Here is a 288358-nt window from a genome sequence, read left to right as displayed (position 1 = left end):
CTCCAGTTTGAGTTCATAAATGAGGATAGCGCCATAAAGCTTTGGCATGCGCTTCGAGAACGATATGGCAATGTTCGTGACTCCATTTTTCCGAATACAGAAGCAGAATGGAACGATCTTCGCTTCTATGAATTTGACACTGTCATGCAATTTTATTCGGAAGCTCTCAGCATCAAAGCAATGATGCGTCTCTGTGGAAAAACAATCACAGAAGACCAATTGATTGAGAAAACCCTCAATACCTTCCCCGTCTATGCTATGAGGTCCTCTGACTTATTCCGGACTCATGTAAATGCAAGGCGAATCACAAGTTTTCAACAGCTTATTGAAGCTATGGTCACTACTGAAAGACATGGCAATGAACTTGTGAAAAGAAGATTTGATAGGCTTCAAGATAGCTATCAAGAGCATCGTCCTATGGCTAGAGAAAGTCGCCATCGACGTCATGATCCATACGATCGAAATGCTCAAGAAGGTAATCGCTCAAGGCGACAATCCCACGACCGTAGGAGGCGTGATTTTGAGGGAAATAGGGTTGGAAACCATGGAGCCAACGTTGGCCATGGGCACCACTTTCCAACGCCACCAGTCCTAGGGACTATGCATATTGCGCCAATGCGCCTCAATCAAGGGAGAATCCTCTTTATGGTGTCTATTTCTGATATGGAACGTCTGATCAATGGACCTGAATTTGCAATGTACCTATGAAGGTAGTCGCATCATGGTGATCAAGACTTCGAGTTCACAAAGACTTTAAATCTGGCGATGAAGACAAAATACCGCAGATTTTTATTTATAGTCTTTTATTTTTCCAAGAATTATGTCATGGCAATTATGCCTTATATCAATAAAATGACTTATTGTATTAACTCTTTCCCTCTAAGCGTACTCAAGAGTACTTGTGATGTCTAGGCAAGGTTTGATCTGAGAGAACGGTTTTAAAAGTGAGCAACGCTCCACCAAAATCTCGCCTTACCTTACCTGGTCACAACTAAATTGAAATTGCCAAACGGATAGAGTGACTACGATTTGTCTACGATTTGATTTTTATATTGGATTAGATTATGGTCACGAAACTTTGGTGTCATCATTGGATATTATTAATAAAGTATCGATTTATTTTATCTCATGTCGTAGACATGTTTTTCGAACTTTATTATTTCAAAGATATAAGAGCCAATGGTTTTCATGTGGAAACACATTGTGAGAATGGACAAGAGTTCCTTTGCATCACCTCTAATGACTACGGACATAAACGAGTATTAGAGAAACTTATGTGTCGCTTTAGTGGGTTGTATGCAACCACTATTCGAGTCATTGAATCCAACCATGTCATGAGAGATGATTTATGGGATTCCGACACGTATAGGCTTTGGCACGACCGTTTGGGACACCCAGGTCGTGACATGATGATCCGTATATTAAAGACTTCACCCGGACATCCCTTTTTCAGAACGAAAGGAAGTAAAACTCGAAATTTGGATCAAGGAGGAGCACCTGTGCCTCACGGTGCCTTCCCCCTTCAAGTCCGGCCACCACTAGCCGGCGCCGCCATCCCCCTGCGGCTCAAGGGTGGCTTTGACGCCACCTCTGCTCCTCTGACTCAAATTTCGACTTCTAAAGTCCATTGTGACTTCATGGCTCAACCAAAATCCTCATTGGTTGTTTCCAAAGCCCATCATTCGTTCTGCAAAGCCTGCTCTTTAGCAAAGTTAGGATCGAGACCATCCTATGCAAAGGACACCAAAGAAAATATACCATTCTTGCAAAGAATCCAAGGTGATATTTGTGGACCTATTCAACCACCATGCGGACCATTTAGATATTTTATGGTGTTGGTTGATGCATCGACACGCTGGTCACATGTCATGCTATTGTCCACAAGGAACGCTGCATTTGCTAAACTCCTAGCACAAATAATTAAGTTACGGGCTCACCACCCTGATCATCCCATTAAGTCTATAAGATTAGACAATGCTGGGGAGTTTACATCAAAGACTTTTGATGATTATTGCATGTCCATTGGGATTGATGTTGAACATCCTGTTCCTCATGTTCATACCCAAAATGGTCTCGCAGAAGCCACCATTAAACGACTACAAATGGTTGCTCGAGCATTGGTGATGCGCACCAATCTCCCTATTTCTGCTTGGGGCTATGCAATATTGCATGCAGCTGTGCTTATTCGTCTGAGGCCCACTGCCACTCAACCCTTCTCTGCGTCCCAGATGGTTACTGGGTATGAGCCTGATGTCTCACACTTACGCATATTTGGGTGTGCAGTCTATGTGCCTATTGCGCCGCCACAGCGCACCAAAATGGGTCCTCAAAGACGATTAGGCCTTTATGTTGGATACGATTCTCCAACAATTATCCGCTACATAGAACCCTTGACAGGCGATCTCTTTACCGCTAGATTTGCGGATTGTCACTTCGATGAGACAGTCTTCCCGTCGTTAGGGGGAGATAAGAACATCAATGTTCAACAGGAACGACAGGAATTGTCGTGGTCTGTCCCCACTCTGTCTCATCTTGATCCCCGAACCGCACAGTCAGAAATTGAAGTGCGGAGAATTCTCGATCTTCAGAACGTAGCAGATTCGATGCCTGATGCGTTTTCTGATATCGCTAAAGTGACGAGATCACACATACCTGCTGCAAACGTGCCTGCAAGGATTGATGTCCCTAAAAGTAGAGGACATGACGCCAACTCAAGAATGCATGAGCATGGCGCCAACGTCCCATCTCTCAATGATGGTGACGTTGTGGCTAGGCCCACGGCTCCCGCCAAGAAGCGCGGGAGGCCCATAGGTTCGATGGATTCTCGCCCAAGAAAGAAAGCGAGTTCGGCACAAAATAATCCATTAATCATCGATGTAAATAATCCATCTCATGAGAATATTCCGGATTATGGTTATGTCCAAGAGACATCATTGGGGGACGCTCCAATGTCAGAACCAACTCCAGAGAATAGAGAGATCTCCATAAATTACACTAGTGTACATGAGATGATGGATAGAAATTCTATGGCGATTGATGATGCATTTGCATATCATATTGCAAAAGGAATTATAGAATATGATGATATCGAACCTCGCTCTGTTGAAGAATGTCAACAAAGAGCGGATTGGCCTAAATGGAAAGATGCAATCCAGGTTGAATTGGATTCACTAACAAAGAGACAGGTATTTGGGCCTGTAACGCAGACACCCCCAAGTGTAAAGCCTGTTGGCCATAAATGGGTCTTTGTTAGAAAGCGTAATGAGAAAAACGAGGTTGTTAGATACAAAGCCCGCCTTGTGGCGCAAGGTTTCTCACAACGCCCTGGAATTGACTACGAGGAGACATATTCTCCCGTAATGGACGTTATAACGTTCCGCTACCTTGTCAGTTTGGTAGTTTCCGAAAAACTTGACATGCAGCTTATGGATGTGGTTACAGCATATCTCTATGGGGATCTAGATTCAGAGATATATATGAAGGTTCCAGATGGACTTCAATTACCCAAATCAAGTGGCTCTAAACCACGGAGCGCGTTTTCAATAAGATTAAAACGCTCACTATATGGATTAAAACAATCCGGACGGATGTGGTATAACCGTCTAAGTGACTACTTGATTGGGAAGGGATATATTAACAATGAAATATGCCCATGCGTGTTCATTAAAAGAACAAGTTCCAGATTTGCAATCGTAGCAGTTTATGTCGATGACATGAACCTAATTGGAACTCTAGATGAGTTGAAGGTAACTGCTAAATACTTGAAATCCGAATTTGAGATGAAAGATCTTGGGAAAACACGGTTTTGTCTCGGTTTAGAACTCGAGCACCGTAGTGATGGAATCTTGATCCATCAGTCTGCATATACTCAGAAAATCCTAAGGCGCTTTAATGAAGATAAAGCAAAGCCTACGAGTACTCCCATGATCGGCCGTAGTCTTGAGCCCGGAAAAGATCCGTTTCGTCCAAGGGATGAGGACGAAGAACCATTAGAGGCCGAGGTGCCCTATTTGAGTGCAATAGGCGCATTATTGTACTTAGCTCAATGCACAAGACCGGATATCTCATTCGCAGTGAACTTGTTAGCTCGACATAGCTCTGCGCCAACACGCCGCCATTGGATTGGTATAAAGACAATCTTTCGATACCTAAGAGGTACGATTGATATGGGCCTATTCTATCCCTACAGAGAGAAAAGGAATGACGGAAAATTGGGATTGGACCCCAAGAGGCAAAACGCCCCCGTCCATGGAATGGCCGCCGGCCATGTTGCCGCCGCCGGCGCCGCCACCGCTCATGGTGGCCGGCATTCTCCTATCTCCCTCCATCAAAACGACAATGATGTCTTGATGGGTTTTGCTGATGCAGGGTACCTCTCTGACCCTCACAAAGGTCGCTCCCAAACTGGTTATGTCTTTACCATGGGAAGCACTGCGATATCTTGGAGGTCTACAAAACAGACCCTTGTTGCTACTTCCTCAAATCATGCAGAGATTATTGCTCTACATGAAGCTGTACGTGAATGTGTATGGCTAAGGTCCGTAATTCGACACATTCAAGGAAGTTGTGGTTTGAAGTCTACCACAAATGAACCTACATGCATTTATGAGGATAATGCAGCTTGTATTGAACAAATGAAGTTAGGTTTCATCAAGGGCGACAACACCAAGCATATATCGCCTAAGTTCTTTTATAATCAGCAACAACAATCACTCCTAAAGATTGAAGTGAATCAAATCCGATCAGAGGATAATGTAGCAGACTTATTCACTAAGTCGTTACCTAAATCCACCTTCGAGAAACATGTGAAGAGCATCGGATTGAGAAAGTTATCCGAACTCCCACGATTATAGCAATCAGGGGGAGATATCGACATCAGGGGGAGTTATGATGTCTACATGTTCGATCTCGAAGAGTGAAGGACGTGTTGTGCTCTTTTTGTCCTTCGACCAGGGTTATTTTTATCCCACAGGGTTTTTGTTACCTGGCAAGGTTTTTAACGAGGCAACGGATGAAGCGTCACCACCAAGTTTGAAGCGGCACAAGGGGGAGTGTTGAAGGAATATCGATTTAGTGTGCCTTATCAAACTAGGAGTAGCAATAGGAGAGAAGATTCTAGATTTCCCAATCCTACACGGATTGGTATTCCTTGTAACATTAGAACTAGCACTTTGTAATCCCTATATATAGGGCTCCTATTCTCAATAATAAGAACACATCTCTCTCATCAATCTCTCTCAAATACATTATACTTAAACATCCCGCAAATTTTCAAACAAAATTTTTAACACCAGTCATTTTAAGAACCGATGTTAATAATATACATTTAAATCGGTATTTTCGTAAAACGATGTTAGATTACTTTTTTACATCGTGGGCAAGTCTGACCGATTTAAAACATGCGATGTCTAATAACATAATTCTAGTAGTGGAAGTACGTTGACAGAGGGTTTGGTGGCACTGAAAGTCGGCTTCTGAGAAGACTAGGACTAGGAATGTGATCACCGGTAAGAGAAAGAGAAGGAGAGGAGTTGCTCTTAGAGAGGTTGCTCTAGAGAGAACTTAGATCATCTTAGAGATGTTTGTTGTGAATCTGTGTTGGTGTGTTTCATTGTAACCTTTATTTATAGGCAAAGTGGTTGGCCTTAAACAAATGATAGTGGAGCACTAATTGGAGATAGTGGAGCACTAAATGGAGATAATGGATCACTAAATGGAGATAATGGAACACTAAATGGAGATAGAAATGATGAGTTTTGGAGTGATTTTGAATCACTTTCGGCTCTTTTATTCCTTCAATTATATCTCCACGAAGAAGTCATAATGGGTCTTCGACTCCTTCATATAAAATGATCCACAATGAGTGTAGATCATTGTGATGAAATTTCAGAACTTAATTCCATATAGTTGGGCCGGAAATGCTGCTGGACTCCTCACAGGTCCAGTTTTCCAGTTTTGCTTCTGTAGAAAATTGGACTGATTATTTGAAGGCTTTCCACTTGAAACTAGATCTTACACTCTTCATAAGAAATTATCCTTGGGATGTCTAGTATTAATCTGGAAATTTTCAGCTTATTTGGATCTTGTTTGGTTAGTCTTCCGCCCCTCTTTCCATGTTTAGCTCGGTTTCTCCTAGCCGAAGTAGGAAAATGTGCTAAAGTTGACTTTTCATTTCCATGCTTCCATCATTTCCTTTTCTTACAGCTCGCATAATTCTCCATAGTAGGCTTTATTTAGCCTTTAAATAATATATTTTGAACTTGTCGACAATATATAGCTTGAGCCACTGACATTGGCTCAATTTCTCCAACACATGCCTTGTCAGGCCAAAATGCTCATTTTGGGTCCAAACAGAAGGCACAACAGTTTTAACCAAATAAGTGTTGACTATTTGTGATTCACACAACGGGTTTCCACCGTTGTGCCATTTTTCATCACACAACGCTCCGATACACAACGGAGATCGTCCAAATCACACAACGAATTTGGTCCGTTGTCTGTTAACTTTTTTGGCCTAGTGGGATTGTGCCTCCCTAGGGTGAAAGACCCAAAACCTGATCAGGATCCGCTTGTACGGGGTGTGCTCGGTGGCCTTAATGAGAGCAATGGGCCCTAACCGGAAAAAAAAAGAAGGATTTTCAAGGATTTTGTTGGGATTTGAGTTAAGAGTTTTAAACCATTGTTGCTGAAAGTTACAGCCAAGGAAAGAAAAAGATTTCTGAATTTGGAACATAGTAACCGAAGCAAAAAGGCTTTATGGTCTTATTGCTATTTTAGTTGGATTTTGACGGGTTTTACTTTTCCAAAGTGGATGAGTATTTATCAAGAAATTCTTGGTTTTCAGCTTACTTTTCTCTTCTTGTTCAGTTGTTCATTGAATTGATTTAAGCTGAATAGTGTCTTTGATGTAAATCTGAGCCTTATGTCATAACTTTATATTGACTGTGTCATTGTTTCCATTCCAATTGTTTTAAGCAGCAGCTTTTAAGGTTTAATTTCACTTGCTACCATTTAGCATACTGTTCTTCTTTCACATTCCAAGTGCATTCTAAATTAGAATCTTAGCTTATTGATTGTTTTGTCGTACCTACTGAGCTTGTGAAGCTCATTGCCTATGTTCTTGTTGTGATTTTCAGGAAAGGAGTCCATGAGTGGACGTGTTAGTGAAATACCAGAATTGTCTTGAGCAGAAAATGTTTAGAGCTTTGTTTTGCTTGTGAAGTGTGTGCTGGACTTTGCTTTCCTTGTTTAAATGATTACTCCTCGGTGCTGGATGTTCATCATTCCAGAATTTTTGTTCTTTTTGCTTTTGCATTGTACATATGTTGTAACTGAAGTGTTAACCTGGAGCATTCTTTTGTAGTGGAAAACTTTGTAAGCAAGTTGCTCTTTTGAGCTTGTAAGATGTATCACTTTTCTCTCAAATTTTAGAAAAGCTGTTTGAGAAGTGTTCCTTTGGCATTTTTGGTAAAAAGTCTTGTTCAGTGAAGGTTAGAAACATGTTGTTAAGTTAGAGTTTGAAAACGTCCAGTTTGCTTGTGTTTCTTTGGTGCTCACAGATCTGTTCATACTTCAAAAAAAAAATGCCTTAGTCTGATTTCAGTTTTTTTTTTTAACCTCTACATTAGTCATGGAGGTTGGGTTGTGACAACAAGCCATAAACATCATAAACAACAAGTTAAAGAGAGGAAAGAGTAGAGAATGATGAGTATACCCACGAGTTTGGTTCTTTTTTGAACTAAACCAGGACCTAGGGCTCTCTTCCTAGATACTAGATGATGAGATAATTGCCTCAAGGTATGATATTTTTGATTTTTACAACCCAAAACACCATACGCATACACAAAATTCAAGAATAATGAATAATAAGGCCTAAATGTGTGAAAACAAGAGTAGTGATGGATCAAAGTGTGTAAATGCTTTGGTTTTGGTGAAACTCAAGTAGCTACACACCTTTCTCTTGCACAAAAGCTCTAAAACTATAAACTAGAACTAGAACTAAACTATGAACTAGAGAGAAAAGAGAGAGTTTTTGTGTGAAAAATGAGAGAGTAAAATGGAAGTAGATGGCAAGAATGGGAGATGATATATTTAAAGGCCTACGGTGATGAATGGAGGGTGAAGAACTGAAGATCAAAAGTGGTGGAGATGTACTAGACAAAACATGTAAACATAAAAATTGGATCCTGGTCAAAAAAAAAATGGACCACTTGTCATCTTCTCTTTTACATTTAAATTTAAATACAACTTTGACCAAAGTTTCCCTCCATGTCAAACTAGCCGTTATTGGCTGCTCCACCACCATGCCACAGCAAGCTGTTTTTTCCGGCTTCTTGAATTGTGCCATTTTTTTCTCTTTTCTTCCTCCAACCTTGATTCTTCCTTGACTCCATCGGAAAGTGTGTTGCTCCGCCTTCTTGTGCCTTCGGAAGGTTGCCGGAATCCGGCTGATTTCCTGCAAGGAACTTTTTCATCTTCTAGTGTGTTTTGCTTCTTTCTTCCTTTTGGCTTGGCTTCATTTGGATTTGACGGAAAAATGTGCAATGTTCAACGTTTGGATGCGTTTCCGAGCCTTCACTTAATTTCCTAGCATGATTTAATATAAATATAAAGAAAACAATACAAGGATTAAGCAGAAAAGTAAGAGTAGGAGAAAAATTACTATGCAATTATAGACCTAACAATATAATGTGAAACGTAGAGAAGACTAATTCCCAACGAGAAAAATTGAATTTTCCTAATTTGTAAGGATCGTAAGGAGAGGAGTTGTGGGAGCATGAGCAGACATATAAGAGTCCTATCCTCTACGTATTATCTGATCTATTTGGTTTCTCAGTTGGTTTTTCATTTTTTTTGTATAAAAATATATGATTAGCAGGCACAGGTGTGTCTTTATACCTTCAGTTGGCACCAGGAACCAAAAATCCCCTACTTACCTAATATAATTCCCTCCCAACTTGCCTAATTGCATAAACCGATCCATGAATTTCCAACCAGCAGAGCACATGGCAGTTCCTCAGGAAATGAAATGTCCCAACCTCTTACAATTTCAGGGAAACTACAGTTCGACCAATGAGTAGAGAGTGAAGAGGAACATCTACCTGTGAAATAATCCGACTGGTTCATGTGTATCTGGAATCTGGAAGAGACATTTGCTTGCTATCTCACCATTTCCACAGTCTAGACCTGCCCAAATTCACAATCCATAATTCTTTCCAAGTTAAACTTCAAAAAACTTAGCCAGAAAGCTCACCAATCACCAGGAAAGATAAAACTTCATCTTCATACAGGGCTTTGAACCAATATGATGATGAAGAATAATGATCATGCAAGAGTAGAAGTTATAGGACTGGCATGGATTCTCAACGTTTAGTTTTACCTTATAATGTATTTTCAATTAAAGTTAATGCAAACAATAAAATCAAGTTGAGCACAGTCAACAGCAAAGTTCAGATTTCAGAAGTTATAATTTCCTCACGTATCTCTCATAATTAAGATACACACAAACAGGTTATCCAGTAGTTGGTACAAGTCAAAAGACGGGCCATTTTTATTAAAATCATCTTCTACAAGGCTACAATCAGTTTGCATCTTCACGTAGCCACAAGCTACGCTAAGACACTTGACAGGGCACTTGAAGAGTCTGGTACAACTTACAATATCAAACAGCTACACTATACCAACTGAGAACTCTACAGTCTGTCAACCAGCCGCTGCCCCTTGGTATTATAATTGTACATACCATGAAAGAAAAGTAACAGGAAAACTTTAAAGCAGACCAATGCAGGAATAATATATAAGTGAGTTCAAGCTTCCCATACTCAGCTGGAAACTCAAGCAGTGCTGTCAAGAAATGGATAATCAGTGTAACCAAGAACCGGATCAGATATGTAGAATGTATCTCTGTTGTACTTATTTAGAGGAGCATTAAGCTCAAATCTCTTTGGCAAATCTGGATTAGCCAAGAACCAACGACCAAAAGCGATAAGATCTGCACGGCCCTCAGCCACAGCATTGTTCCCATCTTTCCTGTCAAAACCACCAGCAGCAATGAAGGTACCATTGAAAGCCTTTCTCATGGGTACGAGACTCTGGGGACATTCACTTTTTTCTCCAAGTGTCTTCATTCTTGGCTCAACCATGTGGCAGTACAGGATTCGATATTTGTTCAAGGAATTGACTAGATAAAGGCCCAATTCTTTTGGATTAGAATCTCCGGATTCCATATAGTCAGCAAATGGAGATAATCTAATTCCAACTTTATCTGCTCCTATCTCATTGACAACAGCTTCAACAATGTCTAGTGCAAATCGGCAACGCTTTTCTAGAGATCCACCATATTGGTCTGTTCGATCATTTACTTGATCTTTTAAAAACTGATCGATAAGGTAGCCATGGGCGCCATGAATTTCAACCCCATCAAAGCCTATAAAATAGACAAACAATAATATAAGTGTGACGAAGACTTTTGAAATTTGTCATTCCCCAAAACCAAAACGAAGAGAAGATGATAACTTATTGATCATATAACGAAGTGAAAGTAAGAAATTGTTATTCCTAGAACACTTATACATTTTATTTTCGTACTACAGCTTTTTTATCTTCTAACAAGACATATAAGGAAGACTTTGATATAATACGTTTCTGTAAAAGGACATGGAAAATTTAAAATTTAACTTAAAAAAGATTACCAGCTTCCATAGCATTCCTTGCAGCAAGTCTAAAATCATTGACAATTTGAGGAATTTCATCTGTCCTTAATCGTCTTGGAGGTGTGAATTGCGCAACATCAATGCCATTAGATCGTACTTGGGGGGTTAGGGGCTTGTCAGTAGAAGAGATGGGAACCTGCCCATTTGGCTGAAAGCCTACAAGTAAAGAGGGATACAATCACCATGAGCACACAACAGATTTTATTGAAGTATATCAAATTGATTGATCTATAACAACCCCATAGCAGAAGCAACATTGGTGAAATAAAAGTTTATAATAGGATAGCTTTAGATCATTCAGTAAAATCAGATACTATGCATGCAGGTTCTCTGGACCCAATCAAACATATCCATCTTTCACATTCTCCGGGCTGAGTTGGCATAAATGGTTCCATAATACCAATCTGAGATCTTAAGAAACCATAATATACCGCAAACAGAGAAACAAGATATCATCAGCCACAGTCATTCACTTGTTATGAGGCCTAGTAGATGCTACACTAGTTCTAAATTCTAAGTTATTTTAATTTATCAAACTTCATCCACCTTGAAACTTTCTGTTTTCCCGATAACGTAAGGAAGCCAAACCCCTATCGCACACACACACAAAAAAAACCCAAGGAAGAACAATTAGCTTTCAAATGCTTCACTAGTCTAATTAGTCATTTATGCTCACAAGGGTTTCTACGATAAAGTCAAGTCATAAAGGTATAAGTCAGGAACGCACCAGTATTTGAAACCCTCCCCACATGCACAATCTGACAGAAGAAGATACCCCCTTTAGCATGTACAGCATTGACAATGGGTTTCCATGCTTCAACTTGCTCCTTTGTCCATATACCAGGAGTATCTGGATACCTTCACATATGAAAGAAACAAAAAGCGATCAAAATTTTCAATGGGAAGTTGCAAATTCTACTGCATCTTGTGATTAAAGATTTTACAGAAAGAAACTTGATAGCTATTCTTAAAGTTACCCTTGTGCTGTGTCAGAAACTCCAGTGGCTTCAGTTATGAGAAGACCTCCTTTAGATGTTCTCTGAGAGTAATATAAGATCGCATGTGGCTGGGGAACATTTCCATATGATCGCTGTCTAGTCAATGGCGCTAAAACAACTCTGGAATAAATAAACAAATTAAACATTTATTAATACAACCATCAATATTGTCGTACTGGACACTGGCAGTATCTATGAAATTACATCTATATGACCAGTGACAAGTTTGAAAGAAATAACATAACTAGCTCTTGAAACTATTATCATATTATCTAAGCCAAACAAAATATGAAACATTACCAAACATAAACCGGATTGGATTATGAAATGCTCAAGGAGGAAGGGCAATACTATTCCTAATAAATTGAATAGAAATTTAACGATGAATTCAAAGCGACAGTTCAGTTGTAATGAACCCTTCTGGCTTCACTCCCCACAAATGTACCATCCCCGTCTGGCGGAAACATCAACTGATTATTAATGTGTCAGTCGTAGTAATCATCTATGCAGATAAATTGTATCAAGATGTGAAGATTATTGATTCTAATTTCTGTCCTTTCAGTACTGCTGACCTCATATAATATTTGCAATGTTCTAGTTACAAAGATATAACAAGAATTTGGCCTTTTGAAATCGATCTCCAATGTTTGAAAGTATGGCCTCGATTGTTCATCCAAACTTAAAGATCAAATAAATGCATGGTGGCAGAAGATGCAAAACTACTAGTGAATCATACGTTTGAAGTGATGTAAGCTAAGCTACAAGTAAAGAGCATAGCTAAACTAATTTGAAAAAACACAAAAGCAGTCAACTTTTTTCATGGACATGTATGTACATTTGCAAGCATAATTAGCTATAATGGGCCACGCTCATTGTACCGCCAAAGGTACTAATTCCAACTAAAGGAATGACATGCAGACACACCGCCAGACAGGCTATGGCCTCGGCGTCGGACCACCTCCAGATCGCCGCCGACGCGCCGCCACGCGCCACGCCAAGATGGCATCAGAAGCTTCTGAAACTGGGAACTGAAGCATGTCAGTCCCACATCGAAAACAAAGAGAAGATCAACCTCTTCCTCACCTATAAAAGGTTCTCTCCTCTCTCCTCATTAAGGACGCATTCAATACTTACCTACTGTTACTTTGTCAACACAAATACATTGACTAACTTAGGCATCGGAGAGCAGAAGACCGCCCGGCGCGGTCTCCCTCTGACGCCCATTGTATTTCATTTGACAGGTGACGGTAGCTTCGAGAACAACACAAGTATCGATCCGCCCACCGGATCAACGTTAGCTAGGGTCCAGCTACCGCTGGACTTTTAGGCATCAACATTTCATTTTCCTTGTTCACCAATTGGGACTTTCCGCAAACAACGGGTCATCTAAGTTTAGAAGTGATGTGAATATGCGAATTCTACATAACAATAGGTCAATAGTACAAAACCAGCCAATGAAGGTTCCAGATTATCATCTCCATTGTTCATTCAGACTAAAAGAGCAAACAACCCTTGGTTGAAGAAGATGCTACACTACCAGACTACCAGTGAAAAATTCCATTTACAATACACAAAAAGAAGTAAACTTTTTCATCTTCCTGGTTCTCTCAATTGGGACTTTCCTCAAACACCTGGTCTTCTAACTTTACACAACCAAACCCAGATCATATCATGGCAAATCATAAACCCAACACACAAATTCATCCAAACCAACATCCTTTGGGTCTGAGCAACATCATTATTATATAATGTAGAGTAAGATTAAGCAGGTATCTCAATAGATCAACCAATCACAACGCAAGACTTTTTCATGCTCAAACAGTAAACTTTCTCATTCCTTGTTCAATTGGGAGTTCCCAAAAACACATCTTCTGAGTTTACAAACCAAAACCTCGATCACAATATGGTCAACTAATGCACAAACAAAATGATCCAATTCCAAATTTGGAAGATGAGAAAACCAAAACCTGGTCTTGGGCTCTTAGCAATAATATCAACCAATGTAACATGCAATGCAGAGAGAAAGATTAAAGCACGTTTACCTGTGAGAAAGATCAAACTTTCCCATTTTGTAAAGAGTAAGAAGAGGAAGTGTGGGAGCTTGGTTAGCCATCTATCTGATCTTGCAGTCTGGGTAACTTCAAGTTCTTGGAGTTTTAGTTGTTCTGGTCTGAAAATGAAAGGAAGACACAATTGGGTCTTTATACGTTTGAGTGTGTGCTAGAAGACAACGTCGGCTGTTTGGAATTGGAACCAATAATGTCATTGCTTTAGTCTTACGAGGCCATCGTGGGCCTGTGACTTGTGGATGCCATGCTCTGTGACGTGTGTAGTTACGTGGGTTGGGGTTTTGGGAGATTTAAGAACCGGGAAGTATTTAGGGATGGCAAAAATCCCCATCGGGTAGGGTACCTATTGGGTATTCGACCCTAACGAGGAGAAATTTAGGGGAAATCGGGTAACGGGGATGGGGATCCCCAGTATTCGAATTTTGAAATCGGGTACGGAGCGGGGATGATATTTTGATCCCCATCCCCATACCCACCCAATAAGAATTATCTGAAATATATATATATATATATATATAATAATATTTATTTATTTTTTGATATTATTTATAAATAAATATTTATGTAAACTTCATCTTTTTGTCAATATTTAAATTCTGTTAATAAATATGTTAAAAAAAAATATGATTATTTTAATAAAAGATCTTTTTCAACATGTCAATTTTCCTTGATTGAAATAAGAAATTTATTTTATTTTGATGTTTGATTTTAACTACATATTTTACAATCCACAATTATTTGTATAAATTTTTATATAATAAATTAGTAATATTATTAACGGGGATTGGGGTGGGTATAGGGACCTAATCCCCAATGGGGATGGGGACGGGGAATCCCCAGTATCTTATTACGGGGATTGGGGCGGGTAAGGGGATGGAGAATGAAGTCGGGTATGGGGATGGTAACTTAATCCCCTTACCCTACCCTCCCCATTGCCATCCCTAGAAGTATTTACCGAGAGCTGCCAGTGTTGACTTGACCGGTGGCCGTAAGATTTTGTCTTTCTTTGAAAACGAGTTATCAATGAGAACGTCTTCCATGCTCCGAGCAAGTAATGCTCGGGCTTTTTGGGTCCACGCACATGAGTTTCACGTGCCTACTTATTTCAATCACATGCCCCTGTTCCCGGTCATTTGTTTCTCAATTGAGTTTTACCCAGTTATAGGGTAAATCGATTTTGGGTGAATTGGGTTTTACCCAGAGCAGACCCAAGTGAAATGATGAGCCAATCTCTACACCTGTGATTACCTGTGATGATAAGAGGGAGATCTTGGATCAAGTTCTGTAGCCTGTGTTCGTCACCGTGCTCGTCACCCATCACCACAACCCATTCTCTCTAGCTACATTCTTGAAAACTTTTTCTCACCTTCAGCTCTTTAGTTTCTAGGACGCCATCTTCTCCGGGCAATCCTTGTGTGGGAGACTTGGAATGGCAGGTTGATGGGGTTGAGATCCGGCATGAGGGGATTAAGGGCTGATCGATAAGGGCAAGGTTAGGTGACCGTAGAGATCGACGCAGTCGATGGAAGGTGGCGGTTGGGTTGAGGATGGTGGGATGACGGCGGGAGAATTCCGGGCAAGCTGCTGGCAGTGCGTTCCTTGCAGACCTCAATCCTTTTAATCAAAGAAGAAGAAGGGAAGAAAAAACAAAAAAAAAACAAAAACACGGGTGCAGGGGCTGGGCGTTAGCTTTGTGCTTATCCTAATTTTTTTTTTTTTTTTTTTATTTCGATGACTTTTTTTTTTTTTTGTTACACCTTATTCTCTTCTTCTTTTTTAAATATATAATAAAGTAATAAACTGAATTTGTTTTGATTTATTAGTTATTGTTTTCGTTTCGACCATATTAGTGACATAGAAATAAAATAGAAAGAAAGATTAAAAAAATTAAATTTTCTAATAAGACATTGACTTGATTAAATTTTATTTATAAATTTAACATTTAAGTGTTTAGAAAAACTAACTGTGAATATCAAGTCCCTTGAGTTTTTAGACATGAGTAATAGAGGTATATCATATGAGAAATGGTCTTGAAATGCTCTTATGTCCCGTTTGGATGGCAGAAGATCATGGTATGGAATGAGAATTAATATCATTTTCCATTCAGATGTGTCATTTGGTTGTAATTAGAGATTGAAAAGAAAATAAAACATGAGATCTGACTGGAAATTGACTCTCTCATAATGTCTGAATAGAATTACCTAATCAGGGAGTGGTATTCTATTTCCATTTCCCATTGTCAAAGACAAAATTACATTAATTATCCCTATAAAAAATTTATATTCTCCCACCAATATTCCTTATAAGTTGATCTGTACTTTAATTAGTAAAAGGGCGTTGTTAAAAATTATAATTTTATATTTCATTCTTATGACTTACCAAACACTACAATAGAAATGGAAAATTAAATCCGGAAAATATTCCAGATACTCACATGGAAATACCAAAACATATTCTATTCCATATCTGTCTAGAAAATAAAGTAAATCTTTTTCCTATTTTGACATTCCTACTAATTAACCAAACGGGGCCAAATAGTATTAATTACAGATTGGCAAATTATATTTTAGGGTCAATAATAATGAAGACATTATGGTTAACAGAGTGGATCGCTGTTGAATCAAAGTCAAAAACGGATAATATTATGAAAATGAGTATAAAATATCTCAATCAATGCATCAAAATGGTCGGTTTTCCCAAAGTCTTATGTCTTGATGAGGCTGCTCTTATAGGAATGTAATAAACAAATATAGTGTTACTAAGGTGTCACCGTTTGACGATATGGATCGATTTATCAATTTCCAATTTTGATTTTTAAGATCACACAAAATCCCTATATACCTACTAATGTGGTCCAACTTGTTTATTAGTTGTATAAGAAAATACACCATCCATAAGCAACAAGGTGGCGGAAATAGATTTTATCGAAATCGACCGTTGGATGTTATCAAGACAAGAAAAAATGGTTATGGTCAAAATTTCAACTATTTCCTTCACCGTTTGGGTCTCGATCTAGTATGTCAACCATAAACCCTAAATACCACATAAAACTAATATGCTCATAACCGCTCATTTACAACTTCTTTTTTCGGTCTGTCAGCTCTCACTCTCTCGTGGATATGATCTATATCAACTAATGTAAACATTTTGGGAAGTTTATTTACTCGTGGTTAAGCTCCCCTTAGGGAGTTATAAGTGTATAAGTGGTTGACCGCTTTATTTGACATCTAAATGATGACAGATTTGATTAATTTTTTTACACAATACCTATTAATACTCTATAAATAGATGGGTAATGTCAAATTTATCGATTTTCAGTTTCGATTGTTTAGATCGCACGAAATCATTATATGCCTAATAATGCGGTTTAACTTGTTTATTAGTTGTATTGAAAAATATACCTTCCATGAGGAACAATATGGAGGAAATAGACTTTATCAAAATCGGCCGTTAGATGTCATCATGATAAGAAGATATAATTATGGTCAAAATTTCAGCTATTTTTGAAGTTGTTTGGGGCTCGATCTACTAGGTCAACCCTAAACCCTAAATACCACGTAGAACTAATATGTTCATAACCACTCACTCGCAACTTCTTTTTTCGATCTTTCAGCTCTCACAATCTTGTAGCTATGACCTATATCAACTAATGTAAAAATTTCAGAAAGTTTATCTACTCGTGGTTAAGCTCCTCTTAGGGAGTTATAAGTGTATAAGTGATTGACCGCTTTATTTGATATCGAAATGATGGCGGATCGGATTAATTTTTTTACACAATACCTATTAATACACTATAAATAGATGGGTAATGTCAAATTTATCGATTTTCAGTTTCGATTATTTAGATTGCACGAAATCCTTATATGCCTACTAATGCGGTATAACTTGTTTAATTAATAGTTGTATTGAAAAATATACCTTCCATGAGGAACAACATGGAGGAAATAGAGTTTATCAAAATCAGCCGTTGGATGTCATCATGATAAGAAGATATAATTATGGTAAAAATTTCAGCTATTTTTGAAGTTGTTTGGGCCTCGATCTACTAGGTCAACCCTAAACCCTAAATACCACATAGAACTAATATGCTCATAACCGCTCACTCGGAAATTCTTTTTTCGATCTGTTAGTTCTCACACTCTCATGGCTATGACCTATATCAAGTAATGTAAACATTTTTGAAAATTTATCTACTCGTGGTTAAGCTCCCCTTAGGGATCAGTTATAAGTGTATAAGTGGTTAACCGCTTTATTTGACCTCTAAATGATGGCGGATCAGCTTAATTTTTTTACACAATACCTACTAATACGCTATAAATAGATGGGTAATGTCAAATTTATCGATTTTCAGTTTCGATTGTTTAGATCACACAAAGTCCTTATATGCCTACTAATGCGGTTTAACTTGTTTATTAGTTGTATTGAAAAATATACCTTCCATGAGGAATAATATGGAGGAAATAGACTTTATCAAAATCGGCCGTTAGATGTCATCATGATAAGAAGATATAATTATGGTCAAAATTTCAGCTATTTTTGAAGTTGTTTGGGACTCGATCTACTAGGTCAACCCTAAACCCTAAATACCACATAGAACTAATATGTTCATAACCGCTCACTCGCAACTTTTTTTTTTGATCTGTCAGCTCTCACACTCTCATGACTATGACCTATATCAACTAATGTAAAAATTTTATAAAGTTTATCTAATCGTGGTTAAGCTCCCCTTAGGGAGTTATAAGTGTATTAAGTGGTTGACTGCTTTATTTGACATCTAAATGATGGCGGATCGGGTTAATTTTTTTGCACAGTACCTATTAATACGCTATAAATAGATGGGTAATGTCAAATTTATTGATTTCCAATTTCGATTGTTTAGATCGCACGAAATCATTATATGCATACTAATGTAGTTTAACTTGTTTATTAGTTGTATTGAAAAATATACCTTCCATGAGGAACAATGTGGAGAAAATAGACTATATCAAAATCGACCGTTGGATGTCATCATGAAAAGAAAATATAATTATGGTCAAAATTTCAGTTGTTTTCGAAGTTGTTTGGGTCTCGACCTACTAGGTCAACTCTAAACCTTAAATACCACATAAAACTAATATGCTCATAACCGCTCACTCGCAACTTCTTTTTTTGATCTGTCAGCTCTCACACTCTCGTAGCTATAACCTACATCAACTAATGTAAAAATTTCAGAAAGTTTATCTACTCGTGGTTAAGCTCCCCTTAGGGAGTTATAAGTGTATAAGTGGCCGCTTTATTTGACATCTAAATAATAGCGGATCGGGTTCATTTTTTTACAAAATACCTATTAATACACTATAAATAGATGGGTAATGTCAAATTTATCGATTTTCAATTTTGATTATTTAGATCGAACAAAATCCTTATATGCCTACTAATGCGGTTTAACTTTATTTATTAGTTGTATTGAAAAATATACCTTTCATGAGGAACAATGTGGAGGAAATAGACTTATCAAAATTGGCCATTGGATGTCATCATGATAAGAAGATATAATTATGGTCAAAATTTCAGCTATTTTCGAAGTTTTTTGAGTCTCGATCTACTAGGTCAATCCTAAACCCTAAATACCATATAAAACTAATATGCTCATAACCGCTCAATTACAACTTCTTTTTTCGATCTGTCAACTCTCACACTCTCGTGGCTATGAGCTGTATCAACTAGTGTAAAATATTATAAAAGTTTATCTCCTCGTGGTTTAGCTCCCCTTAGGGAAGTGTAAGTGTATAACAGGTTGACCGCTTTATTTGACGTCGAAATGATGGCGGATAGGGTTAATTTTTTTTACACATACCTATTAATACGTTATAAATAGATGGGTAATGTCAAATTTATTAATTTCCAATTTTAATTATTTGAACTGCACAAAATCGTTATGTGTACTAATGTCGTCTAACTTGTGTATTAGTTGTATCTAAAAGTATACCTTCCATGAGAAACGATGTGGAGGAAATAGACTTTATCAAAATTGACCGTTGGATGTTGTCTTGATAAGAAGAAAAGGTTATGGTCAAAATTTCAGCTATTTTCATTGTCGTTTGGGTCTCAATCTACTAAATGAAATGACACATTTACTTACTTGGAATGGAAAATAATCATGAATCGGAGACAAGTGGAATGGGAGAAGAAAGGAATCGGTATTGATTCCGGAGGAATGATTCCTAAACCCATCTCCTCCCTTCGTAATCGAATTCCTGAGTATTCAGGAATCGATTCCTGATAAATAGGTGGGACCTACACCAATTCTGATTCCTTCATGTGTTAGTAAACACAGGAATTCTTTTACCTGGAATCATTCCGATTCCTTTATGTGTTAGTAAACACAGGAGTGTTTTTACTCAGTAATCATTCCATTACATTCCATTCCATTCCAAGTAAGTAAACGTGCCCTAAATGAAATGTAAAATATATATGCCAAATTTATCCGCTTTTTTTATTCAATTTTGTTTAAGTAACGCAGTTGTTTTTAAATTTAAAAGATAAAATAATTTGTAAAAAAAAAAAACACTGAAATTGAGGAAATCGAGCTTTTTGTATGGAATGCAATTTTTTTTTTTTTAATAGTTCATTTTTTAAAATTTATTTTAGCAATATAGGGGAAAGGTTAAAAAAAAAAAGACTATACAAAGAAAAAGTTAAAATAAGAAAGACCAAAACGAGGTTGAGCTAGATCGAACCCAGACAGCCAAATTGATATCCTCATGCCAACCTAATCCACTGAGCTAACAATTGTTAATGTTGACCTATCCTTCGACTTTATATAAGAACTATTGTAAAGAGATCATATAATCTGAGGACTGTATACCCAACAATGAATTAAAAAGCGCGCCCCTGAGGCTCAAAAGGCGAAATTCTGGCCTGAAATTGAGTGTGTTTTAGTGGTTAGGCGACGACGCTGGTGAGGCGTCCTCCAAGGCGTTAAAGGCGTGAAAGGCGTCCTCCAAGGCGCTGAAGGCGTACGCGCAGAAAAGAATGGTAAATGACGTCGTTTTGAAACAGATTGGGTTTAAAGCGTTTCTAGGTCGCGACCCCAGAGTAATTGAGTTTTGGAGAGCCGATTTCAGCCCTCTCTGTTCCAAAAGCTTGCAATTCGATCCCTAACCCAGAGTCAATTGGAGGTCGATTCGCAGCAGGCTATTTGAACGTTTTGGAGTTGGATACTTGGATTCGCAACAGGCCATTTGAAGGTATGACTCCCTATTTCCCGTCTATATTTATCTGGGTTTGAGTTGTTCCTATCTAGAAAATCATATATGTATCTGGGTCTGAGTAAATGTCTTACTTTTGGTTGCAATAGTTTGTGGGTTACTGTCAATTTTGCAGATTTTGATCTTTTAGATATCTTGTTTGTGGGTTATTGTTAATTTTGCAGACCTGGTATGCAAATCAAAACTGCAATCTTGGTATCGTTGATTACCAGAAACCTACTTATATTTCTGAATTGTGGGTTCCTACAATGGAGTGGTTTGGTTATATGATAGTGATTATGAAACATATATATTGAATCCGTCAATCTGAAAATTCAAGAGACTTCCCCAGGCCCTCATTGAAGGGGGCTATTAGCTTGCTCTGCTATCGGGTTTGGGTTCCATCCTGTAGGTGATGACTATATATAAAGTTGTGAGAATTTGGACATGTATACGTCGTAATATAATTGAAGTTAAGGTTTACAGCCAAAGGTTGGAGGCTTGGAGAATAATTAATGCAGTTCTCCAGCAGCCTTTTTGCGTGCTCTGTTCTCGGTCCTCTTTTGAAGTAGCAGCTGGAAGATATCGAGATGGCTGAACTGGGTTTACTATATTGAGGCCGAGTTATTATATTATTGTCTCTTGTGCTAATTGATATGATTGTCATTATAATATATGATTGGCTGAACTGGATTTGGAGTTCGATTGGCAGGCTTGAAGAGGTGCTTGCAGATTTGGAGTTCGACTTGCAGACAAGATTTGAAGGTACAAATCTTGACTGAATATGTTGCTCTGTATCATTGCTTTGTATATGTTGGTTGGTATTGTTCAAATTCCTTGCCCAGATTGTTATTTATGTAATTGATAGGATGTTATGTTTAATTGTTTAGTGCAGCAACAATGAGTTCTAGTACTACTACTAGTGGTTGCTCTTAATATGACGACAAAAATTTATGTCGCAAGGCTTACGCCTTATGCGCCTTATGCCTCAAGGCTGCAAGGCTCTCCCGAAAACGCCTCGGGTACGCCTTCAGCGTTTTAAAACATTGATACCCAAAATCCCACAAGCCCAGATATGTGGTTAATTTCTGCGACTTCCTCACTGGCGTTGTGCATCACAATGATGATCCTTTATGTTTAAAGAGGTACCAAGATCTTGCCTGCAACATATAAATTAGTTCTGAATTCAGAACTATCGCTCAATTACAACTGCGATTAAATATCTCTCTCTTAAACAAATACATGATGGCAGAATACGTTTGAAGTGATGTAAGCTAAGCTGCAAGCAAAGAGCATAGCTAAACTAATTTGTTCTGAATTAGTTCTGAATTCTGAGTAATTTTAACTTATCCAACTTCTTCCACATTGAAACTTTATGTTATCCTACTAAACTAAGGAAGAACAATTAGCTTTCAAATGCTTCACTAGTCTAATAAGTCAAATATGCTCACAAACGTTTCTATGATAAAGTCAAGTCAAAAAGGTATAAGTCAGGAACGCACCACTATTTGAAACCCTCCCCACATGCCAAATCTGACAAAAGAAGACACCCCCTTTAGCATGTACAGCATTGACAATGGGTTTCCATGCTTCAACTTGCTCCCTTGTCCATATACCAGGAGTATCTGAATACCTTCACGTATGAAAGAAACAAAAAGAGATCAGATATTTGAAATGGGGAAGTTGCAAATTCTACTGCATCTTGGGACTTAAAATTTTACAGAAAGAAAATTTATAGCAATTCATAAAGTTACCCTTGTGCTGTGTCAGAAACTCCAGTGGCTTCAGTTATGAGAAGACCCCCTTTGGATGCTCTCTGAGAGTAATATAAGATGGCAGGTGGCTGGGGAACATATCCATATGATCTCTGTCTAGTCAATGGCGCTAAAACAACTCTGGAATGGATAAACAAATTACAATACAACCATCAATACTATGGAATTACATCTTCCGGACAAGTTACAAAGAGCGATAACATATCTAGCCTTGAAAATATTATCATATCTTCTTAACCAAACAAAATATGAAACATTACCGAACATAAAACGGATTATGAAATGCTTGAGGCCGAAAGGATACTTACTTTTAATCAATTGCAACTAAAATAAGAAATTCAGTGATGAATTTATAGCAACATAGTTCAGTTGTAATGAACCCCATCTGGTGGAAACATTGATTGATTATTAATGTGTAGTCCTAGTCATCATATATGCAGATAATTTTTTTCAAAATTGAAAGCTCACTGGTTATAATTTCTGTCCTATTACTGCCTACCACACATACTATTCGCAATATTTTAGTTACAAAGATATAACAATCAACTTTCTGAATTCTCCAAAGTTTGAAAGTATGGCCTCCATTGTTCATTCAAACTGAAAGATTGAACAAATGCATGGCGGCAGAAGATGCTAAATTAGTAGTGAATAATAGGTTAAAAAAAAAAAAAAACAGAACCACTGTACGCTAAGCTACGAGCAATGAGCATAGCTAAACTAATTTGAGAAAACACAAAAGCAGTCAGCTATTTCATTTTTTGTTCACCAATTGGGACTTTTCGCAAACAACTGGTCATCTAAGTATAGATGTGATGTGAATATGCTAACCTACATAACAAGAGTACAAACCTAGCCGATGAAGGTTCCAGATTATCATCTCCATTGTTCACTCAAACTAAAAAAGCAAACAACCCATGGTTGAAGAAGATGCTACACTACCAGTGAAAACTCCTTTTACAATACACAAAAAGCAGTAAACTTTTCCATTTTCCTAATTCTCTCAATTGGGAGTCTCCTCAAACACCTGGTCTGCTAAGTTCACACAACCAAACCCAGATCATATTATGGCTAATCATGACCCAACACACAAATTCATCAAAACCGAAGATTCATTGGGTCTTAGCAACATCATCATTCTATAATGTAGAGTAAGATTATGCAAGTATATAACTAGATCAATCAATCACAACATGACTTTTTTCATACTGAAGCAGTAAACTTTCTCATTCCTTGTTCAATTGGGACTTGCCACAAAAACATCTTCTGGGTTTACAAACCAAAACCCAGATCTTATTATGGCCAACTAATGCACAAATTCCAAATATGGAAGATGAGAAAACCAAAACCTGTTCTTGGGCTCTGAGCAATATCAACCAATGTAACAATGCGGAGAGAAAGATTAAAGCAAGCTTACCTGTGAGAAAGATCAAACTTTCCCAACTTGTAAGGAGTAAGAAGAGGAAGTGTGGGAGTTTGGTTAGCCATAACTTGTTGGAGTTTTATTTGTTCTCGTCTGGAAACGAAGGGAAGACACAATGGGGTCTTTATACGTCTGAGAGTGAGCTAGAAGACAACGTCGGCTGCCTGGAAACAATAATGTTGTAAATGGGTTCATCATCACCGTCACTGGGATGGCTAATGCGTATTTAGAGCAATTGTTTTATGATGATTGAGAATTTGAGATGCTCTGTGACGTTTGAGGTTACGTTGGTTGTGGTTTTAGGGGATTAATGGACGATGGGAGGTTATATTATTTATGGCAGCTCACTGCTGTTGACTGGACGCCCTGAGATCGTGTCTTTCTTCCAAAAGAGTGCTCTTCCTTCCTTTTATATTGGAACTGGCCATTCTATTCCAAAGAAGAAAATCCAAAAGCAGACAGTGACGTCGTGCCCTCGTTTTTTTGTTTTTTGTTTTTTTGTATTCTTCTTTCTTCAGAAAAGAAATTAATTACAAAGAAGAGCTTATGCTAAAATCGATCTGAAGTTGATTGAGGTTGCAGGCAGAGGAAGCCCTACAAGGTATCATACCAAACTAAATCCTAGTGTCAATGAACTCATGACCTAAGCTAGCTAAATGTCACGGGCCGAACTTTGCAATGTGCAAAGCAGACCGTGCGGCACTTGCTAGCAAGCAAGTCAGCCAAGTGAGTACCTTGCAAGGAACAATATTGAAAACCACACGATATTAAAATAGTGCTAGCAACAAGCAAGAACACAATTATATAAACGTTGGGCAACCACGAAGAACAATGAATAATCGAAAGGAAAGATCAAAGGGCAATCTCACGAGACACAGATGATTGAATAATTCCTCTTTTATTGATGGTAAGACGGCAAGAGAGGCAAAAGTACATGTGCTTACCTATACTAGTTCCGTAGTCCAAACTATGCCGACTAGGAACCCCTCCCCAAAGAGCATATCAGCCTTACGTGAACCTGGCAGGAGGAAACATGAAAAAGGCCGAGGAGGCTAAATGATAGATAAAATAAATTACATAATTTGTAAATTACCAAAACACCCCTAGCACACAAGCAAACCAACCAAAGGCTTGACTAATGACCCTGGACAAGGTTGCTTGCGACATTACAAGTGCGGCCTCTAACATCCTCCCCCACTTAAGCTGTCGGCGCTCTCGACGATGGCTTTGGTCTTGAAGTCTTCTATCTTCTGCTGGAACTTCTTCTTCAGGGTTTCAGCATTCTCCCAACTGGTTTCTTCGTCCCCAAGACCCTTCCACTTGACCAGGAACTGTTGGCATGGGCGCCTTGACACTCTGATCACTCTCTCTGCTAGGATCTCCTCCACTTCTTTCGGCTTGGGTGGTCTGATGTCGACGTGCTCTCGAATAGGCTGGTTATGTGCTTGATCTTCATGGTCTGGCTGGTGTGGCTTGAGGTTGCTGACGTGGAAGACGGGGTGAACTCTCATCCAGGCGGGAATATCGACTTTGTAGGAACATTTCCCCACTTTAGAGATGATGGGGAGAGGTCCTTCATACTTCCTGAATAGTCACTTGTCTCTGGAGCGCAGGAACCTGAGTTGTTCTGGGAGCAGTTTGACAAGTACCATGTCCCCTGCTTTAAACTCTCTGGGCTTACGGCCTTGATCTGCCCACTTCTTCATTCTCCCCTCCGCTTTCTCTAGGTAGGCTTGAGCAATCTCAGCATTGGTCTTCCACTCTTTTGTGAAGTTGAAAGCACGCGGATTCGCCCCTTTGTAGACTTCTTGCACAGTATGAGCCAAGAGAGGCTGTTGGCCAGTGACAATTTCAAAAGAACTCTTGTTGGTGGATGAGCTCTTCTTCGAGTTGAAACAAAATTGTGCAACATCTAGTAATTGCGCCCAATTCTGTTGATTGGCATGAACGAAATGGCACAAGTATTCCTCCAACATCCCGTTGAACCTTTCTGTTTGTCCATCAGTCTGTGGGTGATAACTTGAAGATATGTTGAGCTTAGATCTGAGTAGCTTGAATAGCTCGGTCCAGAATGTCCCCGTGAACCTAGTGTCCCGATCGCTGACAATGTTCTGAGACACACCCCAATACTTCACCACATGCTTGAAGAAGAGGCTTGCTGTGTCTTCCGTCGAGCAACACTTTGGGGTTGGCACGAAGGTGGCATACTTCGAAAACCTGTCAACCACCACCAGGATGCCTGATAAGTCTCCCACCTTTGGGAGGTTAGTGATAAAGTCGAGGGAGACACTCTCCCACGAGCGAGTAGGAATAGACAGTGGTTCCAATAGCCCTGGAGTCTTTTGACACTCAATCTTGTCTTGCTGGCGTGTTAAGCAAGTCTTGGTGTATTCCGTGACATCATCTCGCATCTGGGGCCAATAGTAACCCTGCTTGAGGAGTGCGTGGGTTCTCTGCCATCCAGGGTGACCTGTCCACAGGGTGTCATGACACTCCCTCATGAGCATTCTTCGTAGTCCGTCAGCTCGCGGAACAAATACTCTTCCTCCTTTGGCCATCAATATGCCATCCTCCATCCAAAACCGATGGCTCTTCCTTTCCTTCACCATTTTTATGAGGGATTGCACCGTGGGATCTTTCTCCAAACTCTCCTTGATACGTTGCTTGATGTCTGTGGCAATGATACTGCTCGACAAAGTGGCCAACACCTTGAGGGTGGCAAGGTCGACCTTGCGACTTAGAGCATCAGCAACTTGGTTTGTGTGCCCAGCCTTGTGTTCGAACTGGAAGTTGAACTCTGCGAGAAAATCTTGCCATCGAGCTTGCTTTGGAGTTAATTTTGGCTGGGTTAAAAAGTGGCTGACGGCAGAATTGTCTATCTTCACAATGAACTTCGACCCCAACAAATAGTGTCGCCACGTCCTCAAGCAGTGAATTAAGGCTAGCAACTCCTTCTCTTGTGCCGTGTACCTCCTCTCGGCTTCTAAGAGTTTATGACTTTCATACGCAACAGGATGCCCCCGTTGCAGCAGGACTCCTCCTAAGGCGAAGTCAGAAGCATCTGTCTGGACTTCAAATGGCTGATTCAGGTCAGGTAAGGCAAGGACCGGATCTTCCATCACGTCCTTCTTCAAATCTTGAAAGGCCTTCTCACAACCACTTCTCTAGTCCCATGTCACTCCCTTCTTCAGGAGCTCAGTTAAGGGGGTCGTCTTCTTCGAGTAGTTCTCAATGAAACGTCGGTAGTAATTAGCCAGCCCAAGAAAAGAACGTAGCTCTTTCACATTCTTGAGGTTTCGCCACTCCTTTATGGCTTCTACTTTCTCCATATCCAACCTGATTTGACCCCTTTCAATAATGTGACCTAGAAACTTAATGGTCACTTGTGCAAAGGAGCACTTTTCGCGCTTGACATACAACTGATTGTCCCGCAACCGTTAGAACACCAACTTCAAATGCTCTACGTGTTCTTTTAAGGTAGAGTTGTACACCACAATGTCATCCAGATAGGCCACCACGAACTTGTCTAAGTATTCATGGAAGACTTGGTTCATCAAAGTGCAGAATGTGGCTGGCGCATTGGTCAACCCGAACGGCATCATCAGGAACTCAAAGGCGCCATAACGGGTGACGCACGTGGTCTTGTGTTCATCACCTTCTGCAATGCGGACTTAATAGTACCCTGAGCGGAGATCTAGCTTCGTGAAATACTTGGCACCACTGAGTTGGTCAAACAGATCTGCAATCAGAGAAATCGGGTACTTGTTGAGCACAGTGACTTTGTTAAGAGCCCGATAGTCCACACACAGTCTCTAACTTCCATCGTGCTTCTTTTGAAACAGCACGGGTGCGCCAAAGGGGGCTTTAGATGGCCTAATGAATCCTGCCTTGAGCAGGTCTTCGAGCTGCTTTCGAAGTTCCGCCAGTTCTGGGGGAGCCATTCTATAAGGTGCCTTTGCAGGTGGTTTGGCCCCCGGAAGCAGTTCGATCTCATGGTCCACACTCCTCCTTGGAGGTAATTCTTTGGGAAGTTCAGGTAGCATCACATCTACATAGCTCTCCAATACCCCCTCAACCTCCTTCGAAATCACTTCTCCTTTAATCTCATCCCTTATCAGGGGAACTGCTACATAGGTAGGCTCACAACGCTTCACGCCTTTCTTGAACTGGAGGGCGGACAAGAGACGGGGTTCACTCGGTTGTTCAATTCTGCTGGAACCACACACGGCCTTTCTCCCATAATGAGCAAGTGTTGCGCACTAGGAATAGGAATAGCTTTGTTCGCCAACAAGAACTCCATCCCCAATATGACATCAAAGTCGTCCATCTGGACAACTATCAGGTCGGTCTTCCCTTGCCATTGACCCAACTTGAGTGATACCCCTCAAGATAGTCCAGTCGTGGGTGAGGCCTTAGAGTTCACTGCTTTCATGCGGCCAACATCCTTCTCCAACTTCAGCCCCAACCTTCGTGCTTCAGTTTCTGACACAAAGTTGTGAGTGGCCCTTGTGTCCACCATTACGCTCGTGGCTATTTTCTCATTAATACTACCATCTATGAACATCAAGCCTTTAGCTTGGGACTTCTTAGGTGAATAGGGTTGCTTCTTGATAGGAGCACAAAGTGTGACGTTTTAAATATATATTTTCCCTCATTTGGCTAAGTTATTTTCTTAGAATTAATAATTATAATATAGTTTCTGTTTTTATGTACTTCAAGGTCGGAAATGGAGAAAAGAGGTGAAAAGGAGCAGAAATGAGCATAAATTAAGGACAAGTCATTTTAGAAACTTTCCTCTTTCATTTTAGGAAATATTTCCTATTTTGTTTTAGGAAACTTTCTTCATTTGAACTTTTCTATTTCTGATTTTCCAATTTCTATGAGAGTCCATCCCATTGAAAACTCTTGACTAATGAAATCAAGGAAAACTTAAAAAAGAAGAAAACTTGCATAAATCAGGAAAAATTCAAGGAGACAAAATGGAGTGCTTTTAATCAATATTTGTTCCTAATAATCTTATTTCTTATTGATTATAAACTCTAATTAAATTCTGATTTTTCTTGATTGTAGGAGTTTATTGTGTGCACAATTCTTGGAAGAAATTAGTGCAATTCAAAGGAGAGGAATAAGGGATGTATCTGGTCGCTATTCAAGGAAAAGAAGGAGCATTGCATGATTAACTCTAGAGATTTCTAGGGAATATATCAAGGGAAAATAGATCAGAAAAATCAAGACTTTGTCATGAGAAAATCAAGCAAATTTGGAGGAGAAATCACCTCTAGATGATTGGCCATGATTGCATCACAAGAGAGGATGATCCCTCTATAAATAGCAGCCGTTCTCAACACCAAGAGCATCACTTCCTAACCAAGATTACTTCCTGGCCTATCACTTCCTAGCCAAAAACTATTCCATAGCTCTGCCCAATTCACTCCTCAAACCTCCATCACTTACAAGACCGTGACCACCATCCTTCCATCAATCTACGAGTTCTTAGGCGCTGAGTCAAGGATGCTCCACCACCATAGCCGAGACGAGTTCATCACCTTGTTGCTAAGCCGCTGAGGAAAGCTTCAAAAGTGTAACTATGACTCTACTTATAATTATTGTTTCGGTTTTGTTTGTTTGGATTTGTGAGTTGTGTAATTGGAGACATGAGATTTTCATAATATTTTTATTAGTATTTTTGAGATTTTCAGTTTATTATTAAGTTAATTTTGAGAATTCTTTGATGATGCATATTACAATCTTGTGCCCTTTTATGTGTTTAGGTAATTTTCAGAGTTAGATTAATAAGTTTGCATGCTAGAATAAAGGTGAGAGTTCTTGTGTGTTTGCTTTATTTGCCAAGAGTAATTGTTATTTGTTAAGGCGCTAAGTTAAACAAGTAGCAATTAGTTCTAAAGAGTGGTAAAAATACGATTCTGGAAATTACGTGTTAATTGCTATGTGTAATGGTTAATTTGCACGTGTGAGTTGATTCGAAGACCGGATCAGATAAATGGATTGGACCGTGACAGCTTTTCATTTGGGCTCTTATCTAGCATTTAAGATGAGCACATTTTTGTAGCATGTTGAAATGAATTTTCTGTTTTTACACTTAGTAATTTCCGAGTGGTAGTGGTCTAGGTTTCGGAAGTAGATTATTGTATATATTTTATTTGTTTTGTTTTTATTTTAAGTAGATTAGGAACCAAATTTCAAAACCCCCTATTTTTATTATTTTATTTGTTAATTGACTTTTCTGTGTAGGTGTACCCTACAATCCTCAGACTAAACGATCCCTGCTTATCCTATATTGACAACTACATTTTTGCAGGGTTAAATTGTGAGGCTATTTTAGCCGCATCACTTCTCCACCGCACCCAAGAATCTTAAAGCTCCCATGTGACCAGGTTCCTCCTCTGGCTCTTGTTGTTCCTCCATTTCTTTTGATTGAATATGGGCCAGTAGAGCAGAAGGGGCAGTCTTATGAGGACATCCATTCACTCTATGGGGTCCTCTGCATAAGAAGCATGCCAGTGGCTTTGGAGCATAGCCTGAGGGATTAAATGGTCGAGGGTTGAAGACCTTTGTCGAGGCAACAGGCTTGGACGTTACCGTGTCCCTCGCATTCACTGTTCTCCTGTCCCATTCTCCTGAGTTGGAAAATTTGGACTCCGTTTCCCCACTTCTACTCAGTCCAGGCCTTATATTTCTATTGACATTCGCATTCGAAAACGGCTGAGTCTTCTTAGTAGAGTTCTCTTCTAATGTGTAGTCTGTCAACCTTTCAGCAGCAGCCTATGCGGAGGCCAAATCTTGGACCCTCTGCCGCTTAAGTTCTGTCCTCGCCCATGGCTTTAAGCCTTCAAGGAAATAGAACAATCGATCCTTCTCTGACATATTCGGGATGTCAAGCATGAGCACAGAGAACTTGTTCACAAAGTCTCGGGTGTTGTTGGTGTGCTTGAGCTCCCTTAGCTGCCTTTTGGCAATGTATTCTACATTCTCGGGGAAGAATTGAGCTCTGAGCTCCTTCTTAAGATCTTCCCAAGTGTCAACAGTGCATACTTCTCTTTGGATGTCATTATATTTGGTCCTCCGCCATAGTTTAGCATCTCCTGACAAATACATTGTCACCATGTTCACCTTCACCTATTCCGAGTCTGGCTTCACTACTCGGAAGTATTGTTCCATATCAAATAAGTAATTCTCAAGCTCCTTGGCATCTCGCGCCCCTCCAAAAGCTTGAGGTTCCAGTATCTTCACCTTCCTGTAGTCCGTCACAGGTTGGTTTCCCATCGCCCGGATGGTCAGGTTGAGCTTGGTATTCAACTCCATTAGCTCATTCCTGAAAGCATCAATGGTGGCTCAGACATCATCTGCCATATTGTCCACTGTCACCTGAAGTGTATTAAGGGCATCACTCATTGCCCTCATTTGCTCGTTCGAAACAGGAGTTTCTTCCTCATTTCTCTCCCTTCCGCTTCCTCGAGCTTTACGTTTTTCAAGGGCCACAACTCGGTCCCTTAGGCTCTCCACCTCTATCATCCGGCCCGCCAACTCATCTAGGTCGACGCGGTCCAACACCTTAGTGATATCAATCAACCTGTCGGGCACCCCCGCAAGTTCTCCGAGTTGCTGGTCATACCAATCTAATCTTTGTTGGTTTGTCATCTTGCCTATCATCGTAGTGAGCTTCTTGAGCCGAGTTGGCTCTGATACCAACTGTCACGGGCCGAACTTTGTAATGCGCAAAGCGGACCGTGTGGCACTTGCTAGCAAGCAAGTCAGCCAAGTGAGTACTTGCAAGGAACAATGAAAGCCACACGATATTAAAATAGTGCTAGCAACAAGCAAGAACACAATTATATAAACGTTGGGCAACCACGAAGAACAATGAATAATCGAAAGGAAAGATCAAAGGGCAATCTCACGAGACATAGATGATTGAATAATTCCTCTTTTATTGATGGTAAGACGGCAAGGGAGGCAAAAGTACATGTGCTTACCTATACTAGTTCCGTAGTCCAAACTATGCCGACTAGGAACCCCTCCCCAAAGAGCATATCGGCCTTACATGAACCTGGCAGGAGGAAACATGAAAAAGGCCGAGGAGACTAAATGCTAAATAAAATAAATTACATAATTTTTAAATTACCAAAACACCCCTAGCACACAAGCAAACCAACCAAAGGCTTGACTTATGACCCTGGACAAGGTTGCTTGCGGCATTACAAGTGCGGCCCCTAACACTAAGGCATCAGCCACACCATTGGCTTCTCAAAATACATATATGAAGGAAACAACATTAAAGTTTGCAACAACTGACTTAATATTATATATGTTTGTCTTGATTCTCCAGGGAGGGGGTGAAGTGCTGTTAATGCAATCAATAAGGGTCTTGGAGTCACCTCCAATGAGAAGTTCATTGTAGCCTACTTGAACCGCAGCTCTTAAGCCTGACTCTTCAATTTTTTTTTTTTGAAAAGGGCCGGGGATCAATTACGTTGCCCCAAAGCTAGCCCAATGGGCTGAAAATAGACACACACAATCAGTCTGTTGGACAGGCCCAAACAGACATAAAACTAAGACGGAAAATTAATTTCCTCCAGGGCTCCAAAAGAGCCAGTATCAGGAAACTAATCCTTAAAACAATAAAAACTAAAGCATAGGCCCAATAAGAGGCCCAGCCCACAACTAAAACCCTAGCTGCCGTCCAAACCGTGCCTGACTCTTCAGCCTGGAAAATATAAATATAACTGATAGGTTTGGCACTAGCAATTAGCACATATCCTTCTGCATCTCTAATTACAAATCTGGAGGCAGCCGCATCTTGGTCTTGTCTAATTGAACCATCAAAGTTAAGCTTCACACTATTCAAGGGAGGAGGCTCTCGCTTTATCTTAGCTGAATCCCGGGTCTTGAGGGGTGAGAAGAAAGTTGAGCAAGGTTCGGCAATGCGGGGTGCCTCGCCAAACTTCTTGGGAAAAAGGGCATTGTCTAAAAAGATGATCATGAGTTTCTAAATTCTCTCGACACTTACAACTTGGGTCAGTATTATTTGAAAATTTTAGTCTTAACTTGGAGCTTAACTTGGGTCAACTTGAAGCATATCTTGTGAAAACTACTCACTCTTTTTCCTTACACTTGTTCCAGTTTCACTTTTAGTCATGTTAATTTAAGATTTCTATGAATTTTTCAAGGTCCTTTAATTTCACTTCTCTTAAATTTGAATTTAATTATAACTTGCGGTTTAGGAGTCTACACTAGATTCGTCGGATTAAATTTTTACCTGAGGAATTACCGAAAGGTTGAGTGTTAGACAACATCCAAAGTTAGATTTCTTTTCCTCTTAAAGTAAATTGGATTGAGATTTTACCTTTGTAACATATTGGTTTATCACTTCTCACAACTAGGCTCACCTTAGTAAAATACGATGTCTAGGTAAGAGGCTAGGAATTTATCTCGAGTGTTGTGCTGCGTACTAAGTGAGTCTTGCTCTACCAAAGCCGCACCTACTCTTACCTGGTTGTATTTCGAAAAGAGCCAAGTAAGTGTTGAACCTTGCTCTTAGTTTGCAACTACATTAAGCATTGCTCTTAGTTTGGAATTCTGCCAAACTTAATTTGGAACTAGACCTAATTTGAGATTACGAAGTGGTGTTAGCTCAGTGGTCAGAGCACCCACTACCTAGGATCCAGGTCCTGGGTTCGAGTCACCATGAGGGTAGAAGTGAAATCCTTTGATCCTCTTTAAAAAAAAGATTAAAAAAAAGATAAACGAATACGTTACAAAGGTAAAATCCCAATCCAGGTTACCTTAAAAGGAAAATAAATCAAACTTTGGGTATTGTCTAACACCCAACATTTCAGTAACTCCTCATGAATTAATTCAATCAGATAAGTCTCTCATGAATTAATTCAATCAGATAAGTCTCTCATGAATTAATTCAATCAGATAAGTCTGGTTATGAAGAGTGAATAAACTCGACAGTTGAAATATGGACTCTTAAATCGCAAGTTTTTATTAAATTCAAATCAAAGAGAAGCGAAATTAAAGGACCTGGACAAATTCAAAGAAATCTTAAATTAACAAGCCATAAAGCTAAATTGGAACAAGTATAAGCAAAAATAGTGAGTAGTTAAGACTAACTTTCACAAGTACAATATGCTCCAATTAGTCAAATTTTACCGCAATTTCAACAAACTAAAAAGGTGAACTTGCAATAAGTAATAAGCAAATAATAAATAGACAAGACTATTTTTCTAATTTCAACATGTTCAATTTAGTCTTTTCTTACCACAATTTTCCACTTACTTAACTAAAGAACTTATCACAAATTTTGAAAATAAGGTAGCTAACACAAAAACTACAAAACTAAGAAAGCAAAGTAAAGGTAAACTAAGAATGGGTTCTCTAGTCCCATGTCAACCTAAGTTGGGGACTGAGTTTTACCTCTCCTCGGCAACAGTGTCAAAAACCTCTTGGAGACATCATTAGTATAAAATGTGTGTAAATTTGTGTATGATGTGCCCTACTCTCAAGTGTAAGAGGCCAAGTTTTAGTAAGGGAAAGTAAGAGTGTCATACGCAAAGGATTGGGGGAAACTGTATCCTAGCTAGATTACCACAAATCAACCTAGAAAAATATGCAAAGTCTACTTTTTTATAGTACGTGCACAATTTTGGTCACTTGGAAGCCAAGAATTGCACGGATGATATTCGCAATGTTAAGTGGTGAAACAGGCTTGATTGTTTTTAGACTAAATAAAATTACATGCGTATAAAGTAAACAAAAATTAGTACACGTGTAGAGCTTTTACTAAATGAGAAAAATAGGGACTTAGGCTCACACTTAGCCTTACTCATGCACACAATATAACCCAATTTTAATGTAACAACATGCTTTTATAAATTCTCCCTTGATTTTCGCTGGAGAAACCGAGCTACCAACTAGCATGCAACCTAACCATGTCACTAAAGCAAAACTAGATTACCTTAGTCCCATTTACGTTTGCTAAAACATTAAAGGGCTTTGATGCCGCAAAACTTAAGGCTTCTTGACTTTTAAACTCATGACACCAAGCATTAAGCTCAAGGTGAGAAATTCAAGAAGCTTAATTTTTTTCCTTAGGAATAAGCAAAGCCACCACCCATTTAGCTACAAATACTCACGAATTCAAGAATTTGTAAAGTTCATGTTTCCAATTCATTAATTTCCTAAAACATGCTTCTAAGTGACAAATCTAAAAACACACTTACGAGGCATTAAAGTAAAGTAGCCAAGAGATTCAAAACATGCATACACATCAAAGAATATGGAAAATTACATTCATACACAAGTTAGCCCTAGCCTCAAATTTAACTACTCATGACAACCATTATTAATTACATATTATTAATTACACATTACAAGCCATAAACATCATAAACAACAAGTTAAAGAGAGGAAAGAGTAGAGAATGAAGAGTATACCCACGAGTTTGGTTCTTTTTTGAACTAAACCAAGACCTAGGGCTCTTCCTAGATACTAGATGATGAGATAATTGCCTCAAGCTATGATATTTTTGAGTTTTACAACCCAAAACGCCATACGCATACACAAAATTCAAGAATAATGAAGAATAAGGCTTAAATGTGTGAAAACAAGAGTAGTGATGGATCAAAGTGTGTAAATGCTTTGGTTTTGGTGAAACTCAAGTAGCTACACACCTTTCTCTTACACAAAAGCTCTAAAACTATGAACTAGAGAGAAAAGAGAGAGTTTTTGTGTGAAAAATGAGAGAGTAAAATGGAAGTGGATGGCAAGAACGGGAGATGATATATTTAAAGGCCTACGGTGATGAATGGAGGGTGAAGATCAAAAGCAATGAAGGGTGGAGATGTACTAGACAAAACATGTAAACATAAAAATTGGATCTTGGTCCAAAAACGAATGGACCACTTGTCATCTTCTCTTTTACATTTAAATTTAAATGTAACTTTGACCAAAGTTTCCCTCCATGTCAAACTAGCCGTTATTGGCTGCTCCACCACCATGCCACAACAAGCTGTTTTTTCTGTCTTCTTGTGCCATTTTTTTCTCTTTTCTTCCTCCGACCTTGATTCTTCCTTGACTCCATCGGAAAGTGTGTTGCTCCACCTTCTTGTGCCTTCGGAAGGTTGCCTGAATCCGGCTGATTTCCGGCAAGGTACTTTTTCGTCTTCTAGTGTGTTTTGCTTCTTTATTCCTTTTGGCTTGGCTTCATTTGGATTTGACGGAAAAGTGTGCAATGTTCATCGTCTGGATGCGTTTCCGAGCCTTCACTTAATTTCCTAGTATGATTTAAAAATAAATATAAAGAAAGCAATACAAGGATTAAGCAGAAAAGTAAGAGTAGGAGAAAAATTACTATGCAATTATAGACCTAACAATATAATGTGAAACGTAGAGAAGACTAATTCCCTACGAGAAAAATTGAATTTTCCTAATTTGTAAGGAGTAAGGAGAGGAGTTGTGGGTGCATGAGCAGACATATAAGAGTCCTATCCTCTACGTATTATCTGATCTATTTGGTTTCTCAGTTGGTTTTTCATTTTTTTTTTTTTGTATAAAAATATATGATTAGCAGACACAGGTGTGTCTTTATACCTTCAGTTGTGGCACCAGGAACCAAAAACCCCTACTTGCCTAATTGCATAAACCGATCCATGAATTTCCAACCAGCAGAGCACATGGCAGTTCCTCAGGAAATGAAATGTCCCAACCTCTTACAATTTCAGGGAAACTACAGTTCGACCAATGAGTAGAGAGTGAAGAGGAACATCTACCTGTGAAATAATCCGACTGGTTCATGTTTCTGGAATCTGGAAGAGACATTTGCATGCTTTCTTCACCATCTCCATAGTCTAGACCTGCCCAAATTCACAATCCACAATTCTTTCTAAGTTGAACTTCAAAAAACTTAGCCACAAAGCTCACCAATCACCAGGAAAGATAAAACTTCATCTTGATACAGGGCTTTGAACCAATATGATGATGAAGAATCATGATCATGGAAGAGTAGAAGTTATAGGACTAGCATGGATTCTCAACGTTTAGTTTTACCTTATAATGTATTTTCAATTACTAGTTAATGCAAACAACAAAATCTAGTTGACCATAGTCAACAGCAAAGTTCAGATTTCAGAAGTTATAATTTCCTGGGGTACTCTCATAATTAAGATACAGAGTACAGACAAACAGGAGATCCAGTAGTTGGTACAAGTCAAAAGACGGGCCATTTTTATTAATATCATCTTTTACAAGGCTACAATCAGTTTGCATCTTCACGTAGCCACAAGCTACAATAAGAGTATAAGAAACTTGACAGGGCACTTGAAGAGCGGTACGACTTACACTATCAAACAGCTACACTATAGTGACTATACCAACTGAGAACTCTACAGTCTGGTCAACGTCCAGCCTCTGCCCCTTGGTATTTTAATTGTACATACCATGAAAGAAAAGTAACAAGAAAACTTTAAAGCAGACCAATGGGAATAATATACAAGCGAGTTCAAGCTGAGTACGCTTCCCATACTCAGCTGGAAACTCAAGTAGTGCTGTCAAGAAATGGATAATCAGTGTAACCAAGAACCGGATCAGATATGCAGAATGTATCTATGTTGTACTTATTTAGAGGAGCATTAAGCTCAAATCTCTTTGGCAAATCTGGATTAGCCAAGAACCAACGACCAAAAGCAATAAGATCTGCACTGCTCTCAGCCACAGCATTGTTCCCATCTTCCCTGTCAAAACCACCACCAGCAATGAAGGTACCATTAAAAGCCTTTCTCATGGGTACAAGACTGTGGGGACATTCAATTTTTTCCCCAACTGTCTTCATTCCTGGCTCAAACATGTGGCAGTACAGGATTCCATATTTGTTCAAGGAATTGACTAGATAGAGTCCCAATTCCTTTGGATTAGAATCTCCGGATTCAAATGGAGATAATCTAATTCCAACTTTATCTGCTCCTATCTCGTTGACAACAGCTTCAACAATGTCTAGTGCAAATCGGCAACGTTTTTCTAGAGATCCACCATATTGGTCTGTTCGATCATTTACTTGATCTTTTAAAAATTGATCGATAAGGTAGCCTTGGGCGCCATGAATTTCAACCCCATCAAAGCCTATGAAATCGACAAACAATAATATTAGTGTAGCGAAGACTTTTGAAACTTGTCGTTCCCCAAAACTAAAACGAAGAGAAAATGGTAACTTATTGATCATATAACGAAGTAAAAGTAAGAAATTGTTATTCCTAGAAGACTTGTACATTTTTTTTTGTCTACTACAACTTTTTTATCTTCTAACAAGACATTTTTGGCACCACACTTTAATATAATACGTTTCTGTAAAAGGACATGTATATTTATCTCATATTTAACTTAAAAAGGATTACCAGCTTCCATAGCATTCCTTGCAGCAAGTCTAAAATCATTGACAATTTGAGGAATTTCATCTGTCCTTAATCGTCTAGGAGGGGTGAACTGGGCAACATCAACGCCATTAGCTTGGGGCGTTATGGGCTTGTCAGTAGAAGAGATTGGAGCTTGCCCATTTGGCTGAAAGCCTATAAGCAAATAGGGATAGAATCACCATGAGACACAATAGATTATATTGGAGGAATATCCAATTCATTGAGCTACAACAACCCCATATAATAACAATATTGGTGAAAAAGAAGTTTATAATAGGATAGGTTTAGATCATTCAGTAAAATACAGATACTATGCATGCAGGTTCTGTGGACCCAATCAAACATATCGATCTTTCATGTTCTTCTCCGGGTTGACTTGGCATAAAATGGTACCATAGATACCAATCTGAGATCTTAAGAAACCATAATATATCGCCAACAGAGAAACAAGATATCATCAGCCACAGTCATTCACTTGTTTTGAGGCATAGTAGATCCTACACTAGTTCTAAATTCTAAGTTATTTTAATTTATCAAACTTCATCCACCTTGAAACTTTCTATTTTCCTAATAACCTAAGGAAGCCAAACCCCTATCACAAAAAAAAAAAACATAAAAAAAAAATAAACCCAAGGAAAAACAATTAGCTTTCAAATGCTTCACTAGTCTAATTAGTCACTTATGCTCACAAGGGTTTCTATGATAAAGTTAAGTCATAAAGGTACCCTAAACCCTAAGTCAGGAACGCACCAGTATTTGAAACCCTCCCCACATGCCAAATCTGACAGAAGAAGATACCCCCTTTAGCATGTACAGCATTGACAATGGGTTTCCATGCTTCAACTTGCTCCTTTGTCCATATACCAGGAGTATCTGGATACCTTCACATATGAAAGAAACAAAAAGCGAACAAAATTTTCAATAGGGAAGTTGCAAATTCTACTGCATCTTGTGATTAAAGATTTTACAGAAAGAAACTTGATAGTTATTCTTAAAGTTACCCTTGTGCTGTGTCAGAAACTCCAGTGGCTTCAGCTATGAGAAGACCTCCTTTAGATGTTCTCTGAGAGTAATATAAGATGGCATGTGGCTGGGGAACATTTCCATATGATCTCTGTCTAGTCATTGGTGCTAAAACAACTCTGGAATAAATAAACAAATTAAACACTTATTAATACAACCTTCAATACTGTCTTACTGGACACTGGCAGTATCTACGAAATTACATCTCTATGACCAGTGACAAGTTTGAAAGAGATAACATAACTAGCTCTTGAAAATATTATGATATTATCTAAGCCAAACAAAATATGAAGCATTACCAAACATAAACCGGATTGGATTATGAAATGCTCAAGGAGGAAGGGCAATACTTTTCCTAATAAATTGCAACTAAAATAGAAATTTAACGATGAATTCAAAGCGACAGTTCAGTTGTAACGAACCCTTCTGGCTTTACACCCCACACATGTACCATCACCGTCTGGCAGAAACATCAATTGATTATTAATGTGTCAGTCGTACTAATCATCTACGCAGATAAATTGTATCAAGATGTGAAGCTTATTGATTCTAATTTCTGTCCTTTCACTGCTGACCACATATACCATTTGCAATGTTCTTGTTACAACGATATAACAAGAATTTGGCCCTTTGAACTCTCCAATGTTTGAAAGTATGGCCTTGATTGTTCATTCAAACTTAAAGATCAAATAAATGCTTGGTGGCAGAAGATGCTAAACTACTAATGAATCATACATTTGAAGTGATGTAAGTTAAGCTACAAGCAAAGAGCATAGCTAAACTAATTTGAGAAAACACAAAAGCAGTCAACTTTTTTCATTTTCCTTGTTCACCAATTGGGACTTTCCGCAAACAATGTCATCTAAGTTTAGAAGTGATGTGAATATGCGAATTCTACATAACAATAGTACAAACCCAGCCAATGAAGGTTCCAGATTATAATCTCCATTGTTCATTCAAACTAAAAGGGCAAACAACCCTTGGTTGAAGAAGATGCTACACTTCCAGTGAAAAATTCCATTTACAATTCACAAAAAGAAGTAAACTTTTTCATCTTCCTAGTTCTCTCAATTGGGACTTCCCTCAAACACCAGGTCTTCTAACTTTACACAACCAAACCCAGATCATATCATGGCAAATCATAACCCAGTTCAATTGGGAGTTCCCACAAACACATCTTCTGAGTTTACAAACCAAAACCCAGATCATATTATGGTCAACTAATGCACAAACAAAATGATCCAATTCCAAATTTGGAAGATGAGAAAACCAAAACCTGTTCTTGGGGTCTGAGCAACAATATCAACCAATGTAACACATGCAATGCAGAGGGAAAGATTAAAGCAAGTTTACCTGTGAGAAAGATCAAACTTTCCCATTTTGTAAGGAGTAAGAAGAGGAAGTGTGGGAGCTTGGTTAGCCATCTATCTGACCTTGCAATCTGGGTACTTCAAGTTCTTGGAGCTTTAATAGTTCCGTTCATAATTATGTGGGTTGTGGTTTTGGGAGATTTAAGAACTGGGAAGTATTTACCGGGAGCGGCCAGTGTTGACTTGACCGGTCGCCGTAGGATTTTGTCTTTCTTTGAAAACGAGTCATCAATTGATAATTAAGGTCTTCCTTTTATGTTGGAAGTTGGAAGTTGGAAGTTGGAATTCAATTTCGAGCGATAGCGACCCTATGCAAAAGCAGAGGGTGACGTCGTGCACCTGTTAGCTCAGACGTTACTTTTCTTACTCCATTACAAGATTTACGTGATCAGTTATCTATTCAAATGTCAAAAGACAATTTTAGCCTCTACTCAATTATTAAATTATAATTACGATTAAATATCTCTCTCTCTCAAACAAATCCAAGGTGGCAGAATACGCTGAACTATTAGTGAATCATACGTTTGAAGTGATGTAAGCTAAGCTACAAGCAAACAGCATAGCTAAACTAATTTGAGAAAACACAAAAGTAGTCAACTTTTTTCATTTTCCTTGTTCACCAAGTGGGACTTTCCGCAAACAACTGGTTATCTAAGTTTAGAAGTGATGTGAATATGCTAATTCTACATAACAATAGTACAAACCCAGCCAATAAAGGTTCTTATCAACTCCATTGTTCATTCCAACTAAAAGAGCAAACAACCCATGGTTGAAGAAGATGCTACTCTACCAGACTACTAGTGAAAAATTCCTTTTACAATACACAAAAAGAAGTAAACTTTTTCAGCTTCCTAGTTACTACTAGCATATGCCTTACAAAATACTTTAATTTTTCTATATCTTATGCTCTAGAGGATATGGATAACTATATCAAAAAGTCATTAGGTACGGTGCAACCACAGAATGAAGAAAAATATTCTCTATTGCAGGCTCCAGTAACCAAAAGCCACGCTTTTGACTTTGGTGTCTCTGTTTTTTATTTTATTTTAAATTTTGTATTTATGTTTTTGTTTCTCTCTCCTAATTTTCTTTTAATTTCTGTTTATATATTAATCAAAATATACAAATATTTTTTTTTCCTTTTTATTCCAATTTTATTTGTTTTTCTTATTCAAATTTTTATTTATTTAATATTCAAAAGAAAATTTATATTTCATTTTTATATTTGTTGTTTTGATTCAATATTTATCCGACGCCGGATCAAGGCAACCCAATCATCTTCCTCCGCCCTCTCTCTTATCTCCCCTTCACATCCTCATCCATCAATTTGATTAAGCCAGAGCTACCTAGCCTCTAATTGAAACAAAAACGATCTCTCCCATTCGCTCAGTCTCAACTCACTGTGTCATCTGCAATCAATTAAGACGGTGATGGAGGATTGGAGGCTATATCGAACCCAACAAATGAGTGAATAGGTGCACGTTGATCTCGATCTATTCTGTGAGATGAGCAAATGGATGAATATTAATCATAATTATATGAATATTAATCATAATTATACCTTAAATCTCAAAGCATGAATCTAAAATTTAAGTTCAAGGGCTGATTTTACCTATTGATGAAGAACATTGTATCCCACTTTTGTGTATGTATATGCCTAGTTCAATAAAAGATCCAAGTTTGAAAGAGGCAACTGCAATTAAAAAACTTTTTAAGTGTGAATGACTAAATGGATGAGATAAAACTTTTAAAGTGTGAATGGAAGAGATAAAGGGGGATGTGATGAAGAGAGAACTTCATTAATATGAACTACTTACAACGATTTAAGGATCAATCATCCGTCCAAGCATACCAACATGGTTGCAAGCACACAAGATCGACCACACTAGACTCCACACTGGAAATATTTACTGACAGACTCATGAAGCCACAATGGCCCCGACTCCAAACAAAGCATAGGAGAACTAACTTTTAAAACCTCTTTTGCCAAACGGTGGGCAACATGGTTGCCCTCTCGTTTCACAAAGTGACTACTACAAATAGAGAAAGACTGAACTGAATACTTGACCTCGTCAATAATATGACCTTCAGAACTCAGATCCTCCGAACTATCATGCAAAGTGTTAATGACTGAGAGGGTGTCACCATCAATTTCGATATTGGAGAAACTTACATGAGCAGCAAAACGAAGCCCGTGCAGAAGTGCTAGAGCCTCTACCGATCTAGGAGATAAAGGGGGATGTGAAAACGGTGGTTATCCCGTATTTTGGATAAATGTGCATTTCTTCTTTTTCCTTTTTGATATAATTGGATATAAAATAAATGAAATTAGAGAAAATGTATTGGTAAATTAAAATTAATTTTTTTTTCAATGAAGAATTAATATTAATATTGTGGTGCAACATTTGCACACGGTTGTGTGTGGAAAATGAAAGGATACCTTTATTAGTGAAAATTCCTAGACACGGTTAATTGTGTCAAATATTATAGATACTTTTAACCGTATGTAAATGAATTTTATTCCAGATGTTTATTCTTCATGTTTGCATTTCTAATTTTTACTCTATCATTACATACGGATGACTATCTCTCATTGGTTTAATATAATATTTTATTAATTTGACCATTTTTGCTACACAGTTATCAGTATCTATAGACTAAAGAATACGGAAAATAGATGAGGGTGTCCTTTAATATATCAAATGATACGGTTATAAATCTGTGTCTAATTAGGGGTGGCCTATAGCCAATTTTCTAGTAGTCTCTCAATTGGGACTTTGCTCGAACACCTGGTCTTCTAACTTTACACAACCAAACCCATTTCATATCATGGCAAATCATAAACCCAACACACAAATTCATCCAAATCCAACATTCTTTGGGTCTTAGCAACATCATTATTATATAATGTAGGGTAAGATTAAGCAATATCTCAATAGATCAACCAATCACAACGCAAGACTTTTTCATGCGTCAAACAGTAAACTTTCTCATTCCTTGTTCAATTGGGAGTTTCCAAAAACACATCTTCTGAGTTTACAAACCAAAACCTAGATCATATTATGACCAACTAATGCACAAACAAAATGAACCAATTCCAAATATGGAAGATGAGAAAACCAAAACCTGTTCTTGGGCTTTTAGCAATATCAACCAATGTAACAATGTAGGGAGAAAGATGAAGCAGCTTTACCTGTGAGAAAGATCAAACTTTCCAATAACTACAAACCCAGCCAATTATTTACCATGTGCAGTGGCCCATTAATTGATTCCCATGTGGATTGCCTAGATAGCCCTTACAGTCAGCTAAATCACGCGGGATATTTTCTTTTGTTTTTATTATTATTTTATTAGATTGGAATTGACAGAGGTATCCTTCTTATATCATTGATAGATCTGCCGTTTTGGTTAGATTTTGGTTCATTCAGAGAGACAGGAGATGAGGATCTACAATTGTAAGGATTTGAAATGGGTAATTTCCTATTTTTCTATTAGATCGGGAATAGTTTTTCTACATGTTGATTTCAGGCTGTGATAGAGATATGATGTGAATCTGCAAGTAAGGATTTGAAATGGGTAATTCCTATTTTTCTATTCAGTTAGAGTCAATTTCTTATACATATTGATTTCATGCTATAAGAGGAGATAGATACATTTCTTTATCACTGAGAAATTTGAAAGCCGAATCCTTCCAATTGATTCCTAGGCTCTAGCAGAGTTCTTGATTAATATTATAAGCCAAATGGTGGAATTGACATGGAGTCTGTACTTATGTTTGACGCATTTAATTTTAGTGTGTTTAATTGAGTTTTAGGATACTTACATATGCGTTTTTTTTTCCTTAATATTGTTCATCTTGTTGTTTGTTACTGAAGGTCAATAACATTTGTGAATATGTTCTTATTTGAGGTACTCACTTCATGATTATGTTTCTATTACATATCAAGATGAAGACTGCTTTTTGAGGGTTCAAGAACATGAGTGAAGCTGTTTAATGTGGTCTTTTGGGACGACATAGTTGGAAAACTTATAATATCTTTTTTTTTTCGTAGAAGAGGTCATCCATTATGCAACTTAGCAAGCAGTACAAAAACGATCCCCCCTATGAGGGCGACAGAAAGAACTGTTCCGTAGAAACTACTACAAATCCACCCCTAAACAGAGCAAACTAAACTAGTAATCTCCTAGTACACCCATCCACTATGATTAAGCCCAAACAAAGAAAAGTAGAAGCTCAAGGAATAAAAATAATGCCTCATGAGCTCAACAGGTCTCTTTTTTCTTTGTGATCTTTCCCACTCAAAGTAAGAAATAAACAAGCCCATTATCTTTCAAAACAAAAAGATGAAGGCCCAAACAAAATTGAAAATGAAAAGCAACTCAACCGTCCACGGCCAAGAAAAGTCCCTCGCAGCCCAATACCAGGCCCAATCAACCCATCTAGGGCAAACCCTAAGTGAGAAGACAGCCCTGCCCCCTCCACCGAACACCACTCGCTGGAGGACCTCGCCCACGCTTCAACCACCGCTGGTAGCATATGGATCCGATTCCAAGTGAAATAGCGCCGACGACGAGCAAACCACCATACGCCCGCGCTCAACCCAGTTCTACCAGCAATCTTTGCCGCACTCTGCACCGACACCAATGTCAGACCTGGCAGCCATCATCCCTGGAGCATTCTGGCTTGGATCGGTTATCCAATCAGTAACCCAATCACCAACATTGGCCTTTCCAAACACCAGATCGGGAACAGAGACACCAACACTAGCCGCTGCAAACCAGCAATAATTTGAGGAGACCCAAACTCATCATCCCCAACCTCCATTCATGTTGACTGTAAAACTCTCAACATAGTTACCAGCCGTGCAACCTCTATCCAAGATCTAGACACGCCGATCCACCACAGATTCACCCAATTGGATCTCGACCTCAGACCAACCAAGCAAACACACCTACCATCCCCGACAACAACCATAAGGATCTCTGTCCAAGGTGGCAATCCAAGCGCCAAAGCGAAAGCAATTGAAAAAAAGAGACAATTAGCCACGAGGCTAGCAATGGTCATGACCATCGAGGTTTGGAAATTTGGATATTTTGTCGAAGGAGGGAGGCCAACGATAAACCCTAGCAGAGCGCTAGGTCAGTTTATTCTGTAATTTGCGAGTTGAGCAATTGGATGTCGTGAAACATTAATTTGGAAAACTTATAATATTTATTTTAAGTTCTTTTGTGAGAAAATTGTAGTAATTTACTAACCTTTTTATAATAAATGAAACTTTGGTATTGTAAATTCTATAAAATCTTAGTTCTATTTACAATTAGAGCTTTGATTATATTAATTCGATTTCTTTATAGTGTTTGTTATTACTTTTCAATAAGTACTGACGGTCAGTAGCAAATGTTGTAAGTATATATACTGATGGTCAGTAGCAAATGTTGTAAGTACACTGATGGTCAGTAGCAATGTTTGTAAATAGACTTATCCAATAAAAATATCAATTACTGACTGTGAATATCAATGACAACAAGTATACAGATTCTTAGATGCAATGCCAATAAGTATATTGACTTTTAGTAGTAATGTGGCAAATATACTAACCCGGCCTTAGTAGTATTACATATTTGTTGTTGAATAGGATAGTACAAGCTTCTAGGGCTTATTCAACAATTTGTCTTCTTTATTTTCATTGGTTACTATTTAATATTAATTTATAGAGGTCTATATTTGGTAGCAGATAAAGTTTAATATTACTACTGACAGTCAATAGCAATATCTTAACAAAATATTTTGATGCAGTGGCAATCTCGTAATTAATAACAACTTGAATAAATGCGGTGGCAATCTCGTAATTTATCACAACTTGAATGTTTAATTAGAATTAGAATTCCTTTCAATAATTTTCAGGTGACTGCACGGATTTCCAATATTTGCATCATGCTCATGGTAATTTAATTGACTAACTTAACCTTAATGGTAAAAACCTCTAATTGCAATTCACGCAGAAGTCTGGGAGAAACTGATGTTGTATGGATTGCGGGTTGCCAAATTTGATCTCTTTGGTTGGTTTTCATGATGAGAATCTTGTTGAAAAGGCTATGTGAATGAACTTTAGTTTGAATTTTGGGATTTTCTCTCTGTCACCTGAGAAATTGATGATGGAAAAATCTAAAGTGGCTTGTTACTCTGGATATGGGTGAGATCAATCAAAGTCAAACAGTAGATTATCAAACTATTGTAAAACATTCAAATACCATGAGTTGAGATTATATTATTTTATATGGATTTGAGAGCGAAAACTAAATATGTTTTTGGTAGAACAAGGTCATCAAGGTAAAAACTCGGATCAAAATTCAAATCCCAAAACTGAGTTTGCTGGGAGATTTCTGGAATCGCGTTTGGCAGGGACTGGTTTTTACTAGATTTTTCACTGGGTTTGCTCACGGTTTTTTCTCTCTTTATGCATTTGTTAATTAGTTAAAGTTAAATGTTAACATTTGTTTAAATTGTTAACCAGAGTTAGTGCATCAGACACACGTGGAAAATTCTCTTTGGATAGTGATATCACCACATAGAGTGGAGTGGTGAGCAAATTTGAATCCGCTAAAATATGGAGTGGTGGATGCTATGTCTAAACTCCTAACACGCTCGATTTCAATGTATTAATGAAAAATGAATACAATTCAAGATTATTACAAATTGAAACCTGAAATTTTGAAACTATGGAATTCTGATCGATTACCGAAGTTCAAAGTTGTATATCAAATTATAGTCACATGCTCGTAATATCAAATTCCACTTAACTAGCTTAACTAGAAGGCTAGGAAAGGTGGCACGCACCTCCATAAATGACCGTGTGTGGGCCCTCGGCGCCACCATTTCTGACTTCGAATCTAGAATAAAAAATTATGCCAAAATGATCACCACAACACAACTATCAATTTTTATATATGCACTAAAGATCAATTTGACATGGATTGGTCGGAAAACTCCTCAAAAATTATAGAAGTTTGATACTTTACACCGATCATACTCTCTCTACACTTTGAATCGATCTAAGAGGCTTGAGTAGTTTGTATCACCAATTAAAGGTTTTTAGAGACCAAGTGGTTCCACAACCAACGGTGGGTGGATGAGGAAGAGACGATCGAGTTGAGTCATGCGGGTCTGCGATGCCTTAATAGTGTTGATTCTCATTAGGTGCTGAGAATCGAACCTATGGGTCGAAGGAGGGAGAAAAAAGGCAGTCATTTCTCGACCGATGGCTTAAGCAGTGGTGGTCAAACATAAGAGATCGAATCAGGTTGAGTTCGGGTTGTGAAACGAGTTAGGTCAGGGAGAAAATTGGAAGCTATATTTGGTTTCTGAACTAAAATGAAAAGTTTATGTTTTAGGAAAATATATAAAGGGAAAGTTTCTCAAAATAGTAATTGATGCTCCTCACCTCATAACTTACTCGTACAAACTCTGAAGTCTATTAGTCTAATCTCGTGCTAATCTAACAAAAAATATTGCGAGATAGAGATCCTAATGAGAGCGCTCTCCTTTCTCTCTAATCGCAGGCGGCTAGATTTATAGCTTGAGTCTTCTTGATGACATTCTCTCAATGTCAACACTAGTTGACATTCTCTACCCTAGGCACCGATGGCATCTTATTCCTTCAAGGATTATTGCAATGTGGAGGAATCAAGGAATAACTGCTCCTCTTTTGTGGTTGTTAATGTATCTGCTATATATGCTACTGTGGCAGCGTCAATCTACTGTGGGTCATTCTTGGTGGCTCCGGCTAACAAAGATCAGACCTTCTGAAAGTTATACATCTGGAGAGAAACCCACAATGATCTTTCCACATTGTAGACAGAGGACGCCCTACAAGGGATCATACCAAAGTACCAAACTAAATCCTAGTGTCAATAAACTCATGACCTGAGTTAGCTAAGGCATCAGCCACACCATTGGCTTCTCAAAATACATATTTGAAGGAAACAGCATTAGAGTTTACAACAAGTGACTTAATACTATATATGTTTGTCTTGATTCTCCAGGGAGGGGGTGAATTGTTGTTAATGCAATCAATAAGTGTCTTGGAGTCACCTCCAATGAGAAGTTCATTGTAGCCTACTTGAATTGCAGCTCTTAAGCCTGACTCTTCAGCTTGCAAAACATAACTATAACTGATAGGTTTGGCACTAGCAATTAGCACATATCCTTCTGCATCTCTAATTACAAATCTAGAGGCAGTCGCATCTTGGCCTTGTCTAATTGAACCATCAAAGTTAAACTTCACACTATTCAAGGGAGGAGGCTCCCATTTTATTTTTAGTTGATTCCCGGGTCTTGAGGGGTGAGAAGAAGTTGAGTAGGGTTGGGCAATGTGGGGTGCCTCACCAAACTTCTTGGGTAAAAGGGCATTGTCTAAAAAGATGATCATGAGTTTCTAAATTCTCTCCACACAAAGTATAACTTGGGTCAATATTATTTGAAAATTTTAGTCTTAACTTGGAGCTTAATTTGGGTCAACTTGAAGCATATTGTAATTGTGAAAAATACTCACTCTTTTTCCTTATACTTGTTCCAATTTCACTTTTAGTCATGTTAATTTAAGATTTCTTTGAATTTGTCAAGGTTCTTTAATTTCGCTTCTCTTAGATTTTAATTTAATTTAAAACTTGTGGTTTGGGAGTCTATATTTGTATCATTAAGTTTATTCACTCTTCACAACTAGGTTCGTCCAATTGATTTATTTCATGAGGAGTTACCGAAAGGTTGAGTGTTAGACAACATCCGAAGTTAGATTTCTTTTCCTTTTAAAGTAAATTGGATTGGGATTTTACCTTTGTAACATATTGGTTTATCACTTCTCACAGCTAGGCTCACCTTAGTAGAATACGATGTCTAGGTAAGAGGCTAGGAATTTATCTCAAGTATTGTGCCGCATACTAAGTGAGCCTTGCTCTACCAAAGTTACACATACTCTTACCTGGTCATATTTTGAAAAGAGCTACCGAACAGGTAAGTTTTGAACCTTGCGCTTAGTTTGCAACTACACCAAACATTCTCTTAGTTTGGAATTCTGCCAAACTTAATTTGGAACTATGCCAAATTAGTTACACCTAATTTGAGATTACGCCAAATTCAAAATCTTTGTCCCCTTTTGCTTTTCTACTTCAAGTTATAGTTTGATTCTAATATCTTAGAGACACCATTAAATTGGAACTTGTAAGTAGAAAAGCAAAAGGGACAAGGATTCCGAATTGGCACAGTTCCAAATTAGGTGTAACGAATTTGGCCTAGTTCTAAATTTAGTTTGGCTGAATTCCAGATTAACTAAGAGCAATGTTTGGCGTAGTTCCAAACTAAGCGCAAGGTTCAACACTTAACCGTTCGGTAACTCTTTTCGAAATACGATGAGGTAAGAATATGTGCTGCTTTGGTAGAGCAAGACTCACTTAGTACTAGGCACAACACCTAGGATAAATCCGTAGCCTCTTATCTAGACATCATATTCTACTAAGGTGAGCGTAGTTGTGAGAAGTGATAAACCAATACGTTACAAAGGTAAAATCTCAATCCAATTTACCTTAAAAGGAAAGCAAATCCAACTTTGGGTATTGTCTAACACTCAACCATTCGGTATCTCCTCATGAATTAATTCAATCGGATAAGTCTGGTTATGAAGAGTGAATAAACTCGACGGTACAAATATGGACTCCTAAATCACAAGTTTTTATTAAATTCAAATCTAAGAGAAGCGAAATTAAAGGACCTAGACAAATTCAAAGAAATCTTAAATTAACAAGCCAGAAAGCTAAATTGGAACAAGTGTAAGCAAAAGAGTGAGTAGTTAAGACTAACTTTCACAAGTACAATATGCTCCAATGTCAGGCCCCGAATGTCAAAGAAAAGAAATTCGAATCCGGAACGCGATAACTCAACAAATCGCCTAAATGCTTAGAAATTTTTTTTCCATTTAAACTAAGCAACAAAATAAACTGAGTCCACACATGTCAATACAAACTTACTCCATAGAGTCATATATTATATTACACAAGTTTACAAATTAAGTTGCATAGCAAAATAATAAGTAAATACCCATCAGAGCTCACTACACAGCAGAAGCCTTAACACCAGTAAAGCCACAAAATAGCTTCCTACTCATATAGCTACTAATAGAAACTCAGCTGCACCCGCGATTACCCTAACCTGTAGGATTAACCTTTACACCATTGAATAGTGCATCGGGTTGCCATACAACAAACTCGGTAAGCCTTTGAAAGCTTGTATGAGTAAACTCAAATACAAAGACCATACAACTCACACAAATAATGAGGCAAACCTTTCAACTCGAAGAAAATAACTCACACCAAAATCGCGAGGAATCCACCAATTCAAGTTAAGGAAGCAACACGCACAAATCTCGAGGAAAACCTTTCAACTCAAGGTAAAGAAACACACACCATGATTCCTAAAAAAAATAATATTCTTTTTGCAAAAGAAATAACATCAGTCACACCGTGAAAAAATCATATAAAATGTTAACTGAATAATTCAATATGAAACTCCGATACAACCAGGACAACAAAAGAAAGTACATCATGAAACTCTCTTTTAAAAACATATACCCACAAGTGTCATAACACAAAGTTATGCCCTATGACAGTACGTTGGCAGACAAACTAGAGCTCTAACTGATTGTAACCACTCACCCGACCAAAGGTGTGATTCCCGATATATTGCCCGAGGTCACAACTTGCGACCCCCGATCCTTAGGCCAACCTAACCCTTAGATCAAAACATTTAAACGAGTCGCATTGGAGCCAAAATATCACCCAATCACCAAAAATGAGACATCACAACCTGTAACTCCCAAATCAAACACTTTTCAAAACAATAGAAAATACTATTTCCCACAACATATTGTTTTCCGAAAAGTCATCCCCCAAAACAATAATATGAACTCATTCACAAACATTGCTTGCATCACAACAAATCCACCAATACATATATATTTCACGTAAATATAAATATATACATAGTCATTTACTCAATAATGTCACTAATACCAACTATAGTCCACAATCGCAATAATCGAGAAAATTATTTTTATAATTAAAATCTCATTTTAACTTACCTATGAACCGTAGACGATCAAGTTCATATAATTTAAAACAAATAGTTATTTCTAGAAAACAATTTCACAATTTAGCGAATAATCCAAAATAATAAGTGAATTTCGTTCATAAATGAACCATGCGAGATTACTCATCTCTAAATCCAGATGCGTCTATTAATGTTAGAACGGAAGGCTCTAGTTAGCTTTAGATAGAGAAAATTTAGTGTTAGCTTGAACATGAGAACTATAATGGTTCGTCTCTCACCTTAGCCGGAAACTACGTCTACTTGAAATGTTTAACTATGTGTTTGGGCCTTGCGGCCCAAAGGGATTATAAGAGATGTAATGGGAAGGAGTTTAAGTGGGAGGAGGGGTCCCTTTTATAGGTAAGGGAACCCTCTCCTTTACATTTTCTTTAATATGGGATGTAAAACCACTATTCTAGTCTTAGAAAACATGTTGTGAAGGTAACTTGGCAAGGCTGGGAAGGCTGCTTCCTGGGGAGGTCCTGGCCGCTTCCGACTACCACGAGGGAGGTTGTATGTCAAGCTACGGTATGTATGTCATGGTTGGGCCCCATCATGGCTTGTAGGCCCACTAAAAGAGTGTTGCTTATGCTTGGTGACATAGAGAATGAGCCATGCTAGTGGAGGTATCTATAAGTCCTCGAAGTCCCCAAGTAAGAGAAGCTTCTTGGTTGGGGAGTTATAAACATGATGTCATCAAGCATAAGTGACGTCCAAGAGGCGCCTAGCCCCTACAAGTCCCCGAACTCCGTAAGCAAGAATAGACTCGTTAACCTGCACAACAAAGACAAAAGCGCGCATATGTAGAATGCTTGTTGTATTGGGCAACGTATGTGAGTTGCGTTGATATGCATTAGCATATACGAATGTACGAGATGCATGAATGCTTGTTGTATTGGGCAACGTATGTGAGTTGCGTTGATATGCATTAGCATATACGAATGTACGAGATGCATGATACATGTTGATGTATACATGGGAATGGAGTCGAGTATGATCGATTATGACGTATTGACAAGGGAATGCATATGGTTGTGTGAGCATACGGATTGCATATGATAAATGCGTGATGCGCTCAAGAAAACGAACGAGGTCGAGTTTGACGAGATTACGCTCGTGAGGTGTAAGTTGCATGAGCATCGTGAAGGCAAGAGTTTGTGATTCATGAACAATGAATATGCAAATATTTATGTTAGTTTTGGTTTTCGCGAGTGTTAATGGAACGCCAAAAGAATTCGATTGTTGCAAACGACAAATGGTAGAAGAATTCAATGTTCCATTAATGTGTACTATTATGAGGGGATATGAGTGTAAAGCTCGAGAATGTCGGGAAGGTGTGAGCATAAAACTTAGGGTTGTCAGGAGGGTGTGAGAGTGAAAGCTCGGGAATGCCTGGAAGGCGTGAGCGTGAAAGCTCTTGGATGACGGGAAGGCGTGAGCGTGAAAGCTCAAGGGTACCTGGAAGGCGGGAGCGGGAAGCTCAGGGGTGCAGCGGAGGCATGAACGTTAGAGTTGTGAACGGGAAAGTCAGGAGTGCTGGGTAGGCGTGAGCGTTAGAGCTCGGGGGTACCGCAGAGGGGTGAGCAGGAAGCTCGGGCGTGCCGCGGAGGTGTGAGCTTTAGAGCTGGTGAGCGGAAAGCTCGGAGGTGCCAGGTAGGTGTGAGAGTTAGAGCTCGTGAGCAGGAAGCTCAAGGGTGCCGCGGAGACCTGAGCGTTAGAGCTCGTGAGCAGGAAGCTTAAGGGTGTCGCGGAGGCATGAGAGGAAAGCTTAGAGGTGCCGTGAAGGCATAAACGGGTAGCTCGAAAGAGATGCCCTAAGGCATGAGCATGACTGTTGCTAATTATGCTGGGCTGTATGTACAAGTCCTCGAAGTCCCTAGTCAAGGAAGGTTCTCTTGCGGGGCTGATACCAAAGCGTAGCTTTGTGCCGTATTGCGAGCATAATTAGTGCAAGTGCGTCGTCCATCTAGAATTTTATAGGAGTGAACGCTTAAACCCTTTCGGGTGGGCCCTTGCTAGGCCCTCCAAGGAGTCCCCACTCCTGGCTAGAGACTTTCGTATGGTCAGAAAATTGTTTGATGAAGGGAGCTGCTTATAAGCAGTGGGTGTTAGATAGCGAACCTAATCTTTGATACCCAAGTGTCGGGGATTAACCGCCGAATCAATGGCTGTCGTGGGCTGCGTTAATCGGTCCCTTTACTCTTTCTAGGAGGAGAAAAACTTGACTGCAATGCCGCGTAGCGATCATCATCATTATGAGGCGTTGCCTTACAGCTTGGCGACTAGTCATGGACCATAGACTTATGGAGTCTAGACCCGTTTAGGTATTTTTTCTATGGGGAGAGTTGGAAAAATTATGGTGCCCTAAAGGCTAGACCATATGTTTACATATAGAGTATATGTAAAGTTTGTAATTGTATGAACAATGACAAATAAGTGTAGCAAGTAATATTATGTGGATCTTATGGCCATATGACATGCATACTAGATAGTTGCAAGTGTAATGGTGTCCATATAAAATTTTGGGAGTAGCTCCCGATGAAAGCTATGAAGCTTTGTGAATCTACAGCTTAACTAAAGCATGTTGGATATGTTTGAGCAAGTTAGGTTGTGTTCGAGCAAGTTGGGTATAGTTGAGCGGATAGGCGCTGTGCGAGCATGTGGGGCGTGGCCCAAGCAAGTCATGGCCATGCTCAATACCCAAGCAAGTCGCAACCCGAGCATGTTTAATTAAGTCATAAGTGTCACAAGCTTCTAGACATGGCATAGTTTGTTTAAGTGAGTGTTACATTAAATTGATTTAAGCATGGCATGTGTATAGCATGTACTTGAAGTAAAGTTGCTAATAACATTTTTGCATTGTTGTAAACATGCTTAGAGATCATTGAGATCAATATTTGGAGCATGGCTTATCTAGCATGTAAGGCCTAGAAGGCGTTGCCAAATCTATGAAATGTTGTAGGCATGCTGGACAGTTATGAAAGCATGACATTGGCATGGTAGTAGCTCAAATTGAAAGAGCATAAAAGAGAATGTATAGTTATTTATCTTATGCCGATTTGGAGTGAGTTGGAGTTGGAATTGATATAAATACCCAAATCATGTTGGAGTTGTCCAAGCATGACACTCTATTGCTCCGGTGAAGCACGTTAGTAGAAAGATGATGATTTCATTCATTGGAGAGGTGATTGGTGATTATGTCTCCTTGAAACAAACTAGGTGATTAGTACATGCATGAGTTTGTAAAATCAACACTAATAGCTTATATATGTACTTTGATAAAATTTTAAGCAAAGTGTATACGCAATGTTTGTAGTTGACAACAAAATGACATATTTGATTGTGTGCTCTAATATGCATTTCAATTTGGCAATGAAATGTTAAAGAAACATTTTTATTAAGTCATCATGTAAGACTATAAGAACTAGGCCTTGGAGCCTATATATAGAGATTTATGCACAAATAATGACTTTTCATATATCAATATAGACATGGAAGTAGGGTGACTAGATTGGGTATAACCAAAATTCATGTTATTTCGATTGTGATGTGTACTTCTAACGTGTAGTGAGACATAAAGTCCTGGAAGTACGAAAGACAAGGAATTTTAATTCGGGGTTGTGCCCGTTTGCCCAAAATCATGATGTATTTTGCCCATTCAATCAACCAAGTTGGTATTTTGCCCTAGTACACAAACTTTAGGGGAAAAGACTCATAAGGGTAGTCCTTTCTAGGATAGTGCCAAATAGCTCCTATGCTAACTTTTGGGTTCCAAACTTACTTTTTCTTAGAAAACCTATTCAAATTTCTGAGAAAAACAAAACTAGCCTTCAACATACCCGAGTTTTTCACCTAACGACTCCCTGCCTAATGGTTACTTTAATAGGCAGAATCACTGCTGCTTGTTTCTATCTTAATTTGAGGTAAATCTTTCTTAGAAACTGAAAATCTAGACTTAAAGTTAGAATAGGAACAAGGCTAGACACGAATATAAATAGTATTGACTGAAAAATTTAAGTGTTTTGACGAAGTGGATGAGCAATCTGAATTTATTTATTTAAACATAATTACAAACTATGAATTCAGAACCTCATTCTCAGGTAAACAGCTAAGAAGCTGTTTAGCTATCCATAAGAATGATTAAAGATACTTACTTGAAAGAAAGCACACTACTTCACACTAGACAGGAAGGAGATAGCACACTGGTACTATGACTTTCTTACTTCTTGAGAGAGAATGATTCTGCTCAATTTTCTGATGCCTTACATCTAAACTTAAAGCTCCTTATATAGGGAGCAGAACTCAAAGCGGAATTCAAAACAACAAAATGTACAGAACAACTCCGTAATTTCCTGCTTTCCTGAGTGCTCCTGCTGGTGGAGGTCGGACGGGGAAAAGCAAATTCCTTTTTGGTGAAATGTTTTTCACCCTTCTTTTTGAAAAGCAAAAGCAGCTTTTGGGAAGAGTCCAAAAGTGCTTTTGGTGCTTTCTACACCTGTTGCTTCACATGTTCTCGTTTGTTTCTAAATTGTGACCAAGGACAAACGAGTTGTTATCTGCCTGGGCCATTCGAGCAGTTGTTGCATTATCTTCAACATCAGTATCAACATACATCTTGTAGTGGTTGTCTGTTTCCAGCTTTTCAACCCACTGTAGGCATGCCAGTGTCGAGTCTATCTCTTTTCTCGTGAGAGATAGAAAAAGGTCACTGGTGACAACGTCAGGATGATCGTAAGCAGTGATAATTGTTTTTTTTCCTGCTGCTAGGAAAGTATTGTTTGTGTCTTCAGAGATGATCTTTTTAATGTATTCTAAAGACATAGCTTTCATCCATGGAATGCTTAAGTTTGGCTGGCCATTGTATCCAACACAGGCAGGCTGAAGATATCTTCATTGAATAATCCTTACATAGTGGTAAGGAGAAATATATTCAACTTCACTGTTTGTTTTCTGAATCCATTCTGGTGGAGTGGATCTGAACTTCAGTCTTAGGGTACAGTCATTTCTTCTGACATTTTTGACTGTGTTGAAATTGATGGGGGGCAGGCCTTTGAGATCATCATTTGTTTTGCTCCATAGGTTATGAACAAAACCATTTTCAACAAGCCAAAGCTTGTGTTCTTGAGGATGTTCACTCTGAACATTGACCAGGTATCTTCCAACATATGGTCCTGCAATAATGAAGAGAGTTAGAGGAATACGTGCCTCAAAATTATGACTTCCAATCAAATTATGAAAGTCAAACCAATCTGATTCTTTTAGTGCTATGATAGGAACTTTGGATCTTCAAGATAGTGAATTTTTTCACTGCGAACAACAATCTGCTGTGTAGGCATTTCTTCAAATTGTGGTCTAGCATTTTCATAGAGTTCTTCAGCTAATGCAAAGAGAGCTGGGAACATCAGACCACTGCTTCTTTCTTGAAAGGCAAATAAAAGATTATCCAGGATTCCTTCTGGTGATAAGCTAATCTCCTGCCAGTTCTGAACACAGGAGCATCAAATGTTTGAAGTTCGTAATTAAAAACATTTATTACTCCAGTTGGAGTAGGTTTGCTTTTTGGCAAAGCAACAGCCTTCAACGGTCTTGATGAGCCTTTACCGTCTGCCGTTTGAGACGGGCTAGCCAATCCTTTACCCTGGGATTGATCAGTTGTGGCTAGTCCTTTTGGACCTAGCAAGAATCTTTTGAGGATTTTTTCTTTAGGATCCTCAGCTGGTTCATCTTCTTTCCCAATTCTTTTGTTTCTAGGATTGCGACCTTCGTCGTCATCTTTTTGGCTGAACATTACCATTTCTCTGGTTAAGGCGTCTGGAAGATAGTTCTTGTTTCCTGCAATTAATTCAACATTATAATCATATTGGTTAAGAAATAATTGCCAATTTGCTAATCTTCCTCTATCAGCAGCTTTATCAAGTTTAAAATTTTTGAAATTCTTTACTCTAGCACAATCGGTGCGGACAGTAAAGGGGTTTCCAAGAAAAGCTAGAGAATTTAAAATCGTTTTCTTGACAGCCAAAATTTATTTTTCCCCTGTGGGATAGTTTAGTTCTGCAGGGCTGAACTTGCCACTACAAAATTTACAGATCTTTTCAATGTTAGTTCCAGGCGTTTTTGCCAGAACAACACTGGACCAATAATTATCACTCGCATCTGTGTGGAGGATAATCTCATCATTTTCCTCTGGTTGCTGAAGAGGAGGGAGGTTTTTGCAGAGATTTTTTATCTGCTTCACAATTTTTTCATCGTCTTCTATGAAGTTCCATTTTCTTTTGGAACTTGTCTTAGGAGATAACATTGCTGTTAATCCTGAGATCTTGGGGATGAAATCTCTCCCATAATTTATGCACCTAAAAATCTCTCCAGACTCTTAGCGTCAAGAATTCTATCTGGGAATTTCCAGATCTTTTCAAGGATGTGAGGTTGGAGTTTTATTACTCCGTTCTTGATGTTTATTCCTAGGAAATAGACTTCATCGAGGATAAAGAAGATTTTCTTTTCTCCTAGGATAATTCCATGCTGAACTATCAGCTTTACAACCTTGTGGAGGTGTTCCATGTGTTCTTCTCTGTTTTTGGAGAAGACAAGGATGTCATCAATGTAGACGACACAGAACTCCGCAACATGCTTGAAGATGTTGTCCATTTTTCTTTGGAAGATTGAGGGAGCTTGCTTTAGACCAACAGGCATTACTAACCATTCGTAATGACCTTGTGGTGTTCCAAATGCAGTGAGAGGAACACTCTAAGGATGCATCTTGACTTGCCAAAAACCCGACTTTGCATCGAATTTTGAAAAAACTTTAGCTCTTCTGAGCTGGTTGATCAGTACTTTACTTGAGCAATTTGATAACCGTCTTTGACAGTCTTCTTGTTGACATCTCTGTAGTCAATCACCATTCTAGCTTTTCCTTTGAGGTTTTCTGCATGATTTCTCACGTAGAAAGCTGGAGCATGATGAGGGCTAGTAGTGGAAGGTTGAATTAATCTCTTTTTCAGGAGATCTTCAATATCCTTTCTGAATTCTTTTTTATCTTCCTCTTTATATTGAGGAATGGCTTTGACATGACAGATAGCATTCATGTCATGTAATCTCAATTCACAGACCACTGGGTCTTTTTTCCAGAATTTCTGAGGATCTACATCGATATTCTGTTCAAGTAGTTTCTTGATTTTGTCAAGAATTGGGATTTTTTGAGACTCAAGCTTATTCTGAAAGTGCTTGAGGTTATGTTCATGGATGAAACTAGCTTCTTCATCTTCACTAGTTTCTTCTTCTTCTTCTTCTTCTTCAGAAGATTCTTCAACAAGTAATTCTTCTTGTTGTTTGATTTGGAGTATGGGTTCAAATTTGGGTTTGTAGGAGGTAAGCTCACCACTATCTGTTGCGATCTCTGATACTGAGTAGTAAAACCAAGACCAACTATACTTTTTGCTTGTGTGAGTCGGTCTGCCTAGAACAGCCGTTCTCCTTTTCTGAAGCCTATCGCTTCTTCATCTTGGATGAATCTTTGTTGGAGAATAAAATCATTTCCCAACAAGAAATCTGATCATTGGCCTTCAGATTGCCAAACATTGTGGATGATAAATGTTCCTCCACCAATGGTGATATGAACATTTTTTGCTACTTTGTTCATTGTCAACTGACTTCCGTCAAAGGTGACACCGGTAGCTGTTCTTTTCTTATCTTCTTTCCAGAGTTCTTCTGGAATTGCAAATCTCTTTGCAACGGTAAATCCTGATCCATTATCTACGAATGCATGTAGATGATATTTTTTGTGATCAGGAAATTTTAGTCCAATCTCTATGTAGTTGCTGTATCTATTAGTAGAGACGACTTTTCGATTGTTGTTGTTGAAGCTCTTTTTCTTGTGCTTCTTCTTTTGGTATGAATGGTTTACATTCTTCTGGAACACTTTCTGGTAGTTCAACCAGTTCTATGGTTTCATCGACTTTTTCTTCATCAATTTCTTCCTTTATTTTTGAGGAGGATGAAGGTTTCATAATTTTTTGAAACAGAGTTTCCACCTCTCTTTTTTCTTCTCTCTCTTTTTCCTTCTTTCTCTTTTTGTTCAGAGAAATATTCTTCATATTCTTGTTCTACCAATTGACTGACAAGGCCATTCTTGGTTTTTCTTCTTGCTTCGGCTATGAAGCATTCTTTGTGATAAGTCTTTTTTTACTCTTCACAAAACATAGGGAGAACATCCTTTTCATGATATAAGCAGTAGTCACAAATGAATGTACCAGGGTTCACCTGATAAGAAGACATTAATGATTCTGTCTTACTTTCTTCCCAATTTTTGATTCTAAGAACATTCATCTGTCTAGATTCTAAGTACTCTACTTCAGAATCTGTTTCAGAGTCAGATGATTCTTCTTCTTCAGACCAGGCAGAGTATACTGACCTGTCATCTTCTTCATCATCAGAATAGGCTATTTCGTAGCCCTTCATATTTGTTGTTTCTACTATCGGCTCATATTCTTCTAAGAGAGCTTTAGTAGATCTTGTACCCTTTTCCGAGCATTTATTGGCATAGTGCACTTCAGCTTTACACAAACAACATCTGCAAGCTTTCTTGCTTGGTTGTTTATGCTGGATATTCTTCTTTTTCTTGAAGAAATTCTTTTTAGGATCTCTATCCTGTTGTTTCTTGTAATTGGAACTTTTCTTGAATTTCCAATCTTTTTTCTGATTACTCTTTGTGAAAGTTTTAGAGTAATATTTTTCTTTCTTTTTTCTCTGGAATTTGGTTTCATGACATCCCCAGTCGGTTGGCATATCCAGTATTCCGTAACAGAAATTTTCAACTCCTTTGAGTTGTTTCTTGGCCATCTTAGCTCTAAGATTGGCTTTGCATTGTTCTTTCAATAATTGCCTGATTCTTTCTGCAATTCCCCCAACTGAAAATCTTTCAATTGGTCTTTCAGCTCTGCTTTCTCTTACAGCTGTTCTCCATGGTTCAGGGAGTTTCCTGTGCAACTGGTTGACTAGATCAGTATTTTCTAGTTCACCAATCATACAGTAATATTCTTGAAATTCATTCAAGTATTCTTCAAAATATCTCATGTCACAGATTTTGAGAGCATAGATATTTGATTTGGCCTTTTTTTTTAGCCTTTTCACTCAAGTTTGAGAGATCTCCACAGAACTGATCGTACATGGGTACTGCAAAATCATACAGAGATTTTGAAGTTTTGATTTCTTCCAACCATTCTTTTCCTCTAGCTGTCTCTTTAAAAGAGAAGTAATACTTTTTTGCTACTTCGGTGAGAGTAGTTTCAAAATACATCTGAAGATCTGGGGCTTCGAACTTTCCAAGGGTAAGAGCAGAGGCCATCATTAGGCTATCGACCCATTGATCAAGAGTCTTTCTCTTGTCTAGACCTTTGTCCAAATCTAGCCAGATACCATAATTCGAAATTGGTACTCTGCGTATCTTGTCCTCTGGGACATATCTTTGAGAATTTCTTTCTCCAATTTTTCCCATAGGGGCTCTCTGTACAGGGAGTTTTATCTTTCCCTTTTCTTTTATGATGAAAGTTTTGGACCTTTCTCCTTCTTCCATTTTAATATCTTGATAGGGAAGGACTTTCCTTGCCTTTCTGATTTTGAAAATTTTCATTTCTTCGATTAGTTTTTCTAATCGTTCAGGATTTTTGCAGGATTCTGCTTCATCATAGAGATCATAAATCTTTTGTGCTTTAAGCATCTTTACTGGTCTGTTCATATCAGCTTCTAATTCTTCTTTTGTAACGTCCCGAACCCAAATTCACCGGTTTACTAGTCATTTGGACAGTAAACGGTAATTTGTTTTACTTTTACTCTTTTTCGGCAACTTTAGTGGCCCTAAAAGTTGACTTTTTATTCGGGTCAAAATTTGGGAAAATATTCTTCATGGAATTCGTAGAGGACGACGTTAAACCGAGCGCGTGCATATGTGGTGCGTAAAAATCGGAGTTCGTATGTGAAAGTTACAAGCGAAATAGTAAAGTTACTGTTCATTAGTAGAAAGTATAAATTAGAATTTTTACTGTTGGGGGCCGGTAACTTTCTTTTCCTCTCTCTCTCCTCCTCCCCGCGTTTTCCTCTCTCCTTCGGCGATCTGCAGCTCCGGCCTTCTCTTTTTTTCCGGCCACCTGGTGGTGCAAGCTTGGTGTCAGTAGACTCGTATCCTCCTCCTGGACGCGCCTGGGGTGATGAATCGTCGAGTTTTGGCTGGAAAACAGCGAACCAAGGCCGAGAAGTTTACTGTAGCAATTTGAGATTTTCGTCGATTTCCGGCGATTCCGGCCATCTCCGGCCACCAAACCGGCGTCGAAGGAGCGGTTTTTCCCAAGGATCATGTTGCCTCTAGCCTTGAGCCACGATTTGCAGTGTGGAGGTCGAATCTAAGGTTTGAAATTCTGAGTTACTATTCACGATTCGGGTCCAAACTTCTCTTTAATTGTTGAGGTACTTCCGCTGATTTTCTAACTTGGTCACAGTTGAAAGAATTAATGGGTGTGTTGAGAAGATGCTACTGCCAAATTTTGGTGGCCATCGGAGATGGTGGCAGTGGCGGCGGTAGCGGCGGCTAGGGTAGCTTTTTAATTTCAATTTCTGGCTAGTTAAATTCTATAATTATCATAGAGCTGGTATGTGAAGTATGGTGAATTTTGGAGAAGCTTGGAATTAATTATGAATTTTTGAAGTTTAGGGTTTCGATTATCGAATTACGAGAATCCGACCGTCGGATATCTCTTGGTTCTGCCTTGCAACCTTTAAATTAACGAATTGGTATTAGTGGTATAATTTGGGCTAAGTCCGAGGAGAATTGGGAGGTGAAATTATGAGGAATTGATTTTTGGAATTGTATTAAATTATTGAAGAATTATTCACAGAATATAATTGTGTACAGGACGACGTACCGAGCTATTGCTCGTTGACGGGACATGAATGCGTGATCGTCGGAATAGTACTGTGAGTGGACTTTTATTTTTAAATATTGAAGCATGCATTTATTTCTTAAAATCATGCTCTAGATATTAATCATATTACATTTTGAGCAAATGAGTTGATTTTCGGAATTTGATTTCGGCTTATCTTGGGGATTTGCTTTCAATAATGAGTTTCAAAGGCTGATTATGATTTATAATATTATTTGACAAATTGCTTATTTCCGAGGTAATTTTCCGGAATTAAGTATATTTCTAATTGCTGATTTAAGTTCCTGGAAGATTCTCGAGATGAGTTTCGATGGAGTTGGATTTTCTCATTTATTTATTGACTTCGGTTTTGGCATCGGGAATGCCTAATTAAGGATTTTGGATTTGGTTGGTTTCTTGGAGATTTTGAGAGATTATCGGAAATGGGATTTCCTAAAGAAATTATAATGATTTATTAATTCTCACCCATTTGTTTATGATTTCGAGACTATTTTGGCGTGCGGGGTCACGTCGTTGAATACATGGATTTTATCTTGAGAGATTTTGGAGAAGCCTTATGGATTTACGGATTTACTGGTTTTCGATGGTTTCTCCTCACCATACGCGGGTCATGTGATTAGGTCTCCTCCTCACCGACTTTGTGTTAGTGAGTGGCAGTTGAGGTAGTTTATTCTCCTCCTCACTTACTTTGTGTATGTGAGTGGTAGTCGAGGTGATTTATTCTCCTCCTCACTTACTTTGTGTATGTGAGTGGCAGTCGAGGTCATATTCTCCTCCTCACACAATCTATGTGTGAATGGAAGTTGAGGTTATTAGTTCTCCTCCTCGCACAATCTATGTGTGAGTGGCAGTCGAGGGTAGGTAGAGCCTGGGAGGCTCCATTGCCCGTATGGTGATATCTCTTCCCCATGTCCTATCATTACTTGACTAGCGGGGCCTAGTCCGATTTCCGTTTAACCAGCGGGGCTGGTCTTATTCTGTTGAGTATCGGAATTTCGATCTTTCCTTTCAGTCGGTTTTTCTTGAGCGGAGCTTCTCGTGGTTCGTTTTCTTAATTATTGCATGCATCTGGAGATTTTTAATGAATTAAATGTGGGAAAGTATAAAATCTCTTTTGTTTAAAATTGCTTTTTATTGTCCACTCACACTAACGTGTTTTCAATACTTTCCCCTGGGCCCTTCGGTTTCAAATGCCCAGTTTGCAGGCGAATTAGTTGGGGTCGGGCGTACACGGAGTTGAGGCATAGTCAACAGCATGGCTTCCGCGTTTACCTTTGAGTTAGGTTGTCCTTATTTACCTTTCTATTAGAATTGCTCTGATTACCTAAGGGATTTTTTTTTTTTCAAGTTGAGGTTTGTGTTTTGTGAATTGGAGATTGATGTTGAGTTGGGGAGCAGGGTGGCTTCAAGAGTATAAGGATGATTTGATTTAGAAGTGTAAATGCTTTCTACAGGTTTTGGGTAGCCCATTTTAGGGGAAGTTCCGCCAAATTTTTGGTAGAATTTCTTCTAAGGTGGGCCCCGCAGGGCCACTTTGGATTTCAGGGTGAAATCCAGGGCGGGTCCTGTCATCTTTAGTGATGGGCTCTGATTGTTCTTCAGAGTATTTTGTACTGTTAACACTAGTTTCTTCTCTAGTGTTGTAGCTTCTTCTAAGAAGATTTTTGTTTATCCTGATATTTTCAGGACATACATCACTTTTCCTGTGATTTTCAAATTTTAGACTGATTTCTCCAGTCTTCCTGCTTTCATAAATTTTGGCTTCTGCACTCTCTGCTGGTAGCTTTGGACCAGATAATTTCCATTTAATAGGAAAAGTTACTTCGTTCCAAGTAACCTTGTGAATATGTTGTGAATGGTTTTTCTGACTGTTGAGGAATCCAGTAGTAATACCAGGGATGTTTGATATCCTTGTCTTTGGCTCTACTGTGGTTCTCATCAGTTTATAGTATATTCTGTATACTATTGCCAATTCTTGCATATCATTTTTCATAGATATGCCATCTGTCTTGACTCTCAGTCGGAGACAGTGGGCTGCATCTTTCAAGCTGGTTGAGAAGTTTGGGAAGCAATTGAAATAAGCCACTTGATTGCATAAAGATGCTTCAAGTGTTCCCAACAGACTAGCTTGAAAATCTGTTAGTCTATTGTCTTGTAAGACACATAGAACTGAACAGTTTATGCCTTCTCAGGCAAGAAGTTTTATGCCGACTTGGACTGCTCCAATGTGCATAAATTGATACTTTTTTGCTCTTGCTCTGACAACTTCTTCAGGAGTGATTAGTACGAGATCTGTTTCTCCTGTCGTAGAGGGGGTTGTGAATTCCAGTAATTTGAAGTGATGGCTATCCATCAGATCAAACGTTCCCCTTTTGTAGATCTGTTTGAAATCTAGCTTTGGAATTTAGGCGTTTTTTACCTCATGCCCGATTTCGTTATATTTGAATTCTTCAGCATTTAGGAGTTGTACTCCTTTCTTTTTCCCTAAGATGCTCATCATATTGACATCTCAAGTTTCTTTCGGGTTTTCATACCAAATGCTAGTAGAACTAGTTGATGGATCTAGGAAAATCATGTTTGGAACAGGATTTTTTCTGGTCTTTCTAATTGTTTGAATCCATTAGTTTTCTTTGTTTTTACTATAGGCACTTTCTTGTCCTTCAGTATATTTTTCATAGAATCCAACGTTTTTTGCTGTTCATTGATTTTTTTACTAACACTTGTTAGCTTTTCTTCTACCGTTTTTGGAAGTTCCTTGATATAATCCAGTTTATTTTCCAATTTTTCTAATTAGTGGATTATAGCAGGTATTTTTTTTAGATGATTTTGACATCTAGATAATTCTTGCTGCAGATTCTGATATTTTTCATCAGAAGATTTTAATAGAGAATTCAGTCTTTCTATTATCAAATCAGATATTGTCCCCATTGGGGATTCCCCTGCTGAGCTCTTTACAAGCTCTGATACTAGTGATTTGCGGATCTAACCAATACTCATATAATCAAGAGGTTTTTGTTCCTCTTTAAGAGTATATAAAAGATTTTCAATATTCTCTTCAACTTTATAGATTCTTGTTTGAATTCTAAAGATAATATCCCAGTAGTCGAGAGTTTCTCTTTTAAGCCTTTCTCTAGTCTTTCAATTTTCTCAACTTTTCTCTTTCCTTTTTCAATTCTTTGCTCGTAATATTACAGATAGCTATTAACTCAAGTCTGTCAACGATCGATATTATGAATAGTAAATTTTAACTGTTTACCTTCGAAATAGAGGATGAAGTATAGCTGCAATTATAGTCTAGACAAATAAATCCAAGATGGGCCCACAACATTTCATCAAGAGGAAAATAATAGGAAACAAATTAATAGTAAAAGCAAGAATTAGAGAGAGAGAGAGGGGTACTAAAGGGATAAACATTAAGTGAAATGAATAGTTGGGAGAAAAAGAGAAAACTTTTGTGTGAATGGGGTTGAAAATAAGTTGGTGGAGTGTATGGGGTGTATGTTGGTATTCTATAGGTAAGTGGTCATTATCCCATTTTAATTCAAGCACAATATACGCACACACCTAAGCTTTGAGGTAACCCATTAATTAAAGATGGGTACGCTATAGCGGTTAAAAGTTTAGACTTAGCCAAATATGAATAGTTGACCTTTATAGCTAGTTCACATGTAGGCATGCTCTGTTAACCAAATTGAATCATACATATTATCACATGCTTCATGCTTATTTGTGGTAGACCACGTGGGAGAAGCACAAATAAGAAAGTAATGACAATGCATTCAAGGCTAGCGGTTGAGTTGGAGCATGTATGCTCAGTTGGGTTTACTAGTCTCATGACTTAACTTACAAAGATGTTAAACATGTGTATTTATATGTGTGATTACTAGCTCAACAGTACATGAGTTTGAAAGGTGGTAGCATACTTAGACAGCAGTAGCCTGAAGACAAAACAAGGTTGAGATTTGTTCTACGTGTAATGCATAGGTGTGCAATTTATTCAATTAAAAGTGCAGTGTCAACAATTTAGCTAGCTTGACTCATGCAGCCAATAGAAGGATACGCCAAAGTCGGTAACAAATATTGTATATGTGCGCATTGTGCTATGTTCAACAAGTATGAAGGTCGAGTAAGATAGAGCAGGTAGTATATGGAGGACTTAGCTTTTCAGTCTCGCATGAAGAGAATAGGGTGATGAAATTGATGTTCGAAGATAACTGCGTCAAGAGTGAAACCCGAATGCGTCAAGAGCAGGGCCGGCTCTGAGATTCTAATAGCTTAAGGCGAAGAATTAAAATGTGGCCTACCAGATTTATATATGCGTGCGTGTGCGTGTGTGTGTGTGTGTGTTTTTTTTTTTTTTTGCACCAAATAATAGTACAAAATCATGTATTTTGAATAAAAGTAAATATATTTTTCAAAGGGAGAATTCCACAAATGAACACTCAACTATGACTCATTCGATACTTGGTCACTCAATTTTCAAATATATCACTTTGGTCACTTAACTATTACTCTGTCAATCACTTTAGTCTCCCAAGGGGTATTTTATCTCACTTTAATCACTTCTCCCAATCATTCTAATACAGATTTCTCGATTTTTCACAATTGGTTGGACGAAAGTATCATTAATATTGTGGAAAATAATTTTTTTTAATGAAAAAAATTAACGAAGTGACTAAAGTGAATTTAACAGAGTTAAAGTTGAGTGACCAAAGTGATATATTTAAAAGGTGAGTGACCAAAGTGTTAAATAGGTCAAAGTTGAATGATCATTTATGATATTCTCCCTTTTGGGCAACAAAAAAAAAAAAAGGAATAAAAGTATAAAATTAATAACAAAATAAAAGTATGTATATTTATTCCTACATAAATTTATGAAGAGAAGTTTTAAATATACACCCCTAATTACTTAATACACACTCCATACTTAATACACCACCTATTTAATTTCTCATTCTAATATTTTAATAAATACGCAACCCAAAGTACCTAAAATATCCTTAATCTCACAAATTATGAAATATCCTACTTTTTGACTATATTAAGGTTACTATTTAATATGATTAATATATTCTAGTATATTGACGTTTTGTAAATGACCATATTGATTACTTGTGTTAGTTATTGAGAGATCCATAAAGATTTATTATTGGTCTCTTTAAATAGATGCATATAAATAGGTTTTGTGTTATTTGAGCTCTCATCCACCAAACATCATGTTAATCAAGTATAAAATTATGAGTTGAACATTCAACCAAAACTATACCAGTAGTTTCTCCATCATGGCGGAACTAAAAAGTTGTTATTAGAGGGGCCAAACAAATTAGCAATTACAAAGTTTTTTCACCTGTGATGTTTTATATTAGAAAATAAATTGATTAATCATAACTCTTAGAACAAAAAAGGAAATTAACTAAAAAATGGGAGTAAAGTGACATGTTTTAAAAATATTTAATGCCATTGATTTTGAAATTCTAAATATTATGGTTTCAAACCTCATTTAATTACAATTTGTTTAAGAAAAAAATAAGTTAGATAGTTTCTAACTTTATTCTTGTATTAAATTGGGAGGCCATGTATAGAAATTTGTTGTGTTTATCTAACTATTTATACATAAATAGAATAATATAAGGAAAATATGACTATTTTTTTCTTTCTTCTAATGCATAGATGTCTGTTTTGGTCATTTAATCTACCTACAAAATCTAATTTAAAATATAAAATAATAGGGATGTGTATTAAGTGATTAGGGGTGTGTATTTAAAATTTCCATATTTCCTTTATGTGCTGTAACCACCGCGGCACAGTCGGTCTCAATGTCCACACCATCCATGCCTTGGTGAATAATTAGTAGAAGACTCGGCCCTCTCTCATTGCCTCTAACTCCATCTGGAAAGCCGAGCTAGCATGGGAAAAGGGCCGGGCAATTGCAACTAAACACACACCAAACTCATCTCTGATAACGGCACCAATTCCTCCTTGTCCAGTTGAGCCATGGTACGCTCCATCCGTATTCAGTTTGAGTCTACCACTCGGTGGAAGCTGCCATTTGTTCCTTTGTCTCATCTTCCTCTTCACATGAATCGGGTGCACTACTTGATAGTCACTCAATAATTTCAACGCCCAGGCCGCAGTGGTTAATGGTCTGAAAGAAGACCCCATCTAGACTGTGGCATTTATATGAAATATATGGATGGTTAAGAAGTATGATTAACGCATAATAACTTTATAAGTATGGTGAATCAGCATAATGAAATACCAATAAAAAAAAATGAAAAAAAAATACTTGAAAGGGAGAAGTAAGCTACAAACTGGGCCCAAGGCATGACTTAACTAATTGAAAAATTACAAAAAAGAAGTGCCACGCCCCTGATTTTACACACATGAAAATCGATATATATAATCCCATAATTATATGCGTGAACGTTCAGTCATCAATACAAAATACCTGAAATCTTTTTTCCCTTTAACTTACACAGATATTGATGCCCTGAACCCTCAAAGTTAATATACACTCGCTCCATAGAGTTATATATTACACAAGCTTACGAATTAAATTGTCAACAACAAAATAAAACATAAAGGCTGCTCAGAGTAACTATACAACGGAAGTCCTTATCAAAGGTAAAGTTACAAAAATGGCTTCCTACCGTAAAGCTGCAAAGGCGCTACCTCAGCTTCAGCCCCGATTATCCTAACCTGCAGGATTAACCCCTACACCGTTTGAATAGTGTACCGGGTTGCCACACAACAAACCCGGTAAGCTTTTACAAGCCCGTATGAGTAACTCAAAACACACATGCACAACTCACGCCAGAAACGAGGAAAACCTTTCAACTCGCGAATAAAGAAAACATACCATGCTTCCAAAAACAATACTCTTTTCCCAAAAGGAACAACGAAAGTCACACCATGACAAAATCATATAAATCGTTAACCTAACCATTCAAATATGATAAATAATCCAACCTGGATAAAACAATAATTAGGTCCAACCTGGACAAAACAGCAAATAGGTCCAACCTGGACAAAGCATCAACACAAATAAATCATACCTATTGTTAACCTAACAAGTAGAATATGATAAATCGATCCAACCTGGATAAAACGATAATTATGTCCAACCTGGACAAAATATGTACCCAGGAATCTTAAGTAACCTATTTAGATCCCTGAAGTACGATGACAGACAGACTAGAGCTCTAACTGAATCGTAACCTGTCACCCGGCCAAGGTTCAATCTTACGATATAATATTGCCATGAGGATGCAACCTGCAACCCCGGATCCTTAGGCCAACCTGACCCTCAGATCAAAACGTCAAATCAAATCAAAACGAGAAATCACAACCTGTGACTCTCAAATCCTCTGACCACCGGTCGTCAGATCAAAACGTTAAATCAAATCAAAAGAAGAAATCACAACCTGTGACTCTCAAATCCTCAAACACTTTTCAAAACAATAGAAATATCATTTCCCACCATTTGTTTTCCAAAAGCCACAACCCAAAACAATAAAAAAACATCATTTCATGCATATTGTTTCACAAATCCACAAACCACCAAAACATATATATATTTCTTGTAAACATATATCTACAAATACATGAATACGTATGTATATATATACATCCCATAATATATATACACACACACATAGTCATCTACTCAGAAATGCCACTAATACCATCTATAGTTTGCAGTTAACTAATTAACTCTCAAAACGATAAGGGTATTCCCGTTCGTGAATGAACTTCGTGAGATTACTCACCTCAGAATCCCGCTGCGTCTTCAATATAGAACTGAACTAACACTATCACCAACAACTCGTCCAATTCACCTTTAGAAGCACCTAATCACCAATGATCTCAAATTAGTAACGATTCACAAATGATTTAAGTCCGAAACCCTTGTTTTGAACTAAAATCCCCAAAGTGGCGCCAATCGAGGCGAAACCACATCCGAGACCTCCCAAAGTCTCCGGAATACGTCCACGATCGATGTGACCAAACCACAAGTCGATCGGATGCTCAAATCCTCACGGATAGCATAAATCGATCGGTATGAAACTGCAAAAATCATAACAATTCCAACAAACTCCAAAACTTGCATATTATATATCGAAACGGTCGTATCAACAAGTAGAACATATATAATAACAAAAACAGTTCCTTAAGTGGCCGGAACACCGCCGGAACGCCACCACAGACGGTGGTGCACCGCCGCCGGCCAAAAACACATTATTTCACAAAACTCTCAACATCAAAGTTCTTCATCTAAGCATGCTTGTGAATTCTCATAACTAGCTCGAAGTCAGAAAACAAGCATAAGGGGTTGAAAACTACCTCACAAGCCGTGAACAGTAATCCAATCCGAGTTGATCGAAGTTTCACGTGAATCGATCCAAACAACCACCAAGGATCGATCGACGAGGTCGCTCTGAGTTCAACCAAGAAGACTTGAAGCCTTGCCGACGTCGGAACAAGGAATTCCGACCGGGTCCGAAATCCACAAACTGAACTGCCTTGCAGCGCCACCGTGGAGGAGAATCGGCGCTAGAGGACACCAGAGGGACGACCAGACGGAGGAGACGATCCTATCTGGAAAGTTTCATCGCTGGAGACCACCGCAGTTCTCCGAAAAAGTCGGGTCGGATCGACCGAGTCCGGGTCGGGTTAGTCGGATTATTTCGATACTGAAGGTAGCAGTCGAGAGAGAAGAGAGAGGAAATGAAATGGTTTTCCGGAAAAGGAAACTTGTGAAAATAGTAAGTTTCTCCTTCGGGAAACTTCTATTTATACCAAAATGGAAATTCCTTCCAATGACCATAACTTTCTCATACGAACTCCGATTCTCGCGTTCCAATGACCATAACTTTCTCATACGAACTCCGATTTTCGTGAAGGAAGTTTTTGGAGAATCCCAACGAATAAAAAGTCAAACTTTGGCAACCCCCTAAAACCATATTCTTCAATTAATTATTCGTCTGAAACACTTCCGCTCCATCCACGAGCCACGAAATCGTCCAATAGTTATAAAATTAATTCTGGAAAATCCTCGGAAAATAAATACGAATTTCTGGGGCATCACAAGAAGTGTAAGAAGAGCAGCATTCGAACCTTGGTTGGTGGGAATAGGGAATAATGTCACTTCCACTAGTGCAAAGCATCAATGTATCTTTAAGAAGGCACAAAGTGTATATATACGAATATATAACATATATGCAGAATTAAATTACCCGAGGCCCCCATGAACCGGTGGCCTGAGACGGCTGCCTCAGGCGGCAGCCCTTAGGGCCGGCCCTGGTCAAGAGCTAGCTATCGTTGCATCAAGAAATAGCTGAAGTTTAGCGTTTGCAATTGAATCTTGCCGCTGGCGTTCTGTAGCTGAAGTTTTGCCGCTGGGCTACTAGGATTGATCAAACGCTTGATGCGTTAAGTGGCTGCTGCTATGATTGATCGATGACACGGTGAGGTGCAACAAACAGAGACAATTGACGAGCAAAGTTTGATGCGATGGCGTGATGGTGTTTGACAGAAAGTAAATGATGGTTGCGGTCGAATACAAGGCACAGGTTGGAACTTGGGTGTCCAAAGTAGTTCTCTAGGTGTGAAGAGGAGGTTGAAACTCCGCCAAGAAAATTGAAACTCTGCTACGGAAATTGAAGCTTTGCCAAGGATTGAAGCTCCGCTCACCAGAGTGACGTTACCGTTAAGCTTGGGGATCTTTGTATGTTTGTTGCTGCTTGGATAGACGCTAGTGTTGGTGTTATGAGAGTGATGACTTGTCGCTGACGTTGATGGCATGGCAATATTCAGCTGGTGTTGACGGGGCCGCTGGATGGCAGGTCTAGCAGAGGAGCTGGATGGAGATGGTAGGCCACTGGCCTTGCTACCGCTGTTGCCCGGGTGCTAGCCTTGCTAGACGCTGGTAGGCTTGCATTGTCGCTGGCGTTAGCGATTTGATGTAGAAGGATGTCGCTGAGGCCTAACGCTGACGTTAGCGATTGCCGCTAAGGCTTGCCAGTGGTGATTAGTGTTTACCGCTGAGGCTTACCGCTGACTTTAGTAATTGCCGTTGAATCTTGCTGATGGCATTTACCGCTTGTTGCTGACGTTGACCTCGCTACAGCTGGCTCTGGCACTGGGTTAGCCTCGTTAGCGGTAAAAAAAAAAAAAAAAAAAAAAAAATTAAAGGTTGGTGGTGCTGTATAGCGGTGAGGCACGGAAGAAGAAAACGGGGTGCAAAAAGAAAAAGGAAGGCTGGGTGTCCAGAGTAAATGGGCACCCAAGGTTCCAATTTTTTTTTTTAAATTTTTATTACCAAAATGTTTGTTGCTAGAGGCTAGTGCACCTCTAGGCCTATGTACTGGGTAATGGACTGATGATGATCTAATGATAAAGAAGAGAAAAGTTAGTGTTAGCTTGAACACAAGAACTATAGTGGTTCGTCTCCCGCCTTAATAGAAAACTATGTCCACTTGAAATGTTTAACTAAGTGTTTGGGCCTTGCGGCCCAAAGGGATTACAAGAGATGTAATGGGATGGAGTTTAAGTTGGAGAAGGGGTCCCTTTTATAGGTAAGGAAACCCCTTTCCTTTACATTTTCTTCAATGTGGGATGCAAAACCACTATTCTAGTCTTAGAAAGCATATTGTGAATGTAACTTGGCAAGGTCGGGAAGGCTACTTTCCGGCGAGGTCTTGGCCACTTCTGACAACCATGGAGTAGGTTGTATGTCAGGCTATGGCATATGTCATGGTTAGGCCCCACCATGGCTTGTGAGCCCACTAAGAGGGTGTTGCTTTTGCTTGGTGACATAGAGAATGAGCTATGCTAGTGGAGGTATCTACAACGTCTTCTCTCACAGCCAAGGTAAAGTACAGAACCCTCTGATTCAAGCACCTAAGTAAAATAAGGTCTCAACTTAGTACACGATTAAAATGCAAGCGGTTACTGTTCGAACTGAACACTTGAGCCAAAAACTTGAAGATTTCGTCAATCGAGACAAAACTTCATCAAGACCTCCCAAGATCTTCTGAACACTTCTAGAATCAATTTCTCAAAATTATAAGACGATCCAATGGTCGGATCCTCAAGGATCGCAAACTGAGAAAACCAAAATTACAGAAATCTAGCATGCTTTGAATAATCACAACATGACCCCATGATATATCAACAAGCTCATATCGACAAGTAGGTGACAACCATGAAAACAGAACCCAAAAACCTGGCCGCCGGCAATGGCTGAGCATGGGTTCCATGGGCCGCCGGCAACTTAGAGAGATTCTTCCTCCTCGCATCGAATTGGTTCAAGCCACTTGAAGAGGATGATCAGCGTCTCCTGGACTTCCAGAAATGACCTATAGCTCAGCCAGAGGTGGCTAGAGGAAGGAGATATCACGGTGGACCAAAAACCCGCCGCCACAGTGCTGCTTCGTCCTGGCGGCAAATTGCTGTGCGTCACCACCACAGATCGAAGGAGAATGAAGAGGCGGTTTGAATAGGACAGGTGGCAGCCGGATTGGAGGCCGAATGGTGAGATATGGCCAGAAAACAAAAAACGGATCGGAGGCAGCTTGGGAGAGAATCTCGAATATGGATTTCCTTTTTTGGAAAATTAGGGTTTTCTGATATTTGTCCCAAATTTTTCTATTTAACCAAAATAAAAACTTTTTTCGATGGTCATAACTTCATCATACGAACTCCGATTTTTGTGTTCCACATATCCACGAACTAGTATTTGATGCGCTCTACAACTTTCGTGAAGGAAGAATTTGGAGAAACTCAACGAATAAAAAGTCAACCCTATGACTCATAATAAATAAGACGTTTAGAGTAATTATTCGTCCAAAACACTTTCGCTCCACCCTTGAACTACAAAATCCTACTAACAAACACTTTATTAATTTCAGGAAATTCCAAGAAATTAATAACGAATTTCCGGGGTATTACATCCAATTAGTCCAATTTTACCGCTATTACAACTTTTTACTTTAAACAACCAATTTCAACAAACTAAAAAGGTGAACCTGCAATAGTACATAAAGCAAATAGTAAATAGGCAAGACTATTTTTCCAATTTCAACAGGCTCAATTTAGTTTTTTCTTACCACAAGTTTCCACTTACTTAACTAAAGAACTTATCACAAATTTCGAAAATAAGTAACTAACACAAAAACTACAAAACTAAGAAAGCAAAGTAAAGGTAAACTAAGAATAGGTTCTCTAGTCCCATGGAAACCTAAGCTAGGGTTTGAGTTTTACCTCAATCCTTGGCAATAGTGCCAAATACTTGTTGGAGACAACATTAGTATAAAATGTGTGCAAATTTGTGTATGATGTGCCCTACTCCCAAGTGTAAGAGCAACTCCAACAGCTTCCCCATATTTTGATTTTACTCTATTTTAGGGAAGAATGAGCCTCTTTTGCTCCAACAGATTCCCTATAACCATCCCTATTTTAGAGATAATGAAGAGAGAGAAAACCAAATTCCCTAAATTTACAGCAATCTCTAAAATTTAAGGAAGAATTATGGAGATTTTAGAGATTGCTGCAAAATAGGGAATCTGTTGGAGTTGGAGAAGAAAAAATAGCTAAAGCTTTGACTTTTGATTCCCTATAATACAAAAATTATAGGGAAGCTGTTGGAGTTGCTCTAAGAGGCCAAGTTTTAGAAATGGAAAGTAAGAGTATCATTTTTTTTATTTTTGAAATATAGGTTCATTGCATTAGATGACCAGCTAATAAGCTAGAGTCTAACATACACTTAAAGACAGAAAAATGGCGGGGAACAACCACGCTCCTATCTAAGTAATGTAAACTCATTACAAGTCAATTTGAGCCCGCTTGTAAAGCGGACCCATGAACTAATAATAACTCCGTGTCTTCTAGGGCAAATCATTAATTAGTCTCTCCATTAGCCAAGCGCGCAGTTGTGGTACCAACAGAGAGCCACTTCCTAGCAAACAAATAGGAGCAATTCCTTATCCATAAGCCGCTTGAAAAAAATGGCAATCTTATTCCAGATAATTACCAACTCCCACAGAAGTCATGATCTACAAACAATTGGTCCTGGACCAGATATCAGCCCAACTGCCCAAGAAAGTCCACCTCTTGGGTCAGGCCCACCCTCACCTTTAAGTGATGAATGAGGGTGGCAAGGCACCCTCCTTCAAGGCCCACAAAATAGAGCCCAGCAGTTGAAGTTGGAGCCCAGGCCCAAAGGCCCGAGCCCAAACCCAACCAAAGTCAGCAGAAGCTCTAAGATCCCTCTGCCATGCCCTCGCCGCCGTAAGCCAACTTTCCGGCGGGCAACCCTTCCAGTAGGCCATCAGATGCAAACCAGTCAACTCGGAGAACACGGCCCCTGCAACGCTGCTCAATCAAAGCCGGAGTACCAATCCACTGCGAAGCAACCTACCAAGTTGGCCTCCCTTGACTGTCGCTGAATCGACACGCTCTACCCAGAAAACCCACCACCTCCAAATCTGCTGAAACCAGCCACCCACTTGCTGGACAGACAAAGATCAGAGAAAAAAGTCGCTGACGCCGCGAAAACCAGAACAAACACGGTCAAAGAGTCCTCCAGTTCAGAAACCTCTCGCCACAAAACCACGATCGACGCTGAGGACCCGCTCCGCGCAGCTGCCGTACCACTCCACGGAAGTCGCCTTGCCTGAAGAATGCCGCCACCAATCGAAACCTAGGTTTCGAATTCCAAAGTCGCTCCGAGAAGCTCAGAGACGCTTTCTAGTTGGAAAGTAAGAGTATCATACCCAAAGAATTAGGGGAAATTCTATCCTAGCTAGATTACCGCAAATAAAGCTAGAAAAATATGCAAAGTCTACCTATTTACAGTGCACAACTTCCGTCATTTGGAAGCCAAGAATTGCATAGATGATATTCACAATGTTAAGTGGTGAAAAAGGCTTGATTGTTTTTAAGATAAATTAATGAGACAAAATACTGTTTACTCCTTATACTTATAAGGTCTCCACGTTTCAGTCCCTACGTTTCAATTTCACCTAGATACTCTCTAAACTCTCTAATTTCACACAAAAGGTCCATGTCGTCAATTTTACGTCCAAAATTAAGTTATCTTGCTAACGTGGCAGTCCTTTCACACTGAAATGATTATTATTCCCTCACCTTCTTTTTTTATTTATTATTTATTTATTTGTTCTCTCCACGGTCTAGACCTGCCCAAATTCATAATCCAAAATTCTTTCTAAGTTAAACTTCAAAAAAACTTGGCCACAAAGCTCACCAATCACCAGGAAAGATAACACTTCATCTTCATATGGGGCTTTGAACCAATATGATGATGAAGAATCATGATCATGCAAAGAGTAAAAGTTATAGGACTAGCATGGATTCTCAACGTTTAGTTGACCTTATAGAGTATTTTCAATTACAAGTTAATGCGAAAAATAAAACCAAGTTGACCACAGTCAACAGCAAAGTTCAGATTTCAGAAGTTATAATTTCCTCACGTATCTCTCAAAATTAAGATACACACGAACAGGAGATCCAGTAGTTGGTACAAGTCAAAAGACGGGCCATTTTTATTAAAATCATCTTCTACAAGGCTACAATCAGTTTGCATCTTCACGTAGCCACAAGCTACAATAAGACACTTGACAGGGCACTTGAAGAGTCTGGTACGACTTACAATATCAAACAGCTACACTATACCAACTGAGAACTCTACAGTCTGGTCAACCAGCCTCTGCCCCTTGGTATTTTAATTGTACATACCATGAAAGAAAAGAAACAAGAAAACTTTAAAGCAGACCAATGCAGGAATAATATATACGCGAGTTCAAGCTTCCCATACTCAGCTGGAAACTCAAGCAGTGCTGTCAAGAAATGGATAATCAGTGTAACCAAGAACGGGATCAGATATGTAGAATGTATCTCTGTTGTACTTATTTAGAGGAGCATTAAGCTCAAATCTCTTTGGCAAATCTGGATTAGCCAAGAACCAACGACCAAAAGCAATAAGATCTGCACGGCCTTCAGCCACAGCATTGTTCCCATCTTCCCTGTCAAAACCACCAGCAGCAATGAAGGTACCATTAAAAGCCTTTCTCATGGGTACAAGACCGTGGGGACATTCAATTTTTTCCCCAACTGTCTTCATTCTTGGCTCAACCATGTGGCAGTACAGGATTCCATATTTGTTCAAGGAATTGACTAGATAGAGGCCCAATTCCTTTGGATTAGAATCTCCGGATTCCATATAGTCGGCAAATGGAGATAATCTAATTCCAACTTTATCTGCTCCTATCTCGTTGACAACAGCTTCAACAATGTCTAGTGCAAATCGGCAACGATTTTCTAGAGATCCGCCATATTGGTCTGTTCGATCATTTACTTGATCTTTTAAAAATTGATCGATAAGGTAGCCATGGGCGCCATGAATTTCAACCCCATCAAAGCCTATGAAATCGACAAACAATAATATTAGTGTAATGAAGACTTCTGAAACTTTCGAAGAGAAAATGGTAACTTATTGATCATATAATGAAGTGAAAGTAAGAAATTGTTATTCCTAGAAAACTTGTACTTTTCTTTTCTACTACAACTTTTTTATCTTCTCACAAGACGTTTCTGTAAAAGGACATGTATATTTATTTCATTTTTAACTTAAAAAAGATTACCAGCTTCCAAAGCATTCCTTGCAGCAAGTCTAAAATCATTGACAATTTGAGGAATTTCATCTGTCCTCAATCGTCTTGGAGGGGTGAACTGCGCAACATCAATGCCATTAGCTCGTATTTGGGGTGTTAGGGGCTTGTCAGTAGAAGAGATTGGAGCTTGCCCATTTGGCTGAAAGCCTATAAGCAAAGAGGGATAGAATCACCATGAGACACAATAGATTATATCGAAGGAATATCCAATTCATTGATCTACAACAACCCCATAGCAGAAGCTACGATGATAAATGATAACAATATTGGTGAAAATGAAGTTTATGATAGGATAGGTTTAGATCATTCAGTAAAATACAGATACTATGCATGCAGGTTCTCTGGACCCAATCAAACATATCCATCTTTCATGTTATTCTCCGGGTTGACTTGGCATAAAATGGCTCCATATATACCAATTTTAGATCTTACGAAACCGTAATATATTGCCAACAGAGAAAGGAGATATCATCGGCCACAGTAATTCATTTGTTATGAGGAATAGCATATGCTACAGTAGTTATAAGTTCTGAGTTATTTTAATTCATCAAACTTCTTCCACATTGAAACTTTATGTTTTCTTAATAAACTGAAGAACAATTAACTTTCAAATGCTTCACAAGTCTAATTAGTCACTTATGCTCACAAGGGTTTCTATGATAAAGTTAAGTCATAAAGGCATAGTCAGGAACGCACCACTATTTGAAACCCTCCCCACATGCCAAATCTGACAGAAGAAGATACCCCCTTTAGCATGTACAGCATTGACAATGGGTTTCCATGCTTCAACTTGCTCCTTTGTCCATATACCAGGAGTATCTGGATACCTTTACATATGAAAGAAACAAAAATCGATCAAATTTTGCAATGGGGAAGTTGCAAATTCTACTGCATCTTGTGATTAAAAATTTTACAGATAGAAACTTGCTAGCTATTCTTAAAGTTACCCTTGTGCTGTGTCAGAAACTCCAGTGGCTTCAGCTATGAGAAGACCCCCTTTAGATGTTCTCTGAGAGTAATATAAAATGGCATGTGGCTGGGGAACATTTCCATATGATCTCTGTCTGGTCAATGGTGCTAAAACAACTCTGGAATAAATAAACAAATTAAACACTTATTAATACAACCATCAATACTGTCTTACTGGACACAGTCAGTATCTACGGAATTACATCTACATGACCAGTGACAGGTTTGAAAGAGATAACATAACTAGCTCTTGAAAATATTATCATATTATCTGACCCGAACAAAATATGAAACATTACCAAACATAAAACGGATTGGATTATGAAATGCTCAAGGAGAAAGGACAAATACTTTTCCTAATAAATTGCAACTAAAATAGAAATTCAACGATGAATTCAAAGCGACATAGGTCAGTTGTAACGAACCCTTCCAGCTTCACACCCCACACATGTACTATCCCCGTCTGGCGGAAATATCAATTGATTATTAATGTGTTAATCGTAGTAATCGTCTATGCAGATAAATTGTGTCGAGATGTGAAGCTTATTGATTCTAATTTATGTCCTTTTACCACTGACCACATATACCATTTGCAATGTTCTAGTTACAAAGATATAACAAGAATTTGGCCTTTTGAACTCTCCAATGTTTGAAAGTATGGCCTCCATTGTTCATTCAAACTTAAAGATCAAACAATTCCATGGTGGCAGAATATGCTAAACTACTAGTGAATAATACGTTTAAAGTGATGTAAGCTAAGCTAAAAGCAAAGAGCATGGCTAAAGTAATCTGAGAAAACACAAAAGCAGTCACCTTTTTCATTTTCCTTGTTCACCAATTGGGACTTTCAGCAAACAACTGGTCATCTAAGTTTAGAAGTGATGTGAATATGCGAATTCTACATAACAATAGTACAAATCCAGGCAATGAAGGTACCAGATTATCATCTCCATTGTTCATTCAAACTAAAAGAGCAAACAATTCTTGGTAGAAGAAGATGCTACGCTACCAGTGAAAAATATGTAAACTTTTTCATCTTCCTATTTCTCTCAATTGGGACTTTCCTCAAACACCTGGGTCTTCTAACTTTACACAACCAAACCCAGATCTTATCATGGCAAATCATAACCCCACCCCAGCACACAAATTCATCCAAACCCAACATTCTTTGGGTCTTAGCAACATCACTATGATATAATGTAGAGTAAGATTAAGCAAGTATCCCAATAGATCAACCAATCAAAACGCAAGACTTTTTCATACTCAAGCAGTAAACTTTCTCATTCCTTGGTCAAATGGGAGTTTCCACAAACACATCTTCTGAGTTTACAAACCAAAACCCAGATCATATTATGGCCAACTAATGCACAAACAAAATGACCCAATTCCAAATTTGAAAGACGAAAAACCAAAACCTGTTCTCATAATATCAACCAACGTAACATGCAATGCAGAGAGAAAGATTAAAGCAAGTTTACCTGTGAGAAAGATCAAACTTTCCCATTTTGTAGGGAGTAAGAAGAGGAAGTGTGGGAGCTTGGTTAGCCATCTATCTGATCTTGCAATCTGGGTAACTTCAAGTTCTTGGAGTTTTAGTTGTTCTGGTCTGGAAATGAATGGAAGACACTTTATACGTTTGAGGGTGTGCTAGAAGACAACGTCGGCTGTTTGGAACCAATAATGTTGTAAATGGGTCCATCGTCACTGTCACTGCTTTCGTCTTACGAGGCTCGTGGGCCTGTGACTTGTGGATGCCATGACCGAAGCGTAATCAGAGCAATTGTATATGGTGACATTGAGATGCTCAGTGACGTGGGTTGTGATTTTGGGAGATTTAAGAACTGGGAAGTATTTACTGAGCTGCCAGAGCTGACTTGACCTGTGGCCGTAAGATTTTGCATTTCTTTTGAAAACGAGTCATCAATTGATAATTGAGGTCTTCCTTTTATGTTGGAACTTGGAATTCAATTTCGCGCGATAGGGTCCCAAAAGAAGAAAATGCAAAAGCGGAGGGTGACGTCGTGCACCTGTTAGCTCAGACGTTTACTTCATCTTTTCCTTTTTTGTGTTCTTTTTTGTTTCTTCATGAACCCAAACCAAAAAAAAACCCAAACCACCAAAAAAAAAAGTGTATTTCTTTAAAGGGTAAAATACCGATCATTAAGATACATAATCAGAGCGGTATAGTTAACCAAAATACAACACAAGTAGACTAAACAAATAACGTGCAGCTAAAATATGGAGGGGTGGATGTTATGTCTAAACTCCTAACTAGGGCTGTCAATGGGTCGTGTCGGGTTGGGTTCGTGTCGGGTCAATGTATTTGTCGTGTCACAAGAGACAAACCCAAACCCAACCCATTTAATAATCGTGTCGAAAATTTAAACCCAAACCCAACCTATTTACTAAACGGGTTACCCATTTCCAACCCGCTTAACCCATTTAATAAATAGGTCGTGTCATGTTAGATCAAATGACTCATTTAAGGATACATTGCGACCCATAAACTAAAAAAAAATTCATAAATTCATTAAATTCACTAAAAAATCCACATGACGAAAAATATAAATAATTATATATAATTCATAAATAATTAAATCAAATAATGATGAAATAAAATATTTCAAATTGTCCAATCGTAGGATCAAATACTCCCAACTTCCAAAATTTCAAGAAGAAGTATAACATAATCGGGTTATATGGGTTCACTTCGTGTTGGCGGGTTGACCCGTGGCCAACCCGTTTATTAAATGGGTCATGACGGGTTGACCCGCGGCCGACCCGCTTTTTAATCTTGTGGGTTCAACCCGCTTTATTTCGTGCGGGTTTCGAGTCGTGTTATCGGGTCGTGTCGGAATTGACAGCCTTACTCCTAACGTGCTCGGTTTCAGCGTGTTAATGAAAAATGAAGACAATCCAAAACAATGGTGGAGTCTCATTGTTGCTTGAGATGGCCATGGCCCCTCCAAGCTTCCTCATAAAGAATTGGCTAAAAAGTTTCATTATATATATATAACCTTGCTCAGGTGCGGATATCCGCACCTAAGGAAAAAGTTACAGATTTTTCATTTTTACCCACTTTTCGATCATATTTTCACATCTTAACCGTTCAGTTTTTAGATCCTAATGTATAGATCATCTCTACAAAATTTCAGCCAATTTAATGATCGTTAAGGCATCCAAAACAGCAATTTACACGAAAGAACCGAATATGTCGAATCGGAACCGTTCGTGTTTATAATGGTAAATTGTAGTTTTGGATGCCTTAACGATCATCAAATTGGCTGAAAATTTGCAGAGATGATCTATACATTAGGACCTAAAAACTGAACGGTTAAGATGTGAATATGTGATCGGAAAGTGGGAAAAACCTAAAATCCGCACCTAAACAAAAAGTGCGGATATCCGCACCTGAGAAGCCCTGTATATATATATATATATATATATATATATATATATATATAAATTGTCACAAAAATTAATGATTGGCCCTCCAAATCATGTAAACTATATTAATGACCTCCCTAATTCTGGCATTCTAATTCTGCCACTGATCTAAGATTATTACAAAATTGTAATCTGAAATTTTGAAACTATGGAACTCTGATCGATTACCAAAGTTCAAAGTTGTATATCAAATTATAGTCACATGCTCGTAATATCAAATTAGATTTAATTAGCTAAACCAGAAGGCTAGAAAAGGTGGCACGCGCCTCCACAAATAACTATGCGTGGGCGTCACCATTTCGGACTTTGAATCTAGAATAAAAAATTATGCCAAAATTATCACCACAACACAACTATCAATTTTTATACCTGCACTAAAGATCAATTTGACGTGGATTGGTCGGAAAACTCCTCAAAAGTTTCGAAAGTTTGACATTTTGCACCGATCATACTCTCTCTACACGTCAAATCAATCTAAGAGGCTTAAGCGGTTTTTATCACCGGCTAAAGGTTTTTAGAGACCAAGTGGTTTCATGGTCAACGGTGGGCGGATGAGGAAGATATGATTGAGTTAAGTCATGTGGGTCCACGATGTCTTAACAGTGTTGATTCTCATTAGGTGCTGAAAATCGAACATAAAGAGAACTATGGGTTGAAGGAGATCGAGAGAAAACAGGCAATCATTTCTCAACCGGTGGCTTGAGCAATGGTGGTCGGACATAAGAGATCAAATCAGGTTGAGTTCGGGTTATGAAATGAGTCAGGTCAGGGAGAAAATTGGAAGATTTGTTTGGCTTGAGAACCGAAATGGAAAGTTTATGTTTTAGGAAAATATTTAAAGGGAAAGTTTCTCAAAACACTAATTCATGCTCCTCACCTCATAACTTACTAGTACAGACTCTGATTTTACCATTCTTTGTGTTCACAGACTCGGTTCAATGTGTTCTACGACTTTTGTGAAGAAAGATCATTCTTAGTTGCTCTGGCTAACAAAGATTAGACCATGTGAAAGTTATACATTTGGAGGGAAACCCACAATTATCTTTCCACGTTATTTATCAATGTATGAGTACATCAATTAACTAGTTCAATACTAATTTTATTTACCAATGAGGACTAGTTGAAGACTTTTTGGTGAGACCCATTTCTCGATCACATTTCCGCAAATCAACCGTCAGATGTTTAGATATTTATGTGTAGATCATTTGTGTAATTTTTCAACCAAATTGAAAATCGTTAAGGCAGTCATAATCATGATTTATCAATTATGAACATAAACGGTTCATGTTTGACAAATACTGTTCGTCTATTGATTTGATCTAGTTCGGTACCTTAACGATTAGCAATTTGAAAGAAAATTTTCAAAAGTGATCTACTCATGCATATATAAACATCTAACAGTTGATTTTCCTTAATCTAGTAAAAAACTGAGTCTCTCAAACCATTGATTAGAAAATCTTCAACTAGTCTTCATTATAGTAGTCATCAAAGATCTCATAATAGATTAATGTAGCCACACAATGTTTTGGGTTGATTTTTTTGCTTACGTGGAATTCTTGTGCATCCGCATCACCATTGTTCCGTTGTTCATATATTGCAGCCCTCGCCCCAACTGGACAATAAAACGCTCCAAGGTTTTACGGCCCATCTCATTGCAACAGTGTTCTCTCCAGAACCCAGTGCAAAACAGAGCTGCAATTCATTTCTGGGTCAATCAAGCTTTTATTTCAACGGAGATGATGATGGCACTAAAAGCTAAACCCCTCTCATCCCCATCACCATTTTTCAGGTACTCGCCGCAAAACCCAATTTTCTTTCTCCCTCGATTACTCTCTTCCCAAACCCCAATCGACAGTGACGTCGACACTGTCTACCGCATAGTCAGTAGCTCCACCCGTTCCCAAAACTTGAAGCAAAACTTGAAATCGAGCGGTGTTTTCCTCTCAAATGATTTGATAGATGAGGTTCTGAAGCGGGCCAGGTTCAGCCATGGAAACCCTTTACACGCTCTCGAGTTTTTCAATTACACTGGGAATAGGAGAGGGTTTTATCACACCACATTTGCACTTGACACAATGCTTTATATGTTGGGAAGAAGTCGAATGTTCGAAAAGATGTGGGAGGTTTTGGTTGAGATCAAGAGTAAGGATAGGAATTTGATAACTCCTCGTACTGTGATGGTTGTTTTAGCTAGGATTGCTAAGGTTTGTTCTGTTAGGGAGACTGTGGAGTGTTTTAGAGAGTTCAAGAAGCTTGTGCCCGAATTCGACACAGCTTGTTTCAATGCGTTGTTGAGGACTCTTTGTCAAGAGAAGAGTATGACAGATGCTAGGAATGTGTATCATAAGCTGAAGCAGAGCTTTAGGCCGAATTTGCAGACCTTTAATATATTGTTATCGGGTTGGAAGTCATCGGAGGATGCTGAGGGGTTTTTCGAGGAGATGGGGGAGATTGGTCTGAAACCTGATATTGTTTCGTACAATTGTTTGATCGATGTTTATAGTAAGAATAGGGAAATGGAGAAAGCGTTTAAGTTGATGGAAAAAATGCATGACGAGGATATATCACCGGATAAGATCACGTATACTTGTGTCATTGGGGGATTGGGGTTGGTTGGTCAGCCTGATAAAGCCAGAGATGTGTTGAAGGAAATGAAGGAGCTTGGGTGCTACCCAGATGTTGCGGCATACAATGCTGCCATTAGGAATTTTTGCATTGCAAAGAGGCTTGGTGATGCTAATGGGTTGGTGGAGGAGATGATAAGTAATGGTTTGAGTCCAAATGCAACTACTTACAATTTGTTCTTTAGGGTTTTCTTCTGGTCAAGTGACTTGCAGAACTCTTGGAGCTTGTATGGGAGAATGATGCATACTGGGTGTCTGCCAAATACACAGTCGTGCATGTTCCTGATCAGGTTGTTTAAGAGGCTGGAAAAGGTGGATATGGCATTGCAGCTGTGGAATGAAATGGTGGAGAGGGGTTTTGGGTCTTATATATTGGTATCTGATGTGCTGTTTGATTTGCTGTGTGATATGGGTAAACTAACAGAAGCAGAAACGTGCTTCTTGCAGATGGTGGAGAAGGGGCATAAGCCAAGTAATGTTTCCTTTAGAAGGATCAAGGTGCTTATGGAACTGGCAAACAAGCATGAGGCCCTCAAGAACTTGACAGAGAAAATGGCACTTTTTGGCTCTTCAATCCATCTTCCTGAGAGTATGGATAGGTCAACAGAGGTACCACGCTCAGAACCACTTGCTTGAAAAAGTATACTGGTGAGTTGTGTCAAGTCATTAATTGGCAATGGTGATAACTAATGCTGCAAAATTGCTGATTGATATATCAAAAGAGGTGCGTTACACAATTGGGTTACAGAAGCTTGCCATGTGAAGTGTTAACTCCTAAGAATCTCGATTCGGCACTCAGATCTTTTTGTTGGCCTGGGCCTTTTCCTGTGACATGGTTATACTGGGTGGCAAATTCAGTTGGTCTAGCTATTTTGCCCAGTGGCATGGGCCATTGAACTAGGTTCTCTGTTGTTGATTTTTTATTGAAAAGGAGCAAGTTGTCAATTTATAGTCCGGTTGGGAAAGTTACGCAGTCTCAAAAATGCTGATGTCACTATTTACTGGCCTTTAACACGGTGAAGTCGCTGGCTCACCCACTGAGACTGCTTGTTCCACTAATTTCCCAACTTCCCTCTAATTCGGTTAGACAAGTATCCAGTTAGAGTCGGGTAAGAACTTATCATTTCAACTTTTTTCATATGTGTTTGTTTGCTACTGCTTTTGTTACATAAATATAAGTAGTTCGGTCTCTCCTATTGCATATATCAGGCAGGCTCCATTCTGGTGAAAGTCATTTGTATTGATGAAAATCTTTACTGCCTGAAGAATTTATATCCAAATAGTTGCTCAGGAGTATGTTTCATGCTGAAATATAACCTGTTCCTAAAGATTCCAGACATACACGCTTACATGCAGACATCTCTCTATGTATGATCAATGCATCTTTTACTTGTTCGTATTTGTCTCAGCTCTAGGCCATGGATTTCTTCTATTTGTATTTCTTCTTCTTTCTAATAAAATATTTTCTTCTACAAAATTAGATATATACATATACCTATGATATATGCTTTATGTGAAAAATGTTTTCTTATAAGAGAAGAAGATAAAGATATTCTATTATTTCTGCTCTTGAACATAACAAATACTGGGTTGAACTCGGGTCATCTTCTTTCATGACTGCTATATACCCACAACCCCCACTACTACTGACTTGCGTTCTGGTCCTGCACATCCTTTAACTTTTGCCACTACGACACCATTACCTGTGAACTTTCTGGTTTTCCTAATGTAACCCTTTATTGACACTGCCATTTAACAGCTCTTTTTTCTCATTTTGATTCTTTTTTGTAAAATCTGTTTCAGTTTTTTGCCAATGGTGTCATCAACATTGACTTCTTTTTCATGTTTATTTGTTTTAATGGCATTATATCTTTTACAAATCATAATGGAACTAGTGATGTCTTTAATTGTGAACTATCTCAAATCAAACCCCAGAATTGATTCTTGTGATGCTATTGGCATGATTGAAGTGAAATTTCACTTTGTTTCTCCCTTATGCTGCAAGGCCATGTACCTAAGTTCAAACAAAGATACTATCATCTAATATTGAATGGACGTGAATATACTATGAGCTGTTCTTTATTCCCCAGGTCTTTTCATGTTTTCTCTGAAGTATCTGGTGCCTTTCCTGTGCTGAATTTCTGAATACTTAATTGTTTCATTTACATGTAAAAAAAATTTTAATGCAAATTTCATTATAATGTTCTTTCACAGAATTACAGTAAGGAAATTGTATCTGTGAGGCAAAATCACAACAGAGCCATTTTCACAACCTTTGTCCCATCAGATGATAGCAAGGACTTGGAAGTTTGTGCACTTGCAGTTATTCCTGAGCATGTGCAGCAGAGTGGAGGCAGCTTCAGCTCAAAGTATGGGACCTAACCATAATGCATTATATGCTGTTTGCTTGATCATCTTTGCTGACCTGATAAAAGGCCGCTCTTCCAAGGGTTTCTATGATAACCATATTGCATTATTCGGTAATACAATGTTTTTCTGATGATGTAGTTTGTCGGAAAAGTTGGTAGGCATGTCTGTAGATGTCATTCCGTGGCTGTGTGCTGAGGCAAAAGCTTTCAAGCTCAGTAATGTTGGGTTGGTACTTTTATGTCTGATGGTTTCTTATGGTCAATAGTTTACATTTTCACTGCTGTAAGTGGGGTGATGGTTTTTCCCGTTTGGTGTTTCATGCGCTTTTTCAGCTTGTAATCGTTTTTCAATTTAATAGAACAACAAACTAATGTTACCAGAAAGTAAAAAAAGTTGAAGATAGTCTATACAATTTGTTCTCAACAAATGATTCACCTTCTATGTTAGATATATTTGAAAGAAAAGAAAACTACAATAGCTAGTAAATTAGGTAATAGCTGTACCAATGCAACTTCATAGCAAATTAACCAGTAGAAAAGTGCTGTGGGTAAGTGGGTTAACTGGTATACACCTGAGAAGTGATAATGACATCAGATCTCTGGGTAATTGCAATTACAGTGGGTTAGTGGCAGCGAATGAGCTAGATACGCTGACATTACGATTTTACCCTCACATAATCTGAGGAGTTTATATTCCTATAATTTAGTTTGATAGGGGTATTTAAGACAATCCGAACTCTGGTGTATTGACACTCAGTTCTGAAAGAAGCTTTGCTATTCCCGCCAAAAGAAAGAGACGACATCTATTTTTGTCTTTACTGAACCATAAGCGAGCTACCTATCACCGCGTTCCACATGCCTCTCTCTCTCTCTCTCTCTCTCTCTCAAAGGAGATTACTGTTGACCCAAAATATCTCTGGTAACCATTTTTCTTCTTTTACAATTCTGCGTTTTGGGATTGAATATTTTATCAAACCCTTCACTTGTATTCATTCGAAGTGACAATGTGAAGTTGTGAACCATGGCTGAAGAGTATAAGTCTTCTTTAATTTTCCATTTGGAAGCTTATACTGATTATGGTACAAACTCGAAGCATTGTTCCATTACACCACCTTGTACAGTGGCCACAGTACTGGAATTAGTGAATATAGTAGATGAACAGTATTGTATGTTAGAATGTATGTATCTTACTATTTATAAGTACATGATACTTTTGTGTGTTTGCTTTACTATTTAGGTGTTGCATGATTGGAAGACCAATAAAAATGGTTGCAAGGCACGTATTGCTGCCAAGTACAGTGGTGTGAACCTTGAATTGGTGAAGAATTTTGAGATGGGGATGTCCAATAAGACTGCCAATTTTCTCAAATTGACCCCCTATTGGGAAGGTGAGCTTTATTTCTTTGCAGGTCTAAAATGTATGTTTGCTATGTTTTGCTTACCGGGAATGGCTTTTGACGTGTAGGTTCCTTTGTTAGAAACACCTGTTGGTCCTGTTTTCGAGAGCAATGCCATTGTACACTATGGTGAGAGGACTATATCATAGGTTTTTGAATTTATCTCTAGGAATTATAGTCAGAGGTTGAACTTGACTGTGTGTTTTCACTTGCTGCAGTTACTAGCTTGAAGGCAAATAATACTCTGTTTGGTTCTTCCTTATTTGAACATGTAAGCAAATAAAGGCTCTCTCAGTTGTACAACTTCTATATGTCTACTTGATGTTCTACAGTAAGTCTCCTTAAGGGTCCCATTGGTATATTACAAATTCCAAGTGGACTTTGGTAGTTCTTTTAACTGTCAAAATCATCTTTCTTGGATTAATGTTAAATCTTTACCGGCACACATTGTGAGAAGACTTTGGAGTTACAATGTCAGCTGAGTCATATTTTCAGGTTGTAGGACTGATGTTTACGATTCAGTTGTAGGTCATTCATGTAATGCTAAATGTATTTACTACGGACCAGGGATCGTGATAATGATTTCCAATGTCGGTTATTTACACTTCAGATGATATACCAAAATAATCACTTTACGCTGTTATTTCACTTTGACAGCCTTTGTGGAGCAATGGATAGATTTTGCATCTTTGGAGATTGATGCCAATATGTTGTGATGGTTGAAACAGCGTATGGGTTATGCTGTTTACCTTCCTCATGTTGAGAGATACTTTTGGACATTGGTTAATCTTCCTAATTTTCGCAAGATATTGGGGGAGGTGAAACAAGCAGAATCTATTCCAGCTGTTCAGTTAGTGATGAAGCCTTCACAGCCTAAGGAATCTGCAGAAACAAAGGTCAAGGTTCAGACGAATAAAGAGGCCAAGAAAGAACCAACAGAACCTAAAGTAGAAGAGTCTGCTCAGGAAGAGGAGGCACCCAAGACCAAGGCAAAGAATCCTCTTGATCTTTTGCCTCCTAGCAAGATGATATTGGATGAATGGAAAAGACTTTATTCAAACACAAAGACCAACTTCCGTGAGGTTGCTGTTAGGGGTGATTCCTTATCACCTTCGTTAATCTATGCATGCTAGCACACTGTGTTTTCATTTTGTCACAAATCTCACTAGTGCGAATGTGGTATTGCATTTTCAGCCAGTATATACTATGTAGTATCCTCCTGCATTCTCTTATGCAATTTGTATCTCTTCTAAAATATATTAGGTCCATTTTGTACTGAGTCCCATGCTGTTTATTCTCTTTTGTTCAGTTACTTTTGTGCTCTTTAATAAATGGAACTTTTATTTTCTATGATTGTTGCTTTATGACCTACAGTAGTAGCTATGTTCTAGACTACTAGTCTTATTTCACATTATTGGTGTTTCCATTTGGTGGCCTTATTTTGGTTCCAATCTTCTTGATGAGAAACGAAGCTTAATTAATAGTAAGATATAGCAAAGAATAGTGTCTAGCACTTCACAGAAAGCTGTACGACCCTTATTTTGGTCAGACCTCAATAAAGGAGCAAGTCAGTAAAGTAGACCTTCAATTACATTAGATAGTGTTGAAGCTTCCAGTTGTTGCTTTATATTGGCTAAATTACCTGTCTCCGTAGTGGAAATATTCTGCCATGGTTTTAAGTTCATACTTATTCATGGCTTTCTATATAACTTCAAATCACCCAAAATATGAACATTTGAGTCACAGTATATCAACATTTGTTACCCTCTCTCACTGGTTATTGACCTTTTCACATCTCATGCTATTGCATCTTACTCTCTTTGCCATCTTGTTGCCATGCTGCTGCTGTTTCTCCTTCACCTTTTCAGTATTTCTCTCATTGCTAGGCAAGGAATGCATTCTTTGTAGTTTTTTATATATCTATTAATACACATGTGAGCATGTGACAGCTTTTGAACTTGATTCCTCTAAGAAATTTAGAATGCACACATATTGTCAGATGCTGGGAAACTTTTCCTTCTGGATGAGATTTATCCTTGCACCTAGGAATTTAAACTGTCTTTAGCCATCCAGTTCTAAGGTTTTCATGATTGCTTTTCTTGTTATGAATTCAATGTTCGTGAAGAGAATTTCATGTATACTTTATATTGATACTCACTTCTTGCTGGATTCTGGGAAATGTATGATCCCGAAGGTTACTCTCTTTGGTTTTGCAAGTACAAGTACAATGATGAAAATACTGTTTCATTCGTCACTCTGAATAAGGTGGGCGGTTTTCTACAGCAAATGGATTTGGCTTGTAAGTATGCTTTTGGGAAGATGTTGGTGATTGGCTCTGAGACTCCTTTCAAGGTGAAGGGCTTGTGGCTGTTCCGCGGGCAAGAAATTCCCCAGTTCATAATGGATGAGTGTTATGACATGAAACTGTATGATTGGCGGAAGGTTGATATCACTGATGAGGATCAAAAAGAGCGTGTGAATCAGATGATTGAAGATCATGAGCCCTTTGAGGGGGAGCCATTGTTGGATGCCAAATGTTTCAAGTGATGGGAATAGGTTTTTCCAAGAGGCTAATGTAACATTTCAGGATTTCTTTAGAAGGTCTTTCAGTCTGGTTGTGTTTCAAACACTGTTTTGCTGTTCTTTCCCTTTTGTGTCATTGTAGGATCTTGTTCACATATGATATAACATCTTTCAGCCGCAATTATTTTGAGCTTATTAATAATAACTCTATAGAGAAGTAGTTGCAATACCTCATGTAAGAATAATCAAATCCCTAGTCATTGAAGGAGAACAGGCTTGTAGTCAAAGTATTCAATAAAAAAAAAGGACTTGGTTCAGCTAATTTCAAATTCAGATGAGTGCAACCTTCAGATACATATGCAATATATACAATCATGCTTTTCTCTACATATATTGAACTGCACTATGCAGATATTCGATTTCTACAGAATTGCACAGCACATTCATGAGCGTAATGATGGCCGATTTTCGTATTCACATTGCTGTGACGTGCAGAGACAGCCAAATCAAGGAATAAAAGGAGAAGTAATATAAAATACATGAAGAGGAATGTACTTTGGTGGCATTCTACAAAGACATCAATGCATCAACGCGGTTGATCGTGCTGATAATCATACACTTCAAAGTCCTGATAATGCAGAGAACCATCACCCTTATAGTGAAGAAGGTAATAGCACTGCTCGCAGAAGTAGCAAGGGTTCTCCGGAGCATATTTGTCATCTACAGTCACCTTTGTGGCTCTATATATCCTACAAACATTACATTTTCGTACATGTAGCTTCAGTTGGAATAACAGTATCGGATAAACTGCACTGTTCTGTACATCCTCCGGATGAAGCAATCGCATGTCTCTAATTACAATGGTGTGCCTGCAGTCTCCCTGGTGACAATACAGATAACCAGCACCAAGTCGAAATTTCAAGTCCCTAAACTTTGTCTTGTGCATGTCAATAACTCTATAATGAGGCAATTGTGAGCCTTTTATACCGTCAACAACTGCTAGTTTTTTCTGCTTTTGCATGTTAGCTCCACCTAAAATGGATTCCCATTTTTGAAGAGCATTATCTCTTGAGTTTGTAAGCCAATCAAGTATAGGCTCACTGTAGTCTAATGCCGAGGGGTCACGCAAATCATTGTAGAATGTATCCTCAATGAGGAAATATCCTGATGGATCCTTTCGCATCACATGGTCTGTTAAGCAGTATATCTTATCTCTCAATTCAGTTAAGCTTTGTCTCCCTAGTACCAAGAATTCTTGTGTCTTGATCCAGATTTTCACATTATGGTAAACCTCGACTGTAAGAGCAACTTCTGGATGTTGCACAGGTATGTAGTCCTGAATGCTACTGTTGCTGCATGACTTTACCTTTACTGCGGAACTTGCAGACCTGAGGGGCTTTAGCCTTTCAATTGTTCTTGAGGATGATGTGACAGCACGGCGACCCTCGATTTTCAGACTAGGGTTGTATGAATGCAGTGTAACAGCTGCTTTATCTTCATCCTGCTTTTCTTTGATTTTCTTAATATCCTCCACCTTCTTTGCAATATGTGACCAAAAAACCTTCTTGTCCCTGTAAGTGTCCTCAAGAGCATTTGTCTCCCTTTCTTTTCTTTTCCTTGGTTTCTTTTTACAAGTTCTATCATCTGATGTCTCAAGGTCATCTGCTATCCCATCATTGGGAGCTTTTTCATCATCCTTAAGTACTTCCTTGATAGCCATATCTACTAATTCTTCCTCACTGATGATCTTGAGCTCATCCACCGAGATGTCTTCGTCAGAAACTTGAGATGAAACTGAAGATACTTCTACCTCTAAATCCTGCAGTTGTTGGAGAATCGAAGACTGGAAGAAAGGGACACTGGTGATTGGACTCATCAGATTATGAACGTAGAGGGGTCCCCCTCTCAGAACTGAAAGCTCCTCCTCCTCCTCACCACGATCAAATTTTTTGCCATTGGTGTCTTCTTGGTATTCAACACCAGCATTTTTGCTGCTCTCTGCCATCTGTATAGATTAGAGAGGTAGGCGGAGATTATAAACCTAATGGTTAAACAACTAGTTATATATACCTATTTTTTTTTTGGTATTCTAATGAAAAATACAATCTAAATTGTGCTTTTATAGAAGACCTGATTATGATAGCAAGATGACGTCTAATAGAAAAAGGAATAACAACCTAGAAAGTAAAAAACATATACCCCATAAACTTAGACAGCGAGGAAACCTTATCGTATTAGGAAATCTCTCTCTGAAACTTGGCATCGATTATTACCAAACTCTTTCTTTTCAAATTGGAGGTGATGGGGTATATATGGTGTTGATGACTTGTACTAGTTTCAAGTATTTTGGAATGAGGTTGCAAACTCACAATTTTATTTAGTAACTTACTATATAGTAATACAAATTTAAAATTGTAGAGACATGCTTACCAAAAAAAAAAAATTGTAGAGACATGATTATTTCAAAAGTTACAGATCAGGTAGCATATTTCCCAACAATTAATCTTTAGCATTCCTTAATCCCACCAAATTTTCTTTCTATTTTACAAGACATCTCTTAATCTGAGCCAAATTTTGCATATTGTATGTATAGCAGACAGGCATAGCATGCTGCACAAGATTGTGCAAGGTAGTGGACGTAGCGTTGTCATGCATTGAGCCCTTCTCTGCTTACCGATCAGGCATGGCTGAAATTGTTTGCAACCTAGAGGACTCTTTGATTCTCAAGATGCATGGGGCAACTTGTTTGGACAGAAAAACCAGCAACTTAAAGCTTTATCATCTTTACTGTATGTGCAAAGCAAGCAATAGTATCATCTCAATCTGAGCATCATCCCCATTACATATGTCAGCCTAATCAGAACAAATTTGATCCTAGTTTTTACGCCTCTTGGGTCTAATCTTCTTTATAACTTGACAATTCGAAGAGATATTGTTTTTCTTTCCAGATTGTGATCCTTTTTTTATATTCCCAGTCTTCCTAGGAAAAGTAGAAGTTTTTGTTGAAGTAGCCTCTGCTACAAGAAAATCATTAGGGCCAAGAGCTGGACGTTCTTTCTCGCGATCAGCAAAATTGCGGATAAGAGCAGCTTTACGTATTCTCCTCTCTTCTCTGAGCAACAGCACTTCTTCTGGAAACAACACCTTCCATCTCCTCCAGCACATATTATCAGTCCGCTGAGGTACACAGACAGAAACTTTTGACCAGCAATGTCCATGCTCTCCAATTGCTGCTCTCAGGATCGAGTCTTCTTCTTCAGTCCATTCACCGAACTTCAAAGAACGTTCTAAAGAGTTGACAAACCTATCTCGACATTGTACCTGAGTTTGCCCCCGCACAAACTGAGCTATTTTATTCCAATTTTTAGTCCCCCCGAAAAGAATATGAGCCACAATCAGGCATGTGTCTTCCTCTAAAGTCCACTTACCTTTTCTTGTCCTGGTTGGATGAATTGCTTTTTTCCATCTATTAGAGCTTTGCGTACCAGTTCTTCCTCCTAAAGCAGAAGCCACGGACAGCCAATCACCCTCACCAAACACTTCTACAGCAGAGTTGAGTTTCGCATCCTCTTCCTTGCTCCATTCACCTTTCAGTATGAAAGCATTTAGACTCCTTTGATTGCGTGCCAAGCACTGAAATGGAGTCCTGTTAATCCCTTTTAGAACTAGTGATGCAGGTGCTATATCAATCCAATCATTGACCCCCTGCTTCTGAACAAGCTCCAGAATTCTTTTGTCCTCATCTACAGTCCATGGTTCATGGTTGATTAAGGGATCCTCCCAGTTCAACCACCTTGCTTCACGTTCTTCACCGGAACGACCAGGAACATACATGGAAGCCAACTGCTGCTAGTTAACCTTAGGCAGGAACTCTCTAATGCTACGAGAAGTAATCTCAACATCTTTGATTGAAGCCAAAACGTCATCAATGTCGTTGACATTTGAGTTTCCTCCATGATATTGAAGCACCATTTCCTGAAACTGTTGTCTTATTCCCTTCAGAAGATTTTCCTTTTCTACCTTTGACCAGTTTTTTCGGTCCGGAAATTTGGTCAACATCGTCATTCTGTAGTTAGCAACATGTGAATTTTCTGCAGGGCCATAAAACGTAGCTCCATCGTCGTCGTCATGAGGAGGCTTTATTGAATCCCTTGAAGTCCCTCTTGGCCTTTTCTTTAAAATTAACCGCACACGAGGATCCTTCTTTTGGGACAATGCCTCCCCTGTTCTTCTTTTGCAATGAAGTTGAAAGTCTCTAAGGATTTTGACACGCTGCTTCAGTTTGTTGTTCTCCTCTATTTTTGCTTGGATTTGTATTAGCTTACTTCAAAGAAACTTCTGACAGGATCTGTTCTTATTAATGGCATCCATAAAAGCCAGTGTAGACTTTGGGAAGCCTGAAATTTCGGGTGGAGACATAATAGATGGCCTGCAAGAATTGTCAGTTGTAGATGTCTCTACGTTGCAAGCTTCCTCTACTGATTCGCTGCAACAAGAAAGTTCAATCTGTTGTGCACTTATTTAGTGAGCATTGTTCTCGTAGGCAGAGAAACGTTTTCGAATGGCAAGTAGAGTTTCGTAGTCGTCGGAGACAGTGGCTGGTGACAAAGTACTACGAGGAAGAGGCTCGCCAGTTGAAGAATCCGAGAATTGGCTCTTAATTTTGTGGACCAACTCAAGGTCATCAATATCGTTGTCCATGTCAATGTCAATATCATTGTCTATGTCAATGTCATCGGGGTCTCTGCCAGTGAGCATACAGGCACGCCTTAGAGCCTCCAGTCCTCATTGAAGCCCTCATCGTCTTCTTCTTCATCTTCCTCGCTGCAAGAAATCTCTTCCTTTTTGTTTTCGGATAGAAGATACATTCTGACATTCTGTGACAATTGCCTTTTGATACTCTACAAGACTTGTCGCTTTGGATGATGAATGGGAGCTCGCAATCTCATCAGAAATTCTTGTCTCCCAGAATACAAAAGGATATGAAAAATGATAAGAAAGATATTTGAAAACTAGACTAGGTGTACATCTCTTTTGCAAGGCCATTGGATTTCCCTAGTGCTTTTGGGTAAAGGATTTCCTTCTCCAAAAAAAAAAAAAAGGTGAAAGCTTTTACCCCCAAGAAGTGGGAAATTCTCTTCCTTAAAGAAGCAGAAAATCCTTTACAGAAAGAAATAAATAGCAACAGAAAAAAAAAAAAAAAAAACAAGGGGTTCATCTGGCAATTAAGATGCAGATTCCTTCACGGTATTGATTTCCAAATAGACATACAGCTTTATCTATGATTCTATTCTACAAATCTCTCTAATTTTTCCTGGAGAAAAAGAATTTCTCACTGTGTTCGCAGATTCAAAAAGAGTGCAAATAAATAGGCAAGAAAAAAAAGCAACATATGAAAGATCACTCTCTTTAGAACCTCAGCTAAAAAAAATTAAAAATCAGCATCTACATGAAACAATGCCAGAGAAAAACCTATGCCACATACTCATAAAATCTATAAAGTGGGAAAGGCATGAAGAAGGTTTATCATAAATCAACTCCAGACTTGATAAAGCGGTCGCAATGATAATTGTCATTAGGAACAGCATCTACAAAGGAGTGATTCGAACAAACACATGTTGATATTGCAATTTATCCACAACAATACAACGGAACTGACAAATAGCCACTAAATATCAGTATTGATCGATGCCAAATAAATGAGAAAGAAAAATACAGTGAAATGTTAAAATATAGAAATAAATAGCAACAAAAAGTTGCTGGAGGAGCAGGTATCTTCAATTTTGTTGCAAAGGGTTCATCTGGCAATTAGGATTCTCTCCTGTCCATCAACCCAATATCACAAAAAAAGAATGATGGTTAAGTCAGAGAGACTGTGCACCTGATAGGACCTGATTAATTAATACAGGCATACTGTCCTCCGACTCTTTTCCAGGTGAACGCCTCTTTAAGACCTGTTTCACTTAGCAGATAAAGTATATTACATTATCATTTAAAAATACACACACGCATTATTCAGATTATAGCAGCACAAGAAGAAGAATCCCATTATGAATTCCAGGTTCCTAATGCATAAAGACATACAACATAAGCTACTAGTGTTTCAAAAAAGAAAAATAACTTGAGCTAAAACATAAAAGACGAAATACTACAGTCGCCTAAGGAGTTGTTAATGTCGGTAGCGAGCAGCATTAACATGTTAAGTTGTTAACCTTTTGTAGAAGAGCTTTACTGGTTCATGACTTCTGAAAGAAGAGCACCAAGATAATGCTTTGTTAAACTTTGTATAGTCTTCTGGATTGGTTTGCTGACTGTGGCTATCATCACCTCTTTGAATACTGAACCACTATCTTCTGTTTGGGGGTGCTTTAGAGGGCTAGTAGTGCTCCTAGACCTTTTATTTACTCTTATAATCCAGTCACTCAATAACCCGTCTTGAACAGAGTCCACATTCATTTCATGGTCCTCTACCCTTAAACGTTTCCCTTGTGAAGCACTCCTGAGCTTACTATTCAATGCTGTTTCATTCAGGCGAACAGATGTCAATTCTTGCTTCTGCCGTTTGTAGCTGATGAGAGAGGGCTTCTGCCGTATTGTGTGCATCTGCATGTGGCTGCGCATTCACTGTCCAGAAGCCCTTGAAGAACTTCAACAGTACTAGTTCTCTGCTCATTATATGACTTATAATTATTCTATTTCTTACTCCCTTTCTTCAACTCTTACCTTGAGCTCCCCTCTCTGATGCATGGATTGAATTCCATCCAACTCAACTTCCAAGTCTCTTTTTTTCCCTCTGTAGACTTTCAATATGCCTCTCAGCCCTCTCAATTTGAGTCAATAACAAATTTCGTAGAATGGTGACAGTTTACCAAACTAGTTTTTCAAAAACAGTTGCACTATAAGTGGAAACAGAGATGAGAAGTTTTGTTAAGACCAGTAGAATTACCCACTACATATGCAACAGCAATGCAAATGATCAAAGACTAGAGCAATGACTGACTTGACTAATGGTTGCTTAAATGGTTGCTTCTTGATTAAAATCTACACAGTAAATGCACAAGTGTATTGCATTGTTACTACATACACTGGCAACAAATTATTCAAGCTTATATAATTTGTTTCACTATAAACTAGCAACTAGGAAACTACCTTTCGGCATGCGGCAAAAGCCAGAGACCCAGAGTTGTGAAGGATTAGCAGCCAATGCAACCTCCCTTACTCCGTTCCAGGCACTTCCTCCACAGTCGGCATTGCGTACCGGCACAATGGACACAGGTGACTGATCTCCAGCCACTGGACAATGCAGTTTCCAAGGTAACAATGTGAGCAGGGCAAGCTACTAATCACTTGTTCCGGCTCATACATTGCCATGGACTCACTGGCAGCCCCATCGATGCCGAATCGCACTTCACTTCCCATATGGACACATCAACAGGCAGCTCTGGCGAGACGGCGGCGTTGAGCACCTGGAATGAGGAAGGCTTGTTGAGGCGCGGGAGGTTGATCCAGAATTGTGTGTCGTCGAGGAGGGTTTCAAGGGTAGGGTGGCTCCCGAATCCCGATTGCCTGGAGAACCATAAATTGACGAGAATGTAATCGGCGCGCTGACCTCGCCTCAGTTTGGGTACGGAGTACGCTTTCTTGCTTCACTTCGGTGTATGTTTGGTTTTGGTTGTCGGTGATACATGCAAGTCCTCGGATCACGTTAGATCGTCGTGCGTGATCATTAGTTCGCCCTATTATAAGTTAGATCCAAGTATAATCCGAATTTTGCTTCTAGTTCAGATCCTGGCTCGATTAAGGCTTTTGTTCCTCTGTCAGATCCTAGTTCGTTTTTGGATGGAGTTATCAACTAAAGTTTTGGTTTCCTTTATGCTTAATCTGTATCAATTTTGTTATCGATATCACACAGTATTCTCAAAGACTTTTTGAGCCCACATCTAATCCGTGCTGGGGAGTCATAAAATGCTTCTTCTCTCTGACCACAAAGAATATTTTGAAATTTAAACTTCAATCAGTATCGATGAGATTCGAATCTAAGGGGGGTGTATTCATTTAAGAGTTTACAAGATTTTTTTGTATTTTGAAAGTTATGGGTATTCAATTGAAATTTTAAACAATTCTTTAAAATCTTGATGTATTCAATTAAGATTTAGAATTATTCATTCAAATCTGCAGATATTCAAAAGTATACAGATTTTTAAGGATTTCATTAAGGGTCTTTCTAAATGTACCCAGCAAAGTTCTAAGTGTATCCAGCAAAATATTTTCTTTTAATTACCTTTAATTTATGTTAAATTTAACCAACTTATTTCCCAAAATGCCCTAGAAAACAATGTACCCAGCAAAACAAAACTTTCTATCTAGATCTTTATACTCGTTCATCCCCATCATACCCTACTCAGCTGAGATCAGGAGATTTATTTGTTTTGTGCTTCTGAGCACTATAAAAACCATGATCGGACAATGCTTGCAGCATTGCAGCAACAAAACTTCTATATATATATATATTTATATATATATATATATATATATATATAAGAGATCTCATTCATTATTATCAGACTAGTTCATAAATTAATAATTGATTAATTAAAAGGAAAAAAAAAGAACGGATTTTTCCATGGATAGAATAACAACGCCATATAATTAAGAGCATGTATTGAGCCTTAGACTTAAAAAAAAATATATCAATTATCGATCAGGTAAGCCTATGGTAGGTTCTTTGTTGTGGATCTGAAGTTGGATTTTGAAATATCTCAGTGTTGGAGTGTGGGACAGTTATTGGAGTATAGAATCTGCCAAAGATGAGAAATATAGCAAATAATGATCAAATATCTTCTAATTGATGTGGAGGGACCTCAAGTTGGGCACACAAGCAATTCTTGGGAATGCACGTATTAGTTCGGTTATAATTTTGGCAGAAACATGTGTTTTGCAATTGAACTGATAGGAGCATTTTTATGCGACGTTTTAATAATTATCTCCTCATATTTTTCTTAGTTATTTCCTTTATTTAATCATTTTTAATTTAGTTTTTATTTTATAGGTACATTGAAATAAATGGAGAAGAAATGAGCTGAAATGAAGAAATGGAGTTTTCCTGGTCCAACTAGGAATCCCAGTCAACGCAGGAATCCTGATGAGGCTAGGAAACCTGAAGGCATTAGGAGACAACATGATGACGTGGGAGATATTATGGGAGATTAAATCTGATTTTTGCATGGGAAATCATGGAGATAATGTGAAAATCATGGAGTTAATGTCAAAAATCAAGACATGATCAAGGATAATGACGCCATGGAGAGATTTAAGGGAGAAAAGGTCCAAAACAAGTCCAGATTCATTCCTATTTTCACTCAAGAGTATTTTGGCCGAAAATTAAGAGAAAAATCAGATTAAATCTTGGGAAAATCAGCAATAATATATTTGGAAAGATTATGGATTTATTTTGGAGCTTTTTGATTGGTTGAGTGACATGGCAGAGCTGACATGGCATTCTGTGATTGGTCGAAGCTGTGTGGCATGATTGGATAGTTATTTGAGGAGATAAATCAGAAAATAATCATGCAATTAATTCAAAAATAATCTCCCTAAATCAAGGTGTTAAATTGGAGGTTTCTTATTGGTTGGATGACATAACAGAGCTGACGTGGCGTTCTCTGATTGGCTAATGCTGTGTGGATCAATCTTGAAGACTTGGAGACTAAGTTGCCATCCTCCTATAAATAGGAGCATTCTCTACACAATTCTACACACCATCACACAACAACACATCACACAACAACACCACCACAACAAACACCTCTTCATTCAGAAAATTCTCTCCATCCTCTAACGCAAGCCACGGATTTCAAGCAAGGCCGAAGAAGCAAGAGAAGAAGGAGCCGTGACCTATTCCTCCACCATCCACCATTGAAGACTTGCTTTCAAGCTTCAAGGATCACAACGAAAATCATCCATCCTCATCTTCCATCCACGGTGTAATTCGACCTCTACTTTGTAACCTTTGTTTGAATTTCGTTGGTTTTGTTTTAGTTGACATTCATGATTGAACAAAATTATTATTTCTGGAATTTTTATGATTAAATGAGAATTTCGACTCTTATATTGTAATTCGAGAGTTGCTTATGTGAGTTTGTTTAATTAAATTTGCTTTATAGATATCTTTTGTATTTTAATCTTATGTGGTTCGAAACACTTAGGGTTTTGATATGAATGGTGCTAGGTTTAAGAACATGAAATCAACTTTTTATTTTGTGTAACTTGAATCGAAGTAGTAAAGGTTTTGGACAAAAACCGAATTTAATTAAAGAGGATTGCAATTAGGTGGACTTTTTCATACTAAGTTGCACACTTGAGTTGATAGCCTTTCTTTATTCTTAATGCGTTAAACATGTCATGATTGACTAGCTTTCTAGGGCTTGATTACATGTTTGATAGGATTAATCTTTGTGCTTTCACTTAGGTTAATTAGCACTGAAAAGTAAAAAATGGGAAATTATTTGCTTTCGAATATTTCACATGATCAACTCCTTTCTCATGACTTAGATGAACAATATTAGGATTTAATCGAATTTGATCATAGTTTCGGTTTTGATCTTTGTTCTCTCATTCCACCCGTGTATATATGTTTTTTTACATTTTCTTTATTTTATTTATTTTAGTTTTTAATTTAATAATCCTAAAACCCCCTTTTGTGTTCATTTGTATATATTTTTATTCTTTGTTTTATTTTTGTAAATAATACTTTTTACTTGTATTAATTTGTTTTTGCAATTACAGGTGTACCCTCAATCCCAGGAATAGAACGATCCCTATTTACTATATACTAACGATGACATTTCAGAGTTAAATTATGCGCTTGCTTTTAGCGTATCATGAACAAAGATTCAAAATGCAGTGGCCTGTTCTTTTTTACTACATGAATTGTTGTCCACCGTTGAGCCTATGCAGAAATCTAGGTACCGCATGATGGGGATGAACAAGCATAAAGATTTGGGTAGAGACGTGTAGAGTCAGAGAGTGTGTTTGGTTTTGCTTGATACATTGTTTTTCAAGGCATTTTAGGCAAATCAGTTTATTAAATTTAACATAAATTAAAGGTAATTAAAAAAAATATTCTGGGTATGTTTAGAACTTTGTTGGGTACATTTAGAAAAACCCTTTCATTAAATGCTAAATTGTCCACACTTGAAAGCTCTTTCCAACTAGACTACCTATGATGGTTTGCTTAATTTGTATCACGATTCATATTCAAAAGTTTGTAATTATCTCAATGTTAGTGGTGCTGTTCTCTAGTTTAGGCTGACCTAAGAAATCTATTTATATTCTATTAGATTTTTCTCTAATTAGTATTTTTTTTTTACAATAAACAAAAGGAAAAAAGCAAAAGGACATGAAATTCTCTTGCTTTTGTTTTTTTCTTCACAGAAAACGACAATAAATGAAGTGGTAAAGATTCCACATGACATCTACGTTTTTTGGGCAATAGAAAGATACTTCATGTAACTAACTTTCACATTTTTCAATGTAGCATAGTTTAAGAAGTTGGCCCATTCTAACCAGGACTATTAAAATAAGAAAGTAGTTTATAATTTTTATATTAGAGCCACTCTTAAAGGAAAATTCTGGAATGCGCCCTGCGCACGGTGCGCCTCTTAACACCGTCAACGGTAGGGGCTATTTGGTAATCAAATCTCAAGTGGTAAATCTAGTATTAACTCTTCTTCCATGGTAAAATCTAGTTTAAAATCTTCAAACTCTTCCGTCTCTCCTCTCCTTCTCCTGCGGCCAAACCATCACCAACCTCGTCGAGACCGCTCCGATTCCGGCAAAAAATCCATCATCTCCCAGTCGCCGTCGCTCACCGTCTTCGCACCGGTCAGCTCAGTCTGAACCTCCTCCCATCCCCAACCGCTTGTACAGCTACTGCCTCGCCGCTGGAATCAAGAACCATTCTAACCAAGAAGTCGAGAATCAATCTTGATTGTGTTTGATTAAAAATATATGGTTTTAGGAATTTAAATGTTGAAACTAAATATTTAAATGTTGAATCTGAGGTCTGTTTATTGGGGGAGGAATCTGAGGTCTGTTGAACATGTTAGTGTTTGAAGATGTAACTCTGTAATGCTGGTGAAGGACGGCGGGGGAGACAACCAGTTTAAGCGTTGAAAATGAAAATATAAACGAAATACCACATTAAGGAATCCACTGCTGTGGTGCGGTGGCTAAGGCATAATGAATTGATGGTGGCAACAAGGGATCGAGCCAGCTCATTCCCATTTGCTTCTTGTGGGTTTGTTGTTGTCTTTTTATTTTTTGTTGTTTAACTTTCTTTTGTTCCAATTTAATTAGTTAGTTCAAATTTATTGGTTATAGTTCTCGTTTGGACGATATTAGTGACACAAAAATGAAATGAAAAGGAAAAAGTTAAAACAAAAGTTTAATTAGACGTTAAATTGATTAAACTTTATTTATAAATTTAACATTTAAGTGTTTATAAAAATTAATCGCTCGAAAATCATGTCTCTCGAGTTCTTGTATATGGGTAATACATATTTCATTTGAGAAATGGTCATGAAAAATGCTATCATAGCAATAATAATGGATTGGCAATTTGTGTTTTAGTGTTAGTAAAAATAAATACATTATGGTTGACCGAGTAGATCATTGTTGAGACTAAATCGAAAGCGGATAATATTTTGAACACGAATATAAAATATCTCAATCGTTGCATCTAACGGTCGGTTTCCCCAATGTCTTATGCCTTGATGGGTTTGCCCTTAGAGGAATTTAATTAATAAGGTTTCATCGGTTGACCATATGAATCGAAGTCAAAACAATGATGAAAGTTGATTTTTTTACAACAAACATAAAATATTTCAATCATTTTGTCCAACGGTTAGTTTGAGAAGATTCGGTTTCTTCCTCCTTGTCATTTTGAAAAGTCCTTTACTATATAAGTAATGTACCAGTTAAACAACACTAGTAGACACATAGCTATTTCTACCATTCCGCAAACTCAAAAATGAAAATCGAATACATAAACTTTCTGAAATTTTTACATTAAGTTATATAGATCATACCCACGAGAGTGTAAGAGCTGACAGATCGAAAAAATAAGTTGTGAGTAAGCGGTTATGAGCATTTTAGTTTTATGTGGTATTTTCGGTTTAGGTTTGACCTAGTAGATCAAGACACAAATAAAAACAAAAATAGTTAAAATTTTGACCATGATCATTTCTTCTTATTATGATAATATCTAACGGTCGATTTTGATATAATCTATTTCCTCCACATTATTCCTGATGGAATGCATATTATTTGATACAACTAATAAACAAGTTAAGCCACATTAGTAGACATATACGGACTTTGTCCGATCCAAATAATTAAAATTGAAAAACAATAAATTTGACATTACTCATAGATTTATGGGTATTAATAGGTACTATGTAAAAAAATTAACTCGTTCCGCTGTCATTTCGACATCGAACAAAACGGTCAACCCTTTATACTTTTATATTTATCTAAGGGAAGCGAAACCATGAGAAGATAAAATTTCTAAAATTTTTGCATTTATTGACATACCTTATGTCCATGCGAGTGTGAGAGCTGACAACTTGAAAAAAGAAGTTGTGTATAAGTGGTTATGTGAATATTAGTTTTATGTGTATTTAGGTTTATAGTTGACCACGTGGATCGAGACCCAAACTACAATGAAAAAAATTGAAATTCTGACCATAACCATATCTTTCTATCGTAATAGTATCTGACGGTTGAATTTGATAAATTCTATTTCCTCCGCCTTGTTTTTCATAGAAGATATACATTTATGTAGAACTAATAAATTAGACTACATTAGTAGGAACGTAAGCATTTTGTGCAATCCGAATAATTGAATTTTAAATCAATCAGTTCGACATTACCCATCTATTTATAGTGTATTATTAATTATCGTGTAAAAAAATTAACCCAATCCGTCTTCATTTCGACGTTAAATAAAGCGGTCAACCCTCTATACACTTCTACTTCCCTAAGGGGAGCTAAATTATGAAGAAATAAACTTTCCAAAACTTTTATATTAAGTTATATAGATTTTACCCACGAGAGTGTGAGAGCTGACAGATTGAAAAAATAAGTTGTGAGTAAGTGGTCATGAGCATTTTAGTTTTATGTGGTCTTTTAGGTTTAGGGTTGACTTAGGAGATCGAGAACCAAATAACGACGAAAATAGCTGAAATTTTGACCATAACCATTTATTCTTATCATGATAACATCCTACGGTCGATTTTGATAAAATTTATTTCCTACACATTGTTGCTCATGGAAGGTATACTTTTAATTACAACTAATAAACTAGTTATACTACTTTAGTAGACAAATAAAAATTTTGTGCGATCTAAAAAATTGAAATTAAAAATTGATAAATTTGATATTACCCATCTATTTATAGCGTATTAATAGGTATTGTGTAAAAAAAATTAACTCAATTCGCCGTCATTTCGACATGAAATAAACCGGTCAACCCTTTAAAAGCGTCTACTTCCCTAAGGGGAGCCGACCCTTGATGAGATAAAATTCTCTAAATTTTTACATTATTTGATATAGCTCCTACTCACGAGAGCGTGAGAGCTGACAGATCGAAAAAATAAGTTGCGATGAGCGGTATTGAGCATTTTAGTTTTATGTGTATTTAGGGTTTAAGGTTGACCATGTAGATCGAGACCCAAATTACGACGAAAAGAATTGAAATTTTGACCATAACCTTTTCTTTATTTCGTGATCATATCTAACGGTCGAATTTGATAAATTATATTTCATCCACCTTGTTTGTCATGGAAGGTATACTTCTACATGTAACTAATAAATAAAGTTAAACTACATTAGTAGGCATGTAAGCATTTTGTGCGATCTAAATAATCGAAATTGAAAATCGATCAGTTTGACATTATCCATCTATTTATAGTGTATTATTAGATACTGTGTAAAAAAATTAACCCGATCTGTCGTCATTTCAACATTAAATAAAGCGGTCAACCCTTTATATGCTTCTACTTCCCTAAGGAGAGCTTAATCACGAAGAGATAAATTTTCCAAAATTTTTCCATTAGGTTATATAGATCATACCCATGAGAGTGTAAAAGCTGACAGATCGAAAAAGTAAGTTGCGAGTGAGCGGTAATGAGCATTTAGTTTTATGTGTATTTAGGGTTTAAGGTTGACCACGTAGATCGAGACCCAAATTACGACGAAAAGAATTGAAATTTTGACCATAATCATTTCTTTATGTCGTGATCATATCTAACGGTCGAATTTGATAAATTATATTTCATCCACCTTGTTTGTCATGGAAGGTATACTTCTACACGTAACTAATAAGTAAACATTAGTGGGCATGTAAGCATTTTGTGCGATCTAAATAATTGAAATAGAAAATCGATCAGTTTGACATTATCCATCTATTTATAATATATTATTAGGTACTGTGTAAAAAAATTAACCCGATTCGTCTTCATTTCGCCGTTAAATAAAGCGGTCAACCCTCTATACACTTCTACTTCCCTAAGGGGAGCTAAATTATGAAGAGATAAACTTTCCAAAACTTTTATATTAAGTTATATAGATTATACCCACGAGAGTGTGAGAGCTAACAGATTGAAAAAATAAGTTGTGAGTAAGTGGTCATGAGCATTTTAGTTTTATGTGGTCTTTTAGGTTTAGGGTTGACCTAGGAGATCGAGAACCAAATAACGACGAAAATAGCTGAAATTTTGACCATAACCATTTATTCTTATCGTGATAACATCCTACAGTCGATTTTGATAAAATCTATTTCCTACACATTGTTGCTCATGGAAGGTATACTTTTCATTACAACTAATAAACTAGTTATACCACATTAGTAGACTTGTAAGAATTTTGTGCAATCCAAAAAATCGAAATTTTGTGCAATCCAAACTAATATTGTAAGAATTTTTACCATAGGCATATTTCCCCGCCTTGATCACATCCAACGGTCGAATTTGCGGATTTCTATTTCCTCCATCTTGTTCATTTTAGAATGTATATTTTTTCCTACAACCAATAAACATGATAGAGAACTTAAGTAAGCATATAAGGATTTGGGTGATCCAAATAATCAAAATTAAAAATTGATATATTTGACATTACTCATGTATTTAATGCTTATTAATAGGTACAGTGTAAAAAAATTAACCGTGTCGGCATTCGTTTTCATATTGGTTAAAGGGGTCAAATCAATATACGCTCATGCTTCCCCAACGGGAGTAGAATCATGGGAAGATAAAAGTCTCAAAATTTTTACATATGTTCATACAGCTCGTTCCCACGAGCATGCGAGCACTGGCGGATCAAGAAAAGAAGTTGCGAGGGAGTGGGTACAAGCATTTTAGTTTGATGGGTATTTAGAGTTTAGGTTTGACTGCGTGAAACGATAACGAAAACATATATAATTTTTACCACAACTATATTTTTCTGCCTTGATCACATCTAACGGTCGAATTTGTCAACTTTTGTTTCCTCCACCTTGTTCATTTTGAAAGGTGCACTTTTCCTTACAACCAATAAACATGCATTAGTAGACATATAAGAATTTTGTGTGATTCACATAATCAAAATTGAAAATTGAAAAATTTGGTATTATTCATGTATTTAACACGTATTAATAGGTTTCATGGAAAAATATTAACCCGGTCGACCGTCGTTTTCATATCAGTCAAAGAGGTCAAACCTAATGTACGCATATGCTTCTCTAAGGGGTGCCGAACCATGGACATATAAATATCCCAAATTTTTTATATGGTTAATACACCACCCATAAGAGTGTTTGCACTAACGGATTGAGAAAAGAAATTGTGAAGCATTGGTTATGAGAGTTTTAGATTGATGAGTATTTATCATTTAGAGTTTAAGGTTGCTTCAAAATTTTTTTTTTAATGTGAAATCTTTAAATTTTGGACTTGATAAAAAATACACAAAGTGATGAGTTTACGGTAATTTTCACAAAATCTTTCGGACACTTGAGCTATATATTATGATTCAGAATTATAAAAATTGGTAAATGGAAAAGATTTTGAAATGGAGCGATCTGAGTCGTACATCTGAATATATTTTAGTTTTGGAAGGTATTTTATTCGAAAATAAAATACACAATGTGACGAGTTTGTAAAAATTTTCGAAGAATTTTTCGAATACCCACACTAATTGTTATGATTTTTCGAAGTTTGGAAATTATAGAAATTAATACTAAATGAAAAGAAAATCTATGGTGCAATCTGAGCTGTCGAAAACACCCGCCTTCATTGTAGCAGTGTAAAATCATTTATGAGAGACTATATAAGAGGGGAGATCAGATTGACGGTCCAAACGGCCCCAGAAGCTTCTGATCTAGCGACCCGTTTCTCCAGCTCGACGACCGGAAGCTAAACCAAACTGAAACTTAATCCTTCGACGAAGACATGGTGGCAGATTGATCGTGTTCGATGCGTCTCTTCATTGTCGACACGTTTCTGGTCACGGATAATTCATACGTCGAGGAGGAGGAGAGAATCGAAGCTCGAAAGGTTTGGGTTTCCCGGCAATTCTTGGGCTTTTTCCGGCGACTCCGGCCACCGTATGAGGTGCATGAGATATGAATCGTGATCCTCTCTTCGTGCTTTACGTGTTGCTCTACTTGGTTTCGATTATAGTTGAGTTTTTATCGAATTGATGTTTTAAGTGCATCAGACCTCGTCTGAGTTTATTGTTCCGGCGGCCGTTAGGGAGATTCTGGGTTCACTCTGAATTTCACCCCTTGAGAAGTAGGACACAAGTCGGAGTGGAATCGAGAGCTCCGTCGTCCATGCACAACAGTAATGATTACCTTTAAACTGAGAATGGTTTTTCTTGTGAAATTTTGAAGGTAGGGAATTGGCTAGGAACATTTCTCGGGTAAGGGACTACGGGGTAACTGATGGGAACCTATTGCACTTGGTACTTGGGCTTTCGGATCTCCAGGTTATTACTGTTAGGAGTTTGAGCTGCTTGTTGAGAGGAGTAGGAATGTCGGATAGCTGAAGCAGTAGATTGCTAAGAAAGGTAATGGGTCTGTTAATGTCAAAGATCAGGAACTCATGAGATGGTGAAGAGCTTGAAGATCAGAGACTGATATATGCACAAGTAATGATGCTGTTATTCATTTGTTGGTCTAGAAATCTGCTAAGGTTAGAGATCTTAGAGCTAAACATATAGAGAAGGATTTTGTACAGAGGCTTTAAATTTGAACGAGCAGCAACAGCTTTAGAGAGTTGAACAATTTTACCGTAACGGAGACATTTATTACTGTTAACGGTAGTTAAATGTGAATTTCCTTCCATGCCCTTCTCATGCCAATTTTGTGGACAGGAAGACGCCAGCATTGCTGGCCCCACAGGGGCGCACGGTGTGCAGGGCGCATTCTAGCCGCACCCCACTTTTATATCATATTTCTGCAAATCAACTATTAAATGTTTAGATATTTATGTAATTTTTCAATGAAATTGAAAATCATTAAAATATTCATAATCGTGATTTATTAGTTATGAGCATGAATGATTCATGTTTAATAAATTTGATTCGTCCATCGATTTGAACTAATTTGCTACCTTAACGATTAACAATTTAGATGAAAATTTTCAAAAATTATGTACTCATATATACATATACATCTAACAGTTGATTTGCCATAATGTGATCAAAAAGTGAGTCTCCCAAACCATTGATTAGAAAGTCCTCAACTAGTCTTTATTTTAGTGGTCCTCATTAGAAGGGTTTCGGCTAAAAAAATATTGATTTTGTCATCGAAAAAAATATTGATTTGTAACCAACAATTACAGAATCTTAAATCATAATGTATGGCATAATGGAAATATATTTCAACTTAAGTAAAGGTTTGGGATTTTATTTACGGCTTGCTTCTGAGTTAAGGAATGCTCCTAACTTACTATGCATGGCATGGTCATGCCTATGGCTGCCATGGTGTTGTTTTTCATTTTTCATACAATACTTAACCCACTTAATCATCCTTGAGGCGACTTTTCCTCACTTGAATCTCCCTCGAGGAGATTCCCTCTTCTTTGCATGCATGTGTTTACTTCTTTAGGGTTTTTCAAGTGCATGCTACAATTCATAGATAATTACGGTTATTTAGAAAATAGAAGTAAGTTAATAAAAAAAATGTACCCAACAATTATGATTTCTGATCCAGAGTAAGTAGCTATATACAGAACCCCAGGAGTGGTAAATTTACGCAAACAATTACTAGATATGTTTTAGGGGTCATGTCAATGTTCATGAGCTCAATTTAGTAATTGAGCAATTGCAGTAGATATACACGACCTATTCATTAATACATAAATTTGACATTATCTACTGATTTTATTGAACGAGAGATATTGTGAAAAACATTAAGGAGATGCAGAACAACATATTAATTAGGCAAAAAATCACAAATAGTCACTGAGTTATGACTCATTCGACACTTAACTCACTGTATTTTCAATAATATCACTTAACTCACTCACTTTTACATCTGTCTTTCACTTAACTCACTGTCGTTAATTCTACTGTTAGAAGCCGTTAAAATTGAGGGTATATTTGTCAAAACACTTAAAAATACATTTTTAACTTTAAAAAAAAAATTATTGTTGAAGGAAAACCTAATTTGTGTTTAGCCCAAACTCTAGGTTGCTTGACCTAGTGGTAATAGGATTTAATTAGAAAGATCTAGAATCCTAATCAATGTAGAATTACTTTCCTTGTATGATTGAGATTCTATGCATTGTAATCCTCTATATAAAGAGGCCCCTATTATCAATGAGAATACACAGCAAATTCCTCCCAAAATCAATTTCTCTAAAACACGTTATCAGCACGAAGCCCTAACCCTGAAACAAATAGCCAAACCCTGATTCAAGAAGCTAAAAACCTTGAATCCGAATACAATTCGTTGAAGCCTTTTCTGCCTCCACCTCACACCTTGAAGAACTCTATCCCAGGAGTCCAGAACCGGCAGCCCCACCTCAAGAACCGGCCGGAAAACCACCGAACCGGCCACCGGAAGCTCTATACAACTAGCAGCAAATATTCCACCGGTTCACCATCTTCCGGACCTCCGATTTCCACCAAATTTTGGTAGCAGAAGCCTCACAAGTCAAAGATTCTGGAACCGGAAGAAAAAGTGAAAAAACCGGCCTAAAAGTGCGTGAACCGGCCGACTAAATATCCTGCAGAAAACCGGCAGAAAAGAAAAGAAAAAAAAAAGGGAAAGGAAGCCCAGAAGCCCAAGAAGCAGAAGCCCAAGCCCATGGTAGAGGCCCACTGACGCAGGCCCACTTCCACATCAGCAGGAGGACCCACTGCCACATCAGCACACTGACCCACTGCCACGTCAGCGGTCAACAGTCAACGGTCAACGGTCCACGGTCAACGGTCAACTCCGGTCACTATTTCCCGGCGACTTTTCCGGCCAATTTCAGCGACTTTTTCCGGTCATCTACAGCAATTTTTCCGGTCTGCTACAGTAACTCCGGCAGCTACAGTAACTTCCCCGGCGACATTTTTTTCCGGCCATCTTTTTAAGGTAAACTTTTCTAAAAGTTCCCCTTTTTGAAGTTTTTATTTATTTATTTTTTCTTCTTTTCTCGGGGACTTCCAAAATCCCTTCTCCTACCCCCCTTTCTCTACGTAGGGGAGACCAAAAGCCGAACTGTGGGGGTTCGTGCTCACTCCAAGCTTGGAGCTTATAGAGTCCTCCAAACTTAGAGTTTGTTGAGAAGAAAACGATCGACCACATACATCGTTATTTCGATCTAATCCAAAACCCCTCTTGGAATCGGATTTTCTTGGAAGCGACTACGCTCAGAAAATTCCTAATTTCTTGGAAGCGACTACGCTCAGAAATTTAATAGTTTTTTGTGGTAGCCTTTTCCGCTCCGAAACTAACCCTAATCTTGTGTTGTTTTCAGGATGAGTTACCTGAACAAGTTGAACTTTGTTCCACTCGAGACAACTGGCGCAGGATACCATAGGTGGGTCCGAGATGTGCTCCAACATCTTAAGGCTGATGGAATTCTGGAAACCATCCAAGAGCCTAGTCAGAACGTGCTCTCAATTGAGCAAGCTACTGCTTTTGAAGCAAAACAAGCTAAAGCCATAATTCTCATGACCAGACACATGAATGACGCGCTCCAAAATGAATACCTCAATGAGGAAGACCCAAGAAAGCTATGGGTAGAACTTGAGCAGCGATTTGGCAACGTTCGTGACTCCCTGCTTCCTGATTTAGAAGTGCGATGGCATAGCCTCCGCTTTTGTGATTTCAAGTCTGTGCTTGATTATAACTCGGAAGCTCTTCGTATCAAGTCTCTGATGGAGTATTGTGGCTAAGCCATAACTGATACGATGTTGATCGAGAAGACTCTCTCTACCTTCCCCGTCTCTGCACTTATGATTTCAAAGAATTATCGGATTGATGTAAACGCAGGACGTATCACAAGGTTTCATGAGCTCATTGGCGCCATGAACGTAGTTGAAAAGCACGATAATATCCTTGTGAAGAACTATAATGCTAGACCCGTGGGAACTAAGCCTATTCCGGAGTCTAACTATAGTCGCGCCCCCAATGGAGGAAGCAAGGAGCGAAACCCTAAAGATAGGGACAATTCTGGACGTTCTGGTCCATATGTTCGCCCTAAAGAGGAAGGAAATCGCCAAGAGAGGCGTGCACGGAACCGTGGAGGTCAACGTGTGAAGAGAGAGAGAGGCGGAGCCTCCGACCATGGTGGTAACGCCACCAAGAGGATAGGTCGTCCAAATCGCGCCCCAATGGCGCCTCGATCAAGGGAGCCTGACCATAATGATGTTTGTTTTCGATGTGGATCAACTGAACATTGGGCCAAAACATGTACCGCACCCCAGAATGTTGCAAACGCATACAAGACGTATCGTGAAACAAGGGAAGCGAATTACATGGCACAAGAAGATCAAGATGGCGATCTAGATCTAAGGGTGGAAGACTACAAGGATCAAGACCAAGAAATTGGCGATTTTGATTAAGTCTTTTTATTTTCCAAGAGATGTAGGCGATTGCCATATTACTTTTATTGGATTAGATTTTCTTTTATCATAGAAACAATGATGTATTCCGTTGGCTTATGAATAAAATTTCGAGTTCTTTTCATTATGACTCAATTTTGATTCTGAGCATATGACTTTGTGACTACGATGGCTCGACCATCAGTATTAATTTAAGGACATGGAATAGCCCAAGTTCCACTTGCCAAATGGCGCCTTGATTACGGTTGTCACAGAAACTCTCTACGCTCTTAGGGCAAATAGTACCCTATGAATAGCCAACGAATTCCATGCGAAAATGCATGTAGAGAACGGAAATGAGTTCCTTTGCATTACCTCTAATGATTGCGAACAAAGACGCATCTTAGAGAAGTTTATGTGTCTCTCTAGTGAACTTTATGTCACTATTCGAGCTATTAAATCCAATAAAGTTATGAGAGAAGATCTCTTGGATTCAGACACATATTGGCTTTGTCACGACAGGATAGATCATCCTAGTCATGATATGATGATCCATCTACAAAAGACTTCACATGGACATCATTTCTTTCGAGTGAAACGAAGCATGAATCAAAAGTTGATTCTCATACTATATGTGACCGACACTGCTGCCTAGGGCACTGCCTCCGTCCACCACCAGCCTAGGGCTGGCATAGTCCCTATCCATGACTCCATGGATAGCGTCCATCATGGTACTGGCGCCCCAGGTGATGTTGCAATCACCAACTTGCTTCACAATAGCGTTTCAGACGCTCAGGCCTAACCAAAATTCTCATTGGTTGCTTCTAAAGCCCCTCGCTCGTTTTACTAAGCCTGTTCCTTAGGGAAATTAGGACTGAGACCGTCCTATGCAAAGGATATGACAATACTCATTATGTTCTTACAAAGAATCCGTAGGGATTTTGTGGATTGATTCAACCAACTTGCGGACGCTTAAATATTTCATGATGTTGGTTGACACGCAAACACGCTGGTCACGTGTTGTGCCATTGTCCACCTATAAATGCTACTTATGCTAGACTCCTAGCACATATCATATGACAATGGGCTCACTCCCTAAATCATCCTATTTAGTCAATTGGATTTGACTATGCTAGTGAGTTTACATCGAAGACTTTCGATGGTTATTGCATTTGGGACTGATGTTGGACATCATATTCCCATGAGCACACCCAAATGTTCTCGCGGAAACGACTACGATGGTAGTCCGAACATTGGTAATGCGCACCAATCTTCTTACATCCGCTTGGGGTGATGAGATATTGCATGCAGCCATGCTAATTCGTCTACGACCTACCGCCACTCAATGTACCTCTGCGTTACAGCTAGTGACTGGGTACACGTCTTTTGTACTTACGCACATTTGAGTGAGCCATTTATGTGCCAATTGCGCAGCCACAGCGCTCTATGATGGGTCATTACAAGACGAATGAGCAACTACGTTGGATTTGAGCTTCCAACCATCGTCCGCCGCTTACATGCCCTTGCTAGGTGATCTCCTTACCGCTAGATTTGCGGATGTCACTTTGATGAGACAGTCTTCCCGTCGTTAGAGGGAGATAAGAACACGAATGTTCAACAAGAACGACAGGAATTGTCGTAGTCTGTCCCCACTATGTCTCATCTTGATCCCTATTAAAGTGACGAGATCACACAATATGCTGCAAATATGCCTGCAAGGAAGGACGTCCCTACGAGAGGACGTAGCACCACCCTACAAGGAGGTAGGCATGGCGCCAATGCCAAAGAGAGTGGCACTCTGGCGTTACAGGCCATGGCCCCAGCTAGGATGCGTGGGAGGCCCGTGGGTTCGAAGGATACTTTGGCACATTCCAATCCTTTAATCATCAAGACTCAAAATCCGTCTCATGAGTATCTTCCGGGTTATGGTTATCGTTGGGGGACGCCTCAACGTCAAACCCTATTGCTGAGAATATAGAGCTCTATGAAACTTACACTAGTGTACATGAGACGTGGGATAGAAACTCCATCATAATTGATGATGTAGTTACGCATTTTGTTGCACATGAGTTTGCTGAGTCCGATGATATCGAACCACGCTCCGTTGATGAATGAATGCCAACGTAGAGAGTTTTTGGCCTAAATGGAAAGATGCGATCCAGGTGAAGATGGATTCTCTAACGAAGAGGAAGGTTTTCGAGCTAGAGATGCTAACACCTCCTGACATAAAACCTATTGACTAATGGGTCTTCGTTAGAAAGCGTGATGAGAAAAAGAGATGGTAATCTCGCCTTATGGCTCAAGGCTTCTCACAAAACGCCCTGGAATCGACTACGATGAGACATATTCTCTCGTAATGGATGTCATTGCACTCCACTACCCTGTCAGTTTGGTAGTTTCCGAATAACTGAACATGCAGCTTACAAATATGGTCACTACGTATCTCTATAGGGATCTAGATACGGAATATACATGAAGGTTCATGGTGAACTTCATTTACCCAAGTCAAGTGGCTCTAGACCATGGAGCGCGTTTACAAAGAGGTTGAAACGCTCACTAAAGTGACTACTTGATTGGGAAGGGATATGCCCACGCGTTTCTATAACAAGTTTTGGATTCTATCGCTGTTCATGTTGGACATGATCTTCATTAGAAGCCCTTAAAGAGTTAAGGGAAACCGCTGAACACTTGAAATCCGAGTTTGAGATGAAGGATTTTGGGGGAACACGATTATGTCTCGGTTTGGAACTTGAGCATCGTGTCGATAAATGCTTAGGCATTTTTGACAAGGTCAAGCCTTCAAGCACCCCCATGATCGTCCATAGTCTTGATCCTGAAAAGGATCCTCTTCGTCGAAAGGATGATGACGAAGATGTGCTAGAGGCAAAAGTGCCTTACTTAGTACAATAGGCGCATTATTGTACTTATCTCAATGCACAAGACCAGACATCTCATATGTTGTGAACTTGTTAGCTAGATATAGCTCTGCGCCAACGCGACGCCATTGGATTGGTGTAAAAGATATCTTTCGATATTTGAGATGTACGATTGATATGGGCTTGTTCTATCCCTACAAAGAAATGATGGATTCGGACCCATCACACACCAGGTACGCCGCCAACACTGGCCTGCGTCCATTATCCCCATCCCAAAACGACATGTGTTTTGGAAGGTTTTGCTGATGTTGGGTATCTGTTTGACCCACACAATGGTCATTCCCAATCCGGTTAAGTGTTCACCATGGGAAAAGACCGTGATATCTTGGAGGTCTACAGAACAGACCGTAGTCGCTATATCTTTGAACAATGCAGAGATCATTGCTCTTCACGAAGTGGTTCGTGAATGTATATGGATTGGATCCATAATTACGCATGTTCGAACAATTGTGGTTTGAAGTCTACCACAGATGAGCCTAGGAGCATTTAGGATAATGCTACTTGTTTTGAACAAATGAGGCAAGGCTACATCAAAAGCGATAACACCAAGCATAATCAGCAACAACAGACACTCCTCGAGATCAAAGTGAACTAGGTTCAATCTGAGGACAGTGAGGCAGACTTATTTACTAAGTCATTGCCCAAATCCACATTCGAGAAACATGTGGCAAGAATTGGCTTGCGAAAATTATCTGAACTCCCATGATCGTAGTCATCAGGGGAAGGCGCAGACATCAGGGGGAGATGTCTACATGTTCACCTCGAATCGTGAAGGGTGTGTTGTGCTCTTTTTCCCCTTCGACCGAGGTTATTTTTGTCCCACTGGGTTTTTGTTACTCGGCAAGGTTTTTAACGAGGCAACGAGAGAAGCACCGCGTTTGGGCAACACAAGGGGGAGTGTTGAAGGAAAACCTAATTTGTGTTTAGCCCAAACTCTAGGTTACTTGACCTAGTGGTAATAGGATTTAATTAGAAGGATCTAGAATCCTAATCAATGTAGAATTACTTTCCTTGTTTGATTGAGATTCTATGCATTGTAATCCTCTATATAAAGAGGCCCCTATTATCAATGAGAATACACAGCAAATTCCTCCCAAAATCAATTTCTCTAAAACAATTATCAGATTTTTTTTTCAATTTTTAAAATTTTTTGGAATTTCAAATAAAAAAGGATTCTATTTTAATTTAAATATAATTTGAAAAAAAATATATACCCTCAATTTTTAAAGTTAGAAATGCATTTTTAAGTGTTTTGACAAATATACCCTCAATTTTAACGGCTTCTAACAGTATAATTAACGGCAGTGAGTTAAGTGAAAGATAGATGTAAAAGTAAGTAAATTAAGTGATATTGTTGAAAATACAGTGAGTTAAGTGTCGAATTGGTCATAACTCAGTGACCATTTGTGATATTTTTCCTATTAATTATTTATAATAGTATGAATAGAAACTACCAAATTATATTAGGAAATCCCGTCACAGAAAAAAACGAAAAAAAAATAACACATATATATACAACCAAAAACAAAAAGAGTACAGGAATCACGACCGGCATATTCCGAAAGCACTTTTTTTTTTTTTTCCTTTTTCCATTTTATAAATTCGTAATTATTTTCGTTTGGTCTTAAATCTGTAAAAACCCTCCACAAACCCTACCCACTCTTCTTCTCTATTCACATTCCTCATTGCCTCACTCCACTCCTTCTCTCTCTGCAACTCTGTGTCAACCCAATGGCTTTGGTAAGCAACTTCCCTCTCTGCGATTCGCTACTTTATGCTCTCCGCTAAGTATCTAAATCCTTATTCGTTCTAACTCGCACTATTGCTTTTTCATTACGAAGCTTTCCACTGCTACACTACCACAGTGCTGGAATTACTAAATAGACTCCAAAGTTTTGGGCTTTTTGTAGAATTGAAAACTTATGTAAAACTGATTGGGTTTTGTTGGTCAATGTTTGTATCTGTGCATTATGTATGTGTTATTGTTTCGAAGATGAGAGTTAAGAATTGTTTGATCTACTTTTTAGGTGCTGCGCGCTGGGAACACCAATAAGAATGGTTACAAGGCACTCATTGCTGCCGAGTTCAGCGGTGTCAATGTTGAGCTGGTGAAGGATTTCGAGATGGGTGTGTCGAACAAGAGTCCCGAGTTTCTCAAAATGAATCCCATTGGGAAGGTGGGAGTTGTGTCATTTGCAGGTGTTGGAAGTTGTGTATTATATATGATGTGTTGTGGTTTTGGTGCTGAACTGGTGTTTTGGTGTGTTTTAGGTTCCTGTGTTGGAAACGCCGGACGGTCCTGTTTTTGAGAGCAATGCCATTGCGCGATATGGTGAGGGCTCAATGTTAGGATTTTTGAAGTTTTATATAGAGATTATTGTCAGATTGGAACTTTTATTATGTGCTTTCACTTGCTGCAGTTACTCGTTTGAAGGCGGATAATCCCCTTTATGGTTCTTCCTTGATTGAATATGTAAGCGGTATAAGGGCTCTGTATGTCTCCTTAAGGTTCCGTTGTCTGAATTTTTGGATTCCAAGTTTATGAGATCATTGTGATGTTAAAATTTACTGTGAGGAGACTTTGGAATTTGAATGTAGAAATAGGTCATTTTTTTTATTGCACTTAAAACATAATGCTGGAGATATTTACGATCAGGCATCTTCATTTGGTCCTGATATGATTTGCAATGTTAGCTATCCACACTTCTGTTGATGCACTAAGTAATGTCTTTACCCTTTTGTATTTTCGGTTGACAGGCCCTTGTGGAGCAATGGATTGATTTTGCAACGTTAGAGATTGATGCCAATATTTTGCGTTGGTTCATACCGCGTATCGGTTTTGCAGTCTACCTTCCTCCGGTAAGAAATAGCTGCATTTTGTTTCTCCAGATCTATTCTATATCTTTAGTAACTTGTATTTACATAGACTCGTTAAGTAATTCAGGCCCATCTTTTGTTTTTGGCACATAGGCTGAGGAAGCTGCAATTTCTTCCTTGAAGAGAGCACTAACTGCTTTGAACACTCATCTTGCTTCCAACACGTACTTAGTTGGGCACTCTGTGACATTGGCTGATATCATTATGATATGTAATTTAACACTGGGTTTTAACCGGTTGTTGACAAAAAGTTTTACCTCAGAGTTTCCTCATGTAGAGAGATACTTTTGGACATTGGTTAATCAGCCTAATTTTCGCAAGATACTGGGTGAGGTGAAACAAGCTGAATCTGTTCCAGCTATTCAGTCAAAGAAGCCTTCACAGCCTAAGGAACCTGCAAAGAAAGAGGCCAAGAAGGAAGTGAAGAAAGAGCCAGCAAAGCCTAAAGTAGAAGAGGCTGCTCAGGAAGAGGAGGCACCCAAACCCAAGGCAAAGAATCCTCTTGATCTTTTGCCTCCTAGCAAGATGATTCTGGATGAATGGAAAAGGCTTTATTCAAACACAAAGACCAACTTCCGTGAGGTTGCTGTCAAAGGTGATTCCTTATTGACTCTGTTTATTCATGCATTCAAGCAGATCTTGATTTTAATTTATAATGGTCTTGCATTTTCAGTCAACATGTAGCATCCTTCTGCATTCTCTTTTGTGCAATGTTATCATTTACAATATTCAATTTAAATGATTTACTGTTCCCTGTATTGTTTATACTCTTCAGCTCAATTACTTGGGTGGCCTTTGAGATGGAATTTGGTCATTTTGTATGTTTATTGGTTCATGGCAAACACACCAGTACCTATTCTATAGGCGTTCTTCGAATTTTGAATGTCAGGGTCTTGAGTTCTATTTGATGGGATTGTTTTGGTTCCAATCTTTATTATGTGAAATAAAATTTTCCTGGATAGAAAGTAGTCCACAGAAAAATATATGGCCTTGCTCTTTTTCAGCCCTCAATGAAAGCATATCGGTGCTCTCGGCAAGTTAATGAATTAGACTTCTGTAGGATAGTCAATAGCAGACCGTCAATGTCATCAGATAGTTAACTGTACTTCCAGTTGATCTTTTATATATGCTATATCAATATCTCAACTTCCGGGTAATGCCAAATCAGAATTCGTATTAAATGTTTTTTGCAATAGTGCAAATATACTTGTGGCAGTAATTTATACTTGGGTTTCAATGGAACTTCATTGCATGTACCAAAATTCTTTTTGGTGAAAGTACAATTTTGAAGGACTCTCTTTGACATCCCCTTACTATGCGTGCTGCTTTGCTTTCTTCATTTTCTCCAAGGTAAGCAATGCATTTTATTTGTATCTGTTAATACTTGATACTGGTGTGATTCCGTGTGACAGCTTTTGAACTTGATGCGTTTAAGAAATTAAGAATTGATCACTTCTGTAAAGGTCTGCGTCTGAATGGCAATTATCTGGAACTTGGGTTTTCTAACTGCCTTCATCCAATTAGGTTTTTCATGATTTCTCATGTTATGTTAACTTTCACTTCATCTTTCAGGCTTCTGGGACATGTATGATCCAGAGGGTTACTCTCTTTGGTTTTGCGATTACAAATACAATGATGAAAATACAGTCTCATTCGTGACTTTAAACAAGGTGGGCGGCTTTCTGCAGCGGATGGATTTGGCTCGTAAATATGCGTTTGGGAAGATGTTGGTGATTGGATCTGATCCTCCTTTCAAGGTGAAGGGCTTGTGGCTGTTCCGTGGGCAAGAGGTTCCCCAGTTCATAATTGATGAATGTTATGATATGGAACTGTATGATTGGCATAAGGTTGATATCACTGATGAGGATCAAAAGGAGCGCGTGAACCAGATGATTGAAGATCAGGAGCCTTTTGAGGGGGAGGCCTTGTTGGATGCCAAATGCTTCAAATGATGAGACAAAGGTGTTCCAGGAGGTAGCTGTAATGTTTCAGGGGTTTCTTTAGAGGGTCGTTCATTCTGGTTGATTGTGTTTCAGCATTATCTTTTACTTCTCCTAGCACTCTAATTTATGACATTGATAGGATATGATACAATGTTGTCTGTTATATTAGGAATATCAATTGAATTACATGGTGATGAAGTTAACATTTATTTGCAAGTTATATTAGATTTGTTCAAACAGGTGTGTTTGGTGACTTTGAATATCACAATTTCTCAGTTTCATACAATTTCATGCAATATGCACTCTGTGACTACAAGTGAAATGTTAATTGCTTCTGACTCCTGGGAGGCTTCACTATATGTTAGGTTGGGTTATCAATCGCCCATCTAAGGCTTCATTGTGGTCAATCAAAACTATGGAGAGCCTTCCAGCAGGTTGCATGTGCAATATACTGAATATGTGAAGCGTTGTGAACTTGCAAACAATGATCTGATAGAACAAATGATGCAAAATCGAAAAGCAATGAAGTAAAGGAACTAGAACATCAAGAATGAAATTTGGCCAAAATCTGTGTCTATGTCTTGGGGAGAGTTCCTCCGAAGGATTTCATTAGATTGTGATAAGAAAAAATCCACCAAGAATTCTCTCACAATACCTGTGTTTCCCAGCCCTAGAATCTCAATCTTTCTCTCACTTGAAATTCGGGCAGCATATAATTGATACTCTTAATGTAGTACTTGTAAAACTCATGTTTTCTAGGCGTCCCAACACCTATAGGTGGTGGGTTACAAGTTTGGGCCAAATCAGATTCCCTAAACCAGTAAAAAATGGGAAGGAATGATGATTAACACTTGACAGAGATAAGTGGCACGCAGTTAGCTGGTGACGGATTGCGAAACCCTCGATCAGTAAATCATCCTCTTTTCTTAGTCCAATTGCACTGTACTTGAATCCATGACGCCGACGGTGAGCAAATTGCAACAAGCTCTTAGTACTCCATTAGTAGGTTTAACTGTCACAAGCCTGATACAATATCTTCATCAAAATCAATGTACAAAAATCAAATGCATTATGCTAGAGGCTAGAATATGCAATCATATCTTTATTTAGACAGGACTCTAGAGGCTGATGAAATGAAGTACAAGATATAGTAAGCATTGTAAATTAGCAAGCAGTTCATCAAATCCCTTCAACTAAGACTTAGCTTTCTTCTTTTACTATTAACATATGACATTTTAGTGTATCGATGCAATTCTTCTATCATGAAACATAACTCAATGCAGCACTTAATACTTTTGAATCATTTATTAAGCACATGAAGAAAAGCAATAGTCCATAGCTCCATACCCTCGATATGCCGCATAAGAAAATCAGCTTGGATGAACTCAGACTTCAGAAGTTCATTCGACTGCCACCTTTGCTGAGAACAACAGACAGTTTTTGTATCAAGTAACTGTAGCAAATTGTTGTGAAATTGCTTTTTCTCTGCATAAGGAGTAATAATATGTTAAGTTACTAATGGAACTTGGAATACGGTGGAAAATATGAAACAAAGAAATTTTTTGATGGGAAGTTGATTGAAAAAGTAAATATGAGAAAAAAAGCTGTTAATGAAAGAATATGAGACACACATCAGACATGAATTACAAGGAAAGAAACAATTTACCATACTAACATAATCCTGCAACTCAAATTACTGAACCACCTTTTACCTTCAATTGATTTTGCATCCTCAAATCCCTTATCCTAGTATAAATACACTTACCAAGCTTCACAAACTACACTTTAAACATGAATCTGTAAGTAAAAATATATGCAATGCTATTTTTACAATCTTATGGCCACTAATTTCGATCAGTAAGAAATAGACATCAGTGATTCAGTATGACATACAAAAGCTTTAATATTTGATCTTATGAAGAGAGAGAGAGAGAGAGAGAGAGAGAGAGAGAGAGAGCAGGGGACATTAATGATCAATAACAGTTAACCCGGAAGGTCCCTAGAAATCAATACCAGTTTCAACGAAAAAGAACTTAAAGTTGCTTATGACATTGATACAAAGAAGCAAAATACATTTAATAGTCAGAGACACACCAGGCAACAATTATAAGGGACAAAAACCACTCACCACTCAACAGAGTCCTGGAGCTCCAGTTACTGAACCACCACTTAACTTCAACTGATTTTGCATCTTCAAATCCCTTACCCTAGTAAAACACTTGCCAAGCTTCAGACACTGAACTTTTAACATGAACCAGCTCTTACTAGTCAGGTGTAGCTTAACACAATGAATCTAGACCACTACCTTCGACGATGGTGAGGTGGCAGGGTTTGGTACTAGAGGATATCCAATAGATCTTTCAGTTTGAGTACAGCCACATAAAGAGCACTCACCGGGCTCCATGTTTATTGTTAGGATGCAGATTATAGAAAATCTTCCAAATCCCATTTACCAATCAAATCCCAATCAGCACTAACGTCCATTTCACAAAAGCTTGCGCCTAAGACACAAAAACCCATGCCATGGAAATTAGATATCAAACCTAGTCAATTTAGTTTCACAACTAGAAAGTGCATAATTTCAAGCCTCTTAAGTGTTACATACCTTGGATTGCTTAAGATGTTGATAACATATTCAGTTAAGGGCCACTTCAATCAGTCAAATGCAGACCAAATTTCCTTTATGGTGAAAGTCCGCTTGATAATGGTCCGTCCTGCATAGAATTTGTTCATCAAAATCAGATTCATTTCTCCACCTGGACAAATTTACAAATCAGATAGTATTCAACAAATTAACAACCAACTTTTGTACCCAAGAGGCTGATAAAATGAAATCATGAGATTTAAACATTGTGAATTAGCAAGCAGTTCATGCAATATGTGCCCTTCAATTAAGTCATATAGCTTTTCCTTTCCTTTCCTAGTCTAATGTGACAATTTAGTTCTGTCTTGAAACATTATGATATATAACATAATGCAACTGCTATATACTTTTGAAACATTTAAGCTACTGAAGAATAGTCCATAGCTCCATACCCCTGCAATTGCATAAGCACATCCAATTGGATGAACTCCTACTTCACTAGTTAATCCAGTCACGACCTTTGCTGAGAACAACAATCAGTTTCCATATCAATTAACTCTAACAGTTTGTGGTTGAAATTTTCTTTTTCTTCTTGCATAAGGAGTTATAATATGTTAACTTAATAATGGAACTTTGTATCCAGTGGAACTATGAAACAAAAGAAAATTTTACGGGATCACAATGATGGAAAAAGTAATGTAAGAAAAAGAAAGTTGTTGCTAAAAGAATTTGAGACACATGAGACATGAATTACTGTACAAGGAACGAAACAACTCGCTGTGCCTACATAATCCTGCAGCTCCAATTACTGAACCACCTTTTAACTTCAATTGATTTTCTATCTTTATATTTTAGCCTAGTATACGTGCACTTACCAAGCTTCGGACAGAACTAAACTTTAAATCATGAATCTGTAGCTAAAATATATATGCGACGCTATGGTTGCAATCTTAGGGCCACTGATTTAGTGATTTCGATCAAGGTCAGACTACATGGGCATGTGGCTTAACATAATTGAGTAAATACACACACACACACATCCACCCACCTTTGATAACAATGATTTTGGCAGAGTTTGAGAGAGTGTGCAACAAATCTTTCTGAGGGGCTGATTTAGACACAGAGTGCACAAAATGTTTTCAGAGTCCATTTACCAACAATATCTTTCAGCCTAAAATGATAAAAAAACATGCCAAGAAAATTAGATTATTTGACAATTAGAAAGTACATATATTCAAGCCCTAAAACTATTAAATTGGAAGGGTGAGTCTCTAATGAGGACCTTACAATAAGGACCAAGTAATGGAATACTTAAGATGCTAATCACATATACCCAGTTTAGGTAAGAGCCCTCACTTCAATCAGTCAAATGGCTATATACCAAATTTCCTTTATCGTGTACGGCTAATAGTCCCTCCTGCATAGAATGTGTTCATCAAAACAGATTCAGTTCATCAGCAGGAGTCAATTCTTTTGCAGTTCAACAAATTAACAACGAACTTCTGAGAGCATTGGACTTCTGAATACATAATGCAAAGTATTCATAATTCAATTAATAATATGAATACCTGAATCTAAATATGTCCCTTTATGGAGTGGAAATAGATAACAACGGTAGCAAATAGACATGAATATATGAGGAATCTAACAGTTGAGAAATTAACACATTAAGGTGATGATATTGAGGTATATAGCTAGCATACCTATGTACTGCTTGTCAGCTTCACAACTCTAATACCATTCTTGAAGCTTCAATCAGTGTGTTCCATATACAAGTGTAGCTTGGTGAATTTTCTGTAGGAGAAAACATAATTAGGGGACTGAATTGAAGGGAAAGTCAATTTCAAACTAAGTAAAGATTCGTTTAGAATTTTTAGGTCACAATAGGATTATTATATCTTTTTTTTTTTCTTTTTTTTTTTTGGAAGGTATCACATCATATAAGATACAGTATATTATAATGCAAATGATATTACATACCAGAAAAAAAGTGGATATGATTGATTGACAGATTAATATCACCAGAAAAGCATGGTAACTATTTTTTTTTCTTTGTAAAATGAAAATATGTAATGTCATTAACGGTACTTCAATTTGTTTCCAGTTGGGGATATAGTAAAAGGAAGGAAAATTTTATAAGCACACAATAAAAAAAAAATTAAATACAAGCAGAATAATATCAGAAACATCATACAACAATTATGGGGAAAGTAACAACTCACCAGTCCCACAGAATCAGGCATCTGAACCACCATCAACTTGAACTGATTTTGTATCTAGCTTCAGACACCAAAATTCTAAATGGAATCCATAACTAGAATATATATAAGGCATTGACAACCACAAAGTGATCAAGCTTATAAACTCTATACATAATATATTACCCAGTTCAGGTAAGAGCTACCTGAGTCTAATTGGTAACGAATTTCCTTTAAGGTTTACCACTGCTTGAAAAACGCTCCTGCAAGAATGTGCTCATCAAATTAGATTCATTCCTCCAGCTGGAGTTCAATCATCTTTGAAAGTTCAACGAGTTAGCAACCATCTGTACGCGTTGAACTACAATAACAAGATAGAATAACTATGCAACTAATATATTCTTATTGCAAAATATGCACATAATGGAAACTTGCAATAAAGTTGAAATCCAACAATATGAATACCTGAATGATCGTATTATCTGTCTGCAAAAAAAAAAAAAAAAAAAAAAGATACAAAATTAGAGGACTAGTCTATAAAATAAACTTATTTCATTGTGACGATTCATTCAGAATTTGCTTTTGGTGATACCTGTTCAGTTCCATGGAAACTTGTATTTGGGCAGCAAGTTTCACAATTGTGATGTGAGAAATGGACACCGCTTGATCTCCAAATGCAGTGCTGTTATCTTCTGCAGGAAGTCTGGCAATTGTTTCAGCACTGGGCTGCCCAAAATTCAAAAGGAAGAAAGGCCCACCATCACATATCTGAAAGCATACTCTTAAACTCTTGAAATAAATTTCCAGAAAAATTGTTAAATCTGTTTGATTATCAAAGTAATATATCAAGACTTGGGTATAATTGGAGTTCCAATAATTAATCAAACATTTGAGAATCCACAATCTTTCCCAACAGAAATCAGTATATGAGAATAAGGGACTTACAAGTCAGTAATCCCTTGATAAGCTTAGCATTCCACTCCAACATGTCACTGTGAGCCAGAAGCAATCTCCTTTTACTCTGCATAAAACCTACAACTTCAGTATCTCAATTACAGCAGAAATGAGCCTCACATACAAAATACAAGAATCAACTCCTACTAAAATGCATGTACAAAATGTTAGGTCTGTTTGAGAGATGCATATCAGATATTAGTTTCAGTAAATAAAAGGTTGCATTTAAGTCCAGCTCTCATTCAACAAGTTGAGACAGAGAATAATGATATGTCATATCTCCTCTCTGAACTTTATCATCAACACTCTGCCTTCTGAACACGTGCAACAGTTCTAAATATATTCATAGCTATTATAAGATTGCATAGCTTTTAGGTATCGAAGTTATGGAAAGTTGATCATACAAGAACAAAGACCATAATTCTTTTATCCCTATTGAACATTTTGGTATTCAGCCTTTCCACACACGGTTATCATTTCTTCATATCTCAATATGTAACAAGTCTTTCGTCAGACATAATATTAGAAATATCATACGGGAAAGGAAGAAAGGTAATTCCCATTTCTTATATACATCTTATTTGGGTTGTGTAAAGAAAATGACAAAAGCCACCTATGAGACTAAAACATTGCTGGGTTCATCATTTCGAACATCATTTTTTTTACATAGAGAACCAGCTAGACAAAATATCGAGCATCTGGTGTGCATAAAAGTAACTTGTAAACTAACACACAATTATCTGTAAACATACAAAGGAATTGAGTCCATGCAGCAGACAAGGATATACCGATGTTGTAAAAGAAGACCATATTGAGAAAGATCGAACCTTTGATTAAGGGATGTCTGATCGATTCACTTGTCAAATTCCAATCAGTTTCATTTCCACAAGAGACTTCAGCCTATATGACAAGAAAATCCATGTAATGGAAACTAGATGTCAAACCTTGTAATATTTTTAGAATTGGACAACAGGAAATTGCAATTGCAAGCACTTGTACAATAGATAATATAGGATTGTTTAAATAAACTTATTATATAGGACTACTTACAATGTTAATATCAGATTACCTAATAGCTTAGGTAAGAGCGTCTTGAATTAGTCAAAATGCTAGACTTACAATGTGGATATGATTGACAGACAGATTTATATAACCAGACGGCATGGCAGCATTGCCTCTTGTCATATACAATATTTGCAATTGCATATATTTACCTTAACAGAATAGAACAGAGTGCTTTATGTCTGGACCATATATTTACCTTCAAGTAGGCTTCAACGATTGAGAATGGCAGCATTTGAACGGTCCATTTGCAGAAACACCAATTACCGAGCTCCCTGCTGGCTGCTTTTTGTTAACATACAGATTGCAGAGAAAGGTTCCTTTAAACTAGAGTAGTAATCTATAAACTAGACTATGCTCAGATAATTAACACTAAAGTAAAGATTCATTCAGAATTTGCATTTGGTGATGGATACCTTTGCAGCGAGTCATCCAATTGTGAGGTTTGGGATGTGCGAAATGTTGTGCCACTCCTTCCCCACGCCTTTTTCGTATTCTCCTTCCAGAATTCGACAATCGCTGATCGTCAAAGTACGCAGTGCTGTGATCGTCAAAGTACGCAGTGCTTTTAGCTTTGGGCAACTCTCAATTCGCAACTCAGAAAGGCGTGGCATTATTGTGATTTCAGAAACAAAGGCCCACTCTTCCCAGTTCTCCATCGATTCGAACGAAAGACGTTTCAATTTGGGGAATAGAATTCCTGAGACTTGTTCTTCTTCTTCTTCTATTCCCAGAAATTCAACTCCCACCTTTTTCACTTTCTTCATCTCCCTTATATCCAGAATTTCAAGCGATGGCAATTTTCCAAGAGAAGGCAAAAATTCACAAAATCTCCACCCATAGAGATAAAGTTTTCTCAAATTGCGTAAAGACTTGATCCAATAGAGAGACTCGGTGAATTGGCACCACCAAATGTCTAAAGATTCCAAATTTTGATGTGGTTGCAATGCTTTCACTATTTCTTCATCGCCTTTTCTCTGCTCTTCATCTCCTTCCTGGAAAAATACTCGCAAATGAGAGAGGTGCTCCTTATTCCCCAACTGTGCTTTCTCAATCTCACTCGCATCATCCTTATTCCCCAAATATCTTATAGAAAGCCTCCCGTGAAGCTGGTCCATGATTCCGAGATCTCCTAATTTCAATGCTTCATCATCATCACCCTCACATACATAAAAGCAGTAAGTACCTCAGCTCAGAACAAGCCAGAACATATAGATGCTTCAAGTTAATCAACTTTCCCATTGCCTTGGGTAGTTTCTCAAGTTGACCACACCACTCCAGGACCAGAGTTTGTAGATTGCATAAATCACACACAGCATCCGGTAATTCTTTCAAAACTCTATTCCAAGACAAATCCATATATCTCAAATGAATCAATTCACCAATCTCTTTTGGAACTTCATTGAGCTTGTTACCACTAAAATTCAATGTCCTAAGGCATTTCATTTGCATAATTGAACCGGGGCTTATGGTTGTAATGCTTGAATCAAGGAGTGTGAGGGTTCGCATATTTTTGCACTAGTCAAATGAAGTAGGAAGTTGACCTTCACCTACATTTATTAAGGTCAAATGACGAACCTTATAATCACCCGAAAGCTCCACCCTTTGATTAGCACCCTTGAGTGCTTCCATAATAGTGCATTCTTTTTGGGTAAGAAACTGCACAAAGTCATGTACTATATCATGCATTTTGCACCCATAAACATTTTTCATATCATTTTTTTTAAAATCCTGAAAGAAAGACCGCATTGTCAGACTTTCAAAATAACTTTGACCTATTCTTCTCTTTTCTTTTTTTCCCTTTAAATTAAGATAATTTTGTGACATCCAAAGCTCAATCAAATTATCTTTTCGGAAATCATAATCTTTGGGAAATATTGCACAATACAAAAGACACCTCTTAACTGCAGGGGCCAAATCATAATAACTTAATAATAGTGGTCGGAAAACTTGGTCCTCAATTTCTTTTAATTCCCAAATCTTACTATTCAGAACATCCCGCCATTCTTCTCTTGTTTTCTTATACCACACTAGACTACCTAAAGTCTTTGCAGCAAGAGGCAAACCTTTACATTTTTTCACAATTTCCTCACCAATAGCTCCAAACTCATTAGCCGCATCTTCTTCCCTATCCAAAAATGCAAAGCTATTGAACAATGCTAGACAATCCTTATCATTCAACTTATCTAAATGGATCATGCTACTAGTTGCTCTCATCATTTTAGCAACCTCTTCTTTTCGTGTGGTCACAAGTATTGTACTACCTTCAGCACAACTTTGCAATATTTCTGGTAGTTTCAAACTTTCCCACTGTCTTTGGTCTTCGGTCCACACATCATCTAGAACTAGGAGGAACTTCTTACTCTCAACATGAGTCTTTATAAGTAAGAGTAGGGTTTCCAACTCACTTGAACTGCTTTGGGTTTCTTTTTTATCTAGACTTTCGATAATCGCTTTCGCAATCTTAATCTCATCAAAAGGGTCTGAGACACAAACCCAGACTTTCTTGTGAAAATGGGCAGTAACCTTTTCATTGTTAAAGACTAGTTGGGTAAGAGTTGTTTTCCCCATCCCTCCCATCCCTACAATAGGGATGACAAGGAACGGCTCGCCTTCTTGGCTACTTTCTCTCAATAACTTGCTCAACAACATCTCTTTTTCTTCGTCTCGGCCAAATATCTTGGATATATCGACCAAAGATGAAGTTTTCTGTCGTTGAATAAGCTGTTGATCATCATGGCCACCTATTGTGGATTGATGAAAGCCATACATTTCTCTTTCAGCAGCAACCACAGTTAGTTTCTCATTCAGTTTCTTTATCCTTCTAGCAATGTTATGATGATGAATGACCTTATTGACTTGGCCAAAACAAAAGCAACCAGAGGGCATGGGGAAACATACCTTCTTCTTGCCTTCCTCCACTTGTTGTTTCAAAATTTCAGTGTTCCACTCGTCTAGGACGTTGTCCATCTCGTACGATACATCTTTGAGCTTCTGCAACCAGTCTCTCACTCTGGCCTCCGTCACTTGTTTCTTCTCTGCATCCTCCAGCACAGCTTGAATGGCTTCGAGATTGCTGCGGAAACTATGAACATCTTCCTCAGCATTCAAAAGAGTGTCACCGCTTGTTTTGTGTGTTCAAACACTATTGAAGCCAGTTGCTCTAGAACCACAGAGATAAGTGCCTCAGCCATTTTTCGCGTTAGAACTTAGAACTCGGTTATAATTGAAAGAGCAAAGAATAGAGATGAATATGAGCTTGTTGGATGAGTGTGCTATCGCCTCTCCTCTAAAGTATATAATGTCGAAATTAGATAAGCTAGGGACTACAGAAGCCAAGGAACGTGCCTCAATTATTTGTTCAACAGAGCATTATGAATATTCCTCTTTAATAATTGCATGCATGAAGAAACTAAAACCATACGATTTGAAAAGCAGCAGGAGTTTACCGAAAGACAGAAAGCTTAAGATGGGTCATAATTGCTTTCTCTGCAGCACTCTTTACAGCTGCTCCATTATCAATAGTGACCTTACAGTCCAACCATGTGCAACTGTTGGAAATATCTCACTTTCCTATCAACCCATGATTTAGACATCACGCGATGACAAATTAACATTAGGTAGAATATTGCAAATGATAGGAATCATTTGAAGTTCCTTGTTAACAAGAGACCAAGAGTAAATGAATTAATTAAATCTCGAGTATGCCGGCAAAGCATTGCTAATTTTTTTATGTGAGAAGACGTAATCGTGTTGCATTTGTTCAAACACGAGTTTTATTTGTTTAACAGTGAGTTCGCTTGAGCGTTAATCATTCCCCACATGAAAAGTCACTTGCACATACAATGTCACATTCCTTACCAAATTAGTATTAATTTCCAATTCCATGTGTATGGTAATTTCCAATGCCACAGTTACTTGGTAATCGGAACCAAATCAGTATTATGATTTCCAAGTAGGAATTCAGAAACTAGAAACGCAAAACATAGAAGCCCCACTTGTATGATAGCATGGTTCTGAAGACTGATGAATTGAAGCTCTACACTTGAAGGCTATATAAGCTGATAGCACTAAAATCTCTAGACTCATGTCCGCATAAACCGTCCTCGATCTATAAAACCAAAAGATTTCAGAACTCAGACAAACAGAGGTCTTAACTTCTAATCTAAATGGATGAAACTACGTATCATTTGGCCATGACTCAACATCTTAGTCATAACGGGGTGTATATGAGAGGATGCATTCACAAGGGGTTACACATCCAGTTACTTGCGATATGATTTTCTCCAACTTGAAATAAGAACATTGTTTTGGACTATATACATATCAGAGTACTCTAGCATACTCCTTCACTAAATTAAAATAAATTAGCCATTCGAATGCAGAGTATCAAATATTATACTTAAGAGAAAAATTCAGTCACCCTCCCCAAACTATGCTGCCAAGGCCAATTTGATACCCGAACTCTCAAAAGTATCAATGTGATACCCAAACACGTATTTTGACATCAACGTGATACTTCCGTCAAAAAATCCTAACGGGGCCGTTTGTTTGCTGACGTGGCAAGCACGTGGGTCCTATATGATATTTTTATCAAGGGCAGAATAGTCTTTTACTCCTAACTGATTAAAAAAAAAAAAAAAAAAAAGAACGAAGCACAGAGCTCCATCGCCCCAACTCGGTTCTGATTTTCAGGTTTCTGGATCAGTCTCTCGCTCTCTTTCCTTCTCTCAACTCCCATCTCCTCTGGATCAGTCTCTCGCTCTCTCTCCTTCTCTCAACCCCCGTCTCCTCTCTCTCACCAACTTCATCCTTGATTTCTTCACTATCCACCATGCCTCCATATCCATAGTACCTATTGGTACTCTTCCACGACCAGCCGATCCGGACACCAACATCGACGACGACGATGCCACCGCAGCCATCGATTTCGAAGACGACAAGGATGGATCCAAAACGACGCCGTTGTTTTCCCACTTGCAGCTGCTCCCCAACGACAAATTATGAACCAGGGGCAGAGGGGAGTGTCGCTCCTCAGATTAAACGACGACGTCAAGGGTTATGGGCGGCTGCTGGCGGAGGTGGCGTTGGAGTCGCAGTGGCGGAAGTGGTCGAGTGGCCTTGATGGTGGCGGTGGCCGTGCGTTCATCGACGGCTTGGGTAAAGATTAGATTTTTTTTTGGTGGTAAATTCTGGGTGTGTGATATTGAGGATGGTTGATGTTATGGTTATTGGGTTTGTGATTGTGATTGGGTGTGTTCACATTGAAGAGAAGCAGAACGGCTAGCTTGTGGAGGCAGGACCAGCCGCCGGGAGGCTCGGAGAAGGCGGCGGAGACAAGATCGGAGACGACGAAGCAATGTTCTAATCGATCTGTCTGGGCTTTTACTTTCTGGGTTTTCAATCAATCTCTCTCATGAACATCTCCATTACTTTCTGGGTTTTCAATCGAAGAACCTCAAACTCTTGGTTGCTCTCTTCCTCAAGTAGCAAAGCAGAAACTCTTGGTTATTTTCTAGTTCGATTTCTGATTCTTCAATGTTAAAGTCTCTCTCTGAAACTCTTGGTGAGTTACTGTGTTGAAGACAGAAACATGTTATGCTTGGGAGCTTGGTTGACCGATTCGTTGGTTGGGCGCTGCTGTTGCTTGGCAATTTCACCGTGATTAGATTGATTGAGCTATCAAATTGCATTGGCTTGTATTGTACTATTGATGATTAAAATCATTAAATTGGGGTGGGTGGCTGGTGGTTGATGACGATGTCAGGTAAGTAAGGAAATGTGGTGGTGGAGCTTGCGGCGGAAGTTGCGGTGGTTTGGCTAGAGGAAAATCCCAGAAGAGAAAGAACAAAAAGAAATGAAAAGAAGAAGAAGAAGGAGAAGAGAAGAGAGAGAAGAAAAAGAAATGAAAAGGAAAAAAAAATGAATTAAAAAAGGGTAAATTGGTCATTTTACATTTTTTTGGGGCCCACATGCTTGCCACGTCAGCAAATAGACGGCCCCGTTAGGATTTTTTTACGGAAGTATCACGTTGATGTCAAAATAAGTGTTTGGGTATCACATTGATACTTTTGAGAGTTCGGGTATCAAATTGGCCTTGTCAGCATAGTTTGGGGACGGTGACTGAATTTTTCTCTATACTTAATATATCACGACTTCGAATTGGATCAGAGTTCCAAGAATTATTCTACCATTTAAGAATCCATACAGATCTCATCAGAAACAGAATGAGGAGCAGATAAATATTTAATTACTTTGCATGCTTAGCAAACCACTGCAACATGTCATTATGAGCTTCCTCTGCACTCGAAGCAGCATCATAAACATCGTACCTCACAGCCCAACCATGTGCAACTTTTGGAAATATCTTCACAGAGCTATCAACCTATAGTTGAGAGAATAAAATTGCTCAAGGGAGTTTTTAACGAAAAGATTGAAATTTGACAACAATTGGTATACTAGTTAAACCAAAATGTAAAAACACTAGGTTGCAAATGAATGTACTAAATTCAATACATTGGAGAGAGATTTGAAATACTATATGCAATAGTGCAAGAATTGATCTAAAAATCATTCCTTTCTTCTTCCTGATTTTTCCCCTTCTATTTCAAAATTACAATAGTGCTATTTTTTATGGCTTATCTCAAACTACATTATATCCCTAGATATGGAATTACTACTTTCAAACAGTCCTAGTTCTTAGACTAAATGCACATCAATCAATGTAGGATGAGCAGCTTCAAGCCTTCAACATGAACAAATTCCTAATAAAAAAAATTTAAAAGGAATAAAAAGGCCTCTGCATCTCATGTTTAGGATATCTTCTCAAACGTTTTCATGAATTCTGGTGGAGAGTAGCTGTCAATCTCAGCTCCTAGTACGGCAATTGGAGATTTAACCCCTGTTGATCAATTAAAGCATTTACCATTTAGCATTGCAAAATTGTGAGAATAGTAAAGTCATTATTACAATTAGGGGTCATCATGGGCCGGGCTAGGGCCGGGCAGGGTCTAGTCAAAGTCAACAAAATTTAGGGCCGGGTAGGGTAGGGTCGAGGCTTAAATATGCTAACCCTTACCCGCCCGAAAAGCCCGAGTCACTAGGGCCAAAAGGGCCGGGTCTGGCCGGCCTTCCAAATAGGGCCAAATAGGGCCGAAATTGGCCTAAAAGGGCTTTAATTTGTTTAAGTTTAACAAAAAGAAATACATGATTTTTTTTCCTTAAAATGTGTCTCCATAGTCATATAGGCAATATTATAAGACTCATTGTTTTTTGTTGATCATATTTAATATATATATATATATATATATATATATATATTGAGATTAATTTATAAGTTATAACATTTATAAATATTAGTTAATGAGGTTGTATTTAATTAACTATCTCTCTAAATCTCTAAATTAATTTTTATTTAACAAAGGAAACAAGAATTAGAGAAAATAAAGCTTAGGAAATCAATTACAAAAAAAAGATAAGTTGTATGTTATAGAAAAAAGAAATTTATTTTTAAAATAGAAAATAATTAGGGCTTAAACGGGCGGGCCTAGAGGGCCGGGCCGGGCAGGGCTTGGCCCTAACGGGCTCAAACGGGTAGGGCCGAAGGGCCGGGCCGGGTTTCAATTGCATGGCCCTTACCCTACCCTATTTGAAAAAGGGTCGGGCCGGCCCGGCCTAATGCAAGGGTAGGGTAGGGCTTCGGCCCTATGGGCCGGGCGGGCTTAGGGCCGAAGGGCCAAATGATGTTACAATAACAGTGACCCGTGAGAGAGAGAAAGAGGAGGAGGAGGAGGAGGGAGGAGGGGGGGAGAGGGGGGTTAATGTTTCTTCAGCAAATGATAGGTAAAACAATTGTCAAGCAATATAGGGTGCAGTGTAAACATAGCATTCTCAATACCTCAACCAAACCGTCAAACGAAACAGTCAAGTGACTGACTATAACATGAACGGCGTCGGTTGATCCCGAATTCCATATAGGCTACAACATCTCCAGCTTCTGTTAGACTGATTATTATCTTGGTGACTATTATTTAACCCCTTTTTTGATAATATGACTCATGAACATGGATCAAATTCTTATTCTAGGTATGACAAGCCAAGCACTGGAACTTACTTGAGTATGATCCAACCTCATATTATCATGCTCGTCATTCCAACCGACTAGGTCAAGTGCTATTATACATCCATTACAAATGACTTGCTATTTTATTCACTAGTGCTTATGACCGACGCTGCTGTGACCTGGTTTTGTAATGTCTTAATTTCTGTGCCAGTTCAAAGAATTGATTTATATAAATATGATGCTGCTGTTTGGACTTATCTAACATTTTGGCCCTCAGTCTCATCAATCAGTACCACATCGCATGGTACCAAATAATGCAAGGTAATTTTGAAGCTAATGAGATAGGGACTACTCAATATAAAGATGCTGCCTCAATTATTTGTCCAGTAACTGGGATCAATTATTGTAGGGACTGGGGAGGAAAAACAATTGGACAAAACAAATTCAAGAAGATGGCGTTTATAAGAAAAATTAGAACTTAGAAAGGGAACCATGCACTGATTTCAGACAATCAAGATTAAAGAGCAGTAATTGACTAACTAACTTAACCATGTATGTGAAACAAAATTGGAGCATTGGATTCTCTGAGCCACTGCATGAATTGAGTGATGCAACAACTACCACCACCACTTAGTCGGACATGACTCAAACTCGTGTTTCACATTGTGATGTATATGACTCTCTGTCTTAGAAACTTGAGGAAGAATAGTGATGACACGTTCCACTTGCATTATTGCAATTACAATTATGCAAGGGCCTCATGCATCATGAATGAATAGGATAGTTGTATTATGACTGATTGGACTATATGGTCAAGGCCTCATATCTCTATATATAAAGCTAAATATTTCTTTGGTGTCAAAAGCTTCCTTAAAATTTAGATTATCAAAAATACCTTATATAACATAATAATTAAATTAAGTTAATAAAATATAAATTTGAAAACGTAACTACAAAAATGTAAAATTAAAAAAAATCACCAAACCACCACTATTCTATGTTCAGAAAAAGAAAAAGAAACATTTTTTTTTAGTCAACCAATTTTCATTATTCTCACAATGTCACTTTCTTGCGGGCATGCTGCTAGTATAGAATAAAACCAACAGATTTCAAAACTCGCAGGTGCACAAAACCGGATGTAGCGGAAAGGAATGCTAATTTTGTGTATCAGAAGACATGATAGTGTTTAATCTGTTCAAACATGGCTTCATGTATCTGATTGAGTTTTATTTGTTCAAACATGGGTTCATTTAACAGGTGGATTCAGTACAAGTCTGTCATGTTGGAGCACACAAACCAAACAACAATCGACAAAAAGCTAACTTTCGTAAGGGGGACGCCACTTATGGATAAGTGAAAGATTATGGTTTAAGCTTGAAGGAGCAAAATCAGCTCCCACTGGGCATAATAATAGACATAGGTACGAGTACGACTTTTGGAGGACTAATCACATTTCTAAAATCCATATGGTTCCTTTCCTTCAATGAGCTACAGCCAAATATAATTTCTTTGTAATTTTCGAGATATGTTTGCCTGCCACTGGTCAGCTATCCACTCTATAAAGTTATACCATGGTTGCCTAAGCTATTACACTGCATGCTGCTATACTCCAATCCAAGGCAAATTACTGAGACAGGCAAAACAATGAACAGGTCATCAACCAACTCAAGGTGTTTATAATTGACACATCCATTTATATGTAAACTGCTTCTTACCTATGATACACAATTTGATACAGTAGTAGAGGTTTCCTTGAAAGCAAGCTGTGACTCTAAGAATAGATCAGACGATGTATTCCAAAGTGCCTTTGGAAGTTTAGCATCATATGAAAGCATAGAAGAGCTGAAAGTCTGGCCCTTTCCACCAAAAAAGTAATCTCCAGATGTTTCCTAATATCAACAGACAGTGGATCAGATGAGGAATCTTTCAATGATTTGAATTGTGAGATTTCACAGTAATCCTCCATTTCTAGAGTGAGGGAAGAAGGAAAGATGTATAACATTTAGTTCAAGACACATTAGATTATGCTTTTTCATTCCCAATGGATTTGTTAAGCACTATGCTGAAGGATACCCGACGGATTTCTAGTTATATGCAGTGACTAAATTAACAATGCACTCCACTGCAGTTACTATAAATATTCTTCTTTATAAGCAACAGAAAAATATTAAACCAATATGGTTTGGACATGATTATGCCATAATGCACTATTTGGAAACTTAATGAATAAATGCATCTATTATCCAGCAACCTGATAAGCCTTACTTGAAACCTTGTTCCCACCAACAAATACAATGAGACATTAAAAATAGCAATTCTTAACTAGGGAATTTTCAATCTCCAAGATATCTTATGAGAAATAAATCAAATAATCAGTCTTTACAGTTCAGTTAACCTTACGCCCCTTTTCCAGATGAGCTACTAAACATATGTTACATATATTATTATAACTCATTGCATAAGAAAAGACACATTGGCATCAGGATAAGAACATTGGCTACAATAAAATGTCCCAAGGGAGAGTTAATGAGATCCTTTGGCACAGAACTTCTTATTAAGTTTGGGACAGACAGAACAAACCAATGATGGTTTTTCACAACACATAAAAAAGCTGCATAAGTGTAGGATTAGTATAAGCTTACTAGTGAAGCAAGTGCTGCGTCAAGAATAGAGCTAATTCCAACTTCAGGTGACTGCAAGAGGCACAGAAGTCTCAAAACTTTGAGAGCCAAACTGGAAGGCATGGAGGAACTTCTCGCATGATGTTGGTTTCAACAACACCAGAATCCACAGCACTTCAAAACCAAACAAAACCATATTGAACATGAGATTTTGAAAATAACATCTAATGCATGATCCTAGAAAAGAATTCTGCACAACTCTTCCTTTCTGGTAAAAAAGCTTGTAGACACAAAAATAACGGAGACATGACGAGATATGTCCATCAAGCCAAGTTGGTGATGAAGCTCATAGGAGAAGAGAAGTAGGAACAATGTCAAGAAATGGAGCACGTTGAAATTGGAATAGCAAAAGGATATTTTCAATAATAATGACATCAGGAGCTTACATTTGGAATACTCGTAGACATGAGCATATGGGTATCCTTTTGATCTGCCAAAGCACTTCCCAGATACAGTCTCCTAGTCAACCTGTATATTCAATACTGAAGAGGGGGAGAACATCACTGAAGGAAAAGAAAAAAAGGCATCCTAAATTCATAGAACAAAGCCACTTTTTAAAACCAAATTCTACTTGAAGTAAGCCATATCCAGAACAATATCAAATATTAGAAAGATTCTTACTCACCACTTCGATGTGTGAAAGATGTGACATTCAATATACAGGAAGGAACTGGGCTGTTTCTGAGAAGTGGTGATAATAGTTTACGAAGAGAAAATGCACTCAAGTAATTTGTAGCCATCAATGCCAAGAAAGACTGAAAAGTGCCTTAAAAAATGCAAAGCATGTTAGTTATAGTGAAAAGCTTCTCAACCCAAAACCATATCTTTACACTAACAAGAACAACTAATATCAAGTCATCAACATCAACTATGAAGTAGAAAACTTGCAGTTACTATTGCAAAGAATTTTAGTCTGATAAATTATTCAATTAGAAAACTCTGTTTCAAAATTGTATGAACATAATAGCTAATGATAGGTTGCTTCATGATTGATTCCCTCTAAGAAATATAGGTTCTTAAGGTTAATTAGACTTCTTAGAAGACCTACAGCACCCAGTTGTGATCAAACTTCCTCCCAGAGTCCCAATTACTAGAATTTCCAGTGCCTGGGAATCTTAGATTGGGTTAAACATTATCCAAACGAAAAGAGAAAATAATGGGTTCAATGACCACTATCCAAAAACTAAAAATGCAAAATCAAAAAAACCTATTAAACCAATCAAGAGAGAATTGATCAGAAAAGAAAAGAAATACCTCGCCCTTTGGAGCAAATCAGAAAACAAAGCCTGTAAGACTGGTTGTGGAAAGCCGGAGAAGATGACTGCAATGAAAGGAATTGCAGGCACAAGAACTGGAGAATAACTTAGGTTACTTAGCCACAACCAGAGGGAGGAACTGAATAAACAAATGAGAGTAAGATTGGCTACTGAAGAATTTCATTCAACTTGCCACAGATTTCAGTTTTTATTTTATTTTTTCGATTTTTTTGGGTCCTCACTCATAAAATGTACTTATTTTTTTTAATCAAGAAAAATGTATATTCATCGCAAGCCAGAATAGGTCGTTACATACTGCTTCGCCTGTCATTTAAGGGCATAGACAGACAAAAAGCTAGTGATAGTACTCACAAGTGGTACGTACATATAGTCATACTCATTATACATTTAAATTAGTAGAGGTAGCGGAGACCCTCTTTTGATACTACTCCAGAGGCACTAGAAGTACATAGAGTGCACACAAGTACTTAGTTTCCTAATACAAAGGAAATTATTGTAATTAGACAAAACCAATTAACATAAGGATGGGCTTAGAGCCAAAAAACCCTAGCCCAACTTATTCAGTTCAAGGCAGATCTAATGAGTAGCCCACGCAAAGCCCAGCAAGCCTGGCCGGGTCCAGGCCCAGCCTTCATCTCCACACACCTAGCCAGCGAGCAGTTCCATCCTTGCTCCTCTGACCATGCCACGCCTGCTCTGCCATGATCCCACCGCCACGACAAATCACCCGGAACCACGCCGCCACACCCAGCATCACCACGACTCGCCTCGATCCATCGCCGGCAATCCACGCCACCACAAAAAGGTAGCCATTCCAGGAAGGTCATTGATCCAGAAAGCAACAAATCGAGGTCCTGATCCCGCTCGCGTATTTACCGCATCATGGAGATTTCACGCCAAACCTGAAGCCAAGACCAACCTGCAAAAACCTCAAGCAATACCCCTCATAGGAACTCCCCGAAAACGCTAGTTTGCATCCCCGTCTGACAGCAGACCACGCGGCGTCGACAAGGCCCAAGGCCAACCTAGATGCCCGGGTCGCCGTCGGACGAGAGCGATCTCCCGGTCAAAATCCACCGCCGACCTTAAGGTTTTGCTCTCCACCCGCCTAGAGAGAGATATGGCGATTGGTCATATAGGGCGGCTGCTCTCCAAAAACCTCAAGCAATAACCCTCATATAATGTAATTATGTAAACCATAATGTATTTTTAATAGAATAATACTTGGCTAATCATAACCAATAATAAGATGACACATATTCATTTACCAAGAATAATACTCATAATTTATTGTGGTGAAATCTTCACATTCTTATCAATAACTTTTAGCTGGTTATTAGACACATGTCCTCTTATTATTGACTATAGCTGGTTAGCTAAGTATTATTCTCTCTAAGAGCAACTCTAACAGATTCCCTATATTTTAATTTTTCTCTACTTTAGGGAAAAATAAACCTCTTTTGCTCCAACAGATTCCCTATAACTATCCCTATTTTAGGAAAAGTGAGGAAAGAGAAAACCAAATTCCCTATATTTACAACAAACTCTAAAATTTTAAGCAAGAATATGAAGATTTTAGAGATTGTTGTAAAATAAGGAATCTGTTGGAGTTGGAGAAAAAAAAAAAGGCTAAAGCTTTGACTTTTGCTTCCCTATAATACAGAAATTATAGAGAAGCTGTTAGAGTTGCTCTAACACATCTAATTACCTATTTTACTAAACACAGAGTCTACATAAAATGTCTAATGAAAATGTGTTTCTCAAAATTACAATATTAAACGGGGCCATAATCTAACACCTCTTTCTTAACATCAGAAATATCAAAACTACTTTAACACGTGATATTTTTCTATTAATTGGTTAGACGGATCCAATGTTAACCGTTGAATCTAAGATCTTCTAATTATTGAGAAATTCTTTTACTATTGGCCAAATTCAATCAATATACTCAAAAAATTAACTGTTCAGCTTTTTAGATTGCTGAATAAAACTATCATTTTTTTTAAGAGAAGAGGAAGATATATTCCTGAGATGAAAAGATCATACGAACATATTAGGTCAAGTTAGAGTAATCAAATCACTAAAACAATCTCATCATTATGTCGAAGCCACAAACTGGCCAGACCAAAAACCATTCTAACTTGTGATACTCAATACAAATTGATAAGCTCACTTAAAAAGGATTAAACTAACCAAAAGCAAATACTTAAAAACAAAAAAAAAATAACTTAAACGAAAAAACATAAAATAACACCTAACCTAAACCAGACTCATCATCTCAAACACTCAATGCAGTCGCCCAATAACATAATGTAGTATGCCAATAAGAAGCAATAGGGAATGCTACCACCTTATCAAAAATGTCACTCCCCCAAGAGGCCCAAACCAAACCAAGCCCAAGTAAGGGTGAGAATGAGAGATGGGCAAACTAAGAACTCAACCCACCAAACTACAACACTACGGCCTATAACGGGTAAAGCGCAAAGGCCCAAAACCAACTCAGCCACCCAGACTTAACTGGGACACCACGTGTAAATTGTAGTTTTAACCAAGCCAACTGTTAAAATATGCTGACGGCAATTATTAAATGCAAACAAAATGCAGATGAAACTTTATCATCTCAGTAATTTGTTGAAGCTGCATCTGCTCATTCAAACCAGAAATTTCTCGTTTTGAACAAAGTTTACCTTATATCACCACACATCATTAAAAAGATAAAAGCTGTCAACCGTCCGATTGAAATCGGACGGTCACTGACCATATAATCCCTGGTCAGCTAGTGACCAGGTGAACGGGACTGATGACAACAATATTTCTTGTAAAGTGGTAATACACATTTGACATTTGATGTAAGCAATGAACAGGGAGGAGATCCCAAGAACTGTCTCAGTTTAGAGAGGACAAGCATTTTCACCGAGTTTGATATCATTTGGAAACAAATCTGGGGAGAATAGAAAAATAAAAAATGGAGAACCTTCAGGAATGCTTCAACAGAACTTTAACACTTCTAAACTCATGTCCCAACTTGACTATATTCTTTATCAAACTTATGAGTCCAAATGCAATACAACGATGATATTAACACAAATAGTTAGAAAGAATATCGTATCCCGCTCATTCAGAAATGAAAACAAAAGTAGTGATGTTATCATGACATTTTAAACTAGGGAAAGGAAAACAAAATTGAAGAAACAAATTTTATTAACCTTTAAAGGCTCCGGGCAATCACGGCCCAAATAATCTTCCAAAGTCTCATCATTTTCTTCTCAGTCATCCCCTCCCGTAAAGACAACAATCATATAGTCAAAGATTTTACTGCCAAATAGAGCTTGCAAGCTAAGGATTGCAGACTCCTCTTCTTGTGAAAAGCGAGGTCTAGTTGAGAAAACCACAAGTCCACAAGAACAGCATGGATCCCATCCTTAGCCAAACTAATGCATTTGACAATTTCAAAGAGACCTGCAGCATACCACACAAATCAAAAGGAAAGAATAACCGTTGAAAAGCAGGTTCTTAAATGCAACTACTTTATATACTCGTAGGGCTACTCCTAGAGACATTTTTTATATACATAATTACAAAACAAATACTCGTCAGTAAGAATTTACCAGGACATTAACTTCTTGTCCATCTCTCAAGATGGCAGTCTTCAATTCACAAGTGTTTCGTGACACCATTAGAGCTACGTTTGGAATTGAAGGCTCTTTTGCCAAGAATGCTGTTGCCTGTTGCACTTATTCCATTACCGGCCGGTGCATCCAACTAAGACCACAGTGCGAGCAGCATTAGAAAAGGGAAGCTCCCAGTCATCATCAATAGAACTTCCACCCATCATATAAAATCAGAATACCTGCAACCATATATATATTTTGTATTCTCTCAATTCTTCATAATGAGAATAGTATTGCAAGAAGAAAGAGGATACCTAGCAAGCATATCGTCTATATTATCTTCTCTCACAGCTTTATAATGAAAAAAGTACGGCAATATATATCTAGAAGACTCACGCACACAATTGCAACGAGTTAAAAGTTATATGAGTGCAAAAAAATCAGTTCTGTGTATTTCTGTATATTTTACCTTTGATAACAATGATGTTGGCAGAGTTTGAGACAGTGTCCAACAAATCTTTCAGATCGACTGATTTAGACGCAGATTGCACAAAATGCTTTCCAAGTCCATTTACCAACAAAATGTTTCAGCCTAAAATGATAAAAAAACATACCAAGAAAATTAGATTATTTGACAGGTAAAGTACATATATTCAGGCCCTAAGACTATTATATTGGAAGGGTGAGTCTCGAATGAGGAATGATGGAACTTAAGATGCCAATCACATTTACCTAGTTTAGGTAAGAGCCCTCACTCAATCAGTCAAATGGATAAATGCCAAATTTCCTTTATGGTGTACGCTTGACAGTCCGTCCTGCGGGTTTCCTTGCATCTTGAATTTTATACGTAATAAATTGCATACTGAATATGTAATATACCTTAAATATTATTGGATTACAAGAGCTGGGGTTCTAACCAGACTTGTGTATTTACATATTTCAAAAGTGAAAATTCTAAACAGAGGCCAGATTTGTGTATTTACATTTTTCCAAAATTGATATTCTGACTAAAGCTGTGCTTTATATACAGAATACAAAATTGGTTAGATCTAACAAAAATATGCTACATTTCTCAGTTCAAAGTTCAAACCAACTATTCTACTTTAGTAGTTTAGTTCTCTGATGTCTCATTGGTTGGTTCATCTGCTGCTGCCTGCTGCTGATACATCTTCCGTGTTAGTGAGCAGCTTATTTATTCTTTGAAGCGAAGGGCCGTCATTGGAATGAGTAAAATGTAAGTGAGGTCACTAGAATGAGTAAAACGTAAGCGAGGGATATTGGATAATAACAAATATGCTTAATACAATATGATGAGAAGAAATGGATTTTAATATGATTCGAGTAATCAGATTATTGAGAGTGATTTAACTCTACCTATCCACTTACAACTAAGAACAAATTCGACAGAACCATCTACATCTTATCTATTCAGTAACTATATTACCACCTGGAAAATGCTCTCGACTTTACACTCTCTAACCAAAAAACCAAACCATAGAAACACCAAACAATAAATCATGAAATCATGCACACCCAAATCCAAAATAATTGTCAAAAGTAAGTGTTACGATGTAAAACATTATTGGTCTGGATTCTATTGTGAGTGGGGTGATGAGGAAGGCCATGGAAGATAATGAGAAGAAAAAGTACTACAGAAGCGAATCAAGGCAAACCCCAAAAACAAAATGCATACTAATGCATAAGACAATCACACACATCGACCAATCACACACATCTAACCAAAGAAGCTTCCCCAGAGTCGATGAAAACCACAGCCTCAGACACATTCCCATCAGCCAAATTGCTCAAATTCTTATTAGTTCCTAGCTCAAAATGACTCGAGACCTCACTAACTACTATTATACAGCTGACGTGCCTCCTCATTCAGTCTCTAATTCACAGTCTCTCACACATTCCCTTCTTTACCTACTGCCTTATTAGACTCTAATTCACCGCCCAATGCCTTCAAATCTTCAGTTCTTTTGACTAGCAGTGGCTGCCTTGACAATGACAGACTCAACAACTGATCAAACAACAGAATTTTTTGATTTCTCAAGGGAATTCTGATCAACCCCACCCAACATTACACTGCTACCTGAACATCATGTGACCCTGCATCCATGCTCAACAAAAAAGTTCCCAACCTCCCAAAGATTCAGACTTTTACAAACACCTACCAATAATTCACACCCAAGAACAAAACCCGATTCCAAAAATTTACAAAGAAACCACCTCCGACAGTTCACAAACAAACCCAATTGGATAACCAATAATCTTAACTATTTTTAAAGCAAAACAATGTGATCGAACAGGAAGTGAGTAAACTAATGAAGCACTCCATAAGGTGGTGTCAAAGTTTAAGTTAGCGAAATAAATGAGATGGTTTGAGTGCAGGTGGTAATATGAGATGAAACAACTAAAAGTTAAGTCTGTTGGACTACAATAAAAACATAGAATAACTATGCAACTTAATAATATTCTTATTGAAAAATGCGCACATAATGGAAATTTGCAATAGAGTTGAAATCCAACAATATGAATGCCTGAATGGAAAGTTCTAGCTTGTTGGTATTTTCTATCTACGAAAAAAGATACAAAATAAGAGGATTAGTCTATAAACTAAACTACTTTCATACTAAATGTGAAGATTCATTCAGACTATGCATTTGGTGATACCTGTTCAGTTCCATGGAGATTTGTGTTTTGGCAGCAAGTTTTCATAATTGTGATGTTTGTGATGTCAGAAATGAACGCCACTTGATCTCCAAACGCAATTCTGCAGGAAGCCTGGCAGTTGTTTTAGCTCTGGGCAGTTATTATAATTTCAGTATTTTCCCTCTTCCCTGCTCCCATTATTCCTTCCCACTCTTCCCACTGGTCTAACTAGCAAACAGCAAAATGTTTTAATCTGGGGACTGCAACTGCTTTGAGAGACGACATCTGAGTTCCTACTAAAATGTATGTACAAAATGTTAGGTATGTTTGAACATATCAAATATTAGTTTAAGTAAATAAAGGTTGCATTTAAATCCAGCTCTCATTCAACAAGTTGAGACAGAGCATAACGATATGTCATATGTTCTCCTCTCAGAACTTTATCATCCACACTCTGCCTTCTGAACACGTGCAACAGTTCGAAATATGTTCATAGGTACTATAAGATTGTACAGGTTGTACCTATTGAAGTTATGGAAATTTGATCATACATGAACAAAGACCATAATTCTTTTATCTGTATTAAACATTTTGGCATTCAGCCTTTTCACACACACCAATCATTTCTTGTTCCTTCCCCATTATTTCATATCTCAAAATCTAACAAGTCTTTCGCCAGACAAAATGTTAGAAATATCATACGGGAAAGGAAGAAAGGTAATTCCCATTTCTTGCATACATTTTATTTGGGTTCTGTAAAATAAATGACAAAAACCACTTGTGAGACTAAAATGTTGTTGGGCTCATCATTTCCAACATCACTTTTCTACATTAGTGTTTGGTAAAGTTTCATCCTAAACACAAGAGAACCAGCTAGACAAAATATTGAACACCTAGCGTGCATAAAAGTAAATCATAAACCAACACACAATTATCTGTAAACATACAAAGGAATTAAGTCCATGCAACAGACAAGGATATACCAATGTTATAAAAGAACACCATATTGAGAAAGATTGAACCTTTAATTACTGGAACTCTCATCATTAGCATTGCAGCTCACAATGTACAACTTTCGGAAATATAGCCATGTTAGGCATAGCTTCTCAAATTCCCATCAGTTTCAGTTCCACAAGAGACTTCAGCCTAAATGACAAGAAAATCCATGTAATGGAAACTAGATGTCAAACCTTGTAATATTTTTAGAATTGGACAATAGGAAAGTGAAATTGCAAGCACTTGTACAATAGATAAAATAGGATTGTCCAAATAAAAATAAATAAAAAAATTTATTATACAGGACTACTTAGGAATGTTAATATCAGATTAACTAGCTTAGGTAAGAGCTTCTTTAATCAGTCGAAATGCTCCTGCATACAATGTGTTCATCAAAATGTCCAGAAGGAGTAACTGATCATTTAGTTGTTCAGTAAGCGGCACATTTCAGTAAAACAGAACAAAGATTACATAATCGTAGTCTTATGATTCACAAATTATACATGTGAAAACCAAGTATGACACCTCAAATGTTTATAAATTTTTGTATCCATGAGTAGTAAAATGATGTACATGACCAGTAAGAAAGACATTAACATAACACATAAAAGCTTTAAGATTTAATCTGCTGAATAGAGAAAGCAGGATAAGGATCACTAACCATTAACACCCTAGGTCCCAAGCAATCAGTGACAGCTTCAAACACATGTTAACATAGAACTCAAAGCAGCAGTACCAATAGGTATATTTGCAATATTAGGGACATAGTTCTCAATAAAGGGGCCGAACTATATGCAGGTGTAGCTTGACACGATCGATCCTACACTATTATGGTATTACCTTTGATGATGGTGAGGTGGAACAGTTTCATAGAGAGGATGTCCACTCACTTTCAGTCTGAGTACAGCTAAAGAAACACCATTTCTCCAAGCTCCATGCCTATTGTTAGGATACAGATTGTACAAAAAGCTTGCAAATCCCATGTACCTATTATATTCCATTCAGCATCCACATCCATTCCACAAAAACTTAGGGACAAGGAAACCCATGTGATGGAAATTAGTTATCAAATGTAGTAATTTGACAACTAGAAAGTGCTCAAATTCAAGCCTTTTAAGTATGAAATTGGATTATTTAAGATGCTGAGCGATAACATGTACCTAGTTTAGCTTAGGGCCACTTCAATCAGTTGAATGAATTCCAAATTTCCTTTATGGTGAAAGACCATGTGATACATAATCCTGCATAGAATGTGTTCATCAAAACCAGATTCATTTCTCCATCTGGAGGTAAATAGATCTTTTGACAGTTCAACAAATTGACAACCAGGGAATATAAGCATTGGATTGCAGTGAGAAGACATGATGAATAAATTATGGTAATTCTTATTGCACAGTAATATGAATACTTAGCCTGAATGTGTAATATGAAAGCCTAGCCTGAATGTAATATCCTTTCACTGAGCAGAAAGAGACAACAATGGTAGGAAATACATATGATTTAGGGACTACGATATAAACTGAAACTAAGAGCCATCAATCAAAAGCAAGTACGCAGCGACATTAAAATTCTTAACAAATCTTTCCAGAACTGGTGTTATTCTTTTCGGGTAAAGACTACGACAAAAGCATGGGGAAGAAGTGGCCTAAAAACGAGATTACAAAACATAATTAGCTATGTATTTTCGTTTTGTCTTTTTGAAAGACACCTGATCTTATGAATATCTACATATTACCAGAGGATTACAATATATATGATATCTTATAAATACCTGCAAAATAAGATACAAAATTTTGTAAACAGACAACCAGTGGACCAAATAAAGATGATTTTCTTTCTTTCATAGTTAACAGGCATATAGATAGGCCTAGCTAGAGGAATGAGAAGGAATTGCTTTTGAGGTTTTACAAGGAAACAACTCCCTAGTCCAACAGAATCCTGCAGCTCCTACTTAAATACATTTGTCAAGCTTCATACACTAAACTTTTAACATGAATTGTTAACTAAAATGCCTATGCACCAATATATTTCCAATTCTAGGCAATATGGTTCAATCAAAGCACCGATGTTCGGGTGTGGCTTAACACAACAGAGTCCTTTGGATCTGGACCATATATTTACCTTCAAGTAGCCTTGAACGATTGAGGTGGCAGGATTTGAATGGTTCATTTGCACAAACACAAAATACTAGGCTCCCGGCCTGCGGCTTATTGTTAAGATACACTGATACAGATTATTGAAAATGCTTCCCAACCCCAATTACTAGTCAAATCCCTGTCAGCATGCATTCCACAAAAGCTTCAGCCTAAGACAGGAAAACCCATGCCACAAAAATTAGACATCAACCTAGTAAAATTAGATTCTTTGACAACCAGAAGCTGCATAAATGAAGCCTTTAAAGTATACGTTGGATTACTTAATATGCTGATAAAATTACCTTGTTTAGGGGAGAGGCACACTCCTGATTACTCAATCAATCAAATGTATACCAAATTTCTTGTATCGTGTACGACGGCCTGATAGCCCCTCCAGCATAGAATCAATCAAACCACACTCCTTAACTACGGAAATCCTCAATTTTCCCTTAACTGCTTTACTATCTTCCTCATTTGTCTTCTCTCTTTCCCTCTTCTTGTGAACTGTGTCCCCTTCCATCTATCCGCATGTCTTATTAGGAATGGGTATGAAAACCACAATATATCATCAATCACAGAATCGATTATGGTATTGATTAACACCAGAATCTGTAGTATTTTTTCTTTTTATTAAGTATGAACTTCATTAAGTAACTGATGATTCAATCAGCATGTGTACATTCTGAGTGGTTTCATTCAACCATTGCCAAACAGGGAGAAGGAGAGAAAATCAAACCTAGACAAAGAAGCAATCTATTTTTTTATTTCATCGATAAAATCCATAGTTCAACTCGACCCCAGAACATTTCCCTCCCCCATCCCCAAATAAAGGGGAACTTGGGTTTTGTTTACCAACTACAGAATAAGTTTACCTGCCAAGTATTATGAGTGCATGGCAAGGCTGCTAAAGCCATAATATCCGCAAGAGATAGTAACCCGTGAAGCATCCTGAACTTCTTATTCATGGCTGCTAGTTTTGGGTTCACCTTCGCAACTTGCACATTTTTGGACCATCCCACTTCTTCCACAATGTTCTGTTCCCTCTCTACCTTATGCTCCTTCTATTCTTCAATACCCAAATGAAGCTACTGATAAATCCCCACCATGGTGAAATATGCTGGTAACATCTTGCTTTGAAGATTACTGAACTGATGCTTCAAGAAGATTCTTGAACATTATGGATCAGGTCAGCAATTCTTGAACCCCGGTCGTCTTCAACTAATTCTTCAAAAGTTCCTACTTCCTCCCCGTGATCTCCATCTCTCTCTTCAGATCCGTCGCCTCCAAAATCCCACTGCAAAAGCATTTGCTATCGTCTTCGCAACCAACGGTAGACCATGGCACTGATCCTTGAGTTCCTCCATCTTTCTCGTAGCTTCATCACATGAGAAGTTTGAACTTTTTCTAATGGAATAAGCCTGCTCCTCAAATATATGCCCGCAAATCTCTCTGTCCAGAGGCTTAACATGAACCAGCTGCAATCTATGTTGTTTCCCCAGCTTTTGAGCCACTTCCTTCAATCTAGTAGTGACAATGACAACACCACCATTATGCTTGGGCAATCCGCTGCATAAGCGTTCCATAATGTTAATGTGCCGATGACACACATCATCCAACACAATCAAATAGCATTTATCCGATAACAGCTGGCGGCTTAGCCTTTCCAGGAGCTTATCAAGGCCAACAATCCTCGCCTCTATGATTTGGCCATTACCATCAAAGATACATGTTTCAAAGCTGAACTTACTATATTGTTCTTCTTCCTCACTCAACGAAAAGGGTAACCAAAGTACATGATTCACATCCTTGCTCTCCAACAACAATCAGTTTCGACCTTTGCTGAAAACAACAATCAGTTTCCATATCAATTAGCTCTAATTGTTTATGGTCAAATTTTCTTTTTCTTCTTGCATAAGGAGCTATAATATGCTAAGTTACTAATGGAACCTTGTATCCAGTGGAACTATGAAACAAAGGAAAATTTTATGGGATCAAAATGATGGAAAAAGTAACGTCAGCAAAAGTAAGTTGTTGCTAAAAGAATTTGAGACACAGGAGACATGAATTACTGTACAAGGAATGAAACAACTCACTATGCCTACATAATCCTGCAGCTCCAATTACTGAACACCCCTTTTACCTGTAGCTAAAATATATATGCAACGCTATGTGTGGGGGGTTGTCTGTTTATGTATATTCACCTTTGATAACAATGATGTTGGCAGAGTTTGAGAGAGTGTCCAACAAATCTTCCAGATTGACTGATTTAGACACAGATTGCACAAAATGCTTTCAGAGTCCGTTTACCAACAAAATGTTTCAGCCTAAAATGATAAAAAAACATGCCAAGAAAATTAGATTATTTGACAGGTAAAGTACATATATTCAAGCCCTAAAACTATTATATTGGAAGGGTGAGTCTCTAATGAGGACCTTATATTAAGGACCAAGTAATGGAACTTAAGATGCCAATCACATTTACCTAGTTAGGTGAGAGCCCTCACTCAATCAGTCAAATGGATATATACCAAATTTCCTTTATGGTGTCCGCTTGATAGTCCATCCTGCGGGTTTCCTTGCATCTTGAATTTTATACGTAATAAATTGCATACTGAATATGTAATATACCTTAAATATTAGTGGATTACAAAAGGTGGGGTTCTAACCAGACTTGTGTATTTACATATTTCAAAAGTGAAAATTCTAAACAGAGGCCAGATTTGTGTATTTACATTTTTCCAAAATTGATATTCTAACTAAAGCTGTGCTTTATATACAGAATACAAAATTGGTTAGATCTAACAAAAATATGCTACATTTTTCAGTTCAAAGTTCAAACCAACTATTCTTAAAGCAGCAGCTTCAAACACATGCTAACATAGAACTTAAACCAGCAGTACCAATGGGTATATTTGCAATATTAGGGACATAGTTCTCAATAAAGGCAGGTGTAGCTCAACACAATGGATCTAGACTATTATGGTATTACCTTTGACGATGGTGAGGTGGAACAGTTTTGTAGAGAGGATGTCCACTCACTTTCAGACTGAATACAGCTAAAGAAACACCATTTCTCCAAGCTTCATGTCTATTGTTAGGATACAGAATGTACAAAAAGCTTGCAAATTAATCCCATGTGCCCATTATATTCCATTCAGCATCCACGTCCATTCCACAAAAACCCTCAGCCTAAGACAAGAAAACCCATGCCATGGAAATTAGTTATCAAATGTAGTAAAATAAGATAATTTGACAACTAGAAAGTGTTTTAATTCAAGCCTTTTAAGTATGAAATTGGATTATTTAAGATGCTGAGCGATAACATGTACCTAGTTTAGCTAAGAGTCACTTCAATCAGTTAAATGCATTCCAAATTTCCTTTATGGTGAAAGACCATGTGATACATAATCCTGCATAGAATGTGTTCATCAAAATCAGATACATTTCTCCAGCTGGAGGTAAATTGATCTTTTGACAGTTCAACAAATTGACAACCAGGGAATATAAGCATTGGATTGCAGTGAGAAGACATAATGACTAAATTATGGTATTCTTATTGCACAGTAATATGAATACCTAGCCTGAATGTAATATCCTTTCACTGAGTCTAAAGAGACAACAATGGTAGGAAATAGACATGATTTGGGGACTACGGTATAAACTGAAACTAAGAGCCATCAATCAAAACCAAGTATGCAGCAACATTAAAATTCTTAACAAATAATTCCAGAACTGCTGTTATTCTTTTCGAGTCAAGATTACGACAAAGGCATGGGGAAGAACTGACCTAAAAACGAGATTACAAAACATAATTAGCTATGTATTTTCGTTTATTCTTTTTGAAAGACACCAGATCTAATGAGTACCTACATACTACCAGAGGATTACAATAAATATGATATCTTATGAATACCTACAAAATAAGATACAAAATTTTGTATACTGACAACCCGTGCAGCAAATAAAGATGATTTTCTTTCTTTCATAGTTAACAGGCATATAGATAGGCCGAGCTAGAGGAATGAGAAGGAATTGCTTTTGAGGTTTTACAAGGAAACAACTCCCTAGTCCAACAGAATCCTACAGCTCCTCCTAAAATACATTTGTCAAGCTTCATACACTAAACTATTAACATGAATTGTTAACTAAAATGTATACGCACGAACATATTTCCAATTCTAGGCAATGTAGTTCAATCAAAGCACCATACTATGTTCGGGTATAGCTTAACACAATAGAGTCCTTTGGATCTGGACCATATATTTACCTTCAAGTAGCCTTCAACGATTGAGGTGGCAGGATTTGAATGGTTCATTTGCACAAACATCATATACCAGGCTCCCGGCCTGCTACAAATTAGTGAACTGAAAGCAAAAAGTCAAGTTGGTACTTGTCTGCTACAGTGGAAGAGTTCCATGGATGCAAATACCCAAATGAAGCTACTGATAAATCCCCACCATGGTGAAATATGCTGGTAACATCTTGCTTTGCAGATTACTGAACTGATGCTTCAAGAAGATTCTTGAACATGATGGATCAGGTCAGCAATTCTTGAACCCTGGTCGTCTTCAACTAATTCTTCAAAAGTTCCTACTTCCTCCCCGTGATCACCATCTCTCTCTTCAGATCCGTCGCCTCCAAATCCCACTGCAAAAGCATTTGCTATCGTCTTCGCAACCAACGGTAGACGTTATGTCTCTCTCATTCATAACGTCTTTGATTGCTTCGAAATCAGACACGAGAGCTTTTATTGATGATTTGAAGACAGAGATAGTAATAGAACCTGAATTAGATTCAGAGTCTAGCTCTGCCAGAGACTTCAAGAACTTTCTCCACAGCAATTCCGCAACATCTAATGCCATCGCACTCGCCTTTTGCAATTTGATGCCGAAACCAAGTCAAACCTGTGAAATTTTGGGATAAAGATGGTTTATATTTTCAGTGATTTGATGATCTGAGTCTCGATATATAAGCATCGGCACTGAGGTTCCATAACTTACTTGTAACGACGTAACGACAGTCGGTGGGTGGCGATCCGGTGGGTGTATGGTTTTTTTTTTTCGTTTTTGTTTGGCAAAAGAGTGTATGGGATTGTTGCTGCTGTCTGAGTTGGGAAATTGGGATCTGGCCTGGTGTAATGTATCAAATGTCTCAGACTCTTTGATCTTAACTGAGTAATAGAGATATGATTCAGGAGTTGTGTGGATCCTGTACGAGTGTACACGGCTGTTTCCTGATAGAGATGCTATTTTACCAAATAATTTAAGTCTCATTTGATTCGCGGAAAGTAAGTATTAGTAAAGTAAAGTTATTTATTTCTTGCGTTTGGGATGTAAAAATAAATGAAATACTTTCTAAATAAATGCTAGCAACCTTCTAATCCTTTGGGTTTTTGTCCATTTACACCATTTTTAGAGATTTTTTTCTCACTTACCCCATTAAGTTTTTTAAATTCTCTCCTACCCAAAACACTCAAAAGAGGTCTTCCCTAATACCCCATTAAGATTTTGTCTTTTGTTTTTTAATTTTTTTAATACCATTTTACCCCCAGCCCTTTGTTACTTAAAGAGAGAGAGAGAAAATGGAAGAGAGAGAAACCAAAAGAGACTTCGTCGGAGCCCCGTCACTGGCCGCCGAAATCAGGTTTTTGCCCGCAATAGACATCTATTACCCCCTAATAGGTCTATTGCCCCTTAGTAGGACTTTCAGTCGCCAAAATGAGAACTAATCTCTCTAAATTTATACAAATAAAACTTTGATTACAGAAAAAAAAAAAAAAAAAAAAAAAAAAAGATTACAACGATTCAAAACGTTTATTGCCCCCCAGTAGACATTCAAAAAAAAAATTTCTTTCCTTCTTTCCCATTACTTTAAAAAAAAAAAATCCGATTTAGGCACCCAGAAAAAGCTCTGGCCACGCACGTCTCTTCTGTTCTTCAGCGGTTGTTGACAGTCCCTGACTCCGGCATCATTGACTACCGGAGATCTCACTCCTCATCCAAATTCCATTGTTCGTCGACCTCAACCACCGAGAACGACGAGTTTGCGCTACGACTAGCCAGGTTGGGCGAGTTCCAATCGGATTTATCCTCAGCTCCGACGAGTTTCAATCAGATTTATCCTCTAGCTCCAGAGCTTCCATGGCAGAGAGAGAGAGAAACCGGAGGGCAAGGACCCAGGGGAGGCAGAAGCCTTCAATTCGTCGCCGATGAGGTCGTTCTGGACCGCTGAGGAGATCGATCTCAACCATCACTAACATCCTCGCCTTCTTCACTGGCTCTGATGGTATCGTTCTCTAGAATCTCACCGGCGTTGAAAAACCGGCGTGGTGGAGAGAGACAGAGAGAGTAGCTTTTGTTGTTGGTGATAGTAGCTTTTGTGATCTCGTTGGAAATCTCAGTAGCGTAGCTTTTGTTTGTCACAGTAGCTTTTGTTGTCGGTGATAGTAGCTTTTGTAGTATCGCCGGAAATCTCACCAGCGTAGCTTTTGTTGCTAGTGACAGTAGCTTTTATTGCTAGTGATAATAGCTTTTATGACCTCGCCAGAAATTGCCATAAATTTCATCAGAGTAGCTTTTGTTGTTTTGGTGTTAGTGACAGTAGATTTTGTGGTTGGCCGGAGTTTACCGGAAGTTGGTCGAGGTTGGCCAAAGTTGACTGGAACCTCGCCTGAGAGGAGAGAGAGAATGATTGTTGACTTTTTACTCTAGTGGCATTTATATAAATATATTGGTTTTTATATCCAAAATATAACATCCTTTTTAATCTAGTAGCCTTATGAGGAAAAATAATTAGTTTGTGGCTTTGTGGCTAAAGAAACATTCAAATATGCACTTATATGTAATTAACCCAAGTTTAATTATTGGTCCCTCTGTTATCCACATTCGACTTTTTTCCTTCAATCATGTCTTTCATTTTCCCATCTCTCTCTCTCTCCGTAAAGATTCTCAGAGAAGCCCTCGAGTCCCTGACATAAAGAAGAGGCCTTTATAGCAAAATTTGATTTATCAAGTTGGTCTTGCATGAACATAAATAAGAGGCCTCGCCTATCCACCTTTCTACTAGGAGATCTCTCATCGTCATCCATTTTTGATTTCTTTCCACAGCTCACATCTTGCAAACCCTGCTGATTAAGCCATTGGAAATGTCAACCTATCTGAATTCTAGAGGATGTGATGCTCGAGTTGCTGTTACTGCTGACACAAGCCAAGACCATCGCTGAACAGGGATGGCCTTGAGTCTTTTAAGACCCCGATCCTATCCGCCGTCATTTCGATATCAAATAAAGCCGTTTTACGCTTATACTTTCCTAAGGATGCTGAATCACGAGGAGATAAATTTTGAAAAATTTTACATTAGTTGATATATCTCACACCCACGAGAGTGTAAGAGCTGACAAATCAAAAAAAGAAGTTGTAAGTGAGCAGTTATGTGCATATTAATTTTATGTGATATTTAGGGTTCAGGGTTGTCCTAGTAGATCAGACCCAACCGATGACTAAAATAGCTGAACTTTTGAGCATAACCATTTTTTCTTATCATGATAACATCCAACGGTCGTTTTTGATAAATTCAATTTCTTCCATCTTGTTGGTTAGAACAAAAAGAATAAACATTACAAAGACTAATAGGTCTATAGTCATTCACTACTTTAGGACTATCCTTTTTGGGAATCAACGCTATATTAGTGTGGTTAATTAAGTTAAGAGACATACCATTACTGAAGAAAGTCCTTACTAACTTGATCACAGGGTCACGTACTTCATTCCAGCAAGTTTGATAAAAGATTGCATGCAAACCATCCGGTGCAGGAGCTTTTAAAGCCCCAATGGAGTTAACCGCATTCCAGATTTTCTGATCAATAACCTGTTCCATCAAAGAGATGTTATCCTGTTCGGAGATGCAAGGTGTAATAATGGAGATGAAATTGGGCATTGCTTGATTTTGGGGATGTTCAACAGCATGAATCTCTTCTTGAAGTCACTGACTAAGACCATTGCAATGTCAGCCTAGTCAGTCAACCAGTTACCATCAGCATCCTTAATTTTTGCTATGTGATTGAATCTCTTCCTGATATTTGCTTGCGTCTGAAAGAACCTGGTGTTCCTATCTCCCAATTTTAGCTAGTTGACTCTAGCTTTTTTAGCCCAAAAAGTTTCCTCATCCTGATAGCAAGTCGCTAATTCTCTTCTGATTTGAGCATCCCGTTCCTATAGAAAAGGTGAAGAGGGTGAATTCATAAGCTGTAATTGAATTGCATTACTATTTTGATTTATTTCTTCAATACGTTTGAACAGATTTCCAAAAGTGTTTTTATTCCAGGACTTAACCTGGTATATAAACTGTTGAGAGATTGTGAGGAAATTAAAAAGCGGGTTATCACTACTACAAAATGGCTCATAGGACACCAATTTTGACCACCATTCGGAGTTGGTGCGATTGTTGAATAGCTTTGCATTGTCTAATTTGATCAGTGAGTTTTTGGTGGCCCAATGGGGACATTTAATTAAATAATTCATAATTGCAAGGCTCGGCATTGTTTGGTTACAAATATTTACGAGTTTTGCCCCCAAATTACATGTCTTGTTCAACAAAAGCATGGCTCTCCTGTTTCTGGTCAGATGGAAAGAATGGGTGATGGCAGTAAAACCAAAGTTTCTACCAAATTTATAGTTTATTTATTGTATTTGAAACCCACCCAATAGGCCAACATCCATAACACGCAAGAGTCTTGACACTGTCGATCACTTTACCAAAATATAACCTAGCTCGCTCTCTCAAAACTAGGAATGAGCAAACGGGGAATTCCCCCGCCCCCGCGGCCAAATTCCCCCGCTCCCCCGTTCCCCGTCTGGGGATATTATCAGATGGGGGATTCCCCGCCCCGCCCCCGCGGGTAATGGGTTCCCCACCCCCACCCCCGCCCCCCGCATTGGTCTTTTTTTTTTTTTTTTTCTATTTTCTATCTTTTCAGTTTTTTTTTCCTTTTCTTTTTGACAAAAATTAATTTTTTTATTCTTTTTATTTTCATCATTTTTTATTCTAACAGCCAAAATCACAAATCACAATTATACGACAATCCAACGGTCTGATCCTCAAGGATCGCCTAGAGGATCGTCTTTTCACAATTATACGATGATCCAACGGTCAGATCCTCACGGATCGCCCTTAGGATCATCCTCTCAAAACTATATGAAGATCCAACGGTTGGATCTTCCCGGATCGCCCTTCGAATTATCCTCACAAAATTATACGACGATCCAACGGTTGGATCCTCAAGGATCGCCTTTTCACAATTATACTATGATCCAACGGTCAGATCCTCACGGATCACACTTAGGATCATCCTCTCAAAATTATACAAAGATCCAACGGTTGGATAGTCCCAGATCACCCTTAGAATCATCCTCACAAAATTATACGACCATCCAACGGTTGGATCCTCAAGGATCACCTAGAGGATCGTCTTTTCACAATTATTCTATGATCCAACGGTCAGATTCTCACGGATCGCTCTTAGGATCATCCTCACAAAATTATACAAAGATCCAACGGTTGGATCGTCTCGGATCGCCTTTAGAATCATCCTCACAAAATTATACGACAATCCAACGGTTGGATCCTCCCGAATCGCTTTGAAGGTGTATTCTGGATGGGAAAGATAAATACCCCGTATAAGTTTTCTGTTTTTTTTTTTTTAGAATAAGAAAATTATAAAAATGCTCCATATGTTGGTTGAAAAATAATAGTTCTGAATTAAAAAAAAAAGATAAACGGGGACCCCGCATGGGTAATGGGAAACCCCGCCCCCACCCCCGCACCCCCGCGGGGGAAATAAGTGCCCCCACCCCCGCGGGGGAAATAAGTGCCCCCACCCCCGCCCCCGCACATGTGATGGGGAACCCCGCCCCCACCCCCGCTTGACAAATGCGGGGAAAACCCGCGGGTACCCCGCCCCCCACCCCCGTTTGCTCATTCCTACTCAAAACCAGATTGGAGACTGAATCTTCTGAGGGACATCGTCCATGTTTGGCCTCTGTAATCTCTCTCACCAGGGTGAACTGCTCTACGAACCACCATCCGTTGCTGCGATCATGGTTGGAGGATTGCTGAAGATAGTTTTTTCGAGGATGAAAATGATGCGAGCATTTTCAAGGATGACAATCTGAGAATTTTCGGGGCTTTGGATTCGATCTACATACGAAAGCCCTCTGCTTTCATAGCTCACAGTCGCTACAGTTAGCCGGATGCGCAACACGCGCCACCATATTTCTAGCAAGTAAGCTATTTGATCCTCTATCGCCCTATAAGATAGATGTCCTCATGCTTTTGTATTATTGTAAGTTCCGATTTTCCTTCTATCAAACCTAATTAATTAAACTTAGCTTGTAATTTATCGATAAACCCTTGATTTTTAGGTGGCTTAGTGGATACGGAACCAATTGGTCTTTGAAATTAGGTTTCCTTGTTATTCATAGGTGCTGATTGAACTACATTAAAAAGAAGACATTTTTTATGGTTTGATTTGATTTAGTTATGCATTTAGGCACTAAATCAAGTGAGTCCGGCAGGTAATTGGATCTATTCACTAAAGGGGCAGGCAATGGGATCCTCCATTATGCTCTTTAATTGCTCTCAAGGTTGAGATTTATGTTCTTTTAATTCTACAACAAACACGTAGTGATATTTTTCAACCCCTTTTGTTTCCTATACTTTTGTTGACATGTACTGGGTAGCACTAGCTACCAACCAATTTAGAGGTTTCATGTCTTCTGCAACCAAAGTTTGTCGTTGGTGGACATTATCTTTCAAAAGAATGTACCTAAAGTTTTAAAGTTTACACTTATGTGAGCAGGTGGAGGGGCTGAATGGTTTGGTTTCAGAACTTGATGGTGTAGCAATGCAAGAGAAAGCCATGCTTAACTAATGTGAAGCATTGCTGGCTTCAGCAGAAGCTATGCAGGTATAATAATATGGCCATATATGTTCACAAACATTGAAAATACGATACTTTCTTTAGTAACTCACTCTTTTATTAGATTTGGAATTCTACCTTGTGTATTCATTAATCGTAACTATGAATGACTAATGGGGTCAGTAGTAACATGTTTGCTGCCACGGGGTGGAGAATGGCTGATCCTATTTACCTAGAGCTCAGGGATTTGATCAAGGTCTTTATAAAATAGACCAAAATTTGAACACAGGAACTCAAATATTCTAGCAGCCTCTGGCTTCTGTTAAACTACATTCTCTTCTGTGCCCAGTAGTTCAAGATCACGTGGTATATTGAACTATTGAATGCAAGTTCTCCAAGTTGATTATGTGTCCTACTTGTTATGTAATAATTGGCTTATGTTAACTTCTGATTCTTCTTCAAAGGAGGTTTAGTGTATTTCAAAGCGTCTTGTCCTGCTTATATTCCCATTTTACTACTGGTAATTCCTTTTACTTCCTATAAGGTTGGTTGTCCATATTTGGTAGTTACATAAATATTTTGAGTGGTAGGAAGATGACCTGATCTGTTTAAATTACTTATGTAGTTCCCATCCTTGGAGAATGTCCCAAGACACACTAGAAAACTATTACCTTTTTCTTATCTGGTTACTTTTGCCTGATAATGTTCAACAAGGCTCTTCATCATATGGCTTTTGGTTCTGTCAGCTCATTTTTTTCCATTGAAGTTATTCTGGTTTCTATTGAGTATATATTGTCTTTGGTAGTTTGTTATTGAAGTTAGTAATCTATATCTTTTCTAGGGTAATATGTCTCTGCCTCATTAATTAAACCACTCCGTTTAATTGCTTTTGTTGGTCAAATCATCGAGAAGGATATGTTTCCAATGCTATTGACATTTGCAGATGGGATCAAGTAAAACCATGGTGTACGAAATAAGTGAACATTGTTGGCTTTAGTGTGACGATTAGATTCATTTATATATCACTATTTCCAGAAACTTCATATGAAACTGTCAGTTTTTTGTTTTATGTTTTCAGACTTCAGCGATTATGTGTGTGAGTTTAACTTATTGTACATGAGTTTTAGGAATTTCTAAACAAGTAACTGCAAGGTTAAGAAAGCTTCTACATGAGGGGAAGTTGGAGAGATAGAATTGGAGAATGAAATAGTGATTTCAGGGTGGACATCAGAAGCTATATGAGAGCTAAGCTAAGCTATTATTATTTATTTATTTATTTCTGTTTTGATTCCTTAAAAAAACATATATTCTCTGGGAACTAATTTAAGTAGCTTTGCTTTCTATTGCTCTACAGATTCAAGTATGAAGAGGCATCTTAAAGAGAAGATGATGGTGGACATGTTAAATAAGTCATCTTCCATTGTGCAGTTACGACAACTATGGAATACTAGCATGGTCTCTCACAAGTGTTCTAGGAGGTTTTCCATTTGTACTATAATAGCTGTAATTATACAATCCAAAAGATGGGGCGAGCCAGTGGAAAAAAGAAAAGATGTAAAATAAATGCTTTATTTTTACTGGCGCCTCTTTTTTTTAAAACACTGTTTGGTTTTCACACTGATGTATCAGTTTGTAATGGTGATTATAATATTATACATTCAATGAGTTGACATCAGTTGTGTCAGTTGCAGCCTTTAAGTGGGCCATGACGTTTAAGTAGAAAACAGAGCACCGATGCAAGAATGGTGCTCTATGAGCTATAGGAAACCCCAACAAAGGGGACTGACATTAGTTCGGTGGCTGCATAGTGGCTATTTATGTTTTCGGTGGCTAATATGCGTAATTGACACCCTTAATCGATGGTGCCCTATGCTTGTTTTTGTTGTAGTGTATATCGTTAAAATTTTGCTCCCAAATTTTAGCTACCAGAGGTTTAAAACCCTCATGAGATAGCCACATTGCTTCAAATTTAAAAGGCTTACGTAAGCGCTTCTCTTTATGTTTTATGGTTAAACAAATAGGACCATGATCAGATCCCACAAGAGGTAGGTTTTCCAGAACTAAATCTGGATAATCATTTAGAAAAGCTGCATTGGCACATGCCCGGTCTAAGCGTTCATAGATTACAACATCTTCCCTTTGTTTATTTGTCCAGGTAAAAGGAACACCAATAGCATTTATAGAGCATAAGTTCATGTTCGTAAGAAATCGAATAAAATTCAACATATAAGGTGTAACAATCTGATTTCCACCCAGTTTCTCATCCAAAGAAATAATTATATTGAAATCTCCTATTAGAAGCCATTTCTCATCATTGTTTAGTTGTAACTTAGTCAACTTATTCCATAAAGAACCTTGCTTAGCCTTTTGTGGGTAAGCATAGACAAAAGTGGCAAAGAAAGTATTTTGTGAAGTGACATCCGTAATAAGTCAATGTATAAACCGTTCATGTGGATAGATAATAGAAATATTGATCATTCTAGATTTCCAAAGCAAAAGCATACCACCAGATTGACCATTAGAGTTAACAACAAAAGAGGAATCAAACGGCAAGCATTTAGTTTTATTTAGAATAGTAGCATTAGCTCTTGTATCCAGGATACAGAGCACATCAACATCCAAAAACGAAGCATAATAAAGGGACTGTGCTACAAAACCAGGCCAAGCACTGCCTCTACTATTCCAGCAAAGGATCTTCATGGTTTATGGCCTTGTGAGAAGAGGCGCTGTCCTCCCCATTACCAGCAGCCGCCGCCATACTCTGATCATCAGCCATGTCCCTAGTTCGTTTCTTTGACCCAGATTCTCTGCCCGAGTCCTCTGTAGCAAAAACCAGAGCCCTTCTCCCATTAATCATCCTAACCTCATATTCATTCATGTTCTGATCCTCCCCAGCAAAACCAGAGGCTCTAGCATCACTAACATTCTCAAACGGCACGTTTGAGGATCCAAAATTAGCATAATAATAGTCCAAAGCATGGGATGGAGAATATATATCATCCGGATCATAATTATAGAGTTTTGTTATTTCAGGAGACGAAGAAAAAGATAAAGAGAAGTTTCAGAACTAGATAAGCTCACCACTTCCTCCTCACTAGAGGATGAGAACTTGTGGGGACTAGGGTCCTGTTGAGGTTATCATCATCACCGATGATGACGGTTCCGCGTCCTTGAGTTGCATCCTTAAAGCTAATTCCCAGCTGGAGGAGAGCTTCCTTGCCAGTGTTTTGCCTTGCTGAACCTTTCTGACTCCATGACGGCCTTCCCTTTCTTTTGAAGATTAGCACTTGTATCAGCTCCCTTAGTTAAAGAGTAGTTCTGGTTCTTGCCACGAACCAATTTCCATCCAGGTGATGGTGGGTTGACATTGGGGTTGTTGTGATCAGTCTCCTCAAGTTCCTCCTCCTTAATAGGCTGAGGGAACTAGAGCATAACTTTCGATGTTGCCAGCTGCTTGACCTTTGGTTCAACATCCATATCAGCAGGGACAATATCATCATCCCCCTCCTCCTTGTCGACCATAATGAAGTGTTTATCCTTCCTTCGGAATGGGCAGTTCTTGATCTTGTGCTAGTAGCTTCCACACTCGAAACACACTTTAAAGATTGTTTCTTAAGAAACATAGATTTTGGCCGGATCACTTACTAAATCAAAGGGCAGATCACCCTCTTCTTCTTCACGGATCACCAGAATGCTCTTCAGTGGAGTGTGCAAGTCGATTTCCATGCACACTCTAGCAAAGACATAGTTTTCGCTGTTCTTCATGCGTCCATCTAGTTTGACAAAACGGCCAACAACTTGCACAATCGGTTGAATAGCTTTTTGGCTCCAGTAATGTAAAGGGAGATTGGGGAGCCTAATCCAGAGGATAAGAGTTTCGATCTCAGCAGTTCTCGGGTTGAAAGAAGGGGACCAACGCCTAATGTGAAAGATCCTGCCCTTAACAAATCGTGGCCTATTTTCCAGGACAAAGTCAATGTCCTGCTGGTAGGTGAATTCCAGACAGTACCACCAATTAGTCATCTGGATAAGCTTGACTATTCCTTGGAGGGCAGCCCACATTCGGTTGCACTTCCTAGCAATCTTCCTAGGGGAAACCCTTTTACCAAAAATTTTGGCAAGAAGGCAATAGTTATTGAGGTGTTCTCTGCGATTCGCTACTTTATGCTCTAAATCTTCAGGGATGAAATCACCTGTCTCAGAAACCCAGTCTCAAACCTGTCTCTTGTGTAAAATAATGACACCTGTCTTATTAACTTGACGTCTCTAACTCCGTTAACTCCCTCTCATTTTTTTGCTTTTCTTTTCTGAAATATCACTCCAAATTCACTCCATCACTCCAAATTCACCGATTGCAGCGCCATGTGCGATCTGATTGAGAAGCAAGGGATTTGGCCTCGATCCATCTGGCCCCGACCCGACTCGGTTCGACGAGAGAGACGGCAAAACCTCCACGAAGACTGCCTGGGTTTTTGCCTTCTCTTCTTCATTGTTGTTTTTCTTCTTTCAGATCTAAGTAGAATTTTCAATCCTTTGGTTCTTGGGTTTCTTAATTGAGAATTGCTGGGGGTGAGTTCTGGAGATTGGTATTATTCTATTAGGATCTTGAGAATCTAATATGTATATTCTATTAAATCAACTCTTGGAGTTGAAATTCTTTGCACTCATACTTCATATTGATAAATTTGGTCGTTTCTTATATTCTGAAGGTGTTGATGAAGATGAGAATGCAGGAATATGCAGAGTGATTATTTCTCTAATAAAAAAGAAAAGTTAACAAAGTTGACGCTGATTAGTTAATGCGACACGTGTCAATATTTGAGGCAAAGGGACAGAAAACTTGGGGACAGGCGATTTCCTCCCAAATCCTCAATCTGTTTAGTGCTGGAATTACCAAACAGACTCCGAAGTTTTGGGCTTTTTGTAGAATTGAAAACTAATACAAAACTGATTGGGTTATGTTGGTGAATGTTTGTATCTGTGCATTGTGTATGTGTTATTGTTTAGAAGATGAGAGTTATGAATTGTTTTATCTACTTTTTAGGTGCTGCACGCTGGGAACACCAATCAGAATGGTTACAAGGCACTTATTGCTGCCGAGTTCAGCGGTGTCGATGTTGAGCTGGTGAAGGATTTCAAGATGGTGTCGAACAAGACTCCCCAGTTTCTCAAAATGAACCCCATTGGGAAGGTGGGAGTTATGTCTTTTGCAGGTGTTGGCAGCTGTGTATTATATATGATGTGTTGTGGTTTTGGTGCTGAAAATGGTGTTTTGGTGTGTTTTAGGTCCTGTGTTGGAAACGCCAGACGGTCCTGTTTTTGAGAGTAATGCCATTGCGCGATATGGTGAGGGCTCGCTGTTAGGATTTTTGAAGTTGTATATAGACATTATTGTCAGATTGGAACTTTGATTGTATGCTTTCACTTGCTGCAGTTACTCGTTTGAAGGCCGATAATCCCCTTTATGGTTCTTCCTTGATTGAATATGTAAGTAGTATGAGGGCTCTGTATGTCTCCTTAAGTGTCTGTTGTCTGAATTTCTGGATTCCAAGTTTGTGAGATCATTTTGATGTTAAAAATCTACTGTGACGAGACTTTGGATGTAGAAATAGGTCATCTTTTGTGATTGCACTTAAAACATAATGCTAGAGATATTTATGATCAGGCATCTTCATTTGGATCCTGATATGATTTGCAATTTTGGCCATCCGCACTTCTGTCAATGCAAAAAGTAATGTCTTTACCCTGTTGTATTTTTGGGTGACAGGCCCTTGTGGAGCAATGGATTGATTTTGCAACGTTAGAGATTGATGCCAATATTTTGCGTTGGTTCATACCGCGTGTCGGTTTTGCAGTCTACCTTCCTCCGGTAGGAAATTGCTACATTTTGTTTCTCCAGTTCTGTTCTTTATTTATTGTAATTTGTATGTACATAGACTTGTCAAGTAATTCACACCCATCTTTTGTTTTTGGCACATAGGCTGAGGAAGCTGCAATTTCTTCCTTGAAGAGAGCACTGACTGCTTTGAACACTCATCTTGCTTCCAACACGTACTTAGTTGGGCACTCTGTGACATTGGCTGATATCATTATGGTATGTAATTTAACACTGGGTTTTAACCGGTTGTTGACAAAAAGTTTTACCTCAGAATTTCCTCATGTTGAGAGATACTTTTGGACATTGGTTAATCAGCCTAATTTTCGCAAGATACTGGGTGAGGTGAAACAAGCTGAATCTGTTCCAGCTGTTCAGTCAAAGAAGCCTTCACAGCCCAAGGAACCTGCAAAGAAAGAGGCCAAGAAGGAAGTGAAGAAAGAACCAGCAAAGCCTAAAGTAGAAGAGGCTGCTCAGGAAGAGGAGGCACCCAGGCCCAAGGCAAAGAATCCTCTTGATCTTTTGCCTCCTAGCAAGATGATTCTGGATGAATGGAAAAGGCTTTATTCAAACACAAAGACCAACTTCCGTGAGGTTGCTGTCAAAGGTGATTCCTTATTGACTCTGTTTATTCATGCATTCAAGCAGATCTTGTTTTTAATTTATCACAAACCTTTGTGACTTTATGGTATGCATGTGGTCTTCTATTTCCAGTCAACATATAGCATCCTCATGCATTTCTTTTGTGCAATGTTATCATTTAAATATTCAATTACATTATGTACTGTTCCCTGTATTGTTTATAACTTTATACTCTGCAGCTCAGTTACTTATTGGCCTTTGAGATGGAATTTGGTCATTTTGTATATTTGTTGTTCATGACAAAGGGCGTTCTTAATTCTAGTTTGAATGTCGGGGTCTTGAGTTGTGGGATTGTTTTGGTTTCAATTTTTTATTTGTAATAGAACTTTCTAGGAAAGTAAACTATATGGCCTTTCTCTTGGTCAGCCCTCGATAAAAGCATACCAGTGCTTTTGGCAAGTCAACGAATCACACTCTTCCTTAGGCCAGTAAATAGAAACCTTTAATGTCAATCAGATAGTTAACTGTACGTTCCAGTTGGTCTTTTATATATGCTATATCAACATCCTAACTAAAAAAAAAAAAAATGTCACAAACCCAGATTTTTAGGCCATTCGACACTGATACATCAACTTCATAAACTGTCACTTTGATACCTGAATTTCTTATCTTTGACTACAATTCATACCTGCCATCTCTAACGCTGTTAAATCAAATCACATGCGATCACGTGTACTCTTTTTCCAAGGGTATTTTGGTCTGACTCATAAACTAAGGTAATGAGTTCCATAACTTCCATGAGTGTCCACCTATTGTAAATCTGATCAACTACCTTCATTAGTGGCGTATTATCCTGAGCTGTAGAGATGTGGAATAAAAATTAGCGATTGAAAAAAATATGGGATAATGATAAAAAATGTCATTTTGAAGTGTCATATTATAATTTAAACACCACGAATGTTCCGATGATAATTTAGGTCACCTGTTCACGATCTACCACTTCATTTCAAATTAATTACAAAACTGCCACCGTCAGTTTTCTTTGGCAGTTTCTGGCCGGTAAAGTAAAACTTGTTCATCTTCTCCATATCGTTTCGGGATTTCAAACGTCAAAAAATCACTCAACCCTACTCCGAAATAGAGAATTCTTAATCCTCTTCATCTCCGGCTCCCACATTCTGAGACACATACATTCTCCGACGACTGTTTTGCTCAACGGTGAAGCAGCGCCGACTGTGCAAAAGTACTTCACAGAAAAAGCCCCAAATTTTAGGGATTTGAAGAATTGCAGAACTCGAATCGTCTACCTCGAACGGGTAATCTTTCAGACTTGATTCTCATAAACTTCTCTTACTTAATTTCGAGTCATTGAGATAGTGTTTAGTTTTGAAATTATAAGTCGAATATGATTTATAATTATTTCTGCATTTGATTCTGAAACAAAACAATTCGATTGCAAGTTTTGGTTTGGTTTGAGTGAAGATTTAAAGTTTTTTTGTGTGGAGATGATCAGTGACTATCTTAAAAATTTAGTTTGATGCTGTGACATAGCCAGTGACATAGGCTACTGAGTGGGTATCATTTCATTTTGGAGTGGCTCTGTTTCCATATTAGTGTGATTTGATACATAGTCATTTCCATTTATGTGGAGATAATGACTGTGTGTGATGCTGTTTAGGCTTTAGGCTTTACTTGAATGGAAATTCTGCTACTGCAAATACCTATTTTATAGGCTCAGATAATGAAACTAGTCAGTGATCATGTAACTGATCATGTAAAATGCCCATGTAACTGCCTATGTAACTGGCCATGTAACTGTCCATGTAACTTACATGCATGTAACTGATCATGTAACTGGCCATGTAACTTACATGCATGTAACTGGCCAAGTAACTGATTATGTAACTGGCCAAGTAACTGATTAAGTAACTTACAACATATGTAACTGGCCAAGTAACTGTTTATGTAATTGACGTTGAAATTGACATGAGCTGTAAGTCTGTAACTGACCATGTAACTAACCATGTAACTGATCATGTAACTTACAATATATGTATCTCGCCAAGTAACTGATTATGTAACTGCAAACTCAATGCTAACCTTCTTATTTTTTCAACAGAATTTAAACATCAGAAATGGCAAGAACAAAAAGAAAAGAAAGGGAACCAAGTGATGATAACGAAGACTACCAATAGGTGGAATTAGAAGATGAAGAAGACAATCAAACGATACACATAAAGAAGAATTCGAAGAAGAGCTTGAAGAAATAAAAAAAAAGGAGACAGGAAGAAATAGAAGATGAAGAAGAAGAAGAAGAAAAAGAAGAACCATCACCGAAGAGATTGAAATAAAAAAAAAAAAGACAAGAAGAAACAGAAGAAGAAGAAGTAGAACAATCACCAAAGAAGGGTTCTTCAAAAGTTATTAGCAAAAAACAGAAAGTAAAGAAGGTAAAAGATTCTGAAGTGCAAGAAGAAGTAGAAGAAAAACCTGAAGCAGCACCAAAGAGGAAAAAAAATGTGAGACCAGGACATGTGCAGTACAGGTGCACTTTAATAAGTTTCTTGAACACAATTAAAGATAACAAGCAAAATCTCAGTGCAAGAACATTAGATTTGCTCAGGCAGTCACCATTTGGAAATATTGTCGATGCATTCCATGGTGGCTACATAGAGGAGAAGTCAGCCAAGAAATCTGATGATTTCATTACACTCCTCCTACAGGCCTACGACCATGAAAATGACCTCTTCTTTTTTGGAAAGAAGAAATTCAGGATCTCGACAAGAGATATTTCAAAGATCCTAGGAATGCCAGAAAAAGGTGAGTTGGTCCCAAAGACTTCTGAGGGGGCATATCAGTCCGACTTTATCCAGCAGTTTTTTTCAAACACAGCGAGAATTAACAAGAGAGCCGTGGAGAAAGCTCTGCAAGATGCGCTCAAAGAGAATGCAACAACAGAAGAAGGGATTGAGAAGAAGGACAAAAATGTGGCAAGATTAATCTTGCTGGACTTGTTCATCAAGTTTCTGTTCCCAAATGCAGGAGGAACAATTTCATGGGACTACGTAAAAGCCTGCGAAAATTTGGATAAGATCAGATCTTATGACTGGGCAAGGGAAGTTGGAAGCTTCTTAAAAAAGTCTATAAAGACTTTGAAAAAGAAAAAGGAGTCAAGCAGCCCATATAGTAGTAATACAGGGGGCTGTGTTCTGATAATACTGGTAAGTTACTGTCAGACTGAAATGTAACTGGGCAAGTCACTGATCAAGTCAAACTGCAAGTCACTATGACTAATTTTTTTTTTTGTGCAAGTAGTATTGGTTCTGCCAAAAGACTGGAAAAATCAAGCCAATATCTGGAAGGGAGAACGAAGATCATGGAATGAGAAAATGGGACATCCAGAAACTGATAAAGAATTGGCCAAGTTTTAACAGCTTGAAAAAAATAGAGGTATTTTCTTCTTTGTCAAAGTAGTTGTCACTGGACAAGTGACTGGCCAAGTAACTATCTTGGCTAAAAGTCACTGATTAAGTCACTGTCACACTGCATGTCAATGGCCAAGTCACACTACTGTCACTGGGCTTCATAACTGTTGTAAACATGTCATTGCTCGTGTAAATGACAAAGTAACTGGCCAAGTAACTGTCCATGTAATTGGCCAAGTCACTGTCCATGTGAAGACACTGGCCAAGTCACTGTCTATGTAACTGACAAAGTAACATGCCACATAGCATGTCATTGACATATTGAATATGTTTCTTTCAGAAAATCTTTGAAAGCCTGAAGGAGGATAGAGAGGAATCAGAATCAGAGGAAGAGGAGAATAGATCAGATGAAGCAAAGACAGTTCCGGAAGGAGAGGAAAAAGGAGCTGATGATCAGAATTGTGAAAACGAAGAAGATAACCTAGAAGTTGAGGTGGCTGAACAGGAAACAGCTTCAGAAAAAAACAAATGGGAGAAAGAGCTTCAGAAAAAGGAGGAGGAGATAAGATATATGACTGCAGAGAAAGATAATTTGAAGAAAAAGCTGAACGAAAAGGAACAGGAACTAAGCAAAATCACAGAGGACATGGTGAATCTGGAGGAAAGAAATGCTACACTTGTGACCGAGAATTTCTGCCTTGCATCGTCGGTGAAGGAGTTAGAGATAAAATTGAAGGAATGGGAGCAAATGTTGAGCCCAAAGACTCACACCTCAACAGCAGCTCAGCAGCACAGCTCCCCACCTACTAACCCAACAGAAGGAAAAAATGAATTAAATGAAGCTGCATCTAAGGCTGCTGAAAAAACAAAAGAGAAAGATCAATCGACTGTTGAGGAAGGTCAGTCCCATGGGATCTGCACAGTCGAAGAATCTGCAGAAGCAGCAGCATCTCAATCTCCACCTCACTGCACAGTGGCAGAAGAAACTAAATCGACACCTCCATCACATAAGGAGTCACAGTTCCAGAGCCCCACAGTCCACATGCTCACAGTGGCAGAAATGGAACAACAAGCTGACAAGTGTCAGATAGTGAAAAGTCTTATAGTTGAAGAAGCATTTCAACTTCGTACGTTGAGCATAGAGAAAGAGAAGAAGACACCAGAGCAGAGCCAAAAGGGAGAGTTAACAATGTACCTTACAGAGCAACATTCCGGTGAAACGGTATCATCAATGGGTCTCTACTATTATGTTGTGAGATTAAAGAATAGGAGAAGAACACAGAAAAAGGACAACATTTACTGGTGGGGAGATGTGAAAGCAAAAAGACAGAAGAAAGCAAAGGAGATTGAAGAGAGATTGAAAGATGCTGAAAAGAGAGAAAAAGAAAAGGAGATGAAGGCCTCACTGCCAGATGCTGAACGTAAAAACCTAGAACAGATGGTAGCACAACAGAAATTGGACGATTTACCAGAGGATGTTCTAGAAGCAATAAGAGAGATGGACGCTGCAGAAAATGCACAAATCAATAAAGAGCCAGAAGAGAAACAGATACCTGCTGAGGTCGTAAACTGGGAGGAGAGCAAAGTATACAATTTTATGGACCAGGACACCAAGAGGAGAGTCCAGAAATACTGGCAAAATGCACCATCAGGGTAATAATTTAATTAAGTTAAATTTCTATTTTAAACTTATTGTCACTTGCCAAGTCACTGTCCATGTAACTGACAAAGTAACTGGCCAAGTCACTGTCCATGTGAACTCACTGGCCAAGTCACTGTCTATGTAACTAACAAAGTAACTGTCCAAGTCACTGTCCATGGCCAAGTCACTGTCCATGTATATGGCGAAGTCACTGTCCATCTGAAGACGCTGGCCAAGTCACTGTCCATGTAAATGCGGAAGTCACTGGCCATGGCCAAGTCACTGTGCATGTATATGGCGAAGTCACTGGCCATGTGAAGTCACTGGCCAAGTCACTGTCAATGTAACTGACAAAGTAACTGGCCAAGTCACTGTCCATGTATATGGCCAAGTCACTGTCCATGTAAATCCGGAAGTCACTGGCCATGTGAAGACACTGGCCAAGTCACTGTCCATGTAACTGACAAAATAACTGGCCAAGTAAAGTCACTGGCCAAGTCACTGTCTATGTAAATGAAGAAGTCACTGGCCAATGAGTTGGGCAAGTGAAGTCATTGGCAATGTGACTGTTAAATAACCAACATCACAAACTATGTTACTTACACTTCATTCTTTGCAGAGTATACTTCTGGGATGGAAGACGGTATGGAGCACAGGTTTCAAGACAGGATTTAAAAGACATAATCATGGATGAACCGATAGCAAGCAATTGCATCGAATGTTATGGAATTCTCTTGACTGATCAGTTGTTGGAGAAAGAATCACAAGGCTTGGATGTCCCAACTTTTATGAATCCGTTATGCTGGGTAAGTAGTGGAACGATTATCAATCTAAAATCAAAGCAAATAATTCTTAATTGATAATAACTAGTCTTCTTTTTTTCTTACAAACAGCATTCTGCAGAAAATTTGACGGTGTATTACGTACATCTGTACCTCTGCGAACCACTGTTCGAAAATCTGGCAAGATCCAACTATATATTCTTCCCAATCTCACATGAATCAGGATTTCATCATACACTGCTCATTTTTGACAAGGAATTAAAGAAATGGTTCCACTCTGATTCAAAAAGACCAAAAAAATCAACTGGAAAATGCTTTCAAAATGTTCAAAAAATGGTATGAAACACTTTCGTCATACTAATTTCATATATTTAATTTAAGCAGAAAGCATATTATTGATTATGTCCCGATGTTGGAAATGCAGGTTGAAATGGTAGAGCTTTGGATGACTGCAGTAAAAGAACAAGCAGATGACATGGTAGAACAAGGTTGCAGGATGAAATTTGATGAAAAGAACAGTTCAGAAGAACAACTGAAAATGATAGAAGTTCTATTGACTTAAACAGAGAGAGAAAGCATAAAGTGGATCAAGGATAACTACAAACGAAAAATGACAGTGACAGAACTCAAAGACAACCCTCAGCAAGGAGAAGATTCGTAAGTACACAGCTCTTTAAAAATGTCAATATAATCATTATAAAGTTCAAAATCATTTACTTCAATTTTTATATGATGAACAGATTGGATTGCGGACTTTTTGTAATGTACACAATGGAGAAAATTTCGAACAAAGGGACAGTTCCAAAGAAGCTCACAAAGGATGATATTATGAAATTTAGAGTTCATGTGGTAAAGTCATTTGCAGAGAGTAGGCACTGCTGGAACTCACAACATAATGAAGTGTAGAAATTTGTTTAGGGAATAGGATAGGTTATATAGGTTATATAGGAAATGACTATATAGGTTATATAGTCATTTCCAAATATTAAAAAATTTCCTTTTTTTAATATTTTCTTGCAGATATTGCTTCAGTATATAAAATTTTGTCTGATATGATACCTTTTAAAGTAAGTAAATGGCTAAGTTACAGAGAAACTGAATGTCACTGAAAATGGCGACCTGAATGTCACTGACCAAGTCACTGTCCGTCTCAAGTAACTGGGAAAGTCACTGACAACGTAACTGCCAAAGTAACTAGCCAAGACACTGCATGATTTGGCAAAATAATTGTAAAAGGTAATGTCATGAGCAAATACATAAAGCAAGTAACTGTAAAAAAAATTCATGTCCTTATGTACCCTATAAAGTAATTGGCCAAGTCACTGGCAAAGTAACTGACAAAGTCACTCACTAGCAAAAGACAAGACATTACCAAACTGATCTTTTTATTTTTAATTGCAGCGTGCCGCTGCACCGCAACTGCAGCGTTCCGCTGCACAAAACAAACTGTAAAAAAATTCATATCCTTACATGCATTATAAAGTAACTGCCCAAGTCACTGGCCAAGTCACTGGCCAAGTAACTTAAAAAATAATGTCAGGAGCCAATAAATAGAACAAGAAACTGCAAAAATTGAAGTCACTGTTTATGTCACTGTCTATGTTTCAAATTACCTACCCAACCCTTCAACTTCCAGAAAACTGCCACTGGCAGTTATCCTCCCGTGGGCGACTATATCTCTTGATTCATTTTACAATATCTTTTCACAATTTCAAAATTCAGAGAAACTGCTCAAAGATTTTCTCTCCGGCTAAAACGACGGACAACGACTGATTTCCGCCACCGTCAACCGTGGGTAAGCAAGAGTGGTTCACCGACTAAGCCCCAAATTCTACGGTTCTACAAATTTACCGAAAATATTTGAAAATCTGTGCTCGTCAGACAGCCGCCGGTAACTTCCTCCTACTTCTTTCATATAATTTCGATTTGAATAGCATGCGTTTTGTTTGAATTAGAAAAGATATTTCAATTAAATGTGGAGTCTCATGAGAAAATGAAATTGAATGCGAGATTTGTTTGACTTACATGTGGAATCTGATGAGAAAATGTTGAGATTTGTTTGACTTACATGTGGAATCTGATGAGAAAATGATGATTTCTGTTTCAATTACATGTGGGATTTGATGAGAAAATGAATTTCCACGTTAGTTTTGTTTGAATTACATGTGGGATGATGCCATAAAATTTCAGCATTTTGTCAAAGTTCAATGTCTTTGTCACTGCCCATGTCGCTGCACTGGTCACTGGCTATGATAATGTAACTAGTCATGTCATTGATCATGTCACTGTTTATGTCACTACTTTAAACATGTGCATAAATATGTCACTGGTTATGTAACTATCAAAATAACTATTGAATCATTATCATAAACATGTGCATAAATATGTCACTGGTTATGTAGCTATCAAAATAACTATTGAATTCTAATTTTCTTAACTGTTTACAGGATTTTTTTTTAAAAGTTCGAGGAATGGCCGAACTAAAAAGAAAACAAAGTGAGGAATCCAGAGAAGAACAATCTGAAGAACAAAGTTCAGAAGAAACAATTGCGGAAAAGTTAAAACAGATAAAACGGAATAAAGTAAATGAGAGAAAAAGGCGAAAGCAGAAAACTGAAGATGAAGAAGAATCAAGTGAAGATGAAGAAGAAACAACTAAAGTTGAAGAAGAATCTAATGAAGAACAAGTCCGGGGTAAGAAGACGAAGAAGGATAAGAAGAAGAGAAGAAGAAACAGGGAAGAAACTGAAGATGAAGAAGAAGAATCTGATGGAGAAGAAGTTCCTGCCAAGAAGAAGAAGAAAATGGATAAAAGGAAGGCAAAAAAAGAGAGTACAAAGAAGAAGGAAGAAACTGACGAGGAAGAAGATACAAAGGATGATGTAGAGGAAAAAGTCCCAGGGAAAAGGAAAAGATATGTAAAAGAGGGTTATGTGCAATATCGCTGCACAATGATTGCTTTTCTGAAAACAATTGAAGAAAACAAAAATAACCTAACTGAAGGGACTTTAGAGCTGCTGCATAAAACTCCCTTTGCAACGCTGATAGATGCATTCCATGGAGGTTCAATTAAAGAAAAGGATGTAAAGAAATTAGATTATTTAATCACACTTCTGCTACAAGCATACGACAGCGACACAGACCTTTTTGTGTTTGGAAACAGGAAATTCAGAATGTCAACAAGTGATATATCTATGATTTTAGGAGTGTCGGGATCCCGGTTATCAGTACCAAAGACCAAAGAAGGGGCATACAAATCTGACTTTGTGACTAAATACTTTGACAAAAAGAAGAGGATCAACAAGGCAGCTGCAGAGGAAGCTTTGAAGAATGCATTGGCAGAAACTCCAGAAACAGGTGAAGAAAAAACGAAACGGGACAGAAATGTTGCCATATTAATACTTTTGAACCTTTTCATCAAACTCCTGTTCCCAAACTCTGGAGGAACAATATCTTGGGACTATATAAGAGTCTGTGAAGAGGTGGAAAGTTTGGGAAAATATAGCTGGGCAAAGGAAGTTGGCGACTTCCTTAAAAAATCAATTAAACGAAAAGGAAAAGAATCCCAAAACATGGCAGGTTGCGTGATATTGGTGATGGTAAATTCCCGTACCTTGTTCAAAATTTGTTTATGCATCATTTTGCTGTCCCATAATTAACTACGTATGCTGTTGTAAGTACAAAAACTAGATCAGTGTCATGTCATTGGTCAAGTCACTGGACAGGTAACTTGCCAGGTCACTGTTAATGTTACTGTCAAGTTTATGTCACTGACAATGTCACTGTTTGTGTATTTGCATATGTCATTGCTTATGTTTGTGATATTCATATTGCTAAGCAGCTGTTTGAAAAATAACTAACTAGTTTTCTATTTTTATTTTTTATTTTCCAAACAGTACTGGTTTTGCCACAAGACGGGAGTAGTGCCGCCAATCTCTGGAAGAGAAACTGAAAAACATGGAATAAGAAAGTGGCAATTAAAGACCCTGATAGAAAAAAAGGGGGATTTCAACACCATGGGGAAGTTGAAGGTATGTTAATTTGATGTAGATAAACTAGGTCACTGGTGTTGTTAATGTTGTAGGGTTCCAATTGCTCAGGTCACTGAGCAAGTCATTGACTATGTCACTGCTCATGTTATAGTTATATTTTCATGTCACAGTGCATGTAACTTTACATGTCTGATTGTGTTGTTGTTTTATTTCTGTCACTGCTTATGTCACTGCCAACTTTTGTAATTTTGTTTCAGAAAATCTTTGATAAAGTTAAAGAAGATGCAGAGGAAGAAGATTCTGAGTCTAATACAGACACAGAAAGTAAAGAAAAAAAGAATGATGGACAAGAAGAAAATGTTGAAACTACAACCAGTGGAAATATGGTGAAGGAGACTGCATCAAATGATAAACAGAAGAAAGAATTAGAGACAAATCTTCAGAAAAAGGAAGAAGAGCTGAGAGAGGTGGAAATAGAGAAAAAAGTCTTGGAAGAAAAAATAAGGAAATTGGAGAAAGAGTTGGAAACAAGAGAAACAAAAGGTGACAACACTAACAATGAGAAGATGGAGACAGAGATAGAAAAGAGCAATGAAGAGAAGAATGAATTACAAACAAAGCTCGAGGGAAAGGAAGAAGAGCTAAGTGCTTTGAAAAAAGAAGTTGAGGAGAAAGAAAAGGAAATTGGCAGAATAAACGAAGAGAAGGAGGATATGTTATTGGAAAATTAGGTGTTGCAAATTGAGAAAGCCTCACTGATTAAAAGAGTGAAGCAATTGGAGGGCATAGTAATGGCACTAACTGAGAAGTATGAGTCGCCAATAGCACGTCCAGGTGATGACAACGACTCAACTCCACCTCCCCCACCACCTAGTTTCCCTCCACCAAAATCAAAGGCCCCTCAGGACAAGCAAACTGACAGCAAGCACTCCAAAAACACAAAATCTGAAAGTGGAATTTAGGGAACTCAATCACAACCTAGCGACTCCACGGCAAGCGGATCTGCGGAACCTCACTCTACCGACAGAGGACATCAGTCACCACTTGAATTCCTTGCCCAAGTAGCTGCACAAGTTCATTCACCAACCTCCCCTGATGTTAAATTGAGAATGACGGAAGATGCTTGCACACCGAATACTGCTTGGGTTAATGCATTGTTTGTGTTTCCACCTCCTGGCGCTTTACAAACTCCACCTCCAAGAAAAGTCAATTTGGAAGATATGGAAGGAGAGCCACACAAGTATCAGATCATTGTATCACCAGAAGTTCAGCCTGTTTTTGACGTTGAGCCAATCAATTACTGTCCTCATACGGAACAGATGACAAGAGCTGAGTTCACCAAGCCAATATTAGATGACATATCAGGGCAGGACTCAGAATCTATTGGCCTCTATTGTTATGTGGTTAGAACGAAGAGAAACGAGACAGTAAAAAAAAAACATCATATTTCCTGGTGGGACGAAGTGAAAGAGCAAAGGCAGAGGATGAAAATGACCAGAATCAAAGCACTGAAAAAGAAAAAAGGACAGACAGCTGAACAGCAGCCAGAGCAGGAAGTCATACATGATTTGACGATTCAAGTGGATGACGACGAAGAAACAGAAAAAAGCAAAATTGAAGTCATAGATTGGCAAAAGCTACAACTGTACAACCTACTTGACATGCCAAATAAAAGCAAATTAGAGAAGTACTGGAACAAGGCATAACAAAGGTAAAATTTCTTGTTACAGCACACCACCTAGTGTCTTCAATTGCAATGTAGCTGGCATAGTCACTGTCCAGATCATTTTCAATTGCCTAGTAACTGGTCAAGTCACTGTCCAGATGATTTTCAATTGCCATGTAGCTGGCCAAGTCACTGGTCAAGTAACTGTCCAGATCAGTTTCAATTGACATGTAAATGGCCTAGTCACTGGCCAAGTCACTGTCCAGATCATGGCAATTGAGATGTAGCTGGCCTAGTCACTGGTCAAGTCACTGTCTAGATCATTTTCAATTTCCATGTAGCTGGCTAAGTCACTGTCCAGATTATTGGCAAGTGAAAAGTAACTGGCTAAGTCACTGGACTAACACCGTTCTATGTTATGCAGCGTATTATTCTGGGAGGGAAAAGAGCCTGGAAGCGAAATCACAAGGGCAGATGTCAAAATGTTCATAACCAATCAATCAATAGCAAACAACTGGATTGATTGCTATGGGGAAATATTGAAGGATGAAATTCAAAACGAAAGTTCACAAAATTTGGGAAGATCTGCTTTTATGCATACCATGTGTTGGGTAAGTATGACGAGAAATTTCTATTAAAATTGAATGCTTATCTCTCATTCTTTGTTTATTTATAACTCGTTCTATGTATTTCTTTCTTCCTTTTTTTAAATAGTTTTCGACAATACATTTAACTGTGAGAAACCTCCATCAATACTTGTGTGAGCCACTGTTCCAAAACATGGGAAAATGCAGCATGCTTTTCTTCCCAATTACCCATAATGAAGAATTTCACCACACACTATTGGTCTTTGACAAGGAAATACCGCAATGGCTGCATTTTGATTCAATGAAACCAAGAAGAGCAGGAACAGGGCAGTGCTTTAAAAGCATAAAAAAATTGGTAAGAAACTTCTTACTGACCATGTATCTGACCATGTAACTATGACTCATTAATCTGTTAAAAAATACAGGTTGAAATGGTCGAGCTGTGGATGAGAGCAGTAAAAGATCAAGCAGACGATATGCTGCAGCAAGGCTGCCGAATGAAATTTGACAAGAGTCAAAGCACTCACACAAAATTAAAGATTGTTGAAAGTATTTTGAGCGATGATGAGATAAGAACAATAAGGTGGATAAAGGAAAATTATGACGGTGGAAGGATCCCCTTGAACCATGCCAGAATCTGCCCCCAACAAGACGAAGGATCGTAAGTCTATATTCAAAAATTTTAAATGATAACTTTACTGTTACTAAGTTGGTCAAAATCATTAACATGAAACTTTTTAATTGACAACAGATTAGATTGCGGAGCTTTTGTAATGTATTACATCGACAAAATGGCAAAAGAGGAGAAGATGCCAAACAAAGTCACCAAAGCTCAGATGATGAAATTCAAAGCTCAAATATTCAAAAAATTTGCTGAACATAAGCAGAGCTGGAACTCAGCAAATTAAGAATTTTAGATATTTGTTTGTTTACTTCAGAAATTCAGAAATTTGTTGTTTAGTTCAGACTATGAATTGTATGGATCTTTTTATTCAAGATTAATGCATATTCTGAATTCATAGGACAAGTCACTGACTTGGCCAGTGTCAAAGTAACTGGCCAAGTAACTATCCATGTAAATGCGGAATGTATATGGCTAAGTCACTGGCCAAGTCACTGTCCATGTATATGGCGAAGTCACTGGCCAAGTCACTGTCCATGCATATGGCGAAGTCACTGGCCATGTGAAGTCACTGACCAAGTCACTGTCCATGTATATGGCTAAGTCACTGGCCAAGTCACTGTCCATTTAACTCACAAAGTAACTGGCCAAGTCACTGTCCATGTAACTGACAAAGTAACTGGCCAAGTAAAGTCGCAAGCCAAGTCACTGTCCGTGTAAATGAGGAAGTCACTGGCCAATGAATTGGGCAAGTGAAGTCACTGGCCAAGTCATTGGCAATGTGATTGTTAAATAACCAACATCACAAACTATGTTACTTACACTTCACTGACAATGTATGTAACTGAACATGTAACTAATCATGTAGCTACCAATTAACAAACCAAAGTTGGTGTAGATACTTCATTTTTTAATTGTCATTAATATTTTCAGCGTGCCGCTGCACCGCAAAAAAAAAAAAAAATTACAGCTAATTTTTTTATTTTGCAGCGTGCCGCTGCACCGCAACAGCAGCGTTCCGCTGCCAATAACCAAATCTATAAGCAGTGATCCAACTACAAGTCATTGAACAAGAAACTGCCAAGATAACTAAAAACTAATGTCAATGGACAAGTCAATCTAAATCTAAAGAAAATGGTTATGTCACTGTACATGTAACTATTAAAAAACTGTAGGACACAGAATACTGAAGAATTTATAAAAGAAGAAAGCAAATACACTGTCTCATAGTCAAAAAAAATTTGCAATGAGTAAGCAATTCTTATCATTTATTGAAAAAAATGAAAAATCAAAACAAAACTTCAAACTGTATTGGAGTCACTTGCTATGTCACTTCCCATGTCACTGTTAAAGGCATGTAAGCAGAATAGAACCTATATCGGAGCTGTACAACTCTTCCTGTTGTGACCATCACATTTTCCGCACCTACCATACTTGATCACCCTGGTTTGCTCGCTCCTTTTTCTGAACCTCTTCTTTCTAGGCCTTCCCTGTGGTCTTCTAGTCAAAGGAGGCTGCAATATCACCGCATCTCTACCAAAATCATGCACTTGCTTCGAAATAGAGGGAAGAGGATTAATTGGGAAAGAATACGTTTCTCGATATTTCTCCACCTTGTACAGCTCATTGACATACAAATACGGGGAAGAACCATGTTGTTGGATCACTACAAGGGCATGGGAACATGGGAAGCCATACAGCTGCCATTCTCCACACGAACAAAAGTGAGTTTCCAAATTTACCATGCTATTGTACTTCTGGCAATGAACTTCATACACATAGGTATCAGACCTGCTCACTCTCCAATGCCTTCCGACTTCCAAATTCTCCTTCAGCTTCTTTTCAATCACCGGGCACAACTCAGAGAACCATTCTTGAGCATCCTGCTTCCGAGCAGCAATTGAAGCCATGGACTTCACTCTAATCCCATCATTAATATCAAGAATAGGAAGACTCTTCAAAGGCAACACCCAATTATTGAAAGACTCAGCCAAGTTATTTGTCATTTCACCAAATCTTTCGCCGTTAAAGTACGCCATACACAAGTTCTCCTTCGGAAGATCCTCCAGAAATTGACCAACTATGTCGCCACCTTCACTCCTCAAGATTTCCATATTAAACTCATACATCTCCGGTGTGCGAGAATAAGCACAACACATAAACAAATAAGGAATCCGATCCTTAAGGTAAGAACCAGCTGGAAATTTGTCAGAAAGGTTAGCCATCAGATGTCTAAAACAAAACCCATGTGGATTATTGGGAAACACACTAGGGAAAGCACTAACAAGCCCAACATGACGATCAGAAATGAACGTCACCCTCCTCATAGGGTGTTTTGCAAACTCTTCAGCCAAAACCTCAAGAAAAAATCTCCAATTACTCTCATTTTCAGAATCGACAATAGCATAAGCAACTGGATACAAGGCTGAACACAAAAACAAAATGATGTCACTGTCATGTAACTGTTAATGTCACTGACATAACTGCATATTACTTGACAGTGACATGGCCAGAGACATGTCATTCAAATCACAGAACATTTAAGTCATTGGGCATGTAACTGTCAATGAACATGTAACTGACAATGTCAATAGCAAGAAAAATAAAAAACTAGAAATAATGAAGGAGATTCAACCTTGATTGGCATCCTTTGCAGATGCAGCAATAATCTGCCCCTTGTACTTGTTGGTAATGAATGTAGCATCAATGAAAAGAATAGGTCTACAAAATTGGAAACCCTTCATCCATGCACCATAGGTCACAAACATACGCTGAAACCTTTGTGTTTCTCGATGAAACTCAACCACTATCCTAGAGTCGGGGTTTGACTTCATAACAGACTCACTGAACCAAAGTAGCTGAGAATAAGACTCAGCTTCATCACCATGCAGGGCTGTTTTTGCCAACTCCGTACCATACCAAACTGTACGATAAGGAACATCCAAACCATAATCACTCTTGATCTCATCAGCTATATCAATTGGCTTTTTGTTTGGATTCGCACGAATCTTATCAAGCACAATAGACTTGACAACCTTGGATCCTATCATCTTACTCTTCTGCAAACGAATCACACCATGACAAGTGTGAACATTAACCAACCTTTTAATCATAAAGAAACCATTAACCCTGCATAAATAAGCCTTCACAAGCCAATTGCAGCCCTGAGAATGTTTCTTAGAACACTGAGCAATAACACGAACCTTGTCATTTCTAACAAACTCATATGAAAAACCAATTTCTACGGCATACTTACGCAGCTTATCTCTAAACTCAACAACCCCACCCTCAAACTTTTGGCCTTCAGAATGAATATAACTCTCCCAACCTTTCGTCATATAACTCTTCGGTGCCTCTGCCCTATAACACCCCAAATAATCATTCTCCTCAAGCATGGTACTAGAATCCTCACACACTGTATTACTCACCACGCTTTCACTAATAGAAGGCAAATCAGTCACAAACACTTCAACGAAATCAGAATTGTAACGAACCAAATTCCTAAAAATCATTCTCATATCAACTTCACTCTCTAGAAAACAAGAACTAGAATCCGGAGGAATAATGTACCTCAACATGAAATTTCCTTGAATCAAATCCGGAAAACGAGAGCGTATTGAATTGCTAGGTCAACAAACGACCAATTATGCAACAATGGAACTGTCGCTGCTTCACCAGAATAAATAAACTTCACAACATAGCTAGTATCCATAACAACTGCACAAGAATAAAACAAAATCACTATCCATGTCACTACTAAGAAAATCAACAGAATCAACACAAATAAGTCACTGCCAAAGTAACTGTTAAAGCCTGAACAAAACAGCAGTATTTAAAATGTAACTGGCCATGTCACTGATAAAAAAAACACAGTATAGAACAAATATAGTACCGCAATACCACAAAACATCATCAACAATTCAACATAGAATTGAGTCGACGAAGAAGAAGAACACAGTAATCCAAAACGAACAATTCAACAATTTAACACAAACAACAAAAAAACACTGCAAAATCCAAAACGAACAAATTCACAGAGAGAAGGCTTACAGATCAAATCAGAGAAAACCAGAGAGAGAAAGAAATACAGAGACCGTAACTAAGCACTGAGTCGATGAAGAAGAAGAACACAATAACGTGATCAAGACGAACACCGACGAAGACAAAGATCCAGAAAAAGAGAAGAGTCGCGGAAGCTCCAAAACCACTCAAAACAGAGATTTCAGATCGTCGCAGAGGCACACAACTAAATCGGAAGCTTCCGACGGAGAGGAAGGAGAAGAAAAAATCTCGGAAAGAGATCTCCGAACAAATCGAATCGGAAGGTTTCTGATCAAAGGAGAGAGAAAATTTGAGCTCGCAGATTTTGAAATGGAAGGTTATAAAGGTTTATTACTGTAGGGGCAGAATCGGAATGATAAAAATTAAAAACTGACCTTTTGTAACATGACCTCATTATTCATAAGGACTAAACTAATATTAATAACAATTCACGATGGACCTTTCTATCAAGTGGAAAACTATATGACCTTATTATCATTTCACTCTCTAAAATGACATTTTCCATCATTTCCCTAAAAAATAAATAAATAAATAAAAAGAACAAAAGCATGCTACCTGCAATCGGATTCCACTACCTGTATAAGCTTTTGTCCCTTCCAGCATTTATCGCCTCAGAAAGATGAGATCTTTTCCACACCAGGCCATCTTTCCCTCATACAAGATATCTTGTATAGGAGCAGGAGCCTAAGTATTGTTCCTTCTATTTTGTTTTTCAACATTGGGTTTTGATGCAATCTTTTATGTGCATTAATTGATCCGCCAAAGCTGGATTTGGTCTTTTGTTGTTTTATGTTGTTGATTTATCTTGGAGGTATTATGGGATTATGGCTTTGATGGAGTTAGTGCATCTAGGTTGATCTTCGTTTTGAATGAGGCAGTTTATTTTTTATTTAGATACCAAATCGAAGCTGAGATTGTTCCAATTGAACTTTATGTTTCGGTTTCGAATTTTTAGCCAATCAGGGGTGAAAATTATATTGGAATGGGTTTTTGAATGACTGAGTTGCAAACTTGCAAACTTGCAAATGCTTGCTCATGAAGACTCTGGTAATAAAAATGGGGGGTGGGTTTTGGATCAGCGGCTCAAATGCTCAATCAACCCATAGATGAGGAGAAACCATGATATTCTGAGATTGAGAAAGAAGGGAAGCTTTGGAGAAGAGGAACCTCGTCCTTCCCGTAATACCCTTGAACAAATGGCACATGGCAGCTCATGCATGTGATTATACTTTAACGCCTTTATGAACGGCAGGTATTAATGCTAACCAGACAGTGATGTCAAGTATCAAAGTAATAGTTTACAAACATGAGGTATGAAAGTTTAGAATAGCTCAATGTTTGGGAATTACTCGTAACATTTCCTCCTAAACATACTAACTTTTGGTTAGTGCCAATTCAGAATTTGTAATAAATGTTTTGTCGCAATAGTGAAAGTACTTTGTGGCTGTAAGTTATACTCGGGTTTCAATGGAACTTTAATGCATTTGCCAAAATATCTGGGTGAAAGTACAATTTTGAAGGACTCTCTGACATGCATCCTCTTACCATGCATGCTGCTTTGTTTCCTCATTTTCTCATAGGCAAGCAATGCATCATATTTGTATCTGTTAATACAATAATACTGGTCTGAGTCCGCGTGACAGCTTTTGAACTTGATGCCTGTACGAAACTAAGAATTGAGCATGCCACATTGTTAAATGTTGTAAAATTCTGCGCCTGAATGGCAATTATCTGGAACCTGGGTTTCTAACTGCCTTAGCATTCAATCAGGATTTTCATGATTTCTCTCTTGTTATATTAACATTCACTTCATCTTACAGGCTTCTGGGACATGTATGATCCAGAGGGTTACTCCCTTTGGTTTTGCAATTACAAGTACAACGATGAAAATACAGTTTCATTTGTGACTTTGAACAAGGTGGGCGGTTTTCTGCAGCGGATGGATTTGGCTCGTAAATATGCGTTTGGGAAGATGTTGGTGATTGTGTCTGATCCTCCTTTCAAGGTGAAGGGCTTGTGGCTGTTCCGTGGGCAAGAGGTTCCCCAGTTCATAATTGATGAATGTTATGACATGGAACTGTATGATTGGTGTAAGGTTGATATAACTGATGAGGATCAAAAGGAGTGCGTGAACCAGATGATTGAAGATCACGAGCCTTTTGAGGGGGAGGCTTTGTTGGATGCCAAATGCTTCAAGTGATGGGACAAAGGTGTTCAAAGAGGTAGCTGTAACGTTTCAGGGGGTTTCTTCAGTGGTCGTTCATTCTGGTTTTTTTTGTGTTTTAGACATTATCTTAGCGAGCAGATGAAGTGGGGTATAAGATACAGTAAGCATTGTATATTAGCGAGCAGTTCACCAAATCTTCTTCATAACATACAACATTTTAATGTATCGATACAATTCTTCTATCTTGAAACATAACTTAATTCAACATTTATATACTTTTTGAATCATTTATAAGAAAAGCAATAGTCCATAGGTCCATACCATCGACATGCTGCATCAGAAAATCAGCTTGCATGAACACGGACTTCAGAAGTTCATTCAGTAGCCACCTTTGCTGAGAACAACAAACAGTTTCTATATCAACTAACTGTAACAATTTGTGGTGAAATTTCTTTTTCACTGCACAAGGAGTAAATCCGGTGGAAAATATGAAACAAGAGATTTTTTTATGGGAACTTGATTGAAAAAGTAAAAATGAGAAAACAAAGCTGTTAATAAAAGAACAGGAGACACACACCAGACATGAATTACAAGGAAGAAACAATTTACCATAATAACATAATCCTGCAACTCCAATTATGGAACCACCTTTTACTTTCAATTGATTTTGCATCCTCAAATCCCTTATCCTAGTATAAATACACTTACCAAGCTTTAGAAACAACACTTTAAACATGAATCTTTAAGTAAAAATATATGCAATGCTATATTTGCAATCTTATGGCCACTGATTTCGATCAGTAAGAAATAGACATCAGTGATTCAGTATAACATACAAAAGCTTTAATATCTGATCTTATGAAGAGGGAAAGCAGGGGACATTAACAATCAAATAATCAATAACAGTTAACACCAAAGGTCCCTAGAAATCAGTACCAGTTTCAAATTAAAGAACTTAAAGTTCCTTATGATATTGATACAAAGAAGCAAAATAAATTTTACAATCCACACTCCATGTTTCATTTTTTAGTACCTTAAATTTTGTCTTTTTGTAAGAATTTAAACGAAAAAAGGAAAGGAGTGTGGATTGCAAATTAGGGATTGTGAATTTCATTCTTCATAATCTTAGAGTATCCAATTACAAGGAACAAAAACTACTCACCACTCAACAGAATCCTGTAGCTCCAGCTACTGAACCACCGTTTAACTTCAACTGATTTTGCATCTTCAAACCCCATATCCTAGTAAAACACCTATCAAGTTTTGGACACTGAACTTTTAACAAAAACCTGTAACAAGAATATTGTGTGTGTGTGTGTGTGTGTGTGTGTGTGTGTGTGTGTGACTTTGCAACGTTAGAGCCATAGTTCTCAATCAAGGCCAGGCTATATGCAGGTGCAGCTTAACACAATGGATCTAGACCACTACCTTTGACGATGGTGAGGTGGCAGGGTTTGCTACTAGAGGATGTCCAATAAATCTCTCAGATTATACAAGATTCAGGCTCCATGTTTATCGGGCTCCATGTTTATTGTTTAGATTCAGATTATACAAGATCTTCCAAATCCCATTTACCAATCAAAAACCAGTCAACATAAACTTCCATTTCACAAAAAACTTTCGCCTAAGACACGAAAACTCTTGCCCTAGAAATTAGATGTCAACCCTAGTCAATTTAATTTCACAACTAGAAACTACATAATTTCAAGCCTTTTAAGTATTACGTACATTGGATTGCTTAAGATGATGAAAACATATTGAGTTAAGGGCCACTTCAATCGGTCAAATGCGTACCAAATTTCCTTCATGGTGAAACTCCGCATGATACATAGTCTATCCTGCATAGAATGTGTTCATCAAAGTCAGATTCATTTCTCCACCTGGAGTTAAATATTTAGGCAGTTCAACAAATTAACAACCAACTCTTGTATCCAAGAGGCTAATAAATTGAAATCATGAGATATAAATTTTGTGAATTAGCAAGCAGTTCACCCAATGAGTGCCCTTCAACTAGGTTATATGTACAGCTTTTCCTTTCCTTTAGTAAAATAATGTGAGATTTTAGTGTGCAATTGTTCTGACTTCAAACATTACTATATAATATAACGTTGCTGTATGCTTTTGAAACATTTAAGCCAGAAGAATAGTCCATACCTCCATACCACTGACACATTGCATAAGCACATCAGATTGGATGAACTCCTACTTCACTAGTTATTCCAGTCACGACCTTTGCTGAGAACAACAAACAGTTTCAATATCAATTAGCTGTAACAGTTTATGGTCAAAATTTTCTTTTTCTTCTCGCATAAGGCTATATAATATGTTAAGTTACTAATGAAACTTTATATTTGGTGGAACTATGAAACAAAAGAAGTCATTATGGGATCAAAATGATGGAAAAAGTAACATAAGCAAAAGAAAGTTGTTGCTAAAAGAATTTGAGACACACGAGACATGAATTACTGTACAAGGGATGAAACAAGTCACTATACATGCATAATCTTTCAGCTCCAATTACTGAACCACCTTTTACCTTCACTTGATTTTCTGTCTTTAAATTTTATCGTAGTATACATGACTATCAAGCTTTGGAAACTAAACTTTAAAACATCAATCTGTAGCTAAAACATATATGGAATCTTTAAGCCACTGATTTAGTGAGTTTGATCAAGGTCAGAGTATATAGGCATGTGGCTTAACACAATGGAGTTCCATGAAACTAGAAATATATATATATATATATATATATATATATATGTATGTATGTATTTACCTTGGAAAACTATGGATGAGAGAGACTAGGATAAAGGTTTAGCTGCCTACACTGCTATATACCTAATTTCTGCATTGGAGAATTGAATCACAAGGTGAGGATTGGCTGTTGAAACTGCTGAGCTAAAGCCCATGTTCTAACAACCAAAGAGCAGGTAATTTACTAATTAATTAACTTAACCTTGAAAAAAAAAAAAAAAAAAAAAAAGACTACTAATGGAATTAGAGCATTGGATTCTATGCAGAGACACTGCATAAAGTGAGAGATACAACCACTACCACCACCAGAGTCTAGAAGGAGGTCAGGACTAGTTTCACATTGTAATATATAGGACTTTTTCAACCCTAAAGAAAAATATAGGTGACATTTTCCACATGCATTGACTCAGGAAGCACACAAGTTTTTACTTCCAAGAAATTCCTCTTCAATTAATATATGGTAATTTCCAACCCAAAAGATAGGAACCCCATCTGCCACTACAATAATTCAAGGGAATCATGAATAGCATTGTTTTACTGTAACCTTGGTTGTACACTTGTACTGTAAGTTCAAGGCTTCCTATATAAAATAAAACCAACAGATTTCAGTACTCAAATTCTTATATGTAATTAGCATGGAACTCTCTAAGTCTCTAGACAGGAGTCTTCAGAAACTTTTAGTCAGAACAGGGTCCCTGTGGGGTGGTCTTGCATTGAGGGCTGAGTCTATATATCTTATTACAACTTTTCTTCAATTAGAAATAAGAACATTAGTATAATGTCGTTTGGAGAATACACATATAGGACTTTAATACACTCTCAAGCTGTCAAAATAAATTTCCAGACAGATTGTTAAATCCGTTTCATTATCAAATTCATATATCAAGACTTAGGTTTGATTGGAGTTCCAAGAATTAATCAACCATTTAAGAATCCATAATCGTTCCCAGCAGAAATCAGAATATAAGAATAAGGGACTTACAAATTAGTAATCCCTTGAAAAGCTTATCATTCCACTCCAACATGTCACTATGAGCCACAAGCAATCTCCTTTTACTCTGCATAAAGCCTACAACCTCAGTATCTCAATTACAGCAGAAATGAGCCTCAAATACAAAATACAAGAATCACTCCTGCTAAAATAAATGTACAAAATGTTTGATAGATGCATATCATATACTAGTTTAAGTAAATAAAAGGCTGCATTGACGTCCAGCTCTCATTCAACAAGTTGAGACACAGCATAATAATATGTCACATGTCCTCATCTCTGAACTTTATCATCAACACTCTGCCTTCTGAACATGTGCAACAGTTCAAAATATGTTCATAGCTATTATAAGATTGTATAGCTTTTAACTATCGAAGTAATAGAAAGTTGATCACACATGAACAAAGACCATAATTCTTTCATCCATATTGAACACTTTGGCATTCAGCCTTTTCGCACATGCCAATCATTTCTTGTTCCTTCCCCATTATTTCATATCTCTGTTCAGTAAGCGGCACATTTCAGTAAAACAGAACAAAGACAACATAATTGAAAGTCTTATGATGCACAAAGTATATATGTGAAACCCAAGTATGATACCCCGGATTTATATATCTTTGTATTCATGAGTAGTAAAACGATATAAATGACCAATAAGAAATAGACATTAAAATAACAAAAGCTTTAAAAATTTGATCTGATGAAAAGAGAAAGCAGAATAAGGATTACTAACAATTAACACCCTAGGTCCCCAGCAATCAATTAACAAAGAACTTAAAGCAGCAGTTCAGATAGGTATATTTGCAATATATGCAGGTGTAGTTCAAGTGCTCAACACATTGATTGTCTAGGGTATTATGGTATTACCTTCAACGATGGTGAGGTTGAACGGTTTGCAATTCTAGGCATTGTAGTTCGATCAAAGTGCCAGTCTATGTTCGGGTGTAGCTTAACACAACAGATTCCTTTATATCTGGACCATATATTTTACCTTCAAGTAGCCTTCAACGATTGAGGTGGCAGCATTTGAACGGTTCATTTGCAGAAACACCAATTACCGAGCTCCCTGCTGCCTATTGTTAAATGACAGATTGCAGAAAAAGCTTCCAAACCCCAATTACTAGTCAAATCCCAGTCAGTGTCCATTCCACAAAAGCTTCAGCCTAAGACAGGACACCCATGCTATGGAAATTAGACATCAAACCTAGTAAAATTAGATTCTTTGACAACTAGACGCTGTGTAAATTGAAGCCTGTAAATTTTTAAAGTATACATAGGAACTTAAGATGCTGATAAAAGTTACCTAGTTTAGGTGAGGGGCACTTCAATCATTCAAATGGATACCAAATTTCCCGTATGGTGTACGACAGTGTTATAGTCCCTCCTGCATAGAATGTTTTTGTCAAATCTTATTCATTTCTCCACCAGGAGTGAAATCTTATGACAGTTCAACAAATTAGCAACCAACGTCGGTAAACATCGGATTGCAGTAAGATGGCAAATGACTAAACATTGGTATTCTTATTGCACATGATGCAGAGTATTGCTAACCCAATAATATGAATATCGGACCTAATGGAAGTATTTATCCTTTTAGCTAGTAGAAACTAGTAAGAGATAAAAATAGTAGAAAATAGACATGAATATAAAAAACACAAGCTCTAAGATTATATCTAATGGAGAGAGAAAAACAGAGGAGATCATGAATCAGTAGCAGTTAAAGAAACAAAATGAGGTATCTAGCTAGCATACATATCTATGTAGAGAGCTTCATCAGCTTGACAACCTTCAATGATGTTCTCTAGTGTAACTTAATTAGTGTGATATTTTGTCACGAGAACTTTATTTCTGGTTGAATATATGACACAAGGGACAATGATTTTAAACAGAACAATATCAGATACATCAAACAACAATTACAACGAAGGAAACAACCCACCACCCTAACAGGGATGTAATTGAAAAAGAAAAAAAAAATTCAAGGAGATGTTGAGCCTACAGGATTGGAGAATAGTTCTCTAATCAAATCGTTTGTTTGTTTGTATTTGAAAGGCATAGAATTTCGTGAGATGCGATATATGCAATTGATATGTTAATTACATGCCACAAAAGGTGGATATGATTGATTGACAGATTTATTTCACCAGAAAGCATCGTAGCTATTTTTCTTCTTTTTCGAATGAAAATATGTAATGTTACTCAGTCAACTTCATGTCCGGTTGAATATATGATACAAGGAAGGTAAATTTTATAAGGATACAAGGAAGAAAATTTTTAGAAGGACACGGTCATAAAAATCTAAAATAAGCAGAAAAATATCAGATACATGAGATAACAATTACAAGGAAAGAAAACTCACCACTCCAACAGAATCATGCAGCTCCAACTTCGGAACCACCATTACCTTGAATTGATTCAGCAACTTCAAATTCCTTCCCTTAGTAAAATACACTTACCAAGCTTCAAACACCAAACTGTAAACTTGCAAAGTAGTTGAAATCCAACAATATGAATACCTGAATGGAAATTTATAGCAAAAAAAATACGAAATTAGAGTAGTAATCTATAAACTAGATTATCGTCAAATAATTCATACTAAATGTAAAGATTCATTCAGAATTTGCATTTGCTGATACCTGTTCAGTTCCATGGAGATTTGTATTTGGGCAGCGAATCATCCAATAAATCTTTCAAGTCTGAGTTTACACCATTTATCAGGCTCCATGTTTATTATTACAAAATCTTTCAACTCCCATTTACCAAATCCCAGTCGGCATTAAGGTCCATTTCACAAAAAGCTTCCTCCTACGACACGGAAACCCATGCCATGGAAATTAGATATCAAAACTAGTCAATTTAGTTTCACAACTAGAAAGTGCATAATTTTGAGCCTTAAGTATTACGTACATTGGATTGCTTAAGATACTGATAAAATAGAGTTAAGGGTCACTTCAATCAGTCAAATGCATACGGAATTTCCTTTGTGGTGAACTTCCCCCTGATACATATTCCATCATGCATAGAATGTTTTCATCTAAATAAATTCATTTCTCCACCTGGACTTTAATATTTAGGCAGTTCAACAAATTAACAACCAACTCCGGTAGATATAAAAATTGTGAATTAGCAAGCAGTTCACCCAATACTGTAAGTGCCCTTCCACTAAGTTATACAGAGTTTCCTTTCCTTTACTACTCTAATGAGACATTTTAGCATGCAAATATTGTTCTATCTTGAAACATTACAATATAACATAATGCAACTTATACCTATGAAACATTTAAGCGACTGAAGAATAGTCCATATCCCAACATGTTGCATAAGCACGTCAGATTGGATGAACTCCAACTTCACAAGTTAATTCAGCCACGACCTTTGCTGAGAAGAACAACCAGTTTCGATATCAATTAGCTTGAAGAGACATGAATATAAAGAAAAAAAAAGAGTTAGAAAAGAGACATGAATATAAAGAAAAAAAAAGCTTGAAGATTTGATCTAAGGGAGAGAGAAAGCAGAGGAATGATATTGAGTTAGCATACCTATCTAGAGAGCTTCAACAGCTTGACAACTCCAATGACATTCTTAGTCCTAGAAGCTTCAATGCGGTCCTCAAGTGTATCTAAAGAACACCCTTCAAGTGAGAACACAACATAACTTTTCAGAATAAAAAATTCATTCAGATTTTGCATTTGGTGATCGATACCTGTTCAGTTCCTTCCAGATTGGATTGTGAGGTTTGGGATGTGAGAAATGTTGTGCCACTCCTTCCCCACGTCTTTTTCGTATTCTCGTTCCAGAATTGGACAACCCTTGATCTCCAAAGTACGCAGTTCTGTTATCTTGTAGAGGAACTCTGGCAGTGCTTTTAGCTTTGGGCACCACTCAATTCGCAACTCAGAAAGGCGTGGCATTATTGTGATTTCAGAAACAAAGGCCCACTCTTCCCAGTTCTCCATCGATTTGAACGAAAGACGTTTCAATTTGGGGAATAGAATTCCTGAGACTTGTTCTTCTTCTTCTTCTATTCCCAGAAATTCAACTCCCAACTTTTTCACTTTCTTCATCCCCGATATCTCCAGAATTTCAAGCGATGGCAATTTTCCAAGAGGAGGCAAAGCTTCACAAAATCGCCAAGTCCGGAGATAAAGTCTTCTCAAATTGCGTAAAGACTTGATCCAATAGAGAGACTCGGTGGTGCCATGGGAATTCCAAATGAATAAAGATTCCAAATTTTGATGTGGTTGCAATGCTTTCACTATTTCTGAATCACCTTTTCTCTGCCAAATATCACTATTTCTGAACAATACTCCGAAATAAGAGAGGTGCTCCTTATTCCCCAACTGTGCTTTCTCAATCTCCAAAAATTCCCCAAAATTATTCTCCCCCAAAATTCCTATAGAAAGGCTCCCCTGAAGCTGGTCCATGATTCCGAGATCTACTAATTTCAATGCTTCATCATCACCCACACCCTCACATACTTTAAACCAGTCAAGTACTTGCAGACTTTTCAAACTCCCAATCCCTTTCGGTAAGTACCTCAGAGGACAACCCAGAACATATAGATGCTTCAAGTTAATCAACTTTCCCATTGCCTTGGGTAGTTTCTCAAGACTCCAGCACTGAACAAGGACCAGAGTTTGTAGATTGTATAAATCACACACAGCATCCGGTAATTCTTTCAAAACTCTATTCCAAGACAAATCCATATATCTCAAATGAATCAATTCACCAATCTCTTTTGGAACTTCATTGAGCTTGTTACGACTCAAATTCAATGTCCTGAGGCATTTCATTTGCATAATTGAACCGGGGCTTATGGTTGTAATGCTTGAGTCAAGGAGTGTGAGGGTTCGCATATTTTTGCACCACTCTTGTAAACTTGAGTCAAATGAAGTAGGAAATGAAAGTGGACCTTCGGGTAAACTTGTTAAAGTTAAGTGACGAACCTTATAATCACCCGGTAGCTCCACTCTTTGATTAGAACCCTTGACTGCTTCTATAATAGTGCATTCTTTTTGGGTAAGAAACTGCACAAAGTCATGCACTATATCATGCATTTTGCATCCATAAACATTTCCCATATTATCTTTTTTAAAATCTTGAAAGAAAGACCGCATTGCTAGACTCTCAAAATAATTTTGACCTATTCTTCTCTTTTCATTTTTTTCCTTTGAATTAAGATAATTTTGTGACATCCAAAGATCAATCAAATTATCTTTTTCGAACTCATAATCTTTGGGAAATATTGCACAATATAGAAGACACATTTTGACTGCAGGGACCAAATCATAATAACTAAGCAACAGTGGTCGGAAAACATGTTGCTCTCCTTTTTCTAATTCCCATATCTCACTATTCAGAACATTCTCCCATTCCTTTCTTGTTTTCTTATACCGCACTAGACTACCTAAAGTCTGTGCAGCAAGAGGCAAACCTTTACACCGTTTCACAATTTTCTTACCAATATCTCCCAATTCACCAGCCTCATCTTCATCCGTATCCAAAAACGCAATGCAATTGAACAAAGCCAAACAATCCTTATAATTCAACTCATCTAAATGGATCATGTTGTTGGTTGCTCTCATAATTTTAGCAACCTCTTGTTTTCGCGTGGTCACCAGTATTGAACTTCCTATTTCACAACCTTGCATTATTATTGGTAGTTTCAAATTTTCCCACTTTGTTTCGTCTTCGGTCCACACATCATCTAGAACAAGAAGTAACTTCTTATTCTCGATATGAGTCTTGATACATTGCAATAAAATTTCCAACTCATTTGAACTGTTTGGGGTTCCTACGAGACTTTCAATGATCGCTTTAGCAATCTTGATCTCATCAAAAGGGTCTGAGACACAAACCCATACTTTCTGATCAAAATGGGCTGCAACCTTTTCATCGTTATAGGCATCTTGGGCAAGAGTTGTTTTCCCCATCCCTCCCATCCCTACAATAGGGATGACAAGGAACCTCCCCCCATCTTGGTTACTCTCTCTCAACAACTTGCTCAGCAAGTTCTTTTTTTCTTCGTCTCGGCCAAATATCATAGATTTATTGACCAAAGATGTAGTCTTCGGTCGTTGAATAAACTGATCATCATGGCCGCCTATTGTGGATTGATGAAAGCCATACATGGCTTTTTCAGCAGCAATCGAAGTTAACTTCTCATTCAGTTGCTTTATCATTCTACCTATGTTATGATGATGAATGACCTTATTGACTTGGCCAACACAAAAGCAACCAGAGGGCATGGGGAAAGCTTAAGATGGGTCCATAATTGCTTTCTTTGCAGCACTCTTTACAGCTGCTCCATTATCAATAGTGACCTGACAGTCCAACCATGTGCAACTGTTGGAAATATCTCACTTTCCTATCAACCCATGATTTAGACATCACGCAGAGTCGCAGACGATGACAAATTAACATTAGGTAGAATATTGCAAATGATAGGAATCATTTGAAGTTCATTGTTAACAAGAGACCAAGAGTGAATGCATTAATTTAATCTCGAGTATACCGGCAAAGATTGCTAATTTTTGTATATCAGAAGACGTAATAGTGTTTCATCTGTTCAAACATTAGTTTTATTTGTTCCGCAATGAGTTCACTTAAGCGTTAATCATTCCCCACATAAAAAGTCACCTGCGCATACAATGTCACATTCCTTACCGTATTAGTATTAATTTCCAATTCCATGTGTAATTTCCAATGCCTCAGTTACTTGGTAATCGGAACCAAATTAGTATTATGATTTCCAAGTAGGAGGAAACTAGAAACGCAAAACATAGAAGCCCCACTTGTATGATAGCATGGTTCTGAAGACGGATGAATTGAAGCTCTACACTAGAAGGCTATAAGCTGATAGCACTAAAATCTCTAGACTCATGTCCGCATAAACCGTCCTCTATAAAACCAAAAGATTTCAGAACTCAGACAAACAGAGGTCTTAACATCTAATCTAAATGGATGAAACTACGTATCATTTGGCCATGACTCAGCATCTTAGTCATAACCGGGTGTATATGAGAGGATGCATTCACAAGGGGTTACACATCCAGTTACTTACGATATGATTTTCTCCAACTTGAAATAAGAACATTGTTTTGGAATATATACATATCAGAGTACTCTAGTATACTCCTTCACTAAATTAAAATGAATTAGCCATTCGAATGCAGAGTATCAAATATCATACTTAATATGTCATGACTTCGAATTGGATCATGTTGGAGAGGAAAGATCCAACATTAGAAAAATGATAAATAAAATATAACTTATAAGTGGGTGGATCTCACCAAATTGAATCGAGACCTTTTGTGATTAAAACCCAACACCTAACAGGTGGTTAAGTTGGGACAGTATCGGTACAATGGTGGGTCACGGGCCACACTTGTCGCTGTTTAACATGGTATCAGAGCAGGTCTCTCTCCAATTGCTTCGTCATCATGGACCTGGATATGGGTTCATTCATTAATTGATTCACCAATCTCCTCTCCAATCACGGACCTAGTTTGGGTTCATTAAATTGGCCATCGGAAGTTTCTGATTGGATTATTGCCAAGTGTCCGATGTGGGCCTTGGATTGTTATGTGATTGGTCAAGTCTCTAATGTGGGACTTGTGACCCAATTTCCAATGTGGAATCGGGTTTGTCAATTAATTCCACGTGCATACCTAGAGCTAGGTTGCACGTGAGGGGGCGTGTTTGAGAGGAAAGATCCCGCATTGGAAAAGTGATAAATAAAATATAACTTATAAGTGGGTGGATCTCACCCAATTGAACCGAGGTCTTTTGTGATTAAAACCTAACACTTATCGGGTGGTTAAGTTGGGACAGTATCGGTACAATGGTGGGCCACGAGCCACGCTTGTCGCTGTTTAACCGATCAGAGTTCCAAGAATTATTCTACCATTTAAGAATCCATATAGATCTCATCAGAAACAGAATGAGGAGCAGATAAATATTTAATTACTTTACATGCTTAGCAAACCACTGCAACATGTCATTATGAGCTTCCTCTGCACTCGAAGCAGCATCATAAACATCGTACCTCACAGCCCAACCATGTGCAACTTTTGGAAATATCTTCACATAGCTATCAACCTATAGTTAAGAGAATAAAATTGCTCAAGGGAGTTTTTAACGAAAAGATTGAAATTTGACAACAATTGGTATACTAGTTAAACCAAAATGTAAAACACTAGGTTGCAAATGAATGTACTAAATTCAATACATTGGAGAGAGATTTGAAATAATATATGCAATAGTGCAAGAAATGATCTAAAAATCATTCTTTTCTTCTTCCTGATTTTTCCCCTTCTATTTCAAAATTACAATAGTGCTATTTTTTATGGCTTATCTCAAACTACATTATATCCTTAGATATGGAATTACTACTTCCAAATAGTCCCAGTTCTTAGACTAAATGCACATCAATCAATGTAGGATGAGCAGCTTCAAGTCTTCAACATGAACAAATTCCTAATAAAAAAAAATTAAAAAAGAAAAAAAAGGCCTCTGCACCTCAGGTTTAGGATATCTCCTCAAAAAAGGCTACAGCATCTCCAGCTTCTATTAGACTCATTATTATCTTGGTGACTATTATTTAACCCCTTTTTTGATAATATGACTCATGATCATGGATCAAATTCTTATTCTAGGTATGACAAGCCAAGCACTGGAACTTACTTGAGCATGAACCAACCTCATATTATCATGCTCGTCATTCCAACCGACTTGGTCAAGTAATATTATACATCAATGACTTGCTATTTTATTCACTAGTGCTTATGACAGATGCTGCTGTGACCCGGTTTTGTAATGCCTTAATTTCTGTGCAAGTTCAATGAATTGATTTATATAAATATGATCCTGCTGTTTGGACTTATCTAACATTTTGGCCCTCAGCCTCATCAATCAGTACCACATCACATGGTACCAAATAATGCAAGGTAATTTTCAAGCTAATGAGATAGGGAGTACTCGATATAAAGATGCTGCCTCAATTATTTGTCCAGTAACTGGGATCAATTATTGTAGGGACTGGGGAGGAAAAATGATTGGACAAAACAAATTCAAGAAGATGGCGTTTATAGGAAAAATTACAACCTAGAAAGGGAATCATGCACTGATTTCAGACAATCAAGATTAAAGAGCAGTAATTGACTAATTAATTTAACCATGTATGTGAAACAAAATTGGAGCATTGGATTCTCTGAGACACTGCATGAATTGAGTGATGCAACAACTACCACCACCACTTGGTCGGACATGACTCAAACTCGTGTTTAACTTTGTGATGTATATGACTCAGTCTTAGAAACTTGAGGAAGAGTAGTGATGACACTTTCAACTTGCATTATTGCCACTACAATTATGCAAGGGCCTCATGCATCGTGAATGAATAGGATAGTTGTATTATGACTGATTGGACTATAAGGTCAAGGCCTCATATCTCTATATATAAAGCTAAATATTTCTTTGGTGTCAAAAGCTTCCTTAAAATTTAGATTATCAAAAATACCTTATATAACATAATTATCAAATTAAGTCAATAAAATATGAATCGACAAAAATATAAATTTAAAAACATAACTACAAAAGTGTAAAATTAAAAAAATCACCAACTCACCACTATTCTACATTCAGAAAAAGAAAAAAAAGAAAAAAAACTATTTTTTTTAGTCAACCAATTTTTCATTTTTTTTTTTGAAAAGAAACAGCTTTTTATTGAAAAAGCAAAAATCGAGATACAAGGAGACGGACTAGGAGTCCGCTTTATAGATCTAAAGAGGGCAGCTAGGGCTATAGCTTAGCATCTCATCTAATAATACTAATCAAACTTAGGGGCTTATATTACAGCTGCTTGCCAGTTAAGAATAATGGAAGAAAGATTATAATCCTTGAATTCCTTAGAAATAGAAACCCATAAGGATGCCCAGAACTTGACTCTCTCCCACAGGTCTTCCCTCTCTACCCCTCCATAGTTTTCAAATAATCTTTTATTTCTTTCCATCCAGACCACCCAAAGTACAGCTAGCACCCCACAACCCCAAAGGGTTCTGGCCTTTTTCCCACAACCCCAATTTTTCATTAATCTCACAATATCACTTTCTTGCTGGCATGCTGCTAGTATAAAATAAAACGAACAGATTTCAAAACTCGCAGGTGCACAAAACCGGGTGTAGCGGAAAGGATTGCTAATTTTGTGTATCAGAAGACATGATAGTGTTTAATCTGTTCAAACATGGGTTCATTTATCTGATTGAATTTTATTTGTTCAAACATGGGTGCATTTAACAGGTAGGATTCAGTTCAAGTCTGTCATGTCGGAGCACACAAACCAAACTACAATCGACAAAAAGCTAACTTTCGTAAGGGGGATGCCACTTATGAATAAGTGAAAGATTATGGTTTAAGCTTGAAGGAGCAAAATCAGCTCCCACTGGGGGTAATAATAGACATAGGTATGAGTACGACTTTTGCAGGACTAATCACATTTCTAAAATTCATATGGTTCCTTTCCTTCAATGAGCTACATCCAAATATAAATTCTTTGTAATTTTTGAGATATGTTTGCCTGCTACTGGTCAGCTATCCACTCTATAAAGTTATACCATGGTTGCCTAAGTTATACCATGCTGCTATACTCCATAAGCCAGGCATAACAATGAACAGGTCATCAATCAACTCAAACACCTTATAATTGACACATCCATTTATATGTAAACTGCTTCTTACCTATGATACACAATTTGATACAGAAGTAGAGGTTTCCTTGAAAGCAAGCTGTGACTCTAAGAATAGATCAGACGATGTATTCCAAAGTTCCTTTGCAAGTTTAGCATCATATGAAAGCATAGAAGAGCTGAAAGTCTGGCCCTTTCCACCAAAAAAGTAAACTCCAGATGTTCCTAATATCAACAGACAGTGGATCAGATGAGGAATCTTTCAATGATTTGAATTGTGAGATTTCACTGTAGTCCTCCATTTCAAGAGTGAGGGAAGAAGGAAAGATGTATAACATTTAGTTCAAGACACATTAGATTATGCTTTTTCATTCCCAATGGATTTGTTAAGCACTATGCTGAACGATACCCAATGGATTTCTAGTTATATGCAGTGACTAAATTAACAATGCACTCCACCGCAGTTACTATAAATATTCTTCTTTATAAGCAACAGAAAAATATTAAACCAAGATGGTTTGGAAACGATTATGCCATAATGCACTATTTGGAAACTTAATGAATATATGCATCAATTATCCAGCAACCTGAGAAGCCTTACTCGAAACGCTGTTCGCACCAACAAATACAATGAGACATTAAAAATAGCAATTCTTAACTAGGGAAATTTCAATCTCCAAGATATCTTATGAGAAATAATCAGTCTTTACAGTTCAGTTAACCTTACACCCCTTTTCCAGATGAACTACTAAACATATGTTCCATATATTATTATAACTCATTGCATAAGAAAAGACATATTGGCATCAAGATAAGAACATTAGCTACAACCTATAAAATGTCCAAGGGAGCGTTAATGAGATCCTTTGGCATAGAACTTCTTATTAAGTTTGGGGCAGACAAAACAAACCATCACTGACATTCACAACACATAAAAAAGCTGCATAAGTGTAGGATTAGTATAAGCTTACTGGTGAAGCAAGTGCTGCGACAAGAATGGAGCTAATTCCAACTTCAGGTGACTGCAAGAGGCACAGAAGTCTCAAAACTTTGAAAGCTAAACTGGATAAGCATGGAGGAACTTCTCACTTGATGTTGGTTTCAACAACACTAGAATCCACAGCACTTCAAAACCAAACAAAACCGTATTGAACAAGAGATTTTGAAAATAACATCTAATGCATGATCCTAGAAAAGAATTCTGCACAACTCTTCCTTTCTGGTAAAAAAGCTTGTAAACACAAAAATAATGGAGACATGACAAGATATGTCCATCAAGCCAAGTTGGTGATGAAGCTCATAGGAGAAGCGCAGTAGGAACAATGTCAACACATGGAGCACATTGAAATTGGAATAGCAATAGGATATTTTCAATAATAATGACATCAGGAGCTTACATTTGGAATACTCGTAGACATGAGCATATGGGTTTCCTTTTGATCTGCCAAATTCATAGAACAGATCAATAAAGTACAGGACAAAGCCACTTTTTAAAACCAAACTCTACTTGAATTAAGCCATATCCAGAACAATATCAAATATTAGAAAGATTCTTACTCACCACTTCCATGTGTGAAAGATGTGACATTCACTATACGGGAAGAAACTGGACTGTTTCTGAGAAGTGGTGACAATAGTTTACTCGAGAAAATGTATTCAAGTAATTTGTAGCCATCAAACAAGGCTACATTCCTAAAGCAGAACACAGATAAAAGATAAATAAAGTCATTACCGATCATAGACTTCGGAGGTGCATGTAGACGATGCAGCAAATATTCCAGCATCGTTAATTAGGAGTTGGATTGAAGGGTGCATTTGCAAGTGGGAAAGCCACTGCTGTAGGGAGGCTTTAAACTGAAGAATCGACTGGAATGATGAGAGATCAACCTCGAAGGCTTTCAGATGCGCACTCTCATTCTTCCTCTTAATTTCCATCATCGTCTTTGTCAAAAAAAAAAAAAAAACATCAATAAATTGTTTCAAGCAAATTTTCACATCTTAGAAAACCAAAAGGACATTTTAGAGTCGAGGAGATTAGCTACCTTTTCTAACAAGTGAGATAAGCGTTCAACTGCATACAGGATTTGATTATGAGCTATATACATACAAAATGCATCTTAATTTATATAAATTATGAAAAAAGTGATTAAATCAAATAATATGATTACCAAGAACCACAAAGAAGCCATGAGCGGAGAGAGCATGGCCGCCGCAGCACCCAATCAAGAAGTAACCTGCAAATTTCTACATGTTATATCCGAAATAATCAAATTGAAGAAAAACAAATGATATAGGGTTTACTTACACCGGTGACGATGCAGAGGATTGAAATGAGGGAGGTGATGATCTGGAAGGAGGAGTAGTCGAGGCGAAAAGGAGGTTCCAGTAAGGGATGAGAAGGCTGAGAGTCCATAGCAGGCCCATTCTCCAGAATTCCATGGACAGTACAAAATCCAAAGCCTCCTTCATCCTCTTGTAAATTTCTTTGAATTAAAACTGAGACGGAGCATGTACGAGTGGTGATAGGACAATGAATCAGAGAGCTTTGTGGACTGAGGAAGGGGGATTTCACTTCCAGTTTGGAGCTACCTCAGTTCCGGCCATTTATACGTTTCAGTACTCGAGTGGTCATCGTACTGCTGCCACCTCATCAATGTTAATCCAAACGCTGAAGAAAGGACATGCATATGTTAGTGAAAAGAAAATGAAAATTAACGTGTTTACTTACTTGAAAATGAAATAAGTACATATGAAGAAATGGGGTTCGTTAACGGTACATCAATAGACTACAGCTTAGTTTGGTATTACTGTGAGAATACACAGCTGTGAAAAAACTTAACGTTTAAAATAATCAGCTGTCATATACCTCAATTGAGTGTTTCGTAAACTATATCTTTAAAATTAATTCGATCAATAAAATCGTGTGGCGTGTTTGGTAAATTTTGGAATGAAACTGCTATGGCTTTGTATAATGAGGTAAATGGACATGGATGTTAAAAATAAATAAAAAATCATTTTTTAGGTTTACGATCGTTTTTAGAGGCTACAAATATTTGGGTGAGATGATGCTCGGTTAATAACTCCATTATATGCTTCGTATAATAACAAAACCTTGTCCGCCCAAAAGAAAAAATAACAATACTTCCCTCAATTGTCGATATAGGTGAAGAAATGGTTAGTAGATCTAATTTGACTAGGTAGCTGCATCAGATTGCTAGATAAGTTGAAACTTACTCAAGACCTTTGCAATAACAGATTTCTCAAAACTTTGATCTGATACACAATTTGGAGACCTACAGCACCCGGTTGTGATCAAACTTCCTCCCAGAGTCCCAGTTACTAGAATTTCCAGTGCCTGGGAATCTTAGATTGGGTTAAACATTATCCAAACGAAAAGAGAAAATAATTGGTTCAATCACCATTATCCAAAAACTAAAAATGCATAATCAACAAACCCATTAAACCAATCAAGAGACAATTGATCAGAAAAGAAAAGAAATTCCTCGCCCTTTGGAGCGAATCAGAAAACAAAGCCTCTAAGATTGGATGGGGAAAGCCGAAGAAGATGACTGCAATAAAAGGAATTGCAGGAAGAAGAACTGGAGAATAACTTAGCGACAACCAGAAGGAGGAACTGAATACACAAGTGAAAAATTTCATTCCACCTGACAAGATTTTCAGTTTTGGTCTCTTTTTTCTTTGGGAACTTCTATTCATATCTCTAAAATTGGTATTTGGACCTCCCCACTTAATAGACCTCCAACTTATTTTTACAAAATACCAATATGCTATCAAACACCTCCCTAATTTTTCCAAAATACCCATCGTCCAATAAAATCAATAAAAGTTTTTTTTTTCTAGATTCTATTCATACTTCCAAAATCGGTAATGGATCTCCTTCAAATTTTGAACAATTCACAATCCTATTTTACCTTTGAAAAAAAAAAAAAAAATCTCCAGGTGGTATCTAGTCTCTTTCTTTCACATAATTTTGTCACTTCTTTTTTGTTTCTTTCATCCATACTTATTTTTTAGTCTTTCTTCCAAAATTCTAACTATCATAGTTTGACTTTTGTTTCAGTTTGGTTTCTATTACTGTTATGCTTTCTTGCTTTGTTTTTCTCTTTCTGACCTTCTGGCATCTGTGTACTGCTATTGTATTACAACAACAACAAAAAAGAAAAAAGAAAAAAAAGTCTACCATGCTATCGAGTCTATGAAACTAGAGTTCATGAGAATTGAAGTGGAAACAAAGAAATCCAACAATCAGATAGTTAGATAATGTAATAGTAGGGGTGGGCGTTTTCACCCGAAAGTCTATCATGCTATCGTACTGCTGCCACCTCATCAATGTTAATCTAAAGGCTAAAGAAAAGACATGCATATATTGGTGAAAAGAAAATGAAAATTAACGTGTTTACTTACTTGAAAATGAAATAAGTACATATGAAGAAATGGGGTTCGTTAACGGTACATCAATAGACTACAACTTAGTTTGGTATTGCTGTGAGAATACACAGCTGTGAAAAAACTTAGCTTTTAATAATAATCAGTGGTCATATACCTCAATTGAGTGTTATAGTATCTTCAATATTAATTCGATCAATAAAATCGTGTGGCGTGTTTGGTAAATTTTGGAATGAAACTACTATGGCTTTGTATAATGAGGTAAATGGACACGGATGTTAAAAATAAAATAAAATAAAATAAAACAAATCACTTTGTAGGTTTATGATCATTTTTGGCAGAGCTACAAATATTTGGGTGAGATGATGTTCAGTAAATAACTCCATTATATGCTTCATATAATAACAAGGGTCCTTGACCCAATGCCCAAATTTCAGCCCAATCATTCTCACTCACCCAAGGTTTTAAGTTTCTCCGAAACTGCCGAAATTTCCGTCAAAATTTCCGTAAATTTGAAGTACCGAAACGAAATTCATATGCTATATCATTTCCGTTAGGAGTTTTCCGAAATTTACCGAAATTTTCCGTACATTTCCGCGAAATTCTAAATTTCCGAAATATCTACACACACAAAATATATTTAAATATTCAAACCGAAATTTTGTCCGAAATTTCTCTGAAATTTCTGTTAAATTCGTATTTCACAGTTTTCGACTTTTCGCTGACAAAATCTGAAATTTTGATTTTTTTTTTTTTTTCAATCCTCCTTCATAACACAGAAACTCTCTTTCTATCATGTGTATCATCCACCATATAATTATTAATTAAGAAGGTATGTTGAAGGCTTTACTGTTCTTTTTAGTTTTTACTAGTATTTTTTTAGTGCGTGGCTTTTTGACCACCATGACCATAATGATGTCTTTTAACTTTTTCGTAGGCTTGGAGTTCAGTTTTCTCACAACAAAGTTTGAATTTTTCTAATTATTAGTGAAAAAGGCGTGATGGCCAAGTCTCCGACTGGGTTCCAGCCATAAAAAAAAAAGTAAATCACATTCACATTATCAATATACAGAACATTTATAATTACATATAGAATTATAGATAGTGTTTAGCAACTTACTACAGTTTTAGTTAATTACTCGTCGTCTCGTCCATATTAAATATCACAATTCTATTATTTATGTATAATTTTAGAGAGTTTACATTGTAAATAGGTTTATTATAGGTTAGTTTAGTCTATGTAAAAGTTTCATTCAAAAATATCATTTTATACATGCAATTAATGTGATTTCTTTATTTTTAACCGAAATTTCCACCGAAATCGAAACTTTCTCCGAAATTTCTTTAAATTTGAAGTACCGAAATCGAAACCGAAACCGAAATTTGAAACCTTGCACTCACCTCACTAACAAATTTTCATTCCCACTCACACAATTTAGACGTAAAAGACACTTTTAGCCTTCGATTAATTAAACAATTATGCACTGCCACTCAATCTTATTTCTAACCTCAATCTCCGATCTCTCTCAAACAACGACGCGTCTCTCTCTCTCCTAGCGACGCTGATGAGGACAACGTCGACGACCTTGACCTCTACGTCCTAATCCTCCGATCTCCGCCCCGCATTCGAAGTCTGCGACGCCGACCTCCGCGTCTTCTACACCAGATTCTCTAGCTCCGGCGGTGACCTCCTCCGCCTTTGATTAAGTCATGATCTTATCTGTGTATGACTGCGATTAATTTGATTGTGACATGGATTGGTTTTGTTGTAATTAGGGAAGCTCTGTTATTATTTTGGGTTGGCATTGTAGAATTGATGTTTCAGCTACTTAATTGAAGCTTGAATTATTGAGAACTGCGAGTGTGGCTGTAGCTTGGGTCTGAGCGGAGCTGTCGATGGCGGTTTAGCTTCTGATGGACCGGTTGTTAAGGAAATTAGAATCCCTCCGGTCAAGGCTCACAGAGTAGACCGATAGAAAAGTAATAAACTACAAGACAAGCAACAAGAGAACACTGAGATTTAACAAGGTTAAGCATAAATCTATGCCTACGTCCTCCCTAGAGATACATGTTCTTCACTATGAGAATAATTACAATACAAGATACAATTGAGCTAAACCACCATAACCCAAACCCATAACCCTTGTACACCCACACTCATAGAATTTCCCAAGAACTCACTCTCACCCAAGAGCTGTATTCACTCTTGACATTTCTGCTCCCTTACCCAAGAGATATACACTCTCTTGTTGATGATCGCATGCACCGACCATGCCTTGGTTTACTACCCATGCCCTCTATATATAGGCACCCCAATTATAATCCAATTGGTAGTAGGAAAACCAAACCTTCTTGTACAGGAGAAAAGATCCTATTCCTGATAGGAATAAACTTTGACATCAACCATGTCCAATTAGGAAGACTAACCAAGTCCAACTAGGACTTGCCTTTCCACATTAATTCTCATCACATCCAAACACTGGTGACTAATGATTTAGCTTGGGGTTCGACGGTTTCAGATCTCTGGTGGTCGTCAGCCCTCTGTTATTGGGGTTCGGCGGACACGAGTTCGATGTTGGTCAACCTCTTCCCGACGGCCACGACGGGTTGCTGACGAGTCGTCAGGTTCGCCGTGATAGATACAGCGATCCTGCTCCGAAGACGATGATTTAGCTTGTTACCGGAATCCATGGTTATCCAGTTGAGCGGTTATGTACAAGTATTAAGGCTTTGTTTGGCCTAATAGATCGAGAGAAGAAGATTGCGGAAGATTGAGGGGTGCCCAAATCAAATTCTTGCTTCTTCTTTTTTCTGTTTTTTTTGTGTGGTAAATTGGTTCAGAAGCTCAGAATGAAAGAAAAATGAAAAAAAAAAAAGGTTCTATTGGGGCAATAGAGGCTTGTTAAAAATCTATTGGGGAGATTATGGGGCAATAAATGTCTATTGGGGGGTAATAGACATTTTGAATTGATGTAATCTTTTTTTTTTTTTTTATGTAATCGAAGTTTATTTGTCTAAATTTAGGGAGATTAGTTCCCATTCTGGCGACTGAAAGTCCTATTAGGGGGCAATAGACGTCCATTGGGGGGCAATACATGGCTGATAGACGTCTATTGGGGGCAATACACATCTATTAAGGAGCAATAAACTATTGAGGCAATAGACGTCTATTGGGGAGCAATAGAGGTCTATTGCCCCTCTATTAGGGGGCAATAGATGACAGGACCCGCCCCGAATTTCACCCTGAAATCCGAGGTGGCCCTGTGGGGCCCACCTTAGGGATAACTCTACCAAAAATTCGGCAGAGTCACCTCTAAAATGGACTACCCGAAACCTGTAAAACACACAAAACACTACAAGCAAACCAACCTTATACTCCTGGAGCCACCCTGCTCCCAATTACCAACAACTCCTCTTTTACAAAACACAAAACTCAAAAAATACTAATCCCAAGGTTATGCAGAGCAATACTACTATACACAGGGATATAACAGAAGAGTAAAGGATCAAGTGATCCTACACTGCGGAAGTAGTGACAACTATGCCTCAAATGTCATGTACGCCCGACCTCCACTAATTCGCCTGCAAACTGGGCATTAGAAACCGAAAGGCCCAGGGGAAAGTAGACGGAAAACGTTAGCGTGAGTGGACAAAAATAAACAATTTAAAGGAAAAAGGATTTCATACTTTCCCACATTTATTCTCTTTAATAACCGATGCATGCAACAATTAGAAAAATACATTTAGCTTTAAATCCAAGAATTTCCAAAACGATAAATCGACTAGCCTCGCTAGTCACCACATTCGAAACTATATCGTAAAACCGAAATCTCATTTCTCAAGAAAATACGACCAGCCCCGCTGGCTACAGTGAAAATAGGACTAGCCCCGCTAGTCAAGCAACGATAAAATATGGGGAAGAAGTTTCACCATACAAAAGAAGGGAGCCTTATTGGCTCGGGTCGGAGTGTCCCACACTCTAGAGCATCCCATGCTCTCCTCTACTCACCTACGAACACATAGTAAGTAGGGAGGAGTACTAATAGGCTAGCCAGTAATATGATATATATATAACGACCCTGGGTATGGTGGTTAAAAACCGATAAATCAATAAAGCTTCCCCATGTCCCACGTATAAAGACAACACGGGTACGATTCCCAACCGTACCCGGAAATACTCAAAGAGTCGTATAAATTAACAGCGTGTCCCACACGCTAAAGAAATAAGTAGATTGTCAATGAGGCATTCCCAATGCCAAAAATCGAGTAAATAAACAAGAATTTATTCCATCGAAATCCCATTTCGAAAATCTTTCAGAAATCTCAAATCGACGATTATAAAAATAATATAAACAGTATAAATCTCGAAAATCACATCGAAAATCAATTCGTCGAAAATCAACATCATTTATAATTTCGATTCCGAGCATAACATCTTCATAACCAAAACTCACAACCGGTAACCAAACATAAATACTTCATTAGAATAATTATTTAAAAGTAAACCATGAGATAATTCGCAATTATCTTTATATGCTCGGAAAAATAATATGTTAATAAAATAAAACATGCTTTAATAAATAAATGCATGCATCACTTATTTAAAACAAACGTCCACTCACAGTACTATTGGCAACCACGCAAACGAGTTCCTTCATCTAACCGTAGCTCGCGACATTGCCCTGTACACAATTATATTTCCATAAACGGTAATCCGATAAAATAATTACGAACTTAAACGAAATCCGAAAATCCCTATCTCCAATACTTCTCAAATTCAACTCAAATCTCTTCCACAATTCCAATTCCTCAATTTACATATTCCATAATGAAAACGAGGGAAATCCGACCGTCGGATTTCCCATAATTCCACCACAAAACTCCAAACTTCAACCATTCACAAACAATTCCAAACTCCTCCAAAATTCACCAAACTTCACATATAAGCTCTATGATAATTATAGAATTTAATTAGCTAAAAATTGAAATTTATAAACTACCCTAGCCGCCGCTACCGCCGCCCACAGTGGCGGCGCCGCCGCCACCATCTCCGATGGCCACCAAAATTTGGCAGTAGCACCTTCTCAACACACTGATTCAACTTCATAACTACAACAATTCCAAATAACAACTAGAAACAGTCGAAATCAATCCAAGAACACAAACCCAGAAAATTTCAAGAACCCTAATTCGATCCGGCCTCTACACTTCAAATCGCGTTACAAGACCATAGGGGAAATGATCAGTGGTAAAAACCAAACCTTCGACGAAGAAATGGGGACCGGAGGTGGCCGAAATCGCCGGGAATCGGCAGAAGTCCCAAACTGCAGCCGGAGTGGTTTAGGCTTCGATCCGTGGTTTTCCGGCCAAATCATGGAAAACCAAGGCTGCTGGGGTGCTCGGAGGGAGGAGGCGCTCCTCTGGTGACCGGTGGCACGCCCTGTGGTGGCCGGAATCGCCGGAAATCGGAGGGGGAAAGGAGGAGGCCGAACCGGAGAAGAGAGAGCTCGGGGGAGAGGTGAGAGAAAGAGCTGGGGTGGTTTCCGGAAATGGAAACCTACCCGGGTAACTTTCCATTTTTATCAAAAGTTACCATGAACAGTAACTTTACAATTTTGGTCATAACTCTCACATACGAAGTCCGATTTTTACGTACCACATATGCACGCGCTCGGTTTAACGTCTTCTACAACTTCCAAAAAGAACTTTTTCTCAAATTTTGACCCGAACAAAAAGTCAACTTTTAGGGCCACTAAAAGTACTAAACCGAAAGTAAAAGTGAAAGCAAAGGTCGTTTACCGTCCAAATGACTAGTAAACACGTGGATTTAGGTTCGGGACGTTACAATAGATGTCTATTGGGCAATAGATATCTATTGGCGGCAATAAACCTTTCCGGTGAGGTTTTCATAAAAGTCCGGTAGGCGGCTGCCTGTGACAGGAATCTTGCGAAAGTTGGCCGGAATCTGGCGACCGGTGACTGAAATCCGACGGCCGGTGACTGGGCTCTGGCAAAGTCCCCTATGGTTTCTCTCTCTCTCTAAGTAACAAAGGTGAGGGTAAAATGGTATTAAAAAAAATCTTAATGGGGTATTAGGGAAGTCCTCCTTTGAGTGTTTTGGGTAAGAGGGAATTAAAAAAACTTAATGGGGTAAGTGGGAAAAAAATCTCTAAAAATGGAGTAAATAGACAAAAACCCTAATAACAAAACCTTGTCCCCCTAAAAGAAAAAATAACAATACTCCCCTCAATTGTCGATATAGGTTAAGAAATGGTTAGGAGATCTAATTTGACAAGGTTGTTGCATAAGATTGCTAGATAAGTTGAAACTTACTCAAGACCATTGCAATAACAGATTTCTCAGAACTTTGGTCTGATACACAGAATTTGGAGACCTACAACACCCGATTGTGATCAAACTTCCTCCCAGAGTCCCAATTACTAGAATTTCCAGTGCCTGGGAATCTTAGATTGGGCTAAACATTATCCAAACGAAAAGAGAAAATAATGGGTTCAATCACCATTATCCAAAAACTAAAAATGCATAATCAACAAACCCATTAAACCAATCAAGAGAGAATTGATCAGAAAAGAAAAGAAATTTCTCGCCCTTTGGGGCGAATCACAAAACAAAGCTTGTAAGATTAGATGGGGAAAGCCGGAGGGAGGAACTGAATACACAAGTAAGATAAGATGACTGCAATGAAAGGAATTGAAGGAAGAAGAACTGGAGAATAACTTAGCGACAACCAGAGGGAGGAACTGAATACACAAGTGAAAATTTTCATTCCACCTCACACGGTTTTCAGTTTTGGTCTCTTTTTTCTTTTGGAGCTTCTATTCATATATCTAAAATTGGTATTTGGACCTCCCCACTTAATAGACCTCCAACTTATTTTTACAAAATACCAATATGCTATCTACACCTCCTTAATTTTCCCAAAATACCCATCGTTCAATAAAATCAATAAAAGTTTTTTTTTTTTTTTTTCTAGATTCTATTCATACTTCCAAAATCGGTAATGGACCTCCAAATTTTGAACAATTCACAATCCTATTTGACCTTTGAAAAAAAAAATCTCCAGGTGGTAGCTAGTCTCTTTCTTTCACATAATTTTGTCACTTCTATTTTGTTTCTTTCATCCATACTTATTTTTTAGTCTTTCTTCCAAAATTCTAACTATCATAGTTTGACTTTTGTTTCATTTTGGTTTATGTTACTGTTATGATTTCTTGCTTTTTTTCTTCTCTTTCTGACCTTCTAGCCTCTGTGTACTGCTATTGTTTTTTTTTTTTAAGAAAAGAGATTTTATTACTAAATACGATTATGATCGTACATGAGGGCATCCAGTAAAAACTTTGGAGCATGATCAAACCAATCAAGATGGATGTTTGAATCAAAACTATAGCTAGCTAGGCGATGAGCAACCCTATTGGCTTGCCTAGAAGTAAAACCAACTGTAGCATCCCCCACTACATCAACAAGTCCTTTGATATCTGAATCAAAGCACCTAGCTCAGACAAATCCTCAGTCAAAGAATTAATGGCCTGAACTGCCACTAAACAATCACTTTCCACGACCACCTGCGTGACATTCATAGCTTGTAGGAATTCTAACCCATACTTCAATGCCAAAAGTTCAACGTGTAATGGAGAGACCACAGACTCATCTCTGTAGGAAAAGGCAGCAATAAAATCCCCTTGATCATTCCTGAGAACTCCCCCTGTACCTCCAAACTGAATCGACGAAAGGAACGCACCATCAACATTCAGTTTTAGGGCACCAGTCACTGGAGGAAACCACTGTTTTTGACCCGTAGGTCCTCGCCGATCAAGCGATGCAGTAGCCTGGTTGACACGAGAATATTCCTCAAACCATGCCATAGAAGAGGCCACAATGCTAGGACCGGTCTTAGAGAAATCTCTCCATAACTTGTCATTCCTATTCTTCCAAATATTCCAAAGCAACACAAGCAATTGATCAAAGAAATCATATGACATCAAGTTAACCCGTTCTAAAAACCAATCCTTCCAAGATAAGGAGGAATCCGGAATGATAAAGGGAGGAGCTCCCACTATCTCTCTAGCCAAACTACACTGGTAGAATAGGTGTTTAACCGTCTCCACACCACTAGAACAGACAACACAGTGTAAGTCCCCACTATAACCCTTCAAAGATAATGCAGCACGGGTAGGCAGGAGATTATGGACTTCTCTCCACCCAAAAATAGCCACCTTACTAGGGACTTTAGCTTCCACAAGGCTCTCCAAACCGGGCCATAAGGATCCCCATTAGAAGGAGAGGCAAACACATTGCCAATAGAGAAGTCTCGTGCTATTGTATACGCTAATTTCACAGAAAAGAGACCCTTCTTGTGAAGCTTCTAAGCCACTCGGTCTTGTCCATATTGATGACTAAGAGGGATAGAGAGAACTTGGTGAGCCACCTGTGAATCAAAACAAGTATGGACAGCAGCCTCATTCCAGGTCCAAGTGCCCGGGTTGATCAAATCAGCAACCTTTTCAAAGATGGTATCCAACGGTTTAACCACATAACGATGGGGAACATAAGGGATCCAGTCATGATCCCAAATACTAACAGAAACATCGTTCCCAATCCGCCAAGATAAACCAGCTTGCAGCACCGATCTAGCTTCCATAATGCTTCTCTAAGAAAACGATGGCCTCTCACCCATGTCAGCCGTAAGGAAAGAACCATAGAGACAATACATAGCTTTAAAAACTTGAGCCACAAGAGAATTTGGATTAGTAAGGAGTCTCCAGCCTTGTTTAGCAAGCATCGCAAGATTGTAAGCGTGCAAATATTTAAAGCCCATACCTCCTTGTTCTTTTGGGAGACACATCCTCTCCCAAGACCGCCAGTGAATTCGACGTCTGTCATCCGAATTTCCCCAAAAGAACTGACAACAAAGCTGCTGAAGATCATCACATAGAGATTTTGGTAGAGCATAACAGTTCATAACGTAATTAGGAGGAGTTTGAGCGACCATGTTAATAAGTAACTCCTTACCTCCAATACTGAGAATTTTAGGCCTCCAACTGATAAGTTTTTTAGTGAGTCGCGGCTTCAAATAGGCAAAAATATCAGACTTATTTTGCCCTACATGTATAGGAAGCCATAGATATAAACCATGCTCTTTGACACACTCAACTCCCAAAATTGCCGCAAGCTCATTGCGCTTATTTAAACTGACATTGCCACTGAAAACCACACTTGACTTCTGGAGATTAATATGTTGCCCCGAGGTCTTGGCATATGTCTCCAATATGTTCTTGAACGTGTGACACTCTGTAACTGCCACTTCACCAAATAGAAAGCTGCCAACCGCAAATAGTAGATGATGTATCGTAGGAGCAGTAGGAGACATTTTAATGCCCTTAACAACTCCATGCTCGGCTAAAGAAGAGATCAACTCCGAAAGACCCTCTGCACAAAGAATGAATAGATATGGAGATAGGGGTCTCCTTGCCGGATACCCCTAGTAGGTAAAATAAAACCTGTAGGAGATCCATTGATTAAAACCGAGTAACTAACAGATTTCACTGTGGCCATAACAATCCTAACCCAGGTTGAACAGAAACCCAACTTGAGCAAGACTGCCTCCAAATAATGCCATTCCAACCAATCATAAGCTTTAGAAATATCTAACTTTAGGGAGAAAAAACCATCTACCTGTCTAAGAAGTTTCTTCATGAAATGAGCTATTTCAGTGGCCACATGAGTGTTGTCAGAAATCAACCTCCTAGGTACGAAAGCACTCTGCAGAGGTGAGATGACCTGTGGAAGAATTGCCTTCAACCTGTTTTGCTAAAACCTTGGAAGCAATTTTGTAAACAACATTGCACAATGCAATAGGTCTCAGGTCAGAGACAGACTTGGGCTCTTTTACTTTCTGAATCAATGTGAGATGAGTGAAGTTGGACTCCTGAGATATCTGGCCTGTAGTGAGAATCTCCCTAACTGCCATACAAACATCCTTTTCAACAACTGACCAAAACTTCTAAAAGAAACACGGGGACATCCCATCCGGGCTTGGGGACTTGGAAGGGTGCATCTGAAATAGAGCCTTCTTTATTTCAGAGTCAGAGTAGGGTGCTGTTAGGTCATCATTCATGTCAGTAGAAACCTTGGGATGCAAGCACTCAAGGATCGCTTCTGTAGCTGTCGGGTCAGAACCACCAGTCCTAAAAATGTCTTCATAATACTTTATGATTAACTCATTAACTTCTCCTTGATCAATAGTCTACTGCCCTTCAGCATTAAGTAAACCTTTGACTAGATTGCGACACCTTATATTAGAGGCTCGCATATGGAAGAAAGCCGAATTACGATCCCCATCCTTGAGCCACTGTACTCGAGATCTTTGCCTCCAATAAGCTTCATTAGTCGAAAGCAATTCATTGAGTCGAACTGTAGGGCTTTTTGTACATCAAAATGACCTGGCTCGAAACTCTGTTTCATCAAGACGTCCAGTTTGCCCTGAATCAACTTCATCTGAGTTTGTCTTTGTTGGAACACTCCAGAATGCCAATGTAATAAGAGTTTGACTGTCTGTTTGATTTTCCTTCCAACCTGCATCATTAGTTCCCCTATAGTTGCAAGCATCCACCCTTGCTGAACCACGTTCAAACAGTCCATATGCTGTAACCACATCTCCCCAAAGCGAAATAGTTTAGGCGTTCGAGTCCGAATAGCTGGCTCAGGAGACACTTCAATGAGAATAGGGCAGTGATCCGACCTACTCAGAGGGAGAGTGATACATCTAGAGAAAAGGTAAAGTTCCCTCCATTGCACATTCTGGCAGGCTCGATCCATCCGTTCCTCGGTAAACCTATTAGACCAGGTAAACCTAGGACCGACAAACCCCATGTCAATTAACTCATAATCCACCAACGCTTGCCGGAATAGGGCCATTTGTGCTACAGAGCGAGGCGGACCTCCCGATTTATCCGCATGATTGAGGATCTCATTGAAATCGCCAGCAACAAGCCATGGCAGAAGAACCTGAGCGGCCAGGGTACACAATAGGTTCCAAGTGATAACACGATTCATAATTGTAGCTACACCATAAAGACCAGTAAAACGAAAGACACCTCGAGACCCTAGAATACCAACTTCTGCATCAATATGGTTAGCAGAATAATGTCGAAATAGAACAGGGTCCTCATTATGCCAGAAGACCAAACCACAACAATCGTCTTCTTGCAGTGCACAGACAACACCATCGAAACCGATCCGACTGCGAACAGAGGTCAGGAGATCCGGTGAGGCTAGAGTTTCTGATAGAAAGACAAGGCTAGGGTTTTGTTGACGTACAATGCTCACGAGGGCATCTTGGGTTTCCGTGTTGTTCAAGCCTCTGCAGTTCCAAGAAATAATCTTGAAGGCCTGCATGAGGAAGAGGAAAGTACTGGCCATCACCGGCCTGAGGTTTGCTAGGGCGAGAGAGAAAGCTCTCCTAGGATTTTTTTTCCCCTTGTGTACTGCTATTGTATTACAACAACAACAACAAAAAAGAAAAGAAAAAAAAAAGTCTACCATGCTATCGAGTCTATGAAACTATAGTTCATGAGAATTGAAGTGGAAACAAAGAAATCCAACAATCAGATAGTTAGATAGCATAATAGCACCAACCTTTCAGGCCATACCAAGTTAATCAAAAAGCCTACAATTATAAAAGAGTAATTAAATAAAAGGCCATTCAAAGTAAGATCAAACACAATTAGGTCATGGACTCTCTAAGGACAAATACTAATCATTCTTCCCAATGGCCTGCACAAAAAAACATGGTGCCAAATCGAACCATTTAATCAAACCAAGAACCAAAATTCCAAGTTTATGAAGTGGATGCTTCTAGTTTTGAGTACAGTAGTACTAATCGAGAACATCATACCATGTAATCAAGATGCAAAACCAAAATTTCAATTTTCTCAAGTGGATGCTTCTAGGTTTTAGTAGTACTAATCGAGAAACCAGAGTTAGACATTGGTACGATACAATGGTCAGTGATTTTAGAGTTTATGTTGGAGGAGAAGGTTTTCTCCAAGTTGAAAACTACTAGAGATAAGAAGAGACCTTTTTTTTTTTTTCCTCCCCTTTTTTATGTCCTTATTGGTAGGCTTGGCAACGTGCGGGTATAGTGCGGGTACAGTGCGGGTTCTTAACGGGCCGACCCTGTAAGAACCCGTTAGCTTAACGGGTTTCGTGGGCCAAACCTGCGGGTTTGCGGGTTTTCAATTGGAACCCGTTAAAACCCGTAAACTTTTTTTTTTTTTTTGAACTTTTTATCAAAGCAACTAAAACTAATTAAGACTTATGTATACAACCCCTCATTTGCCATTTTCTCTATATGAACTTTTTTGGTTTTCTATTTTGAAATTTTTATTTTCTATCTTTTTAGATTTTTTTTCCTTTCCTTTTTTGACAAAAAATAATTTACAAATAACAATTATACGACAATCCAACGGTCAGACCCTCACAGATCACCTAGAGGATCATCCTTACTGATTTATACGATCATCCAACAGTCGGATCCTCACAGATCGCCCTTAGGTTCATCCTCTCAAAATTATACGAAGATCCAACGGTCGGATCACCTAGAGGATCATCTTTACCGATTTATACGATGATCCAACGGTCAGATCCTCACGGATCGCCTTTACTTTCGTCATCTCAAAATTATACTACAATCCAACGGTCAGATCCTCACAGATCGCCCTTAGGTTCATCCTTTCAAAATTATACGAAGATCCAACGGTTGGATTGTCCCAGATCGCCCTTAGAATCATCCTCACAAAATTATATGACGATCCAACGGTCGGATCCTCATGGATCGCCTTTTGAATCATCTTTGCTCAATTATACGAAGATCCAACGGTTGGATCGTCCCAGATCGCTTTTAGAATCATCCTTACAAAATTATACGAAGATCCAATGGTCGAATCCTCACGGATCTCCTTTACAATCGTTTTTTCCACAATTATACGAAGATCCAACTGTCGGATCCTCATAGGGAATAAGAAAAATTAAAAAAATGCCCTGGTTGAAAAAAAAAATTAAAAAAAAAATGGGGAACCCGTATGGGTAATGGGAAATGGGTTTTTGGGAAGGATTTTGAGTTAACGGGTTCTAACGGGTTTAGCCCGTAAAACCCGTTAATTTGAGGGTTTTTTGCGTGCGAACTTTTTTTAGCCCGGATTAATAAACGGGCGGGTTTGTGCGGGTTTTTAGCGTGCGGGTATAGTGTGGGTTTGCGGGTTACGGGTTTAAATGCCTAGCCTACTTATTGGTAGAAGCTCCATTTTTCTTTTCTTTTCATTATGTAAACCATAATGTACTTTTAATAGAATGATACTTGGCTAATCATAGCCAATAACAGGACGACACATGTTCATTTAACAAGGATAATACTCATAGTTTATTGCAATGAAATATTCTTCACATTCTTATCAAGCACTTTTAGCTGGTTATTGGACACGTGTTCTCTTGTTATTGACTATAGTTGGTTAGCTAAGTATTATCCTTCTAACACATCTAATTTCCTATTTTACTAAAAATATAGAGTCTGTGTAAAAAGTCTCATAAAAATGTTCTTCTCAAAACTGCAATATTAAACGGGGCCATAATCTAACACCTCTTTCGTAACATCAGAAATATCAAAACTACTCTAATCTTTATCACGTGATATTTTTCTATTAATCGGTCTGTTGAGTAAAAATTGCACACAATGAGCGAAAATGTCACCCAATTAACATAATTTCACTCGTATTCATTAAAAGAATAGAGTTTTTATTATTTTGGGTTCGACCCATTCAAGACAGAATGTGTCTATTAATTACAATCCCTTTGTTATAAGGAAAAACTTATTGATTCCATTTATGAAGAAACCAATTGATGGGATGTGTGCTTGTTTGTTTTTGCGGCTGCACCTGAATATTTAAATGGGTTGCCTACGTACCCTTGGAGAGGGATCAAGCCACTCGTAGTTCAAGAGTTCCAATGAGTGAATGACTAATTGGAATGTTTTGATTTTAGAATGAGAATAGTCTTTGGGATGAATTTGGTTGAAGTGAACCAGAGATTCAATTTTGTGTTTAGGACGCGGTTGCATCTAGATAAATTTGCAATTGGTTCTAGATTGCCTACATACCACTTTGCAGGATCAAACCACATGTAGTTTCGACATTTGAAGTTTAAATGGGTAGATGACCCATTTATTTTGAATTTGTGTTTGGGAGAGGGTTTAAAGCCCTTGAATTTGGTTTGGATTTTATTTGTGTGGTTTGGGATGGATTTGATTTTTGTAGTGTTGGGAGAATTTAACTGGAGTCAGTGATTCATTTGGGACTAACCGAATTTGACTGGTGAAGTTAGGGATTCTGTTTGGAGTTACGGTTGCATCTAGTGGGTCACTAGACTGCCTACATACCCTATGAAGGGATCAAACCATTGTAGTTCATAGTAATTGAGTTTTTGATTTTGTACCGACTTTTGTGTTTGACGGATGTATATAATTTGAATTCGTCAAATAAACTTTTTTCCTTAGGTGAATACCTAATTTGGTAAAGTGCATGTCCACTGATTTGATTTGGGTACCCGTCGGGCCGAGTTTTGCAATTGGGCTTTGAGACTTGAAGTAGGCCTTGCATGTGCTTGATTGTAGTTGATTTGAAATTTGTGGACATGTAATTTGATTAAGCTCGGAACTTTAAAGTAGGTGTAGAGTTGATTCAGACACCTTCTAAACTCTTGGGCTTTCATCTCTGTACATATGGGAGAGCTCAACACTGTTTAGATGCCTTTGATTATTTTCTGCCTCCTGTTTGCATTTCACGGTCTGTTCAATCTAGCAAGAAGGACAAATGTAGGTACAATTTGGAGTAGTGTCGACCCATGTATTTTTCTAGGAGGTAGTCTCACATATCTTTTTTAGGATTGATTATACTTGTTCAATCCTTGATGCATGCTAATGAGTCTCCATTGAGTGTTGGCAAGCAAATGCTTTTATCATTTTTTTTCTCTACTTGCGGTGCCCAGAATAGCTTTCAAAGTTTCAACACTCTTCCAACATATTAAAAGCTGGACAGTGCATGACTTATATTTTGTCTTTTGTGTGTGCTATACATCTGGTTCTGCATGCAATCTCATCCTAGAGCTCAAAGACAAATGGTGTTCCATCAATTCACGTCGTTGGCTTTTGTGTTAGCAACATTCCAAGATCCATGTACCATTCTGCTTTGATATATATCTTGTCCAACTGAGTCTCCACTTTTTGTAACGACAGACGACACTTGACATCATTCTAGCAGACAATCAATCTATGGCTTTATTGATCGCTGCGTTGCTGCGGCTTTGTTGATCACTGCATATGCTTGGCCTTCGTTAGAGATCATGCTTCTCGAGGGCTTCATGTGCTTTGAGGGAGAGGCACCAACATGCTAGGTTTAGCTCACTTTGCTTTCACTGCTTATACGCAGGACACATGGCCATATGGACACCGAAAGAAAGAAAGTTCCTCGCCAGAAGAGCACCATCATTTGTTGACGCAGCAGTCCTTCACTAGGAGAGCACCATCACGGTCACTTTTCTTTCGCCACCTATAAGCAGAACGCACCGCCATATAGGCTTCGAAAAACAAAGTGAGGCAAGAATGGCGTTGTGGCTTTGATTTTTGCTAGAGAGACTACTGTGGGCAACAGCTTGACTACTCCGTTATCTCTGATGTGGTAATTTCCTTTGTCATCAGCAGAAGATTACAAGGGCGAGAGCAACAACAGACACTCCAGAGAGATCTTGGCGACATTCAAGATGACATTTACCAACATCTGCACCATGAAAGAGAAAGCCCAGTAATTTCAGGTGATAACTGTAATTATATACCTGTGATTTATGAAGCTTCTTCTACTACAATGTGGTTCCTCATGGATTCTCGTGGAAAGCTTTAAGGATGGAATGCTATAGAGCTTCGACATTGTGTGAACTCTCTCATTTCTTCTCTCCTCTCTTTTGTGTACGTGCCTCCGTGTTGCTAGCTTTTGCTCTTTAACGTTGCAGAGCTTTCACTTCTTTTTATCTTTTTAGTTCTGCTCTCTAGTCTTTCTGCCTACCTCTCTGTTTTTTTTTTTTTTTTGCGGTTATAATCGCATTCGTCAATTTGAATTGAAGTGATATTGCAGCAACCAACTTCCCAAGTTGAAGCTTCTGGTGGGTTTTGTTAATTTCCAACCTCATTTGTTTGACCTGGTCTTTCATCTGTAGGAGGTGAAGAGTATCTAAGACTCCTGTTTTGAAATTTGAATTCTACGTGGAGCATGAGAAATCTGGTTGCTAGCTTGACTAACTAGGGAGCTATTATCACTCTTTTGCATGCATTTGAAGCTGCATGTTGATTCCCGTGGAGCTTATCACCTTATAGATAAACCAATGCCTGCCTTTTGAAACATTTGAATGACTTGGTCACTTTTGAATTGCATGGTCAGTAGTCTCCATGCAAGAAGAATTCTGTCTAAGCAACCCCCCCCCCCCCTCTTTTTTTAAAGGAGTTTTGTACCTCCATGGATATGTGCCATGCCTTCTAGATGAAATACCTTGAAGGGGACTTTAAAAAAAAAAAAATCTAAATGTTTATGCTTCAACACGGTCAGATTGATCCAATGTTTACCGTTGAATCTGAGATCTTCTAATTATTAATTATTGAGAAATTCTTTTACTATTGGCCAAATTCAATCAATATAGTTAATAAATTGATTGTTCAACTTTTTAGATTGTTGAATAAAAATATCTTTTTTAAGAAAGAGGAAGATATATTTCTGAGATGAAAAGATCATACGACTGTACTAGGTCTCTAAAACAGTCTCAGCATTATGTCAAAGCCACAAGCTGGCCAGACCAAAAAAACCATTCTAGCTAGTGATACTCAATACAAATTGGTAAGCTCACTTAAAAAGAGATCAAACTAACCAAAAAGAAATACTAACAAAAAAAAAAAACAAACGAAAATAACTCAAACGGAAAAATGTAAAATAAAACCTAGTCTAAACCAAACTCATCATCTCAAACACTAAATGCAATCGTCCAATAACATAATGTTGTAGGCCAATAAAAAGCAATAGGGAATGCTACCACAAGCTCGGCAAAGATCAAAAATGCCACTCCTTAAGAGGTCCATACCAAGCCAAGCCCAAGTAAGGGTGAGAATGAGAGATGGGCCAATCCAAGAACTCAACCCACCAAACTACAACACTGCAGCCTAGTAAGGGTAAAGCCCAAAACCAACTCAGTCACCCAGATTTGACTGGGACAGCACCTTCATAATGGCAGCTTGCCACTACCTCTTCGACGGCCAAACTCGGCCCTCAGCCATAGAAGTAGCTATTTTTTTTGGGAAAATGGTCCTTACGGTACCCAATGTTTGCCTCCTTATAACTTTTGGTACCTGAACTTCAAAAAATATCACTATGGTACCTGAGGTTCTCTGCCAGACCGAAAATTGGTACATATGGCCGTTAGCACCGTTACGACGTCTACCAGCTGACAATATTTACCCTTTATTATTATTATTTTGCTTAGTCCCCACCCCCCCACCCCCCCCCCCCCCCCCCCCCCCCCCCCCCCACTATTCTCCTTTCTCCCTCTTTCTAGATCAAAGATCTATATACAAAGTTTCCAAGTTCTCCAACACAGGTTATTTCAGAACCCATGTTATTGTGTTCATGGGCTAGTACCGATAGCAACCAATTAAAAAGAGATGCTTCACTTCTTGTAATTTCCCATGTTCATATTTCACAAATATGTCAACTAACCTTCGGCACCCTTCCCACCATAGCCTATCTACTATGTTTCATCACCGTATTAAAAGCCCGGTCCGGTAAGCGGCTGATGGTGTCAAGCTTCAAGGATATTGACTTATGACCATCTTCTCGTATGTGCCGATACGTATATCAAACTCAACTCAATTCGGATTGAACACAACATAATTTGGGATACAATCTGCATCCATGTTCTCCTTCCCCGAAACCACCCCACAAAGTTCCCAAATCCTTGCATGTATAATTCTTCTAACCTATGCAATTTTGAGAAACAAAAACAACCCAAAACTGAATCAATCAAAACCCATAAACAAAAGTAATCCCCATACCAATTTCATAAAATTTCGAGAAAATCAAATCTAAAAGTTGTGGAGAAGAATGTTGAGCAAGAAGGCTTTGATGGGCATGATGGTGTAGAGAACTTGTTTAATGAAAGTCGTGAGAGGCATGAGTTTGGTTTGGGGAGAAAATGAAGTGGGGGTTGTTTGTTTGCCGGAGAAGAATGTTGAAGAAGAAAGCTTTGATAGGAGAAATGAAGTTCAGGTTGTGCGTGGGAGAGAATGGGCGACAGCGGCGTACTCGATCTTTGTCAAGCAGGCACCTCCGCCGTCTCCACCATCATTAAAAGCTTCACCTGTTCTTGAATTTCGTTGGCTGCCTTACACTTTTGAAATTAGTGCTTCGCCGGAATCGTATTTGTTGTCAGGAATCAGGAAGTAGAGAAAGTTGGGGCGGAAGTAGGTCAGACCCAGATCAAGCAAGCCCACCACATGCTTGCACCTGCATGGCGTGCTGCGCAGCAGCAGGGGAACCCAGAGCAGCAGCCGAGACAATCCAGCACAACAGCCCCGCGAGCCCGAACCCGACAACAACGCTGGCAGCTATCATGCTTGCACCCAACCATCCCATGTTGTTTCGCACCACTCTGCCATGCCGCAGAACCTAACTCCACCAACTCCAACAACAAGGAAAAAAGATAAGGATACCCAGGTGTATCTGCAAAACCCCGAGCATTACCTGAAATGATAGGATACCAATATATATATAGGATTTTTCTCAGATGCGGATGTCCGTATCGAAATTTCTGTACTGATTTCCTGTTTTCACCCACTTTCCGATCACATATTTTGATCTTAACCATTCAGCTTTTCGGTCCTAATGTATAGATCATCTCTGCAAAATTTCAGTCAATTTGATGATCGTTAAGGCATCCAAAACTGCAATTTACACGAACGAACCGAATCTGTCAAACCGGAACCGTTCGTGTACATTGTTGTAATTTGCAGTTTTGGATGCCTTAACAATCACCAAATTCGCTGAAATTTTGTAAAGGTGATCTATACATTATGATCTAAAAACTGAACGGTTAAGATGTAAAAATGTGATCGGAATGTGGGGGAAAACGGGAAATCCGTACCATCCGCACCGTAGCCGGACTGTGTGTATATATATATATATATATGCTTAAAAAAAATTAATGCATGAAAAGACAAAAATATCCTTCAACAATTGCCAGCTGGCTAACGCTGTAGCGGAGCTGACGGCCATATGTACCAATCTTCGGTCGGGCAGAGAACCTCAGGTATCGTATTTATATTTTTTGAAGTTCAAGTACCAAAAGTTATAAGGAGGCAAACGTCGGGTACCGTACAGACCATTTTCCCATTTTTTAAAGTTGTATAAGTGAGGTACTTTTTCGGCTCCTCCTTACTTTGAAATAAAAAAATTTGAACAAAAATATCATTTATTTCTTGAAACACTCGACTTATTTGTCTAATTTCCTCATAAACATTTTAAAATATTTCCCTCTAATATAAAATAAATGATTGTGTAGAGTAACTCATGGTAGTGATAAAATGCCAATATCAGGTGCCTAACTAACACAACATAACTTCAATACATCTACAATTCTCATTAGCTCGTTAGACAAGGGATAAGTTTTTTTTTTTTTTGAAGAACAAGGGATAGGTTTTGGTGCAGTAGACCCTCTAAATTTCTTCCTCTTAACGTTAAATTTAGGGTCAAATTAATTAAAATTGTATTAAGATTGACGCACTTCTGTAGCATAGGGCCAAAAGTATCATTTGATAGAAACATGGGGGTGCAAAATATAATTATTTTCCAAGCTTCAATGGGTAAAAGAGAAAAACCGTGTCTGGGGTGTTTGAAGTTAAGTAGTTAAAGAACGGCAGAGAATATGAATAGATGTGCAAATTGAAGATATGAATGGATCCGGAATCTGCAAACAATGTGTGCAATTCCTCCTCCTCCCCCCTCTCAGTCCCGTTGTTGTTTGATTCAATTTCAGCAAAGGAGGATGAAAACAAAGCTGGTGGCTCTTCGGTAGCGCTGAAGGTAGTTATTGAGTTGCTGAGGGTCGTGGCGGCGGCAAGGTTCGGTGTGTTTATGTTCAGGATATGGCAGAAGAAGAAGAGAGAGGAGCAGCACGCCAGGCTTAAATCACCTTAAATCACATTTAGTATGAATATATGCTGATATTGTGTTCACAGATTTCTAGTTTACTTTTGTCAAAAAAAAAAAAAGATTTCTAGTTAACTGTTCGATTCACTTAATTTAAATTTATATTTCTATTCGTTATGCATACTAGTATTCGTTTGAACAAATGGCAAAAGGAGGTGTTCAAGGGCCGGCAATTACAGATGTTGGGCATTCGTTCTCGGTTGGAAGAGTTACTGAGTGTCTTCAATTCCCATCAGTGAGTGTACAAAATGAGAAGAAATAGCTGACTGATAAACTCCAGAGCTTGCTGTTCCAGGAGGAATTGTTTTGGAAGCAGCGGTCGAAAATTACTTGGCTCAAGGAAGGGGATCGAAACTCCAGTTTTTTTCACCGGAAAACTGAGAATAGGAAACGCAAGAACTCATTGCAAGGCTTATTTGATGCGACGGGACAGTGGCAGGATGAAGATGAGGGTATTGAGAATGTGATCACCACTTACTTTTCTAAAATGTTTCAAGCATCCGAAATTGATGTTGATGCTTTGAATTTAACTCAGGAGGCCATTGTCCCTAGGGTTACTCATGAGATGAATGCTCAGCTTTGTGCGATGTATACTAAGGAAGAGGTACGTTTTGCTCCTTTTCAAATGTATCCTACTAAATCCCCAGGTCCGTATGGAATGCCCCCTCTTTTTTTCCAACACTATTGGGATCACATTGGGGATGATATTTTTGCAGCAGTTCATAGCTTTCTTCAGACATGTCACTTGTTGAAGCAAGTTAATTTTACTCATATTTGTCTTATTCCAAAAATGAGTAATCCAGAACACAAGTCAGATCTGCGACCCATTGCGTTGTGTAATGTGATATACAAGATTTGTTCGAAGGTTATTGCTAATAGGTTGAAGCTTATTCTACCGGAGGTGATTTCCCCTTTCCAAAGTGCTTTTGTCCCGGGTAGGTTCATTACTGATAATATATTAGTGGCAAATGAGATTGCACATTTCGTGCATAACAAGAGGGATGGGGATGATGGTTATATAGCTTTGAAACTGGATTTGAGCAAGGCCTACGACCGGATGGAATGGACCTTCCAAGAGAAGGTGATGGTACGGTTTGGGTTTGCAAGACGTTGGATTTCTATGGTTATGCAATGTGTGAGTAGGGTGCAGCATTCATTTTTTATCAGAGGGAGACCACGGGGGTATGTGACCCCTAGTAGGGGTTTACGACAGAGAGATCTATTGTCACCCTATCTTTTTCTCCTAGGAGCTGAAGGCTTTTCAGCGTTTCTACAACAAAAATTGTCTACAAGAACCCTTCCAGGTATTGCGGTCTGTGCTAATGCACCTTCGGTAAATCATTTATTGTTTGCGAATGATAGTATGCTCTATGCACAGGCTTCATTAGAGTCTTGTGGTGTTATCCATGAGGTCTTAGATATTTATGGACGAGCTTCTGGTCAGGTGGTTAACTTTGATAAGAGTTCGGTGGTGTTTAACAAAACTGTGGATAGCGAGTTACAAGCAGACATCTCTAGTTTTTTAGGGGTGGAGGTTGTGGCTTCTCATACAAAATATTTAGGTCTTCCCACATACGTAGGACGGAAGAGAACAACTACTTTTCAGTATATATATATATATATATATATATATATATATATATATCAAGGAGAGACTCAAAAAAAATTAACTTCTTGGCAAGGAAAATTGTTCAGTGGTGCAGGAAAATATATTTTGATCAGGGTGGTGGCTCAAGCGTTACCTAATTATGCGATGAGCGTCTTTCAACTTACTCAAGGGTTTTATGATGATCTTGAACAGCAGTGTGAAAGGTTTTGGTGGGGTAGCACATTAGATAAAAGGAAAATACACTGGAAGAGTTGGATTGCTCTTTGTAACCTGAAAGAAGAGGGTGGGTTAGGTTTTCGTAGTCTCTCCAATTTTAATTCTGCCATCCTAGCAAAACAAGCATGGAGGATACTGAATCATCCTGGTTCGCTTGTTGCTAGGATCTACAAAGCAAGATATTTTCCGGATACTTCTTTTTGGGAGGCCTTACCTTATGCCTCGCCTTTGTATTCTTGGAGGAGCATTTTCTCTACACGGGAAATTCTTAAAGAAAATTGTTATTGGCAGGTCAGTACCGGCGAGATCATTGGTATTTATTCTGATAATTGGGTGGTGGCATTACCTTCTTGAAGACCTATACCCGTGGGGTTGGCGTTGGGTGACCGTCGAATGGTGAATGAATTGATGTGTGAAACTGGTAGGTGGTGTTTGAACCTAAAATGAGCATTTTGGCCTGACAAGATGTGTCTTGGAGAAATTGAGGCAATGTCAATGGCTCAAGCCATATATTATCAACAAGTTCGAAATATATTATTTAGAGGCTAAATAAAGCCTACCTGCACAATTATGGAAGATTATGCGAGCTGCAAGAAAAGGAAATGATGGAAGCATGGAAATGAAAAGTCAATTTTAGCACATTTTCCTACTTTGGCTAGGAGAAACCGAGCTAAACAAGGAAGGAAGGGCGGCAGACTAACCAAACGAAATCCAAATGAGCTAAAACTTTCCAGATTCATTCTAGACATCCCAATGATCATTTCTTATGAATAGTACAAGAGCTAGTTTGGAGTGGAAAACCTTCAAACAATCAGTCCAGTTTTCTGAAAGACAAAACTGGAAAACCGGACCTGCAAGGAGTCCAGCAGCGTTTTCGGCCCAACCACATGGAAGTAAGCTCTGAAATTTTACCAGAATGATCTACACTCATGGTGGATCATTTGATATGAAGAAGTCAAAGGCTGATTCTCAATTATTGGTGGAGATATAATTGAAGGAATAAAGGAGCAGAAAGTGACTCAAAACCACTCCAAAACTCATCATTTTCAACTCCATTAGTGCTCCATTATCATTTGTTTAAGGCTAACCACTTTGGCATGGTAGCCTATACATAGAGCCTACAATGAAACAACACAACACACAATTCTCATAAACTAATCTGTACGATTACTCAAGTCTCTCCGGAGAACCCCTCTCTTTCTCTTACTGGTGATTACACTCCAGCCCTAGTCTTCTCAGGAGCCGACTGTCAATGCCACCAAACCCTCTGTCAACGTGCTTCGGTCCTAGTCTCCTCTGGAGCCGACTGTAGTACCGCGACCACAACGGTTACGGAACCAGCCAATCAAGGGTAACGCCCTCGCAAACCAGCTAAGCTAACGTCACGCATTGGCAAGTTCTCTCTACTTCCCGGTGATTTCGCTCTGCTCAACCTACAACGTTGAGTATCGACTTGGTGACACAAGACAAAGTCCTCCAACACGAGGCACAGAAGACCCCCACGATGAGGTTGGTGCTCTCCTTATCTACAGTCGTTCGAAAGAAGTCAAGTCAAGGGACACCCCCGACGACCGCACCTGAACGGTGCTGGCACGCCCATGCAAGAAAAGAGACTATTGACCAGCTCAAGAAAAACTGGAGCCAAACAGGTGGAACATACCCTTGTTAGAAGAGGTATTCACGGCCGAAGAAGCAGCTGGGATTGCGGCAATTCCTCTAAGTAGGAGAGTAGTGAATGACTGGCTTTGTTGGAAACTATCGAAAGATGGAAACTTCTTAGTGAAGACAGCCTATAGATTTGCTTTCTTGAAGTCCTCCAGTACGTTATCATCCACTGCAGCTCCCAATTGGCCTGAGTTTTTGGAAAAAAACTATGGAAAGTGGTCATTCCTAATAAAGCTAAGATTCATGTCTGGAAGGCATGTCAGGATATACTTCCGTCTTTAGGAAGTTTGGCTTCCAAGCGAGTGGTGGTGGATTCGCATGCATGCGTGTTATGTGAGGTTCATCATGAAACTACTCTTCATATATGCAGGGACTGTCCCTATACAAGGTTGGTGCTGCAAAAGAATGCTTTGATTTTTCAGGTTTGTTATAGCCCTAGTAATATGCATGGAGATGTTAATAGCTGGCTGAATCAGTGTGCTAAAGATTTGTCGTTAGCTCAATTTAGAGAGCTTTTATTCTCTATTTAGGGAGTTTGGAAGGAAAGAAATGATGGAGTTTGGAATCAAAGGAAGTGTGAGGCTCGAGATGTTAGCTTGGGGATTGTCTCTAGGTTGCAGGAATTTAGGTTTCATACCATGAAGTTTTCACAGCCTAAAATTGCACGTAGAGCTGTGTGGAGGGCGCCTCCAGTGGGGTTGATTAAGATCAATGTGGATTGTGCATTCCATTGGGCCACTAGGAAAGGTGGTTTGGGTTTTGTGCTTAGAATCGAGGCTGGGATGATGTTAGGCGGCGGGGCTGGGCCTTTGAGTGATTTGCTTTCACCGGAACATGCGGAAATCGTAGCATGCAAAGCTGCGCTAGAGTTCACAGGGGAGCACGGTTTTGGTCCAGTTATGCTGGAAACTGATGCATTGGAGGTTCAGCGTCAACTTTCATTGAGTGAATCCGCCAACTTGTCGTTACTGGGCAGAATATATGATGATGTAGTGGCTCTTTTGGAAGCTCAGAGTGTGGTGCAGGTGCTACATGTTGGTCGGCGGGGCAATGGGGTAGCGCATCTGTTGGCTACCCATGGCCACTCTCTTAGGCAGAATGCCTTTTACTTTTCAGTTCCAGATTTCTTACAAGCTGCGATTGCAGCTGAGCTTTGTAATGTGTAGACTCTTATTCTTTCAATAAATGGCTGACCTGGCTGACCTCCCTTGATTCAAAAAAAAAAAAAAGCCCAACAGCCAATGTGAAAAAATATACATAATTCACCATTCTTTACAAATACAAAGATCTGTGTTTAAAGAGGTTGGTCAATAGACGCAAGACTGGCACAGGATGCAGCGACGTGCAATTTGTAGTTTTAACCAAGCCAACTGTTAAAACAAGCTGATGGCAATTATTAAATGCAAACAAAATGCAGATGAAAATTTACCATCTCAGTAATTCGTTTAAGCTGCAGATCATGTGCAAGGTGCATCTGCTCATTCAAATGAGATATTTCTCGTTTTGAATACGCCTTCAAAGAAGCAACCTCTTCTTGTTGATCACGAAGTTTCATAGCCTCTTTCTGTCCAGATGCAACAATGTTTTGATCATTATATTCAATACCAACATAGTAATAATCTCAAGAAATTACCATAAATAAAAGAGAAAAGTAGAAAACAACAAATACCTTCCCTTCAGCAAATATCCCATCCGTGTATGGCTGCCCACCATTCTGTGCTATAACCGAGTTCACAAGCGAGAGAAGCTGCTGCACTTGTTCGAACCTCTTGCTTTCATCCTTGGTCATGTTATCAAAAAGCACATGGCGATTTCCACACAGACCAAGGATTTCCTAAATTACTGCAAGAACTGATTATAAGTCCAGAGCATGATAGTCTCGTATCAAAGAGAGTACAGGATCAAGCAATAAGAGTAGAAGAAAATTCTTACATAAAATACGTCAAAATAATCTTCCATTCATTCTACATTACTAATAGATTTCTGTCAACTTCTAATGATACTGCATTACTGCTCGTTTGAACAAAGTTTACCTTATATCACCACACATCATTAATAAAGACTAACTCTATTTCTGGGAAAAACAAATGACAATGACAACAATATTTCTTGTAAAGTGGTAATACACATTTGACATTTGATGTAAGCAATGAACAGGGAGGAGATCCTAAGAACTGTCTCAGTTTAGAGAGTACAAGCATTTTCACCGAGTTTGATATCATTTGGAAACAAATCTGGGGAGAAAAGAAAATAAAAAATGGAGAACCATCAGGAATACTTCAATAGAACTTCAATACTTCTAAACTCATGTCCCAACTTGACTATATTCTTTATCAAACTTGTGAGTCCAAATGCAATACAACGATGATATTACACACACAGTTATAAAGAATATCGTATCCCGCTCATTCAGAAATGGAAACAAAAGTAGTGAGATTATCATGAAATTTTAAACTAGGGAAAGGAAAACAAAATTGAAGAAAAATTTTTTACTAACCTTTAAAGACTCCGGGCAATCACAGCCCAAATAATCTTCCAAAGTCTCATCATTTTCTTCTCAGTCATCCCATCCCGTAAAGACAACAATCATATTGTCAAAGATTTTACTGCCAAATAGAGCTTGCAAGCTAAGGATTGCAGACTCCTCTTCTTGTGAAAAGCGAGGTCTAGTTGAGAAAACCACAAGTCCACAAGAACAGCATGGATCCCATCCTTAGCCAAACTAATGCATTTGACAATTTCTTTGCCAATAAAGTCTGATCTGGCAGAATATTCAAAAAGACCTGCAGAATACCACACAAATCAAAAGGAAAGAATAACCGTTGAAAAGCAGGTTCTTAAATGCAACTACTTTATATACTCGTAGGGCTACTCCTAGAGACATTTTTTATATACATAATTACAAAACGAATACACGTCAGTAAGACTTTACCAGGACATTAAATTCTTGTCCATCTCTCAAGATAGCAGTCTTCAATTCACAAGTGCTTGTGACACCATTAGAGCTACGCTTGGAATTGAAGGCTTTTTTGCCAAGAATGCTGTTGCCTGTTGCGCTTTTTCCATTACCAGTGCGTCCAACCAAGACCACAGTGCGAGCAGCATTAGAAAAGGGAAGCTCCCAGTCATCATCAATCGAACTTCCACCCATCATATAAAATCAGAATACCTGCAACCATATATATTTTGTATTCTGTCAATTCTTCATAATGAGAATAGTATTGCAAGAAGAAAGAGGATACCTAGCAAGCATATAGTCTATATTATCTTCTCTCACTGCTTTATAATGACAAAAGTACGGCAATATATATCTAGAAGACTCACGCACACAATTGCAACGAGTTAAAAATTATATGAGTACAAAAAAATCAGTTTTGACCTTTGCTGAAAACAACAATCAGTTTCCATATCAATTAGCTCTAATAGTTTATGGTCAAATTTTCTTTTTCTTCTTGCATAAGGAGTTATAATATGCTAAGTTACTAATGGAACCTTGTATCCGGTGGAACTATGAAACAAAAGAAAATTTTATGGGATCAAAATGATGGAAAAAGTAACGTAAGCAAAAGTAAGTTGTTGCTAAAAGAATTTGAGACACAGGAGACATGAATTACTGTACAAGGAATGAAACAACTCACTATGCCTACATAATCCTGCAGCTCCAATTACTGAACACCCCTTTTACCTTCAATTGATTTTCTATCTTTAAATTTTAGCCTAGTATACATGGTCTTATCACGCTTCGGACTGTACTGAACTTTAAAACAAGAATCTGTAGCTAAAATATATATGCAACACTATGTTTCCGGGGGGGGGGGGGGGGGGTTGTCTTTCAGATTGACTGATTTAGACACAGATTGCACAAAATGCTTTCAGAGTCCATTTACCAACAAAATGTTTCAGCCTAAAATGATAAAAAAACATGCCAAGAAAATTAGATTATTTGACAGGGAAAGTACATATATTCAAGCCCTAAAACTATTATATTGGAAGGGTGAGCCTCTAATGAGGACCTTACATTAAGGACCAAGTAATGGAACTTAAGATGCCAATCACATTTACCTAGTTTAGGTGAGAGCCCTCACTCAATCAGTCAAATGGATATATACCAAATTTCCTTTATGGTGTCCGCTTGATAGTCCGTCCTGCGGGGGGGGTTTCCTTGCATCTTGAATTTTATACGTAATAAATTGCATACTGAATATGTAATATACCTTAAATATTAGTGGATTACAAAAGGTGGGGTTCTAACCAGACTTGTGTATTTACATATTTCAAAAGTGAAAATTCTAAACAGAGGCCAGATTTGTGTATTTTCATTTTTCCAAAATTGATAATCTAACTAAAGCTGTGCTTTATATGCAGAATACAAATTAAATTGGTTAGATCTAACAAAAATATGCTACATTTTTCAGTTCAAAGTTCAAACCAACTATTCTTAAAGCAGCAGCTTCAAACACATGCTAACATAGAACTTAAAGCAGCAGTACCAATGGGTATATTTGCAATATTAGGGACATAGTTCTCAATAAAGGCAGGTGTAGCTCAACACAATGGATCTAGACTATTATGGTATTACCTTTGACGATGGTGAGGTGGAACAGTTCGGTAGAGAGGATGTCCACTCACTTTCAGACTGAATACAGCTAAAGAAACACCATTTCTCCAAGCTTCATGTCTATTGTTAGGATACAGAATGTACAAAAAGCTTGCAAATCCCATGTACCTATTATATTCCATTCAGCATCCACGTCCATTCCACAAAAACCCTCAGCCTAAGACAAGAAAACCCATGCCATGGAAATTAGTTATCAAATGTAGTAAAATAAGATAATTTGACAACTAGAAAGTGTTTTAATTCAAGCCTTTTAAGTATGAAATTGGATTATTTAAGATGCTGAGCGATAACATGTACCTAGTTTAGCTAAGGGCCACTTCAATCAGTTAAATGCATTCCAAATTTCCTTTATGGTGAAAGACCATGTGATACATAATCCTGCATAGAATGTGTTCATCAAAATCAGATTCATTTCTCCATCTGGAGGTAAATAGATCTTTTGACAGTTCAACAAATTGACAACCAGGGAATATAAGCATTGGATTGCAGTGAGAAGACATAATGACTAAATTATGGTATTCTTATTGCACAGTAATATGAATACCTAGCCTGAATGTAATATCCTTTCACCGAGTCTAAAGAGACAACAATGGTAGGAAATAGACATGATTTGGGGACTACGGTATAAACTGAAACTAAGAGCCATCAATCAAAACCAAGTATGCAGCAACATTAAAATTCTTAACAAATCTTCCCAGAACTGCTGTTATTCTTTTCAAGTCAAGATTACGAAAAAGGCATGGGGAGGGAGTGACCTAAAAACGAGATTACAAAACATAATTAGCTATGTATTTTCGTTTATTCTTTTTGAAAGACACCAGATCTAATGAGTACCTACATACTACCAGAGGATTACAATAAATATGATATCTTATGAATACCTACAAAATAAGGTACAAAATTTTGTAAACTGACAACCCGTGCAGCAAATAAAGATGATTTTCTTTCTTTCATAGTTAACAGGCATATAGATAGGCCGAGCTAGAGGAATGAGAAGGAATTGCTTTTGAGGTTTTACAAGGAAACAACTCCCTAGTCCAACAGAATCCTACAGCTCCTCCTAAAATACATTTGTCAAGTTTCATACACTAAACTATTAACATGAATTGTTAACTAAAATGTATATGCACAAATATATTTCCAATTTTAGGCATGTAGTTCAATCAAAGCACCACACTATGTTCGGGTATAGCTTAACACAATAGAGTCCTTTGGATCTGGACCATATATTTACCTTCAAGTAGCCTTCAACGATTGAGGTGGCAGGATTTGAATGGTTCATTTGCACAAACATCATATACCAGGCTCCCGGCCTGCTGCTTATTGTTAAGATACAGATTGCAGAAAATACTTCCCAACCCCAATTACTGGTCAAATCTCAGTCAGCATGCATTCCACAAAAGCTTCAGCCTAAGAGATAAAAACCCATGCCACAAAAATTAGACATCAACCTAGTAAAATTAGTTTCTTGGACAACTAGAAGCTGCATAAATGAAGCCTTTAAAGTTTACATAGGATTACTTAATATGCTGATAAAATTACCTGGTTTAGGTGAGAGGCACTTCAATCAATCAATCAAATGTATACCAATATTCCTGTATCGTATATGAGGCCTTCAATGAGGATGTGTACATTCTGAGTGGTTTCATTCAGCCATTCCCAGAACATTTCCTTCCCCCATTCCCTAATAAAGGGGAACTTGGGTTTTGTTTACGAACTACAGATTAATTTTACCTGCAAAGTACCGTGAGTGCATCGAATATTGGCAAGAGATAGTAACCCGTGAATCATCCCGAACTTCTTATTCATGGCTGCTAGTTTCGGTTCACCTTCGCAACTTGCACATTTTTGGAACATCCCACTTCTTCCCCAATATTCTGTTCCCTCTCTACCTTATGCCATTTCTTCAATATCTCAATAGTCATGGGTGTGAAGACGAACAAATTGGTGAGATTGAAAGCAAAAGGCCGAGTTGGTACTTGTCTGCTACACTGGAAGAGTTCCATGGATGCAAATACCCAAATGAAGCTACTGATATTGCACAGCAAATCCCCACCATGGTGAAATATGCTGGTAACATCTTGCTTTGCAGATTACTGAACTGATGCTTCAAGAAGATTCTTGAACATGATGGATCAGGTCAGCAATTCTTGAACCCTGGTCGTCTTCAACTAATTCTTCAAAAGTTCCTACTTCCTCCCCGTGATGTCCATCTCTCTCTTCAGATCCATCGCCTCCAAATCCCACTGCAAAAGCATTTGCTATCGTCTTCGCAGCCAACGGTAGACCATGGCACTGATCCTTGAGTTCCTCCATCTTTCTCGTAGCTTCATCACGTGAGAAGTTTGAACTTTTTCTAATGGAATAAGCCTGCTCCTCAAATATACGCCCGCAAATCTCTCTGTCCAGAGGCTTAACATGAACCAGATGCAATCTATGTTGTTTCCCCAGCTTTTGAGCCACTTCCTCCAATCTAGTAGTGACAATGACAACACCACCATTATGCTTGGGCAATCCGCTGCATAAGCGTTCCATAATGTTAATGTGCCGATGACACACATCATCCAACACAATCAAATAGCATTTATCCGATAACAGCAGGCGGCTTAGCCTTTCCAGGAGCTTATCAAGGCCAACAATCCTCGCCTCTATGATTTGGCCATTACTATCAAAGATACGTGTCTCAAAGCTGAACTTACTATATTGATCTTCTTCCTCACTCAACGAAAAGGGTAACCAAAGCATATGATTAAACTTCTGCTTCACTTCCTCGCTCTCCAAAACCTTCTGAACCAGGGTGGTCTTACCCACTCCAGCAATTCCAACTACCCCAATTGCCCTCAGTTCACCAGCACTGCTAGAACTGGAACCCCCTGCTTGTAGCAACTCCTCATTAATCTCCTTTAATTGCTCATCAAATCCGAAAACTTTGGCTGAAGGTACTTTAGGTCCGGATCCGGTGAACTCGGTCTTTGTCCGAGGATTGCCAATTGGTTGTTGCGGCAAGTTCTCAAGCTCCTGCTTTAATTTGGTCAACCGACTCTTTACCTTTGCGACGAAAGTAAATCTTCGAAAGTTGAAGCGTGAGATCACATTATCAAGCTCCATACACTCATGTGTGAAGACTCGGCAGTCAGCCAATGCATCGTTGAGTTTGTAGAGCAGATTGATAGTTTCAGAGTGGGTATAAGGTTCCGGCATTATGTCTCTCTCATTCACAACATCTTTGATTGCTTCGAAATCAGACACGAGAGCTTTTATTGATGATTTGAAGACAGAGATAGTAATAGAACCTGAATTAGATTCAGAGTCTAGCTCTGCCAGAGACTTCAAGAACTTGCTCCACAGCAATTCAGCAACATCTAATGCCATCGCACTCGCCTTTTGCAATTTGATGCCGAAACCAAGTCAAACCTGTGAAATTTCGGGATAAAGATGGTTTATATTTTCAATGATTTGATGATCTGAGTCTCGATATATAAGCATCTGCACGGAGGTTCCATAACTTACTTGTAACGACGTAACGACAGTCGGTGGGTGGCAATCCGGTGGGTGTATGGTTTTTTTTTTTCGTTTTTGTTTGGCAAAAGAGTGTATGGGATTGTTGCTGCTGTCTGAGTTGGGAAATTGGGATCTGGCCTGGTGTAATGTATCAAATATCTCACTCTTTGATCTCAACTGAGTAATAGAGATATGATCAATCCCGTTCCCCTGGTCACCTAGTGACCAAGGATCATCTGGTCAGTAACCGTTAGATCCCACCCCTCTCAATCTAAAGGCTGAGAAACAATTGCTCCACTTGAATTAAAATATATTATTAAACACTTATTTTATCATTTTCAATCACTTTATCAACTTCATTAATTATTCTTGTGCAGCAGTTTTGGGGAACATTCTTTTCCACTAGTGCATGAGTATTGCCGTGGGTATAGAGAAGAAACTGGAATTTATGCTTTGTGGTAGGGCTGGGCGTCCGGACCCGAAAGACCGAGGGCCCTACCTGAATCGAGGAAAAAAGTCCGATTTGGTTTTAGAATAAAATTTTTTGGTTCGGTCTAAAGCCCGACTCGAATTCATGTAATAGGTTCGGTCTCGGTTTCTATATTTTCAGGGCCCGAAAGCCCGAACCGACCCGAATACTGTAGCAGTTGCCACATGTCAGTCCATGATTGGGTGTTATAATAATAAGTTAAATATTAAAAAAAAAAACTAAAGGTATAGCCGTAAAGGGCCTTCACTCCTTTAGTCCAACCCTAGAGATTAGAGAGTAGAGAGTACTCGTCTACTCGACCTCAGCCTCCCTCTCTCAGCCGATACAATCGATGCCATCAATACTCGATAGTTCGATACCATCTCAGATTCTCAATCTCAATTCTCAAATTCTCAGCCCCAAATCTCCATTCAGTCTCAGCCGGTTAGCCCCAAATCTCAGCCTCAACCTCTCTCTCCACTCTCTAGTTTCCAGTCTCTAGTCTCGATCCCCAGTCTCAAGCTCTCTCCAGTCTCGATCTCCAGTCGTCGCCGTCGATCTCTCTATCTCGATCTCTAGTCTCAACCTCTCTCTCCAGTCTCAACCACTCTCTCCAGTCTCGATCTCGATCTCCAGTCTCAACCTCTCTCTCTAGTCTCGATCTCCAGTCTCAACCTCTCTCTCCAGTCTCGATCTCCAGTCGTCGCCGTCGATTCTCCAAATTTTTGCCGTGTTTGTCTCAACTTGAAGAGAACAAGTAACTCACTAACTCTTATCCAGATTATATTTGATTTATGCATTTACTTTTTCCCATTTATCTCAACCTGTAATTGTATTGTTTTGGATTTTCTTGGCTTTTGCAACCTGTTTCTATAAATTCAGTTTCATAAGGAAGAGAGTAGGTTCTCTCAATTGATGTGCTATAAGGATAATGACATATGAGTTTATATATATATATATATATATATATATATATATATATATATCAGAGTTGACATTGAATTCTATCGGGTCACTAACAACTTTCCTTCATGTGTAACCTTGAGGAGGTTCTAGACTGATGATAGACTCCAGTAGCAGGAATTGTCGATGATAGACTTCATGTGTAACAACTTTCCTTCTTATTTGTACCTTCAGCCACCTCTATGCTCCACCAATAGCAGTAATTGTCAATTGTTTCTGGAATTCTTCAGTCATTGTAATTTCATAAATTGCTACCAGTTCTCGATCTTACTTCATGATAATTCTTTCCCCATGTGTGTTTATTCTTTTTAGTATTAACTCTGCTCAATATTCTAGGTGAACGTATTAATACTAACTCTTTCCTTTTGTTATTTTCTTTCATTGGAGTGCAGATGCAGGACTTTGGAATATGAAGTTTATAGCTTATACTCCTTTCAAATCTTGGTCATAGTCATAGCATTTCATGGCTTCTCCTCAGAATTCATCCCACAGTTCCGATTCCAATTCATCCCAAAGTTCTGATTCCAATTCCAATTCAAAAGCCATTGCTCTTCCAACACCAACTGATGCTTCAAGGGTTCAGACGATTCCCAAAACATTCAAAAGCTCAAAGAGGAAGGCTGGTGTGAAGAGAAAACATGGTCAAGCTGCAGCTGCTGGACCGAGCAATGTTGGAGATGATGAAAAAGAAGCAAAAGAAGAAAAACCTGCTGGAAGATCTTGGGTGTGGTTGCACTTCAAGAAGATTGAGAAGCCTCAGTTCGAGATTAAGGATGGTAAGAAAGTTCAAACTTGTGTTAAACAGAGAGCTAAGTGCAATTACTGTGGAACTGATCTTGCATCTGATACTTATGGAAATGGAACTAGTTCACTTAGGAGACATATACTAGAAGTGTGCAAAAAATATCCGGGAAGGGTTGATTTAGAAAGTGGGCAGCAGGTATTAAGTACCGGTGGCACTAAGGAGTTGGTGATGGTGAAATGGAGTCAGGAAGCTTGCAGGGAAGCAGCCTGCAAGATGATAGTAATGGATGAACTACCTTTCAGTTTCATCGAAAGGCCGGGGTTTAGATACTTTTGTAGTGTGGCTGTACCTAGGTGGGATGTGCCTTCTAGGAGGGTTATTGTGAAACTGTTTCTGTCCATGTATAAAGCAGCCAGATTAGAGCTGAAGAAAGAGTTAAGGAATCATTGCCTTTGCTTGACCACCGATACATGGACTTCAGTGCAAAATATCAACTACATGGTGGTGACTGCCCATTTTATATATTGATGCTGGTTGGACATTGCACAAAAGAATACTGAATTTTAGGGTGATTCCTGATCATCAGGGCAATAGCATAGGGATGTTGTTGGAGGCATGTTTGCTTGATTGGGAAGTTGAGAGAGTGTTGACAATTTCCGTTGACAATGCAAGTGCAAATAAGGTTGCAATTGAGTACGTTAGGAAGAAGATGTTAGGCTGGGAGAAACAGCCTGTTCTTGGAGGCAAGTACCTGTATGTTAGGTGCCTTGCACATATTCTGAACCTCATTGTCAGATCAGGCCTAAAAATGATGGAGAAATCAATTGCTTCAATTAGGAATGCGATACGCTATGTTCGGAGCAGTGGACAAAGACTTGATGTTTTTAAAAAGTGTGCAGAGAATGAGAAGGTTGAGTCGAAGAAAGTATGCATCCTTGATGTGCCAACGAGGTGGAACTCTACCTTTCTAATGCTAGAGACTGCTTTACAGCTGCGAAAAGCCTTTGATAGAATGGCTGATGAGGAGGACAGCAAGTACACGCGGTACTTTGAGGAGGAAGAAGACATCGACAATGAAGTGGATGAGCTGCAAGTTGTTGGAGGGTCTGATTCAAGGAAGAAACAGAAGACAAAAAGGGTGGGACCACCGGTTAAAGAGGACTGGGAAAAGGCAGCAGTTTTTGTGAGGTTTTTAAAGGTCTTCTATGATGTGGCAATGAGAATTAGTGCCTCAAATCACCCAACATCATGGAAAGCTTTTCATGATATAATGGCCATCAAATCAGAGATCGATGAATTGTTCAATAAACCGTATGATTTCACTGGTTCAGAGACTGAAATGATCTTGTTCGATATGGCTGTGAAGATGAGAGGGAAGTTTGATAAGTATTTTGGAAGCTTGGAAGACTGCAATCAGCTTTTATTCATTGCCTTGGTGTTAAACCCAAGGTTCAAGATCATAAATTTTGAAAGTATCTGCAATAAGTGGCTGAAAATGAAGTCCGATGACATTAAGAGGAAGTCTGCCGAGGTTAAAGAGCTTCTAGTGGCCCTTTGTGATCTGTACAGCTCCTCAATGATGTCTTCAAAGGCTGGAAATGGAAAAGCTAAGAGTGGAGAGAGCTCAATTAGCCAAGGCAGCAAATCCAGCTCCAAAAGAACGGTTGAGCCTACTGGAAAAATAGCGGAAATGGAACAAGATTGGGAGAAAGAATTGGAAGACTCCGATGAAGCTGTTGTTGCACATGAAGTGGATAGATACTTATTGGACCCGATTGAGAAGCCTGCAATTCCTCATAAGTGGGATATATTGGAGTGGTGGAAGTTGAATGGTGCCAAGTATCCTAATCTTGCTGCCCTTGCCAAGGATGTTTTGGCAATACAAGTGAGCACAGTGGCAAGTGAGTCTTGCTTTAGCACAGGCAGAAGGGTCATTGATCCCTTTAGGAGTTCTCTAACTCCCAAAACGGTGGAAGCATTGATATGCTACCAAAATTGGATCAGATCCGAAAGCATCCACAACATTCAATATGTTCCTAGTATCGAGGACATTGAATTTTATGAAAGTGTGGAGGATGGTATGATTTTTATTTTTGGAATGGCTGCCTTGTTAATTTATTTCAAGTTTATAATGCAATGTAGTAATGTGTACCAAAATCGGGACAGTTTTTGTTTAAACTTTGTACTTTTGTTGTTTTGCAGAACATGCAAGGGAGGAAGGTGCTAGTACAATTGATCAGCCTGAAAAGCCATCTACGTCTAAATCATCTAAAGCTTCAAAGAATTCAAGGGTAGGTAATGCCGGCAAAAGTAAAGCAGCAAAATAAGGTATTGCCCCAGTTATTCTTTAAAACTGTGCATTTCTGCATTTGGTTGAGCCTACTACCTTTAGTTAGTTAATGTTATGCAATCTGTAATTCTGTTGGTTAGTGATGATATTGGATTGTTCTTCTTTTTGGGGTAATGATTAGATTGTTCTTTTATGATGGGAACAAAATTTGTTGAGCGTACTGCATTTTCTGTAATTCTGTTGGTTGAGCCTACTGCATTTCTATAATTCTGTTGGTTAGTGATGATATTGGATTGTTCTTCTTTTTGGGGTAATGATTAGATTGTTCTTTTCTGATGGGAACAAAATTTGTATGATTGCCGGCAGTGGAATGTAAGTAATAAGATTAGAAAAACTAAAATTAGAAGCCAGTGAAAACAGGGCAAGTACAACTGAGCTACTGGACACTAGAAACTTATAGTAAAAATCTCAGTTACTTTTTCTGTTTCTCTCTTCAATTTTGTGTACTTTTTATGGTGTAGCAGTATCTAATTATCTATCTACAATGGCTTAAATACTGCTTGGTTTTTGGTGACTTGGTTGCTTCTAGCTCTTTTTGGCAAGTGTACTAATTCTTTCCTGGTATTGCTATTGTGGTTGCTGAGAAAGCAGGTTTAGGTTATGTGTTTTTCAGAGGAATAGAAAAAGAAAAATCTTAATCATGAAGGGAACTCACGGAAATATCATTTTAGTGCAGGCTCTAGATGCTGCTTTTCAGCATTATGAAGCAGACTTACAGAAAAGAGCTGCAAAGAGTGGAGAGTTGCCAAATGGGAATGGGTAGAAGTTTGCCCTGATGAGCAGCAATTTGTGCAAAACGGGAGGATTGTGTTCATGTTTCTGTTGCAGTTGTAGTACCATTCAAACTTTGAATTTCAAATGATTGAACACATAGTTGAAATGATTGAATAATTTGGATTGTTTTCTGTTGGACAATGGACAATGTATTTGTGAGTTTGTGTTGTAAACTATATAAATTTGTAATAATGCATGATTGCTGTTATGTTAATGAGATAATTGGATATGTATTCTAGTCTTCCAGGTACCAAAATGAGTGCCAAATGACAAGGTGCAGAATTGTATTTGGAAAACAGGGAAAATAGGCAAACAATCTTGAACTGGAAATTGGGCCCGAAAAAGCCCGAAAAGCCCGAAAGCCCGAACTGGTTCGGTTTCTGTCGGTTTTCATTTCGAAAAAAAGACCGAACTGGCCCGAACCGATATTCTTGGTCTCGGTCTCGGTCTTACTGATTTTCGGGCCCGGCCCGACCCGAGCCCAGGCCTACTTTGTGGTAGTGTACGGTAGCTCCACCCACCAGAGTTTCAATTCATATCAAACACGTCTCTCTTCTGAATACCCAGCAGAATTGCACAACCCAATTCTCATCCCGGATTCATTCCCTCCGCGGTCGCTGTCCACCTCTTGCGCCCATTTTGGAAAGGTGTCTTCTCTATCTTTTTCTTACCTCTAAATAGTTTTTGTTCCTCGAGAGGTTTGCTTTGAGATATAGTTATGCTTACGTGAGTGGTTAGTTTTTGAAAAAAAATTAATTAATTAATTAATTTTTTTCTTTTGTTTGTTATGTTTTGACACTTTTGTCCTTGATGAATAAAACGTTATCAATGATATTTTAATTCTTGAGGGTTGAAAAGGTAAAAAAAAATTAGTTTTGGCTAACAAAGTCTCTTCTCTTAATAATAATATAGATATAGATATAAAGAAAGCTTCTTATGTAATTGAACTTCAACGTAGGCTATTGGGTTTAGAAAACAAAAACGATGGTGGAAGTAGAACCCAGCGTTTTATTTATTTTTTCCTTTTTATTATTGTTATTATTATTGTGTAGAAGCTTTAATATATTGAGTCTTTGATTGGCTACGTGGACATCATGGAAAATACACGGGAGGAATGGAAGTTTTTCCCAACACAAACAAAGATTGCCTATATCCCTGATGTTGAAGATGATATGAAACCAAAAGCTGGGCAGCATTTTGAGTCATTGGATGCAACATACAATTTCTACAATGATTATGCACTTAAGGCTGGATTCAGTGTCAGAAAAAGTAAGGAGACAAAAAAGAGGAAATAGTATATATTGGAAACAATATGTTTGTTCTAAAGAAGGAGAAACTGATGAGACATGGAGGAAAAAAAAATGAAATTGAGGAAAGAGACTGAGCGAAGACTCGAACAGGGTGCAATGCAAAACTAACCATATGTTATGATGGAAGTAATTATGTGTAAGACTTTCAATGAGGAACACAATCATCCTCCTACAACACCAAGTAGAGTTCACTTGTTAAGATCACAACATACTGTGTCTACCGCAAAAAAGAATCCGATACAAGACTTGAGGTGGGTGGACATTTCTATATACCAACAATTTGAATTATTCGAGACACAAGCTGGTGGGCATGCAAATGTTGGCTGCACTGAAAGAGATTTAAGAAATGCAGTGCGAGATGAGAGAGAAGAAGTCAAGGGTCGCTGACAAGAGAATGATCCAGATTTCTTTTTTGAATTTTATACAGATGAAGAAAACAGGCTTGTTAGATGTTTCTGGGTTGATTCAATTGGAAAAAAAATTATATACATATTTCGGTGATGTGGTTGTTTTTGATAAAACATACAACACCAATCATTATAAGATGATTTTTGCTCCAATAGTAGGTGTGAACCACCATGAGCAAACCACTGTTTTTGGATGTGCCTTTTTGAGCGATGAGACCTTTGATTTGTTTGTTTGGTTGTGACTACATGACTTGCAGCAATGCCCAAAAGTGCCCAGAAAGTTATTATCACCGATCAAGATCACGCAATGAGTAAGGCAATTGCTCATGTTTTGCCAAACACATTTCACATGTATTGTGTGTGGCATATTTTAAGAAATTTTCAGAGAAGACTAATGTAGCTTTTATGCAAGAGTACTATCAACTTTTCAAGACATGTATATGGGATTCGGAGTGTCTAGAAGAATTTGAAAAGAGATGGTTTGAAGCATTGGAAAAAAGTCAACAGACAAATAATGAATAGTTAGAAAAGATGTATGAATTGCGTGGCAGGTGGATTCCACCATACGTTAATAAAAACTTTTCAGTAGGGATGTCAAGTGGTCAAAGAGTAGAATCTGCACATGCTTTCTTCAAGCGTTATTGTGATAAAGAAAACACCTTGATGGATTTTGCCACACTTTTCAATAGGACGGTTGCTCATCAGAGACATGAAGAATTGGTTGAACACCTTTGAGATTTGAATGAGACACCTAACTTGAAATTAGGGATGCCAATGGATGTCCAAATGGCTCAATTGTATACCAAAAAGTATTTTCAGTACCTTCAAGCTCAGCTTCATAATGGTAATGGTTATATCATAAATGCCGTAATAGAAGATGACAGTCGTTGTGTTTACAAGCTTGAAAGGTTGTTTGCTCAAAACCTTAGGATGTGGACGCTTGTATATGATAAGGTATCAAAAATAGTGACATGCAGTTGTAAAATGTTTGAGTTTGAAGGTATTCCTTGCAGGCATATTTTGGCTCTGTTACGACTAAAGCAGTTCATGGAATTGCCAAATGAAAGGAATATATTATGAGAAGATGGACAAGGTTTTCAAGAATTCGTAGAGAAATCTGCCACTGGCAAGATGGTGCAAATAATTCATTAATAATGAGACACAATGGTATGTTCAAAATTGCATCCGATTTAATTGATGAGGCGGCAATTTCACCAGAGGGGACTGAACCTATGCAAAAGGCATTTGAAGGACTTATGGAACAAATTAAGAAACTAAATCTTTCTATTGGGCAAGCTTCTATCAACAATTCCTTAGTGGGAACTTCTAGAGAGAATCGTTTCCTAGATCCTTCTCAAGTGAAGACTAAATATAGTGGAAAATGCATAACATCATGGAGAGATAGGAAAAGAAAAGTCAGACATTGTTCTAAATGTCAAAGTACTAAACATACTAAAAAGACATGCACATTTCATAGGTGCGTATTGGTCAATATATATGCAAATTCTATGTTTTCTATTCAAAAAGATTACTCTTTTAAAGTTGATATATCATTCTGTTCGCTAGGTCAGAGATTGTGGAAAATGATGTCAACAAAGCATTGAGTGAACAAGATTACTTGGTTGATGAACTATAACTTGTAAGTTGTTCCATTTGATGCTTGTGTCAGTTGTGTTGGTGTGTATTTTTTTTTTCTTCTTCTTGGTATTCTAATAATAATGTAATGAAATTCTGTATGTGGTATTATTAATTCCTTCATCAAAACTGAATTAATATATTAATTTTATGGAGGTAATAGACAAAGCAAGCTCTAGGAAATTTGTGGTAGAGAGCATGCTTTGGACTTTCTTGATGCTTCATACAGGTCCGGCTGCATATTGTTATTCTACTCACTACGCCAATTTCGGAATCAGACAACACATATTAGACTACAGCAAACATTTTAATTGGCATCTGAAATAATCAGACGACAACAATAAATATTATGTCGTCTAAGTTTTGGAATCCAACAATGGTTGATTTTTTTGATGTTGTCTGAATGAATTAATTCAGACAACAGTTATTATGTGATGTTGTCCAAGGTTCATTTATACAATAGCTAATTTTTCTTGTTATCTGATTGTTTTCAATCATACAAGTGTTATTAGGTGTCTATTGTCTGATATCTTCTAAGTCAATGTCTGCTGAAAGATGTTGTCTGATTTGAGTTTTTCACACAATAGTTTTTAATTTGTTTGTTGTCACATTAGTTTCAAACAATGCACCTTATTTGATGTTGTCTGAATTTTAGGGGCTTTTATTTTTTACTTTTTTATTTTTCGATACAAGCTGAGTTTTAGCTAGGGTTGATATATCACTTCAACACACAAAAATCAAAAATTTAACTTTTCGAAGAATTAGACAAATTGTCATAAATTTAAATTTGACAAATATAAGTCAACTAGCAAAATTAACCTCATCTTTAAATACCTTAATTGTAGATCTTTTTTATTGGTCCCATTATTATCGCAATTTCATTAAATTCATCATGATTGCTAGAATTATGGATCTATTTTTATATAATTTTTTGAATTCAAAGGTAATATAGATTTAAGTGAATGTGATATACATTTATTTTTCAGTAATTTAAACTTTCTATTTTAAAAGTAACTTTCTGTTTTACTTGCAACCTAACCTAACTAATAGAGTGTCTTTTTTACCTAAAGACAGGTATGTTTAGCTAACTTGATTTCTACGAATTTTCATATCAACCTATTTATTAGAATCATTTTTAACATCAACCTCCTTCTTAGGTATTCTATCATTGTGAGTTGACCATGTTTATTAGGTTGAAAGTCTCTATGTTATATGCGTATACCTATATAATAAGGTACCTGATCATTAGAACACTTTTTCTAGTTAATTTGATTTCAAGTATGTATCTGATATATAGGAGATTTCTTTTTGTTTCTTTTTGTATGACACAGACACCTCTATATTACAATTTTTTTTTTGTATGATACCTCTTTATTTGGTTTCTACTATATTATACCTATGATCGTAGAAGATACGACCTTTTTTTAGCTTGAAGGTATATGGTATTCAAGCCTCACTTGCATCTAATTACTTAGTAGGTTAATTAGAAATGTAGTAGTTGAAAGTAAAAGGCTATCATGAGATTAATATGACAATATACCTAAAAAGAAGAAGAAAGTAATCCAAGAACAAGATACATACCTTACAATTAGAAATATTTCGAGAATATAGAGAGGCTCCGAGTGTGAGCCTAGGAGTGAAAACACAATAACAAAAGCTTTTTTTCCCATTTCTTGACCCCATCTTGAATCCTTTTCTTTAAGAACATTTCAATCTTTAGTTGTTCTTCATAGACACAAGAGAGAAGTATCATACATGCTTGCCCCACGCCCTTTCTTTAAAGAAAGAAAAACATTTTCATATTAATCTGGGTGCCACTTGAGGTAATTCACATTTTCATATTAATGTTTTAATACCGGACTAAATGATAGTTCGCGATCGAGTTCGGCTTCCTATTTGATTGGGACACAATCCATATTCTGGGTGCCACTTGAGGTAATTAATCGAGATTTGCGTGCCACTTGTGTAGCTAAAATGATTTTTCTGGTCTGTTACCATATATGAAAATGACAATACATGAATGTCTTTTCTATTTGATGTACTCAAGTTGGCATCTGTAGATGATATGATAAAACATACAACACCAATCATTTTACAAGGAAACAACTCCCTAGTCCAACAGAATCCTGCAGCTCCTACTAAAATACATTTGTCAAGCTTCATACACTAAACTTTTAACAATGAATTGTTAACTAAAATGTATATACACCAATATATTTCCAATTCTAGGCAATATAGTTCAATCAAAGCACCTATGTTCGGGTGTGGCTTAACACAACAGAGTCCTTTGGATCTGGACCAGATATTTACCTTCAAGTAGCCTTCAACAATTGAGGTGGCAGGATTTGAATGGTCCATTTGCACAAACACCAAATACCAGGCTCCGAGCCCGCCGCTTATTGTTAAGATACAGATTACTGAAAATGCTTCCCAACCCCAATTACGAGTCAAATCCTTGTCAGCATGCATTCCACAAAAGCTTCAGCCTAAGACAGGAAAAGCCATGCCACAAAATTAGACATCAACCTAGTAAAATTAGATTCTTTGACAACTAGAAGCTGCGTAAATGAAGCCTTTAAAGTATACATGGGATTACTTAATATGCTGATAAAATTACCATGTTTAGGGGAGAGGCACACTCCTGATTACTCAATCAATCAAATGTATACCGAAATTCTTGTATTGTGTACGACGGCCTGATAGTCCCTCTTGCATAGAATCAATCAAACCACACTCCTTAACTACATAAATTCTCAATTTTCCCTTAACTTCTTTACCATCTTCCTCATTTGTCTTCTCTCATTCCCTCTTCTTGTGAACTGTGTCCCCTTCCATCTATCTGCATGTCTTATTAGGAATGAGTATGAAAACCACAAAATATCATCAATCACAGAATTGACTATGGTATTGATTAACACCAGAATCTATCGTATTTTTCTTTTTATCTAGTATGAAGAACTTCATTAATTAACTGATGATTCAATGAGCATACATACATTCTGAGTGGTTTCATTCAACCCAGAGGCGGCCCTTGGGGTGTGCATGTGGTGCAGGTGCACAAGGCCTCCGATTTTTGAAGGCCTCCGAATTTCGTAATTGATGCGCTCTTGGGAAGCGCATAATCTAACCCTGAAATATCGTTAGTAATATAAGTAAATAGGGATCGTTCTATTCCGGGGATTGAGGGTACACCTGTCATTGTGAAACAAATAAAGAAAAGTATTATTTACAGAAATGAAATAAAGAATAAATATATACAAGTGAACAAAAATAAGGGGGGGTTTTTTTTTAAGAATTATAGAATTGAAAATTAAAATAAAGAAAAATAAAAATACATGTACAAGAATGAAACATAAGAAACAAAGATTAAACTCAAGTTTATCATTGAATTCGAATTAACCCTACATTGATCTTCCAAGTCATGTGAAAGGAGTTGATCATGTGAAACATTCGAAAGCAAATGAATTCCCATTTTTTACTTTTCAATGCTAATTAACCTAAGTGAAAGAACCTAGATTAATCCTATCAAACATGCAATCAAACCCTAGAAAGCTAGTCAATCATGTCATGTTTAACGCATTACACATAGTGAAAGGCTATCAACTCAAGTGTACAACTTAGTATGGAAAAGTCCACCTAATTGCAATCCTCTTCAATTGAATTCGATTTTTGTCCAAAACCTTTACTACTTTGATTCAAGTTTACACAAAACGAAAAGTCGATTTCATGTTCTTAAACCTAGCACCAATTATATCAAAACCCTAAGTGTTTGCAACCACATAAGATTAAAATACAAAAGTTATCTATAAAGCAAATTCAATCGAACAATCACACATAAGCAACTATGGAATCACAACATAGAAATCAAAAATCCTTTATTCAATCATAAAATTTCAGATTATAAACCTTGTTCAAACATCAATGTCAACTAGAAACAATTCTCACGAAACACAGCAAGATTACAAAGAAAGAGGTTGAATTACACCGTGAGATGGAGATGGGGATGAATGATGAAACGTTATGGATTCTTGAATCTTGAAAGCAAGCTTCAAGGTGGAGGATGGATGATGATGCTCACGGCTCCTTCTTCTTCTTCTTCTTCCTTGCTTGAAACGTTGAATGCACTAGAGGATGGAGAGAAAATGGAAAGGAAATGGAGAGACAAAGAAGATGGAATGGATGAAGGAATTGGTTTAGGAAAATGGAAAGAAAATGGAGAGACAAAAAAGATGGAATGGATGAAGGAATTGGTAGAGGAAAATGGAAAGGAAATGGAGAGACAAAGAAGATGGAATGGATGAAGGAATGTGTTTTAGAATGAGAGGAGAAGGTGTTTATATAGGGAAGAAAAAGAAGAGTGAAATGATGAGTGGAAGAAAAATAATGAAAGTGGAGTATGAAAGTGATTTGTAGAATATGGAAAAGAAAGAGAAATGATGAAATGAAAGCAAAGCATGAAGGTGCAGCAACATGGAAGTGATGATGATCTATTAAAGAGATTGTAGAAAAAATATATCCAAGGAAAAAGAGAAAAGCATCTAGCTTTCTTCATGTGGGTGGGAAACATGAATATGTGGTGTTGAGCTGTTTTCAGGTCAGTTTCTGCCCCTTTATTCCTTCAATTATTTCTCCATCAAAACTTCATATTGGGCCTCCGATTTCTTCATATCAAATGTTTCTCTATGAGTGTAGATCATCCTGACAAATTTTCAGAGCTTCAATCCATGTGGTTGGGCCGGAAATGCTGCTGGACCTCTTACAGGTCCAGTTTTCCAGTTTTGCTTCTGTAGAAAATTGGGCTGATTGTTTGAAGGCCTTCCACTCATATTTTGCTCTGGCACTCTTCATAAGAAATGATCCTTTGGGTGTCTAGAATGGATCTGGAAGGTTTCAGCTCATTTGAAGTTCATTTGGTCAGGCGGCCGCTCCTTCTTCTTTGCTTGGCTTGGTTTCTCCTAGCCGGAGTAGGAATATGTGTAAAATTGATCTTTTAGTACATTTCCATTTTTCTCCATCATTTCCAGGTAATTATGGACCTAACGCTCATTTCACCTTCATCTACTCCGATGTACCTAAAAATAGAAATTGAATTAAAAATCGATTCAGTTAAGGAATTAACTAAGCAAAATGTGAGGAATTAACTATTAAAATATCACATTAAAATGCTCATATCAAATTCCCCCACACTTAGCTTTTGCTAGTCCCTTAGCAAAATCACACTAAGACACAACGAAAATTAAAGACTCTATAAATACAATGACTCTATTGCCCTTCAACTTTTGTCTCAGCAATCTCTTACTTTCACAACACCAAGATTAGCACTCAACCAAGATTCAATGTTAGGCATTCGAGAGTTAATTAAAACATACAATCCACACATACACAAGTAGGGCTTGGTTGTGACAATGGTGATGGTTTCTGTTAAGCATGCTTCGAACAAGTATGATTCATATCCTCACAAGGTATATCCACTCTTTCTTCTCTCAGAATTCAAGACAATGCTTAAAAGCTTATAATCACTCAATTATATGTGAGAGAAAATATTTTGAGGCAATCAAATAGCTCACATATATAAGAAACGAAAAGCACTTTGTGAATATAATTTTTTGATAAGATCTCATGAAGGATATCAACTACTTGCACGGATGGACCCAAGCCATAGGTTCAACTCTTGTAACTCATCTCCACAAATCAAAGGCTGTCCCATCTTAAGGATCAAGAAGGTCTTATTAAGGGTTGTAATGGGGCCAAGGCTCAAGGTTTTAAGAAACGAAAGGTACGGAATTTCACAAAGTGTCCTAAAAACCTAGCAAAGCTCATGTAGATGTAGAGACTTCTAGAAATCCATCAAGATATATCAAAACGTCACATCCCATAGAGGTAACATAAAAGGGCCTAATGTCTTCATGTTGGGCCCAATCTTCATTGTAAACTTCCCTTGAACTATAGTGGATTGGACAAAGGCCAAATTTTTCTGTAGTGGGCCTTCAGTTCAAAGTAAACTCCAAAATCACTAAGTATGGGGGACTAAAATCCATAAACATTTTTCTTTCTTTTCTTTTCTAGCCGTACACAATTTTTTCTTTTCTTTTCATTTTTCACGGCTTTCACATATTTTTTCTTTATGGACAAGTCTACCCCCACACTTGAACTTTCACCTCTTCTCAATTTTCATCCTTAGCACCAAACCCACATAGTATGTCTCAAAAGATAGCTCCACTAAGTTCTTAGAACAAAGGGTAGGGTTGTAACTATACTAAGCTTCATGGTTAAGGGTTTTAAGGGTGATGAATGAAAAGGCTTAATGTAGGCTTAAAGGGGCTTATCTAGGGGGGTCCCACGACGGGCACAAATAGGGACACAAGTTTATATGGCAATGGTGGCAATTCCTAGGGTGCCTCTATCCTTTCCAGAATCAGGGTCATGTATTGATATAACGTTTCAACAAGCACAAGAGTGAATTTATCATTCTCTAGTCCATTAAACTTAATCTATGGCAAGCAATCAATCAAGATGAAAGAATAATGAGATCATCAAAACATCGCCAAGAAATTAAGAATATGTTTTTCATTTATCACTCCAAGAAAAAGGGACATGGCTCAAATATCTCACATGGGCTTTTATGAATCAAAACTCATCCTAACATGCTCATATTCTGTACCAAGGTTACGAAATCCATATCCACTACACATGCATGCATTTTTCATATATCTCAATTAACCAAAGAATACCATTTTAAAAATCATCTCAGTTTTGTGATCCTCTTTTAATCATGATTTTAGAGATATATAATCATCCTAGACAGTTGAAAGGGCATCCTAAGACTCAAAAACAAAAACAAAAGTAACGAAATTTTTTTTAAATTTTTGACATTTTTCGATTTTTTTTTGTATTTTTTCAATATATATGACTCAAGATAAAAGTGTAAATCCCTTCCCCCACACTTAAATATTGCATTGTCCTCAATGTATTCAAGAATAAGCATGCAATGAAACACTTAAGCATATAGGGATGAAATTTACGAAAATAATACTAAGTACAAATAAGTAAAAACGAAAAATAAAAGATAAGGATAAAGAAAGCAAATCTGATTTGCATGGGTTGCCTCCCAAGTAGCGCTTAGTTTTAACGTCTTCTCAGCCTAGACGTGGTTTCCTCTTGTCCTCAGTTGGTGGAACCTTCAAAGCCTCCCTTTGGGTTTGGAATTGTATTGCTTGGAAGCTTACCACTCTCATGAAACTTGGTCATGAAGTCCACCACTTGTCCCATTTGCTTCTTGAGCTCTGCAATGTCCTTGGTATGGTTCTGTTGTCCTTGAAGCAAAGTCCTACGGAGATGCAGACATGGCTTAGTATAGTGTAAATTTTTTTTTTTAATTTTATATATATATTTTTTATTTATTTAATTTTTTTTGTAAATAGCTGAATTTAATAAGACTGAATAAATGCAGTTTTTTTTTTTTTAAATATATAGGACTCAAAAATAAAAGACAAAAATATATATAGGACTCAAAATGAAAGACAAAAATATAAAAATTGATGCGCTCTTGGGAAGCGCATAATTTAACCCTGAAATATCGTTAGTAATATAAGTAAATAGGGATCGTTCTATTCCGGGGATTGAGGGTACACCTGTCATTGTGAAACAAATAAAGAAAAGTATTATTTACAGAAATGAAATAAAGAATAAATATATACAAGTGAACAAAAATAAGGGGGGGTTTTTTTTTAAGAATTATAGAATTGAAAATTAAAATAAAGAAAATATAAAAACACATGTACAAGAATGAAACATAAGAAACAAAGATTAAACTCAAGTTTATCATTGAATTCGAATTAACCCTACATTGTTCTTCCAAGTCATGTGAAAGGAGTTGATCATGTGAAACATTCGAAAGCAAATGAATTCCCATTTTTTACTTTTCAATGCTAATTAACCTAAGTGAAAGAACCTAGATTAATCCTATCAAACATGCAATCAAACCCTAGAAAGCTAGTCAATCATGTCATGTTTAACGCATTACACATAGTGAAAGGCTATCAACTCAAGTGTACAACTTAGTATGGAAAAGTCCACCTAATTGCAATCCTCTTCAATTGAATTCGATTTTTGTCCAAAACCTTTACTACTTTGATTCAAGTTTACACAAAACGAAAAGTCGATTTCATGTTCTTAAACCTAGCACCAATTATATCAAAACCCTAAGTGTTTGCAACCACATAAGATTAAAATACAAAAGTTATCTATAAAGAAAATTCAATCGAACAATCACACATAAGCAACTATGGAATCACAACATAGAAATCGAAAATCCTTTATTCAATCATAAAATTTCAGATTATAAACCTTGTTCAAACATCAATGTCAACTAGAAACAATTCTCACGAAACAAAGCAAGATTACAAAGAAAGAGGTTGAATTACATCGTGAGATGGAGATGCGGATGAATGATGAAACGTTATGGATTCTTGAATCTTGAAAGCAAGCTTCAAGGTGGAGGATGGATGATGATGCTCACGGCTCCTTCTTCTTTTTCTTCTCCCTTGCTTGAAACGTTGAATGCACTAGAGGATGGAGAGAAAATGGAAAGGAAATGGAGAGACAAAGAAGATGGAATGGATGAAGGAATTGGTTTAGGAAAATGGAAAGAAAATGGAGAGACAAAGAAGATGGAATGGATGAAGGAATTGGTGATTGAGAGTGAGAGGAGAAGGTGTTTAAATAGGGAAGAAAAAGAAGAGTGAAATGATGAGATGAAGAAAAATAATGAAAGTGGAGTATGAGAGTGGTTTGTAAAATATGTAAAAGATGAGGTAATGATGAAAGCAAAGCATGAAGGTGAAGAAATGTGGAAGTGATGATGATCTTTTAGAGTAGAAAAATGTATCCAAGGAAAAAGAAATGCTTTCTTCATGTGGGTGGGAAACATGAATATGTGGTGTTGAGCTGTTTTCAGATCAGTTTCTGCCCCTTTATTCCTTCAATTATTTCTCCATCAAAACTTCATATTGGGCCTCCGATTTCTTCATATCAAATGTTCCTCTATGAGTGTATATCATCCTGACAAATTTTCAGAGCTTCAATCCATGTGGTTGGGCCGGAAATGCTGCTGGACCTCTTACAGGTCCAGTTTTCCGGTTTTGCTTCTGTAGAAAATTGGGCTGATTGTTTGAAGGTCTTCCACTCATATTTTGCTCTGGCACTCTTCATAAGAAATGATCCTTTGGGTGTCTAGAATGGATCTGGAAGGTTTCAACTCATTTGAAGTTCATTTGGTCAGGCGGTCGCTCCTTCTTCTTTGCTTGGCTTGGTTTCTCCTAACCGGAGTAGGAATATGTGTAAAATTGATCTTTTAGTACATTTCCATTTTTCTCCATCATTTCCAGGTAATTATGGACATAACGCTCATTTCACCTTCATCTACTCCAATGTACCTAAAAATAGAAATTGAATTAAAAATCGATTCAGTTAAGGAATTAACTAAGCAAAATGTGAGGAATTAACTATTAAAATATCACATTAAAATGCTCCTTAGGCCCTTTTATGTTACCTCTAGGGAAAGTGATGTTTTTCCAAGACCTTGGTGGATTTCTTGAGGTCTCTACATCTACATGTGCTCTGCTAGGTTTTTAGGACACTTTGATAAATCCTTACCTTTCATTTCTTTAAACCTTGAGCCTTAGCCCCATTACAACCTTTGGGAAGACCTTCTTGATCCTTAAGATGGGACAGCCCTTGATGTGGAGATGAGTTACAAGAGTTGAACCTATGGCTTGGGTCCATCTGTGCAAGTAATTAGTATCATTCATGAGATCTTTTCAAAAAAATTATATTCACAAAGTGCTTTTCGTTTCTTATATATGTGAGCTATTTGGTTGCCTCAAAATATTTTCTCTCACATATAATTGAGTGATTATAAGCTTTTAAGCATTGTCTTGAATTCTGAGAGAAGAAAGAGTGGATATACCTTGTGAGGATATGAATCATACTTATTCGAAGCATGCTTAACAGAAACCATCACCATTGTCACAACCAAGTCCTACTTGTGTATGTGTGGATTATATGTTTTAATTAACTCTTGAATATCTACATATTGATTCTTGGTTGAGTGCTAATCTTGATGTTGTGAAAGTAGGAGATTTCTGAGACAAAAGTTGAAGGGCAATAGAGTCATTGTTTTTGTAGAGTCTTTAATTTTCGTTGAGTCTTAGTGTGATTTTGCTAAGGGACTAGCAAAAGCTAAGTGTGGGGGAATTTGATAGGAGCATTTTAATGCGACGTTTTAACTGCATTTCCCTACATTTCTTGCGTTATTTCCTTATTAAAACCCTGTTTAGGAAAGTTTCCATTCTTTGATTGGGAAAGTTCCTATTTGTAGAAAGTTTCTATTTTGTAGTTTCTATTTTTCATTTTTAGAAAGTTTCCATTTTCAGTTTAGGAAAGTTGCCATTTTTCATTTTAGGAAAGTTTCTAGTTTTCTTATTAGTTTCTATTTTCAGGACCTCCGAGCTAAAAAGTGGAAATGAACTCATAAATGGAAAGAGGAGCTTGCGAACACCAACGGGAGCAAAGATGAAGGTACATTGGAGTAGAAAAAATGGAAATGTACTAAAAGATCAATTTTACACATATTCCTACTCCGGCTAGGAGAAACCAAGCCAAGCAAAGAAGAAGGAGCGGCCGCCTGACCAAATGAACTTCAAATGAGCTGAAACTTCCAGATCCACTCTAGACACCCAAAGGATCATTTCTTATGAAGAGTGCCAGAGCAAAATATGAGTGGAAGACTTTCAAACAATCAGCCCAATTTTCTACATAAGCAAAACCGGAAAACTGGACCTGTAAGAGGTCCAGCAGCATTTCCGGCCCAACCACATGGATTGAAGCTCTGAAAATTTGTCAGGATGATCTACACTCATAGAGGAACATTTGATATGAAGAAATCGGAGGCCCAATATGAAGTTTTGATGGAGAAATAATTGAAGGAATAAAGGGGCAGAAACTGACCTGAAAACAGCTCAACACCACATATTCATGTTTCCCACCCACATGAAGAAAGCTAGATGCTTTTCTCTTTTTCCTTGGATATATTTTTTCTACAATCTCTTTAATAGATCATCATCACTTCCATGTTGCTGCACCTTCATGCTTTGCTTTCATTTCATCATTTCTCTTTCTTTTCCATATTCTACAAATCACTTTCATACTCCACTTTCATTATTTTTCTTCCACTCATCATTTCACTCTTCTTTTTCTTCCCTATATAAACACATTATCCTCTCATTCTAAAACCAATTCCTTCATCCATTCCATCTTCTTTGTCTCTCCATTTCCTTTCCATTTTCCCAAACATTCCTTCATCCATTCCATCTTCTTTGTCTCTCCATTTCCTTTCCATTTTCCCACACATTCCTTCATCCATTCCATCTTCTTTGTCTCTCCATTTCCTTTCCATTTTCCCTCTACATTCCTTCATCCATTCAATCTTCTTTGTCTCTCCATTTCCTTTCCATTTTCATTTCCATCCTCTAGTCATCTCCACGAGTTCAAGCAAGGCCAAAGGAAGAAGAAGAGAAGCCGTGAGCATGACCATTCATATCCATCCTTGAAGCTTGCTTTCGAGATTCAAGAGCCCACAACGTTTATCATCCATCTCATCTCCATCTCACGGTGTAATCCGATTCTCCTTTGTAACCTTTGCTTTGATTTCGTTGGTTTTGTTCTAGTTGACATATGTGTTTGAACGAATATTAATTTCTGGAATTTTATGATTAATTGAGAATTTTCAGATTCATATATTGTGATTCGAGAGTTGCTTATGTGAGTTTGTTTAATTAAATTTGCTTTATAGATAACTTTTGTATTTTAATCTTATGTGGTTGCAAACACGTAGGGTTTTGATATGAATGGTGCTAGGTTTAAGAACATGAAATCGACTTTTCGTTTTGTGTAAACTTGAATCAAAGTAGTAAAGGTTTTGTGCAAAGACCGAATTTAATTAAAGAGGATTGCAATTAGGTGGACTTTTCCATACTAAGTTGTACACTTGAGTTGATAGCCTTTCTCTATGTGTAATGCGTTAAACATGACATGATTGACTAGCTTTCTAGGGTTTGATTGCATGTTTAATAGGATTAATCTAGGTGCTTTCGCTTAGGTTAACTAGCATTGAAAAGTAAAAAAATGGGAATTCATTTGCTTTCGAATGATTCACATGATCAACTCCTCTCTCATGACTTAGATGAACAATATTAGGGTTTGAATCAATTTTAATCATATGTTTCGGTTTTTGATCTTTGTTCTCTCACTCCATTTGTATTTTTATGTTTTTGCATTTTAATTATTTTGTTAACGTAGTTTTATTTTCGAAAAAACCAAAAACAAAATCCCCCCTTTTTCGTAAATAATGTTTATACTTGTGAATATCTTTGTGAATATTATACTTTGTTTTAATTTTAATTGTTTAATTGTTTGACAATGACAGGTGTACCCTCAATCCCCGGAATAGAACGATCCCTATTTGCTTATACTACTAACGATATTTCAGGGTTAAATTATGCGCTTGCTTACAGCGCATCAATTTTTGGCGTTTCCGGCCCAACCACATGGCAATACATTCTGAAATTTTACCACAGTAATCTACATTCATGGGGGAATATTTGTTATGAAGAAGTATTGGGCAGAATCTAAACTTTCGGTGGAGATAAAATTGAAGTAAATGAGTAGGAAATCCATCATCATCATCACCCAAAAACATTCCATGTTTTAGGGTGTAATCATCATGTTTTCTCCATCATTTCTCACACTAATCCACCATCATCATCACCCAAAAACATTCCATGTTTTAGGGTGTAATCATCATGTTTTCTCCATCATTACTCACACTAATTTACTCCATCTTTTCCAATTTCACTCTTCTTTCTCTTCCCTATATAAACACCTTCTCCTCTCACTCTAAAACATATTCCTTCATCCATTCCATCTTCTTTGTCTCTCTATTTCCTTTCCATTTTCCTAAACCAATTCCTTCATCCATTTCATCTCCTTGTCTCACCATTTCCTCTCCATTTTCCTTAGTCACCATTTCCTACACACATTCCTTCATCCATCTCATCTTCTTTGTCTCTCCATTTCCTTTCCATTTTCCTTTTCCATTCTCTAGTTCTTAGTTTTGCATTTTCAAGTAAAGAGAAGAAGAAGAAGCCGTGAGGACATAGCCTCCATCGTCCACCTTGAAGACTTGCTTCCAAGATTCAAGATTCCAACGTTCAAGCTCTCCATCTCCATCTCCCCTCACGGTGTAATTCATTCTTTTTCCTTGTAATGATCTTTTGTTTTCCTTGTTTGAATTCATATGAACTTGTTTCTAGTTAACAATAATGTTTAGGGTAAAGTTTAAACCCAACTTCTATGTTTAAATAAAGTTTTCGAATTCCATAATTGTGATTCTAAGTTGCTTATGTGAGTTTGTTCGATTGAATTTGCTTGATAGAAAACTTTTATATGTTTATCTTATTTGGGTCGACACTTATAGGATTTGCATGTAATTGGTGCTAGGTTTAAGAACATGAAATCGACTTTTCGTTTTGTGTAAACTTGAATCAAAGTAGTAAAGGTTTTGGACAAAAATTGAATTCAATTGAAGAGGATTGCAATTAGGTGAACTTATTCATACTAAGTTGTACACTTGAGTTGATAGCCTTTCTATGTGTTTCATGCGTTGAACATGTCATGATTGACTAGCTTTCTAGGGCTTGATTACATGTTTGATAGGATTAGTCTATGTGCTTTCACTTAGATTAATTAGCATTGAAAAGTAAAATATGGGAAATCGTTTGCTTTCGAATGTTTCACATGATCAACTCCTTTCACATGACTTGGAAGAACAATGTAGGGTTAATTCGAATTCAATGATAAACTTGGGTTTAATCTTTGTTTCTTATGTTTCATTCTTGTACATGTGTTTTTATATTTTCTTTATTTTAATTTTCAATTCTATAATTCTTAAAAAAACCCCCCCTTATTTTTGTTCACTTGTATATATTTATTCTTTATTTTATTTCTGTAAATAATACTTTTCTTTATTTGTTACACAATTACAGGTGTACCCTCAATCCCCGGAATAGAACGATCCCTACTTACTTATACTACTAACGATATTTTCAGGGTTAAATTGCGCGCTTTTAAATTGATGCGCTCTTGGGAAGCGCATAATTTAACCCTGAAATATCGTTAGTAATATAAGTAAATAGGGATCGTTCTATTCCGGGGATTGAGGGTACACCTGTCATTGTGAAACAAATAAAGAAAAGTATTATTTACAGAAATGAAATAAAGAATAAATATATACAAGTGAACAAAAATAAGGGGGGTTTTTTTTTAAGAATTATAGAATTGAAAATTAAAATAAAGAAAATATAAAAACACATGTACAAGAATGAAACATAAGAAACAAAGATTAAACTCAAGTTTATCATTGAATTCGAATTAACCCTACATTGTTCTTCCAAGTCATGTGAAAGGAGTTGATCATGTGAAACATTCGAAAGCAAATGAATTCCCATTTTTACTTTTCAATGCTAATTAACCTAAGTGAAAGAACCTAGATTAATCCTATCAAACATGCAATCAAACCCTAGAAAGCTAGTCAATCATGTCATGTTTAACGCATTACACATAGTGAAAGGCTATCAACTCAAGTGTACAACTTAGTATGGAAAAGTCCACCTAATTGCAATCCTCTTCAATTGAATTTGATTTTTGTCCAAAACCTTTACTACTTTGATTCAAGTTTACACAAAACGAAAAGTCGATTTCATGTTCTTAAACCTAGCACCAATTATATCAAAACCCTAAGTGTTTGCAACCACATAAGATTAAAATACAAAAGTTATCTATAAAGCAAATTCAATCGAACAATCACACATAAGCAACTATGGAATCACAACATAGAAATCGAAAATCCTTTATTCAATCATAAAATTTCAGATTATAAACCTTGTTCAAACATCAATGTCAACTAGAAACAATTCTCACGAAACAAAGCAAGATTACAAAGAAAGAGGTTGAATTACACCGTGAGATGGAGATGAGGATGAATGATGAAACGTTATGGATTCTTGAATCTTGAAAGCAAGCTTCAAGGTGGAGGATGGATGATGATGCTCACGGCTCCTTCTTCTTCTTCTTCTCCCTTGCTTGAAACGTTGAATGCACTAGAGGATGGAGAGAAAATGGAAAGGAAATGGAGAGACAAAGAAGATGGAATGGATGAAGGAATTGGTTTAGGAAAATGGAAAGAAAATGGAGAGACAAAGAAGATGGAATGGATGAAGGAATTGGTAGAGGAAAATGGAAAGGAAATGGAGAGACAAAGAAGATGGAATGGATGAAGGAATGTGTTTTAGAATGAGAGGAGAAGGTGTTTATATAGGGAAGAAAAAGAAGAGTGAAATGATGAGATGAAGAAAAATAATGAAAGTGGAGTATGAAAGTGATTTGTAGAATATGGAAAAGAAAGAGAAATGATGAGTGGAAGAAAAATAATGAAAGTGGAGTATGAAAGTGATTTGTAGAATATGGAAAAGAAAGAGAAATGATGAAATGAAAGCAAAGCATGAAGGTGCAGCAACATGGAAGTGATGATGATCTATTAAAGAGATTGTAGAAAAAATATATCCAAGGAAAAAGGGAAAAGCATCTAGCTTTTTTCATGTGGGTGGGAAACATGAATATGTGGTGTTGAGCTGTTTTCAGGTCAGTTTCTGCCCCTTTATTCCTTCAATTATTTCTCCATCAAAAATTCATATTGGGCCTCCGATTTCTTCATATCAAATGTTCCTCTATGAGTGTAGATCATCCTGACAAATTTTCAGAGCTTCAATCCATGTGGTTGGGCCGGAAATGTTGCTGGACCTCTTACAGGTCCAGTTTTCCGGTTTTGCTTATGTAGAAAATTGGGCTGATTGTTTGAAGGCCTTCTACTCATATTTTGCTCTGGCACTCTTCATAAGAAATGATCCTTTGGGTGTCTAGAATGGATCTATAAGGTTTCAGCTCATTTGAAGTTCATTTGGTCAGGCGGCCGCTCCTTCTTCTTTGCTTGGCTTGGTTTCTCCTAGCCGGAGTAGGAATATGTGTAAAATTGATCTTTTAGTACATTTCTATTTTTCTCCATCATTTCCAGGTAATTATGGACCTAACGCTCATTTCACCTTCATCTACTCCAATGTACCTAAAAATAGAAATTGAATTAAAAATCGATTCAGTTAAGGAATTAACTAAGCAAAATGTGAGGAATTAACTATTAAAATATCACATTAAAATGCTCCTATCAGTAATGCCTTTATGTACATATATATAAATTGAAAATGTGAAAGTATATGATGGACCATTGTAATTATTTGATTTGATCCGATATGTCTTGGGTTTGAGTCCCTTGGGCCTTTCTATTTTTATGTTTTTTCTTTGATCTTCTTCTCTGTTATTTTGTTTTGTCTTTCTTCGTTTCATGTTTCTTCTAGTAAGGCCTCTCTATTTTTATTTATTTGCTTTTTTGTTATCTTCATCTCTTCTTTTATTTGTTTTCCTTTTTTCATTTTCCTTCTTTGTTTTGTTATGTTTTTGTCATACAGAGACAACATTCCAAAAGAAGCTTGGGATAATTTGAGTACTACTGTATTTTGGGGGATGATCCGACCATTCTTCGAGAAGAAGCTCACCGAAACTCAGCTACACAAACATGAGGCTGACTTGGAGATTATACTGAAGTACTTTGATGTTAAAAAAGGCAAGTTTGTGTTTGGGGAGACAGAAATGGAAATAACATTGGAAGACATAAATGAATTGTTTGACCTGCCAATAACTGGTATTGAATGGGATCTGAGCAAGAAGGTGCTCAAGGAGGAACGGAAGGCATATTCGATATTTGACATCAATATGGGGAAAGAAACAGTAATCAACCCTAACCTGGAAGAGGCACTCACCAAGGAGCTCAAGAAGAAGAAGAAGGCTAATCCCAAGATAATTGCAGCACTGCTTATCATGTACCTCTTCAATGCATTCCTCTTCAGTAGGACATCTACAACCTTAACATGGGACCTCATCAACGCTTGTGAAGACCTAGACAACATAAACAGCTTCAATTGGGCAAAGATGGTACTAGATTTTCTGATGGATGGGCTTCAGAGGTACCGAAAAGATTATCTGACAACTCTTTCTGTCTGCCTCCTTCTCATATATGTAAGTACAATACAAAATTTTCTGGTGTATTAGGGGGCAATACACATCTATTGCCCCCCAATACAAGCTTTAAAATGTCTCTATTAGGAGGCAATAGATGTGTATTGCCCCCCAATACAGGATAATTGGTAGTCTGTTGTTTATTTACTAACAAAAATAGTTTATTTAACAGTACTGGTTCTTGGAGAAGACAAAGATCAGAAACTGGATTCAAGGAATGGAGAATGAAAAACCGCGATTTGTGAGGTGGTCAATAAAGGAGTTGTTCAACCTGCAGAAGCTCCACCAGAATTCATTCTGGCCGAAGGAATTAATAAAAGAAGGGCCGTGGTTAGAACATAACTTCATCAAGTTGTTGGATATGCAAGAGGAGCTGGAAACACCAAGTTTTGCCAACTGGGTAAGTTAGCACGTACATTGTTACTTTACAAATGGTCTATTGCGGGGCAGTAGACGTCTATTGGGGGCCAGTAGACACTTTACAAACTCTGTATTGGGGGGAAATAGACGTCTATTGCCCCCCAATACAAGGTTTGTAAAGTGTCTACTGGCCCCCAATAGACGTCTATTGCCCCCAATATTGGTAAATTTTTTTTGACTTTTTGGTTGTTTTATTGGTTGCAGATTCTGCAAGCAAGTCAGGAAGAGAAAGAAGAGAACATTAGGGTCACTAGGAAGATGAGAGTTCTCCTAAAGGAGATGAATACAGTGATTGAAGACGAAGGTGACAAAAAGAAAATGGAGGAGAAAATGAAGATTATCTTACAAGCAAATGAAAACTTGGCAAACCATATTAAGGTGCTATGGGAAAAGATTATGGTTGCCGATGACAAGATTTTGTCTATGGAGAAGAAAGTGACTGAAGTGATGCAAGAAAACAGAGCGCACAAAAACCACATCAGAGCTCTGAACAAATTGTTGGCAAAGGCAAATGGGAGGAAACCTGATCAGGAAAGTAGTGATAATAGAGCTAATCAACTTCAGATGGTGCTGGCGTCAACGGAGCAAGAAGATGGAACGGGATATGAATATGATCAGACCCAAGCTGAATATCAACCTCAAACACTAGTCAACGAAGAACCAAAGGGAGGTGATGCAGTTAACGCAGTTCCTCTAGCTTTCAAGAAACCATAAGAGGAAAAAATTAAGCAAGCAGATAAGGAGGAGATAATAAATTCTATAGAAGCAGAAAAAATAGATATAATTGTGTCGACAATTCTCGAAGCAGCTAATTCGGCAGAAATGGCAGAACTAGAGCAGAAGGAAACTGCCTCAAAGATAGAAGACATGAAAGAGAAGAAAGCTGGAAAAGAAATAGCAGTGCCATTGGTCCCAATATAGAAGGAAAAGGTTGCCATGCATTCTATCGAGAGGAACGTGAAACAAAACAAGAGAAAGGCAACAACTAAGGACAAGGATGAAGATTTTGAGTATGACACTCCGAAGATCTTGAAGACTTACAGAAAGAAAAGAAAGACTGCTTCACAAGAACAAGCAAAGGAGAGAAAGAAACCCGAACAGAAGCTGGCAACAAACATGCAGAAAGGGAAACAAGTGCAGCAGCCAATCTAAATTAAAGATGTGAATTGCGAAAAGTACACATGGAAAACCTTAAAGCTTGAAGTCGCAAGACACTACTAGCAATTCTTTGAAATGGTCCATGACAATTCGTAAGTGCATACCATAACTATTAGAATTAGAATATTAATGTGTTATAGACTCGTAATAACTACACATATTTCTGTTTGTGCAGATATAACTACTGGATAAGTAGGAATGACATAATAGGGGTAACAAGGAGAGACATGCAGATTATCATCCAAGAAGAAGATGTGGATATTAATGTGAGTTTTAGATTTTTGTTTGCTTTGCCCCCCCAATAGTCACCTATTGGGTGCTGATCTTCACATATATAATACTAACAAATTGAACGATTGCAGGGGATCAAGGTTACACTGAAATATTATAGAATGAACTGAAACAAAAGAATTCTCAGATTGGATTGCTGGACATTGAAGCGGCGGTAAGTAATGAAACAAAAATAGCAGCGTGCCACTGCAACGCGACACGAAAACAAATTTTAAATTAACAGTTGAATGATTTAATATGTGTCTATTTCCTATACAGTACTACGCTGTTCAACATGAAAAGAAACTGGCAGACTTCAAGAAAGAAGGAAAGAGCCTTTTGGAAGACGACTTTAAAGGCCACGAGATTGAGATAGAGTTATTTCTAATTGAACAACTGTGGAGTAACTTCAGCTACCCCAAGGTGCTTATCCCGATCCACCATTGATACAGCCAGCACTACACACTGCTTATCATCGACAATGAGAAAAAACACTTTGTTTACATGAACTCTATGCTTCCTCCAAAGAAGGAATAGACAAAAGATAACCACCACTACACCAACGGGTGGTAAGTAATAATATTAAAACAATGTGTTTATTTTTCAAAGTGGTCAAATTTAGAAAGTCTATTGATGCTTTATATATCTGTATCAAACAGGTAAAGTACATAAGGAGGTTCATCCGCGATGTGAACATGACAGCTAGAAAATTTGACACTGACAGCCAGGACCAAGAGAATAGGAGAGAAAAGTGTAAAGGTGAGGACCCTAAAGGAGAATTTATCACTGAGGTTGAAGAAATGACAGGAAGAGAGAAAGAGGTCAGAAGGTGGATCTTGGATAATCATATTGGCGAACAGGACTACGAGCTTGTAGAAGACTTCAACTGCCCTCAACAGAAAACCTCATCGTAAGTGCTTCAAAATCCTTTAATATTTGTTTATGATGTGAAAAATGACAATTTAACTGATACATTTGTGACAAGTTTTCAATCAATTGGTCCCCAATAGGGGTCTATTGGGGGGCAATAAGCACTTCTGATCAGGATCACTAACTTTTATTCATGCTTTATAGGGGGACTGTGGACCTTTTATGCTCCATTTCATGGAAAGCATAATTCACGGAGTGCAACCCAACAAGAAGAAAGCCGATGACATGAGGAAAAAAAATTCTTGAGAGGTTTGCAAAGGAAGAATGTGGTTGGAGTGTTGAAAGATACCATCAAGAAGCTGCACTTACTATAGGAAACGCAGAAAGCTAGAAAATGTAGATTTTATGCACTTAGTTTCAGTTGAACTTATTTTGATTTGGAATATTAATACTTCTTTGGGATGATTTGAAAGCTTTTCAACATATTTTCTGTTAAGTTAAAGAATTTGTTTTCAGTTACTAGTGTTGAGCATATCACACAGGTCAATATTTAAAATACAGACCCATATTACATAATTGTGCATTTAGTCCTCAGAAACCAGGTTCTATTGGAGCCCAATAGACATCTATTGGCCCCAAATAAAACTTGTATAGACCGCCAGAAATAAAATAGTAGGACATCAAACTACATTGAAAATATGCAAGTGTAAACATTCCACACTTGTTGAACTTCAAGCCTCCAAAACTCAGGTTCTATTGGGGGCAAATAGATGTCTATTGCCCCCCAATATATGTCTATAGGGTCAGTTAGCTTTCACAACCCATTGGAAAAACTTGCAACTCAGAAACAGACATGATAAAATGAAAATAAACATAAAAACAACTGCTGAAATAAGAAAAAGTTAAAATGAAATAAAAATGGATAGAGCAACCAGAAAAAATCTCAACACAATTTCTTGAAAGACTTAATCAATTTATCAGTCAACAACAAAATTAAAGGACCAATCAGTGTCAAAAATCTTTGACACAAAAAATATTAAACTGACCCTGGATAAAATCATCTATTGCCCCCCAGTAGCCTATTACTGCCCCCCAATACAACCAATCAGAATGCTAAAACAATTGACAAATTTACATTCAAATAGGTTCAGTGCAGGTCTTCTTGTTATGCTGTCCCATTTTGCCACATCGGCTACAACGAAAGAACTTCTTTTCACACTCTCCTCTAGACTTGAACCTCTTGAGCCTAGGCCTCCCAGGAGGCCTCTTTGCATTTAGAGGAAGTATGAAGCCACTGCTAGCAGATTCCGAAGAAGCCATATCAACATTGGAAATTGGATAAATTGGAAACTCATAGCACTTCTGGAAATAATCAACATGAAAATGCTTATTTATAAAAGCATAAACATCCAATGAGGCAACTTGAATTGCAGCAAGACCATGGCTGCAAGGAAAGCAGTTAATCTCCCATTTTTTAAGAAAGAGTTCCAAGGTCCACAACATAAGAATACTTTGATCTCACTTCATAAACATTTGTATGGGAGTAATGCACATTGAAACGGCAAGCTTTCTCCATACCTTCTTTCAAACGACCCTCCATAACAAGAGTAAGTCACGAGGTCCAAAGTTGAGCCTTGTCTCTCCTCTTACCCCCATCATCTGCATCACCCTAATCTGAGTCTGATCATGTCACACCCCGAATTTTGAAATAAGGATTCAAATCCGGAACATGACTAATAACAAATACAAATAACGTTCTAAATTTTTCTCTCAGAAACAACCACTAGTTACACCTCTTGATATTACATAAACCAAATCCTCAAGCTACTTATTACAGCACACTCTCACCAAATCAAATGGTAAAACTCAAATGAGTATAATTCTCCTCACAAAACAGATGCTGTAAATCCAATACTAATACTCTAAACCGCACGATCACTGCCCTGATTCTCCTGACCTGTGAGATTACCCGCTACACAATTTGAATAGTGTACCGGGATTGCAACAACACCAAACCCGGTAAGCTTTTTGCAAAGCTCGTGAGTAAACAAGAAAGAACTATTGATTTATTTAATTACAAATCTTATAATTCAAATAAACAATCAACACATTCACAAGGTAATCTCCAAAAATCACAGTAACATAAAAGTAGGTATTTTTCGATACTCTTTTTAAAACTCAATCAACAAATATTGCATCATTAATATGTGAAATAACATTAAAGCAATGCATGCTTGATTTTCTTTTTACCAACACCTTCACATACTCAAAATATATCATGGATAGATATTTGATCAATTTCACATAACACCCTCACATATTCAAAATATATCATGGATAGATATTTGATCAATTTCACATAAGTACATTTCTCTTTTTAGTGAATTTTCAGATTAACTGGTAACAAATCATAAATCCACGTGTTAGGGTCCATAATACCAAAACACGGGAAAACCGCAGCATACCAAGGACACCCTCCAAGGTATGTATACTCAAAGTACCACCCTTCCTAAGAGTATAACACGGGAAAACCAGGTTGACTGGTAACAAATCATAAATCTGCGTGCTAGGGTCCATAATACCAAAGCACGGGAATCCACATGCTAGGGTCCATAATACCAAAGCATGGGTAAGCCGCAGCATACCAAGGACACCCTCCAAAGTATGTATACTCAAAGTACCACCCTTCCTAAGAGTATAATAGTGCACTATCTGAAGGGACTAGAGCCCACAGCTTAATCGTCATCATAACATCAAAACACATTTACCAGTAATTCACTTAAGCACGGGGTTGTTGAAATCACCCGGCTTCATAATTGTACTTTTCAGACATAATCAATTTCACAACATACAATCTTTATAAATTTTAGATCGTATAAATGTATATGAACACCCATATAAAGAGACATATTATTTCAAGACAAATCTTTACTTCTTAAAATAATTTCCACATATTCACAATTGGGCATATAAAATAACTTTCACACCACATGATCAACATTTCATTATTCAACAATTAAATGGGAGATTAATAGCTTGAATAATATCCAATCAATTCTCAATCATTTCATCATACCAATCACACGTCAAATCAACATATATATTTCACGTAAATATATATATACGTAATCATCCACGCAGGAATGACCACTAATACCAACTATAGTTCAAGTATAAAAACCGTGAAATTCATTTGTATAATAAAATCATTTTACTTACCTATGGACCGTAGTTGATCAAGTCCATATGATTTAAAACAAATATTTATTCCACAAATATTTTCACCCAATTACGACAAAAAATAAAGTAATTAAATTTATTCGGTTCGTAATATGAACCACGTGAGGTTTACTCACCTCTAATCCAGCTGCGTCTTCTAAAAAGTCAAATCAACGATTCACCATCGTCCGCCAAGTCAAACCCTTGATCACCTAATCCAATGCGATCATAACTTAGCCAAAACTAAAAAAATATAAATAAACGACGAGCTAATAGTCGGATCGAATTTATACAGCAATCCAACGGTCAGATTGAATTTATACCGAGTTTATACAGCGATCCAACGGTCAGATCCTCCCCAAAATCAATAATTAAAACCAACTCCACTCACTAACAATTTCCTCCCACATCAAATTCAACCCTTCTTTACTTGTCAATTTCGTCAAAACCAATATCCGATAAACACCTTCAAAAATAAAATTGAAACCGTCCTAATTACAGCTAAAACTCCATAAATTTATTAATTTGACCAAAACAGTGATAGCAAATATATGGTCACCTTGCCCTCACCAATTAAACATTCCCTGCACAAATAGGTGACTAATCCAACAGTATAATCTGCCATTCACCGTCAATTTAAAACCAAAATTCAACTTCAATCAAAGCCAACTCAACAACCTCCAACTTCTCCAAAACTTCACAATTTTCTGATTCTACACACTTCAATTCACATAACTAATAATACAAGAATAAGTTTTCCAATTCACCACAATCCCAGTTTCAAACCAAGGAGGGTACGAAAATTACCCAAACAAGTGGTCTGAAGAAAAGTGGTGGCCGAGCTCGGTGGTCCATACTGCCAGTGCCGGCGCGTGCAGTGGCTCCAACGAAAGTGGACATCGGCTTCAAGGGTTTTGTTGGAAGGAGAAACCTAGAACGCAAGCATGATAGTCCTATAGCTTGATTTCGATCGGAGAGGATGAACAGCTCAGGTCAAGTTTCCGACGAGGCGCCTGCAGCGATCAACCGATGCTGGTTTGAGGTGAAGGCCACCAGATTTGTCCGTTGAGTGAAGCAGCTGTGGATGTGGGTGCAGATCGCAGCCGGGAATCGGAAAGAAGGAAGGAACAGTGGCTTCACCGCCATAGGTGCTGCGTACGAAGGCCGGAGGCCGTGCTTGGTGACACCCAGACTTGGTTTTGGGCGGTGTCTTAATCTGGTTTCGACTGGTGGTGGTGGTGGTGGCATCGTGGAATTGCAATTACAATTGCAGCAGCTTTGGAAGAAGAAGAAAGAGAGATGAGGGTGATGACTGAACTGAAGAAGACAAAGACGGAAGAGAGAGTGGGAGTGGGAATAGAAAATGAGTTGGAAGTGGACGACAAGAGGAAGTGCACCATGATTCCTATTTTCTTTAAGAAAAAGAAAACCTTTGTTGGCCTTTGCTTTTTGACCAGCACACCAAACAACAACATCACCCAACATCAACAGAAAAGAATAGAAAAAGGATAGGAAGGAAAAAGAAAGAAGAAAGAAAGAAAGAAAAAGAAGAAACAAAAAAGATTCTTAACTAAAAAGAATCCCAATTTTCAAATAATCGTAACTAAATCATACGAGCTCCGATTTTTGCTTTCCACATATGCACGCGATCGTATTGACGAGCTCTACAACTTTCATGAAGGAAATTTTCCCAAATTCAGTACGTATAAAGAGTCACTTTTTGAGATTCCCCTAAATAACGTTCGATTTCGAAAATAAAATCGTTCGAACTACTTCCACAACTTCTCCAAGCTTCGTACTCGCTCCTAATACCGAGAAATCAATTCTAAAAATCCACAGAATTTAATTTGGATTTTTCGGGGTATTACAGATCAAGCATAGTGTATACTGGCATCTCACGCTCAACAGCAAACCAAGCATTAAAAGATTCAGCTACACTATTAACCATAATTCCATAACGGCATCCAGGGAAAAATGCGTGGCACCAATTTTGAACAGGCAAATCAGCAAGAAATGAATCTATAATATCAGCACCACTAACTTCTCTCAACTCTCTCAAATGAAAATGATATTCCTTTTCAGTGCACGAATATGCCAACTCAAAAAACTTCTTTTTAACATCATCTTTCAAAACAGAAGACCCTTTACTGTTGTATTTAGTCATAAAGTTATGCACCAAGTGCTTGTAACAGAAAAGATGAGGATTACCAGCTCCCATTTTCATCCTCCTTCTAATGTCCTGTATATATGCAGATGATGTGATGATATTTATGCAAGGGAATTCTAGCGGGTTACGATCGCTGAACAAATTTCTTCAGGAATATGCAGCGAACTCAGGTCAGGTGGTTCGTAAAGCCAAATCATCTGTTTATTTGGGAAGGCATGCCAGACCCAGGGCGTCAGTGATTAAACGTATTCTTGGCATCAGAGAAGGTAATGTGCCTTTCAACTACTTGGGGGTTTCGATATTTTTTGGGAGTCCCAGGGCATCATATTTCATGGCCATCGCAGACCGGGCAAGATGCAAATTGAGTGCTTGGAAGGGCATGCAGCTTTCACAGGCGTCTGCAACTTATTTCTTCCGTCATCCAAAGTCTATTTGTTTATAGCTTTAATGTTTACCATTGGCCACATGCTTTGCTAAAAAAAGTTCAGTCTTGGATGCGCAACTTTTATTGGTCTGGGGACCCTCTTAGAAAGGGAGCTGCTTTGATTTCTTGGAAGACCTGTTGTCTGCCTAAGGATTGTGGAGGGCTTGGATTAAAAAATATTTTCACTTTGAACAGAGCTCTTCTTCTTCGGAGATGCTGGGATATGGTGACAGGTTCTTCCGATTCTTCAATATTTCTGCGGGATAGATTCTTAAAGAAGAATTTAGACACGTTCTCTTATTATCAAAGATCATCTATTTGGACCGGCTTGAAGAAGTTGTGGCCAACTCTGGTTTCTAACCTGAGATGGCAAGTGGGTGATGGCAGGAGCATCCATTTCTAGAAAGACAATTGGCTTGGAGGTTCGTTGGTGGATAGCTTGAATATCAATCCTTCTTTCTGGCCTTATCTTCGTGACCGCATTTGTGACTATATTGTGCAGAAACGTTGGGTTCTGCCAAATGAGTTCCTTGAGAATTTTCCAGAAGTTTCAGAAGACATTCTAAAGACTGAAATTCCAGCTATTGACATGGATGACACTGTCCTTTGGCCTACTACCTCTGTCGGATCCTTGAATACGGCAGCAGCTTATTCTTTTCTCACTGGTCCTAGTACATCACTTGAGTGGGGTAAGGCTATTTGGCACAAAGCGGTGCAGCCCAGGAAAAGCATTGTATGTTGGAAGGTTTTCCATCTTAAGATCATGGTTGACAAGGTACTGCAGAGAAGAGGTAAGATCCTTTGCTCCCAATGCTCTTTTTGCTGCTATAATGTGGAATCGGTCTCTCACCTATTTCTAAACTGTCCTTCGCTTGGGGAGTTGTGGACATGGTTGTTTGATATATTTCATCTGCAGCGCTCAGTTGGATTAACCTTACAGGGAATTTTTGATTCGAATATGATGAACCAATTACCGGTGGCTTCTAAATTATTATGGAGGCTAGCAGTTTGCAATATATTTTGGTGCATTTGGACTGAACGGAACAAAATAAGGTTTGATGGCAGGGTTTTTGAATTCCGGAGATTTAAATAGTTCTTCATTAATTCTTTTAAGGAATCGGCGATGTGCTACTTTGCTCCTTGTGGTCGTATTGGTACTGCAGCCCCGGTTTATTCTTTGCTGGGAGTTTCTCCACTTAGAGCGCGGGCCCCAAAGTTTACCCCTGTGGTTTGGGAGTCTCCACCTCCGGGTTGGATCAAGGCAAACACGGATAGGTCTTTTTCAGATCCTGCTAGAGCTGGCTTTGGCGGAGTATTTAGGGATTCAGATGGTCTCTTCCTGGGAGGATTTTCTTATAATGCTGCTGTCCCAAGTGCTATTGATGCTGAGGTTCTAGCAGTTATTGAAGCAGTTGAGGTGGCAATGGTTAGACGTTGGACTCATGTTTGGTTGGAAACTAATTCTGCTTTGGTGGTGCTTTACTTCAATAAACCTGATCTGATTCCTTGGAGATGGCGTATCCCTTGGTTGAACTATTTATACAAGATTAGCCATTTTACCTTTCAGATATCGCATATATTCAGAGAAGGAAATGCATTGACAGATAAATTTGCTCGCTATGGCCCTTTGAATATGGGGGCAGTTTGGTGGAGGAAACTCCCTACATCCTTTCTCTTAGAGTATGCTAGAGACTTGGCTTCTAGAGTTACTTTTCGCTTCTCTTAGTGCAGGCTTGTTCTTATTTATTTGCTCTGTTACACTATTAGGTCTTGGTTTCTTAATTGTTATGTTCTTATTTTGTACTGCGTGGGGTCTGTCTATTCATCCAGGGAGGTTTTGGTCTAGTCCCCCTCCCATGTTTGTATCTTTGTTCATTTTAATAAATTCCTGGCAAGGGACGGGCGGTGGGCTCCCGGTTGTTGCGGTCCCCTTCGGGGTTGTGTGGGTGCTAGTCTCCCCTTTCAGACTGCTTCAGAGGAGCTACTATCGCCTAATCCTTGCTAGTTTTTTTTTTTTTTTAAAAAGTCTATTGGGGATAATACATGATTGCAGCGTACTGCTTCACTTGCTTCACCGCCAACGGGAGAGTGCCGCTCCACGTTTTCAACAAAAATACAAATAAAAGATCTTAGAAATGAGAAAAGTACCATGATTTCCATTAATTCTTTCCAGTTGCACAAAGTATCTGCCCCTTGTAGACGCTCTTCCCAAATGTCCTATTGACAAACAAGATGGGAAGACAGAATTCAAAGCCTTTAACACAGCCTGCATAAGCTAGGAAAAGCCTCTGAAACCGATTGCTCGAGGGATCAACTTCCAAAACAAATGAAGATCCCAGATTAGTCTCAAATACAGCATCCCTATACCATGTTAACTTGTTAAACGAATCAGCCTCAGAACCATAAATCAATTCCCTAGCTTTCTGCTTTGCTTTCCAAGCAACCTTGTACGATATATCAAACCCATAAGCTGACTTGAACTTGCTGATAATTTCCCTTCACTTCAATGATAAGTTATAGCTAATGTCCTCTTCAATACATGTCTTGACAATTTTCAATCCCAAAAACTCATGTTTTTGCTTCCGAATAACACCATTGCAAAAGTGCACATTGTTCAAATCACCAATTATAAAGCATCCATTTGCAGAGGATATAACTACGGACATTCCAATCACATCCTTCGGTTCCCCAATTGGAACAAATCGCATGAATTCTATCCCAGTCATTTCTAATAAACACAAAGCTGAACCCAACTTCAACAACATATTTTCTGAGCTTCTCTCGGAACTCCGAGGAACCGCCACACAATTTCTGCCCTACACATTGAATGTAACTAGCCCACTCATTCGACAAGTAAGACTTTTGAACTTCAGTCTTAAATGCCTCAGTGAGGTAATCATCTTCATCCACAATACCGGAGCAGCTATCTTCAAATGAAACATAAGCATTTTTGCTGCAACTTCCAATGTTCTTCAACACTGTAATATCAACACAATCCAACTTGTAAATCTTGGCACCACTAAACAGCATCTGGAAATCGTCATCATTGCGAAGAAAAAAAATAGAACATCTAGGAAGAGAATAATGAAGCTCAATACCATCAATTGCAGAAAAACTGAACCGTCCACAAATGTATTCAAACAAATGAGCATTGCTCATATATTGATTAATACAAAACATGAAACTTTGTCCAGAATGAGTGCACTTAACAGCCAAAGAACCATCCATATTCCTGTATAAAAAACAAAACAAAATCAAACCACTATTGGGCCCCAATAGACACATATTGCCTCCCAATAGAGGAGTCTAGAACACCAAAATAACTACACAGAATAGAAAAAAGTTACTATAAACAACTATTTCTGAGCTTCATTAAAAACTAAGCGTATCAAAAGAGAAGAAAAGCAGCTCTGTAAACCATCTATTGTCCCCCAATATGGGTCTATTGGGGGCCAATAGACACTTCACAAATACCGAAACGGATCGAACTATTCTAAAACATAACCACACAAACTTAGCACAACGAAAAAGATCTAACTAAGCACAACAAATTGATAAGCATGAAAATATCAAATTGAACCAAATCAAAGATGAAATTCACGCTTTTCAAAAAAGAAAAAAAATGGAATTAACGAAACACAGACAAATCTTAGCGCAATCATTCGGAAATAACAAACCGCACAGGAAAACAAACTCAGATTCAATGCAGGTGAATCGCAAACATGGATCCAAAAAAAAATTGAAGAAACGGAATTGAAATCGAAGAAACAGTTCAAACTGAGCTGAAGCAGAGTTGTAACATAGAGCCACATTGCTTCTTTCTCTCTCCATGCAAGTTTCTCTCTCTTCGTTCTCTCTCTCTATCGCGTGAACCAGAGTTTCTCTCTCTATCGTGCGAACCAGAGTTTCTCTCTCTATCGCGCGAACCAGAGTTTCTCTCTCCATCGCGGTTCTCTCTCTAAGCAAAGCTTTTCTCTCTTCGTTCGCTTGAAATTTTGAAAAACAGGGGTTTTAATTGGGTGGTAGTTAAGAAAAGGGCAAAAATGTCAACAAAAAGATGTAAAAATGGAACTTTTGTGTAAAAGGAAATAAGTCTTTAGAGTGTTTTGTGTAAGTGAGAATTAAAAAAACTTCATGGGGTAAGTGAGAGCATTGACTCTAAAATTAGGGTAAATGGACAAAAACATTTTTTTTTACCTTTTTTTTTACACAAAACCCACAAAAAAAAAATTAAATGGTAAAGCTCATTGATATGGTAGCTACAAATAGTACAAACTTTTTTTCTCTCTCTTTTTGTTAGAACACTTGTGAGATTAGATGATTAGATAAATTTTCTCTCTCTTTTTTCTTAACATTCTCTTTGATAAATGTATATAAAGGAAACTTTAGGCCATTTTTTTTCAATTCTGTTTTTTTTTTTGGACAAAATTTGAAGCATGTTCTTAAATATATATGTACGTATTTATTATGTAAATATGTACGTACCCACAAGAGTAATATAAATTGCAAATAAAAAGGATTCACAAAAGAAAAAAAAAGTTGAGAAACTAAAATTAATTACTTAATTAAATGCATGTGAAATCAAATAACGGTAAAAAGAGAAAGTGAAAACTTGTCTTTTCTGTAAAAGTAAAATGGGAATTGGAATTGGTCTACTCATTTCATTCATAACCCCTTTATATAGGGATATGATTATAACAGAAATATCAATTACATTGATGATACTAAATGCTGATTGAGCTGTGATTTGTAATTGCTTGATTCCCTCTTCGTCTGTTTCTTTGACGAAGGCACATAATGTGCTTTTCCTTTAACACTCCCCTTTGTGCCAAGTCAAAGACGAAATGGTGCAAGAGTTGTTGCCTCACTAAAAACCTTGCCAAGTAACAATAAAAACCCTGTGGGACAAAAATAAAACTTGGTCGAAGGAAAAGAGCACAACGCACCTTCTACATTTGAGAATGACATGTGTGTGTTAGACTCCCCCTGACGTCTACATCTCCCCCTGATCATTACATTAATCAAGTGAGCTTGGAAAGTCTTCGCATTCCTATGCTTTTCACATGTTTCTCAAATGTGGCCTTAGGCAGTGATTTGGTGAACAAATCTGCCACATTCTCCTCAGACCTTACTTGATTCACTTGAATCTTGAGGAGGGTCTGTTGTTGCTGATTGTAGAACAACTTTGGCGATATGTGTTTTGTGTTATCACCCGTAATACAACCTAGCTTCATCTGTTCGATGCAAGCTGCATTGTGTTCGTAAATGCAAGTAGGCTCTTCAGTGGTAGAACTCAAACCACTAGTCCCTCGAATATGTGCAATGATAGTTCTTAACCATACACACTCAAGAATCGCCTCATGTAGAACAATGATCTCTGAGTGGTTCGAGGAGGTAGCCACAAAGGTTTGCTTGGTTGATTTCCAAGATATCGTTGTGTTCCCATTGGTAAATACATAACCAGTTTGGGAACGATATGTGGGTCAGATACGTATCCAGCATCAGCAAAACCGACCAAAACGTCATTTGGTGTTTTAGTGTAGTGAGTGGCGTTTTCGCCATCAACATTTCCCTTAGGGATTGCAGTTCCATCTGCAGTCCCTCTTGTCTCTCTGTAGGGAAAGAACAGTCCCAGGTCAATGGTTGTTTTTAGGTATCGAAAATGTTCTTGATACCATTCCAATGACGCTGCGTTGGCACTGAGCTAAATCTAGCTAACAAGTTCACTGAGAATGCAATGTCTGGTCGAGTAAATTGAACTAAGTACAATAATGCGCCTATTGTACTTAGATAGAGAATTTCAGCTCCCAACACTTGTTCGTCATCTTCCTTTGGACGAAATGGATCTTTCCTTGCATCCAAACTTCGACCGATCATGGGAGTGCTAGTAGGATGTGCTTTGTCCATGTTATATCGCCTGACTTTTGGACATATGCAGACTGGTGGATTAATATTCCACAAACTCAGTGTTCTAGTTCAAGACCTAGATAGAATCGAGTTTTCCCAAGATCCTTCATCTCAAATTCGGATTTCAAGTAGCTCGCGGTTTCTCTTATTTCATCAAGAGTACCAGTTATGACATATACTACTACAATTTGCAAATCCGGAACTTGTTTTCTTTATGAATACACAGGGGCATAATTCATCGTTCTTATATCCCTTCCCAATCAAGTAGTCACTTAGACGGGTATACCACATCCGTCTGGATTGTTTCAATCCGTAAAGTGAGTGTTTCAACCTAGTTGCAAACGCACTCCGTGGTTTAGAGTCACTTGGCTTGGGTAATGTAAGGCCATCAGACACTTTCTTATATATCTCTTAATCTAGATCCCCATAGAGATATGCAGTAACCACATCTATGAGCTGCATTTCCAGTCATTTAGAAACTACTAAGCTAACTAAGTAGTGGAACGTTATAACGTCCATTACGGGAGAGTATATCTCCTCGTAGTCAATTCCAGGGCGTTGTGAGAAACCTTGCGCCACAAGGCGAGCCTTATACCTCAGGGCTTCATTCTTCTCATTACGCTTTTGAGAAAGACTCATTTATGTCCTACAGGCTTTACACTTGGTGGGGTTAGCACTACCTGACCAAATACTTGTCTGTTTGTCAGAGAATCTAATTCTACCTGGATTGATTCTTTCCATTTAGGCCAATCTGCTCTTTGTTGACATTTTTCAACAGAGCGTGGTTCGATATCATCGTGCTCTATGATTCCTTGAGCAACAGCATATATCATCAATGTGTATGGAAGATCTTTCTATCAACTCATACGCACTCTCGTAATCCTTTGAGATTTCTTTGTTCTCTGGAATCATTTCAAACATCGGAGCGTCCTCTAGTATTGATTCATGGACATAACTATAACCAGAGACAATCTCATGAAAGGGATTCTATACATTGATGATTGGTTTGTGCCTTACTCACCCTCTTCTTCCTTGGGTGAGTGTCAATCAAACCAAGTGACCTCCCCCTCTTCCTTGGGGAGCCACGGCCTCAACCACACCTCCACTAAGTGCGGTTGCAGTACCTCTATCTGCTGCACCGTGCCCCTTGTTGGGGACTTCTAACCTTGCAGGCGCATTTGCAGCTGGTATATGTGATCTCGTCACTTTTACGATATCAGTAAACGCATCAGGCATCGAATCTACTACGTTCTGAAGATCGATTATTCTTTTCACTTCACTTTCACTTTATGAAGTGCGGGGATCAAGATGAGACAGAGTGGGGACAAACCACGACAATTCCTGTCGTTCCCTTGGAAAATCCTTTTTCCTATCTCCCCCTAACGACGGGAAGACTGTCTCATCAAAGTGACTATCCGCAAATTTAGCGGTAGAGAGATCGCCTGTCAAAGGTTCCAAATAGCGGATAATTGTTGGGGATTCGTATCCAACATAAATACTTAATCGTCTCTGAGGACCCAGTGTAGTGCGTTGTGGGGGCGCAATAGGCACATATACTGCGCAACCATATATGCGTAAGTGTGAAATGTCAGGCTCATATCCAGTTACCAACTGGTACGCAGAAAATGGTTGGCTAGCAGTGGGTCTGAAACTAATAAGTAAAGCTGCGTGTAATATTGCATAACCCCATGCAGATATAGGCAGGTTGGTGCGCATAACCAATGCCCTAGTCACCATCTGTAGCCTTTTGATGGTGGCTTCTGCGAGACTATTTTGTGTATACACATAGGGTATAGGATGCTCTACATCGATCCAAATAGATATGCAATAATCATCAAATGCTTTTGATGTAAACTCTCCAGCATTATCAAGCCTTATAGACTTGATAGGGTGATCAGGGTGGTGAGCCCGTAAACGTATAATCTGTGCTAGGAGTATTGCAGCATTTCTTGTGGACAATAAAACGACATGTGACCAGATTGTTGAAGTATCCACCAGAACCATAAAATACTTGAATGGTCCGCATTCTGGATGGATAGGTCCACAGACATCTCTTTGTATCCTTTGTAAGAATGGAATGTTTTGTTTTGTAGCTTTAGCATAGGAAGGTCTCGATCCTGTTTTTGCTAAAGAGCAGGCTTTGCAAAACGAGTGATGTGCCTTTGAAATAGTCAATGAGGCATAATGGGAGGGAGGTAGTGCTTCTGGTACTTCAGAAGGCAATGACTGCGTTTGAGCAATACTAGAACCGACACCTTGCAGTGTGGCGGATTTTTCTCCCATTTTTCACTCGAAAGAAGGGATGTCCGTGTGAGTTCTTTTAAAAATACGGATCATCATGTCATGACCTCGGAGCCATAGGCGGTCATGCAAAAGCCTGTATGAGTCAGGGTCTCACATTTCATTATTGGTGACAATATAGGATTCAATGATCCAAATCGTAGTGAGGTACAGTCCACTAGATTGACTCATAAGTTTCTCTAAAATGCGTTTCCTTCCACATTCATTAGAGTTAATATCAAGGTATTCAGTTCTATTCTCACGGTGTGTTGTTACATGATAACCGTTGGCACAAATATTTTTGAAACTTAACAAGGTTCGATTAGCTCTTGGTGCATATAGAGCGTCTGTGACTTGAAATGTTGCGCCATTAGGCAGTTCCTCGCCCTTTTATTAGTTGTGATAATCCAATCATCGTAGTCACAGAGGAATTATAGGCTATTAGTTCAATGAATAATTGCCTATTTCTTAATATTGTGTAGGTAGTCCCACTATCAATTAAGCACTCAAGTTCTCCTCCATTCATTCCTACAAATAAATGGGCGGTATTTAGAAAATATAACTCATATTCTTTAGAGTATTTCTTATTTGCGTAGAATATTCTTTTCATTCTAATAATTTTTCTCTAGATGTATTGCATTACATCTTTATAGTGCTATGTCGAACCATGTAAATATATTTAGTAAATAAATTTGAATAAATTCAGTGCTTCAGAATAAAATTCAAAATTTATTAATAAGCCAACGATAATCAAATCAAGGTCTTGTTCAGAAATCTTATTCATCAATCCATGATTGAAAATAAACTTTAAGACCAAACAATAGTCTAATTAAAAATGAGGCATTATGCCTTCACAACTGTCTTTGGAAAATAAAATGAATAAAGCAGATCATTCAAGATTGAGAGCATCCATTGACTTAATTAGCAAGTTCCTCTTTGCCATTGGAGTCTGCAACTGTAAGGTTGACGTCTAGGTCATGACCTCCTTCTTCCATATAGTGAGCCACTTGTTCTTTAGACTCTCTATACCTCTTGTAATTGGCTGCTACTCTGTTGTTTGCTTGGCAGTTCTTGTACCAATGCCCAATGAATCCACACCTATAGCATGGTTCATTGTCAACTCTTTCCTTTTGCATCTTGTTTCCATGATCCCCATGTCCCTTTCCACGTGGTGCATGGTTGCCACGTGGGTAGGGTGCACGTCTAAACCCCCTTGCATTGGAGTTATTTCCACCTTTCATTTTTCCATAATTAGCCTCGGGAATTTTCTTTGTCCCAGTGGGCCTGGCATTGTTATTCAAGAGAATCTTATTTTGTCTCTCAGCCACTTGCAGTAGGCTTATCAACTTATTGAAAGTTGTGATTCTTTTGTTGTCATAATCCAACTGATACTGGTTCGCTAGTATAAAAGCTGAATTAGGAAAGGTGGTAAGAGTCTTGTAGATCATATCATCTTCTGTGATTTCCCTTCCACAGAAATTGAGACGTGCCTTTAAGCGCAACATGTCCTTGTTGAAGACATTGACCTTTTTATAGTCAAGCAAGCGGATTCCATTCCACTGAATAGCTAGTTCTGGGAGTAAAGTGTCATGAATGTTCCCAAAACGTCCCTTAAGGGCATCCCACAGTTCTTTGGGTGTCTTCAACTGGAGGTATTCCCAGCGTAGGCTAGGATCAATATGTCGCCTCAGAAACATTAAGGCATCTGCTTTCACCTTATTAGATAGTTCATCATCTTTGGGGTCAGTAATGGTGGCAGTGTAGTCTTTCGCCACAAAGGCAGTTTCCATATCGGAAACTCAACGATGGTACTCAAGTCCTTCTGAGTCCAAAATGTCAAAGTCAGGTCGAGTTGGATCAGCCATCTACACAAGCAAGAGAGAAGAAATAAATTACGCAGTCATAAAGACATCCATGTGAATTATTTTCCAAAAATATGAGTTAGATTTCAAGACCAAGATTCGTAATGGTCACACATTTTTTTTTCGATGCTATGTGAAAATACTTTATCACGGTAATGTTGTGTGTATAATGCACATGAAATTTCATTATCATGGCCAAACGGTATTGATATGTTGCATTAAAAATAATCATAGTACATTTAAATATAGCATATAAAAATAAACTACATGGCATGCTCAAATTTCACAAATATACAACAAATTATATACTACACATAATAATAGCAAGAATATATCATGCATACAATAAAATGTAAACAATAGTATAATACGAAGCATGCGTAGGCATAATTTATATAATCGTAAAAAGAAAAACATGCTCAAAATTTCATAATAAACCATAAACAATAAAATATAAAGCATGTTGAAACATAATTATATAAATAATAAGACATGCCTAAAATGATCAAAATTATCTTAACTAAACATGCTTCATAACTAAATATAATAAAACATGAATAATGAAGTATAAAGCATGCTTAAAAATAGAAAACATAGATAAAATTCACATGCTTGATTAAAATCATAAAAACAAAATAAAGAAAACATACTTGATTGCAAGAAAACAAAACGATCCTAGCGCACGCGCGTGTTGATGCAGGCGTACGTAGCGATGTTTTTTTTTTCTTGCTGGGCTGCTTCACTAGTGAGGCCTGCTTTTGTTTTTTTTTTTTTTTCAGTCTGTTTTTGTTTTTTTTTCTTTGTTCTGGGCCTATTTTCTTTTTTTTTCGTTGCTTCTCTTTTTTTTTTCTTCTTGGGCCTCAGGCCTGTTTCTTTTCTTTTCGGACCTCAGGCCGGCTCTTTACTTTAGGCCAGGTCTCAGTTTTTTTTTTTCTTTTTTTTTCTTTTCTCTTTCTCTCTCTCTCTTCTCCGCGTCTTCGTCTTCTTTGGGTTCTCTGTTCTTCTTCTGGGCCAGAGGATGGAGGCTAGGCTTGTTTGCGGGCAAGGCGGAGGCGGTGCTGCAGATCGGTGCTGCAGATCGGTGCTGCAGATGACGCTCCGGTGAAGGGGAGCAGGTGATGCTCTGGTGCAAGACGGAGGCGCGGAGGCTGTTTGGTGGCCTGGGTTAGGTTGGAGGCCGGTGGGGGTTGACCGGGTCGAGGCAGCGGCTGCTTCACAGGATTTTTTTTTTCTGCTGGGCTGCTGCGTCGGGGCGTTGCAGCAGGGGCTGGGCCGTGCGGCTCCAGCGTGGTGTCCGAAGGGTCGATCAGGAATGCAGCTGGGCGCTGGTGTCCGGGGGCGGCGGGGCTGCAGGGAGGTGAGGCCGGTCTGTGCACGCAGGCGGGTGGTGGCCTGGGCTAGGCAGTGGGCTGCAATGATGCTGGGGCTGCTCGGCCGGTGAAGGATGCTGGGGCTGCTCGGGTGTGGCAGCTTGCAGACGGCAACGTTGAAGGAAGGGGGGGCCGATCTGGGCAAGATTTTTTTTTTTTTTTTTGTTGAATCGTTGGCGGCACAGAAGAAGAGGAAGAGAAAGGCTTTTTTCTCTTCTAGGGTTTGGGGTTTTTTATTTTTTCAACAGGAAGAAGAAAAATAAATTGATTTTTCTTGGCTATTTGCTCTGAGCGTGCTGATAACGTGTAAAAGTAAAATGAGAATTGGAATTGGTCTACTCATTTCATTCATAACCCCTTTATATAGGGATATGATTACAACGGAAATATCAATTACATTGATGATACTAAATGCTGATTGAGCTGTGATTTGTAATTGCTTGATTCCCTCTTCGTCTGTTTCTTTGACGAAGGCACATAATGTGTTTTTCCTTTAACATTTTCATTGTATTAATTATTTAAATTTTTTAGATAGTGGAATACACATGTCATGCAATGAATTGGGCAGATAGAAACTGGAAGATTGGAGATTAGAAGGAAAGGAAAATTTGAGGGGAAATGGTTCATTCCCTACTCCAAGTGAATCAATTTCCCCTTCTTTTCTTGCATTTATTACTCACAACACATTAGTTTATTGCATTAACTATAAATTTTTTAATAACTTTCCGGATAACTTTTTTTTTCGAAAAATTATTTTGTGGCCCCAAACTACCACATGCACTATTGTCCGAGACCATGTTATAATTTCCCTTTTTTTTTTTTTTGAGAATGAATATAATTTCCCTTTCGAAATGAAAAGATCTTCGAAAATTTCATTTCCATTCCTATGAAAAAAACAAAGGAATCACTTTGCTTTTTGCAAACCAAGTGAGGTCTTATTAAGGTAAATCATCTCAATCAAATATCGTAATTTATTTAACCAACCTTTTTTTATTAGACAACTACGGCAACTTAAAAATTTGAAAACTAAAATATGCACCAAACAATAATTCACGTACCATTTGACAGATACCAAAATAATTAGGGGGGTGTATTGTATTTGGATTTGTGCAGACTTTTTTTAAATGACAAAGTTTTTGAAAAGTCCACAAACTCTTTAAAAAGTTGATAGACTGTTACGGATTTCTTAAAACCATTGATTTTAGCAACAGACTTTTATTGATTCATGAAAATCTATATACTTTATTATGAATGACTTCTACAGATTTCCTAGGATGTACAAAATATATATATAAAAGATAAATAAATAAATAAATAAATAAATAAAACAAATGCAGCCCAAATACAAAACAAAATAATAACTTATTGTCTCTTCAATGCTCCAGTATCTTCTAATAGAAATTTACTCAAATAAATGATTGTTAGTCTATTTAGTAACAACATAAATATACAATATAGATCACTTGATATTTATGGTTAATTATTCTCATCTATTTTGTTTTCGCCGATTAACATATATTGTAGCAATATTGGTCAGTGTCTTGATCTATAATCAAGCAATTGAAATTCAATTCTTCCACCTTTTTTTGAACCATAATATAAATTCAAATTAATGAGAATAATTAATTTAGTATGGTTCAAGGTCTTAGGGTTAGACCACAATATTTGAGTTTTAGGGTTTCATAAATAATTTTTATTGCTATTAGGGTTCGAAGTATCAAAATTGAAAAAAAAAAAAAAACAAAAAAACAAAAACAAAAATCACATTCAACAATTATAATGAACATGTTGGGTATCAAAAAAAATTGATATCATAAAAAATTAAGAAAGAGAGATGATGAAAGACAAACTTCTTCATGCGTAGAGAGAAGAACTTTGATAGTTTTTTTTTTTTTTTGTTGAAGAGAAAACTTTGATAGACTTTTTGAAATCTTTGGTCTGGAGGCTGGAAAATTATTGGAGTTTGGTATGTATAGTTAACACTACAAAGTCCTTAACACTACAAAGTCCATGATTATCCATGATTTTCTAATTCCATAAGTATGAATGATATTTTGAATACCTTTGTACTTTTATTCATTTTTAAAAGTCCTAATTGAATACCCCTAGATTTTGGTGGAATTCATGAAGTCTTTAAAAATCCTAATTGAATACCTCAAAACTTTCATGGACTGTTAAAAGTCTATGTTGAATACACCTAGACTTTTAAATTTCATAGATTTCTTTAAAAGTTCCACTAATTCTATATACAATACACCCCCCTCAATGTTCCTTTGATCATTATTGTGGGATTGTCCCACAAAAAAGTAAAAGATTAATTAGAAAATTACTCATAAGTGTCATTTTGAAACTTTAATTAGACATAAGGCAATCTAATTTTTCTTGTACACATAAGGCCACTTTCATCTTCAAATTATTTTTTTCTTTGACCATTTTACCCTTATGCCTAACAAAACTAACCGCTTAATATCAGATTAATTATTCTCTCTCTCTCTCTCTCTCTCTCTCTCTCTCTCTCTCTCTCTCTCTCTCTCTCTCTCTCTTCGACTCTCCCGAGGAATCCCTCTCTCTTCCTCTTCGTCCTCCAACAAAACTCTTCTTTTTTTGTTTCTGGCTTCCGGCGTCGGCGACTAATACGACTATGGCCTTCATCAAAGTAGAACCAACGACCTTCATCAACCTTATCTACGACCTGAACGGCGAGAGGTCTCAGAGTTCCAAGCACGAAGGAGGCGCTTGTTGAATTGAAGCATCTCGACATCCCTTTCACATTGTCGTCAACCGATTCTCCATTAGTGATGGTGAAGAAGAAGAACTGAAATAGTTGAGCTGTGCTTTGTACTCGATCTACAGGATTTCGCCGTCGTCGACTTATCACAAATCAAAGTTGTTCCAAGATTGGATATGCTTCGTCTTCAAAAATTTGATCGCCTCTTCCGATCAGGAAAGCAAATAATGCATAAAAGCAACCTATTTGATTTATTGTCGAATTGCAATGTTGTAGTTTCAATTTTAATCTAATAGATAAAGCTGTATGACGGAATTGGTTGCAATTTTATCTTATATATGAAGCTGGTTATAATTGATTACATTTCGATATGAAGATGATTTAAAACTCATAGATGATTTTCTCACAGTTTTATTCAAGGTGGCTTTGGATCAAATATTACTCAGTTTTATCCTATCGCAAGTACTTTAGGCTTTAGCTGGCAATTATAATACTTGAACTCTATTTCTGGCTACCAGTTCTATTACCAATTCAATACTTAACTCTTAAATATCATATATTAGAGTGTGGAGCTAACAACTGAAGCTGTGGAATTCCTAAGAGGGCGGCGGGGGGGTTTCAGATTACATGACATTGATGATAATATGTGCACTAATATGTTATCTCAACCATAGTTTTATGCCTTTGTTATGCAATTTATATTCAGTGTTTGTTTTATGGATTTCAAGTCAGTGTCTCTCCATAGTTGTTTACTGGCTTTTCAACATAGTGACAATAGCTTTTTATGGCTATGTTTATATCTTTTCAAGCCGAAGTCAATAGTTTTTCTATTTTTGTTTTGAATGATACTAAGTCAGTAGCTCTCTATAACTGATATAATGGTTTTTCAACACATTGATAGCAGCTTTCTCTCCCCATGTTAGTATCTTTTCAAGCTGAAGTAAATAGCTTTTTTGTTTTCATTTTGATTGATTTCAACTTGTCTTCTATCAATAGCTTATTGGAAAATCAGAATTTTGTATGAAACTTAGTTTTCTTTTGTTTGTGATTTCGTATTTCTAGCATTTCTTGGTTGAGATTTGTGTTGTACTATCAACATGGACAAACATGGACGATCAACATATGATTCTGTGCAATAAATTTGTTTGTCAGTAGCTTTTTATTATTAGTCAAGTAGTTTTGTACATGTGTCATAATACGTTTATGTACCTATATGACTATATCAGTAACTTTTTAGATTACTTATTTTTTATTATCTAGTTAATAAAGAGTGCCATATTTACAGTGCAGCTGCACGCTGTTGATTTTATTTGCATTACAACATTAACAGTAGCTTTCTACAACTATTATAATAGATTTTCAGTACTATAGTAGTGACTTTTTACATAGTTATATTATTGTTGGACCATGCATACTTTTCACATCATTGAATTTGTTTTCTTTTTCCGATTGTAGTAGGTTTTTTATTTTAGTTGTATCATTTAAATTTCCATAGCTTTGTTAGTCTCTGAGAATAGCTTTCTCAGTCTCTGGGTGTAGCTTTTGTTCTGCTTGTTTATTGCTTTTGGCGTTGTTGAGAGTAACTTTTGCTGCCGGTAAGAGTAAATTTTGTTACTGATGAGAGTAGCTTTATGGTGTTGGTGACAATAGTGTTTGTTGTTGGCGAGAGTAGCTTTTGGTGTTGGTGACTGTAGCTTTTAGTGTTGGTGACTGTACCTTTTGTTGGTAGGGATAGTAGCTTTTGGTTTCGGAGAGTGTAACTTTTGTTAGTGACAGTAGTTTTTGTTGATGGTGACAATAGCTTTTGTGGCTTCGCCGAAAATCTCACCAGCGTAGCTTTTATTACTAGTGACAGCAGCTTTTATTGCTAGTGATAGTAGCTTTTGTGACCTCGCTGAAGGTTGCCCGAAATCTTATCAGAGTAGCTTTTGTTGCTAGCCACAGTAGCTTTTGGTGTTAGTGACAGTAGCTTTTGTGATCGGCTGGAGTTCGCCTGAAGTTGGCTGGAGGTCTGCCGGAGTTGACCAGAGACCTCGCTGCAAAGGAGAGAGAGAGAGAATGATTGTTGACTTTTTACTCTAGTGGCATTTATGTAAACATGTTGGTTTTTATATCCAAAATATAACATCCTTTTTAATTTAGTGGCCTTATGAGGGAAAAAATTAGTTGGTAACCTTATGGTTAAAAAAACATTCAAAAATGCACTTATATATAATTAACCCAAGATTAATTATTGGTCTCTGCCCTCTGTTATCCACATTTGACTTTTTTCCTTCAATCATGTCTTTCATTTTCCTCTCTCTCTCCCTCCCTCCCTCCCTCCCTCCAAATTCGATTTATCCCTCCCTCCCTCAAGTCCTCAAGTCCTCGACATAAAGAAGAGGCCTCTACAGCAAAATTCGATTTATCAAGTTGGTCTCGCTGAACATAAATAAGAGGCCTCGCCTATCCACCTTTCCACCTTTCCACCAGGAGATCTCTCTCATCCTCATCCATTTTTGATTTCTTTCCACAACTCACATCTTGCAAACCCTGTTGATTAAGCCATTGGAAATGTC

At 37.9% G+C, this 288358-nt stretch overlaps 15 protein-coding genes, 3 long non-coding RNA genes, 1 other non-coding gene and 1 pseudogene across 78 annotated transcripts; 7 read left to right on the top strand and 13 right to left on the bottom strand.

Annotated features, from left to right (window-relative positions):
* Positions 1-9526: 9526 nt before the first annotated feature.
* Positions 9527-81497, bottom strand: LOC112176301 (12-oxophytodienoate reductase 2). Of its 10 annotated transcripts, XM_024314150.2 has the most exons (6): positions 13753-13767; positions 12127-12180; positions 11690-11830; positions 11440-11570; positions 10692-10868; positions 9527-10426 (listed from the first exon to the last, which is right to left on the bottom strand). In XM_024314150.2, exons 2-6 carry the CDS (start codon positions 12156-12158, stop codon positions 9834-9836), a joined length of 1074 nt encoding a protein of 357 aa, XP_024169918.1. In that variant the 5' UTR covers positions 12159-12180; positions 13753-13767; the 3' UTR covers positions 9527-9833. The 10 variants fall into 10 exon arrangements, with proteins under 10 accessions (XP_024169918.1, XP_040368060.1, XP_024169912.1 ...); XM_040512126.1 differs by lacking the exons at positions 11690-11830; positions 12127-12180; positions 13753-13767 and adding exons at positions 22763-22903; positions 81230-81497; XM_024314144.2 differs by lacking the exons at positions 11690-11830; positions 12127-12180; positions 13753-13767 and adding exons at positions 22763-22903; positions 41009-41234.
* Positions 81498-84835: 3338 nt separating this feature from the next.
* Positions 84836-90264, top strand: LOC112179749 (putative pentatricopeptide repeat-containing protein At1g02420). Of its 5 annotated transcripts, none has more exons than XM_040511646.1 (7): positions 84836-86931; positions 88037-88191; positions 88331-89110; positions 89429-89579; positions 89657-89717; positions 89807-89859; positions 90246-90264. In XM_040511646.1, the coding sequence occupies exon 1, from the start codon at positions 84935-84937 to the stop codon at positions 86456-86458; it is 1524 nt and encodes a 507-aa protein (XP_040367580.1). In that variant the 5' UTR covers positions 84836-84934; the 3' UTR covers positions 86459-86931; positions 88037-88191; positions 88331-89110; positions 89429-89579; positions 89657-89717; positions 89807-89859; positions 90246-90264. The 5 variants fall into 5 exon arrangements, with proteins under 5 accessions (XP_040367580.1, XP_040367581.1, XP_040367578.1 ...); XM_040511647.1 differs by having other exon boundaries at positions 88331-88417; positions 90246-90263; XM_040511644.1 differs by having other exon boundaries at positions 88037-89110.
* Positions 90265-90266: 2 nt separating this feature from the next.
* Positions 90267-92306, top strand: LOC112179750 (elongation factor 1-gamma). Its single transcript, XM_024318229.2, has 2 exons — positions 90267-90680; positions 91851-92306. The coding sequence occupies exons 1-2, from the start codon at positions 90320-90322 to the stop codon at positions 91889-91891; spliced, it is 402 nt and encodes a 133-aa protein (XP_024173997.2). The 5' UTR covers positions 90267-90319; the 3' UTR covers positions 91892-92306.
* A 225-nt stretch (positions 92307-92531) lies between these two features.
* On the bottom strand, positions 92532-94116 carry LOC112178173 (snRNA-activating protein complex subunit). Its single transcript, XM_024316361.2, has one exon. It carries the CDS (start codon positions 94114-94116, stop codon positions 92698-92700), a length of 1419 nt encoding a protein of 472 aa, XP_024172129.1. The 3' UTR covers positions 92532-92697.
* An 869-nt stretch (positions 94117-94985) lies between these two features.
* LOC112178172 lies at positions 94986-96979 on the bottom strand (annotated as a pseudogene).
* A 21739-nt stretch (positions 96980-118718) lies between these two features.
* LOC112179437 (elongation factor 1-gamma) lies at positions 118719-122206 on the top strand. Its single transcript, XM_024317853.2, has 7 exons — positions 118719-118864; positions 119152-119301; positions 119396-119456; positions 119545-119597; positions 119882-119983; positions 120095-120596; positions 121574-122206. The coding sequence occupies exons 1-7, from the start codon at positions 118856-118858 to the stop codon at positions 121951-121953; spliced, it is 1257 nt and encodes a 418-aa protein (XP_024173621.1). The 5' UTR covers positions 118719-118855; the 3' UTR covers positions 121954-122206.
* A 294-nt stretch (positions 122207-122500) lies between these two features.
* On the bottom strand, positions 122501-129018 carry LOC112179439. 3 transcript variants are annotated; one of them, XR_005803553.1, is made up of 13 exons: positions 128942-129018; positions 127672-127747; positions 127319-127452; positions 127192-127212; positions 126751-126989; positions 126232-126322; positions 125862-125945; positions 125577-125699; positions 124550-124658; positions 124250-124445; positions 124073-124151; positions 123292-123429; positions 122501-122967 (listed from the first exon to the last, which is right to left on the bottom strand). XR_005803553.1 is itself a non-coding variant. In XM_040511298.1 (5 exons), the coding sequence occupies exons 2-5, from the start codon at positions 124391-124393 to the stop codon at positions 122960-122962; spliced, it is 369 nt and encodes a 122-aa protein (XP_040367232.1). In that variant the 5' UTR covers positions 124394-124445; positions 124550-124681; the 3' UTR covers positions 122501-122959. The 3 variants fall into 3 exon arrangements, 1 of the variants encoding a protein (XP_040367232.1); XR_005803554.1 differs by lacking the exon at positions 128942-129018 and adding an exon at positions 128508-128534 and having other exon boundaries at positions 127319-127494; positions 127672-127758; XM_040511298.1 differs by lacking the exons at positions 125577-125699; positions 125862-125945; positions 126232-126322; ... (3 more) ...; positions 127672-127747; positions 128942-129018 and having other exon boundaries at positions 124550-124681.
* Positions 129019-129170: 152 nt separating this feature from the next.
* On the bottom strand, positions 129171-132090 carry LOC112178170 (putative disease resistance protein RGA1). The gene is made up of 3 exons (XM_040511506.1): positions 130321-132090; positions 129492-129902; positions 129171-129395 (listed from the first exon to the last, which is right to left on the bottom strand). Exons 1-3 carry the CDS (start codon positions 131710-131712, stop codon positions 129171-129173), a joined length of 2028 nt encoding a protein of 675 aa, XP_040367440.1. The 5' UTR covers positions 131713-132090.
* An 11669-nt stretch (positions 132091-143759) lies between these two features.
* On the bottom strand, positions 143760-155416 carry LOC112179441. Of its 2 annotated transcripts, none has more exons than XR_005803556.1 (13): positions 155160-155416; positions 154427-155063; positions 153489-153569; positions 153149-153348; positions 152361-152483; positions 150462-151998; positions 150146-150329; positions 148051-149265; positions 147050-147321; positions 145106-145620; positions 144843-144965; positions 144371-144524; positions 143760-144221 (listed from the first exon to the last, which is right to left on the bottom strand). It is a non-coding gene; the product is annotated as an uncharacterized LOC112179441 (long non-coding RNA). The 2 variants fall into 2 exon arrangements; XR_005803555.1 differs by having other exon boundaries at positions 144371-144612; positions 155160-155415.
* A 4731-nt stretch (positions 155417-160147) lies between these two features.
* On the top strand, positions 160148-162602 carry LOC112179442. Its single transcript, XR_002927766.2, has 3 exons — positions 160148-160438; positions 161015-161122; positions 162202-162602. It is a non-coding gene; the product is annotated as an uncharacterized LOC112179442 (long non-coding RNA).
* Positions 162603-165178: 2576 nt separating this feature from the next.
* On the top strand, positions 165179-166560 carry LOC112178169. The gene is made up of 3 exons (XR_005803557.1): positions 165179-166265; positions 166361-166420; positions 166509-166560. It is a non-coding gene; the product is annotated as an uncharacterized LOC112178169 (transcript).
* Positions 166561-166847: 287 nt separating this feature from the next.
* Positions 166848-167804, top strand: LOC121048965 (elongation factor 1-gamma 2-like). Its single transcript, XM_040511297.1, has 2 exons — positions 166848-166943; positions 167055-167804. Exon 2 carries the CDS (start codon positions 167166-167168, stop codon positions 167628-167630), a length of 465 nt encoding a protein of 154 aa, XP_040367231.1. The 5' UTR covers positions 166848-166943; positions 167055-167165; the 3' UTR covers positions 167631-167804.
* On the top strand, positions 167431-174391 carry LOC121050590. 2 transcript variants are annotated; one of them, XM_040511266.1, is made up of 9 exons: positions 167503-167556; positions 168581-168847; positions 169651-170752; positions 170847-170981; positions 171297-172609; positions 173218-173404; positions 173492-173716; positions 173805-174037; positions 174121-174391. In XM_040511266.1, exons 3-8 carry the CDS (start codon positions 170339-170341, stop codon positions 173940-173942), a joined length of 2412 nt encoding a protein of 803 aa, XP_040367200.1. In that variant the 5' UTR covers positions 167503-167556; positions 168581-168847; positions 169651-170338; the 3' UTR covers positions 173943-174037; positions 174121-174391. The 2 variants fall into 2 exon arrangements, with proteins under 2 accessions (XP_040367199.1, XP_040367200.1); XM_040511265.1 differs by lacking the exon at positions 168581-168847 and having other exon boundaries at positions 167431-167556.
* A 6954-nt stretch (positions 174392-181345) lies between these two features.
* On the bottom strand, positions 181346-195281 carry LOC112179436. Of its 31 annotated transcripts, none has more exons than XM_040511271.1 (16): positions 193925-195281; positions 193761-193840; positions 193491-193599; positions 193129-193219; positions 192858-193026; positions 192581-192737; positions 191525-191605; positions 191089-191384; positions 190213-190288; positions 188631-188711; positions 188271-188314; positions 187639-187729; positions 187086-187165; positions 186798-186870; positions 182883-183964; positions 181346-182672 (listed from the first exon to the last, which is right to left on the bottom strand). In XM_040511271.1, exons 15-16 carry the CDS (start codon positions 183823-183825, stop codon positions 181621-181623), a joined length of 1995 nt encoding a protein of 664 aa, XP_040367205.1. In that variant the 5' UTR covers positions 183826-183964; positions 186798-186870; positions 187086-187165; positions 187639-187729; positions 188271-188314; positions 188631-188711; positions 190213-190288; positions 191089-191384; positions 191525-191605; positions 192581-192737; positions 192858-193026; positions 193129-193219; positions 193491-193599; positions 193761-193840; positions 193925-195281; the 3' UTR covers positions 181346-181620. The 31 variants fall into 31 exon arrangements, with proteins under 31 accessions (XP_040367205.1, XP_040367208.1, XP_040367204.1 ...); XM_040511274.1 differs by lacking the exon at positions 193129-193219 and adding an exon at positions 189253-189321 and having other exon boundaries at positions 190213-190299; XM_040511270.1 differs by lacking the exon at positions 193129-193219 and adding an exon at positions 189253-189321 and having other exon boundaries at positions 188205-188314.
* On the bottom strand, positions 193929-196470 carry LOC112179435 (putative disease resistance protein RGA3). The gene has a single exon (XM_040511505.1). It carries the CDS (start codon positions 196467-196469, stop codon positions 193929-193931), a length of 2541 nt encoding a protein of 846 aa, XP_040367439.1. The 5' UTR covers position 196470.
* Positions 196471-197999: 1529 nt separating this feature from the next.
* Positions 198000-203566, bottom strand: LOC112179438. Of its 6 annotated transcripts, XR_002927760.2 has the most exons (9): positions 203212-203566; positions 203075-203140; positions 202949-203001; positions 202639-202847; positions 202468-202523; positions 202304-202347; positions 201878-201928; positions 200959-201131; positions 198000-198321 (listed from the first exon to the last, which is right to left on the bottom strand). XR_002927760.2 is itself a non-coding variant. In XM_040510184.1 (8 exons), exons 4-8 carry the CDS (start codon positions 202842-202844, stop codon positions 201015-201017), a joined length of 474 nt encoding a protein of 157 aa, XP_040366118.1. In that variant the 5' UTR covers positions 202845-202847; positions 202949-203001; positions 203075-203140; positions 203212-203566; the 3' UTR covers positions 200620-201014. The 6 variants fall into 6 exon arrangements, 1 of the variants encoding a protein (XP_040366118.1); XM_040510184.1 differs by lacking the exon at positions 198000-198321 and having other exon boundaries at positions 200620-201131; XR_005802876.1 differs by lacking the exon at positions 198000-198321 and having other exon boundaries at positions 200619-201131; positions 201878-202031; positions 202468-202847.
* A 10415-nt stretch (positions 203567-213981) lies between these two features.
* LOC112178168 lies at positions 213982-216752 on the bottom strand. Its single transcript, XM_024316358.1, has 4 exons — positions 215689-216752; positions 215346-215518; positions 215127-215294; positions 213982-214760 (listed from the first exon to the last, which is right to left on the bottom strand). Exons 1-4 carry the CDS (start codon positions 216750-216752, stop codon positions 213982-213984), a joined length of 2184 nt encoding a protein of 727 aa, XP_024172126.1.
* A 13355-nt stretch (positions 216753-230107) lies between these two features.
* On the bottom strand, positions 230108-237446 carry LOC112180936 (disease resistance RPP13-like protein 4). Of its 8 annotated transcripts, none has more exons than XM_024319512.2 (10): positions 237241-237445; positions 235273-237144; positions 234965-235140; positions 234028-234108; positions 233692-233887; positions 233175-233257; positions 232045-232281; positions 231610-231895; positions 230782-230954; positions 230108-230676 (listed from the first exon to the last, which is right to left on the bottom strand). In XM_024319512.2, the coding sequence occupies exon 2, from the start codon at positions 237100-237102 to the stop codon at positions 235840-235842; it is 1263 nt and encodes a 420-aa protein (XP_024175280.1). In that variant the 5' UTR covers positions 237103-237144; positions 237241-237445; the 3' UTR covers positions 230108-230676; positions 230782-230954; positions 231610-231895; positions 232045-232281; positions 233175-233257; positions 233692-233887; positions 234028-234108; positions 234965-235140; positions 235273-235839. The 8 variants fall into 8 exon arrangements, with proteins under 8 accessions (XP_024175280.1, XP_040367764.1, XP_040367766.1 ...); XM_040511831.1 differs by lacking the exon at positions 233175-233257 and having other exon boundaries at positions 230110-230676; positions 235273-235325; positions 235465-237144; XM_040511830.1 differs by lacking the exon at positions 233175-233257 and having other exon boundaries at positions 230782-230963.
* On the bottom strand, positions 231779-232263 carry LOC112178167 (immune-associated nucleotide-binding protein 9). Its single transcript, XM_024316357.1, has 2 exons — positions 232045-232263; positions 231779-231895 (listed from the first exon to the last, which is right to left on the bottom strand). Exons 1-2 carry the CDS (start codon positions 232261-232263, stop codon positions 231779-231781), a joined length of 336 nt encoding a protein of 111 aa, XP_024172125.1.
* Positions 237447-267758: 30312 nt separating the features above from the next.
* Positions 267759-270916, bottom strand: LOC121050330. Its single transcript, XR_005802686.1, has 3 exons — positions 269870-270916; positions 269200-269274; positions 267759-267815 (listed from the first exon to the last, which is right to left on the bottom strand). It is a non-coding gene; the product is annotated as an uncharacterized LOC121050330 (long non-coding RNA).
* Between the last annotated feature and the right edge of the window lie 17442 nt (positions 270917-288358).

The sequence above is a fragment of the Rosa chinensis genome, chromosome 7 (genome assembly GCF_002994745.2).
Source record: "Rosa chinensis cultivar Old Blush chromosome 7, RchiOBHm-V2, whole genome shotgun sequence".
Taxonomy (NCBI): Eukaryota; Viridiplantae; Streptophyta; class Magnoliopsida; order Rosales; family Rosaceae; genus Rosa; species Rosa chinensis.
The sequence above is the reverse complement of the archived record's forward strand: the minus strand, read 5'-3'. Positions and strand labels throughout refer to the sequence as shown.

Excerpts from the sequence above, each read along its gene's own strand:
- LOC112178168 (XM_024316358.1), bottom strand. The coding sequence starts at position 216,752 with ATGGCCAGTACTTTCCTCTTCCTCATGCAGGCCTTCAAGATTATTTCT. Across the intron at positions 215,519-215,688 it reads ATTGGAGGCAAAGATCTCGA|GACTGGTGGTTCTGACCCGA; the intron begins GTACAGTGGCTC and ends AGACATTTTTAG. Across the intron at positions 214,761-215,126 it reads TTTAGCAAAACAGGTTGAAG|AGGGTCTTTCGGAGTTGATC; the intron begins GCAATTCTTCCA and ends TTCTTTGTGCAG.
- LOC112179750 (XM_024318229.2), top strand. The coding sequence starts at position 90,320 with ATGGGTTATGCTGTTTACCTTCCTCATGTTGAGAGATACTTTTGGACA. Across the intron at positions 90,681-91,850 it reads CTTCCGTGAGGTTGCTGTTA|AAGGTGGGCGGTTTTCTACA; the intron begins GGGGTGATTCCT and ends GTCACTCTGAAT.
- LOC112179438 (XM_040510184.1), bottom strand. The coding sequence starts at position 202,844 with ATGATGGAAATTAAGAGGAAGAATGAGAGTGCGCATCTGAAAGCCTTC. Across the intron at positions 201,929-202,303 it reads TGTCTACGAGTATTCCAAAT|TCACCTGAAGTTGGAATTAG; the intron begins GTAAGCTCCTGA and ends TGCCTCTTGCAG. Across the intron at positions 201,132-201,877 it reads TCGCAGCACTTGCTTCACCA|GAACATCTGGAGTTTACTTT; the intron begins GTAAGCTTATAC and ends TGTTGATATTAG.
- LOC112179437 (XM_024317853.2), top strand. Across the intron at positions 119,302-119,395 it reads AAATGAATCCCATTGGGAAG|GTTCCTGTGTTGGAAACGCC; the intron begins GTGGGAGTTGTG and ends GGTGTGTTTTAG. Across the intron at positions 119,598-119,881 it reads GTTCTTCCTTGATTGAATAT|GCCCTTGTGGAGCAATGGAT; the intron begins GTAAGCGGTATA and ends TTCGGTTGACAG.
- LOC112180936 (XM_024319514.2), bottom strand. The coding sequence starts at position 237,102 with ATGGCATTAGATGTTGCTGAATTGCTGTGGAGCAAGTTCTTGAAGTCT.
- LOC121050590 (XM_040511265.1), top strand. The coding sequence starts at position 170,339 with ATGCCAGAAAAAGGTGAGTTGGTCCCAAAGACTTCTGAGGGGGCATAT. Across the intron at positions 170,982-171,296 it reads ACAGCTTGAAAAAAATAGAG|AAAATCTTTGAAAGCCTGAA; the intron begins GTATTTTCTTCT and ends TGTTTCTTTCAG. Across the intron at positions 172,610-173,217 it reads TGGCAAAATGCACCATCAGG|AGTATACTTCTGGGATGGAA; the intron begins GTAATAATTTAA and ends CATTCTTTGCAG.
- LOC112179749 (XM_040511646.1), top strand. The coding sequence starts at position 84,935 with ATGATGATGGCACTAAAAGCTAAACCCCTCTCATCCCCATCACCATTT.
- LOC112178170 (XM_040511506.1), bottom strand. The coding sequence starts at position 131,712 with ATGGACAACGTCCTAGACGAGTGGAACACTGAAATTTTGAAACAACAA. Across the intron at positions 129,903-130,320 it reads AGCTTTCGGGTGATTATAAG|GGTGATGATGATGAAGCATT; the intron begins GTTCGTCATTTG and ends TATGTATGTGAG. Across the intron at positions 129,396-129,491 it reads AGATGAAGAAAGTGAAAAAG|AACTGGGAAGAGTGGGCCTT; the intron begins GTGGGAGTTGAA and ends GAATCGATGGAG.
- LOC112178173 (XM_024316361.2), bottom strand. The coding sequence starts at position 94,116 with ATGGCAGAGAGCAGCAAAAATGCTGGTGTTGAATACCAAGAAGACACC.
- LOC112178167 (XM_024316357.1), bottom strand. The coding sequence starts at position 232,263 with ATGGGTGGAAGTTCGATTGATGATGACTGGGAGCTTCCCTTTTCTAAT. Across the intron at positions 231,896-232,044 it reads GACAAGAATTTAATGTCCTG|GTCTTTTTGAATATTCTGCC; the intron begins GTAAAGTCTTAC and ends GGTATTCTGCAG.
- LOC112179439 (XM_040511298.1), bottom strand. The coding sequence starts at position 124,393 with ATGGGATTTGGAAGATTTTCTATAATCTGCATCCTAACAATAAACATG. Across the intron at positions 124,152-124,249 it reads CCACCTCACCATCGTCGAAG|GGTAAGGGATTTGAAGATGC; the intron begins GTAGTGGTCTAG and ends GTGTTTTACTAG. Across the intron at positions 123,430-124,072 it reads CTCCAGGACTCTGTTGAGTG|AGAAAAAGCAATTTCACAAC; the intron begins GTGAGTGGTTTT and ends CTCCTTATGCAG.
- LOC112179436 (XM_040511277.1), bottom strand. The coding sequence starts at position 183,825 with ATGTTGAGGTACATTATTCCTCCGGATTCTAGTTCTTGTTTTCTAGAG. Across the intron at positions 182,673-182,882 it reads TGCAAAGGATGCCAATCAAG|CCTTGTATCCAGTTGCTTAT; the intron begins GTTGAATCTCCT and ends TTTTGTGTTCAG.
- LOC112176301 (XM_040512126.1), bottom strand. The coding sequence starts at position 81,300 with ATGGCTAACCAAGCTCCCACACTTCCTCTTCTTACTCCCTACAAAATG. Across the intron at positions 11,571-22,762 it reads GTTTCTGACACAGCACAAGG|GTATCCAGATACTCCTGGTA; the intron begins GTAACTTTATGA and ends TCATATGTGAAG. Across the intron at positions 10,869-11,439 it reads GGGGAGGGTTTCAAATACTG|GCTTTCAGCCAAATGGGCAG; the intron begins GTGCGTTCCTGA and ends CTTTACTTGTAG.
- LOC112179435 (XM_040511505.1), bottom strand. The coding sequence starts at position 196,469 with ATGCCCTCTGGTTGCTTTTGTGTTGGCCAAGTCAATAAGGTCATTCAT.
- LOC121048965 (XM_040511297.1), top strand. The coding sequence starts at position 167,166 with ATGGTATGTAATTTAACACTGGGTTTTAACCGGTTGTTGACAAAAAGT.